The sequence below is a fragment of the Pelodiscus sinensis genome, chromosome 2 (assembly GCF_049634645.1).
Source record: "Pelodiscus sinensis isolate JC-2024 chromosome 2, ASM4963464v1, whole genome shotgun sequence".
NCBI classification, from domain to species: domain Eukaryota; kingdom Metazoa; phylum Chordata; order Testudines; family Trionychidae; genus Pelodiscus; species Pelodiscus sinensis.
In genome coordinates, this window is record NC_134712.1 from 64,399,849 (window position 1) to 64,656,300 (window position 256,452).

The following is a 256,452-nucleotide window of genomic DNA, read 5'->3' on the forward strand; positions in this document are numbered from 1 at the left end:
ATATGCATGTGTCACTACAGTTAAGGCCTCACTAAAAACAGTGACTCAGCTTCTAGTGCATGCAGATAGTAGTACTATGAATCAGTAAAAATCCTATTACTATGTTCAGCAAGGCAGTTTGTTTCCCCTTGGTCCCATTCCAAGTAGTTACTTCCACTGACTTATGAATATACTGGCTAGGAAGCTAAAAGGCTAACAGCTGCCTGACTGTAGGTTTAAATTTGTATTCTATCCATTCTCATTAGTGTATTTGGGTTTATATCTCTGGGAATATATAGCTTAACCCTCACCATTAACTACATTTTGTGCTTTTGCTTTCTCTTCCCCCATTAAGCAGGGGGGGGGGGGGGGGAGAAAAGGGAGAAATTAATTGGAAAGAGATTCTTCTGCTCCTGAGAATTATGGACCTTGATCACCTATTTTGAAAGGTGTGGGTTTTTTTTAATCTTTGTCAAATGTTATCCCTCTCTTCTGCACTGACTGGTGCCAATAAAAAAAAAAAGTCTTCTGTACCACAAGTTCCTCATTTACTCAGGAGGATTGTTTATATTGCAGTAGTACCAAGACATTCATGAGAATTTAGGCCTGGCTCTATATGCATGTGAAGATTGTTCCCTACTCTGAAAAGTTACAGCCTAAATTAACTAAACAGGTAGTACAGACACACAATGTCTCAATTACATTTTGGTTTTGCCTTTTCCCCCGACCCTCCCTTTTCCCATTAAAAAAATATCTTTGTCCAGGTGCCTTAACCCAGTATTCTCCACCTTTGCTGGCCTAAGATGTCCTCCTTTCCAACCTGACAATGACAGAGAAATAGAGTAAGTTGTATCAATGGCCAGATGAGTGAGACAAAGCCACTTGGCTGATATTGTAAAATGGACAGTAAAATATTTTTCTAAAGATTCCATGGGTTGTGCTCTCATCAGCAGTAGTCCCTGACAGTACCTCCTGTGAGCCTGACCCTGAGCTAAAGGCCTTTCAGCTGGGGATGGTATTTTTTGTCACCTGTCTTTTAGCATATCCTCATTATTTTTAGCTTGGGGGTGAAAAGGGGAAGTAAATACTAACTTGCTATGTTGTACCACATGGGCACTATGTTCAGCCACCATCTCAGATCCTGCAGAGCATTAGCACTGCCCACTTCCGTAATCTGGGATAAATTTTACTTTTTAAGTCCCTCTGCTCTGTCTTCTTTCTTCCTCACATGCAGAGAAGGGATTACTGTGACACCCCTGTGGAGTGTTCAGAGATGTCATCACTTCAGCTCTATTAAACTAAAAGAAAATGTATGGATCTCCCTATTTAGGAGGCAATATCTATAGTGAATTGGAGAGGAGATGAAGGTTCAATATATTTCTTAGCAATAGATCTAATTCTACTCTTCTTTGTAAACTAGCGGGGAAAGCCCACTTGGATTCTTCTTTTTCCTCCATGTGGATGCCTTGTATGGAGAAAATTGCCTTTTTGGGAGAGAGAACTTAGAACTTGTGCATGATCTGCAGATGAGAGAGAGAGGACTGGTCACACAGTGTTGGTGTCCTCATTGTCAGGTGTAAATGTACTTTTAATTTTCCATTTTGCCAGTTGTAATTGCCAGAGAAATGTTATGTTCTCATAAATGGGCAAGAGACTTAAAATATGCAGTCCATATGGTGTAAAATGTTGAGAAGGCCTGCTTAGATGATTTAACTCTTATCTTTTGGTGATTGAGTGGGGCTTTTAGGTAAAGGACTAGTGATGCCTCAACCCCAGAGTAATAATTGTTTTGCGGGTAGAGATGTTGAGGCTATAAGCATGTAAGAAAGAGGTAGAAGTTCTATCCGTTCCTTTCTGGCATTCTCTCTTCATATCTCAACTTTGATCATTGTCACTCAGAAGTTAGCTCAAGTTTGACAAATCCCTAAGTCCTAGAGAGCATAAGTATCAGGGTTCCCCAGAGAAGACAGTGAAGTTTTCTTCATAGATCCAAAGTAAATGTAGCCTCTTATCTTTGTCCCATGTGTTCCTCACTCAAGCCAGAACTTGTGAAAGACCTGAGTGCATTTTGTCCTTCATAAGGTTTGTGCAGTCAGTTTTTTGCCTAGCTTTTGACTTCCATTAGCTAATACATTTCTTGTGCATTTCTACATATTAGCTCGGGTGTGTGTGGGTGAAGGCATATCTGGAGTAGAATAGGGCAGTATTGTGGTGATCTCTCTAGTTCCGTGGTCACCGACCAGTAGATCACGATCTAGTGGTAGATCTCGGAGGCTCTAAGAGTAGCTCTTGAGCCCTCTCTGAACTGCGCACTTGCGCAGTACATTTACATTAGATTTCCTCATTTGAGGAGCAGCTACTCACCGAGCAACAGCACAGGTGAGTAGCTGCAAGGAATGGAGGGAATTTTTTTTTAAAGTAGCAATATAAGGATTGGGGATAGCAAGTGATGGAGAGGAGGAGAATAGAGAGGGCGGGGCTTCAAGGAAGGGGCGGGGCAGTAGATCTTGGCTTGGTCTGACATTTAAAAAGTCATCTTGGGTGTAAAAAGGTTGGAGACCACTGCTCTAGTTCATTAGGCCTCTAGCGGACAGCAGAGATGCTGCTTGCATACCCTCCCTCCCCTTGCGTTCTTGAAATATCAGACAGACCTAGGTTTGTTTTTAATAAGGTGCTAATAAAACTGTGATCATTTAAAAGGCACATGCTAAATTGCTACATAACAGTATCCTTAGATCACATTTATGATGTCGGGAAATGGAACACCAACAGCAGTTGAGCACTCCCTGGAACAGTAAGGATTACAGCCTTCCTCCTTTTTCCCCATCCACCTACTCCAAGCTAGTCCCTGTAGGTGCACACAGCATCTGAGAAAACCCTTTTTTTTACTTACTGAGGCATAACTATGATGTGAGCAATCATCTTTTTCTTTCACCAAGAATAGAGGGAGGGCATTAGCTTCACACCCCTGTTACCCCCTTCCAGAGAAGCAGAGGCTTGGGACATCATTCCTACCCATCCTGGCTAATAGCCATTGATGGACCTAACCTCCAGGAATCTATTTAGCTCTTTTTTGAACCCTGTTAAAGTTCTAGCCTTCACTGCATCCTCTGACAAGGAGTTCCACCGGTTGACACTGCACTGAGTGAAGAAAAACTTCCGTTTGTTTTAAACAGAAGAAAGAAAAAAGTGTGAAGGACAGTAAAAGGAAGCATGATAAAAACAAGACACATAGTAACTTTTATTTTTAAGTATTTAATATTTTAATTCCAAAATAAAATACTGCTACCTGGTATGCATGTTCAGTAACAAATCAAAAAATATTCAGGCTGTGCAATTATAGATTAGTCAGGAAATAAAAAGTGCAAGTGCCTTACAAATTCAGTCTCTGTGCTCTGAGCCCCAGTGCAGTCAAATAACAGATGTTCCCTACAACTTTAGGTACAGATGTGTAGCATCTTCTAAAGATTTTTGTCTGTAATTATACAGTATTAATTCATTGGCAAAATGGTTCACTATGACTTCAAAGACTGAAATTGGGAAGATGAATTCTGTGATGCATAATTTTAAAATGTAATCAGCCAGTTATTGTCCAGTACACTTTCTTTTCAGCCCACAACTCATAAGATGCATCTCATAAGACCGTTAATTGTGAAAGTATTTATCTAATAATCTTGGTGGCTTCTGTGGTTAAAAAAATTGAAACAAGATCACACCACATTGTTGCATTACCCTGGGTGGGCTATATATGCCATTAACTATCACTGTTACTTTAAAGCAGTGTTACTCAGACTTCAGTGGTTAATGAGCCAAATAAGCAATTGATATTTCCCAAAAGAGCCATAGTAGTGTGAATTCATTGTTTCATTTACTGTAAATGAAACAATGAATTCTCATACATGTTTGTATAAAATAAAAATAATTCTCATGAAAAATTGACCAAATATAATTTTATCAACTACAGTTGATTACATAGTAAAAGAATTCTGATGGATTAACAACTTAGATTGGTTAATAATTAAATCACACAGTGTTTCAATATTGTGCTGCAAAGAGCTGCAGGAGACATTGCAGAGCTAGTTACAGCTCATGAACCTCAGGCTGCGTATCGTTGCTCCAAATTTACACTTAATCTATAGTATGTTGTGTAAAAATGGTATTAATGTGTTTTCATATAAATCATTTTGTGGACTCTGCAATACACAGAGTTCAGGGCATTATAAGATTTTTACACACCCCTGGTCATAGACTTCATATAAACTTAGAACTATTTGCTCAAAGTTGAAAGAAAATTACCATGAGTACAGACCAACCCTAGAACAGTAATTTATCACCAACCAGGTTGTTGGGTTTTTTGTTTGTTTTTTTAATTAAAGAAATAGATGGTTTTGTGTTTCTTTTTTACAAGTCCAAGCTGGGTCAGACAGTTAAAGGTTCCTAGAGGTTAAGACGCTACATATAGTTTCCAAGCAAGCTGAAGAGTTTCCCACAAATATTTGACTTGTCTAAGAGAGATGGCAACTACTTGTAAAACATACGGAGTCCTAACAGGAATGTACTGTTAGACCCTTACACAGTTTGTCAGATACAATTTCAGCATCAAAATTCTCTTGGTAGTGCCTTTGAAATGACATCCACCTTCTGACTTAACTTAGTTATAAAAGCAGTATAAGGGTCAGGGACACTACATGATATTGTTATGGATAAGATCATCACTTTTTTCACAAAATCTAGCAAAACATGCCAGGACAGTGGACTGTACCTCCATTGAACATTAATGTAGCAGACATTAGTGACAACTAGCAGGGGCATAAAACCCCAAACTCACTTAAGTCCTATAGTGGGCAGATTTACCTACCTCTGACAAAAGGGACAGAGTCCTGTGTCACCTTATAGACTAACAGATGTATTAGAGCATAAGCTTTCGTGGGCAAAGACCCACTTCGTCAGATGCAAGACATGCATCTGACAATGGGTTTTTGCCCACGAAAGCTGATGCTTCAATACATCTGTTAGTCTATAAGGTGACACAGGACTCCTTGTCACTTTTGCAGATCCAGACGAGCACGTCTACACATCTGATATTTTACCTCTGACAGATGCCCGAAAGCACACTCCTTTTTTACAGTTCAGTGGAATGGTTGTCATGATGGTAAATATTATGGAATTATCCCGTGTTCCTCCTCCTCCCATCTCTTTGCAAGAGGACATCCCAAAATTGCACCATTTATCAATAGGTGCCATTATGGTTACTATGTTGTGACAAATACAATGCTAGAACTGAAGCAGATTCTTTGGACAGTAGAAGAAGGTAGGCCGGGGAGGGGGGGGGACACTTAGTTTCTTTCTACCTAACATCCTCTCACTTACAATACAATAATCAGAACCCAACCACCACAATTATTAATGTTGTACCAAGACAAGGGGCAGTCAGTATGTGATGAAAGCTCACTGACATGATTCCTGAGCTCATTGTGTGTCATGTGTACTCAGCTCTGTGGAAAACCACAATTCTACCCCTAAACTACAACCTTCAAAATCTAGCATTACTCTTTAGCATTCAGCTGCACTATTGGAAAAGTAGGGGGGCTATGGGATATTAATTAGCTTTCCAAAGTTCATAGGTTCAAATCCACCAAAGGTATTCGGGTGTCTCCCTGATACTGATTTCAGTGGGAGGTAGGTGCACCAGTAGCATGTAAGATCTGGGAAAAGTCTGACTTGTAAATCACAGAACTGAGAACTGCCCAGAAATAACTCCTGTCTGAACTAGAGCAGACCTTTCAGTAAAACATCCAATTGCTATTTTTTAATCGTAATGATGTTGAATCCACCACCTGCCTTGGTAAATTGTCCCAAAGGTTAATTACTTTTACTGCTAAAAATGTACATGTTATTTCTGGTCTGAATTTGTCCAGCTTTGACTTCCAACCAGTAGATCTTACTATACTTTTGTCTGCTAGACTGAGGAATCCATTATCAAATATTTGCATTGGGACAAGAGTTAAACTTTTCAGCACAGTCAGCTGAATTTGCCCTTAGTTCACGTTATCCACCTTCATACTGTTAACAGGCTTTGATACTATTGTGACTTGTTTCCACAGAATTTAATTAGTGTACACTGCATTGCAAGGTAACCCACAAAAAATATATAGAAATGTAGGAAAGCAAAGGCCTAGCTAAATGTATGCCAAGGTTATCTATGAGATAGTTACAACACAGAAGAGCTAGTAATATTTTGTTACAATGGCCTGCAAAATATTCTATGTTGTAGTCATCTTTTGACAGCGGGGGCCCTGGTGGAAGGGGTGGGTTTGGAGGCAGCCAGGCCTCAGCGCTGCCCAACCCACAGTGCTGGATATCCATATAGACCTCAGAGCTGCGTGGTGCAGTTCTCTGGCAGCAATTCAAAGGGGCCCAGAGTTCCGGCTACAGGCTGTGCTACTGTTACAGCTGTGGGAGCCAGAATCTCAGGCTCCTTTGAATTGCCGGGCCCTGAGGCAACTATCCCTGTTATTCTCCCCCCTGCCTTCCATCAGCAGACCTGTCATTTGAACATGTGTAATAGCGTTCTTATGTTCTTCCATTCTCAGGCTAAGAAGAGGGATCAGCTCCAAAGAGTAACCTGGGTTGGATCAGCCTCCTGTGAGCACAGTCTTCATTTAGTGTCCTAAAGAGAGAGAAAGCCAAAGAAAAATCTATTAGGCAACACATTGGCTGGAAGTCAGGCCCAGCATATATGATTCATGAATTGTAAACCCAGTTGCGATCATCTAGTCTGATCTCAGGTACAACACAGGCCGTAGGACATCCCAGTATTAATTTCTGTATGAATAAGACTGAGTTTTAAAAAAATAAGTAGGTAGTTAAAAATAAACTAGTGGTACAACTGTAGCAGATGTGATCATTGTGTGCATTCAGATTCACATGTAACTACTTGAAACATTATTTGCTTCATCCCATTTGTCCTGCAGAAGCACCTGCCTCATGTTCATCAGCAGAATTTGAGAGCTATTGTAATTGTCCAATTGCAAGACAACTGGTGTATCTCCATTGCCCTCAAATTATGCTATCGGTTGCACTTTTGCAATCCAGCTGACGACAAAAAGATTTCATGAATATAAATGAGCATACAATGTGAAGGCCATGCACTTGAACAGGTATAACTGACAAAATTTTTATTAATGGTGATGATACATAAATCAAAGAACTCCACTTGACTTTCAAATGCAGAACAGGGTGAAGGAATGACAGGTAAATAGTATTTTTGAATTGTAAACGGAGGAAATTTGATACAGAAATAATTGAATCACAAATGTAGAACCTTACAGCCATTTTCACAAAATATTTTGTAGAGTAAAATGGTCATTCAAATCTAAGGAGATAAAATTGAACCATTTGGCATGATTTTAAAGCTTTTCAGTGGAAAACCTTTATAAAATCTCTTATTGGAAGTTACATAGCAACTTGATGCTATGTGGTATTGGGTGTATTAGAAATGGAGAGAGAATTCTTTGGGGGGAAAATACAACAAACCATACACAAATTGTCTGAATTCTAAATGTCAATTTTGTACTAATTTGTTTGAGGCTTAAAATATTTCAAATTCATCTTAAGTACTTCTCTACACCCACCAACACTAGTGCATATTAATAAAATTCCATCACTACCCAGAGAGAGGACATTTGATCATTTTAAAAAATATATTTGCTGATAACTATAGAATCACTAGTGTTTCATGTTTTATCTGGGTCTGTTGTTTAGACTGTAATGTAAGCTCTGCTGGACTGGGACTATTTATTTGCTGTTTGTCTTGTACAGCAACAAGAACATTGTCAGAATTTAATTGTAATAATAAAATAAATTTATAAACATTAGATATGATAGGATAAACTCCAGTGTTCATTGGGGCTGATCCTGCATTCCCTTTGCACTTGGAACTCTTGCTCATTCTTAAAGGAGGTTTGTGTGAGCATCAAATGCAGTATCATTTGTTGCTTTTTAAAAATATTGCACTTAAGGATTGACCTTGCAGATGTAAAAAATCTTGCTATAGTTATTTCACCTGTGTTATACTGCAACTCTCGTGTAATAGGACGCACTTTACAATATTGTCATTTTAAAGGGGAACTATACAACCCTGACTTTAAAATCTCTTGTTATGTATCTGGTCCTAATGACATTTCAAGAGTCATTCAAACATCAAGCTGACGTTTCATTGATGCTTTTCAGTTGATGCAGCTTCCTCTCTGTTTTGTGTGACTAGAAGAAGCAGCCATTTGTTGGTGGTCTGGTTGTATTTCCTTTTCACATGCATAGGTTGCTATGTAAGGTGGAATTGCATGGGATAAAGTAGAACTGCTGTACTGGGAATTTTATTAAATAAAGGGGAGTGCACCCCCTCCTGGTCAATAAGGATCATGACACCAGATACAGAAAATGGTTCAACGCACATTCCTGCTAGTGCATCTCTTTCTCTCTTCTGAACTTGGGTAACTGAGAACCCCCAACAATGAGGGGCTTGGTGCATTAAATATAAAAAGACACTCTTCAGTAATGTGTTGTGTAATGTATTGTGCAGTGTTAATTGTGTTATACGAAAATCAAAACTATTAAAAATCTGTTTCCCTTTTTAAAAATTCTGCTTCATTTCCCCCTTCCTTCCCCTGCAACTGCTGTCATGCACAAGAATTAGTTTCCTTAATAGAAGACACATTTTAGGACCTAAAGAGTTTAACCTTATATGCTTTTATTACCAAAATCCAATAGAACAAACACTTATAAAGACATACAAGTTGCTTTCTCTGTGTGTTCATGTTTAGAGATGAAGGAACATAAAAAATGTGGAAAACATAGTTCTCTAACATCGCTACAAGCAAGTGACACCGATGACAACTGCAAATTGGAGAAGTTAGTGGAGGTGGAAAGACCTGAATCATCAACATCAGAGCAGAAAATCCCTTATAAAATCACTTTGAAAAGGATAACAGAGAGAAAATAGTGCACTGTTTGAAAGGTGCTTAACCAGAAAGTGGACTGTGTTTAAATGAGTTGATGTAAAGAAATTCCAGTTGACGGTGCCCTTTAAGTTATTCCTCCTGTTCCTCAGGCTAATGCTTTTCCTAGCACAAAAACCAAAAGTTCGAGTTTTGCTTGTTTGTTTGTTTGTTTTTTAGAAAGGTGTTGCATGCCTGCAGTGACTTTTGAGTTCAACATGATGTGGCCATTAAGTACCTCCAAAAAACAGAAACATGGAGATGGGGGGGGGGGAGTGGAAGAATAACATGAGAGGGGAAATTCTCATTGCTGAGATAGAGAATATTCTTAATAGGGCCGTTAATGCATGTGATTAAAAAATAATTGACTAATCTCTTTTAATCACACTTAAACAATAGAATACCAATTGATGTTTATTAAATATTTTTGATATATTGATTTCAGTTACAATACAGAACTGCTCACTTTATATTATTTTATTACAAACATTTGCATTGTAAAAATTATAAAGAAATAGTTTTCAGTTCATACAAGTTCAACTTAGTTCATTCAGTTCCTGCAATCTCTTTATCGTCAAAGAGTAACTTACAGATGTAGATTTTTTGTTAAATAACTGCACTCAAACCCGAAACAAAATGTACATACACTTTAAAGCCTACAAGTCCATTCAGTCTTATTTCTTGTTTAGCCAATCGCTAAGACAAACAAGTTTGTTTACATTTATAGGAGACAATGCTGCACACTTCTTATTTACAATGTTGCCTGAAAGTGAGAACAGGTGTTTATAGGGCCCTTTTGTAGCTGGGGTTGCCAGGTATTTATGCGCCAGATACACTAATGTCCCTTCCTGCTTCAGTCACCATCCCAGAGGATATGTCTCCATTCTGGCGATGCTTGTTTAAAAAAAAAAGTGTTAAATTAAATATTGACTGAACTCCTTGGGGGAGAATTGTATGTCTCCTACTCTGTTTTACATGAATTCTGCCATGTATTTCATGTAATAGCAGTCTTGGATGATGACCCAGCACATGATTGTTTTAAGAACACTTTCACTGCAGATTTGACATGCAAAAAAAGTACCAATGTGAGATTTCTAAGGATAGCTACAGCACTCAACTCAAGGTTTAAGAATCTGAAGTACCTTCCAAAATCAGAAAGGGACAAGGTGCAGAGCAATACTGCACTATGCACCCCCCTGCGATCGCCCCCCCAAAAGAAAATCAGTCTTCTGCTGGTAGCATCTGATGAAAGTGAACATGCATCAGGCCACATTGCTTTGGATCATTGTCAAGCAGAACCCATCGTCAGCATGGATTCATGTCCTGTGGAAAGATGGTGGAAGCATGAAGCAAATGAATCCTTAGTGCATCTGGCATGTAAATATCTTATAAAATCAGCTATGATAGTGCCATGAGAATGCCTGTTTTCACTTTCAAGTGACACTGTAAACAAGAAGTGGGCAGCATTATCTCCTGCAATTGTAAACAAACTTGTTTGTCTGAGTGCTTGACTGGACAAGAAGTAGGACTGAGTGGACTTGTAGGCTCTAAAGTTTTACATTGTTTTCTTTTTGAGTGCAGTTTTTATATATGATTCTACATTTGTAAATTGAATTTTCATGATAAAGAGACTGAACTACAGTATTTGTATGAGATGAACTGAAAAATACTATTTTGTTTTTACAGCATCAGTATGTAATCAAAGATAAATATAGTGATCACTGTACTCTTTGTATTCTGTGTTTTAATTCAAATCAACCTATTTAAAAATGTAGAAAAGATTCAAAATATTTAAATAAACAGTATTCTATTACTGTTTAACAGCATAATGAATCACGTTTAATATTTTTAATCATTTGACAGCACCAGTTCTTAATTTAAATATTCCTTTATATAATCCTCCAAACCTCTCATGCAGCATTCAAAAGGGCTGGAGCGCACAAAATCTACTAGACTGTCGTCCCCCCTCTCCTCCCGCAAGGCTCTGGTGTGCAAGGGAAATGTGGAGAACCCTTTCCCATTGGGGACCGCCTCAATGAGAGGTGGTTTTTTTCCGCTTCTCACTTGTGTGAAGCCCCCTGACTGACTTTTTTGTGGGTCAGCAGCCCCTGACCCAAACAAGGTTGCCCATCCTTGTTTTAACCACTGGGCCACTTGTCTTTCAGGATATATTGCTCTTGGTGCAAACACTGTTTTCACTGGCCTATAGAACTGCAGTGGTAGAACATGATGGTCTCCCAAGGAACGTAATCACAACAAGCACGTACGCACATCTACAGATAAAGCACACTCCAGGACTTGATGCAGCAAAGACAAAACTAAGTCTGTAAGAGAGACTTCTCCATTCTCTTTCTCCTGGCCACATGCTGCTTCACACTTCATCTTCTCCCTACTTTTCCACTGCCTCTTCCTCCCCTCTTGCTTTTCCCCCCAAGCTCCTATCTACTTCATCATGCACACTTCTGCCTCATCATACCCACAACTTTCACCCTCTGCTGTCTTGTCTATATTATCTATAAGCTCTTTAGGGTAGGAAAAAGTCTCTTACCCCCTTTAGATTTATGTTAAAAAATGACATTTTCTATAATCTGCTCTGCCCTTAGAGCAAGACTGAGTGGTATGGCCCTGGAAGCTGACAGTGTGGGGATCCCTATTCTAGGGTGCCCTGACACTTTTTAAATGCACTATTATCGACATCTATAATTCCCCAACAAAATCTAGATTCCTATTCCTTTCTCACATTGCACCCTTTCACCATCATCATAATTGTCCCTCACCAAAAGCAGGAAAAAATGACAGGCTTTGCAGCATGCCCCAAAGACATAGCATTAGGATATTTTGAATGAAAATATTTCCACTGAGGTCAGTGGGCACCAGCCTCTTATCTTGTATCATGAGCTCAAAAGTGGCTTTACTAACCAAGTAGGACATGAGAAGGGAAAGGTAATTTCACAAATAGGGAAGCCATCTTTGCCACCAATCATTCTCTTAACAGACTTCTCAGTATTGGCTTTCTCAGTTTCAACTGCTTCCTCCAGTAATAACTGAGAGGTGTTTAATGCACCTGGTGACTATCATTCTTGCCAACAGTGAAACATTTTACTTGGTCACTGTAGTCCATTCACTCATGGGATATTTTCTAATGACAGTCAGTTGGGGGTACTTGAAGTAACATTTTCTCCTGGGAAGAAAAATGAATACAAAAGGCCAGTATCTCATAATGTGAGTTGACATATTTTAGCCTAAATCCCATTTGTATCAAAGAGCTTTCTTTAAAAGCCTTGATTCGAGTGGAATTTGCTTTTGGAGTTGGAGAAAAGTGTTTGCAGCTGAAACTGATTGGGGTTCAGGTACTTGGTGACAGATGCAGCTTATTTGGGAGGAGAGAGGAGGGGGAATAAAAGAGGCTCTGGAAACAACTACTTTGTTCCTCTTTTTCAGGAGGCTCTTAGCCATTCTTTCTTTGTTTTTAAATACAGCTCTTGTTCTTATTCCTATCTCACTATGCCATCCCCTAGCCCTCTTAATAGTTTTCTTTCCCTGGAGTTTTCCCCTTCTCTGGACCTGAGGCCCTGCAGTAGTCCCCTGGTACTCCCTGGTAGAGGCGGAAAACTCTTCTTGGGGGGAACTCCGCCGCCGAGGGCTCGTCGGCTGCCTCCCCGCCTGGCATGGTGCTCTATAGACTGGGATCAATTGTGCCTACTACACCCCTTGGGCTCTGGGGGCTTTGGGGCCGTCTACAAGGCTACTTACCGTGGGGAGACGGTGGCTGTGAAGCAGGTGAAGAAGTGCAGCAAAAACCGGCTGGCATCACGGCAAAGTTTCTGGGCTGAACTGAATGTGGCCCGCCTCCTCCATGACAATGTGGTACGTGTTGTAGCTGCCAGCACCTGTGCTCCTGCCAGCCAAGACAGCCTGGGCACCATAATCATGGAATATACTGGCCGCACTACCCTCCACCATGTCATCTATGGTATGGGCTGCCTGCGGGGAAAGGGAGAGGATGAATGGGATGGGTGTGGCAGAGAACCCCTAAGCATAACTGACTCCCTGGCTTATTGCTCTGACATTGTGACTGGTTTAGCCTTCCTCCACTCACAATGCATTGTGCACCTGGACCTGAAGCCTGCTAATGTGTTCATCACTGAGCAGGGTGTGTGCAAGATCGGAGACTTTGGGTGCTCCCAAAAGTTGGAGAATAGTGTGTCCCCAGGTCCCCAGCTTTGCCAGCAGGGGGGCACATATACCCACCGTGCCCCTGAGCTTCTCAAAGGGGAGAGGGTCACACCCAAAGCAGACATTTATTCTTTTGCTATCACCTTCTGGCAAATGGTTACCCGTGAGCAGCCTTACTCGGGTGAGCGCCAATATGTGCTCTATGCGGTGGTAGCCTATAACTTGCGTCCTTCTCTGGCTGCTGCAATCTTCTCTGAGACAGTCTCAGGCCAAAGACTTGAGACCATTATCAGTAGTTGCTGGAGATCTGATGCAGAGGAACGTCCCAGTGCAGAAATGCTGCTTCAAAGCCTCCATTCACTGCAAGATAGACAATAGCAGGTTCTGTGGTGTCTCTTTCTTCTTCTTTTTCCCTTTTATGCCTGGCTTTTCTCTTGATCCTTTTTGTGTGTGTGTGTGTGGCTGCATTAGCATATTGTGGATCTGACCTCTATTTTGTCCAAAGAGGTTAAAAAAAATGTACCTGTTGATTGAGATTTCTATAAATAAAGTGATTAAAATTAGCTTGGTCAGTGTTGAGGAAATACATAGAGGCAGGACTGTCCAAAATGTGTCTGCTATATCATCTGCCTTGCCCAGGAGAAAACAGAATTTTGGTTTTGAACTATGGTATTTGAGGGGTGAAGTATGACTGTTAAGCCACCAAAAAGCATTTTTATAAATGCCTCAGACCAGAGTGATAGGCATCTTGTAACAATCTAGCTAACTATTTGCAAAATGTGAGATGGAGGCAGTATTTTCAACTGCCTCTGAAAATCTCTTCATGTATCTGTCTATTGATAACCTTCCTTCTCATTCCCAATTCTCCCAACAGATACGGATCATACATCCTATAAGTAGATGTACCGAGAACAGTCAGACATTGAAGATAACCTTTCTTCCTCCACTTCCCCAAATGTCAATTCATTTTATGTGTGATGAGTTAGGAATAAGGATGTTGGGTCACTTGTGTGCCTGTTTAGCACCCTGGCAACAAAGTAAGATGGTTTTTCATCAATTTAAGTTCTTAAAGATAAACTGACTCTACAAATGCTGTATTAGCAGGTGTATTGAGTTAAGAAAAGGCTGCAGTGTTGCCAGCTGTTAAGGTGAATCTATTTGTGATGGTTTACTTAAAACACTGCCCCCTGTAGTCTATGGAAAATCACAGCTTTCACAAACTGCTAAAAAACTCTGAAAAGAAATAAAGAACCAAATACTTTAAAGCCAAACTCTTGATTTTTGGGGGGCCTGATTCACAACTTTTTAAATACTGGGGGTTGGCACTAAGGAAGACATTTTAGAACTGCTAGGAAGGAAGCTGCCGTAACAACATAAACGTTTTAGAGAGATTCTAATTGGGGAAACTAGTACTGCTAGATTATCACACCTCCCCTGTGTCTTATCCATCTGTTGCATCTTGGCATAACCTGTGCTGAAAGTTTTCTGGGGGCAAAGGCTGACTCTACGAGTGTTTGCAGAGTGCCTAGAATAATGGTGTCTTGATACTGAATTGGGGTCACAATAACTGACACATTCTGGATGATTAGTGTTGTAAGACTGAATTGGAACTGTGAAGACAGCTATAGTCTGTACTCTTTCAGCTCTTCTCTTCATAGCTCATTTTGGGAAGCTGGGAAGCTGTGGTTCAGTGCAATTTTGTTATTTCTCACTCATTTCCATTCCTTAAAGAATTAATGTATTACAAGTCAGAAAGTTACTGATTTGTTCACTTCTTATGAAGTATTGGAAATAGGTTCTTGTCATTTGGAGTTGGAAATGCTAATCTTCAATATGAAAATGTCTGTGGCTTGTTGATCACAGAATTTTGCATATTTAAAAGGTACTCCTAAATCTTCTACATAATATTTATTATTGAGGGCTTTGAGAAGCATACCGGCATGTAGAAAACTGTAAAGGTAAATATTAGACTTGGTCTTCCATGTTTCTTGTTTCCTTCAAAACCTGCTTTATGGAGAGGTCATTGTGTGGCAATTTCACAGTGTACCATAATCACTTGCCCCATAATACTGTACAACTTAAATCGAGAGTCTTATGAATTTTAACATACTGTTACCATATTGAGTCGCATGGCTGTCTTGGAACTTAGTGATCAGAGTGCATTTAATGTAAAACCTAATTTAGAACAGCTAATCTTCACCAAGCTACTAATGGTCTGCAGACATAATGTTTTAAGCTAGTGACACCTAGTGTTCTAGTGATAGAAATGTAGCCGTGTTAGTCTGGGGTAGTTGAAGCAAAATGCAGGACAATGTAGCACTTTAAAGACTAACAAGATGGTTTATTAGATGATGAGCTTTCGTGGGCCAGACCCACTTCCTCAGATCAAATAGTGGAAGAAAGTAGTCACAACCATATATACCAAAGGATACAATTTAAAAAAAATGAACAAATATGAAAAGGACAAATCACATTGCAGAACAGAAGGGGGATGCGGGGGGGGGGGGGGGGGGGGGGAGGAAGGAAGGTAAGTGTCTGTGAATTGCTGATATTAAAGGTAGGGAGAGTGGGATGTTTGTGAGTTAATGGTATTACAGGTGATAATTGGGGAAACTGTCTTGGTAATGGGTGAGAAAGTTCAAAGACTTGTTAAGTCCTTGTTGGTAAGTGTCGAATTTTAACATGAATGACAGTTCAGAGGATTCCCTTTCAAGTGCAGATGTAAAAGGTCTTTGTAGCAGAATGCAGGTGGCTAAGTCATTTAGAGAGTGTCCTTTCTGGTTAAAGTGGCAAGAAACTGTTTTCTCTTTGTGATCTTGTCTGATATCTGTTTTGTGGGCATTAATCCTTTGGCGAAGTGTCTGAGATGTTTGTCCAATGTACATAGCAGACGGACACTTTCGGCACATGATAGCGTAGATTATATTTCTGGATGCGCAGGAATATTGGAACAGGATACCATACTCAAAGAGGCTCTGGGAGACAGACCCATAGTCTCCTATAGACAGCCACCTAACCTCAAGATGATTCTTACCAACCACCACAGGACATACCACACTAATACCAACCCTGGTACCTTCCCTTGCAACAAACCCCGTTGCCAGCTTTGTCCACACATTCATTCTGCTGATGCCATTATTGGACCTAACCAAGTGAGTTATAAGATCAAGAACACATATTCCTGCGCATCCAGAAATATAATCTACGCTATCATGTGCCGAAAGTGTCCGTCTGCTATGTACATTGGACAAACATCTCAGACACTTCGCCAAAGGATTAATGCCCACAAAACAGATATCAGACAAGATCACAAAGAGAAAACAGTTTCTTGCCACTTTAACCAGAAAGGACACTCTCTAAATGACTTAGCCACCTGCATTCTGCTACAAAGACCTTTTACATCTGCACTTGAAAGGGAATCCTCTGAACTGTCATTCATGTTAAAATTCGACACTTACCAACAAGGACTTAACAAGTCTTTGAACTTTCTCACCCATTACCAAGACAGTTTCCCCAATTATCACCTGTAATACCATTAACTCACAAACATCCCACTCTCCCTACCTTTAATATCAGCAATTCACAGACACTTACCTTCCTTCCTCCCCCCCCCCCCCCCGCATCCCCCTTCTGTTCTGCAATGTGATTTGTCCTTTTCATATTTGTTAATTTTTTTAAATTGTATCCTTTGGTATATATGGTTGTGACTACTTTCTTCCACTATTTGATCTGAGGAAGTGGGTCTGGCCCACGAAAGCTCATCATCTAATAAACCATCTTGTTAGTCTTTAAAGTGCTACATTGTCCTGCATTTTGCTTCACCTAGTGTTCTGAATGTGAAACACCATAAGACTAATAGATCTCAGCTTCTACAGTAGTTTCTGGTATCAGACTCTGGGTTCCCTGGCACTAAGCACTGGACAAATGTTGTCTGTTTAGACAAGTCTTAAAAAGCAAAGTGTCTAGAGTGTAAAAGTATCAAGCTGGAAAAACAAACTTTTTGGAACTTAAGCAGCCTCCCCTCCCTCCCCCCAAAAATATTCTTAGCCAGTGTGGGGGGAGGGGGCGAAGAAATCAGAAGCTAGAGCTATGATGGGGGGGCTGGACAAACATTTGAGCTTCCTGAACAGAAAGAGGGATCTGATAGCTATAAGAAATCTTAGGAATGAAGTGGCAAGATTCATTTACAGTATGGCTGCCTGGGGAAAGGATTCTGAGATGCTGCTGCAATTATGGGCTTGGTCACCAGGTTATTTTCAAATTGGTATTCTCAAATTGCCAGAGAGGTGAGACTATTGGGTGACTTAATCCAACCTCTCATTTCCTGAGAAGGTTGCTACTGGTCCCTTTTAAAGGGCTTCACTAGCTTTTGTAGAAACTTTGGGGGTGGCTTATAGCAGTTCTTTGTATAACTTTTCATTGGGATTTCCCCTCTATTGTCATATCTATGTTGGTGTGAACAACTGTACCCTGACCACAAAGTGATGCAATGACAACTTTGTCTCTGGCATCCTCTGACAGGATATATGTTTCAGTGTTATGTTTAAGATTTACACAGGAATACCTTTTGTCTGCCTCTGTTCTCCTTTGTTCCTAGCTTATCATATCCATACAAGTGAATAGCAAGTCATTTAAAACACTTAGTTCTGATAATCTGCTTCCCAAACTATGCCTCAAAATTATGGTCAATTATGTATTGATGAATTAGGGCTATAAAATAGCTCTTCACTTAATTTTTGTAGGCTAACTGCAGTTAAACGTAATCAGTTGTATTAATTATTATCAATGTTAAATACTATCAATGGAATCCATAAGGGTCAAAACCTTAATATGACTTCATAGACATTCTCAGGAATTTGTTTCCAATGTTGTCCTTAGTTTGACAAACACACATCTATAAATAATGCATCTGTAATGTGGATGAATAATCTCATATGCAGAGAATATGGTTAATATGAGTGTGCTTCGTAGAATTTTCTGCTCAAGTATCCCTAACAATTTAGTGTAATTAGAGGGCAAGGTCTGCAAAGCAGATCTGTAGCATAAAGAAGCCTAAGCAGAACACTGGGATGACAGAATTTTCTTTCTGAAACTTTTTAGGAAAAAGTCAAGATGCAACTCAGAAACAGATTTTATTTAATCCTAGTGCTGTCAAGTTAAAATTTCAACAAACATGATATGTGGAAAGTGTCATGATATGTGATCAAGTGTCAACACACCAGTCAGGAGAACTCTGGGCATGTTTTGGATCAAAACGAAAACTCTTCTCAGTCTCAAGGCTTTTTGGTTTTGGTTTTTAATTTTCCCTCTTTGAACCAGCCCTTTAGAGCTGGGAAATACTCCAGATTTCAGGTGTCAACTTGATCCACCAAGTGATCAGCAGAAAAAAGGAAAAGATTGCAGCTGTCTGAGTTACCTTGACCTGCAAAGACAAATATATAAGGGAAATGAGAATGGATGGAAGAAGAGATTAAATTGGAAATGGAGTGTCTGAATTTTAGAGAGGAAAGGTGAGTGTGGTTGTGGGGTTTTTTGTTTGTTTTTTAATTGGACCAACTTGTGTTCGAGAGAGAAGCTGTTGTCATCCGAAGGCACTTCTTGAACTGAGAGAGCTTGGTACCATCTCCACTATAAAGGAGAACTTGTCTTTCACCAACAGAAATTGGTACAGTAAAAGATATAACCTCACCCACCTTATTTCTCTAATACCATGGGGCCAACACTGCTACAACCACACTGAATACAACTGTTTTTGTTACTTTATTTTGAATTGGTCTTCTGTAGCTATTGGTGAAGCTTTGTTTGCAAACAACATGTAGGCATCTTTTTGGGGGTAGAGATTTTTTGTGTGAAGTTCTATGCTCACTTGTGAATTCAGTTGGACTACTCATGTCTAAAATTAAGCTTGTACAGAAATGTATGCAGGATTATGGTCGTAGGTTACCCATCAACTCTCCCATATGTAACTGGAAATGTAATAGGGCTAAGTTGGGGAAACAATGAATATTTTATTTATAAAATGTTCAAAGGCAAATTATTCCATCTGTTCCTGCCATAAATATCCTATGCCATCCTTGTCACACCTCTGCACTTCTGTTATCCTCACCATAAAATAGGGGTTGGTTTGTTTGTCAGTTCAGGCAAGAAGTGGGCAAAAGTCTACTTGCTCCTAGCCCAATGCTAAACATGGAATATTTTGACAGGAAAGGCAAGATCAGATCCTAAATTTCCCAGAGCACATTAGAGTTGTTAAGCAGCCCAGCCTGACACAGAGTTCAATGGTCCAAATATTCTGCTAAGGAGTAAACAGTTGCACTTGTTTGTGCAGTGTTTCTCAACCAGGAGTACATGTACCCTTGAAAGACCACTGGATACATCAATTTGTCTATAAACTTGCCTAGTTTTACAACAGACTACATAAAAAGAACTAGCAAAATCAGTGCAAACTAAAATTTCATACAGATATTGACTTGTTTATACTGCTCATGTATAGTTCATTCTATACACTGATCTGTAAGTACAATACAGGCAGTCCCCAAGTTACGCGGATCCGACTTATGTCGGATCCGCAGTTACGAACGGGCCCTCCCTCTCCCTGGTCTCCAGCAGACCAGGGAGAGGAAGCAAAGCCGCGGAGCACGCGGCCAGCTGACAGCCCACACGCGTCTGGGCTGTCCGCTGCCCGCGTGTTCCGCGGCTTTGCTCCCCGTCCCGCTGGTCTGCAGACCAGGGGAACGGGGAGCAAAGCAGAGCAAAGCGGCGGAACACGCGAGCAGCGGCTTTGCTCCGGACACCTGTGGTACAGCAGCTGGGGCGCTGCCAGTTGGTCCCGTAGCGCCGCTCTGGGCGCCACTGGACCAACCCAGCAGCACCCCAGCTGCTCTGCCCCAGGTGTCCCCAAGTCAGCCGCTGCTGAAACTGACCAGTGGCTGACTACAGGAAGCCCCTGCCCTGGGCTTCCTGGAATCAGCTGCTGATCAGTTTCAGCAGCAGCTGACTTGGGGATGCCTGGGGTTCTTAAGTTGAATCTGTATGTAAGTCGGAACTGGCCTCCAGATTCAGCCGCTGTTGAAACTGATCAGTTTCAGCAGCAGCTGAATCTGGACGCCAGTTCCGACTTACATACAGATTCAACTTAGGGACTGTAGGTTTGTTCTTATCTTGTACGTAACCCGGGGACTGCCTGTATTTATATTTATATTTGATTTATTTTACAATGATACAATAAAAACAAAGTTGGCAATTTTTCAGTAAGAGGTCTGTGTATTTTATGTTTATAAGCAAGTGGGTTTTTGGGTTTTTAAGTAAGTGTGAATAGCTTTCTTTACAGCTGCTGTTTTTTTGGTAGACAAATATGTAATCAAATAGAGATATTTGGATATTCTTAATTAAATAAGGACAATTAAATGTCTTTGTATGTTGCCTCCAGTGGGTCAGTTTAAACCATGGTGAAAATTAATCTTAAAACAATGACCTAGCTCATGGGGTTGAATGTATCCCTGCAGAGAGATTCAGCTGCTAGCTGTATCACTACAATACGTAACCCACCACCAAGGTAATAAAACTAATAGATTTCAAAGCCAGAAAGGACCACTGTGACCATCTAGTAGTCTGATCTGTTGTATAAAGCCAGGCTATAGAACTTGACTTGACTTCACAAAATGGCTCCTAGAGCATATCTCTCTTTAATCAAATTTTGATTTAAAAAAATGGCAAGTGAGGGAAAATGTGCCACAAAGCTATGTACATTCTTCCAATGGTTAAATACCCACAATGTTAAATTTATCCTTTTTTTTTTCCATTCTAAACTTGTCTAGCTTCAATTTCTAGCCATTGGATTATTAAAAACCTTTTTCTGCTGCACTGAAGAGCCCACTATGAAATCTTTGTTTCCCCCGGTGGGTACCTATACTTCATAAGCCCCAAACCTTCTCTTTGTTAAACTAAATAGATTGAGTTCCTAGAGTCTCATTATAAAGCATGTTTTCTAATCACTTAGTATTCTTGTATGTCTTCTCTGAACCTTCTCCAATTTATCAACATCCTTCTTGAGAATCCTGGTCACCAGATCTGGACACAGGCTTCCAATAGCAGTCACGGCAGTGCCAAATACAAAGGTAAAATAATTGCTCTTCTGTTACTTGAGATTCCCCTGTTTATGGATCCAAATATTGTGTTAGCCCTTTTGGCCTCAACATTACACTGTTCAGCTGATTATCCCCTAATCCTTTTCAGAGTGTCTGCTTCCTGTATAGATGGACTATCCTCTTTGTTGCTAGATGTATGTATTTACATTTAACCATATTGAAATGTATATTATTTGTGTCCAGCACACCAAGTGATCCAAATCAGTCTGTATCAGTGTCTTATCTTCATTATTTAACTCACTTAATTTATGCACCATCTACAAACTTTCAGTTATGAATGTTATTGCCTTCCAAGTCAGATAAAAATGTTAAATAGTATGGGTTCAAGAACCAGTCCCTAAAGGACTTCACCAGAAATTATGCAGTTATGTCACTTCTGCAAATAAAGTGACCTGAAGTGAAGAAATAAAAGATTTTTCTTATTTTACTAAATAAAGCCACTCCTATTAATGAGAATCAAGACCTTTAGAAAGGACAACTTTAAGAGACTTTTAACTGGAAAAAATACCTGTGAGGTTTGAATAATGCAATACTTGTACTGATGTTTGACAGAAAAATATTTTACAGCTGCAGTTACAAGCAACATCCTTTTTTTTTTTTTTTTTTTAATTGTTCAGGTCTCATGTGGCACAAGCCAGCAATACTCTTACTGAAAGTATATGTTCAGATTAGTTCTTAGTTCTACAACTTCAAGGTTAGAATTTCTGTAATGTGCAGGTACATTTCCATTGGGCAGAATCAGATCCTTATTCAAACATCAAGCCAGGTTTCTTGGATTTCTTTCTTCTGGGGATTGGACTGAGATCACAGGCTTTCTTCAGACAGGTCACCTAACTGCAATCAGATAGTACAGTAATAGGTTTTAATCACTACTAATCTGGGCAAAATGGTGTCAGGCTCTGTATTCTATTATGAATACCTAAGGGTATGTCTATACTATAGGATAAGATACACAAGTTCAGTTATGTTAATTACATAGCTGAAGTCCAAGTACCTAACTCAATTTTTTTGTGCTGTCCATGCTGCAGGAAGTGGAGAGTGTGCACCTTTCACTAAGACTCCTCTTCCTCCCGCCCCCCTTCTTTGTAGAAGGACTACTGGCATTGACAGAAGCGCCCTCTCAGTTCAAATTAGAGTGTCGTCACTAGACCTGCTAATTGAACCCCGGAAGATGAACTGTGGCAGCTTCAATCTTCTCTGTAGTATAGATGTGCCCTAAGAGATTTAATGCTGCATATATTTTTCTTTTCCTTTCCCCAGTCACTGCTATGAATGCTTTTCTGTACTAATGGATCTTATGAGCAGAAGCTCAGGATTTGAGCCCATGACCTCTTACATTAGGAACAAGAAGCCATACCCCTATGTCAGCAGCAGGAAAAAAAACTTTAGGTAAGCTTAACTTTTGAATAAGTAGAAACCTGCTGCTGGTCTAAGACAAAAGACATAAGAATTCTTTAGAATACCAATTCTTAGTTACTTATGTTTCTATTCTACAGTGTACAAGTAAAACAACCCAGGTCAGTTTGCAGTTCTCCAGTAATTTTTTTTTGACACATTTCCATCTACTCAGTGAATGTAAGTAAGCAGTATTTTTAAAAACAAGGCTTAAGTGTTTGTAAGATAAATAGACTAGCAATACCTGGGTATTGCATTTTTTCAGTCTGGATGGTTCTCTCATCTCCATATTGCTGATAAATCCTCTAATTTGTATCACTTTTATTTTCATAACCCTAATAAATAGAACAATATATTTTATGATCATGATCAAGTAATTTTAAGACATTTTTATAGTGTCCTAAAACTTTTCAATAGGATTTTTTTTCCTGGGGTCTTCTCTATTCTGACTCATTAAAAAATGAGTCTCCCCTCTATCCAGACAAACAGGTAAGAAAAATAAGTCTAATCTTACCCCCGCCCCAAAATCCTAGCAAAAATCCTTTAGCAGTCTGTCCCTTCCCCCCCAGTAAACTCATGTTTTGTTTTGTTTTTAAAGTAAAGAATACTTATGTTCCACAATAACCTTTCACTAGTTGTGAGAGGTCTAAGACTTCTCAGAGACCACCCAGAATACTTTTCTGAAAACTTCCACCGAGCATATGTCCTGCTCAAGAGGAATACCTTGTATAATCATGTGAAGAACTGCTTTAAATATGTCCCTATTAAAAGATTCCGACTATGAGAAGTCTCTAGTTTTGTTGTTGCAGGCACATAAGCATATTAAGCCACTTGTTACAAAGCTCACCCTTTTGAGATGAGTAGAACTTTAAGAGTTAAAGTCCTTCTTTTATGTCAAACAATCTTGTAAATTCACACTGGACTATTAGCTGTTTTTTCAACTGCATTTCATTGCTAATTCATATTCAATGTGATCTACCTAGATTCTTTTCAGCAGTACTAACATTTAGCCATTTTATAATTACACGTTTGATTTATTTTTCTTCCGAAGTGAAAGTTATTTGTACTTTATTGCACTAAATTTCCTTCTGTTAATTTCAGAATAATTCTTCCATTTGCAAGGTTCTTTCGAATTATCTTGCCCTTTAAAGTGCTTGCAAACACTCCCACCATGGAATCATTTGTCAATTTATAAACATACTGTCTACTCTTTTATCCAAGTTAATGAAGATATTTAATATCAGACCCAACAATGAACCCTGTGGGCCCCTACTAACTATGCTCTCCTAGTTTGACAGTGAACCATTGATAAGCATTCTTTGAGTGTGATCTTTCAACTAATTGTGCATCCACCATATAGTAAATTAATCTAAATCTCATGTTCCCAGTCTACTTATGAAAATATCATGTGGGTTTGTGCCAAAACCCTCACTAAAATCAAGATATCACACATTGACTACTACTTCCCTAGTCAATAGACCAGTAACCCTCACAAATTCCAAGAGCTAGGGCATCTACAGGAGAGATCTGGGTTCAAAGTTACAATAAGGGCACCCCTCTTTCTGCTGCAGGTGGTAAGTCTAGGTCTCTTTGCTTTTGTTAAAATGACCAAAATAAAAACTTTGTTTTTATTGAAAAGAGTGACTGACTTTGCCAAAAACTAGTTATTTTTAGATTGATCCAAAACAAAACTCCCCCTCCACCCAAAAAACCTGCCACTGAATGGAAAAAAATCCATTATGTACCCCACTCTACTCCTGAGTCAAATAGGGGAAACCTACCCAAAGAATCACTAAGGCCTAGACTGAGGGCCATGAGAACCCTGATTCAAAGCGAACAAAGTTTAGACTTGTGACACTAAGGGCTACCTTGAAATACCATAATAAATAGACTTAATAAATTGACCTCACACAGGGAGTGTGTATGTTTAGGTGAAGAGAATCTTAGTATTTTGACCTGAGCATTTTAGCATTTTTTATAAGACCCAAAAGGGAACTGAGAACAATGCACCTTCAAGGCCCTGTGGTGTCACAAGGAGGTGCCTGGCATTGTTTCACTTGTTTTATTTTTCTGAAAATAGAAGTTTTGATTTCTGAAAAGCCAATCTTCTAAAACTTCAGAAATATAAGAAGACTTAAGTAAAGCTTAGCTCTTCCTTCTCCCAAATCTCAGCCAGTGATGGACAGTAGGGTGTTGAGGGAGCACAGCTGGGAGTCCCGTACCTCCTGACTTCAGGGGCAGGAGAGGTTGGGATGGGATGGGGAGATTGTATGGACCCCTCCTCCTTCCCTTGACAGTGAAACTGAAAGGTTCACACAGCATACAAAGCCATCTCTTAAAAGTTTCAGAATGAGACTGGCAATGGAGAACAAGGGCTGCATCACCCCAAAGATCAGTATATTCCCCCACCCTATAACTGGAGAGAAAAGCCTCAGAGCAGTTTCTTTCAAGAGAAGATTAGATAACTGGGCCTTGTCTACACTGAGGGGTTTTTCTCGGAAAAACTCTGCCACATCCAGGGAACGCATTTGCTCTTCCACTTTTTTCTTTTTTTTTTTTTGCAGAAGTGCAAACACACTCTTTCAGAAGCCCTGTCTCCTTCATTCTATGAGGAAGAAGGGATCTTCTGAAAGAGGGAGATTTTTCTGAAATTTGGCCTAGTGTAGATGGGCCACAATAGAGCAGCACAGCAGCGGAAGTGGTGCCTAAATATCCAGCCAGAAAAGTAGCCAGAGCAGTTTAGATTCTGCAAAGACATATACATGCTTACCTTTCTGCACTATGAATAGGCTCTGATCCATTGGGACTACTAATAGTATGTAAAGTTGTGTGTGTGCAAGTCTTTGCAGGAACTGGCCCTAGAATCTGCATTACTACAGTTTGAGATGTAAATTTCATACCCTCATTTGCAGTTTCCTCATCCCACACCTTACACATGGAAACTGACTGTCCTGGCTCACAGCCCATTAATGCACTATTGCCAACCCCAATCATTAAAAGATCATGACAGTAATACTTTTCAGTTATTTTCTTGCTGGTTTTTGAGTCAGATTCAAAGCTTTTTCTCTGCAGCAATAAGTGCTAGAAATGTTTTAAAATTAAAGCTTTTTTATAGAAGTGTATAGTCACATGATTCCAAGAGCGTGTTCAAGATAAATATAACGTGGCCTGAAAAGCAAGAGTTAGCAAAACTTTATATGAAAGTAACTTACCATACCCCTAATTGCTTTCTACACATTTTTCAAGATTTATTTCTATAAACAGTTGAACAAAATCTTCTACACCCTTAAGACAAGATGACTTCTCTTTCCATGTTAAATGTGCCAACCAACACTTCAGCTCATTTTATGGATGGAATGCCTGTTGTCATCAGTTTAAATGTGTAAGGTGGAGGCAGCCATGTGGGGAATTGGAAAGCAGAAGTGTCTTCTAAGTTTTTGTTTATAGGACAGCTAAAATGATAGTTTAAATGGTAAAGTAAAAGGGGAAAAATACGTGTGTGTGACGCTAAATAATCCATGTGTTCTCATGTTATAGACACCAAACTATCCGTATACTGTGTGCATGAGACTGTAGAAAATATGCTTTTATTAAATATGTATTTATGAACTACTATGTTAAGATTAAGTGTAAGGCAAAACCCATTGGCTAAAGCACCCATGCAAGCCTAGCATGTATAGAATATCAAATGGGAAGGCTATATTACCTCTGAGTTTGACAATATTGTGACTGCTAATGGAATACTGTGTTCAATTCCGGTGTTAATTCAAGGGCCTTATGATAACCCAGAGAGGGATCAGAGAAACCAAAGGAGAATGATTAAGGATTGGAAAGTAGGACTTAGATTGAGCTTCTTAAGTCACTCTTATTTCGTTTATTGAAGAGAAGATAAAGAGGTGATTTGATCATTCTATAATACCAACATAGGGAACAAGAGCTTGGCACTAGAGAGACCTGCAATCAAGCATACAAAGATATACCAAGATCCAACTTATCTGAAGCTAGATAAATCCATACGAAAATAAAGCACAATTTTTAAAGAAGATGCATCTGACAAAGTGGCTCTTTGCCCACGAAAACGTATGTCCAACACTTTCGTTAGTCGAGTAGTCCCCAACCTTTAGAGGTGGCCGGGGGCGGGGCCACTCACGCGCCGGGTGCACCCGGCGCCGGCATGTTGCCTGGAGCCGCCCGACCACCTTGTGCGGTGGACCCGGGGCCGGTGTCGCTGCGCGCCTGGGGCCGGCACCGGCGCCCGCATGTGCCCTGGGGCTGGGGTCGCCTGAGCACCGCGCACCAGGTGCCGGTGCGTGTTGCGCACCTGGGGCCGATGCCTCCAGTGCACTGGGGGTGGGGCCGTCCCAGGTTGTCGGCGGGCGCACACAAATGCTCTGACTGGCGCCATGGCGCCCGCAGGCACCGCGCTGGGGACCACTAAGTTAGTCTATAAGGTGTCACCAGACTCCTCGCCACTTCTACCACAGTATAAAACTGAAATACTGAAGCTGGCCAAATGGGGCAGGACGTCACCTTTTTTAAATTAGAAAAAGCCACCCACTTGTATTTAAACGCGGTCAGTTTGACAGTTGCTCCTATCTCACTGTGTGTGTGTAAACAAATTCAGTGCGAGCGGCTGGGTGTTCTTCAGTCTTTGTATCTTTCTGTGCAATGAGGCGATGATGCACCAACGCCAGCCTGTCAGAGCTTCCCCGTGACAAATGCAGACACCCCCCCCCCGCCCCCGCAATTCAAGCGTTCAGTTCGATGAGGGGGCTGTTCCTTTAAAAACAAACGGCGCGGCCCCGGGCCCTCGCGCCTGGGCGCTCTGAGTCCTCACTAACCCCAACGCTTACACGGCTCCCCTACGGACTCAGCCCTGCCTGCGACGTCTTGCTGCGGCCACCGCGCTCAACCCGCGGCCAGGGGCTGCAACCGCCGCCCGCTCGCTGCGGCCCGGCAGCGCGGAGGACTCCGCCTCTGCGCCCCGCTACTCCGCGGGCGGGTCCTGCGCCCCTTGTCCCCTGCCTGGCAGCGCCGCTCGCTCAGAGCCCGCCCGACCCCAGCGCCCAGCAGGGGCGGCCCCGCCCTGCGCGCCCCTACCCGCACCCTTCCCTTTCCGGCGTCAGAGGTCGCGTGATGGCCCGGATGGAACGCGGCTATATAAGCACCGCGCGCGCGCCGCCCTGTCTCTGCTGCTTCGCGCGCCGCTCCTGACTCACCGCTGTTCGCTGGGCCGCGCTGCCCGCCCCGCCCGGGAATAAGTCGGTCAGGACGACTCTGTGCGGCCATGGTGAGCGGGGAGGTCGGAGGGGGGGCGCGCGGCGCTTTCCCCGCTGGCGCGCGGCTGCTTGGCCAGGCCTCTCCTCGCCGCGTGCTCCGTCGCGCTCCCGGCCTCGCTGCGGCTGCCCCGGCGGGGCTCATCTCCACCGCGACAGGGCGCTGGGCTGGCGAGACCCCGCTGCAGCGACTGTCTGCGCTGACGGTGAATCGGGGGCGGCATTGGCCAACGGGCTGAGACTGAGCTGGCCCTTGCGGCTAAACGCTGCCAGCCGCAGATGCGTGTGCTGCTACGACGGGGCGGCATCTTGGCCCACGGCGATTGTGGTTGCATCTCGTTCCCCTCATAAATAGTCCTACATAAATAGGCCTTACAAATTAAATTGAGGGAAGGGTCCTGTATGTTGTGGCCCTGCTGCCTCTAGAAACCTTTCGCTAGTTAAACTTTATCTCGTCAGTGCGATGATTGCAATCCCGTGCCATTTGCAAAATAAACACGAGTATCTTTTTAAAAGTCCTAGCCAATATTGCCATCAAAAGAAAGGGTCCTACTTCCATATAATAGATAATGGCAATAACGTGTAAATACTGTTGACCTAAATCTGTTAATACAGTTTGGACCTCCCTGGTCAAGCAAAGACTCTGGTTGCTAGCCAAAGAGGTCCCTGGGGCAAGAGAGGTTTAACTTTTAAATGGATTGCCTTTCCTTTCTGATTCCTCTGAGACGTATCTTTCACCAGTGATAAAATAAGATTGTTTTTCCTTAATGTTTCCCTTTTCCCATCAGAAATCAGAACAAACGTACTAGTGTATCTATCATCTTCCCAAATGAATTTAAGATTCAGTCTCATGATGCATATCTATAATTGCCTGTCCAGACACCTCTTTGTTCTTTATCACCTGACTGGACTGAACTTAAGATATTGGCATTTTTCTCTTTTTGACTTCTTGCTATGAAACAAAAACTGGTTCACTTGCATAAGATTTGTATGTTGCTACCTGGTTAGAGACAAGGTGAGTGATAGGAATATATTAGCTGTTGGTGAGAGAGTTCCCATTCTAGACCGTTCTTAAGGTCTGTGAAAGATACTAAGAGCTATGTATTTGATTTTTGTATTTAATTGTGACACTCAGTACCCTTTGCGTGGGGCATAGCCCCTAAGTTGGTGTAACCAAGTTTAGGCAGTTGCTTTATTTTGGAGGTGGCTTAGTGGCTAGATATGCCTGTCCATATAGTTACTCATCAGTATGGGATGCTTCTGCTGTTTTTCACGGTGAATGATTGATTGTTTTACAATAGTAGTGTGAAATAACATTTCTAAAACTGGATTCTTGCCCTTTCCTGTTCTTCTTTTTCCCCTCATTCAGAAGCATCACGGCTACATCTTTTTGATATGGTCTCTAATAAAAGTTATAAACTAAATATGTGTTCTGGATTTTAGTGAAGATACTTTAAAAAGCATACATGCAATACTGACCAGTTTGGCTATAGTTTCTAATTTTCATAATGTAAATGTTTCAGGCATTTAAAGATAGTGGCAAAGCACCTGTGGAACAGGAAGTAGCAATTCACCGAATTAGAATTACCTTGACAAGTCGCAATGTAAAGTCACTGGAGAAGGGTAAGTAGCACTTTTTTTAGGGTTGCTTATGATTTGAAGTTTTAAATGGGAAAGTTGACAACTTAGGTTATTTGCCTATGAGTTGTCAGTTGTGTTTATCTCAGCCATTGATTTACTCTTCCAGTGACTTAAAGTAAACTAGGAATAAACTTGTTAACCTGTTTTAAATGCTTTCTTTATCCCTGTTAAATTGTCTGTGAACTCTCTTGAACAATATTTTAGCTATGTGTTGTAAATAGTCTTCAAAAATAGGCCTGGTCCATGCTCTCAAAACAAAATATGTTTACACCATGTTAGTCTAAACTCTTAAGGTCTTTAACTATAATGTAACATTCTTTAAATGCAATTTTGGATAGACCTAAAAAGTAAAATTACAAGTGACTGTTAATTCTGCGGTGAGGTTTTTTTCATATGTAGTTGGCTATGAGGATAAATTGTCAGTTTGAAGTACTATGATTGCTATTTACGCTATTCTGAGCCAACAGTTTATCTGAAGTGGAAAATCAAGTTCAACTAAAAAAAACCTTATTAAAACAGTTGTGTATTCTCTTGCAGTCTGTGCTGATTTGATCAGAGGTGCCAAGGAAAAGAATCTAAAAGTGAAGGGACCTGTTCGCATGCCTACTAAGGTACTTACGGCTTAAGAGGCAGGAAAACTATGACCAGTTCTACAAGATTTTATTTGTAAATTACAAATAGTAAACCTGAGAGGGAATGCAGTCTGATTACACTGGATTGAGTATATATGAATTCTAGACAGTTAATGGTTAGTAGCTCACATAAACACGTGACTGAATTGCTTAATACAGTAGACTTCCGATAATCCGGGACCTATGGGTAGTGCCGGATTATCAAATATGCCGGACTATCAGGAGGTACTGTAAGATGGTTATATATGTACACTGTATACATTATATACTGTATATAAAGTGTTCTTAACCCTTTTTATTGTACATACTGTATACAGTATACTGTAATATTTTAGTTTTTAAGCCTTTTTTACCCTTTTTGCTCAGTTCAGCTGCTGCCGCTGTTACCTTGTGAGTCATTTTTTGCTGAAGCTCACTCACTAGGCTTTTGCCATTTTGATGCTGGACTATCAGGAGTGCTGGACTATTGGATGCCGGACTATTGGAGTTTTACTGTACAAACAACATGCTGAAGAGAAATGCAAAAGGGGATTTTGATCAGCTTTTTATCTGCATTTTTTTTTTTTTTTTAAACTTAATGGGTTGCATCTAGACTGGCATGATTTTGCGGAAATACTTTTAACGGAAAAGTTATTCTGTTAAAAGTATTTCCTCAAAAGAGCATCTAGATTGGCACGGATGCTTTTGCGCAAAAGCATCTGTGCCCAATCTAGACGCGCTTTTGCGCAAGAAAGCTCCTATGGCCATTTTAGCCATCGGGCTTTCTTGCGCAAAAAATTAAGGTGCCTGTCTACACTGGCCCTCTTGCACAAGCACAAATTCAAGTGGCCAGTGTAGACAGCTGGCAAGTTTTTGCACAAAAGCATCTGCTTTTGTGCAAAATCTTGCCAGTGTAGATGCACCCAATGCTGTTTTGGCAGGTATGAAAAGGATGGCCATCATAATAAGTAGAGTTGATTTTAATTAAAATATTGCTTACTTTTTTTTTGTTTGTTTGTTTTTGTTTTTACGTCACACCCATAAGGTTTTGATACTAGCATAAACCTCTGCATACATCTGACCTGTTGGTTACTGTTCCACTTTCTGTTACAGACTCTGCGAATCACTACTAGGAAAACACCATGTGGTGAAGGTTCTAAGACCTGGGATCGTTTCCAGATGCGTATCCACAAGCGTCTCATTGACTTACACAGCCCCTCTGAGATTGTTAAGCAGATCACTTCTATCAGCATTGAACCAGGTGTAGAAGTTGAAGTTACTATTGCTGATGCCTAAACACCTGGCATCTGCTTTAATAAAAGTTGATTTGTAACTTTTTATTGTTGGTTTGTAGTCCGTGAAATACAGTATTGACTAGAATTGTGAAACTTTAAACAAAGAACTGGAACAAAGTAGCATTAACTATCAAGAATTGTAGGCATTTTGAGGGGAACAGTTGGATAAGTTTTGAGGTGGAAAAATTATTTTCTTGTGTTTGAGATATAACTGCTTTTATGTATTTTGAAGATGGGAGAGAAGTGTGTCGTTTAAATAGCTATTAAACCTGAAAGGAACATTAACGGGGGAGGGAGGGGATTTCAGTGAATTTTATTTGAAATGTCTTATAGGCTGTATACTTGATCACTGTTCTCTGATAAAGTACACTGAAATGGTCCAAACCCTTTAGATAGCTTTTATACATCATAAAAAAAAGGCAATCATGCTTGCTTTGGGTGTTCTGTGGTTTTGCTAGAGCAGTGGTCACCAACCAGTAGATCTTGGAGCCTCTGACAGCCTCTTGGCCAAACCAGTCAGGATCACATATCAAGTGCCAGCACTTTCAGCTGCCACTCTCCTGACTGCTGTGCATCTCCTGCCTTTTGCCTTGGAGCTGTTCCCCTCAGGAGTCCCCTGCTTGCTGGGCGGGGGTGCCAATGTCAGGGTGTCCCCTTCCCCTCTTATCTCCATAGCACAGAGAAGGGGAAACAACAGGGCTTGAACTGGAAGGAGTTTGCTGGCTGCTTTTGGGAGTGGTGCAGGGCCAGGACAGGGATGAGCCTGCTTTTAGGCCCACTGCCCAGGAGCCACCTGAGATGAGCAGTGTCCAGCTGGAGCCCATATCCTGAAACCCTACCCCAGTATGAACCCCCCTGCTGCACCCGAAGTCCCTGCCCTATTCCTCAGCACCCCTGCATCCAAAGTGCTCCCAGGCTATGTCTAGACTGCCGGCTTCTTTCGGAAGAAGCTTTTCTGGAAGAAATCTTCAGCAAAAATTTCTAGAGGAGAGCATTTGCACAGCAAAAGTTAATCAAAAAAGCAGTCTGCTTTTTCGAAAGATAGCATCCATTTGGTGTGGATGCTATCTTTCGAAAAAACAGATTGCATCGAGAAAGCAATCTTGCATTTAATCTGTGATTACTGTGGACAGAATGGCCACCAGGGCACCTGTGCTTTTTCCTCTTCCCCGTCCACACTCCTTTTTCTGAAGAGCTCTTTCAGAAAAAGGCTTCTTCCTTGTAGAAAGAGGGTTTACCAATCTCAGGAAAAAAACCCTCTGTTCTTTCGTTTGGTTTTTTTTTTTTTTTAAACGTGATTGCAGTGTGGATGTAAGTGAAGTTTTTTTCAAAAAAACAGCAGTTTAGATATACCCCCCCAGAGCCTGCATCTAGAGCCCCTTCCAGTACCTCGACTGCCTGCCCCAAACTCAGCTCATCCCCCAACACTCCAAATCCCTTAATCCAAGCCCAGAGCCTGCATCCCAATCCTTTGCCCCAGTCCAGTGAAAATGAGGGAAGATGGGGAAGGGAGAGAGGATGGAGTGAGCAGGGGCGGGGCAGCGGAGAAGGGGAACAAAGGCAGAACAAGGGTATTTGGGTTTGAGGTAGATCTTGGATTGCTCTTAAATTAAAAAAGCGGTCTCATGCTTAAAAAGGTTGAAGACCACCGTGCTAGAGTATCTGCAAGAGCTACTGGGGATACTTATTGTGAGACTTCATTTGAAGCAGTGAGCATAGTGAATCTCTTAACCACTTCTAATTTCAAATATGAATTCAGCATTTAGTTAAATCTGTTAAAAATTTAAATGCTGACTAAAAACTCCACCCCGTTCCCTACTGCTTAACTTGCTCTTGTGATACTTCAGTCTTGGGGAGCTTGTTTTCATGGTGCCTGGGCTCCAGGAATATTCCTGGTCCAGGGGCCTAGCTGTAGCAAAGTTCAGGACTGGGTCTCTACCTACCACCTCAGTGTACCTCCCCAAAACCCCCACTGCTACCTCAGGGTGATTTAGAAGGGGCTTCTGTTGGCTGTCACCATTGGCAGCACAGCAGGGATAGAGCAGCTTCCTGCCTGCACTTGCCTTCTGGAGGGGAGGGGGATCTCCATGTACTACCCTTACCCTGTGCTCCCACTGCAGGAGTACTTGGGGTGGGAGCAGCATGTTGATCCCCACCCCGACTCTCCACCTAGATGTTGCTTCAAGCAAGGTGCCCCAGGTAAGTACTGCACCCCACAACCCCTCCTGCACCAAAACTTATTTCCAGAACTTGATCCCCTCACCCTTTATGCACCCAGACTTCCTAACAGCCTGCAAACTCCCATAGCCAAAGGGAGAGACTTGGACCTGTTCTTTTTACTACAAAATGTCTACAATGCACTAGCACGTGGTTAATCCACCTCCCCAGGAGGCAGTAGCTCTGTTGATGGGAGAAGCTCCCTCCACCACCACCCTCCCTTCCCCCCAGCACTGAGAGGGGAGGTAGGTTAGTGTGTAAGGCTACTTCAAGGTTTATGGATTTGTCACCCCTGAGCAGTCTATGTACACTGATACAAGTCTACCATAGACCTGGCCAAGTCTTCCAATGTAGATAGATTCTGAATTGTGTGATTAAGAATCCCTTCCCTTGCACATGTGCATGCACACCTGTAAGGACCTTCAAAGATCCTGCAGTAAACCAAAGTCAAGCTTTGCAAATCTAGTATATGATTCAGTTAACTGAAGCGATTGAAAAGTGCTGGACTATTTAATTCATCATAAATATTTTCACATCACCACTCTTATGGGCTGGTGGTTCTAAACTTAAATTTAAAAATGCCTGTTCTTGCAGGATGCTTGGAAAATATAGTGCTTAAAGCTAGTGTCTTACAGTCTTCAAATATCAATTCCTATCTGCTAGACCAAAATACTATGTATAAAATATATACCTCAGCAGATTTAGAAATGTTTTCTAACATTCACCTATTTTTCTCTCTGCCTATATCTGACTATAAATTAACAATGAGTACAGTAGTCAAGCAATTCAGTACAGGTTAGACCTCACTGGTCTGGCGGTCTCGGGGCCTGAATGGTCCTGAACAAGGGGATTTGCTGGACCAGAGAAGGTCCCTCTGCTTGTGGCCATGCTGCCACTGAGCTAGGGCTCCAGCCTGCCCCTTCTGCTGCCTCAATCACCTGGGGCTCTTCCTTGCTGTACTGCTGCCGTGGTTGGAGCACCCCAGCCAGAACTCTGCAGCTGCCTGGCTTCACAGCTGGGGCCAGAACTTTGAGGATGGAGCAGAGGGATGGGGCCAGAGGTCCCTGGATACAGTCAGACTAGGAGCTCTGCTGGGGCCAGAACTCTGTCATGCCATCCGTCCTATGCTCTCCTCCTTCCCCCACACACACTCTAGGCTCCTGGATGAGTTGTTGGTGCCCCTTACAGAGCTCCTGCCCTGCTGTCACACCTTCCTCTTCCTGGGCTGACGTTGCTGGACTAGGGAGTACCAGTTAAGGGAGGTTCAAGCTGTAGTGAAATAACAAAGATGGGGGACAAGATTATGCTTTGAGTACAACAAATCAACTAATTTATTACATGTTGGCTTCTAAGAGAAAACATTCTAAATTCCAGAGTGCAGTTATTGTGAATCAGTAAATATTCAGAAATACTTCATTTCTTTCAGCTAGTTCAGTCTTCTGCAATGATTCTCCTAAACCACTAATTTACAAGTTTCTGTGATAAGTGCAAATACATGAGCTATCTAGTCCCAAACTTAAGTGTTTGTGGAAACAGCTACTTGTTGCATACACTTTTATAAAAACCCAAATCCAGAGGCAGGATGTTAGACCATTCAATTTGTTATACAGTAAAACTCCAGTGGTCCAGTATCCAATGGTCCGGCCCTCCTGATGGTCTGGCACCATCTGAAACCTGGAAGTGCTCCAGGCAGCTGGACAATTGGAGCTGCTCTGCCCCTGGCTTCCCTGATTCAGCCGCTGCTGAAACTGACCAGTGGCTGGCTGGGGTCAGAGCAGCTGGGGTGCTGCTAGGTTGGTCCCGTAGCGTCTCCCTATGGCGCTGCGGGACCAACCGAGCAGCATCCCAGCTGCTGTGTCCTTGGCTTCCCTGATTCAGTCGCTGCCGGGTTGATAAGAAGCCATCAAGAGATGGAGAATTTATCACTTCCTGTAATTGTACAAATACAGTGAGCCCTCGCTACTTCGCGGTTCGACCATCGCGGATTCACGACTTCGCGGACTTTTTTCATTACGTATGTATATATTATAAAAGAAATATATCGCGGATTTTCCGGAAATTTCGAAAATAGCCGCGATATATGAAGACCCCAAATATTTCGTTAATTCCATTAATAATTAGTAATATCTGCTAACTGGTTTGTTAACAGTACTACGTAAAGGGAGGGTTTTAAAAGTCTGAATATACATGTTAAATAAATACGTAAATATGGTGTCCCTACTTCGCGGATTTTCAGCTATCGCGGTCGGGTTTGGAACCTATCTACCGCGATAAACGAGGGTTCACTGTACTGTATTTACTGTTAACATTTTGTGCTTAATTTCCAATTTGAAGTTGTCTTGTTTATGCTTCCAACTTTTGATTCTTCTTATACTTTTCTCTGCTAGATGACAGGGCCCCTAAGTGCCTGGTATTTCCTCCCTCTGAAAATACTTTGAAGTAGGAATAAGAGCCTCCGGAAAAGGGCGCTTTTTCCGGAGGATCGGGGCCAGTGTAGACGCTCTTTTCCGGCTTTTTTAAAAGCCGGAAAAAAGCGGCGGACATTTTTATTTAAATGCCGCGGGGGATATTTAAATCCCCCGCAGATTTCCCTACTACGATAGGTGAAATTAACATGCCCCTTCCGGAAAAGGGGCCAGTGTAGACGTAGCCCAGGTGTCTGGGTTAAAACACATTTTGTTTAAATGGACCTAGTTCTCCAAGCAATTCAGAATAACCTGAGTAGCTACCCTGTCATTTCTTATCACTCTACCAATACCTGTCATTTGCAAATTCTATCAGCCATGCTATATTTACTACCAGATTACTGATGAAATGTTGAGTGTTGAAATTAAAGTTACCTGCTTGCTCCAAGGCTTTGCTTCCTACATAACTTCATACAGCATATGTCAAGATATCTCTACAAATTACATTAGGTCAGCCTAGAGCCACCACAGTAATTACATTGGCTCTTTGTGTCCACACTATGCTCCTGTCAATGGTACACATCCTCATCAGGTGCATGTGCACCAACTTAAGTGGGGCAGTATCAGGCACTGACAGCTGGAGTCCTGCTGCCTGGGCTGACAGTCAGCATTGCACTGCCCTGAACCACCTGCCAGAACCCCACTCTCCAAGGCTGACAGCAGGCACCCTCCCACCATAGGGTTGACAATCTGAGCTGTCACCCTGGGGCAGCCGGGCTCAGGTGACGACAGTAACAGGCAATGTAAGCAATGCAGTGACTATAGGGATACTCTGTTAATGTAACTACAGCAACCTATGCCTCTCTTGGAGGTGGAATTATTAGGTTGGCATAGTGAGGGAGTTAAAAGTGCTGGGAAGAAAACTGTAGTGGAGATGCTTACAGTTAGACCAAGGCTACCTCTCATCGACCAGTGCAGCATAAGGATGCAAAAGTAACAGTTTAAATGGTTAAACTGATACTTACCAGTTATCAGTTTCCATTATGGTTATATGGGCTCCCTGGGAGCAACACAGGCAGGAGCTGCTGGGGAGCCAGCTGAACTGTTGACTCTGCAGTATAAAGCTTATATTTTAAATATAAATCTTATAAAAAAGTTATACTGCAGAGCCTGTAGTGCATGGATTCCAGGGTGCTGGCCCCACTGGTGGGGAGCCGGCAGCAGAGCCCACAGCAAGTATAACCGTGTAACCACTAGGATTTAGTGGTTATATGGTTACATTTTAAAACAATTTTTTACATCCTGGCTGTGTCTACACTAGCAAGTTTTTCCGGAAAATCATTTGATTTTCCGGAAAAACTTGCCAGCTGTCTACACTGGCTGCTTGAATTTCCGGAAAAGCACTGACGATCTAATGTAAAATCATCAGTGCTTTTCCGGAAAAACTATGCTGCTCCCGTTTGGGCAAAAGTCTTTTTCCGAAAGACTTTTGCCCGAAAGGGCCAGTGTAGACAGCATAGTTCTGTTTTCCGCAAAAAAGCCCTGATTGCGAAAATGGCGATCGGGGCTTTTTTGCAGAAAAGTGCGTCTAGATTGGCCACGGATGCTTTTCCGGAAAAAGTGCTTTTCCGGAAAAGCGTCCTGCCAATCTAGACGCGCTTTTCCGAAAATTCTTTTAACAGAAAACTTTTCTGTTAAAAGCATTTCCGGAAAACCATGCCAGTGTAGATGTAGCCTCCTAGTGTAATGCAGACCAGGCCTCAAAGTCAGTGGCAGACCCAGGAATAAACAGTGATCTCCACTTACCATCCTGCTTTTTTAAGTTACTTCCCCTAACCTTCCTGCACCTGCCCAATTGCTGCCGCTAATTTTGGACACTCTCATAATCAACTGGTCTGGATTGAATCTTTTCTTAGCAAAACTGCCAGTTTAACCAGACTCAAAGCAATGGCTGGGAACCTCTAGGCCAGTGATCCCCAACTTGTGGTCCGTGGACCGGTGGTGCTGTAAGGGGTCAGTGCAGAGCCTTCCAGGCTGTATCGTTTCCCGAGGCTGGGGAAGCAGAGCTGGGTTGAGGCCAGCTGTTCTTCAACCCGCGTTAATGAGCCAGTGGGCTGAGGGTCGCCGCTGGATAAGCAGTGCGGGCTGAGGGACGTGCATGTTGCGGGCGCAGCTATATTGTTGGGGGGTGAGGGCGTAAAATTGTAGTAGGGTCATGGCCTCGAGCAGGTTGGGCGCCACCGCTCTAGGGTGCCAACCCCACCTTCCCCTCAGAGAAACTGCGCTGCCCCTGGTGCGCAGCTCCCCTCCAGCCCCGCTCTGCCCGGGGGTCGCTTCGCAGCAGCCCGGGGGCCCCCTCAGTGAAGTTCCAGCGGCTGCGCGTCCTGGTGGGAGAGCGGGGGCTGCTGCAGCCACGTGAAAGGGGCAGCGGAGAGGCCTGGCCCAACGGAAAGGGCCGTGACCTAACGCCCCGCTCACGTACACACGCAGCTCGGGCCGCCAGGACTGTGTCAACTCCCCGCCCTGCAAACAGGGACCGGTAGGGGAGCCGCGCCCGGGCGCACTAGAAAAGGCGACTGGCCGGGCGCGGGCGGTTATGGGAGGAGCTAGAGCGCGAGGCGGGAGCGCCTGCGAGGTGCGCGCGACGCTCTAGCGGCCTCTCTCCAGGTGGCGCGCGAGAGGGGTTGGGACCGCCCCTCCCCTCCCCCCCATGCTGAGCCGGGGGAGCGCTGGCTGCGGCGCCGGGCTCGGGACGGGCGGCCGTCGGTGCCTGCGGGTTTTCCGCTCTGAGTCCCCAGCCGGCGGCCCCGCCGCTCTCCCTCGCCTGCCTCCAGCCTGGGATGGGGCCGCTCCCGCCTCTCATCCAGTCCGGGCGCCTGGTTGCTTTCCCCGGGCAGTTCCCGGCCCGGCCGCGGAGCCGCTGCGCCCTGGGGGAAGAGGCTGCCTCGGCTCCTCCTCCGTGAGCAGGAGCGAGAAGGGGGCGCCAAAGAGACACTGTTACCTTGCACCACTGTCTCCTGCTGCGTCATTGGGAGCCCTGCACGGGGGGGGGGGGGGGGGGCAGAGTGGAGTCCACGCTGCGCTGAGCTTGTTAGCGTGCCAGTCACAGCATGTGGGAAATACCTTTTGACAGCTGAAAGGGAATGACAGAAGCGCTGTCCCCTTCAGATGTACCGCCTTACAACAGGGCAGTACCCATGTCCAATGTTCCCGCCAATCTTTTCCCGTCCATGTGCAGAATAATTTTTTTAAGCACGCACGTGTGAATGTGCACCAGTAGAGACAAAAACACCTAGCTGTGGGTGCTTTGCTAATTAGTTGGGCGGGGCTTGACTTTCTCGTGACTGACAGCACAAGTGCAGGGCTTACAGCGAAGGCTGCCCCTGTTTCTGAGGTGGTACTGTAGACAGAAAGGTTTGGATTTCCTGCAGACTCTTTTCATGCTAAATGTAGTTTTAGAAATGTCTTAAACTGCAGAGCATTTTTCAAAGGGTAAATAACTAAATGTTTCTTGGAGGCTGTGTGTTTAGACCTTCCTCCTCCCCCTTCCCTTCATGAGGTTACTTTAAAACCATACTTGTTTTTTGCATACTCTTCACCATTTGTATGTGAGAGCATATGTGTTTGTTTCTTATTCCTCTCCATGCAAACAGGATAAGAAGATGGCCGATAAGGGAAACTATAAGTCCTCAGCAATAGGTGGTGTGTTGGAATCCACCTGTTATGTGCACTCAATGGGTAAAACTTCACCTATGGAGATGTCAGTCTTATCTAATGCTGATGAACAGCAACAGGAGGTGGGATGTATTTGTAATGTTTCTTCTAATGATGCCTTTGCATTTAAGTAGCAAAAACTAAATATCAAGTTTGTCTTTGTATTGTGAACACTCTCCCTTTTTCTGAAAGTTTCTTTTCCTTTTATTTAGAAACAGATCATGTCCTTCAGTGAATTAACATTTTAGTGGGTATAATGTCTGTCTTAAGCATTGGAGGAAATAAAAGATTACAGGGTAGTGCAGAAGTACACGTGGAAGTTTGCATATCATCCATCAGGTGTATTCTCAGTTCAAACTAATTTTCTTATTATCTCACTTTCACCATGGGCACCAAAGAGTTGTAAACTTGCACTTGGCCTGCAAGCTTTTTGACTTTATGCAATACAGCTATAGCAATTCTGGCCTGGCATGTTGTTTCTGCTGTTCATGCTGTCCTCTACTGCTTCAGTATCTTTAGTCAGCACACTATCTGGTCTGAAGAGTAGTGGTAATGAAAGGTGCTAAATGGACAGCTAGCTCAGTGGTTTGGAGACTCTAGAATACCTCTTCTGCTTTAATAGCTGAGTGGAAAGGGAAGGATAAGCAGGATCCCTCTGTCTAATAGATAACAGTGGGTAGACCCAGTTGGATTGTTTTCTTCTTAGTAGCTAGAATGGGAGAGAACAGCACGGAGGTAGACTTTCTCCATGACTGTTTCTGAAGGATTGGGCAAAAGTTTGAGAGTTGGTAATAGTCAAGGTGTTTTTTGTTTACTGAGCCCCTCTAGCATGCCTTGCAATATTAAACTAGAGTACAAATCTGCTGTTCATGCAAACAATACAGCTCTAGATATAGTGCACAGAGCGACCAGAAGGTGGAAGCAGTGCAGTTTAAAAAAAATTAAATATATAATAATGTTGATAGATTAATGTTGGGCTGACTGTGTGGAATAAAGAATTTGAATGAAAAGTGGTGGAGTGTTTAGCATAGTAGGAGTTTTAGTTCTTGGCATAAGGGACAACTTGGAGAAGACATGAAGATTAGTGGAAGGGTAGTAAAAGTGTCACAGTAATGTGGGTGGCATGAGATATAGCGGTAGGGGCGAGAAAAACATCAGAGAGAAACAAACTGGAATCCTGAGTCTTTTTGGCCAGTTGACTTAACTGTATATATTTTTAAATGTGCAGATATATCAACCTTTGAGAGTCTACTTGAGAGTCAGACCCTTCTCTAAGGCAGAGCTTGAAAGCAAAGAATCTCAGGTTGGTGGTTGTCCATAAATGACTTATTTTTGCCCTCTATGGAAAACACTTGCCTTTCATCTCAATAGAAAAGCTTTTGTAATTTTAGAGTTTAAAGTCTGTAACAGTAGATGTACTTTACTGCACCATTAAAGTTAAGAATGCTTCAAAAACAATTCTGTCTTCTAGAAAAGTGCTACTTAGCAGTCTTTATTTTCACTGATTTCTGCAGTGCACCTTGAGTGAATGAACAAGATCAGAACAGCGTATCAAATTTTGTACAGTAAACCGCTCTTTTTTCAGTTACAGTAACATGTGATAGGTAATTTAAAGACCAAACACAAAGAAAATAAATATTTGCAGTGGAGCAGTAAGTTACTTAGGTTATAGGAAAACCATGCACAAGGTAGTATTGCATGGCTTATGTGTTGTGGAAGGTAATTGCTTCTGCCACATCATTCGCAAGGTCATGTGCTCTTAAGCAGGGTGAAATTCTCTGTACATTTTTTTTTTTTGACAAGTTGCAGCTTGGGGTTGACTGGAATAGTTTTAGACCCCAAAAAAGCATAGTAGGAGTTTTGCTTTAAATTCATATGGCTATGTAAGCCTTCTTCCCCTTTTGTACCAGTTAGGACACTTAACTGTGGGGTGGGATATCCGTGTTGAAGTTCTTGCTCCAATGAATACTGAATTATTTTACACAAAGTGGAATTGCCTCAACAGGAGAGACTAAGAGACAAACTAGAACATTCAGTAGTCTGCTGCTTAGGGCCCTCAACGGAGAGATTGACTTTAAATCCCTGGTCCAGATTAGGGATTTAAATTTGGGATTCCCACATACTAGCTATGTGATGCAACGAGTAGGTTATTGAGTATTTAGGCACTACCTTTCCCTCCTATGAATCCAGCCCTTTGTTTAATCTTTAAACTGGGTTAGGAGGAACAAAACACTAATTCAGTCTGAATTAAAATGTTTATTGACTTTAAATTTGCAAAAAAAAATTCAATTAGGATTGAGCCTAATCTGCCAATGAATTGAAAAATAAGTAACTTGCCCAGCTCTAACTACCAGTTATCAAATGGATTTTGTTATAGTGTTCTAATGATTTAACTTCTGCCTCTTAAATAAGAGCTAGGGCAAGTTCCCTTTCCTAGGTTACAAATAACACCATAAGCATTCACATTGAAACTCTTCAAATGCAGTTTACATTCTACGGTTTATGCAGTTTACAGTTGGTCCAGAAACAAAATATGGAGGAAAATAGTCAGTTTTCTAATCCTTGTTTTCAGGTTCCTTGCATGAATATGGTACTGCAAAGCTTGGGATGCAAACTCTACAGGTGTTTGGAATGTGTGTTGCAAATAGGAGTGGGTGGAGGGATCCTGGCAACATTTTTAATTCTCTTGGGTGTTGTAAAAGCTTACCTTTTACAAAGCCCATATTTTGGTCCAAATCTGACAATGCACCTATTAAATATGTTAAACGTTTTGAAAAGCTATTTTAAAAGAAAGAACTTGTTTCTTTCCTTTAGGACTGTGTAATTATTGAAAATTCAGAAACAGTAACCCTACAGGCACCCAAAGAATCCTTTACCGTTAAAAACAGTGAAAAGGGGATTGGACAGTCTGTACACCAATTTACTTTCACTAAGGTAGGCTAACCTTCATGTAGTTATCTTTAGAAGGAAAGCAATGGTACCTTTTAGGAAATCATAGTTGTAGCTTGCTCTTCCATTTTTAGTGACAGTGAAAGTATTTCTGTTGCATAATTAGTTGACTATGACTTTTCAGATGTGAATTACTTGTGGTGTCTTAACTTCATTTGAAATAAAACACAATGTGTAGGACTCATGTTCACTGTTAAAGTACAGCCCTTTAGACACATTGATGCAAGTGTCAGTTAGTTGAGAGAAGGACACTTATGCAGTAATCCTGTTGCTTTCTTTGATTTAATGACATTTTCTAAAGCTTCTTGCAGGCAGTTTTTTAAAGAACAATATAGCACAAGGAAGTAGTGTGACCAAACAAAATTTTGTGCTTTATTGTCCCTCCAGATTACAAATGGATATACAGGTATTGTGGGAACGTGTTACTTTTCTTTAAGCCAGTTTTAAATATATCTTTCAATCAAGAGTATGGAAGCTTATAGCTTATCCCATTTGAATCTGAAGCCTATGTTTTCTGTTCTTGAGACATGAATACAAAATCTAGTAAAGACTATAGGAGCTTCTGTTCTCTCAATCTCAAGAGATAGTGGCTTTATGTTAAATAGCTTCATATTTAAGACTTGATCTTTCATGGAGTAGTTTTTGAATTGTAGATTCACATTTCTGCATGGTTCCCTCCTATTCTGCAATACAAGCTCAGATAATTCTTGGTTTTTGCCAGTTGCAAGTCTGCATTTATCTCAGTAGATGGAATTAAACATCTCTGACTGTGGAGCCACAACAGAAACTTGTGATCGGTTTATAGGAGATACAGAAAATGAAGCTGATGCTATTCAATTTTCTTTGTACAATTAACTTACCTTATTATCCAACTGTGAACGGTATATACAAGTTCTTTGTACCATGTAGTAATCCATTTTTCAGCAGCTCCAGACATTGGAAAACTATTATTCTTTTTTTTGTTTAGGTCTTTGGTCCAGAAACTACGCAAAGTGACTTTTTTGAAGGCACAATGAAAGATATAGTAAAATCATACATTGATGGAGCAAATGGACTGGTGTTTACCTATGGGGTTACTAATTCAGGCAAAACATTCACTATTCAAGGTACCCAAAGCAACTTTCATAAAATCCAATGAACACTTTTTGTGAGATTAATTAGTATAATACACTAATTTTTTTCTTCACAGGTTCTCCTAAAGATTGTGGAATTTTGCCTCGTTCTCTTGATATGATCTTTCACCACATAAGAGGAAGGCAATACCTGAAAATGAACTTTAAACCATATTTAAGCAATGATGTAAAGAAGCTAGATGAGACACAGGTTAAACAAGAGGAAACTATAAAAGCTGCTGTTCTTGCTTCTTTGAAAGAGGTCAGTAACCAAATACGTGTTACCTTAGGTAACATCTAAATCTTCTTCCCCTTTATTTATAAAAAAAAAAAAAAGCTGCTGCTTAATACTTTTACGAGGATCTGCTTCTGTAGTGAATTCCATTGTCAGATTTGTGCAGGATCTGTAATGTTGATTTAAGATATGGAGTCTTTGAAAAATAACAAGAGGCCATTCATGCATCATAGATTTAAACTTTTTAATGCAAACTTTGTGGGAACTCAGTCTGCTGCAGGCATGGGAAACAAGTGAAAAATATAACTGTTTGAAACCCTGCTAATGTTATGCTGTTGAGGGTCCAGTTATATAATTGTTCCCAAGATAATATCAGTAGAACCTTGATCATCTCCTTCTCAGCTGAGTTTGAGTGTAATATACCTTGAGTAAAAAGAAGCATACAGATTTGGTCTCTGTTCTCAAAACGTATGTGAAGTTGAAACCAGGCAACCAAAACAGTTCAGTTCCAGAATGACTGATTAAGGCTTTGTGCAAGGAATAGAAATGAAATTTCACTGGGGGCTGTAGGCTCCTAAGTGAGTGCATTTTGAAATTTTCATCCTATGCACCTTTTCTCATACTTATTATGAATATGATCAGTCTGACAAAACCAAAATATGCACTAATAGTCTTAAAATGGAAGTATGTATTATGGACAGCTCAGTGTGTCTTATGTCAAATATACCTGGATGGTTATGAGATTAGTGAGGTGGTTTAGTGGCCTATCTTCCCTCCCAACTGTGCTTTCTATTGCCTAAATACAGGCAGTCCCCGAGTTACACGGATCCGACTTATGTCGGATCCGCAGTTACGAACGGGGTTTGCTCCGCGTCTCCCTGGTCTGCTGGAGACCAGCAGACCAGGGAGACAGGGAGCAAAGCCTCTGAGGACGCTGGCAGCGGGACAGCCGCGGCACGTCGGGGCTGTCCCGCTGCCCGCGTGCTCCGCGGCTTTGCTCCGCGTCTCCCTGGTCTGCTGGAAACCAGCAGACCAGGGAGACGCGGAGCAAAGCCGCGGAGGACCTGGGCGGCGGGACCACGGTGTGTCTCTGTCCACCGCCTGTGTCTTCCTGGTCTGCTGGGGGGGGCGGGGTGCAACTAGTACAACCCCCCCCCCCCCAGCAGACCAGGCTTTTCTCTGGATGCCTGTGGTAGAGCAGCTGGGGCGCTGCCGGTTGGTCCCGCAGCGCCGCTCTGGGCGCTACTGGACCAACCCGGCAGCACCCCAGCTGCTCTGCCCGAGGCGTCCCCAAGTCAGCCGCTGCTGAAACTGACCAGCGCTGACTACAGGAAGCCCGAGGCAGAGTTGCTCTGCCTCGGGCTTCCTGTAGTCAGCTGCTGATCAGTTTCAGCAGCGGCTGAATCTGGACTCCAGTTCTGACTTACATACAGATTCAACTTAAGATAGGGTAGGTTTGTTCTTGTACGTAACCCGGGGACTGCCTGTAGTCATGACTACTTTTGAAGTAGTCCAGTTTACTATGAGACACGTATCTCCTTAATAAATGAGAGCAGAAATTATTCTAGCAACTCATTCAAGCTCACTCATATTTGTTAAGAATGCTGCTGCAAAAATCATTCTTCCAGCCCATTGCTTTTCTTTATCTTTCCTCTTTATATCCTCAAATGTAAGTAGCTGTCTTTACTTTCAAGACCCTTGGTGGCCTATCACTTGCTATCAAGATGTTGACTCTTGCTTCTAACCCATGCCAGACAAGATTGCCCACCTGTTTAAATTTTCAAAGTTGCACTTTTGTGCTTTCTTCCATGCTGACCCTCATGGTTAGGAGGAGTGCCTCGTAAACCATCTGCAACTCGGTTATCCTAAAAGTTCCTCCTTTAATTTTTTTTCAAGAAAAGAAGATTTAACTGCAGTTAGGCCACTGGTATCACTTCCTGTCTGACAACCATTATTGTTTTACTGATTCTTTGTGCTCTCCCTCTAGGTGTTGATTCTGTGGGTGCTCCAGGGTTAGTGTCCTTATATGTGGAGAAGTGGAGGAAAGGTTGGTGCTGCGCAACTACAAGTTGCCAGCTCTCTCCCTCCCAGCACCTCCCCCCCCCCCCACTTGCTTTGTATCTGCTGTTCTGCAGCATGCAGGAGGCCCTCATGAGCAGGAGGAGGAATAAGGGTGGAGTTGCCTTAGAGGAGGTACTGGGGATGGGAAAAGGTTGGTCAGGCATGGGGGCTTGGAGGAAGAGGCTGAGTGGGAGTCAACACTCCCTCTCCTCCCTGCACATTAGAAAGTGAGTATTTCTAGCTTCCTGATTTGTCTGTATCCATCTGTGGTCTCTTGTCTTATACTTAGTCCCTTCCCTAAAGATCTTGTGACAGTGGTGGTCAACCTCTGGCCCGTGGGGTCCTTAGGACATTTTGTTTACTGTTGCTCAGGGTTGCTAGATTGTGCTGACTTCCATCCACATAGTTTTTTTCCTACCGGTATTGCCAAAGTGAAACACATTCCTTGAAAGTAGGAATAAGAAATCCTCCGGAAAAGGGCTTATTTTCCGGAGAATCACGTCCAGACTGGCGCTTTTCTCTGGCTTTTCCGGCTTGGGGATAAAAGCGGCAGCCATGTAAATGCAAATACCACGGGGGATATTTAAATCCCCTGCGGATTTGCAATTCCGAAGTGTCTAATCTGCATCCCTCTTCCGGAAAAGGGGTGCAGTGTAGACACAGCCATGTAAAGCAAGGGCAAATTGATTGGATGCAATCAGCATGCACCTCATTTCATGTTGCATGCAGAGAGAACACACTGCTCTCACATTTAAAGGGTTGCTATGGTTCAGTCTGCACACCCCGCACATTCTAGGTACACAAACACAGTTAGCAGAGCTACCCTAACCTGAGAGACCATCTTGGTTACAACAATCTTGCGGCCCACTCACTAGCTTAGGTTGACCATCGCTGTCTTACACTATACCTTACTCCAGCCTGAATTCTTCTTGTAAGGCTTTTGCTGAACTTAGCAAAAACTGAAGCTTACAAAAGAATTAGGAAGGAAGACCAGTTATTGTTACAATGTCAAAATTCCATAGTCGAGAGCTCATACATGCACTTACTACAGTTCTTGAGGATCTTTTTTTGAATAGCAGATAATTGGTTAAACTGTGTCTGTCTTTTATTTTAGTGCAGAAGAATTGCTAAGGCTTAATTCTTTTGTTGCTATAGAATTTTAGTACAGTAAACTTCCGATAATCTGGCAACTTTAGGACCCAGGGGGTGCCGGATTATCTCATTTGCCAGACTATCGGAAGGGGGGGGCTATGAGGGGTCTGGAGTGGGGTGGGAGGGATGCCACCCCAGACCCTTCATAACCCCCCCCTTCTGATAGTCCGGCTCTGCCCCAGGCGTCCCTGATTCAGCCACTGCTGGTCAGTTTCAGCAGTGGCTGAATTGGGACGCCTGCAGCAGAGCAGCTCGAGTGCTGCCGGGTTGGTCCGGTAGCGCCGACGCTTGGTGCGGCGAGACCAACCTGGCAGCACCCCAGCTGCTCTTGGGGACGCCTGGGGCAGAGCAGCTGAGGTGCTGCCGGGTTGGTCCCGCAGCGTTGCTCTTCGGCGCTACTGGACCAACCTGGGAGCCCCCCAGCTGCTGATACTGATCAGTGGCTGACTCCAGGAAGCCTGAGGCAGAGCTGCTCTGTCTCAGGCTTCCTGGAGTCAGCCGCTGATCAGTAGGTCCGGAGGGGCAGCGCTACGGGACCTACCGGCAGCACTCCAGCTGCTCTGCCCTGGCTTCCCCAATTCAGCCGCTGGTCAGCTTTAGCAGCGGCTGAATCGGGGAAGCTGGGGGCAGAGCAGCTCCAATGGTCCGGCTGCCCGGAGCACTTCCAGGTTCCTGATGGTGCCGGACGATCAGAAGTGCCGGACCATCAGATGCCGGACCAATGGAGTTTTACTGTAGTGTGCTCTAGAAAGATTGTTCTTCATGATGAGAATATTATATTGCAAACAAATATGTGGAGGACAGAGGAAAATAAATGCTTGGATATACTACTTTAGTAAAATTTGAACAATGTTTGGGACTTTAATGACACCAGAGTCAGCTTTTTGTTTTATGAAATCAAATTCTGGATGTAGCCAGATGAAATTTGCAGTAATTTTGATATTTAGGTGTGAAGGACCACTTTCTTTATATTGATCAAGTTCCAGTAACTTATCAAGGCACTTCTCTTGTACATATAGTTTAAGGCCAGAAGGGACTACTAGATTATATAATCTGTTATCTATGAAGCGTTTTTTTCTGACTTGCTTGAATTCCTTGTAGTTGACATTTCTGAGCGCCCTGTACCATCCAGTATCTCTAGCTACTCTTAATAATAGAGTATTGCTTCACTATGTTTACAGTCTTCTACTTAAGTTCCTTTCAGCTAGATTATCTAGAGAATCTAACCATTTTTAAACAAGTGGACATCTTCCTTTCTTTTTTCAAGTAAATTTTTTAATTTTGCTTACTGGTTTTTCTTTCAAAAGAGTTCACTGTTTATGTTGTGTTAGATTAAACACCGACTTTCTCAGTCGTGACTAACTATACTATCCATATGAGAAATCAGATTCTGACATTCTTTTCTGTTGCTTGCTCCTGAATGGGTAGAGAGAGCTGTCCATTCCCTTCTATGTAAAATATTCACTGAAGAACAATGGCTGAAGCAGGGCCAAAATATTGGGAGGAGGAGGAAAAGGCCTGGAGCTCCATTCAGGATGCCAAAGATCAAATTGTTGGCATGGGGGTGGGCAGATGGGAGATGGACATAACATTTAAGAAAAGAGGATGTGGCAATCTGATGCTAGTTTACTGTTGCTGCTTTTGCAAATGTAAAACCTTTAGTGAAAACAGTGGCTGCCAGCAGGTGGCCAAGAAATGACTACTTTGAATATAAATTTTAGGCCTAACTCAAGAATTCTGTGTGGTGGTTTTGTTCTTTTTTGTTCATGACAACAGTTTTTCCCTTAGTTACAAGAATTATTTGTCTTTGTGATTTTGTTTTGTTGCTTATAATTAACTTTTTTCCCCTCAAAAATTAGTGTTGGAGGTGAAGACAAGCTCAGTGTAACATTGTCACTGTTGCACTCGTTTTTCAAATATGTTATGTTGGTAACATGCCTTTAAAAACTTTATTTTATCAAGGAAGAGGCGTCCAAATCTCCAGTTCAGAACGCTTCATTGTGCATCTTGGAATCTGAGTCTTCTTGCAGCTATTCTTTAACAAGTCTGCCTTCTGAGCCACTAGGTAAAATATACTTGAATTCTTTTAGTAAAAATGAATTCGGTGTCTGCTGGAGTTGTTTTAAGAATGGAGGGAATGGAAGCAGAATATTTCATAATTGGTAGCTCATGGAAAACTTTAAAGTCTAAGATAAAGATTAACATTTTGAAAATGGATTAAAATGTAAAGAAAAATAAATAAGACATTTTTAAAATTCTCTAATAGCTTTTCCACCTTTAAATGGTGGTTTAGTTTGCTAGTCAAAAAAAGGTTTGATCAGGACTTGTGGTTAGAGATATAAAGTTAGCGGTTGCATAAAAGGAGAAAATAGGAAAACATAAATCATTTGCAAGTGTTTTTGAGTTGCAGATATTTGATGGGAAATGTTAAAACATGAGAAATATGAGACCAATCTGTCAAGTGTGCTCATGTGTTCATTAGGTATATTCAAAAAATTTGAGAGGTTATTAAAAATCTAAATTTTGTGCACAAACTGCAGAGTCCCTATTACGCAATTTTGAATTTCAGAGGCTTCTTAACAATTTCAGACTTGCCAATAAGGTGCTTGAACAATCTCTCTTTTTATTTTATTTTATTTTTGTGTGTGTGTGTGGTTTTTTTTTTTTTTTTTTTTTTATGGTTAACAGTGGAGGACTCTGTTTTACTGGACGCTGATGGGATTAAGCATCAGAGAATGCAGTTTTCGGTGTGGGTTTCCTTCTGTGAAATTTATAATGAGTATGTGTTTGACCTTCTGGATGTATTTGCTATGTCAAAAAATCAAAAACGCAAAATTCTAAGAATCTGTGAGGATCCAGGGGGAAGCTCTTGTATAAAAGGTAATAACATTACTGTTGTGATGTTATTTGTCTTGTATAAATGTTAGTAACTTGATGTGTTTGTAAACAAGTCTCTTTCTACAGATTTAAAGTGGATCAACATTCAGAGCACTGAAGAGGCTTGCAAAATATTAAAAACAGGAAACAAGAACCGAAGCTTGGCTTGCACTAGAATGAACCAACACTCAAGCAGAAGGTTTGCTTGCCTGTAACAATATATATGTCCATGTACTTTACCCTTTTTTGTTTGTTTTAAATTGAAAAAAATTATAATACTTTGAAAGCATCTTTGGAAAGAACTATCAGTTGATTGCTGAAGACGTTGCTTGATTGTATTCTTGCCATTGTAGCCGGTCCTTAAATTCCCTTGTTTGGGGAAGAGAGGTTTTGACAAAGCTGGTTTAACAGTAATTTGAGTAATTTTCTTCACCTCTTCAATCTGACCGGTATGGTGATCCCTTTTTGAGTCAAGGGCTGCTGACCGACAGAAAAATCAGTCAGGGGCTGCACACAAGTGAGAAACAAACTGAGAAACTCCTGACTGAGGAGGATAAAAACCCTCCCCACATTCCCCTTGAACACCAGAGCCTGGGGGGAGGCAAGCTAATAGATTTTGTGCTCCAGCCCTGCAAGTGGGTTGGAGCACTAGCACAGACTCTCCAGTGCAGAGCCTCGGGGGCCCGTAGCCAGGCAAGTTGGGGGCTGCATCTGGCCCCTGGGCCTGAGGTTCCCCACCCCGATCTAAGGCCTCACTATGGTACAGAAATTGCACAGGTTTAATCACTTTATCTCAAAATGGATCAAATCCTGTATCCAGTAATCAGATCCATACAATTGAGATGACAAATCAGTGGATCTTTGTAGAGATAAATAAAATAGGATTGGAATGGCTATTTTCTCTTCAGCCTCAGAAGGTAGTACAGGGTTAGGGATATCAGTGGTTAACCAGTAAGCATCACATTTATAGTTAACTGACAGTGCAGCTAGGCTAGAGCCAACAGCCCTCTCCAACCAGAGCACCCCCTGCTTGCTAGGCTCAGCCAGAGCAGTCCCGCCGCCCCATAGCAGGCCTAGCCAGGTTACAACAGCCCTCCTCACCCTTGAGATCCTGTTTAAGTGGTTAATTGGTTAAATGTTATATTTAACCAGTTAACTGATTAAACAGGATTTTACTAGGCAACTGCTTGGTCTCCAGTTGGGGTTTCTCAAGATTTCCTTGTCTTCCCACTATCATTTAACCTGCAGTAGAGCCTTTCTTCTGATGCTAATATGTGTACCTTTTGCCAGACTAAGATATTGCAGTTCATCTTTCCATTTAGTCTCTATGGATACAGCTAGTTGGCTGTAGCTCAGTTCAGAAAAGACTGAGATGATATAGGGTTATGTTTAAGTAAGGGGGAAAAGTATGCCCATTTGTTACTCAGTTTTATAACACGGGAAGGTTCTTTTTACACTTTGCTGTGTGATGTCTGTTTATCTGTTGAGCAAGGATGCTTTTTTCAGTCTGTCTTCAATGGGAAAGCTCACAATCTCCTATTGTACAGTGGCAGCCTGAATCCACCCATAGAAGGCCATGCTTGATTATCCCTTAAGCTAGTGCAGAGCATAACTGTCCTCTTCAGCAGGGAAAGTACCTTAATATCTTACAGGTACTGTCCTTTTGCAATCCATGTCTATACCAGCTGTTTAAATAGCTCACTGCTGGCTTTTGCTGCAGCTCAGCCAGCTCTTGCCAGAACTGCACACCAAGGTGCACCCACTTACTTTCACTTCTGGTCTCCTTTCTTAGCAAAGCTTCATGCATGGAACAGTTACACTGATGCTCCATTTCTGATTCTAAGTCATGGCCTGTACACACTAAAATAATGCCTTCAGAAACTGTGACTCAACAGTTGGAGTGCCTTTATACCAAACTTTTTAGTAGAGATTAACTAGGGTGCTCAGACTATGCAGGAGGAATTAGAAGCAGAACATACTAATGCTGAAATTTTACTTCCATCTAGTCTAGCAGCCAGAGTATCAAATTTCAGAGCACTAATGACTGCTTCTTTCTGAGGGTATTGATCTAGGGCAGCGCTTCTCAAACTGCGGTCTGTGGACGACTAGCAGTCACCAGCTGCCTTCCAGGTGGTCTGTGGCTTGAGCTCAGCCTCCCTCCCTGGCAACAGGGAGCCTGCACTGGTGCTCCAGGCTCACCACTCCCCTGTGAGGTTGGAGTACCACCACTAGCTTCTTTCTGGAGGCAAGGGAGAAAGTCCTGAACCTCCTGGCCAGATTTTGCCCACAGGGAAGAAGCAGAGCCAGAAGCAGGTCTGCACGCTGCTGCTCCCTCTCCCCCAGCTGGGGGAACAGCAGTGCAAGGACACACTGCCTGGAGGCTTTCCCTACTGCTCCCATTTGCTCTGCCCCCGGCTTCCTGGAATCAGCCGCTGATCAGTTTCAGCAGCAGCTGACTTGGGGACGCCTGGGGTTCTTAAGTTGATTCTGTATGTAAGTCAGAACTGGCGGTCAGTTTCAGCAGTGTCTGAATCTGGACGCCAGTTCCGACTTACATACAGATTCAACTTAAGAACAAACCTACAGTCCCTATCTTGTACGTAACCCAGGGACTGCCTGTACGAGGAAAACCTTACAGCATATTGGGTAAACTGAACAATAGCTAATTTATGTATATGCTAAAAACCAGGGTGATTTAATAGACTAGCAGATTCCTCTTATCCCCTTCCAAATCAACTCAGTGTATTTCCAGGGAGTTGGAACTTCAGAGGCAGGGGAAGATCTAGTTCCTGTCTGAAGTTCTTGTATTCAGGGATCCCTACATTAATCTGTCATGGATCAGTAGATTTCTGTATGCCATTGAAGCCAAACTCTGACTCATGAAAACCATTTTCCTCCTCTGAAGCAGCTAACTCCCATACTTTAAGTACCTCTGTTTAGCTCTTTACCTTGTTTTTTATTGGCATTTATCGTATAATATACGGACTTTTATTGGCTGTACAAATATGCACCTTAACATGTATTTTGTCTGATGCTTAATTTTCTCTTATACATGTTAATACCACTCAACTAGTTAAAAACAAAATACTTGTTCAACTCAAATGTTGTTCTAGTTGGAAGTGTGATTGTTGATGACCACTTGTCTGTTTTTCCCTGCTAGTCACAGCATATTTTCTATCAGACTACTAAAACTAAGTGTTGAAGAGGAACCTCATATTCTTGGGGTTTCAGAGTAAGTGCCTTTTATGTCTCAATTTTACAATAAAATTAATTGAGAGAGCTAATAGTGAAACTGTCTTAAACTGCTGTTTTCTGGCACAACCAAACTCTGACCTTACTAAGTTAAGATAAGAGGAAGCTGCATTCCAATTTTGGTGGTCCTAGCTCTTAATGATTCTTAAGAATCATTAAAAAAGGGATAGAGAATAAGAAGGAGAATATCTTGTTGCCACTATATAAAACCATGGTACTCCCACATCTTGAATACTGCATACAGGTGTGATTACCTCATCTCAGAAAAGATACATTGGCATTGGAAAAGGTTCAGAAAGGGGCAACAGAATGATTGGGGTTTTGAATGGGTCCCATATGAAGAGAGATTTAAAAAGACTTGGGCTTTTATCTTAGAAAAGAGACGACTAGCCCTTCACTTGCCTAAGGTTCTGAGGTGTGGGGGGGGGAGGGATTGGAGTCAGGTGCGGGATTGGGGACAGAGTTTAGATGTGGGCAGGGGAATGAAGGGTGTAGTGCTTACCTGGTGCAGCTCCTGTTAAGTGACTTGCATCTTCCACTGGCTGCAGGAGTGCTCAGAGCAGGGGTGGTGTGCAAAGACACATTACTTTTGCCCCTCCCAAGGGACTCAGAGACATGCTGGCAGCCACTTCTGGATTTGGAAGTGGAGTGGGCAGTCAGGAAGCCACTTTAGCCCTGCTATGGTGCCAGTGGTGGGAGTAGGGCCCCATACCCTTTTTAAATGGCCTTGGAGAGGCAGACAGAGCTGGGGGGAAGGTATGTAGGGGTGGCAGTGGCAGGTGGGGCCAGTGCGGGAGACCTAGCCCTGAACTTCATTGGAGCCAGACCCCTGTGCTCTTATGCTTGTGGAGCACAACCCCCATGGGCCCATACAGCTCTCCACTCCTGGTTCTGTATTTGCCTGCATACTTTGATTAGTGTACAACTGCATCATACCCTGAGCAGCCATCCCTCTTGTATATTGAATGACGTACTTGTGAACATAGTATGATCATGTAATTAGTCATATACATGTAAATGTCTAAAATTTGCATAGGCATAGATTGCATGGGCAATCTACTTAAAAGTTTTGACATGCCCAAATGTACTTGACTTTGTAACCTAAAATAATGTCCTTGTAATGCAGTTTTTAATGTAGTTAGTTATCTTGGGACAAATATTTCTCTAAGCATTCTGGTGGGCCATGTGAGGGCAGATCATTAGCCTAATTCAAATTTTGGTAGCATATAATGCTGCCTTTGTCCAGTGTTGACACATGGCTATATAGGTCAGTCTGTGGGGAACTCCTGTCCTTTGCACACCTGTTGGAAGCTGCAGAAACAAACTACTCTGCATCCAAAAAGTATCTGCATTTTATTACTAATACTCTGCACTAGTATTTCCAGGCAGCTGTTATCCTTAAAGGCATTCTGCCCTGAAAAATTAAATTCTGTACACTATTTTAAAATTCTGGAAGTTTTATTTGTCAGTAAATAAATGCAGAGTCTCCATCATGGCAATCAGGAGCACTGGCCACTGGCTGGAAGGTAAGAGATGACCCTGAAACCCTCCCATTTACCCCCCACCCCCAGTACACTCAGAGGTAAGGCTGCATCCATTTGTGATGTAGCATAAAGTCTGGGCCTGCCCCAGAAACACCCTTGGGTCCTGCACTTTGTGCTGGGTATCAGGCAGGCAGGATCCAAGTGGAAAGGGGCTTAGTGTGGAGAGATCCAGGTATGGGGTGAGAGCATTCTATATGAGGAAAATCTGGTTGCAAACCGCTCAGTGGGGAGATCTAGATGCACAGAGGCTTGTTGGGGGCTGGGGTTTCAGGGTGCAGGGGCATTGTGACCATCTGTAGGGGCTTCCAAGTGAAGATGGTGGGGGCTCAATAGAGGGGTCTGTGTTTGGGCTCTGATGGAGTAGGAGTCTGGGTGTAGCTAGTTAAGGGGTGGGGTCTGGATGTGGGGGCTCAGAGTGTTGCAATGGGGAGGAATTCCTCAGGTTGGGGGTTTGGGTTCAGGAAGCTCTGGGGGATGGTTTGTGTGCAGGAAAGAGGAGTCTAGAAGCAGGGGTTGTGGTTTGGTGGGGTGAAGTTTGGGTATAGAGGGCTAGGTGAGTTTTGGATGTGCTTGGGTAACACTTGGCAGGGGTGTTTAGGTATTGGAGGTCCAGATTTACAGGTGTGGATGGGGGAGTAGTTTTCTGTACAGTGACCCTCTTCTTCCTACAGCTGGTAGCTTTTTGGGGGTGGGTCTGACACAGCCCTACCTATTCCTTGCAGGGAAAGAGGAAGTCCTATCCCAGCTGATCCAAGTACAGGGTAGAGGTCACTGGTCCGGTATCCTGAGCCCTACAGTGATTTACCCCTCCATCAGCTGCTCCTCATGCTTGAAATGATGCACCTGCACTTTTAGGGAGTGGTGCATGACTGCTCTTACAGCTTCCCTTTGTTTCCCTGTCAAAGTCATTTTTCTGTGGGAAAGCAAAGAAATCTGTGGGGGATATGAATTGTGTGCATGCACAGCAGTGCAGAATTTCCCCAGGAATAAGTTCATGCAGTACTGAAATTGACTACGATAATGATCCAAGTACTTCTAACAGGTTTTTCTCTTCTAAGAGAAAGTGCATTGGTAGCACTCATTTGAGGTCAAGTTGTTGTTAGAATAGTCCTACATTGAGATTTGGGTTCCTATGAATACTGGTACTAAAAAATTGGATAAATGTACTGAATGCACCTGTTTCCATTGTTGTTAAAAAAAAAAAAAAAAAAGAGCTATGATGTTGACTTGACTAACTCTGTGGAATATGGAAATAGTAATTACAGTATTTAAGCTATTGCAGTGTATTTAACTGTAGCTATATTATCTGATGATTAACTGATGACCTACTCTGGTCTTTGTACAAAGCCTTCCCTTCAATAAAAAACTGTTTCTTGCATTTTGTTTGCCAAAAGCCACTGAACGATCAAACATTAAAAATAAGGTATTCTGTACTGTGACTCTTGAATGTATATCCAGAAATGTTAAGATTTAGTGGTTTTTATCACACCGACTTATCCAAAAATAAACAGTGTTAAAATTATACAATATTTACATTACTGATTAATTCTTTCATTTAGAATGTCTCTTTGTGACTTGGCTGGGTCTGAACGGTGCAATAAAACACAAGCCTTTGGAGACAGACTAAAAGAAGCAGGGAATATTAATAATTCTCTTTTTATTCTTGGGAAATGCATGGCAGCACTGAAGCTGAATCAGAATCCTAAGTAAGTGAGAAGACTTAAAATAGTAACTTGCATTTTAGTTCAGCTAAAAGACTAACCGTGCAGTGCACAGCACTGAAGTGATTCTGTAAACTTGCACAGTGGTTCACTTAACAAATATCTTTTATGTGGGAATGTGGTAGAAAAGACATTAAACTGCAAAACCTGTGAATTTCAGACTGCAAACAACCAATTATTTTTAAGTGTAGATTTTTCTCAGTCTGTGTAAGTAGAGTCACTCAACAAATTAGAAACAAGACTGTACTTGACATAAGATTCAAGTATCTCCTTTTTATGAATGGTATGAACTTCGCCAAAGGCAGATTTCTTGTCCATATCCCCCCCCTTTTTTTTTCTTGACTTTTAAAAAATATCTGCCATAAACATTTCCTTGGACACTATTTGGGATAGAGATGTCAACAGTAGTCAACTAGACGATTAACCAATAGTTCTAGGTTTATTGGTTAATCTTGTCAACCACTCGCATGCCCCCCTTGCTGCCTCTGTGTCAGAGGCAGCAAGGGTGGTGATGGGGAAGCAGGAGCTGGTGCTGGGGGAGCTAGCTTAAAAGCCAGATCTGCATGCGCCCCACCCCCCAGCACCAGCTCGCAGTGCCACCTGTCCCTCCCCCACTGCTGCCTCTGCTGTAAAGCAGCCCATGTCTACGAGGGGGTCCAAGCTCCTCACGGACAGGGGCTGCTGCCATCCCGCACTGCTGCCCCTGTATCAGAGGCAGCAGCACGGGGTGGCAGGCAGCAGGTCTGAGTGGGGAGCCGGCTTTTAAACTGTCTCCCCTTGCAGACCAGCTCCTGCCTAGCACCCTGCACTGCTGCCTCTGAAGCAGCAGCGTGAGGTGGCAGGAGGCTCCCCAGGAGTGGAGCCTGAGTGCACTGGCTGCCGCCCCTCGCCCTGGGACTGTAGAATAGTCAAGTAACTGATAAGAATTCATGCAGTTACTCAACTATTCTGTCACCCAGTATCTAACATCCCTAATTTGGGAACATGTTCAGGGACGTTGCATTCAAACTTGGGTGTTTTTATGGAAAAGTACATGTTTCCTCAGCATAACTTTAGAAAATGTATTGGTCAGCTATGCATCTGCTATTATGACTTGCTCAGATTTCTTCATGGAAATTGTACAATTTCTTTTTTTAAGAGTGAAACCAAGCTATATTCCATTCCGAGAGAGTAAACTCACCCGCCTCTTTCAACCATTCTTCTGTGGTAAAGGCAAAGCTTGTATGATTGTCAATGTTAATCAGTGCGCTTCCACTCACAATGAGACATTACATGTAATGAAATTTTCTGCTATAGCCAAACAGGTAAGTAGAAGTCTACTTCTCCTGAAGCACTATTACACTTAACTTGTGAATTGCCTAGGTTGACTGACACACACAAACTCCTGATCATATGGTTTGTGTATGTAAGACTTTATGATTTGAAGAACATCTGGCTTGTTTCTTTTGGGCTTATCTTATATTACCACACTATCCCCTACATATTATATTGGGTTTTTGTTTTTGTTTTTTTCAAAGTTTTTAATAGTCTTAACCTTCTTGAAATAATTTTTTTTCTAGTCAGATACATAGAATTATATTCCTTTGTTAGTGTGCAGTTACTTAGTGTGACCAGACAGAGAGCTAGCCATGTTATACCATCTGTAGATATGCAAATAGTTAAATTACATACTGCACATGTGCTCAATTTATGAATATTTAAATACATGAATTGCACAAGCTGATAATTTGTCCCCAAACTTTTTATCAGCAGATTTAAGAGGTGCAGTAAGAAGAGGCATTCTCTAGTTTCTTATAACCAATATCCTAAACAAGATCTCTAGTTTTGGAAATTGTTCTGATATCTGCTTAGATACCGAATAATAGCAACCTTAAAAAAAGTTGGAAAAAACCTGAAAAAAAAAAAAAAAAAAAAAAAGGATCTTGTTTTAGTAAATAAAAACTGAGGGACAATAGGATTAAACTTCTGTCCTGAACGTACATGTATTATAACAGATTCTTTAGATGGTTTGATGTAGCTCCTTATATTTATGTCAGAAAGAAACACCATTTTCCCCTCACAGTACATGTTATTTTATGACTAATTTTCAGGTTACTCAGACAATCCACTCCCAAACCTTTGAATATTTTGCCCCAAGATTACTTGGGAAGGATGGCAAGCCTATAGTACATTTTGATGCCAACATATTTTCTGAAGAACTTCCTGATGAAGATATCGATACCTTCTCCTCTGAAGAGGAAGTGGACATCACCATCATGACCCACGAGGTAGTTAAAATCTATTTAGTCATGCATACTGTGTAGTCTTGACTTTGGCTACATTCAATTTCAGTCAATATAATCAAACCATAGGAGAAGTAACATTGTCTAACATGAAAGGTTGACTTCCTGCTCAGTCTAATTTTAAAATGGTTTGGGATGGTAGGATGACCCACCTTAATTTTAAAAGGCTAAGTAGAATAGAAATGAGACTAGGGATATTAGCGAGTAGTTGACTACCAGATAAGCATAAGCTTATTGTGTAGTTGAGTGGAGTATCAACTGCTTCCTTCCCGCCCCCCTCTCCCAGGAGTCGGTGCTGGGAGGAACTAGCTTAAAAGCCAGTTCTCCCCCTCCCCCCAGCACCATCTCTATACAAGAAGAAAAGTAAGGAAGCAGAAGTTTTATTTTGTTAAAACACAGCACTAATTATTTTGAAATAGCTATTTTCTTCCTTGGGAACTTTATAAACATGTCTTTAAAACCTCTTCAGATCATTTTAACAAAGCTATCTTGGGTTACATCTCCCAGCATCAGTTCCTACAGTAGGGTGGATCAATCCATGGGCAGTGAATTTAGTGGGTCTAGTGAAGACCACCAGTGCAACCACAGATCACTCTGAAGTTGATCTCTGTACTCTGTCACCAACAAGAAGAGTAAGATAAGTTGATGGGAAGGTTTTTCTCGTCAGCCCCCCGCCATGTAGATCCTACGCTTATTTTGACCTAAGGTACTTCTACCCATTTATGATGTTAATGTAGCTGGAATTGCTTACTTTAAGTCAACATTCTGTGGTCGTATAGGCATGAAGACATGAAGGAAATGAGGTTAATGTTTTTAACAAATACGCAGATCTGTATTCATAACTTCATCTACAAAAATGATACAGGTATATGAATGGGATAATCCTATTCAGTAAGGCATAACCTTTCAAATGATTTCTTACATGAACCATTTTGAATAAAACCTATTTCAGTTGTAACATTAATATAATAAGCATATTTGTTTAAAGTATATGGAATGCCATGTCACAACAATATACCTGGGCTTCTCTAAGCTATTTTACTTGGCATTCCCTGCCCTTGCTCCACCCTTTTTTCCCCTAAGCCCTGTCCCTTTCCACCTAGTGGGAGCTAGGGGATGGGGGTGGGGGTGGGTGGGCCTGGCATGGAGAGGCAGTAGCACGGGGGTGTGGGGCAGACAGGAGGCAGTGCACATGAGGAATCCGCTTGAAAGCCAGCTCCCTGCACACACTGGCTCCTGAGGAGCTGACTGCAGCCTTGCATGTAACCGTGTAACCGCTGAGAACTTCACCAGTTACACTTTACTTAACCATATTTTAGCATCCCTAATATATAGTTTTATAGTAAATGAGCCAGTGAATTCCCACTACTGTGGGCCTTTCAGTTGGGCTGTGTCTAGACTGGCAAGTGTTTCCGCAAAAGCAGCTGCTTTTGCGGAAATACTTGCCAGCTGTCTACACTGGCCACTTGAATTTGCACAAGAATACTGATGATTCAATGTAAGATTGTCAGTGTTCTTGCGCAAATACTATGCTGCTCCCGCTCGGGGGGAAAAGCCTTCTTGCGCAAAAGCATTTGCGCAAGAGGACCAGTGTAGACAGCTAAAAACTGTTTTGCGCAAAAAAGCCCTGATGGCGAAAATGGCGATCGGAGCTTTTTTGCGCAAAACCGCGTTTAGATTAGCACGGACACTTTTCCTCAAAAAGTGCTTTTGCCTAAATCGTCCGTGCCAATCTAGACGCTCTTTTCTGCAAATGCTTTTAAGGGAAAATCTTTTCCGTTAAAAGCATTTGTGGAAAATCATGCCAGTTTAGACGTAGCCGTAACGTCGATTGCTTATTTGGCTTCTGAAGAAGCACTGATGTCTGAGTATCACTGGACCAGATAATCATAAGGGTCCTTCTGGTCTTAATATGAATGAATCAGTAAACCTAGCATCTTTTGGCAATTAAATACCAAGGTGAAAGCAGAAACTATAAAGTAACTTCCGCAGTAAATATTTTCAGATTTGAGTTTCCCTTAAACCTTTTCTTTAGAATGCTAGAAACTGCTAAAAATGCAAATGTAGAAGAAATGCAGCCTCTTTCTACTGGCTCTGTAGCCAATTTTCAGATAATTTACAAACAGCCTAATCTTTAATAACTTGGTAGCAAAGTTTTTTAATAATTTAGCAACATAAAGCAGCCTTTAATCTCCAAGTGAAGAATTGTCATTAAGCTACAACATGGTTAACAACTCAACCACTGGTTTGAAAGAACATTCTGTTAAGAAAACATTATGCTTGTACAGGTTGAACCTCTGAGATGTGATTTGATAGTGGATAGGTAGTTGTGGCTTTTATGAACACCATTACCTGGTATATAACACTTTTTTTAAATTTAAATTGTATGCTACTACTGCTTTTAGCTTGCTTTCTGAAGTGAAGTATTTTAAATCCAGGAGCTCTTGAAAATTACTGAGAACCTGAAGGAGAAGCTAGTAACAGAAAGGCAGAGTAAACTCCTTCTTGAAGTGCAGATACGTAAAGAGATGGCAGAAGCAATGTTTCAACAACTGTTGGAAACAGAGGAAACCTGGAGGTAAGTGGTGAGACCACCAAACCTATTTAACATGATGGAATAGAATAGAGACCTCTCTAAATGGTGAATGCATGAGAGAAGCCAATAATGGCTTGCCAACTTTAAAGTTCTGTTTCAAAGAGCAAAAGACTGGAAAAATCTCAGTGATTGGATTGTTGATGCAGGCTTTAAAAAAAAAAAAGTAGTAATGCCCTTTGTATTGTACTTACTTTATAGTTAACCTGAAATTACTGGAGGATATTGCATTCTGACTTTCCCCATATATGAGACTCTACCAGACCAAAAAAAATTGTCTAATCACATACTCAGTACTTCTGAGGATGCTTTCCTAGATTGCTGTTGAATATAAACTGCTGCCCAATTGGTAGAACACCTTTGTAAGCACACCTCACTTTTTATCTTCTGTGTGGTTTTTGCCACTCCATGAATCATTGCTGTCATCTTGGTGGCTAAAATGCTGTGATTTTGCTCAGAATGAGCTCTATATTCTGTGTCATAGTCATAACTCAAGGGATTGGTTCAGTATCTGCAAAGTTGATAGGTATGTCATGTGCAATAGCATAGGGGTCTCAAACTCCTGGCATTTGAGCAATCTCTGGCTGCATGGGATGGGACTTCCCTGTGCTACCATTTCTGGCACACAGCTGCTTCCTTTCCCCACTAGGCGGAGCCAGCCACATCCAGCCAGCAGCTTGCCTGAATCCAGTCCGCGAGGCTCAGGGATGTCCCCCCCCCCCCCACACACACACATCTGCAGATTGGGAGGGGACCTCCAAATTTTGCCAGCCAGATCAAGACAAGCCAGAGCCCAGATCTGGCCTGCAGGCCATAACTTCCTCACTGTAAATAAAATAAAGTCTTAAATTGTAGTTGGGCTTGAGTTTAAAAGCTAATCAAATGCAAGGATCTTAATCTTAACAGTGTTTGAGCCTGAATATTAAAGGGAGGAGATCTGGCCCAGTATTTAGGGTGCTAGCTTGGGTTTGGGAGCCCCATGTTCTTTTTCCTTCTCCACTGGCTTTGTGTGTCTTTGGGCTTGCTGTGCTTCAGTTCTGCATCTATAAAATGAGGGATAATCACACCACCACAGAGGCTGGGCAGTGCTATTCTAAATCCACTGAAGACTGCAGTATTTGAGTGCCTCTCAGTAATGTGGGCCATATAAATGCATTAGAGCCTTTTTATCTTAATATGTGAATGTTGCCAGTTGTACTGTGATCAAAGCAGTGACATGGCATGTCTTTACCTTTCCTGGACTGGCAAATATCTGTTGCCAAACCATAGCAGTATAGAGAAGCAGACCAACCAAACTCAACTTTCAGCATTAAACATCCACATACACTTCCTGTTATGTATATACAGTTGTCTCACAGACTTACCTTATGCAAATAGCTCAAAGTCCTTGCTAACATATATATATATATATAATATAAAGAAGCAAAAATCAAAACAATTTTTGGCTTTCTGATTTCTCCTATTTAGACTATTGTAAATTAATACAATAGATTAACTAGAACTAAATATTTTTCTGACCCTGAAAAATAGACTCTAAGACTATGAGCTAAAACAGCGAGTCTCAACTTTTTAAAAAATAAAGTACCCCCTTTTTAAAAACAATTATAAGTACCCCAAGTACCTACAGTTTTCAGACACAATTTTATTCTACCATTGCTACGCATTTGTTTAAACAACTTAATTGTAGCCGGGCAGGCAATGAAATTTTTGGGTATAAAAAGTACAAAAATAATAAAGCGCTGTAAAACTTAAAACACAAATTCAGTTTTCTCCAAATTTCAGTTGTTGATGTTCCTCCCAGATTTCTCTTGAGTACCCCTAAATGTACTTGTACCACTGGTTGAGAAACACTTGTCTAAAGGACTAAGTGAAATTACTGCAAACATAAAAAGTAGAACTTTCTTTTTCTGCTAGTCTCCCACTTAACCTTGTGATTTTTATTTACTTTAATCTTTGACCAACTCTTTCTAGGTTTTAATATTAATACTTTGAGTCTTGGAAAATTCTGTAAATTGTAACACTCAAGCTAACTTGATTTATCAATTTCAGTAAACGCCTGGAAGATATGAGAGAAAGTTATGAAGATGAATTGGAGAATAAATTTGAAATGTATAAGGAAGCTATAAAGAAACATGCATATATGTGTGCAATGGAACAAGTCGAAGACAACTATGTTCCAATAGAAGAGTTCATAGCTGAACAAGAGAAACTTGAGGTAGAGTTGATTTGACTTTTTTTTTTTTTTTTTTAATTGCAGTATAGTGTCCTTTTTAACTTGTCACTATGTAACATTACCTTTCCTTAAAGATGTCTTCCAGGAATATTCTCTCTGTAACATTGTAAACTAAGCCATCAAAATAACTTTTGAGGAAGTTCAGCTCATTCGTGTTGTGGTACATGGTCATATTGTGCCTGTAGGGTGACGCTGGCTCCATCTGATACTGTTAGCCTCTGTACTAACTCTGGCTGTGGGTATGTCTACTCTGCAATAAAACACTGGCGGATGACCCATGTTGGCTGACTTGGACTGTGGGGATATACAATTGCAGTGTAAACATTCTGGCTGGAGTTTGGGCTCTGGGACCCTCCAGCCTGAGCCTGAATGTCTACACTACAGTTTTCTAGCCCCACAACTCAAGCCCCTGACAGTTGACACAGGCCAGCTGCAGGTGTCTTATTGTGCTGTAGACCTATCCTATGTGCCGAACACCTAACACCTAAGTGGTGGGATTTGAGCAAAGCTGTGACCAAAGGAAAGACTTAGAATAGCAATTGGCAATCAAGACTAGTGACTGGGCTGCACCTGTGGCCCTCCTTCATCTCAGTAGGTCACGTGATTTCCAGTGGTGGGCAACCTGTGGCCCCCAATCCCTTTTTGTCCCCTTGCATCACATCCCTCTGTACTGGGGCCCCAGAGCACTGCACTTCCTACTCCTCCCCCACCCTTCCAGCACTTGCTGAACACCTCAAACCTGCTGATTGGCACTTTGTCCCCGTTTCTCTCCCTTCCTCCCAGGGCTTGATTCATGACTGTTCAAGTGCAGGTTCCAGTGTCCCAGTGAGCAAAGCGGACACACAGGGGGTGCATAGGCCGCAGGTGGAATCCATGGGCTACAGGTTGCATGCAATTGATCTGCAATATATTGCTACCTTCCTCCTTGGGTCAAAGGATTGGGGGTTATGAGAGTTACAGTGTAGAAGTCAGGAATTAAGATGGGATCCCATGACTGAAAGGAGATTTTTTTTTTTTTTTTTTTTTTAAGAGGTGGGAGCAAGACTTCACTTTTGGTCTTTAAAGGGGAGTTTGTGTAGAGGAAAAGCAGATGGAGTCATGAATGAAATGATAGCTCTCGTAGCAGCTCTTGATTCTGAATGTCCAGAGGGAAGCAGTTGATGGTTAGGAGGTTGGCAGTTCCATAGTAAGAAATCCAACTTTTTAATAAAACACAAAAGGAGACAGACTTTTGAGTTTTAGTAACAGTAACCTACACTAAATTGTATTCTTCAAGTAGATGCATCTAAGTGGAATACATGTCTGCATACATGTCCAGCATAAGGATGTTAAATTGCAATTATCTGGCTAAAGCGTGTGGTTGATACAATTGGTATTGACTACACGATTAGTCAATAAGGAGACCCTCCACAGAGTCACAGTGGGAACTGGCTGAAGCCGGAACCAAGCAGTCGCGGCCCCCACTGACTCTGGACTGCTGTGACTCTGCATTTTAAATATAGTAAGAGCCACCAGGCTTTTACTACATTTAAGATACAGAGGCGTAGCATCCTGAACTGGCATGAGCTCGGACTGCTCGGTCCTGGCTTGCACCGGGTCCAGCCACCCCTATTCACGGCGGCCGAGGCTGGCCGCAGGCAGGGACTGCTTTGGCAGCAGCTCCTGTTCAGTGGCAAGAGTAGCGATGGACAGAAGCTGCTGCTGGAACAGTCCCTATTTTTGGCAGCCAGAGTTGACTGCTGACAGAGGCTGCTAATGCCAGGGGGACCAGCTCCACTCTGGGACCCCTGCAGACAGGGCCTGCTTCTGGAGACTCTTAATATATTTAAAAGGCTGAAGCACAACAGGGGGACTGGGTCCGAGTCGGGAATCAGCTGTCCTGGCTCACGCCTGTTTTCCTCGTGCGAGCCCTTTAAATAGAAGCAGTTGAAAGGGCTCCCGTGTCCCCGGCACCCAGGCAATGTGTTAAAAAGTGGAGCCGGGAACTGCTATGTGGGTCATAGAAGAGCTAGGTGGTCCAGATCTGGCCCACTGACAGGCCCTTGCCCTGCCCCATGCCACAAAGATCTCTAGCTCCAGCACCCTGAACATGCATCTACTTCTAAGTGCAGTACACCTTTGCCTTGGCAAGACTGGCACAAATTTCTAGAGAAGATTCAGTGAGATCAGCTTTAAAAGTAAACTTTCAACTAGCATCTGTTTCTAAAACCCATGTTTAGTATAATCAACATTTACAATAGTCAACGTGATTGAAGACCAGTCAAAGGTGTATATTCTTTGTTAAAATCAGTGCATTTCTTCGTTCAGGACAGAGATAGGAAAATATTAGAGTTGCAACAAAAATTTGGAGAGCAGTCTGGATTGTTGGCTTTGGGAATCCCAAATTCAGAAGACGAAGTACAACCAGGTACACATCTAATATTCTTCCAGTATGCTCTTGTTGTAGAGCATGACTCAGTTTAATTCTGTCTTTGCTTCATACAGAACTTAAATATGAGGAGTCGCAGAGAACTACAGACGTATTGCAGAGACAGTGTGACGATAGAAATGAGGTAAAGTTGTCTATCTTATTCTAGGCTTGGATGAATGGTGGAATGTTTTGTTGTTTGAGGGTTCTAGTTGGTAAGGGCCAGATTTTTAATTGCTCAGCACCAGAAACCATTCAACTGAGAAGAAGCTTTCAAACGTGCTTACACCCAATATGCGGAGTTCTTTCCTTGGTGCCTAAAATGGGAATTAGGCTGTCTTGCATTCTGACTTGCCATTGGTTTGAGTGTCATCTTGTAGCAACTGTTGCATGGAATCACTATTAGTCGGGATGCAGTGGAAGCTTGGAATCAGAAAGGAATCTGTCCTAGAATCAGGATATCTCATAAACACTTATTATTCAACAATCCTTTGAGGCAGGAAATAATTATTGCTCCCTACGTTAGAGATGTGGGGAAGGGGAGGTGTAGATTAAGTGACATGCCCAAGGAAGCCTGGTAACAGTCCAGATCCTGAACTTCAGATTGCTGTGACAGTTCATCCGTCCCATGCTTTATGACATTGACTTATGGATACCAATATGCATAACTTGAAGATGCTTTGGACAAAATACCTCCTCTAACCTATCAATTTTAATGTCTCAATCTGCTGGATCTGTATCTTATTTTTGTGTATGTATCATTGTTTGTAAAGTTAAATATATGAAGTATGGAATGTTTTTAAATGTGCAAATGGAAGCAATCAAGGGTCTTTTCCACAGTGTCTTGAGTGATTACCTGTAAACAGCTTCTTCTGTCATTTGAGTCTAAGCAGCGTTTGGTCTTAGGAAGTCATGTGATCACTCCCAACTAGATGTCTGTCCAGGTAATTTTCCATGGAAGGATGGAATGTAAAGACAAAATTCTCACCTGCTTTGCTCTACCTGTTTTCACTTGCAACCACTTAAATCTTACTGTTTGCACTTAATAAAATCACTTTTATTTACTCTTAAGCCAGTGTAAATAATTGTTACCTGGGAGAGCAATCAGTGTGTACATCTTCCTTTCACTGTTAAAGGGGGCTTACCGGAATAATTTATTTGGAGTTCTGATCCCATTTGGGGAGTGGTATCCTTGGATGCTGGGCCCAAAACTGCATTTTCCTTGGACCTGACGAGTTTTAGTGTCTATATTGCCCCTCCGTGGTGGTGAGGGAGAGGGCAGTGACTTTGGCTCTGTATCTTGGCTGGGGGAAACCAGGAGATCTGACCTAGCAGAACAGGGTGGTGAGAAGCCCCAGTAAGCAAGGAGACAACTAAGTGGCTTTGTAAGCACACGGGGAAGCACCCCTAAGATGTCTTCTCTGGCTGCACCCCACAGTGCCTTAACAAAATATCTTCCCCCTCCCCCCCAAGTGATTTTTTTTTTAATCACGTTGAAGTAAAACCCAGTAGTTGGGACTTCAGCAAATTATGGAAAAACTATTTTCTGGATGCAATGCATATCTGGAAGTCAGGCATAAATGTCACATTGCTCTAATAGAATGCCTGGGTGAGCATTGGGCTTACTGGCATATGCCTCAGATATATTAAACGTGACCTCAAAACAGAGTTGCTTCAACCATGTGTACCAGTCGCTAATTAATTCACACTCCTTGCTGTTGGACTGTGATTCTCACTTTACACTCAGTTATATTTTAGAGATTTATTTTGAGTAATTCTGGTAATAGATTTTTCTACTTGGGTGGGGGGAAAAAAAGGCACTGTAGGGAAAGGAGAAACCTCTTCTTGGCCACCTCTAATAAACGTACTCATATATAGTAGAGAAAGCTAGAAATTTTCACTGTTATGATAAACTTCCTGTAACTTACTAGCCCTGATCTTGAATGATATAACCTATTTAAGGTTCCTGAATTAGTCCTTCATCTTCTCATCCCATCTCCAGAAGCCGTTTCTGGCCATGAAGCCAATTGAAGCTTTTTTTTAACCTGAAAGCTAAGCGTGCTTTGTAGTGTAAAAGCTTAATTGTGCAGAGTTCAGCATTCCAAGTGGGTAAAAGAGCAGCAAGCTCCCTTAGACTTCTTGGAGTGGTGAAAATCTAAAGGAATTGCTTATTCTTCTGGAAATTCCACTCTTCTGTTCTGCTTCACTTGTCTCATACATTCCTACTCAGTGGTAAGAACTTACCTTGCATAGTTCCCCTCTCCCATATTTGCCCACTAAATCTAGTTGAGCACAAGATGTTTTTTTTAAATCTAAGTATTTAACTTAGTCTTTTGGAGAACTAGCTTAATAGTATGTGAGGGAGGTATTTTGTTTTTTGTAGGAGAGGCACTAATTCTCAAACTATTTTGATTAGCAGGTTTGGTCTCTTTCAATTGTGCTCCTGCTCATAACTAGTCAGACATAAACACAATTAATAGAACAATGTTAAATGGAAGGGGAGAAGCGATAGGAGAGAAAGTAGATTCTTCTTTAATGATTGCCCATGTCCATTCCATGTATGTGTGTGCACACCACATGCACTGATTGTTGGAGTTTTCCCTTAGGGTACCCAGCAGGCCAGCAAGGGAGCCCCCTGGAGTAGTGCTGCTATATCCACGCATATATACCCCTGCTGGCCCTCCACTCCCTCACTTCCTTTTTGCTGCTCATGACTGTCATTGGTGCAAGCAAAATTGCTAGCAATCGAGATATCAATGGTATCCATAGTTAGTGCCTCATTAGAGTTCATTTGTTTCCAAGTTTCAAATTCCTTGTTCCAGTTGTTTCAAGTTTTTTGGCTGCTTGGAGTTCCTGTTGGGTCGGGGTTCACCCATTGTGTCTCCTTCCCTCCCTTTGATACAGGGCATGTATCAAATGTGAATACAGGCAGTCCCCGGGTTACGTACAAGATATTCCATCGTGTTCCGACCCTGCTCCCCTCCCACAACTTCCTCCTCCTTCAAGCATCTCTTCAAGGCCCCTCTCATAAGCATCTCTAATGGCTAGAGGTACAACAGCTCCTCAATCTTGGAGCTGTATAAGAGATCCTGATGGACTACAGAGGCAGGGGGTTCTACTCTCACTATTTCTTGTTCCTAAAGCCGGGTTTCATCCTACATTAGACCTCAGGGGCCTGAATGACTTCATAGTAAAGTCAAAGTTCAAGATGATGTTGGCTGATGGTGATCATCCATTACCTAGCCTTGGGAAACTGGTACACTGCCCTTGATCTCAAAGATGCTTATTTTCACATCTCAATTGTGGACCCTCTCAGTCGTTTCCTCTTGTTCACTGTGGGCTAAGATTATTATCTGTTTATGGAACTTCCCTTTGGCCTCTCTCTGCCCCCCACCCCCCTCTGTGTGTTCACCAAATGCATGGCAGTTCTGGCCGTGTTCCTGCACAAAAGACGGGTTCAGGTGTACCTGTATTTAGACGACTGGCTCATAGGGGCTTCCTCCCCTTCTCAGGTCCTAGATGACATATCCATAATCAGGGAACCTTCCTCAGGCTAGATCTCATCCTGAACAAGGCCAACTCCACTCTGATTTCCACCCAAAGAATAGTTAGTGGGGCCTTCTTTGACACTATCATGGCCACAGCCTCCCTGCCCGCATCCTACTTCCTATAATAAAGGAGCACGTTCAAAGGGTCTTGCTCGGGGAGTCATAAACCTTCAGTTGAGGCCACTTAGCTAACAAAACAGAAGTGCTTCATGCTGTGGTTAGAAGGGAAGAACTCCTTCCCCTCTCCTCCCCCCCCCCACCCCCCCCGGCAGAAGTCCCTGTCACTGCCATTTTGGTCTACCTTCTGGACCTTAGAATCCAGAGCCTTGCCTTTTCTTTGGTCAGTGTGCACCTAACTGCTATTTTGGTTTTCCATTCAAGCTCCGGGATAAGACTGTCTTTGAGGACCCTATGGTGTGTCGCTTCCTTAACAGTTTGGATATGGTATGCCCCTGGGTCCTAACTAGGTGCTCTCTACGTTGATGGCTCTCTTCTCCCCCCCCTTCCCCCCCCCCCGAGCCATTAGTGATGTTTTCTCTATTGCACCTTTCCTGGAAGGTGTCATTTTTTGTGGCCATTACCTCCACTAGGCTGTTACCTCCTTAACTGTGGACCCTCCCCCCCCACCATCTTTTCCAAGGATAAAGTCAGTCTTTGCCCCCACCCCACATTTTTAATCAAAGGTGGTCTCTCATTTCCATGTCAACAGAGACTTTTTTTTTTTTTTACCTGAAACCTCACGAGTTGGGAAGAGAGCAGGCTCTAATCACCATAGATGTTAGACATGCTTTGGCCTTTTTATTTGGACAGAACAAAACTCTTTCAGAAAACCCCAGTTATTTGTTTCAATAGTTGATAGCATGAGGGGGTATGCCAGTGTCAGCACAGTGTATCTCGTCCTGAACACTTTCTGTATCGGGGCATGTTATAAGCTGACTTATGTTCCAGCTCCCCCTATTACAGCTCATTCCACTAGCGCCCATGCTTCATCTGCCACTTTTCTGGCTCCAGGTGCCCATCGTGGAAATCTTCAGTGCATACTTTTGCAAGTCACTATGCTATAGTGTAGCAGGCCAGGAATCATGTGGCTGTGGGCAGGGCGGTGTTGCAGTCCGTGTCTCTGTAGTCTCTGACCCTGCCTCCATGGGTTTGGCTTTGGAGTCACTGACATGGAATGGTCATGAGCAATCACTCAAAAAATGGTTATTTACCACTCATAACTGTTGTTCAAGATGTGTTGCATATGTCTGTTCCAAATCCCACCTGGAACTGAGGGGGTGGAGGACCAGCACGTGTTTATATACACCGATGTAGTGGCTCCCTTGCTGGCCTGACAGTACCACTGATGGAAAACTCTGACAATCTGTGCATGTGGTATATGCACACCTACATGAAATGGACATGAGCAGCACATCTCAAAGAACAACAGTTACAAGAGGTAAGTAATCTTATTTTTTTTTTTTTTTTTTTTTTTTTTTTTTTTTCAAACTGCCACTTGCTTTTCAAAACTCTCCTATCTTTTTAGTGGAATGGCTGCTGAATATTCCTGAAGTGATTCTGATTCAACAGTTCTTCTATATGATGGTTGTACTTTATTGTGGATAAGATGTACTTATAACATTCTATTTTTGGGTCTTAATGGCTTGTTACTGTGTAACATTTTAGAGTATTTAACTACCTCTCCATGCACTCTAAAAATATATTTATATTTATGTATATAATATTTATTTATATTTATAAAAATACATACCCTTAAAATTTTCAGTGATTTCTTAATCTTCATGATTTTTTTTGGCAGCTAATAAAATCTCTGAAGTTTAAAATACAGAAATTAAATGAAACTTTACAAGAAGTAAATGAAGTTAACAGAAAAACAATCGAGGAAAACAATAGACTGATGCATATATTGACATTGAAGGTTTGTCAAACAAGTATTGAAACTACCTTTTTAAATGACTGTTAGCCTTGTTAAACAGTGAGCTGCACTATATATGAATAGGCGATATCAATTTTATTTTTGGCTTATGTTCTTGAGTGCTAGCATAAAGCTAGTCCTTGGGTTACTGTTTGCTGAATCTCTTGTATAGTCAATCCATATCCTAAAGGCCATAGAGCAGAGCAGTGGTCACCAACCAGCAGACTGGGACATACTGGTAGATCCTGGGGCCTCTGACAAGTGATCCTGACTAGTTTGGCTAGGAGGTTGTCTTCAGCTGTCTCTTCCCCCACTGCTGTGCTGCTCCTATTCTCTGTTGTGGAGCTGCCCCCAGGAACCTCCTGCTTGCTGTGCAGGGTGGAAGAGGGTGCTGATGTCATGGTGTCCCCCATCTCCACAAGGTGAGCAGCGAATGCAGGGCTTTGGAGAAGGGATGGTGTAGGTGCAGGGCCACAGGGAAGGAGTGGGGCAAGGGATTTTGGGTATCAGGTAGATCTTGGATTGACTTAAATTCAAAATGTGATCTTGTGCTTAAAAAGGTTAGAGACCACTGCCATTAGAGGATGCTTCCTGTAATATGGATTCAAATGTTAAACCTTTGTGGCTTAAACTCTTTAAGATGGTAATGTGTAAAAGAAGGTTTATTTTGTTTGACCTTGTGTAGAGGGGTTTGGAAAGGAAAACTAGAGGACTCTATATTGTAAATCTTACTGCATTTGAAATTACTTTATAAAACACTAGTTTGTTAGAAACTAGCAACTTTCAGATGTCAAAGATGAAGTATTTAGAGAGCTCTTCCTGAATGCCCGAATATCACCTGTTGCACCTGCACACTTACGTTGATTACTGGGAAACATAAGAATATAAGCTTAAGCAATGGTGCTTTTCCTATGGAGGGGACTAACTTGCATCTAATTAAAGGCCTAACCCAGATGATGTAATTAAGGCCATATTCTAGCTTCAGTGACTCTCTCACTGACAATGAGGCTTAAAAGTTAAGTAGATTATTCTTCGGATAGCAACTACGTTCATACTGTTATCCTTGAATTTGGCCTCTTGAGTTTGGAAGGGACATATAAAAACAATGTAAGATACTTCTAGGATTGCTGAGCTTTTTGCTTTAGCATATGTGAATATTAAATATTCAATTTGCATGCACATGCATTCAATTCACCGGAGTAGCTCAGTGCCTTCAGGTTTTTATTCTCAGACTTGGCTACATTAGTTCACACTTAAAGACTTTTGTTGCAACTATAAGAATGAAAAACTTTTTTTTTTTTTAAGATCTTAGTCTTCAAAATGTGAATCTGCTATGGGAGCTGAATTATCAGCATCAAATGGGCAGAACATTTGACCATTTCACAACTTTAATTACTGAGCCCAGTCTTGTCAGACACTGGGGCCAGGTCTACACTAGATCTGGAAAGTCAGCTTAAGGTACACAGCTGACGTCAGCTTACCGTACACCAAGTATAGTAGCTTCCACACAGCAGGAGGCTAATGGGAGCAAACACTCCCATCAGCTTGCCTTACTCCTTGCAACTGGGAGGAGTACAGGTGTTGGTTGGAGCTGCTCTCAGCATTCAACTGAGTTTAAGAAAGATGGATCTAGACAATGCTTGGTCCTGCCATGAGGACAAGGGGACTGGACTTGATGAAGAATCAAGAAGAACAAATGAAGTTAATGGGTAGCAGGTTTAAAACTAATAAAAGGAAGTTCTTCTTTACACAGCGTGTAGTCAACCTGTGGAACTCCTTGCCAGAGGAGGCTGTGAAGGCTGGAACTATAACAGAGTTTAAAGAGAAGCTAGATAATTTCATAGAGGTTGGGTCCATAAAAGGCTATTAGCCAGGGGATAGAAATGGTGTCCCTGGCCTCTGTTTGTGGAAGGCTGGAGAAGGATGGCAGGAGACAAATCGCTTGATCATTGTCTTTGGTCCATCTTCTCTGGGGCACCTGCTGCTGGCCACTGTTGGCAGACAGGCTACTGGGCTAGATGGACCTTTGGTCTGACACAGTACGGCCGTTCTTATGTATGTTCTTATGATCGCTCAGTTTTTTCCAGTTCTAGTATTCTATGATTTTATATATTCGAATTGGAAAAGGTAAAGAGAAGAGAAACAAAAATTAAGGATATGGTACAGCTTCTGTATGAGGAAAGATTAAAAAGACTGGGACTTCCCCTATGGGGATGATATAATGGTCTATAAAAACATCATGAATGCTGTAGAAAAGGTAAATAAGGAAGTGTGTGTTCTTTCACAATATTACAACTGTCAGTCATCCAATGAAATTAATAGACAGTAGGTTGAATACAAACATAAGGAAGTTCTACTTCATGTAACACACAATCAACCTGTGGCTCTCATTGCCAAGGAATGTTTTATAGGCCAAGACTATAAAGGAGGTAAAAAATGAGATATGGCCGTTAGCCAAGATAATCAGGGATGTAGTCCTATGCTCTGAATATTCTAAGTCTCTGAGTACAGAAGCTGGTTGAAGGCAACAGGAGATAAATCACTCCATCTACATGTTTTGTTAGTCTATAAAGTGCTACCAGACCATTTGTTGTTTTTTCCTGACTTTTCTGTTCGATCATTCTTCCAAAGCAACTGGCATAAACCATTGTCAGACAGGATAGTGGGTTAGATGGATCGCTGATGTGACCTTTTATGGCTGTTCAGTTTTTTTTGTTGTAATGGCAGCGTAATTGCACAGTGCTATCTTATGACCTACAGATCGCATTCTGAAGTTTCTTGGAGAAAATGAACAAAATAATATTATCCAGTGATGTTAAAATGTGTTGGTTTTTGTAAATGTATAATGGCTGAATTTTTCAGCAGTTACATGAGGGGGAGGGGGAGAAGCTGTTGCTCTGCTTCTTGCGTGTACCACTCCCATCTGCCCCTCCTTCCCCTCTCCTCGTTGTGAGAGGGGGAGGTCGCTCTGTGGGAGCTGGTGCTTGTGAAAGCCAGCTTGGAGGCGGCAGCATGGGAGGGATGTACAGGCTTCCTGCATGTACAGGCTCCTACTGCTCCCTCCCCCCCCACTACCTCTGATATAGAGGCAGCAATGTGGGGGTTGGAGCCGCGTATAACCATGAGGGTTAACCGATGAGCCTAGACTCATCTGTTAAACATGTACACAGTCACATCCCTAGTAATGTTTACTTATTTAATGTGGCTTAACTATTCCATAGGAACAAGAAATGAGAGGCCTTCAGAACTGTGCTAAACGTGTCCTTGAGCTTGAAGCTACAGTCTCTCTCTTGCAAGAACAACTAGATGAGTGCAAAAAGCACTTGTATTCAGAAGTTCTTAAGAAGCAAAAACCCAAGAAGGGTTTATTTGCTAATATAAAGTCTACAGTAGCAGGGACTTCTAAAACACCCATCAGCAGAACCTTGGGGAAATCTGACGACTCTCCAACCACATCAAGAAAACAAGCTACTTTGGCACGTAAAGCAAAAGAATAACTCTAATCCTTAATGCATTATGTCTGTATTGATAAGAAACAGCAGTTGTAATTCTGAATTGTTGTTGACAACAATTTTGGAGGGAGAAAAAAGGCTAGCGTAGACACAGCCTTACCATCAACTTAACTGGGAGGATAAGCTATTAATAGAAAAAAAATCTGTCAAGTGTTTTCATTTACTAAAGAAATATGTAAATGTAAACTTAAATTGGGATTCTTATGAAGATATGATCATGGAAAGACAACAGACATGGATTTCCAGACTGCAGGAGAATAGTGCCTTGTGTCAAGGTTTGTGGTACATTCCTGTCTTTTTACTTTCCTTGTTTCTTTTTACATTTATTTCCAACATTTAATGGCATTTGTGTTCAACCATTTTGGGAAACAGCTTGTTCACTTTTACTGTTTCATTAGCTAATAGATACTGTTTGTAGAGGAGCTGGCTTCCTCCATTAATCTTATACTTGATGTCAGTTTACTGTGGAATTAAAATGTGAAATTTGGTACTCAGATTTCATTTAATGATATAGTCAGATGATGGAATGGTATGGAGCCACTGTTGATTTTAAATGCTTGTCATATCCCTAATTGTCTTCCTTTGGAAAGGAATGTCTGTTTGAAAGTCCCTCACTGTATTGTCTATGCAATCGACTTTTTAAAATTTGCTTACAATAAAGCTTGGGTTTTTTTTCAAGTCAATTCAAATTTGGTGTTAATTAGATCAAGAGATACATTTTGTAATTTGACCTTTGAATCCTTGACTACGTCTAGACTGGCATGATTTTCCACAAATGCTTTTAACGGAAAAGTTTTTCATTAAAAGCATTTGCGGAAAAGAGCGTCTGGATTGGCACGGATGCTTTTCCACAAAAGCACTTTTTGCGGAAAAGCGTCCGTGCCAATCTAGACAGGCTTTTGTGCAAAAAAGCCCCAATTGCCATTTTCGTGATCAGGGCTTTTTTGTGCAAAACAAATCTGAGCTGTCTACACTGACCCTTTTGCGCAAAAGGACTTTTGCCCGAACGGGAGCAGCATAGTATTTCCGCAAGAAGCACTGATTTCAGACAGTAGGAAGTCAGTGTTCTTGCGGAAATTCAAGTGGCCAGTGTAGACAGCTGGCAAGTTTTTCCACAAAAGCAGATGTTTTGTGGAAAAACTTGCCAGTCTAGACACAGCCCTTGTGTGTTAGCTTTGCTTCTACTTAAATATGATGCACTTGAAATCAAGAGGGCCATTACGTAATCTTAAAAGGAAACTTTCTCAAGAAATTTAGTGGGGCTAGGACAGAGTGGTGATTATAACCAGAAATAGTTCTTTTAGCCAGCTAATAGGTTAACTGCTTTAGAAACGTGTGCCAGCAACAAAGTTCTAAGAGTTGACCAGTTGCCTTAGTGAGGTTTACTGGTGACAGATTTGTTGCATTATATTAACAGCATTATACATATACATTTCAAAAGCCTTGAGTCATGTAGGAGGTCTTTCAGCATGTTTTCATCTCATCTTGGGCCTGACTCAGAGGCTGTCACTAGCATTGTGAAACACTAGATGGAGCAGCATTACTGTTGCAACACTCAGACTATCCTGTTTTTATAATAATTAAAAGCTCTAGTCTTGAAATTTCCTCTTTCCTCTGTCAACTAAATACTCGCAATCAGTTAAGAGAGTCTCTCTGTTAAAATACTCACAGAAATGTGTACTCAAGGACTTGTATGAACATGGAGAGGTATTTTAGGATGTAGGAAACACCCCAGAAAAGTAATACCCAGAGGGATTATTTGTCCTGTCAATACAGGTATCCACTGGACTCATCACAGCCATCCAAATTCCAAAGAAATATAGCCTTCTTGCAGATTGAGTCAAATGGCATTGTCTAGCCAGACCTCTCAGGACGAAATCAGAAATGATGATGAATGGAGGCTCTCCTTTTAAATGCTTTGGTTTATTATAGTAAACTGGTAACGTGATTAGGAATCTTGATGAACCCCAAACAATAGCTTTCAGAGAGGCTCAAGAGGTCATTTGATTTTTTTTTTTTTTCCTCGAACATGAGTTAAGCCACACATGCTTTCATCTGTGTTTGAACAAGGGGAATACGGTACACTTCAGTACACCTGTATTTCTAAACACTCCATTAGCTCTGCAGCCTCATACTGTATTTGATCCAATGTATAGCTCCTAGACATTTTCTGCAACTAGGATGACTTAAGTTAAATTTCGCAAACGCTATTTACAAGTGTTTAGGCTTTCTTAAATGTTTCAGTACACAAGCCTAGTGGTATTGTTTAAGATTGAGTTTTTAGCAGCTTTTTAGAAGAGATATACTAGTGTGGTGAGTAGTTTAGGATTCTAGATTAAGAGCCACTTATCTGGCTATTTATTTCCACTAAAATATTCAGCAGTGAAATGACTGTCTTGAGACCTCTGAACATCTCTTTTGAAATGAATGGGTATAAAAGGCAAGAATCAATTTTGTTTTGTCACTTTAAATAGTTATTTTGATTGTATAGCATCTGAACACTGACAGGATCTCTCCTGCATTCCTTGTACACAGAACTGTCAACCTGGGCTATAAAATCTGCTACTTTTTTTTTTGTCCCACAGATTATAACTACTATGGTACACATTTTTAAATTTAAGAGTTTATTACAATTAAAACATACAGTAAAATATTTACAATCTGTGGTTATTCAGCACATGGACGGACTGACTGACTTCATTCAGAAACCCATTATGCTTTACTAAATAAAGAAAAGCAATGTTTCTACTGCTCACTGTTTGGACTTCTGGTATGGTAAAGCATCACTAGTAGTTAGCTAGCCTCTTTTTTTAAAAAAAGCTTCTGTAAGTACCCTTTTTTCCCCCCCATAAATTGTTTTGTATTGTGCAGAAATTTTTTGTTTTAAGAACAGACCAGTGCTACTTTAACAAGTCTGTGTCCTCCTTTATATAATTGCACTTGTTATGCTTTGATAACTAACTTACTCATAACCTGATGATTCACTCATGACTTGAGAATTAGTTTAAATACAGTTTTGTTAATACACCTTGATCCTAGCAGAATATGCATTAAAAACTATGTAACAAGTAAATCAGCTATGGGTTTAACTGGTTATAAATTAATAGTAATTACATACTCAAAGCAGAATCAGTGTACAAACCCTTCAGTGTAATTTCACTGATTACAATATGCTTATAAGGTATGCTGCATTTTAATACCTTAATTTTGGCTAATCTTTAGAGAGGTTTCAGTTCCATCGAAACAGCAAAATATTACTGAATTACTCCTATTAAAATACCCATGAAAATGCTTTCTATAAGTAAAGGTAGTTTGAGGTACTGATTGTGATTCATCTGAGGGCTAGATAGTGCTCTCTTCAAAATCTCTAGGGGCGATTTGCCAGTGGCTTAAACCCACGGGAAAATTAAATTTTTGAGCAAGTGGTTCCAGGCTTAAATTCATGTTCCTCCATATGCAGAACAAGACACCATACTGTCTTTTTTGACCCAACTAGCACAATAATTGCTGTTTTATAATGCAATTTCACAATATTCTTACCTTGGTGCCTGTAAGAGACATGCTTTTCAAACCTTAGCAGTGGAAATGCTTGTGCTATGTATAAATGCAAAAGATAATTACAGTAAAATTACCTTTTTAACCCTTTCTTGAAGGAGATGATTACATCTTAAGCATTTGAGTCTTACAACAAGATACAGTACTCCAGATTCTGATGTAAAATAATCAGAAGCTAGAAAATCATGCTTCATATTTTTAATCTAAAATTTTGCTCCCAAATTAGCTTTGACTTTTCTATTAATAAATTGTTCATATTTATCTTGTAAAGTGTGCTGTCATTTAGAGTTTTTCAGCTGCAAATACTTCAAAAGTTTATACTGGTGGAACTGTATTTGGTCTGTTTCAAAGTTTGTCTTGTTTGGATGTTGATTTAGGCAAATAAAAAGATAACATCTAAAGAGAACTCTAAGCAGAGTGAACATTTAAATTAACCAAAGAAAAAGATGGTTTATTTCTAGGTAGAATGATTCTTCCAGTGAAATTTCAGCCTTCAGTTTCAGAAGCCACAATCTGTTAGGATATCCAAATACATGAAGTAACTGGTCTGCCCAGTTTGTCCGAACAATAGTCTATGCCAACTGGAAAATGTTTTTGCCCTATGGCTGCTGTTGATACTGCCCTTCTGTTGCTGTGTAGAAATCATCAAGCACACTCTGTAAATAATCAAATGTTGGCCTCTCTTCTGCTTTATCTTTCCAACATGTTTTCATGATATCATAAAGTTCAGCTGGACAGGCTTCCATGCGTGGCATCCGGTATCCACGCTGAAGAGCAACCATCACATCAGAATTACTCATACCTATATTAAAAAAAAAAGCTTTTTTAGAAGAAGATTTGTGTGTCCATGATTAAAGTGGAGCATTTCCTTTTGTTGTTACTCTACACTCCAAAAATTCAATTTGTTTATCTAATGGGGCAGTGCAAGATTTTTACTGTATTTTAAATTACCCAACATTGCTGGTGTCTTTAATTCAATTTAAAAAAAATAAAAGGAAAAGAACATGCTTTATTGAAATTAGTTTTAAAAATGCAGTGTTGTTTTTATGAAGTGAATTTTAATAAATTTGTTTAAATGGGAATTCCATCAGTATATTTTTCTTAATTCCTATAAACGCTTATTTGCTATGTTTTAACAGAAAAGGGCTATAATACTGCCTTTTAGTTTTTCAAACCTTAAGCATTGATTTAGCTGTGCTAAAACAAAGCACTACTCCAAATTTCTTAGTTTTATCTCTTTTCTATAAGGCTTAGTGAAAAGCAAGCCTTTTCCACGTTAATCCTATCTTTCTGGCTCATCTTGGTTCAGTCTCTTTAAACATTTGCTCAGTTATGTAAAAATTGAGAACTGTACTTGATTTGGTGATTGTCTCTTTTCTGTTTGGTTTTATAAAAAGCAATCCCCTTTTCTTGGCACAACCAGACCCTTGTATTTTAAGTTATGAGGAGAGGCAGCCGTATACCGAATTTGGTGTCTCCTAAAAGGTAGGACCAAGTGATAGAAATGTAGCCATGTTAGTCTGGTGTAGCTGAAACAAAATACAGGACTATGTAGCACTTTATCTTGTTAGTCTTTAAAGTGCTACATAGTCCTGTATTTTCTTTTAGGAGACAAACTCACTAAAATAAATAGTTGATTAAAGCTAGCAAAGACCAATTAAACAAATCTTATGCAATTACCTGGCAATTTACTTCTAACTACTGTATTGTCTTGGAGTTCAGTACTTAGAGGCTGTACATTTATCTTTGTCTTACAGAGCGTACATGTAAATTCATCCGCAAAAACCCTCTGATGTAGGGCTCTGGCTGTAGACAGTGCTCCTACGTTCCTCATGCCTTTCCACAACATGAATTGAATTCCAAAAATCCGAATGTTGGAAAAACCAGGAAACAGTTGGGTTCTTTCTCAAGGCCCTCTCTGTATTCACAACTTATGGGCTGAGACAGGTCAGGCTCCAACTCCTTTGAAAAGGTTGTGTCATGAGATCTCTTGCAAAAGGGTTGTATTGCCTTACTCTGAGGCTAGGTTTACACTGGTGGCATCTTGCGCAAGAAGTCTTGTGCAAGAAAACGTCCACACTGCCATGTGCGAGCTGTGCTTTTGCGCAAGAGCGCCCATGGCAGTGTGGATTCTCTCTTGCACAAGCTCTGATGGTCATTTTAGCCACAGGGCTTTCTTGTGCAAGAAATCCCTGCCGAGCGTCCACACTGCCCTCTTGCGCAAGAGTGCTTATACCTGATAAAGAGTGTAACTCTTGCGCAAGGAGCCCTCTTACCACGCCGTACCATACATTTCCTTGCGCAAGAGCGGGCAGGCAGTGTGGACACTGCAGATTCTTGTGCAAGAACGGCCGTACTTGCACAAAAGAATAGCCTGAATGTATCCTCCACCCCCTTTGCTCCTTCATGGTCATGGCAGAGAGTGAACTGAATCCACATTTGTGTTTTTGGGACAGTATTTTCTCATGCTTAGCTTTAGATCGGGACTGCATCCAGCTTGGGACGGGGAGAGAAATATGTGCTTCTTTGAGCACTACAGGACATGGGCAAGGAGAAAGACTTCATGTACTACCCCCACCCCATCTCTCAGCTCCCATTGGCCAGAAACTGGCCCACAGGAGCAGCCTGGACCTTATTTGTGGGGCAAGCAGTACACAAAGTACCCCCTGCCAGACTCTCAGCACTCAGAGCCCATGGCCCCCACAGCTGGCTACCTGTGAGCAGCATGTGGGGTATGGAAGGCAGGGAACCTGGCTGAGGTGCCTGTTAGGCTACCCACATAGCCCAAGAGTGTAAAGGGTTTGGGTTATGTCTACATTGCAGAGCTTTTCTGGGATACTGCTGGTATCCTGGAAAAAGTCTGCTGTGTCCAAGGAATGCATCCACTTTTTCAAAAGAGTTTCTTAAAAAAAAAAAAGCAGACATGTTCTTTCGGCATCCCTGTATTCCTCATTATATGAGGAATAAGGGATGTTCCAAAAGAGGTTTTTCAGAAATTTGGCCCTGTGTAGTTAGGCCAAATTTTGGAAAAACCTCTTCCGAAAAAAAAGTGGAAAAAGAGATGCAAATTGCAGTTTGCAATTTGCATCTCTTTTTCTGACTTTGCAGTCTAAACATAGCCTTGCACCCTCCCAGAGCAGGCACCGTAGCTCCTTACCCCAGCTCACAAACCCTGCTTTGGATTTTGTAAGTAAGTCTCAGGGTAGTCATTTAGTCTAACTTTAAAAACAATGAGTAGTGTAGCACTTTAGAGATTAAGGATAATATATAAGATCATGATAAAGCCCACTTATGACAATGCAATAAAGAAAATAAAGTTCTGTAAATAGTTGGAATAGTACAAGTTAGTTTAGTGCAGGCAGCTCTTCCAATGTCCCAGGTGACCTCAATAATTTACCTGGACTAGGTCCAGCTTGAAAGCCCTGCACCCATTGATAATACTGGAAAGAGACTTCCATGCTTAGATCACTGTGTAACCTTATGTACTCTGCCACACTTCCACTCTTTGCATGGTTGCTTAGTGAAGCTTCCATTTGGGGAGGCAGTAGCTTCCCTGCCCACTGTCTCCCTCCTCTCTTCCTGTGTCCTTGCTCCCTGTGTGCTTGTCTCCTAGTCCAATCCCTGAATCCAAGCAAATAATTATTGTAAAAACCCTCCACTTTTCTCAACAAAATGGAGCATGTTTTGTACCATGTGCTAGACATGTAGAAGGTACCTAATTAAGAGCACTAAATTTGAGAGTAAGAAATGTCTCAGGTTTATTCTATACCCTCATAGCAGATCTGCAGGCAGCTTGCAAACACCCCAAGCTCCTCTAATTGATCCCGGGGAACAGAGAATGGCAAGCACTAGTTAAAGGTCACTGAGAAATCTGTCCTTGCTTCACACAATCAAACAAGATGTCAGGCCTTGCCCTTAGTTTGCATTTGCTTCCTGACAGGAAGAAGGTAATTAGAATCAGACTGCAAAATTTACCTTGTTTTAACTTCTTCACACAAACAAGTTGAGGGCTTCCTATGTTGATTCCTTCAACAGCAGTAAACACCTCAGACAGTGAATAAAAATTGCCAGGGGCCATGCCAGTAAAATACAGGCTGTCTGCTGCTAATACCACCAGCACCCGTTCAGCTCACTGAACCAAGAAAGTAAAGTGTCCCACTGAGGCAGCATGATGGTGCCAGCTTTATGTACCAATATCCCTAGGGGTGAAGGAAGCAAATCCCGAGCCCTGTTCTCACGAGGCAAATGTAATCTCCCAGCCACTGATCAGAGTTGAGACCTATCCTGCCTGTAACTTCTGTCTTCCTTGCCACATCATCCTTCCTCCCTCTACACCGCGCTCTCCCTAAGCTCCCACTGCTCAAGATCACTGCTCTCCCCAACCAAGTGCTCCTGCTGCCCGGCCCAGCACAGAATTTGAACAAGTAAACAAAAAAAAATTGCCCTGGCTCATGCCTCTGCTTGCTTGTGGGAAACCTCTGAAGGGCTCCTCCACTGGCTCAGGAGGAGGGGGAGGCATTCCTCTTGGCCATTTATTGTTCTGGCTGCAAGTTTTTCCCACTTAGCAGACCAACACAGGCGGTACCTGCTGCCACAGATGATCCAGCCCTCCCTTCAGCACGCACACATCATAAAGCTGGCTGGCCTGCCTGTGTCTTTGAATAGCCCTTTGAAAGTGAAGAGGGGCAGGAGGTGGCCCAGTGGAGCCCCGCTCTCACTACCACTGCCTCTTCTGGCAACTTGCTCCAGCATCACACAATGGGAGGAGACGTTATCCCATAATATCCCAAATTGAAATTCTCCAGTAATCCAGGAGCAGGGGCTGCTGCATAAATAATGCAGAAAGAGTTTAAAAGACACTTTGCAAATTGCACTGCGCAGCATTTTCCATCTGCTGACATCAAAGCACCTAACTAAAGCCAAAGTATTTACACACACTCCTGTGAAGCAGGCAAGTATTATTGTTACCCTTTTTTTTGGGGGGGGGGGGGGGGGAATGGAAAAACTGAGGCACAGGATAATTCAATTCCTTATCCACTGGGGTTTTTTTTAAATCAGTGGAAAAACTCCCCTTGAGACCAAGCCTTAAATGCTAGGTGCAGTGTCATACTGGAAGTCTGTGACAGGAAAACCATTAAGAAACCCCCTGATCTTCACCTTTCTAGCAGAGGGGAGCATGGGTCACTGGCTGCATTGAGGTGGAGAGATCGCCCTGAAACCCCAGCCTCCCCCAGTACAGGAACTCAGCGAGAGGCTGCATCTCGCTCTCTCAATGTAATGGCTGGCTCTGGTTCTCTGTGCCAGGTGTGGCTGGCAGGGCTCAGCCCAGCATGAGCCAAGTGTGGAGGGGGTTATTGTGGGGGGATCTAGGTGTGGGGCAGTCTGGGTATGGGCCACTCAGTGGAGATCTGGATGCTCGGTGCAGGTTCTGTTGTAGGAGCAATTGGACTCTGGCTGAGCTCAGTGGAGGAGTCGAGGGGAGGTGGGGGCTTGATATGGGGTTCAGGTGCTGGGGAAGTGGGACTTCATAGGATAGGGGGTCCAGGTGCAGCTTGCTGGGGCTCAGTGGGGTGTGGGGAGCTTGTTGGATGAGTCCAGGTTTAGAGGAACAGGGCTTGGCAGGGTGAGGATTAGATGGGCCTGCTTAACCAGGAAGTCCCAGCTGCTGCTGCGTAGGGATGTCAATGAGCAGTCCACTAGACAATCAACCGACAAGCCTAGGCTGATGGGTTAATCTGCTGACAACTGGCACGCCCCCCCCACACACACACACACTTGCTGCCGGTTCCCCCCAGGACCTTCTCTGTGGTGCCACTTGCTATCCCCCCCACATTACTGCCTCTAAGAGAAGTAGCAGTAGGGGGAAGGGAGCAGGGGAGGCTGCCACGGAACAGCCTCTGTCCCCCGTGAGTTCAGACCCCCGCCCACGGACAGGGGCTGCTGCCACCCTATGCTGCTGTCTCTGTCAGCTAGTCTGCGCAGGGAGCTGAATTTTCAACTGGCTCCCCTTGCAGACTGGCTCCCGCCTGGCACCAATGCAAGCTGGCAGGGTACGCCCCAGGAGTGGGGCCAGATTGCACTGGCTGCTGGCCCCACCCCGGGGACTATAGAATAGTGGAGTAATGGATAGGAAGGAATTCATGCTGTTACTTGTCCGTTCCATTACTTGATAGCTAACATCCCTATTGCTCAGGGCACTCGACATGAGGGACCCTGCTTCCCCCTCCTCCCCTGATTCTTCCTCCCCTTTTCTTCTCCATCCCTCTCACTCCCCATTCCATCCCACTGCCTATTCCCCCCACTTCTCTCATTGCCCCCCCCCCCCAACTCCACTGCAGGCCACAAAAAACAGGAAGCCTGTGGGGGGAGGACAAGAAGGGGAGGGGACCGGGTAGCTGTCTCTGCAGGGCTCCTTAGGCTAGGCAACCCCACACCACCACCACCACTGCACACACTAGCAAGGGGGAGGGGAACTATGGGGAGCGCATGTGGAGAGAGGGCAAAGGGAGAAAAGCCAGCAGCAGGCTCAGTAGCAACTGGGCTGGGAAAGTGAAACCAAACCCACCCTCACTCCTCACACTAGTAAGGTGGTGGGGGGGAGGAGGGGAGGGCAACGGAACAGGGAGAGTGCAAAGGAGGAGAAGGGGGGAGCAAGGAGGAAGCCCACTTTGCCCACCCTGGGCCAAGGTGCAGGGAGGGATTGGACAGGGAGGGAGCTAAACGGGCAAGCACCACAGCAGCAGGGACACAGGAAGCCAGGCGTAGTGGTCTCTACAGGGCAGGGCTGGCTCTCCTCTGGGATCTGCTGTGCTGAGAATGCTGCTGCAGTAAGGCAAGCCCATGTGACTAACTGGAGCTTTGTGTCTGTGCCATACAGGTTCAGGGGCAGCGGCTGAGGAGGCTCCTTGCTACTCTGCCTTCCCAGCTGCCCTGGAGCCTGCCTGAGCCACACTAACCATTCCACAGCTACCCCACGGACAAATTGGAGGCAGGGCGGAGACAGCACAGACCCAGCGTTGGGTAGGCAGAGCCTCCCTCTGCCTTACACTCATGCTTTGCACTTGAAGCAGGCCCATACATAGGGGGTGCAAATGATGCAACCCCCCCATAATCTTTCATGATCTGCCATGGGGCCAATTCCAGCCTGTCTGGGAAAGCAGAGGTGGTTACACAGCCAGCTTCCCTCCCCCGGGCTCTGGCCGGCCGGGGGAAGCCTGGGGCTGATTCCACACTTCCTCCCACAGCTCACATACCCCTTACGCACAGAAATTCCTGCATATGGGCCTGCTAAGGGAGACATGCTCATCTGATCTTCCAATGCCTCTGCAGAGCTTCTTACACAGGAGCCAAGAGGCACGTTATCAGTCTGGTCTCAGCACCACCTTCTGCCATGGGCTCAATCAGAATCTCTTTGGCCTTACTCTGCAAGACAATCTCTCCCGCAGCACTATCTGGCATTGGTTAAAAGGCTGTGCCCATTTGTTCTTCAAAGTGTCAGACTCTTGGGTGCCATCACAGGTTGTAACAATCGTGCCTACTCCTCAAGCAATACCATGACACCAATTCTGAATCTGTCCTCAGCTGCCTCATGATGAGATTAGATGTCTGATTGTGTAATAACACATTTCCCCTGAGGCACTGTTTCCTCTTCTGTTTTACATCAGTTATCTTCTGTACACTTTTGGGACAATACCCCCCCTCAGCTTGTGAGGCACCCTGTCACATGCGCTTCCACTGCCTGCTCCGCTGGTCCCACTCTGAAACTACTTCAGGGTACCGTCAACCTCTTTGTCCTTGGACACTCCCTCTCACTTCCTCAAGACATCAGGCATCCTGGAAAGAAACCCAGGGCCACCTTCAGTTATTTACAGAGCCCTCCATCTAGGAATCCTTAACCCTTTTGAAAGATGCAAGACCAGCTCCAGGAAAGCCCTTAGTGCTAGCACTGAGCCCCTACCCCCCTTTGGCACAGATAGCCCCTCTAGCCATCATGAGACCCCAGTCTTGCTCTAACAAAGGTTTGGGGTGGGATTCACAGGCAAGGGGAAGTATGAGTGATTCTGTAGCTAAGTGGAGGGTGCTTCCCTGGGAAGCTCAGTTTCCAGCCCCTGTCCCTCTACCCCTTCTCGTTTGTTTAATTTATACATAGTGGCAGATTTTACCATACCCCACTGAATAGGGCACCCTCTGGGGAGAGACCAAAGCTGAAATCTCTTCTCTGCTTCAAGATGAGGATGCAGTTGAAACTGGGTTTCCCACAACCTGAATGAGTGCTCTCGCGGGGTTAAAGCTTATACACAGGGCCTTTCTTCTACTCAAAGCATGCCTCCTAGCTCATTGCCAAAGGCAAGAGCCATGCTTAGCATGAGAGTGCTGACAGGCTTAGACAGACAGAGCTGTCCAGACTTAGGCAGCTCTTTATGGGCCTGTCCCCACCCCAAACACTGGAGTGCCTACAGTGTTATACAACAGCTGGACAGGGGTTCTGTGAATGCTGGTGCCTACCTAGGGGACAGGCCTTTATCTCCCCTCTTTAACACTTACATTTCCTTCCTTGTTCTTCTTAAATTAGCATTTCACCCCTGTTGTGTACATAGCGAGACCCCACTGCCAAACAGCCTCACTGGAATAGGAAATATTGAACACTGGTAAGTCTTTCCTAGAAAGCCAGTACAGTAAAACTCCCGATAGTCCGGCATCCACTTCTTCGGCACTCCTGATACTCTGGCATCAAAATGCCAAGCTCTCCTGAGCAGCTGATTAAAAAGCCTGTCGCTCAGCACAGGTGCTGGTTGTAACCAGATGGAGCATAAGGTCGGGGGAGGGACTGGGATCGTGTTACAGTATGGAGAAGAGCATTTTGCTTCAGCGAAGGGGAAAGGGGAGGGGAGAGGGGGGAGGATCAGGTTACAGCAGGGAGGAGCTGCGAAGAGGAAAGGGGAGGGGAGAGGGAGGGAGATTGTGTCCTGGCCAGCTGTTAAGCCGTGCAGCTGTACTGGACCTCCTGATTCTCTGGCAAATCTGATAATCCGGCACCACCTAGGTCCAAAAGGTGCCAGATTATCGGAAGTCTACTGTAGTTCCTGGTTTAAAGACTCTGGTGAGGAGAGCTGTTCTACCCTCCATATATCTCCCCATCTTTGTGGTTCAAGGTTCAATGTAGGAACCCGGTGCTACAGTTGGTATTGAGCTAAGAATTTCTTGCCTACTCCCCTGTTGCTCAGGCACTACTGGTTTAATCTCCCACAAGTGGGAATGCAGAGAGGCCCTTTAAGCACAAAAAGGTTACTCATTCTTAACTGTTCTTGGCATTCACGGAAGCTGCCCACCTTCCCCTCTGCTTCAGCATTCTGGTAAAGATTAGCAGTCTCAAGAGTGGGACACAGAAGTGACTTGGGTGGGGTGAACTGCCCTCTACCGCAGAGGACTGTGTCATCATGGGAGAACTCGGGTGGAGTTCTCGCATGGCCATGGCTTTGGGATTGCTACTAGGGCATTACCCCACAATGTAAGTGCCCAGAGTGGTGAACGATAAAATCCTTGTTAAAGGTGACACTTTGCTATAATCTTAACCTCTGCACACGAGGGAGACCCCCATGCTTTATCCTCTTCTGTGTCTGAATGAACAAGGGCCAGTACTGCCCAGAGCAATGGTCCACAAATTCTCCTAAGCCCAGCAGTGATGATGGTGCTCAGCCAGTCTTCATGCTATATACCCCAGGCCACAGCCTTCCCTATAATAATGCCTGTTTGCTGCACCGTGGGTCCTCAGAACTGTGAGAGTGCAAGTACGGAGTTAGAATTTCGCTGGGCTCTAGTAAATGGCAGGTTGAGTTAGGGAGGGTAAAGTAAAAGGGCAGACTTAAGGTTACAGCAAAGTCTCCCCCTGTGGCTGGATTGCCAACGTTTTATGTTGGACATTAAACTACTCCATGCAAAAGATCACTAAGAACACAGGGGAGAGCTGAGCCCCTGCACTCACAGCTTGCTAGTTGTGGAATGTCTCAAAGACAATGACACAACTAGTAGAACCACCCTCAGAGCTCATGGCCCCTACAGCTGTCCACTTTGAGCGTTGGAGGTGTGGAGGGCAGGCAACCTGCCTGAGGGACCTGCTGGGCTCCTCAGCTCCCCTGGGCTAGAAAGGCAGAAGGCTTAACTGAGGCATCTGTGTAAGAGCGCTAGGCATACCTCACTGTCCCATAGTTAGCAACGAACGGTACCAAGGGGAGCCTGGCTTTGCCTCTGCCTCACTGAGACAATCCTTTCTTCCACAATGAGGTAGAGTGGGAGACCTGTCCTCCTTCCCGCTACTGCACCGTCCCTACCCACAGTCAGCTACCCTTTTGTTATCCCCCATGCCTGGGTATGCTGTATGTGGTGCAGCAGGTTTTTGAGGAAAGTGAGACTGCAGGGTTCCCTACCTCCTCACGCCTACTGCTCAGGAGACACAAAGATGTTATCTATACTATTACATCAAGCACACCACTGGCTCCTAGACATGGAGCATCTCAAAAAAAAAAGGCCCTCGCCCTTTTAAGAATCAGAGCTGTGAATGCATGATTTCCCAGAACTGTGGCATGCAGCATTTCCCTACTTTCAGATCCCCTTTTCTGGCTCTCACTGCGCCTGCCTACCAGGCATTTCTTTTTTACCCCAATCCTTTAAGGATCTGTGAATGAGGCATGGACTGAGCTGCCCATTTCAGTGCCATGTATCAGGGGAGCCAACAGTTTTTGCGAGCCCCCGGGCATGGGGTGTGTGTGGGGGGGGGGAGGAGGGGGCAGGCTGGCTCCGCATTTATGGAAGGCACAGGGCCTTGGGTGGAACGGGTGGGGCCGGGGCACTGGTAGCTCTCAGCACTGCCGGACTGTGATTCTGACCCCAACCCCCAGCTCTCAGAGACAAGAGGACTGATTCTCCGGTAGCTATTTAAAGGGCCCAGGGTGGCGTGACAGAGCAGTGGCGGTAGCTATGAGCCTATGTCCCTTTAAATCGCTAGGTCCTGGTGTAATTGCCCCCTTTGGGATCCTCCCCCCATTCAGGGCCGGCTCGAGCCATTCCTGCACCCCTGACAGTGGGTGCGCGACGCATGTACAAACTCCCCCCCCCCCCCCCCCCCCCGGTGCGCTGCGCACCTTGCAGCTGCCACCAGGCGCCGCACGCCCGGGACAGGGGGCCATGTGGTGCCTCTTAGAGCTGCCGGGCCTAATGGCCCCAGGCATGTGGCGCCTGATGGCAGCTCTAAGGGGCGCTACGCAGCCAGGCATGTGGCGCCCCTTATAGCTGCCTTCAGGCGCCCCCCATAGGTTGGGGCTCCGGGCAGCTGCCCGGCTAGCCCCCCCCTTAATCCGGCCCTGCTCCTATTGGCAGGCTTACTACATACTGTCCTTCAAGAAGCTGCCCTTTAGAGGGGAGGAAAGTGACTTCCTGTGCTTGCTTCCCCCCTTACTCTACAATGCACAGGAGAGACACAGGTCTCATCTGGAGAATTGTGTTACACAAACACAACATTGCTCCCCCATGTTGCAGGCCCCCAAACATCCTGCCAGGACTCTTTTTGCTACCTTATCACACTGTTGACTACAAGTTGAGTGAGGTAAAATCCCTCTAAAACTGAGACACTCGAGGCTTTTAAATGTGCCCAAATTGTCTCTTGAACGGTAAACAACCTACAATTTGCTCATGAGCCAAATATGGGGAATTGAAGAATCTTGGACAAAGTCACACACAACGAGAATCAAAGGCAGCTCAGTCCAAAATTAATGGTTCAGCTACAAAAAGTGTCATTCAACCTACGCCTCTCAGCATTGAAGGTAGGTCTTTATACAGTCCTCTGAAAGCAGCCACCCTTCAACTGTATGGGCTTTGTGACTCGCCTAACATCACTACAGAGTCTGGAACAGATCCTAAGTCTCACATGCTAGCCCATTCCTTTAATCACAGCACAGCTCTTTCTACAGTCATTGTCCACTTTCATTACACATTCATTACACAGTGTTTCCAGCCTAACAGCCTAGCATGCGTGACTAGTTGATTAGGCACATCTACTTCAAAAGGCAGTGCAGTGGCAGAGGCTTGGGACTGCCGAATAAAGGATCTGGACACACATTTCAGCTCTGCTGTAAGTGCCTGTGTATAATTGCTGCAGGTATGAAGAATACTAGTTGCCTTCATCAAAGGTACAAATGTACATGTAAAATCTCTGCTGAGTGGATAGCTCCAGTTGGTAGGCGTCAAAGCAGTGACTGGAGGTGGGAAGAGTGTAAAGTTGCCCAACCCCATCCCTTGGGCTCAAAACTGCAAGGGAGATGCTCCGCACGCACAGAACCAGGTGATGCCTTCCTGCCCCTGCCATGTGGCACACTACAGAACCTAGAAACCAGCCAAGTTTATGAATGGATTTTCAGGCTGATATCCTAGTACCAAGTACTCCTATTCCCTCTCTCCATCTCACTCCATCTGTGGCCCCATAAGGACAATTTTGTAGCATATTATGTTGGGAGGAGACCTGTATGTTGGGAACCTCTTGGCCAGATGACCCCCAAACCTGTGACACACACTCTACTGCTACCCCTGTTTCAAGGCAATCTGCCCCATGTACAAGAACGTTAGAGTTCTTAGAAATTCTGCTGCAGCCTGTAACTATTGAAGTGTTGCTAGACAACAGCAGAGGGAAAGGCAGTATTATCATTAGAAGGGAGAACTGAAGCAGAGTGTGATTAAATGCTTTGGCCAAAATCCCATACAGGCAATGTGTGATAAAGCTGAGAGTTAAACCTAGTAAGTGCCTAAGTATAGGAGCATTCATTCTCTGCCATATGCTTTCAGAGCACAGGACAAAGAATAATGTCCTCTGCTCCTCCTAGTACAAATAATCTCTGTCATCTTCTCTATTATACAGCCTGAGGGAAGCAAAGCAAGCAGAAGCTGGATAAATCCAAAGAAGCAGCAGGGAGAAGAGCTTTCAGGGAATCCTTCCATGTTCCTTCAAACCTGCAGCTACCCTCTTTCCCTTAAGACCTCAAAAGGAACCAAAGACTCGTGTGAAAATTGTGACACCAGAGGAAGGTTTCCAGGAGCAGGGAACTAGTCTGATACAGAGAGAATTGCCAGATGTAGCAGGAATCTCAATGACAGAGCAGCACTTTCACAGAACTAACGAGAACTGCAAGGCACATTATACCCCCAGCTTGTGTGCAGAAGCTGCTTTTCTATCACATCAAACCTACCAGAAAGGGGAACAAGAATCAGATGCTTTATTTTCTGTTCTGCATAAGCTTAGAAGGCAACCCTCTCTGAAATGCAAGGGGAAAATGCAGCTTGAATAGGCAAGGAGAAACATCAAAGTGCACTCAAAAGTTAGCTAATAATGTGTAGTGGGACAGATTCAGATCACCAGAGTATTTCTGAAGCAATTCCATTATAACCAATTGAGTTATTCTGGATTTATTCTGGTGTAGCAGATCAGGATGTGAGCCATAAGAAGTTAACAAGGTGGTGATCAGAAAACAGTGGGTCAGTAAATCGTACTCTCAGCTGGCAGATCCGAATATGAATGAAGCAGGTTTTTCTGAGGTGAACAAAGCTAAGCACATTTCAGAGAAGGGAGAGGGTTACATTGTATTTATAGCATATTTTAACAACTGATTCTCAGACAGTGTAAGAAATAAAGGAAACCATTGGTTTGGCCTCTACACTACAGGAAGAGTACTATACCAGGTTGCTGGGAATAGAACAAAGGATAGAACAAAGAAAATATGCTCAAATGAAAATATGGAGGAGAGTTAAATACTATACTTTGGAGGCAGGCTCCATATATGTGGATGCGCTACCTCAGACTTAGAGCCCCAGGAAGCATTGGGGAGTAATTAGTTCGAATTACTCTGGGGAGAAATTATTTCAAAATAGCAGCATTGGAGAGTTCACACTACTGCTATTTTGAAATAACTATTTCAGAATTAGTGTTACTCCTGATGAAAAGCAGGAGAACAGATTTTGAATTCCACAGCCCATTATTTTGAAACAACAGGCTTGGTAGTGTGGACGTTCCGCTTATAAATTTGACCTGGGGGTGTGTGTTATTTTGAAGTCCTAGTGTAAACCAGGGCTGGGGGGAGAGGGGGGCGGCATACTGTCTTAAAGGGGGCAAAGAGGAGGCAAATCCATTTATTTCCATAAAGTGAGCCAAGATATCCTCGGAAAGCAGGATGTTATGTCCACAAAGATAGTGGAAGCAGTGCAAGCAGTCTACAACTGAAATTGGTAATTTTATATTCAAAATATCTATATGAATGACAATTATAAAATGTGTGAAAGTTCTGCTATCCACAGTACATTAGTGAGTGAATAAGCCAGTGCTTTTTCTTTTGAAAAGAAACAGGCATGGGTGTCTTCTTATACTCCTTGAATTCTTATATGTTAAATAAATATATATTTTAATTCCCGCAAATAATATATTAAGTATTAACACTAGAAATAGGCCTGAGTTGGAGACTTCAGGTCCAGATTCAAACATCTCCAAATTTCAGAGATACTTGCATATTTGGTTTCAGTCCAGCACAGAAATAGAACTCAGCTATAAAATTCAGGTCAAAACTCAGTTTGGGCCAATGTTTAATATTTGCATTCAGTTTTCCATATGGTAAAAAGCAGTGAAATTGTCCTAGTTATGGTAATGCAAATGCACTTGCTTTTACATCAACGTAGCTTTTGAGAATATCAGTGGAATCTGATATTGTCATAGGACAAGAGTTGCTTGCTGCTGCACAAATGCAGAGCAATGGCCAAGGCATTTATGGAAAATAGAAGTGGAGAGGAAGCCAATGATACATGTATTTGAAACCTAAATGCATACTCTGATATTGCACCTTTATGGATGAGCGTCAATTCACAAGAACAACAGTTGGTCACTTTGGGTTTCATCCTGCAAGATGCTGAGCACCCTGGCTCCAGTCCCCAAAAAAACCACTTAAGAATGTTCCTATTTATAAGAAGTGAGTAGGACCATCCATATTCTTAAGTGCCTTGCAGGATTAGGGCTCAAATGCCTATCATTTTGCAGGGCTTGATCTACATTCTGAATGTGTGGAGCAAATATCCCCATTTTGTGCTTCTGCTCATTTGTGAAAAGCCTACCCTTAAAAAATGATTTCGAGTTTCTAAGAGAATAATGGGGAGTTAACATAGGTTAATGACACATTTTAAGTACACATGCCAACACACAACAGAATGAGCACATATACAAACATATACTGAATAAATAATATTTCCCAGCTATGCGGCTTGATCTGTTGACATAGATTCTGCTATAAGTTAAAGATACAGAACAGTAGCAGCGTCTCTCTAATTGTCAAAGATATAGTTATGGGTAGAATATTTCTTAATGAACAGTTTCACTAAAAACACATATTACTTAATTGAAATTCATCCTTATACAGAATGGTAACTTTATGAATCTGAGGTGATGTCTAAACTACAGTGATCTATCAGAAAAAGGTATGCACAATGTGCTCTGCAATTTGAGTACCTTTTTCTGATAGTTCTTTTGGAGAAGGCTTTTCTGAAATTTGGCCTGTCTACATTGGGCCAAATTTTGGAAAATCTTCCTCTTTCAGAAGAGCCCTTCTTCCTCAGGGAGGAGGAAGACAGGGCTTCCGAAAGACTGCATCTACTCTTCTACCCCCCTTTCCTCCCCCCCCCCCCCAAAAAACAGTGGAAGAGCAGATGCATTCCCTGGATGGGGTGGAGTTTTTCCGGGATACCGCTGGTATCCCGGAAAAACCCGGTAGCCTAGACGTAGCCTGAGGCAGTGCTGACAAAAATTAGCTGTTAAACTTGACAGAATGCAGAACCAACTCCTTATGTTGAAACCTCTTATTTTTCTTACATTCAGTATTGGTGATGATCAGGGGGTAACTGATTATGGGTAATGGAGGAAGAATCTAGATCTGAAAGGTACGTGTACCAGACAACAGGCAATGGTACTGAATGTGTCCAATATTTGAAATAGTGTATGATCGTCGGGAAACTACAGTTTACAACTGGCTCAAATTGTTTGCTTACAAAAATCAGATACTTGCATTTTATATTTCAAAATAGTTTCCGTAACTATAAATCCCACTAAACACTTCAAGATTATCAGAAAGAAAAATAGCCACTGAACTTTAGGAATAAAGCTCAGAAAACCCCAGTTTTCTGGACTGTAAATGCTTTCTGCCCAATTGTATGTTTATACTCCCTTCATACTTGTCAAATATAATTCAAACCATTTCACTGATTTATAAACTGATAACATACAAAACCTTAGATTAGCTAGTTTTCATCTATTAATAAAAATATTTTAGGGTATTCTTACTAGAACTGAATAATCTGTTTATTATTTCTATTGAAGACAAAAATAGTCCACGTTTCTTTCTAAAGTGTTAGTTCTCAGACTCGATCGAACCCTACTATTATTTTGTTAAGCTGTGTTTTCATAGCTGTTTTCTGGTCCCACAATTACTTTGGTCACATGCCAGCTCTTCATATTATATTTTCAATACAAACCAGGAGATTTACATTTGTGATTTTAAATTATTTGAATGCAAAAAAGATTATATATATGCTCATCTTCCAGTGTGTGTAGATGTATGCTTTAGAAGGCTCTTGGGAGATCTTTTCCGTGTGTGTGTGTGCGCGCGCGTGCAGGGATGTAGGGGGTCCTTCTCTCTGGGCATGGTCTCCTTGCTCCCTGTCTGTATATCAGAATCTAGGAACCCTGAAAATGACATTTAACTTTTGAAAACCAAAGAGTTACAGTCTGTGCTGATGCAACCTTAACTCTGCCCTCTTTGAGCATTTCCCCAAAACATCCCTGCCACCTATCCTTGCACTCTGCCTTTGTAGATAGAGCAGAACACTCGGGATAGGGCACTTTACCATGTGAGATAGAAACCAATACCTTTGTCTGCTGAGGCAAAGCTTGTCTTGAGGTATGACATACTGAAGAGTAACCTACACCTGCCCTTTACTCAAACACTGAGCCCAGGCCACAAACAATCCTGCCTCTGCTAAATTTTACAGTCCCTTCACCCTTATGCACAGGGTGTCAGCTAACACAATTACCCATAGAATGTGCTCACACCCCACATCACTGCTGACAGTCTCCAGGGTGAGAAGAGACTTGTGCTGCGTTATTGGCATAACCTACAATAAGTCCATGGCTGAAATGAGGCATACTGGCTCTCTCAGGGCACCTCTTTTCACACTGGGAAGATGGCAGGAAGCAAGGCTTAGCTACCTCCACAACCCCCCCTCTCCAATGTGCCCTCATATCACAAGGGCACACCTCTCCAAATAATCCTGCCACCATGCCACACAGCTAGACCTAACACCATGAACATAAACTTAACATGACCATAAGCTTCAACGCATGCAGATAATTCTCAGGGACTCCTGCCAGCTCCAGATTGGCAGAGTTAAGTTTGTGTTAGCATAAGCATTACTTTCACTCTGTTTCCTGATTTCCAGCTGTTTGAGTTGTGCTGTGTTTGACATTCTCAAAAAGGTGCAAGATACCACCAGGCAACTTTAATTCTGCATCAGTGAAGGCTTTTATTAGTCATATCTATCACCTTTATACAAGGATTTTTGTTAGCTTAAGCCAGGACAACTAAAAGATTGCATTTTTTTTGTAAAAATATCTTAAAAGAAAAATAGATCAGCATTGGGTTGCTTAATAAATCTGGTCTGCCTAAGGTAAGAAACCTCCAGTGTAGCTCTGTGTCACAGCTGCTTAATATTGAAGTGTCAATATTACAATGCGAAAAAAAATCAGCACTTCTCTAAACTTCACCTTTATGTTGTTTTGTAGTGTCTAATGCTGATAAAATATAATGGCTGTTGATGTAAAAGCAGAATTGCTTTGTCGGTCTCCTTTGAAATTCCACCTGTTCAAGGAGCTACAAACAGCAATGATACACAACTTGTAATGATATCTCTTCTAGTCTGTCATTAAACCACTTGAAGCAAGCTATTGAAAATCAGGCTTAGTGACAATAATGGGAATTCAGCATTGACTACGATTTTGACATCATTTGAGTACATAAAACATGAGAATACAACAGTATGCTGGATTTGTATTTTAGATTTAGAGTTGAAAGTGGGCTGGTATAGGCCGGTACTATATACCAGTAAGAAAGTGGCTGCCAATATGGGCCAGAGAATTAAGTTAAACTGAACCAGAGAATTTGTCAAACCACAGGTGGTCACTATTGTCTAGCAGCATCACCAACACTTCCACTGCTTACTGGGCTCTTAGAAGAAATTTAGGGGTAAATTAGAACTAACATAACTTGCTGATTTAAAGCTGCCACAAAGTTACACGCAGTGTTACGTATGTATAAAATGGCTGAGAATTTTCAAATTCTTTGAGGTAGCCTGCAGCATACACATATCAAACCCCCAACACTGCCATTCTTGTCAGAAATGAGCTCTTTTTCATTAGTTAACCTTTTTCTTTAACTCCCTAAAAGAACATCAGAATATAAATACAACATAATGATATAAAAATAAACGTCCATACCTGGATAGGGGATCTTTCCAAAGGTAACAACTTCATACAGAAGAATTCCAAATGACCACACATCAGATTTAATAGTAAAGGAGCCATAGTTAATTGCTTCTGGCGCTGTCCATTTAATAGGGAATTTTGCACCTAATAAACAATATATATTATCAATTAACCAAGTAGATACGTTGCTAGAAAAATTTAAATTACTAATAGATTTATCCATTATTTCCATTAAGTATAAGGTAGATAGTGACCTTTTAGTAAAAAACCCTGCCCTTATCATAGAAGACTAAAAAAGACAGTACAGGATGAACCTCTTTATTCTGGCACCCTTAGGGTATGTCTACACTACAAAATTAATTCGAACTAACAGCCATTAGTTTGAATTAATTTTAATAGGGGGCTACACATACAAACCGCTAGTTCGAATTTAAATTGAACTAGCGGAGCACTTAATTCGAACTAGGTAAACCTCATTCTACAAGGAGTAATGCCTAGTTCGAATTAAGTAGTTTGAATTAAGGGCTGTGTAGCCGCTTAATTCGAACTAGTTGGAGGCTAGCCCTTCCCAGCTTGCCCTGATGGCCACTCTGGGTCAAACCAGGGAAACTCTTCTGCCCCCCTCCCGGCCCCGGAGCCCTTAAAGGGGCACAGTCTGGCTACAGTGCCCGTGCCACTTGCAAGCCTGCCAGAACCCAGCCAGCAGACCCTGCACCTGGCACAGCATGAGCCAGCCACCCGCTGTCACCCAGCCCTCCGCTTCTTCCCAGGACCAGACTGGTGGCTCCCAGGAGCCTGCCCAGGGCCGCAAGAGGTGGGCGCCCGCCTGGTCTAGTGCAGAGATCGTGGACCTCATTGAGGTTTGGGGAGAGACCACCAATGTCCACAACCTCCGCACTAGGCACAGGAAAGTGGCCGTCTAGGGCAGGATAGCTGCCAGCCTGGCCACCAAAGGCCACATGTGAACCCAGGAGCAGGTTTTCATGAAAATCAAGTTGGTTCAATGAGACCCCCGACCCTGAGCCCTGAGCTTAGAACATAAGAACAGCCATACTGGGTCAGACCAAAGGTCCACCTAGCCCAGTAGCCTGTCTGCCGACAGCGGCCAACACCAGGTACCCCGGAGGGGATGCACCGAAGACAATGACCAAGTGATTTGTCTCGTGCCATCCATCTCCAGCTTTCCACAAACAAAGGCCAGGGACACCGTTCCTAACTCCTGGCTAATAGCACTCAATGGATCCAACCTCCATGAATTTATCTAACTTCTCTTTAAGCTCTGTTATAGTTCCAGCCTTCACAGCCTCCTGTAGCAAGGAGTTCTACAGGTTGACTATGCTCTGTGTGAAGAAGAACTTTCTTTTATTAGTTTTAAGCCTGCTACCGGTTCATTTTGGTGTCCTCTAGTCCTTCTATTATGGGAACTAATGAAGAACTTTTCGTTATTTACCCTCTCCACACCACTCATGATTTCATATCACCCCTCAGTCTTCTCTTTTCTAAGCTGAAAAGTCCCAGTCTCCTTAGCCTCTCTTCATATGGGACATGTTCCAAACCCCTAATCATTGTAGTTGCCCTTTTCTGAATCCTTTCCAAGGCCAAAATATCTTTTTTGAGGTGAGGAGACTACATCTGTATACAGGACTGAAGATATGGCGTACCATAGTTTTATACTTCCCCTCCTCCTCCTTCCCCTGGCTTTCCCCTTCCAGCTCCCTCCTCCCAGGTTTCCCCTTCCCCTCTCCCACCCTCTCTCTTCCCCTCTCCCACCTCCTTTTTCCAGTCTCCCCAGAGATTAATCCCCCCCCAGTTTTGTTATATAAAGAGAGTTTCTATTTTTGAACACACGTGTCCTTTATTTTTTACATCAGGAAGGGGGGACTAGGGAGAGGTAAGTAGAAGGAGATGAGGGAGGAATGGGGCACGAGCCCCCGATGGGGAGGACTGGGGTGGCTCTGCGGGCTCCTCGGGGTGGAAGCTCTCCTGCAGGGCCTCCTGGATCCTGACAGCCCCCCGATTGACTCCCCCCCCCCCCCCCCCCCCCGGATGGCAGCCTGCAGCAAGTGCAGCCAGGCTGATGGCCTAGTGCTGTGATGTGCTGAGTGTGGGCACTCAGGGCACTCCAAGACAGGACTGCTTTGCTGTCCCTCATCGAGTTAGACAAGCAAGCGGGGAACTCTTAGAACTGTCTGTCCGGGGTGGGGGTTGGGTCCCTTTAAGTACAGCCCTCGGCTAGCCTGAGGCAGCAGCTCCACACTCTCAGTCCTAACCTGATGCCCTGCCGGCACTGGTTCCGGCCATCCTTAACTTCAGGTCAGGGTCCACTCAATGTGGACATGCTAGTTCGAATTAGCAAAACGCTAATTTGAATCAGTTTTTAGGTCTAGATGCAATAATTCGAATTAGCTTATTTCAAATTAACTAATTCGAATTAAGTTAGTTCAAATTAGTGCTGTAGTGTAGACATACCCTCAGGACCTGACCAGTGCTGAACCAGAGAATTTGCCGAACCAGCAGCATTACCAACACTTTCACTGCTCATGGGGCTCTTAGAAGACATTCAGGGGTAAATTAGAGCTGACTAACAGCACAGAGCTCTGTGAGCCAGGACTGGTGGTTATAAAAAACTTTATGGGACCGTGGGAAACTTGGCCACTCCCATCATAAGTGGACATCCAGGTAATTAAAATCATGCCTGACCATGAATGTTGCCAGACCAGAGAGTGCTGGATTGGAGAGGCTCAACCTGTAGCAGCTCTTTCGGTCCATGAGGTATTGGATAGATGCAGTGCTTGATTTGTGGGGCTTGCCAGGACTGAGTCTTGGCACCTTTAGGCTTGGTAAGTCATAGCTTTGGCATCTTCAGGCTTCCTAAATCAATGTAAAAAAATTGCTTGTGTTCTGGCACCTCTTTCATTACGGACTGAACATTATACAGATGCTATGATAGAGGTATATAAAATCATGAGTGGTGTGGAGAGGGTGAATAAAGAAAAGTTATTTACTTGTTCCCATAATATAAGAACTAGAGGACACCAAATGAAATTAATGGGTAGCAGGTTTAAAACTAATAAAAGAAAGTTCTTCTTCACACAGTGCACAGTCAACCCGTGGAACTCCTTGCCAGAGGAGGCTGTGAAGGCTAGGACTATAACAGAGTTTAAAGAGAAGCTAGATAATTTCATGGAGGTTAGGTTCATAAAAGGCTATTAGCCAGGGGATAAAATGGTATCCCTGGCCTCTGTTTGTCAGAGGCTGGAGAGGCATGGCAGGAGACAAATCGCTTGATCATTGTCTTTGGTCCACACCCTCTGGGGCACCTGGAGCTGGCCACTGTTGGCAGACAGGGGTGGAAGGACCTTTGGTCTGACCTAGTATGGCCATTCTTATGTTCTTACTACAACACAGATCAGATAGAATCACCACAATGTACTCTCGCATCTCTCCTGGAAGTCTTTAAAAAGTTAAGAATTGAATTTGAGATTTTCAAAGGAACCTAAGGGAGTTAGAGACACAAATTTTGTATCTAACTTCCTTATATCCTTTTACAATCCTACCCTAAATGTGCATGGGATTGAACTAATATATTCTGTCACCTCAGAGGTGCTTCAGACTTACTGGAATGGTAGTGTGGGAAGAACTATTTGCAAACACCAAATGCCATACTATATGAGTGAACTGACTTCATTCTATTGTGTTGTCAGTCCAACATTTTTCACAAATACTACATTTACTTAAAATTTTAGAAAATTTACTTAAAATCTGTGAAGTCTTGTCCTCTACATTTATCAGTTCAGAATCCAAAGATGTGATTTTTCACATAACGGTTGTGCCGCTCAAAGACTGCATCACTGTCATTAATATTACCCTTAACTAACTTCTTTCCATATGAAGAATTTTTCCCTCTGTGGGAATTCTGCCTTTGTAAGAAATGCAGAATTAGGCAAAAATCTACCTTCGGTATAACTGTTAAGGGCACATCTACACAGCAGGGCAAAAGTTGAATTAAACTCCGCAACTTGAGCTACGTCAATTATGTAGATTAAGTCAAAATATCTTAGTTCAGCTTTTGATGCTGTCTGCACAGCAGGAAGTCGAAGGAAGTACACTCTTCCTTCAACTTCCCTTACACATAAAATGAGAGTTACAGGAATTAGAGTAAGAAGTCCCACAGCTCGCCACTATTTCGAAATAATGGCTTGCAGTGTAAACACGCTCTGATTTAATCCTTTGTCTCATTCTCAAGAAGTATGTAGTACAGGACAAATTGTAGCCATATTTTAAAATCCTCTCACTTCTGCTTGCCCCCTCAAAAAAAACTCCCCTGGTTTAACAAGAAAAGTTCAAACAGACTTCCTCGGGGAACATGACATCTACCTTTCAGACAAAAGGAGGGACAACACACAAACACACAACACACAACACAGTCTCTGTTTCCGAAAAACGAATGCCATCTGGCACAAGACATTCTGTAAAGCTGGGAAACTATATCAGACTCCCATAAACACTGGAGGAAGTTACTTAGCAAGAGTGTTTGGAAGTTAGCATAAATGTATAATCTGCAAAACTTTAAAAAAATCCAAGTTTTATTCAGTTAATATACAATACCAAAAGCTGTCTAATAAACTAAAGATTTCCTCCTCCTATACTTTCTCTGTCTTTAAAAATCTACTCCATTGGGCTGTGTCCCCCCTTGAATGGTTATTATCTAGTGACTCCCTAGTACAGTAAACGTCCGATAATCCGGCACCTTTAGGACCCAGGGGGTGCCGGACTATCAGAAGGGGGGGCTATGAGGGGTCTGGAGTGGGGTGGGAGGGGATGCCACCCCAGACCCCTCATAGCCCCCTCCCTTACGATAGTCCGGCTCTGCCCCAGGTGTCCCTGATTCAGCCGCTGCTGGTCAGTTTCAGCAGCAGCTGAATCGGGGATACCTGCAATAGAGCAGCTGGGGTGCTGCTGGGTTGGTCCCGCAGCGCTGAGGGGTGGCGCTACGGCACCAACCCGGCAGCACCCCAGCTGCTCTGCTCCTGGCTTCCCCGATTCAGCTGCTGGTCAGTTTCAGCAGCAGCTGAATGGGGGACGCCTGTCCGGCTGCCCCAGCACTTCCGGGTTCCTGATGGTGCCGGACCATCAGGAGTCCCGGAGCATTGGATGCCGGACTAATGGAGTTTTACTGTACCTCACCTTTTTTACCCTAACTTTGATGCCTTGTTCTCTTTCTTCCTTGTACCTCAGTCTCCTATCACTTCTGTTTTCAATACTACTTATGTGAGGTCAAACCGTCTAATCATAAAGTAGTTGTTTTAGTTTTAGATCTAGTGAAGATGAAGTTTATCTGTGTTGCACTATATATAGAAATGTGGAATGATGACAAAGCTAGATATTTTTCTTTTACTGAATCTTTAAAAAAAAATTGATATTAGCACACAAAATTACCAAATAAAGTATATTGTATGAAACCTTCATACAAACTTCCTTGAACTATCCTAGAATACTCTGCTATGGAATAAACTACCTCCTGCTTTCAAGTAGGTGCTATACTATTGCTTTAAACGCAGCATTTAAGTCAGGTAGTACCAATATAAAACTCCTACAAAAATCCCACTTCATAGGTAGAAGGAAAATTTCAGTGCTCTGGAAAACGTTTTTTTCAGGCACCACTGCCTCTACTTGGCTAACCCTTTCCCTTATATGTTTGATTTATAAAATTTGCTTAAAGAGGGTACAATCTACTTTTCATAAACTTTCTAATTTGAAGAATCTGGATTAAGGAGACAGAACAATTTTTAAGTTCATTGTTGTCATTAGAACACTTCATGTAACACACTGTGCTTTGTGCTTGCTTCTCATTTTTATTTTAAACAAAGGTCTAATTCTGTGGCTCTTCACAGAATGAATTTTCTAGATCTGAAAAATATAAAGTGATACATACCTTCCCGTGCTGTGTATTCGTTATCTTCAATTACTCTGGCTAGTCCAAAATCAGCAATTTTGCACATCAGTGAATCCGAAACCAGAACATTAGCTGCTCTCAGATCTCTATGAATGTAGTTTTTCCTTTCTATATATGCCATTCCCTCTGCAATCTGTTAAAAAAAACAAAAAAATACCTAAGCAAATATGAGCTGTTCTCCTTTACCACAGCCTTCATTAGTTACTATAGCATCAAGTATGTATGGAGCATTTTACATATATATATATATATATATATGAGAGGCAAAATCCCTGCCCAGAAAAGGTTTTAAAGGTCAGTCCTGCAAATCTTCACTCGCAATAGACTTCTTGGTGATTCCAGAAAGATTGCATGTGTGAATAAGTTTGCAGGATTTGGCTCTCCACATTCAGTTACAGTCTCTGATTGGGCAGAGAATTTAGGCATATGCTAAATTTAGGCCCTGCTGAATTCAGTCAGGAATGTGGTTAAGAGTCTTCCTGAACCAGAGCCTTCATGCTAATAAAATACATATTAAAATTATACTGTGGGATTTCTTCTCCAAAATTCTCTATCCAAAAACTGGTGTTAAATTAACATATTCAAACAATAAAATGGAATAGCGTTAAATAGTAAATAAAAGCTTTGTATGGATTTCCTATTGTAAAGTGTTCCTTTTCCAGGGAGATTAACAAGAAAGCATTCTTTGAAGTGTTAGTAAAACTGCAATTATAAAAACATAAGAACGGCCACACTGAGTCATTCCAAAGGTCCATCTAGCCCAGTATCCGATCTTTCGACAGTGGCCAATTCTAGGTGCTTCAGAGAACAGAGCAGAACAGGTAATCATCAAGTGATCCATCCCGGTTGCCCTTTCCCTGTTTCTGGCAGAGGCTAGGGACACAATCCCTGCCCATTTTTGCTGATAGCCAGTGATTGACCTATCCTCTATAAATGTATCTAGTTCTTTATAGTGTTGGCCTTTACAAATTTCTCTGGTAAAGAGTTCCACAGGTTGACTAATATAATATCCAATACAAATTTGAACATTTTCAAGAAAATTTTCAGAGAAGTCAGCTAGCTCTGTGTTTATTCTTATTTACAGTATGCATCTGAGCATGCACTAGGAATGTTTGGAAACCCCGGCTCTTATGTCTCTAATTTCATAAGTAAACAATGAAATAAAATTACCATTTTTTCTTAACTATTCAAATTAAAAGTCATAAGTATTCTGGCAATTATCAGAGATGTTGTTTCAGCATTTGCCCAAATCATTACTTTATTTTTAAAATGATGTGTGAAAACATTGGGTAATCCACACCACCAAGTGTGTCCAAATTACTGTATAGTACAATAAAACTTACACATTTGGAAAGCAGCTGCCAAAAAAGGACCCTTGACTCTACAGACTACTGTAGATATGGCTCTGATGCAGCGGCAGATTTAGAGTTAGTAGGGCCCTGTGCTCAGCTTCATTTTTGGGGTCCCACTGAGACCCAGCCAAGAGAAAGAACATTTACTCTTCCTGTCCCCCCACACTTTTCATTCTTTTTTCTTCATCCTCCTCCTATATTATAAGTAATAAGAAGTACATGAAAATAAAGTGAGGTACTTTGGTTGTTTTTGTAGTCTAACTTGTTTCATAGATCAGTTGAACATTACTGAGGATCTTGGTGGATCACTTAATGGTCTTTTCAAATATTGTTTGTACCATGAGCTAACTATTGTAAAGTGCTTTGGGTAAGAGCGCTTTATAAAAATACCATAATAATGTTCCTGAGTTCACCTGAATGGCATTCTCGAAACACAGTTTGAGAACTTCTGGTCTAGATGAAAGCTTGTATTTTCATTAAGCCAACATGAAAAATGTGTAAAATAAAATGTATAGATGACGCACGAATGGAAAAATAAAAGTTAACTTCCCCTGAAGAAGCTTACTCAATTTGAAAAAAAAAATTCAGCTGGCTTTCTTTCTATACTTTTTCTTTACAAAATCCTCAATTAAGTCATTGTAAGTGTAAGCAGGGCATGAATCAATGCTTCCATTACAGCCAGCTGGAATGGGAAAGAAATCCTAGGTTTGTTTATGTAAACACAGTTCACGCCGTTTGCTTAGGCCTGCTAGATATTCAATTGTTAGAATGGTGTTTTACTCATAGTAACCAATTTAGCTGCTGTGGGGTCATAAACTGTTAACACTAAATGGAGAAATTGTGAGATATGATCACCAATGCTTGCAGTTACTGGGGGAATGCAGAAAAGTCAGACTGTGTTTAACTCAGTTCAAAGGAGAGAAACTGTCAGTGTAAATAACCTTGGACAGACAAGGCTTCCTGTGCCAACACTCTGTGACTTTAACTAAAGGAAGGGCAGGACTCTGAATCAGCTGGCCGCATGCCCTCCAGCCATGAGCTGTAAGACTGGTTGAACCTGTTTCTCCCCCTCCCCCCCACACATACACTTCTAATGACAGAACTAGAGCAGACTCCATAAGGAGTCTTTTTATTATTTTTAAATTTACGCCAGTGGATGCTGGAGTTTCTTATGGCTGGCCTGTGCTTTGGGCCAAGAGCTGAAATCACTAAGTTTGGCCCAAAGTCAAATTCACCACAAGCCAATTGAAGATGTGATGAGTGGCCAGCAGAGCGGTGGCAGCACAACAAGCCTCAAGGCAAGACAAATGGACAGCAAGGCAGCAGCAGAGAGCAGCAAAGAGCAGTGAGCAGGTGGATGGTGAGCAACCAGCAGAGTGAATAAGATTCTTCCTTATGTCCCTTGCACTCAGGCTGGGAGGTGAACTCTGCGGATGCACCTCTGAACTCTGGGGGTATGTCTACACTAGCCTCCTATTTCGAAATAGGGATGCTAATGTAGGCATTCAAAGTTGCGTATCAAGCCCGGGATTTAAATATCCCACGCTTGATTTGCATCTTCTCGGCCGGTCGCCATTTTTTGAAATTTACAAGTCCAGACTAACTGCCCGCGTCTACACACGGCAGGGACCCGGTATTTCGAATTAAAGCCCTAAATCGAACTACCTGTTAAACCTCCTTGCAGGAGGAATAATACCTTGAAGAAGGAATAACAGGTAGTTCGATTTAGGGCTTTAATTCGAAATACCGAATTACACAGACATACCCTGGGTCTGCCCTGACCAAGGCAGCAACTGTGAGTGGGGAGCAGAGAAGGGCTGGGCATATGAAGGGGACATTTATGTTGCTGGACTTAAGAACCTGTGAGGAAAAGGACATTGTCCAACCTACTTGGAGGGGCACTGTTTCTTATGTTTTTGGTTATGAACTCACATTACTTCCCTCCCTTTTTATTAAAGGTTTCTTTTCTACACTCTGACTATGTGCTTACAGGTGGGGAACCATTGCCTCTCAGAGGCACCCAGGGGTGCTGTGTGATTTTCCCAGGTTACTGGGTGGAGGCTCGAGCCAGTTCTGTGTTGGATGGATGAAGAGAAACCCCTAGATACTGAACCTGGCCCTGGCTGGTGCTGGCAGAAGGGTTACATAAGTAATATTTTGTAAAGAGGCACTTTCAATTGTCAATAATGCTGATAATATGTGACACTGCACAGAAAATGGGTCAAACCCTCTAATCATAAAGTTGTTGATCTAGTTTTAGATCTACATATTGCTTAACTTGTCAAATGTTCCTCCCTGCTCTCTTACTTCCCCCAGAGCCCTCTCTGCCAGGGCTGGCCCTACCATGAGGCAAACTGAGGCGGCTGCCTTAGGTGCCAGACTGTGGGGGGCGCCACTAGGACCCAAAGTGTAGAAAATTGTGTCTGCTGCTGGTGCATATGTAGGTAGCAGAGCAGTACCATGAGAGGAGTAGAAGAGGAAGAAGGCAGAATTGAGACCTTTCAAAGTTTTGGCCCAAAGGAGCAGGAATGGGGGCTTCATTTGAGCTCCTTGCCTCAGGTGCCAAAATGTTGTGGGCTGGCCCTGCTCTCCGCAGAGGGACTACCCTTCCTTCCGCAAAGTGGCCACCCCCTTTGTGGGGCAAGGGAATTGCCAGACCCAGTGCTGGACCACCCGGCCCTGGGGGCCCCCCATGTCATTTGGGGGGCCCGTATCAGGGCATGGTATGTTTCACTGAAAATCTACCTCTGCTTAGAGCTATTGACGAACTCCTACAGATAAGTTATAATGCCCTTCCTATTGTACGGGGAAAACACTGCTGTCTGTTCTGAGAGAGTGCTGGGGTAGAAAAAAAACACAGGGAACTTTTTTCAACCCCATCCTCCTGTGCATTAGCTGTCCCCTTATCAGTACAAGTTAGCACCAGTCTGTGTGTTCCATGGCTGGCCTTGCACTGCTCCATGTATACAGGAACTTGCCTCATTTTGCACCACACAGAGCATCAGAGTCTAAACTTTTGTTAAAAAATTAACAACACTTCCGATAATGTCTTTAAAAAGCCCCCAAAGGACAAGACAAGTGCACCGGCAAGCATTTATGACAGCAACTGCACACACTCTTTGTTCCTCTTTTTGGGTCCAGACACTGGAAAAAAAAATGCATTTCATTCCGCTCCCTTCCCCCCCGACCGACACACATACATACACATACACCATTGTGAACCTTTGCTTATAAACCAATGTACTGCTGCTTTTTCAGACAAAAGAGTGGAGTTTCAGTTGCAAAACAGAAATAAAAGTTCTCATGCAGAACCAAGATAGGGTTTTTATCACTATTTGTGATGATCAGAAGTAGATACTATATGTAATCTGTTGATAAGTAAAATGAAAGGAGTATCTGCTATGGACTACTTATTAGAAAAGATCTTTTTTGGAGATCTACAGGCTAGCCACACATTGAAATACTGAATTCTGTGTGCAGTGATGGGCACAAGCTCGATTACTTGGGTATTGGGAAGAAGCAGGGATCAAACTATAATTGATACAGATACTGGTTTTATTTGCTTTGACAATGACTCCACTGAAAGGCAGAAAAGTACATCTATGTCACGGAAGTAATCAACTTCCCTGTCATTCCGCCACACACTTAATGGGAATGGTTTATGCGACACAATGAACAGGATGCAACACTGTGGGAAACAGACTGTGATAGTGACTTAATTTCTGTAGGTACTTCCACAATTCTGCCAGCAATATCCCTGCAATGCTGTAGGAAAGAACTTAGGGCACATCAACACAGCAGCGTTATTTCGAAATAACAAAGTGAGCGTCTACACAGCAAATGCCTTATTTCAAAATAATATCGAAATAATGGGCTTCTTATTCCGACTTCTGTAACCCTCATTTCACGAGGAATTACGCCTATTTTAAAATAATCATTTTGAAATAGGGTGTTTATAGACAGGGCAGCTGGAGTTATTTCAAAATAAGTGTCCTCCAGAGCTTCCCACAGGTACCCTGCTGGGCCACTCTGTCCACACTTATCAGAACTCTATAGTTCCCCTTCCCCTGAAGCCCTGAAAGCTGCAGCCACAGAGGAAAGAGCAGGCCCTACTATTCCTGTGCCACACAGCAGTGCCCTACCTCTGACATGGCAAACCCCAGCATACTATGAGGCCTCCACGGCTGCCAGCCCAGCTGCAGCTGGCTCCCAAGCCCCTGCCCGAAGCTGAAAGAGGAGTGCATCCTTGTGGACTGACACGGAGATCCTAAATCTCATTGAGATCTGGGGGAAACAGTCCGTAATCCTGGATTTCTACATCAGACATGCCAATGAGTACAGCCGCATGGCCGACAGCCTGGTTCAGAGGGTGCGCAGCTCAGAATGAAGGTCAAGGAGCTCTGTTGGGCCTATACCAAGCCCAGGGAAAGAAGTTCCCAAATGGGAGCAGCACCCCAGACCTGCTGCTTCTTCACCCAGCTGTAAAGCATCCTGGGAGGGGGGCAGGTCACCTCCCCTCTCCTCGTCATTGACTCCAGCCTGGAGACGCCTGTCATCAGCTTCTGGGATGTCACCTAGGGCTTGGACAAAGCCAAGGTAGACCATCAGGTGTGTTCCCTGGGCACATACGAGAAGGGTGGGGGAGTGGTGAGTGGCTGCGCACTCCTTACCCAGCCTCCTTGGCCTGGGGATCGCACAGCAGCCTGTGCATGTGGCTGCACACTGAGTGGCAGTCCAGAGCAGACAACTGCATTGAGGCAGCCACGCAGAAACCTTGCCGCTGCTGCTCACAGGGATTCTGCTTTACGCACACACAGCAGGGCCACACATGGCATGCCCATACTGCTGGGGCACCATGTGCTCCTGGGCAAGCATGGTGAGGTAGAGAACACCGGTCCCCTGCCAGGTGGGCGAGGCAGAGGAAGTGGAGGGGACCCTAGCAACAACCCTCCCTGGCAAGCGGCATCTGCTGCTCACACACCCCTCCCCCAATGCACTCCCCTCCTCCAGTGGGAAGGGGTACAAGTCCTCTCCCTGTGGGACAACACCAGTGCTGGACCCGGGGTATGAGCAGCATGGAGGGAAGCCAAGTTGCACCGTTGCCTCTCTCCCAGCTGCTGGTCCCCAGCCTGGCCAGCCTTCCCATGCTGCTTGTCCCCGGGACGTGGGAGTAGCAAGACTCTGCCTTGGGATGTCTGTGCCCCTGCAGGACAGGGCCTACTGTTTAGGCCACAGATGGCTTTGCTCAAAGCACATCGCCATCTTCTGAACTGAGACCTTTCTGTGCTGGCTCAGAGGTGAGGGCTGGGTTTCATGAACCCTGCCTCCTGGTATGACTGCCCTTCTCACTTTTCTTCACAGCTGGACCAGCTGCGAGTGAGGTGCAACCCACACCTCCTGCGCCAGCCTCCAGACCCTGTGTGACCTGCAGGCAAAGGTGACGCCAAGAAAATCTACAGCGGGAGCACATCACCTGCCTGCATGCTCTGCAGCGGACATGGAGCTATACCGGACCACCCGGCAGGAGTTCTTGCAGCAGGCCCGGACCATGTGCATGGCTTACACCACTGCCATGGACCACCTGGTGGCTGCTCCTGCCCTAGCTCTTGCCCCTCTGGCTTCTCCCCCAGTCCCTCCTCCCAACTGTTCAGGGGGTCCCTTTAAGCACGAGTCTCAGATAGCCTCAGGCAGCATCTATAGGAAGTGACTGCTGTCCTGATACCCTGCCCAAAGTGCTTCTGGGGGGCTTTAAATGCAATTGAGACTCCAAGCAGTGTGGACGCTCTATTTCAAAATAGCTCAGTGCTATTTCAAGGGGCATTTGCTGTGTAGATGCACTATTTCGAAATAATCTATTTTGGAGTTTCTATTCCGGAATAGCTTATTTCAAAATAAGCGTGCAATGTAGCTGTGCCGAGACAGAGACAGAGAGAGAGAGAGAGAAAAAACACACAATAAAACATTGGGGCCAGATCCTTTGACATTAATAGAGCTGGTTTTCACCAGCTGAAGATCTGGCCCTGTAGGTTAAAAAATATCCGTACATTTGGAGCAATTTGGACTCAAAATATCATTCTTTTCCTGTGACTTATCAGGACAATCTTTTGCATTGAAATGGAAGTTCAAAAATCATGTACAAATCATGCATGCACCAATGCTCCTTCCCGACAATTACTTCCTTCTCCCTACACTCCATTACCCCTGACTTCCCCAAGCTCTTGTATTGCTTTTGAGGGGCAAGGGAAATATATTTCTATATTGTAATATAAATTAATTATTACTCAGAGTTCTGTATTAATATATCTAGTAAGGAATCTTTTGTCCAAAAAAACCTTGACTTTTTTGTTGCCTGTTGTTATAGATACAGTGGCTCACAGGTACAGGTTCGACCTCCCTGATCTGGCACCCTTGGGACTCAGGGAATTTGCCAGATCATGGGAGGTCAATGCATTGAGGGGTCTGTTTCTCCCTTGCCCCATCCCAAGGGCTCAGCTTTTCTCCAGACAGCTCCGCTGCCACCCAGGGCTCAGCTCTTCCCACAGCGCTGGGGGAAGGGAGCTCTACTTTTCCCCTCTGGCTTAGCTGACACCCCAGGCTCCACTCTCATGCTGGAATTCCACTCTCCCCACAGTGGCAGGGGAATCCACTGCCATCCAGAGTTCCATTCTCTCCCCAGTGATTTTGCTGCCTTCTGGCGTCTTCTGCTCCCACTGGTGGCCAGGGGCTCCTTCTCCTCCTCCTGCTCAACAGCTCTGCTGCCGCTTGGGGCTTCACATTCCACCCAGCAGCTTTGCTGATGCCTGGGGAGCTGCACACTCTGCCCAGCAGCCTTGCTGCCCCCCAGGGCCCTGTGTTCCGCCTGGCAGCTCCGTCCTCCCCACAGCAGCCCGACTGCTGCCCAGGAGCTCTGCACTCCACCAAGTGGCTCTGCTGCCACTTGGGGGGGAGGGCTCTGTGCCCCCCATAGCACCCTCACTGTGACCCAGGGAGCTTCCATGCTCCCCTCTGGCAGCCATGTTGCTTCCCTCCTCCATGACAGGGAGCTATGCTCTCCCCCCCTTCACAGAACTGGGGTTTCTGCATTCCTTCCGGCTCTGGGGCAACATTTTGGCCCCCTAGTTTGACAATGCTCCTGGCCCCAACCCGGACGGCTCATCCCTATGAGTGCTCTCTTGGGGGTCACTCAATGATGCCGGACCAGGGAACTCTCATTTGTAGAGTTACAACCTGTATTTTGAACTAGGTTACTAAAATAATTGAAATGAGCCTGATTGTATTGTGTTATTCTGACAAATAAAGGGAAAATGAAGCCACTCTCACCCACTCACGTAAAGATAATTTTATACACAAAAATCATCAGCCAAACAGCTGTTTATCAGCTACTTGCAAATTTTAGATAAGACTATGAAGTTGGTTTTTGTTTTGATTGTATTGCCTATATGGTAGGTGGGGGTGTCAGTTTTGGCTGAATGTATTCCTGTAGGTTCCATCACAGAACATAATCTTTAATTAAAGATTATGTTTTTATTCCTGGAGACACTAGGAGAATCCTGGAGGGCTGGTAACCTTCCCTAGGGATATGGAGTACTTCCACACTTTCCACATGTACTGCATGTCTATTACTATTAAACAAATAATATTCTATTCCCTCCCTTTAAATAATTATTGCCAGGCTTCCAGCACCATTTTTTAAAATCCAATCCCCAAACAGTAAAACTTTGTACACAGTAAGAGAATGATGAACAATCCAGCTTCCCATAGCAGAACCAACCAGCCTCACTACTACAAAGTAACATAAACGAGTACCCAGTAAATTGGGCGGGGGAGGGAGAGGAGGAAAGGACATTACATAGGTTTGGGAGCCAGCATTCTTTTTTCAGCTCTGCCACTGATTTATTTTGTGACCTTACACTAGCTTTTTACTGTAATCCATGTCTTAATTCCCTCCTTTGTAAAACTGAGAGGATGCTTACTTCAGCCACTGAGGTGTTGTGGAAAATTAAATTAGTAAGCGTATGTAGTTTCTAAACGAAAAGCACTATGATGAGTGCTAATTAAAATGACTGTTGGAAGATACAGCAGAGAGTACTGAATAGTGCTGGAGCAAATATTTCACACTTTCCAACCATTTTTTGTAGTCATAGTATTTTTTTGAAAAGTATATAAGGAATAGAAGGGATACTTGATGATATGCAAATGGGATTCTCACATTTCTCAGACACAAATTCCAGTTTAAGAGGATGAAAGACCCTATAAGTGGGTTAATTTAGTGAACGTGTGGTGTAGTTCATGTCAGAGAGGTCGGAGGCAAAATTCAAAGCTGAAATTAAACGGTGCGTATAGGATAAACCACTATGCACTATTCAGTTTGTAAAAGATGCATGTAGTATGAAAGAGCAAACAAGACTGAAGAACCTCAGATCCCTGACAGCACTGTATTTCAAGTCCCACATAGTCCTTTTTTCCCTTTTGGTTTCCATCCCAGAAAGAGGTCTAATCTTTTTTCCCCCAGCATTTTTCCTCCAACATGTGATTTCAGCAGGGTTTGCAATGCTGAGAGTTACATTTTAACTTACAAAGAATGCACATTGAACGGCATGCTAAAACAGATGCTCCTTTTTATGTTTGTAGGCTGTATATAAAAATATGCATTTCCGGTGTTACCAAACTGAATTTGACTGTTGTTTCACCTCAGAGTTTCCCTAGGTCAATGGCTCTTCAGGCTGAGTCTCTAAAGGCATGTCAGTTCCATAGCCAAGGGTTCACAAAGGAACAATGTGGCCAGGATCACACACAACTGCTTTTGACTTCCCCATGGAAGAGGTATCCATTTTGCAGTGGCATGAACTTCAGATGGCTTTTCGATGTGAGATCAAGCAAGACTCAAATCCCTGACCTACAAGATTGTAGTTGAGCACTTCAGTCACTCAGCACGGCACCTACAGGAACCTTTCTTTTAGAGGGAAAATTTAAAGCCCTTTACTAATTTAAGTTTAAAATTAAGGTTCTTATCCTTTGTTCCTGTCATACAGGCCGTGTCCAGACTCAGGGGTTTTTTCGGGAAAAGTAGCCTTTTCCCGAAAAACTTCCCCTGCGTCCAGACTCAAGCCGCGTTCTTTCGAAATTATTTCGAAAGAACGCGGCTTTTCTTTCGATGGCGGTAAACCTCGTTTCACGAGGAAGAACGCCTTCTTTCGAAAGTTCCTCTTTCTAAAGAAGGCGTTCTACAATGTAAAGAGGCTGTCTTTGAAAGAGAGCATCCAGACTTGCTGGGTGCTCTCTTTCGAAAAAGCAGATTTCTCTATCGAAAGATCCGCCTGCAGTCCAGACGCGATCTTTCGAAAGAGGCTCTTTCGAAAGAAGTCTGCAGTCTAGACATAGCCACAGTCTAGAGTGCAAGCCAGAAATCTCTATGTGTAAATGTGGCTTAATTGTCCCCCCTATCCTGATTCTACAGAGACGGATCAACCAAACAGTTGCCTCGATTTGCCCTGACAGCTCTAAGGGTCAGAAGCCAGAGCTGGAGATCAGAATAGTACTGGGCATCCCAGCCATGTACCCTTGGCCCTGCTATGTTGCAGCAGAGAGAAGAATAGCGTAAGAGCCATTGTCAGCTGTGTACTACTAGACACACCCCTACAGCATCATCATTCTCCTGGAACAGATTCACCAAACTTCAGAGGCTGATTGAACTGACTAGTGGCCATACTACACTGGGAGAATCTGGTGCCTAGGCTGTCAAAGAGGACAATAATGCAGTTGAATTTTGAGTTTAAACTGTTTAAGGCTGGGGTGGGGAACCTCAGGTCCCGGGCCCACCTGCAGCCCTTGACTTGCCTGCATCTGACCACCTCGGCTCAGCATTGGGGAGCCCACGCTGGCACTCCAGCCCCCCTATCACCCACCCGCAGGGCTGGAGCACACAAAATCTACTTCCCTGGGCCCCCCAGGCTCTGGTGTGCAAGGGAAATTTAAGGAGTGTCTTTCTCCTTCTCAGTCAGGGGCTTCTCACTTTGCCTATCACTGACTGATTTTTCTCTGGGTCAGTGGCCCCCAACCCCAAAAATGTTCCCCACCTCTGGTTTAAGACATAACTCTAGGCTGGGGGGTGGGTGAAGGAGGAGTCTCATTATCTTTTTCTAAGAGTACTCTCCAGTCCTAAAGGCTACACAGTATCAGAACGTTAAACTAGTCAGCCTCCCACAGCAGAACCAACCAGCCTGCCTACTGCAAAGCTACATAGACAAGTACACAGTAAATTTGGGCTGAGAGCATAGGACATTACACAGGATTGGGAGCCACTACATGGGCATGGTACTGATCACTCTAAATGGGTTTTCCATCAGCCTAGAATTAACCAGAACTAGATTTCTTTAAGTAATGTCTAGCCCAGAGAAGGGCCAAAGGGCCTCTGTAGGCTGGATCCGGATTGATCCAGCCTGAAGAGGCCCTGCTACTCCCCCACCCCAGGCCAATTAGGGAAGTCTCCTCTCACCACCAGGGGCATGGTGCTTAGTGGAAAGAGGGGGCAACAGGCCAATCATGGTCGGGGGGGAGGGGTCCGAAGCATCCTGGCCATGCCCCTTCCTTTTGAGGCCCTGCCCCTTCCAGAGTGGCCCAGGGCCACTTCAAACATTTTTTAAGTGCCCCCTGGCAAAAAATTATTACCCACCCCAGTCTAGCCAATGGAAGAAAAACTGAGTTCTCTATCACTTTGTTTAAAAAAAAAAACCATTTAATCCTGATGGGATCGAGATGTTAATTGCTTAGCTGTATGGTGAACAGTGATGGCAGTCTACAATTCTCCAGAAATATACTCCAGGTTTTGTTTTGTTACAACTATAAAAGGCCTTTTTTTATTAGTATTTCTTTTTATTCTGTACCATGTTTATGTTAAAGATGTGAGCAAAATCGTGGGCAGGGAAGGCTGCACTGTATTCTTCCAGTTTGGACAATTGCTTTGTATTCTAAACAGAGCAAAATGCCCACACAAAACTAAGGAAGATGAAACAGAGTAGTTTGTTGGGTAATCAGTTACCAGAATGTAATGTTACCAAAAAAAAAAAAAAAGGAACTTGAAAAAAATGTGAGACCTCTAATGTTGAAGAAGAATGACGACAAAATAAATTGCTACATGTTTCTTCTGGTTTATTTTATTTTATTTCTGCTGAAAAAGGATGACAACACTGACCCAAGATTTTTGGTTTCTCTCTCTCATAGACAGAAGTTGGTTTAATAAAAAAATATTACCTAACCACTATGTCTCTACCACACTGGGACTGACACACCTACAACTGCACTACATAGAGCAATGAATGTGCAAACTTGGACCAGGGAAGTAAACAGGTCTTAATGAAAAGTATGTGCTCTGCTAAGACTGAATAGGATTGTTTTTACAACAACAACGTTTGGAGTATTTCAGAATGGAAACCTGAGCATGTTCAGTAGAAACTCTGTTAAGAGTTATCTAAGCAGTTAGAAGATAGAGGCTGTATGTCTATGCAGTTAGCTTACTTGCAGTACGTGGTTAAAGGACTTTAGAAACTCACCGTTGAAGCAGAAGGGGATTATAAAGTAATAAAGCATCACTAACTTTGGGGCAAGAGGTAAACAAATAAATGTAATCTCTGAAATTAGAGAAATGTCAGCACCTAGAAGCTTTGACTCCCAATAGCATTAGATCCACTAATAAAGCAATTAGAGCTTGTTAGCTGAGCTCAGACCCATCAATAGGGGGTAAAGGGTGCAACTGCCCTGGAGCCCAGCAATTCAAAAGGGCTCGGAGCTCACAGCCACCCAGACCCTTAGACACTGGAGTACCACATAGCATGCTTTGGGTGTCTTTGAGGGCTGGCTGGGGAGGTTAGGGTTGCCCTCAGCCCCACTCCTTCCACCTTAGTCTCGGTAACTTCTGGGAACAAGGAACTGCCCTCCCAACACACAAACACACAAACACACCTCTGACTGTGCTAGTTAAATAGTTAAGGAGGAAGCTGTTGCCAGTTGTGAGTGGAGACAGGAGAGCATAAATATTCTGAATTAGCTTCAGACTGTTATATTAACAAGCTTTGCTAGCATAGCTTGCAAAAGGAGCTGGAGGAATATTTCGAACTGGGGCAACATCTAGACTGCAGGCTTCTTTCAGAAGAAGCTTTTCCAGAAGAGATCTTCTGAAACAACTGCTTCCGAAAGAGCATCCACCCTGCCAAAGCAAATAAAAAATGCGATCTGCTTTTTTGAAAGATAGCATCCATTCAGTGTGGATGCTATCTCACATGTAAGCTGTGATTACTCTGGACCAGTGGTCTCCAACCTTTTTATACCCAAGATCACTTTTTAAGTCTCAGAACAGGCGAAGATCTACTGCCCTGCCCCTTCCTTGATGCCCCGCCTACATTACATGAGGAAATCTAATGTAAATGTACTGCGCAGGTGCGCAGTTCAGAGAGGGCTCAAGAGCTACTCTTAGAGCCCCTGAGATCTACCGGTAGATCGCGATCTACTGGTTGGTGACCACAGCTCTGGACAGAATGGCCACCAGGGCACCTGTGCTTTTTCCTCTTTCCTCTTCTTTCGAAAAAACTCCCTCTTCCCCAGCCATACACGCTTTTCTCAAAGAGCTCTTTCAGAGAAAGGCTTCTTCCTCGCAGAAAGAGGTTTACCAATGTCGGAAAACCCCTTCTGTTCTTTTGATTATTTTCTGAAAGAACACAATTGCAGTGTGGACGTTCCTCCACCCTGCTCCCACCCTGTGAGGCACTTAGAAGTGCCACTTGATCCTGGCAGGGTGGGAGGAGGCTTCGTGTGCTTCCCTGCCTCCCAGGCTCTGATTCGCTGGGGGGTGGGAGAGCACAGGAAGTCTCCTCCCACCACCAGGGGCATGGTGCTTAGTGGGGAGGGGAGGGGCAAAGGGGCTCCCCCACCTCCAGACCACTCATGGTCTGGGGTGGGAAAGCCCAAAGCATCCTGGCCATGCCCCTTCCTTTTGAGGCCCCACCCCTTCTGGTGCGGCCCGGGGCCACTTCAAACATTTTTAAAGTGGCCCCCAGCAAAAAATTGTCTACCCCAGTCATAAAGCTTCCATCACTCTTTCTGCAACTAATTTGAATTCTTTTGAGATTTGTAACAGTAAAAATTTTCTTTACACTAAAATGATAACTGAATAGATAGTTCAATTTTAATTTTGTTAGCAAATATTTTTTATGAACTCTAATCATAATAGTCATGACACTTTTCCAATGAAAAACAAAAATAATAATCATTTAAACCTTTCACCCCGCATATTCCAGTGTAAAAAGTAGTGCATTCAGCTAATTTAAGTGGCAGGATTGTTTGTGCAAAATTTGGTATCTGTAGGTAATTGCAAATATAACTTTATTTTACATAAACAAACTCTTTAAAATATAAAATAGATTTCCAAAAGTGATGAATGGGGACCAGAGAGCGTATAGCACTTTGAAATTGCTCAGTCCCATAGCTGACAAGCAGAAAAGATTATAGGGAGGTGGTACTGCTTATAAATTGTGTCAGCTACGAGCAATAGGCTAAGGAAATTATACAATCAGCTGGCATATTACTAGCTACGCAAGACAAATGGTGTAACAAGCAGCTAGCGAAGGACTCTGTAAAAGACAGTTCAGTTCTGATTTTTGCTTCTCCATTATTATTTCAAACATCCTTTCTGGCATACTCTACACTTTCGATGCCCAGTTCTGTACCACTGAAGTCAACAAAAAACTCTGCACCCTGTTTTGATCCTGATCCTTAGTAACATCAGTTATAGGTATAACTGGAAAATTGCCTTTATAACACAAATTCTAGTTTCACAAACTCATAACATTCATCTTTAAAATTCTCTGTGATTGGACTCTAGCAAAAGCTGATTTTCCCATCTGTCCCCTTCCCCCCCATTCCATCCCCACACAACCTGGAACATGGACAACATCCCTCCAGAGCGGGGAACATTTTTTGGGTCAGGGACCATTGACCCACAGAAAAATCAGTCAGGGTCCAGACACAAATGAGAAACAAACAAACAAAAAAACCCTTTTCACTGAGGGGGCCCCCAACTGAGGAGAAAGACACTCCCCACATTCCCTTCCCACACCAGAGCCTTGGAGGGGCCCAGGCTAATAGATTTTCTGTGCTCCAGTCCTGTGGAGGGCGGAGGAGGAGGGGGTACTGAAGCACCAGCACAGGCTCCCCAATGCTGGAGAGGAGCCCTGAGCCTCAGGGGCCAGATCCAGACAAGCTGGGGGCTGCATCTGGCCCCTGCACCGTAGGTTCCTCACCCCTGCTCCAGAGATTAAAATTTTATTTCAAAAAGTCCTAATCAAATTCTTTTAGGCAAAGCTAAAGCAAAAATGACTAACAATTTAAGCTTGGTATAGACGTAGTCCTCAGTGAAGAATTGTGAGCTGTTCAGTGTTTCTTTTTCACTTCATTTTTTATTGGACAAAGATAGGAGTGTTTAAAAAAATAGGCAGCAACAGATTTCCTGAGGCCTGCAGGTAAACAGTAAAACAAAGGTGTGCTGGGCATGTAGGTATTATAAGATTGGTGTTTAGCTATTATTATTAGGCGGTGGTTCAAAGAATTTACATGCTCTGCTAACAAAGCAGTAAAATTAGGGCTATCATATTGGGCTCATATTGTATTAGAGAACACAACAACTGTATAGTATATGTGAGCCAAGCCAGAATTTCAGCTCAGTTCTCTAGTGAAAGCCCAGTAACTCTGACTTGAATTTGCTTGAAAGTGACAGATATTAAAGTTAGGCCTATTTTAGATAGAGGGTTTTGTTTTGTTTTAAAAAGTAGCTGAAACAAGCAATACACTATAACCTCTATAGATCTAAAATAGTCCTTTTCTGACTGTAGATATTTTTTCCCCTGAATGATTGTGAACTAAAACTTTAGGGTTATAAAATCTTGAAAATGGGGCTTGTGATGGAAATGACAATTCAATTGAGACAAATGATGCTCTAAGAAATCAGCAGGACGGCAGTGTTCCTCTGAGTGTTTGGTTCTAAGGGCCAGTAAACTCTGTAGCTATTTTTGTGCTGTCGGTCACAATGACCACATCCTCTCTCTTTCTTACACCTCCCTATCTGACAGACCACTTCAGATCACCAGACAATTCCTCTGGATAAGTTAGCAACATGCTACTGAGGGGAACTGCTTCCTGTTTATTTTCTTCCTGTTGCACCATACAATCTTGGTTAATTTGTTACTCTGCAATGAGTGCCGGTTCTCTTATAAACAGATTATGTGTTCACACACATCACCAATGCTCGGCTGCATTAGGATATTCACAAGATAACAGTACCACAAAAGAGCTGTGTGTTTATAACAAATGCCAGCACGATGCAATAGCAAGTGAATGTACAAGCCAAGAGAAAACCTCATGCTATTACTGTATTTTCTCCCTTTCGTCTCTTCCCCTACCCCTCGAGAAGCTGGACTAAGCTGGCGCACAGCCTGTCAGAGAGGTGTGAATTACACTGCCATACACAGTTCAAGTCTGTGTCATCCAAAGCAAAATGTGCTAGTCTTGGCTTAAGCAGATTAATGGGAATTTCCTTTTATTTATTTATGTTGAGACACAGCTTTTCAATTTTTTCCCCCTCAGGATAAGCATGGAGATATAAACCCACGCTCGGCCAAGCACATCCTGAAAAATGTATTAAATGTGTTTTTCATCCCTCTCCTTTCTTAGTACAGTCTATGTTCTTGAAAAGTGAGTTTGTACCACTCAATTTACTCACAGCTCTGCTGTGAAGTTACCATTATTTAAAGATGAATATCTTAGAAGGTGAACACCACAGCTTGAAAACAAAGCGTGGCTCTGTCAGACCCCTTCAAAAAATGATGAATTTTATTGAATCAAACAAGTTAGCAGTAGAAATAATCCATCATCCCTTCTGTTTTCCAGGTACTGATCCCTAGCATACATTTCTCTAGTGATTTGTTCATTGTAGTATTAAAAGTCCTGATAGGGCTTTCTCCACTTCTGGGGCTGTTCCAATTTTCCTTCTTTTAAAAAAAATTGCATTCCTTCATCAGTACTTCTGTGGAGCAGGGGGTTAATAAGGCATTGAATCACAGACGCCAAGACTTCAATGGGCTCTGCCTGACATGCAGGAGTCAATGCGCATGGAGCTCACTGCAGGATCAAAGTTTAAGTCTTCATTCCCCACAGGTATTTTCACCCTTCAGATATTTGTACAACAGAGTTGTCCCATCACCTTCACTGCTGCTACTTAGCCAAATTCTACACAATTGGCTTTTTAGATCTTTCCCCATAAGTCAAGTTTTCCAGGATCTGAATTACTTCTATGGTGGTGCCCAGAACCAAAACACAAAATTCCAAATACACTAAATCCTGTCCAGTCCATCATCTGTTCCTTTTGCACATACAGTCAAAATTGCATTGAATTTATTATCTGCCAAAAAAGCTACGTGTCTGCATCTGGGTCTCTTAGCCTTATCAGTTCTCATATGTCCCCTCTCCTGTTGAATATACATATTTTATAGGATATTTTCCTATCTACATTATATTTTTTCCCCAGTTTTTCATTTTATTATTTTCTGCTCATGTTTATACTCTCTCTAGGTCCCTTTCTGTTACCTATAAAGTCGAAATATCAATATATTTCTTATACCTCAAGGGTGGGAAACCTCAGATGCAGGGGACACAGAACCATATGCATTCCCGGGGAGCTGCACCAGGTAAGCACCCCCCTCCTTTGCCCACATCCCTCATTCCCAACTGCTCCTGCACCCTACCTCCTGCTCAGCTCTCCCATCCCACTCCTGCACCCTCTCTACCACCCAGACCCAACACTTCAAGCCATCTTCCCAGCAACCATCCCCTTGCAACATATCCAAAAGTAACTTCCACAGATAGTTCAGACAAGATACCAAATCTGCAGCCAGGTTGAACTAATGGTTGTGGAGTAAGGCAGTCTGAAACACTGGAGCCTTCAATTGAATGGCTTCACTGCATTGGCTTTTACCAACCTGTGTATCCATGATAAGTCTAACTCATACATATTTATTTATTGACCACATTAAACTTTTGATAGTCATTATATTTCTATTGACTTCCTCATGCACAAATCAGTACAAAATAGAGTCTATACTAGTCTAACACTCACAAAAACCAATACCCTACCAGAAGCAAAGAACTACTGTAAGTTAGTAGTATATGCTAAAACATTCAACAGTAGAAAGATGACTATGGCTACGTCCAGACTGCAGTGTTAAACTGGAAAAAGATACGCAATTTGCGTACTACAAATTGCATCTCTTTTTCCGATTTACTTTCTAAAGAGACTTTTCCAAAATTTGGTGTCTACACATGACAGTAAATTTCAGGAAAGAGTTCTCTTTCAACACATCCCTGTTTCATAGAACAGGGATGGCGAAAGAGCACGTCCGCTTTTTCAATTTTTTTTCCAAAAAGCGGACACATTCCTTGGACGCAGTGTTCCTTTTCTGGGATACTGGAGGTATCCTGGAAAAACAATGCAGTCTAGATGTAGCCTTAGTATCATACACCCTATTGACTTTTCAGTGGGACTTTGAGTCCCAAGTCATGTTAGTGCTTTTGAAAAATGTTACCCACAATACATCATGTATCTCACGTATCCTTTGTATCTAGGGCTGTCAGTTGGTTTAAGTGTTAGTATTTTGAAACCATCCTTCATATACATTTCAATTATAGAAAAAAATATTCCAAAATCAGTTTGAAAGTAGTGATCTGTTACACTCAGCAGAATTTCTTTACTAGCTGACAGCTCAAATAAAAAAGAAGAATCCATTTATTAACCCCATTATAAAGATTTGCAAATGTGTGTACTATATGAAACTAGGACTACTCCTTTACATGTATCTTCAAGAACTGAAAATAACCCTCTCTTCTTCAAACAAAATGGAGAATAACTCACAATAAAATCGACATGCTAATGCTAACATGCAGGCTTAATCATACATACTCATAGAAAAAAAGAATAGATATTTCACTATCTCCCACAAAAATAGTTCTGAACATTATTTCATCACACCAAAAAGTCTTGGGAAATGGAAAGTCCACTGTTACTACAACACATTTTTTCAACCGTGTCTGATATGAGCTTCAGCTTCCAAGACACTCAATATTTTTTAGTTTTCTTTATAAGAGAGCCATTTACCTGAGCTGAAAAGTCAATTAGCTTTGGTAGAAGTAATTTACTTCCTTCATCACTCTTCAGAAAATCCAGCAAACTACCTGTTCCAATGTGGAAAGAATAAATCAGTACAGCTCTCAAGTAAAATAAAGTAACATGTCTACAACCAGCCTCACTAACTTCCGTGTGGTTGAGCTTTAGCAGTCTAAGTTTTGTTTTAGCATAGTTTTAAGCCCGCCACAATTAGTTAGACGGTTCCTTTACATGTTATAATAACAATGCTGGTCCGATATCTCAGCTGATCAGCTTTGCAGCTTTCTGTGATGCAAAACTAAAAGGTCAAGCTTCTCCTGAGTTCAGCATTGTTTTTTTACATCTTTTTTTTTTTTTTTTTTAATTTGAGTAATCCATTTTTCCCATTCTAAGGAATATCAGCAAAGTTGTTCTCAGAGAATCACCCATCAGAGAATCAATAGCAACATTTTGAAAAGTCACAAAAATTGTGTCTAAAATCAAAGGAAGCTGAGCTTTTTGGCAGTATAACACAAGTATAAGATCCATTTACACAGGACCCAATTCTGATTTGGCAACCTTTACTAGCATCGTGTAGTAATAATTCATAAACATTTTGCAGTTCTTCAAATAGGGCCAATCAACAGGACTTTTCATGAATTTAACTGCATATATAAAAACTATAGAGTAAAATTAACACAACTATTTTCCCCCTTGTTTGTTACTACAGTTTGATTTGACATTTAATTAAGATGTGCTTACAGAGACCAATCACGCTCACCTTTTGCCATGAATTCTGTTATGATATAAATAGGTTCTTCTTTGGTGACTACAGCATACAGCCTGACTAACTTGTCATGCTGAAGTGTTTTCATGAGGTTGGCTTCCTCCAGGAATGCTTGCGCGGACATAGTTCCAGTCTTCAGAGTCTTCACAGCCACCTTTGTACTATTGTTATAGTAAGCTAGAAAAGAAAGATATTGTTATGGCATAAAAGTCATTCAGCACAGCCCACTGACTCTTAAGAGAGTTTATAAACTAGGTTGGACTTCACTGATTCAGGTCAAGGTCAACAACTCTGAACTGTGCCCAAGTCAGATTGTTTTTTATTTCATCCTTCAGACATTCGGCCTCCCTTAAATCAACCTGTTTCCAAACACATAAAGGACAAAATACTTCCCAAGGAAGACAGACCCCCTGATCCATGGAGGGCAGATGCCTCACTGCATTGTTGGCCAGTGAGCCTTCTTTAAGTATTTGTCACCTTTCCCATATTGATAACTCCTCATTGGCCAATGAGTCCTTCATTCCGAGACCTGATAGAGCTGACTCTGAGTTCCCCCAGCTGCCATGGAGACAGGACATCTTCCATCTCCACCTCTAAACCCAGCTCAGCCATGAGAACATTGGAGTGGTTATCATCATAGGAACACACACAACAGAATTCTACCAGTTCCTCCTCCAGGCACATAAAAAGAGCAAACGGCCATCACTTCATATACATATTCAAAAGGAGCCATAGCCAAATGTCTGTGTGTTTTGAGTTGGCTTATGAGTCAAGTCAACTTCTTTTAAACTCAAAAGAAATCATAGATGAAACCTTTTACCCCAAGTTTCAAAGCCACGGGGAATGTTTATGACAACTATAAACTCGTGGAAAAAAATGAAACATAAGAGATGCTGACAGATTCATAACTATACTATTGCTATCGGATGTGATCACTCTCTCTCATATAACCTCTCCTCCCCGCCACCCTTTTCTAACTATAAAACTAGTTACACTCCTTTTGCGAACAACAATTTCTTCAGAAATCGAGCCATAGATTATAGTTTCTACCTGGTACATATTATTGCTTTAAAAAAATCATCTTTGTCCCATAAAGGCAAAAGTAATTCCTCATTGAATATGACCATGTTATCTCCAAATGCCATTTTACAATTAATGGAAGAGTTAAGGGGCTGACTATTAATAATGTGACCATGGTGCTTATTACAATCTTGCTCTAATCGGTCTTTTCCAGTGATAGCTTCGTCTGTTCTAAGATAAACATACGTGACTAGAAAGGATCCCCACCATGCAAATCAGCTTCTCTTGCTTCAGAAAAAAACGCAGAGAGTAAGAGGAAACACGCTACTCAACTTCACAGTACAGTAATTTCCCACATAATGTAACACAATCCACAGAGGAAAATATTAAGCCCAATTTAGACGTCAAGATCATCACATAAACAAGAGGAAACATCTTGAACCAGAAACACCCCCATTTAAATTTTTGTGCATGTGTATGCAGAACTAGTAACTTCCTGAAATTAGCTGTAATTTCAACAGATGACAGCATACCATACTGGCTTTTCTACAGCAGTTCAGAGTCAGTCTCAATCTTTATAAACTTGATATATTACTTAGGGAAAAATGCACAATAGCTGACCCTTGTCTTAACTAGTGAGAAAGCATCACTCATGGGCCTCACAGCTAGAGGCTCTCTCAGGTTTCCTCTCATGAGGGAAGATGAAAGCTGCATTCAATCATAACATAATACAGATATATAATCAGAATGCAAGTAGTATGTTCTTTAGTCAAAGATTAAAAATAAAATTAGAGCTTTTTGATTGACTATCAAAGATGCTGCCCCCATGGCAATATACAGATCTAGAGGTTTTACTTTTACATACACACATACCATTCAGAACAAACATTCCAAATAGTGCGTTCCCATGAGACTATTATTCTATTTTAGATGGCTAAAGTCACCCTGGCTTAGCTTTGTGCCTCCTGCCAAGCTTCCAGGTACACTTCCATTGCTCAGAAATGCATCATCTACTCTGTATCTTATTTAAAAACATTTTAAACTGCTTAAAATGTTTAAAATTCTTTAAAGATGACCTATGAAAGCGAAGAAGAGATTCAGAGAAGGGTAAAGAGTAGCATTAGGGATACGAAGATAGACGGAACGACTAGATTGGTTTTCCTCTGAGAAGAGATGAATATGAAGGGACATAAGCATATAAAATAATGAATGCCCAGAGAAGGTAAATCAGCAACTTCTGTTCTCATAACACAAAAGCAAGGGAACGTAGTGAAATTAAAAAGGTGGAAAATTCAGAATTCACCGAAGTAAATACTCTTCACAGATATGGAAATTAGACAGTGGAACTCATTGCCACAGGTAGTTGTTGAAGCCAGGAACAAAAAACAATTGTATAATTAGATGGATAACAGGAATAACTAGGGTTTTTGTAATTAATGCTAAGCATTTTTGGAAAGCATAGTAAGTGTCATAATTTTGAGTCTTCAGACATTCTAACTTTTGGAGCTCAAGATGAAACAACACTTGGGCTGATTACTCACAAATCTGCCAACTGCAGAGATTCTATCTCTTCCTGGTCATCAAATGGTACTGGCCACCGCCAGAGATAGGATACTGGACTAAGCACACCACTGGTTCTGATCCAGTAGGACAATTCTTATGTACTACTTTCCAGTCTTCTCTTTACAAAGAGATACTGAAGCTCTGCACGAACACCAAAAATACATACAAAAGAAAATGTATTTTAAGTGTTCCAGTGCACATCTTTACCCTAATTTTAAAAGAGTATTTTGTAAAGGCGGAGACATCAGGCAAAAGATGCTGGACCAAAGCCTGAAGTATTATGCAGTTTGTAAATTTAAGAGTGTCCCACTGGAGCCAGTGGAAGGCCATTATGATTATAGCCCTTTGAAATGATTTCACAAAGGGTACAGAAAGTCATGAAAATGCTACAACAGTGCATATTGTATATATCTCTATCTATCACTATCCACCTGCCTAGCTATATATATTTTAGAGATCTATGCCTCTGAGTCCATTTGCTCAAGAACACCCCCTAAACGATAAGAGCTAGGGCCACCAAATTTGGGATGTGATACTTGCAGTCAGCACTGGGGACAGAGAGTGCAGGAGAGAGCTTTACTTCAAAGTGACCACTAGGGGCAGCCGCACCAGCTGGGGTTGACGCTCTGCAATGGAACAGGTAAGTGGCCCTTCTGCCCCAAAACAGTCCAGGGGGGGGGGGGGGCGCGGGGAGTCCCTATCCCCAGCCTTTTGCCCTGCCCCCACCACCTGGGGCCCCCTGACTCTACCCAGGAGACCTCCCTAAAGAGAACCTGGGGCCAGGAACCATGGCACAGCCCCGGACAGCCTCCAAGACTGCAGGCTGGGCAGGGACCAGTGGAGGCCAGGGTCAGTCCCCAGCCCCCTGGACAGCCTGCAGGCTGTGGGGGAGGCCCTTGGAGGCTGGGAATGGCCCCTGAAGCCTCGACCCTTCCCCACTCACAGACGATGGGTCACGGGGAGGCTGCTGGAGGCTATAGCCAGCCCCCAGAGCCTCACCCCACCAGACCAGCTGCAGGATGGGGGAAGGACAGCTGAAGGCCAGGGCCAGCCTCCAAGGCCTCGTCCCCCGCCCCAGACCAGCCGCAGGGCAGGGAGCCAGCTGGAGACCAGGGCCAGTCCCTGAAGCCTTGCGTCCCCTACAGGGACCAGCTGTGGGGGAGGGGCGGCACAGCCCTGGCAGGAGCCATCAGCTGGAGAGTGCAGATCTATCCCCTTGGGAGAAGCTGCCGCCACATCAATCTCTTTGCCCCAGATGGACCTTTGTCCCCTGCCTGGCCTCCCAGCCTCCTTCCCTGGGCCCCTTGCCCTCACTCCTGCATCCCCACACTCCTGGGATCACCTGTTTCTTCTCTAGGAGGGTTTGCTGGTACAGCTACACTAACAAACCATTTCTCCTATAGAACTGTCCTTATAGTGGAATTATTGCACCATGGCTTTTTTCCCCCCAAAAAAGACAGACAGAGGGTACTGCATATCATCTGCATAGCCCTACAGTGTTTCTGTTTCTTCCATAGGGGAACTAACCCACCATAAAAGCTATTGGAGAAAATTCCTCAGGGAGTTTGTTTGCCCATCCTACTACTCCCACTGGTTTTCCCAATGAGAGGGCATCTTCTAGGACTTAATATGCTCATTGCAAAATATATATTGGGCCAAATTCATCCCTGGTGTTATGCCAATGAAATCTAAGTAATAACTCCACAGATGAATATGGATCCTTGAAACTGCAGATAATTAGATTTCAGTGACATTTTGAACATTTAAAAGATCCTTTTTTTGAAGTGCTAAGGAAATCAAAGACTCAAACTTACCCATCCAAACTTCTCCAAACTGACCAGCTCCAAGTTTCTTCACTAATTTAATTGACTCCCGTGCAATCTCCCAGGCATCTTTATCCCAAGGTTTTTGGGGTTTTGGACTAATACATGATTTTTCCAGCTTTCTGCATAAACCATCTGACTGCTCTATTTTTCAAAGAAAAATAAAATATAAAATCCGTTGCATTAGATAATTACACTACATTTCTGTGCCTATAGTGAAGCATGTGCAAATGCAGAACTGCATCAACTTCGCTACACCCTTCACACTATTTTTAACCTTTTATTCTGGGACTTGGGATTTTTTTGAATTCTAGAGACAATTTATAATGTATGTGAGATCTGTATTAGATGCTATAGATCTGCAGGTGCCAAAGAGAATAATGATGACATGAGTAACAAGAGAGTTGCTTTTTTTGCTCTTCCACAGTGCACTAAGCTAAATAAAGCCACAATAAATAAAATGTATGTTCTAAGTGTGTATATGTTAATGAAGACAGAATGGGAAAAACTGCTTAAGAAAAAAAAAAGATTTTGTTGCTAAGTAAAGTACATGATCCAAATCAGGAGAAGTTCTGAGTATGTGCCACTTCCACTGACTTCAGTCAGCATTTTTGAAAGCATAGATTCACTTTATTGAGATGCTTAATTTTAGGCATCTGAATCTGAAACTACATAACTTGCACAAGTTCACAAAGGAGGGCTATAGCAGAGCTACAGACAGAACTTAAGAATTTCTTGATTTGAGTCCTATGTTCAGACCACTAGACTATGCTGTTTTTTAAGCTAGGAGAGTTTTGGACACAGTAGTACATCTCTGACGACATTAATGAACACAGTATGTTGGCTCAGTTAGTTCAGAAAGACAGAATGATTATTTAGTTTGTGAGGTATTTCATTCCAAAAGGCAGCAAGCCAGGTAATCTATAGCCTGTAGAATTTTGTAGGCTAAATGCGGTTTGGTAAAGGATACTGATGTGCTTTCTCTTTTCCCTGTAGAGGAAATATTGGCTCCAATCTTGTGAAATCTGGGTAACAGAAAAGCTGACACTGGACTTCAATAAAAATAAGATTGAGCCTAGTATTCTGTTACATTTCTGTGTAGCTCTGAAATTATACAGTAGCTACCCCCTACACTATCTAGGGAATAATTATTTCTTAAATCACTGCACAATTACAGAGACAAAAAATGTAATTAAGTAGGGTTGAAATTTTCAAGTTGGTGCAGGTGATTTACAACACATCATAAATTAAATCAAAATTGTGTGGCTAAACCTCCAGTGTGGCTTTGAAAATCATAACCTTGCCCAACATTCCCTTTTCCTGACCCCAAAAAGTCATAGGCAATAAAAAAATCACTTTTGTACTTAGTGAGCAGCCATAGACATTTTTATAAGAGGTTACTGTTTATGGACCCAATTCTGCTCCCTTAGAAGTCAGTGGGAATTTTGCTTTCCCACCACAAAGTCACTCACAAAAATGTTATGGTTGGCACAAGAAAATTACAATGTTGATTTTGTTTTGTATAAATAACCAGATATGATACTGAAAGACATTTATGTAGAAGAAATATTTAGAATTCCAGCATATCAAAATGTAAACATATATCTGTTTACACTTTACAACAGAACTTAATCACACTGGGCCTGATTATTCTCTGCTACCATTTTCACACTGGTATTAACAGACACTTGTATTGAGTTATTCCTCATTTATATGGGCACTTAAAACATCAGAATTGAGGCTAATGTTACCGACAGCTTTATTAAGCTCTGATCTCTCTTTCTCTTTCATAATATTCATCTTGCTGCAAGTCACAGTACTTGGATATTTTTTTATACAAAAAAATGTGGAAAGACTAGAAATAGAACAACAAAGCATTTTGATTATTTGCTTTAATGAGAACAATGACTAGTATTTAATTACTAAAGTAATTGATTTAACTTACTTTGGTAATGTTTGATCATCTCACTGATGGTGGGAAATGTAATTCTTGGAGAGATGTAATATCCTCCATTGTCTAGACTTCTTATTTTGTAGTGCTTAATAACATCACCATGCTGTGGATCACAGTCCCTGATGGACAGAGAATAGCTGCCTGTTGATAAAAAGTGCAAAGATGTTGTTTAGTAAATAGGAAGCTTAGGCTATGTCTAGACTGCAAGCTTCTTTCAGAAAAAGAGATCTTTCAGAAAAACTTATTTCAAAAGAGAGTGTCCACACAGCAAAAACACAAGGAAAAAGTGATGTGCTTTTTCAAAAGATAGTATCCAATAAATGTGGATGCTATCTCACACGTAAGTTGTGATTAATATGGATGGAGTGGCCACCAGGGCACCTGTATTATTTCCTGAAGGCCTCTTCTTTCGAAAGAACTCCCTCTTCTGTGTCCACACATGCCTTTTTCTGAAAAGCTTTTTCGAAAAAAGACTTTTTCCTTGTAGAAAGAGGTTTACCACTGTTGGAAAACCCCCTCCATTCTTTCGACTTTCAGGGTATGTCTAGACTACCGCGTTTTGTCGACGGAAGTTTTGTCGACAGATACTGTCGACAAAACTTCCGTCGACAAAGAGCGTCCAGACACATTGAGTTCTGTCGACAAAGCAAGCTGCTTTGTCGAAAGAACTCCATAGTCTGGACGCAGTGTTACAGGCAATAACACCTTCTGTTGACAGAGTTCTGTCGACAGAAGGTGTTATGCCTCGTAAAATGAGGTATACCAGCGTCGACAAAACTGCTGAGTTCTGTCGACGTTATGTCGACAGAACTCAGCGGTAGTGTAGACGCTGGTATAGTTTTGTCGACAAAAGTCCACTTTTGTCGACAAAATTAGGTAGTCTAGACACACCCTCAGTCAAAAGAATGCAATAGCAGTGTGGATGTAAGCAAGGCCGACTAAGGGGTGGGTTAGCCGGGCAGCTGCCCAGGGCGCCAACCTATGGGAGGCGCCTGGCTCCTGGTGGGCTGCAGCGGCCGCCCGGGGTGGGGGGGCCCTGTTAACCCCCAAAGCATCGGCCAGCAGCGCCCTTTCCCCCGCAGCCGCAGGGCCCTGCTCGGCCAGGTACAGCCCGCTCCGTGCGGCCCCAGGCTGCGCGCCATCAGAGGTGGATGGGGAGACTGGGCAGCGCATGCGCCGTGCGTCCGCCCACGCGTCCCTGGGGTGGGCCCGCGCATGTGCCGTGTGCCTTGAGGCAGGGCCGCGCGTCCTGGGGACGGACCCATACATGCGCCGTGCACCCGGAGGCGGGGTCATGCCTTCTGGAAGCGGCGCCACGCGCCTGGGGTACCAGGCGCCAAAAGGGCTCGGGCCAGCCCTGGATGTAAGTATAGTTTTTCCAGAAAAATGCTGCAGTGTAGACATACCCTTACATTGCACACATAGCTGTAGTTCAATATATGTAGCAAACCTGTTAATTTTTTTTGCCTGCTTCTTTTGTCCTCTCTTTACTCCAAAAAGCATTTTGCAATCATCCCAACTGATTGGCACAAGTTAGCCAAATGCAGGCTCTGTTGCAGGAACAAATCCTGGTGCAGAGTGCTTTGTCCATGCACTTCCATGCTCGGTTTTACTCTTTATTTCATCTGTATGCTTCCAGCCTCTCTTCTGATCCATTGTTATCCTGTTCTTAGCAAATGATGTCCTGTGCATCCCACCTCTTATCTTAGCTCGCTCATATCAGGGCTGCCGACAAAATTGCCTGGCCTCTGGGCAAGGTGCAGGGCAGCTCCAGGCCCCCGGAAGGGACAGGGCCTTGGAAAGTAGAGGCAGGGCTTGGGCTCAGCCTCCCCCAGTCAGCCCTCCAGCACTGTCCACCCTATACCACTTGGGGTTCTGGTGGCAATTAAAAGGGTCAACCAGGAGCCCCAGACCCTTTTAAAAGCAGCTGCTCCCTATTATCCCCACCCATTGAAAGTCTTACACTTTGTCTATGATACCAAGTTTTAAATCTCCCAAAACTGCCTTTTGATGAGCAAACAAACAAACCAAGAGAGGGAGAGGGAGAGAGAGTGCATATACACTACAATACGACTTATCAGGAAAAATGCCCAGTTTTGGCAACAAAAACTTCCGCCAGTATCCCACAATGCCTGCCCTGCTGTGTTTGCTCAGTATTTTGATCTCCCTGGCATGCTCCCCCCTCCCTTTCAAATTTCCAGGAAGTATCTGACAGCTGAGTGAGCTGCTCCATCTGGGGAACAAAGAGTAGAGCACTGGAATGTTGCTGTTCTGCCCTGCACTAGGAACACAGTTGCTGCAGGGGGGAGGGGGGCAGGTTGCTGTGCTGCTTTGACATTCCTCAGCACAGAGAGCTCATAGAGATACTCATGATGCCACTCCTGGCAGCTGAAGTTGCTGAGGGAAAATTGGGAGGGAATCTCAAGATGCGCGTGGAACGAGGTGTACCGGTAGTTCGGAATAGGAATCCTAGTTCGAACTACCTAGTTCGAGCCCCGTGTAGCCGCGCTGCACGGGGTTCGAACCAGCGGGGTTTTAAAACTGGCGGCTCCCCGCTTATGCAAATGAAGCCCGGGAAATTCAAATCCCGGGCTTCATTTGCAAGTGCGGTATGCCTACATTACCCTCCTAGTTCGAACTAGCGGGGTAGTGTAGTGTAGACATACCCAGAGAGAGATTTGACATCTCAATAGCTTTACAGAATAAGGCAATCACTATTAAAGTGATCATCTAACTGAAGGCTGGGCAAATACTGGCCTGAGGGATGGATCTGGTTCATCATGGTTAGCCTCTGGTGGGTCACTGCTGCTACGGGCTATTGCAGCTCCTGTTGGCCACGGGTCACCATATGGGCTTAAATTGCAGCAAGGGAGGTTTAGGTTGGACATTAGGAAAAACTTCCTAACTGTCAGGTGGTTAAACACTGGAATAAATTGCCTGGGGAGGGTTGTGGAATCTCTATCATTGGAGATATTTAAGAGCAGGTTGGATAGACGTCTATCAGGGATGATCTGCCCGTGGGGGTAGGGGACTGGACTTGATGACCTCTTGAGATCTCTTCCAGTTCTAGTACTCTGTGATTCTATGATTCCCAACCAATCAGAGCTGCACGAAGTGGTGTCCTGGTCTGTGCCGCTTCCCACAGCTCCCATTGGCCAGGAACAGCAATTCGCAGCCAACAGGAGTTACAGTCACCCATATCGGTGGAGTGCATGCAGATAAATAGAGCAGTAGTCGCCCACCAGGGGCTTATCCTGGACAACTGCCGCCATTTTAGTTCCTGCCCCGACCTAACCTATCCTAGGAGTCACATATGTAAGGAAAGAAAAAGACCTCTCTATCCCTTTGCCTAGGATCATTTCTCACAGTACATTCTCCATTTCGAGTCTATATTTTCTAAATAGGTTTTAGGTTCTAAGCAGTAGGATTACCCCCACTTCCTTTGGAGATTTTACCACAGTCTAACTGAATTCACTAATATACCTAGCAACCAACATAACATATCAGGCCAAGTTCAGATCTTGATGAGACCATTTTTAACTCTGGTACCAATCCCAAAGTAATCCATTGCTTACCTTTTAATGTTTCACTCTCTCTGATGAGGAATGCTCCAGGATTGTTTCCTGGTGCTAGAAGCTGTCTCTCTGCATCTTTCCTGGTTATATCTTTGAAGAACCATCTGTAAAAGTATTTAGAAAGAGTTAGGGTTTTTTCTCTACCCCCAAGGATATGCAGCAGGGTGGAAAAGAAAGTTGAAAGTTATTGAAAACATAGAAGAACGTACTCTTCTGTTTCTAAGGTGTTTACTTTGGCGACGTAGTTGCTTGGAATGAAGCCTTCCTTCTTTGTTGAGAGAGATTTTGCTCTCCACCATTCTCCAAGCCTAAAATACAAAACAACAACATAATACAGAATGTGTGACCACAGAATAATGAAAGGTTAGTCAGCTAAATCTGTGATGCTGCTGAGGACCTCGTTGGTCCAGAGGGGGAAAAACAGCCTCTCTCTCTGAAGATCAGCCATCTCAGAAGCTTTAAAGGATTTCTCTTCAGAATAAACTACTACAACCCTCACTCAATTATCTGGTAAGTGTTACAGTGGCTGGGGGGAGGGGAAGGAGGAGGCGGAAGGATACAGTTTCACTTGCATGTGGAAAGGAACCTTTTTCCTTTAGAGTCTGAGTGTGAACCACCAACTATATAGGGTTGTCAGATGATTTCAACAAAAATACCGAACACCTCCCCCCCTTAAAAAATGAGGAAAAAATTCTGTTGGGGGAAAAAAAGGGGGGGGGAGGGGGAGGAAGAGACCAAAGTTGTGGAGCCAAAAAAAAAAAAAACCTCAAGAGTTATTAAGCAATAAATAAATAAATAAATAAATCAAACAGTATTAAAACAGCATGGCCCCTTTAATTGCATGGAGAGAACAGGAATAAAAGAGAAGAGGTTGAGCACTAAGATCCAGGGAAAGCAATGCTTCCCCTTGCTCAGGTCTTCAGGTTTTTGGCCAGCAGCCATCTTGGCCATCTTGCTTTCTTGGTCAAGTGAGAAAGGAGCTTCCCTGTGGAACCAGGTAAGCAAGGAGTCTGGGATTGGGGGGCAGGGGAGGGTTAGGGACTGGGGGGGGGAGGGCGGGGGCTGGGCCCAGTTGCTGAGTGTGTAGTAGGATTGCCAGGTGTCCAGTATTTTCGCCTCCTGGCACGGAAAAAACCAGAAAATACCGGATATTTTAGATGTCCGGTATTTTCTGATTTTTTTTTTTTACTGGATAGGAGGCAAAAATACTGGACTGTCTTGGTCAATATCGGACACCTGGCAACTATAGAGATTTAATGATATCCAGATATAAAGTACAGTATAGCTAGCACTGCTATACTTACTCCTCAAGAACTTTCATCTTTTCTCCTTTCTTGAAGGACAAGTCATCTTCATGAATGCCATCATAAGGATACAAGGCCACTACAATGTCTCCGTGCTCCTTTGCTTCTATTAATGCAGAAAGCCAAGTGACATTCTTACTGTTATATTTGTTCATATAGGACTACCACGAGTTGTTAATGTTTTTTATGAAAACTTACCTTCATTAGAAAATCTCTGTCCTGGTAAAAGGTGCATGTCTGTATTTCCCTACAACAAAATATGTTAATTAAGCAGTTGAAGATCAGTAAATCACTACTATATATACATATATTATATAAAAAATTCTTCAGCTGGTGTGCATTCACCTTGTATATTTATAAGACAACAACATGTACAAAATTTTAATGAAAAAGAAGCATGCAGTTATTTTTCCCTGTCAATTTAAAAAGCAAATAATAAACTAATATTGAAGAAGTTCCACCTAGACTTTGAACTTAGCAGTTCACACCTCATGAAGCTGAAAAGTGAGGTGGAAAATTCACAGCTATGCTGTTGCTGCACTGACTTTTGACAAGGCCACTTTAAAAGGTTAAAAGAGCAATAATTATCAGTGTGAGGATCTGCTGTTAGAGAGCTAAAAATAATATTAGAGCTGTCAAAAAAAAGTAATGATTTATTCGCATACTTCTGGGTGGGAATGATGGGAGTCCCAGCCCAGAGCCTATCCCCCAAGCCTATATTTGAAAACATGGAAAAATTCCAGAAATATTTAAATACATGTTATATTATTATTGTTTAACAGGGCAATAAAACAATTGCGATTAATCATTTTTTTAAATTGCTTGACAGACCTATAAAATAGATTTACTTTTAGTAGATTCTGGAGGAGGGAAAATCCAAGAAAGTAGATAAGAAAATCTGTTTCTACAATTTTTTTATTTTCCAGTGTTGCTGTCTATGAGATTTGATTCATACAAGATACCTGGTCAAGATCTGACTAGTTTTTTTGTTTTTTTTAGAAAAAAAAGAATGGTTTCCCTTTTAATCAGATGGTAAGAGGACGTTTACTCACCTCGATAGTAACTGATGTTCTTCGAGATGAGTGTCCCCGGGGGTGCTCTATATTAGGTTTGTGCACCGCCACCAAGTCTCAGAGCAGAGTTTTCATACTAGTGTCCCTGGGGCCATGCAGGCATGCACCAGAAATTATACACTGTTAGGCTGCAGGCATCGCACATGTGCCAGCTCCCCCTATCCCCACTCCTCAATTCCTTCTCTACCCTGAAACCATGGCTTGGGAAGGCTAGGATCCTGAAGTAGAGGGGAGGAAGGGAGGGTTGTGGAGCACCAATGGGGATACTCATCTCAAAGGACATCAGTTACTATTGAGGTAATTAACATCCTCTTTGAGAGAGAGATGTCCCCCGTGGTTGCTCCACATTAGGTGTCTACAAAGCAATTTCCCTTTAGAGAGGTAGGGACTTCAGATTAGGCAAAAAAAGTGGTGGAAAGGACTGCTTTAGTAGTTTCAGGTTGGAAAGAGGTCCCTGTGTAAGTGCAGTGTGCTTTGCAAATGTGTGGTTGGAGGACTGCATGGCAGCTGTCTCTTATGGGTACTCTACAGAGGAAAGCTATTGAGGTAGCCATGGCTCTGGTTGAGTGTGCTCTTATGCTCTCTGGAGCACATCTGACTATGCGTAGCAAAGATTGATGCGATCCGAGATCCAGTGGGAGAGTCTCTGTGATGAGACAGCCTGGCCCTTATTGTGGTTTGGTATTGAAACAGTCTGGGAGACACTTGGAACGGTCTTGTTCAATGCAGGTAAAAAAAGCGCTCTGCGCAGGGCAAGGGTGTGCATTTTCATCTCGAAAGAGCTGATGTGTGGTTTGGGGAAGAAGGTGGGAAGGTGTATTGTCTGGTTAACATGGAAGGATGAGTGTACTCTGGGGAGGAAATTGGGATGGGTACATAAAGTGACCTTGTATTTAAAAAAGGTGGCGTATGGGGGATCCGCCATTAGGGCTGCGATCTCTCCTACCCATCTGGACGAGGTAATAGCTACAAGGACAGTTTTCATGGACGAGCATAATAATGAAGCGGTCACCATTGGTTCGAAAGGCGGCCTTATTAGAGCATTCAGTACTAAATGCAGGTCCCACGGTTGCATTGGTGGATTGCTATCTGGATAAAGTGCCTGCAGGCGCTTTAAGGACCCCTTGGTTAGTGAATGAACAAATATGGATGAGTCGTCTATCTTAGAGTGGAATGTAGTAATAGCCGCAAGGTGAACTTTAATGGAGTTTATTGAGAGGCCCACTTGTTTAAGGTGCAGAAGATAGTTGAGGATGGTAGATAGGGAGGAAGTTGAAGGCACCAACTGGTGATGAACACCACCATGTTGAGAATCTTTTCCATTTCTGAAGGTAAGTCTTGCGGGTGTGCTGCGCCCTACTGTGTAAAAGGACCATTTGTACTTGCTGTGAGCAGGTCATCCAGAAGCTACTCCTTCAGGTGTAGTGAGTGGAAGTTCGGACGGACATTGTGGGAGCCAGGGTGAAGAAGGAGATCCCTGACGCAAGGTAAGTGGATCGGTGGGGTGCAGGACAGCACCACTGGGAAGGGAAATCATGGCTGGCATGGCCATGCTGGTGCTATTAGTATGAGATGGGCCCATCCCTCCTTATCGTGTGAATTTAGGAATAAGGGATCTTCTGGAAGAGGGCTTATTTTCCACAAGATCCCGTCTAGACTGGTGCTTTTCTCCAGCAAAACCCCGAGCCGGAAAAAAGTGGCAGCCATGTTCATGCAAATGCCGCGGGGGATATTTAAATCCCCCACGGAATTTGCAATTCCGAAGTGTCTCATTAGCATCCCTTTTACGGAAAAGGGTGCCAGTGTAGACACAGCTGTATAGAGGTATAGGAGGAAATGCGTAGAATAGGTGAGACATCCATGTAATGAGGAAAGCATATACCATTGATCCCTTGCCTTTTCCTGCCCAGGAACAGAATAGGGGCCATTGGCTGTTGGACTGCGTGGCAAACAGGTCTATGGTAGGGTGACCCCACGGGCAGAAGATGTCCGCCAATGTGTGCGGGTTCTTTTACTACTTGTGTTCGACTGGGAGGGCTCTGCTGAGTGCATCTGCCATTGTATTCAGGGTGCCTGGAAGATGCACTGCAATGATAATTGTGTTGTATTTCAGGCACCAGTTCCAAAGTGCTATGGCCTCTGTGCAAAGTGCTCAAGATCGGGCTCCACTCTCACGATTTATGTAAAATATTGCTGCAACATTGCCTATGTACAGTCTGACATGCCTGCTGGCGATGAATGGGAGGAATTTGACGCATGCATTCCCGACTGCCCACAGTTCTAGGATGGTTATGTGCAAGTTCTTGTTGGTGCTGGACTACAGGCCCTGTCAGGCATGATGTTGTAAATGGGCACCCCATCCTATATAAGATGCATCTGTCGACATGGAGACAGATGGTTTTGGTAAGTGGAAGGAGACTCCAGAACACAGGTTCCGTGGGCTTAGCCACCAGCGTAAGTACTCCTTTACTATCCCTGGAAGGGCTACGGATTTGGATAGCGGATTGATATTGGGCTTGTTCACCTGTCCCAGCCAGTTCTGTAAACATCTCATGTGCAGACGGGCATTGCCGACTATGAAGTTGCACACTGCTATGTGCCCCAACAGCCGAAGGTACTCAAGTGCTGTTGTTCAGGGGCTAGACTGTAAGGTATTTACCGAGGCCACAATTTTAAAAAAATGGTCTGTAGGTAGAGATGCGGTGACCATTGTCGAATCAAGGCAAGCTCCTATAAACTGTATCTTTTGTGTAGGGGAGTGAGTCGATTTGGTTTCATTCACCTGAAGGCCCAGGTGTTGGAATAGGTGTTTAGTGACTGACATAGAATGGCAGGAATCGTTGTGTGAGCGTTACTTAAGGCGGCAGTCATCTAGATAAGGAAATATGATAACACTTTGTTTCCTCAGGTATGCTGTGACATCTGCCAGCACCTTTGAGAAGACCCTTGGGGCTGTAGAGAGTCCGAATAGAAGCACTTTGTATTGGTAGTGTTGAGAATCTACAACGAAATGAAGAAAATGCTTGTGAGCAGGAAGGATAGCAATGTGAAAGTATGCATCTAGAAAGTCGAGGGATGAGAACCAGTCATCCTTTTCCAATGCCGGTAATATGGTAGCAAGCGTTACCATCTTGAATTTTTGTTTAATGAATTTAATGAAGGCTCAAAGGTCCAGAATGGGCCTTGAACCCCCCAATCTTTTTTCTGTCAAGAAATTATTGGAATAGAACCCCTTACTCCTAAATTGTGGTTCAATTGCCCCAATGTGTAAGAGATGTCTACTTCTTGTTGAAGGAGGGTCTCGTGAGAGTGGTCCCTGAAAAGGGATGGGGAAGCGAGGTATGGACACAAAAGGGAATAAGGTAGCCTTTTTCAATTATCTACAGGACCCATCTATCAGAGGTTATACATTGCCAGTTGTTGAAGAAGGGCAACTATCGGTGATGGAAGAGATTTGCTTGTGCAATGGTGTTGGAATAGGTGAGAGGCTCTCCAAACCCTCGACCTGATGATCAAATTTGCTTGTTGGACTGCTGTGACTTTGTAGAGGGAGGGTGACGTCGTTGGTTTCTGTCTCTGCCTCTGTTCTGCTGCTGGTGGTCTTGTCTATTATAGTGTTGTGCATATGGAGGGTATTGAGGTCTCGGATAGGGATGTTACCTATATTGCCTTTTTCTAGGTGCTTGGTTGGGCTCCCCAAAGACCAAAGCATCACTCTGGAATTTTTCATGGAGTGGAGAATTTCATTGGTGTTAGCTGCAAATGACTTCTGGCCATCCAAAGTAGGTCATCTACTGTAGATAGAATCTCCCTAGGGAATGGAGTGGAGCTAAACCATGATGCCCTTCTCATTACTACCAATGTTTCTTTAGAATGTGCAGCTGTGTTAGCAGCATCTAAGGCGGCCTGTAATGCTGTTCTTGAAATTGTGTGACCCTTGGATATCAGTGCTTTATAGTGTTGTCTCTTAACCTCAGGAATGTCTGCAACAAAGTGACTCTGTTTGGTGTAATTTATGTAATTGTATTTGCTCAATAAAGCTGCGTAATTTGAAATGCAAAGTTGTAAAACAGAGGATGTATATATTTTGTGCCTGAATGCATCAAGCCTTTTGCTATCGGGGTCCGATAGGGTAGACCAGTATTGTTGGTGCTTGGATTTTTGTGGTGCAGCTTCCACCACAAGAGAATTAGGTGCTGGGTAAGAAAAAAAAATTCTGAACCGTTGTGCAGGACATAATATTTCTTATCAGTTCTCTTAGCCGTAGAAGAGATTGATGTCGCAGTCTGCCACAGCGTCCTTGCCGGTTCCATTATTGCTGGATTAATTGGCAATGCTATCTTTTATGGTGTTACTGATGGTGCAGTATATCTGTTAGGTTGTGTTGAATTTCCACATCCTCTTGGACAGGAATGTTTAATTCAGTAGCTACACGTTTAAAAAGGTTTTGGAAACATGTAGCGTCGTCTGAAGTCGTTGAAGCTGGGTCAGGAGGGGTTGCAGCCTCCTGTGTGAGTAGGTCCCCTTCTTGTATTTGTTTGGAGGGGGAGTATTGCATTCTGTGTAGTTTCCGGCCATGCTGGTGTTTCTGGTAATATTGCCATTTGTCCCAGTATTGCCGGTAGGGATAAGGCTCAGGTGGAGGTGCCCAGGGATTGCCATAATATGGAGGCATATTCCTAGATTCAGGAGAGTAAATACTCCGAGCTGTGTAAGGAGAATTCTCTGGTGAAAAATCCCAAGAGAAGTCAGCATCAGATTTGGATGAAAATCTTTCCTGAGAGAGTGATCTCTGTGATGTGAACATAGCAGGAGAGCACTCAAGTTGTAAAAATGGGGAGTTAAATGTGGATGAGACTAATAAGTTTCTGTGTTGAGTGTAAAGCCCAACAGGTGTTGTTGGTGCTGTCGTCAGGGGGCCCGGAGGCTATCTGAAGCACTGAATCATGCCTTGGTGCCGAGGGCAGTTGTGGTGCATCGGGCGCCTCTGTGGTGGAAGCTGAGAAGCCTGTGAACATAGTCAGCGCCATGCTCTCATGCTGCATCGGCAAGATCATATAATTGCTGGATGATGCTGCAGCTAATAAGCCAGGCAACTTGAAGCCTGTCACCTCAGAGTGCGATTTAGCGCATGCACGCTGTTTGTCTCCACTGGGGGCTCCAGAGACGCCAGCAGCATCACAGGTACTAAGGCACGGTGCCGCCACTGCTCTCAGCACTGGTCATGAGGGAGATGGCCGTTTTGGTGCCGTAGCCCCTTGAGGTTCTGAGGAGGCTTGCTTTTTGGCAGGCTTTTTGGATCCCTGCTGCTTGAGTTCCTCAGGTTGCTGGCCAGGATCAGAGGCTGGTCTAAGCAAGTTTTCTAATAAAAATAACTTGAGGTGGGGGGTCTCTGTCTTTCCGCACCCGTGATTTTAGCTTTGTGCAATGAAGGCATTTCTGAGAGCTATGAGGCTCTCTGAGGCAGTGGACGAATTGTGAGTGACCATCCAAAAGCAGAATATGCTCTTTACATGAGGTGCAGCGCTTAAACCCAGATGATCCAGGCAGGCATGGCTGCATAAGCAGTCAGAGACTGCAGGAAGGGATTAACTGGGAGAAAAAGAAAAAACCCCTTATACTAATTAAGATTTTTAAAACTAACGAAGTGATTAACTAACTATTTAAAACTCACTAATTAACTACTATGATGAATTTAACTGGTTTTAAGAAGTACAATCATGTAGACGTGGAGAAGCTAGGGAGCACTACTGAGTCCGTCTGTAGCCGGAAGCGGTAGAGAAGGAACTGAGGAGAGGGTGCTCGTGCATGCACGATGTCTGTAGCCTAACCGCATGCGGCAGCTGGTGCGTTCCTGCGCAGCCCCAGGGACACTGCTATGAAATCTCTGCTCTCAGGCTTGACTGTGGCACACCAACCTAATGTGGAGCACCCACAGGGACATCTCTCGGGGAAGGACAATTCTTATATTTTGCCAATTTAGGGTAAAAATGCTCATAAGTTCGTATTTCCTCTGTACAAGGCCTTAGTATAGGCTTTTGCACAGGAGATTTCACGGCATCCTTCCCCTTCCTGGCTGCAGAAATACTTAGCAGGTGGTGCTGGGTTTCCCCTATTCAGAAGAGGAATTTTACTGGTGGACTCACTTGTTAGCAAATTCATGAGTTATACCATTGGTCTGCCTTCAATACCCTCCCTTTGCTAATGTGGATGGAGCACTGCTCCACAGCACACAGGGCCTTTCTATTGGCTTGCTTCACCCTATCCAGCAGAATTATATCAATTCTGCTGTCATGCAGTCCATGTGTGCTCCTGGAGAGATGTGAGAGGTCTAGGTTTTCTGCACTGTAAATACATGCAACAATACATTCCTTATCAGTGTAGAACTACGCATTAAAAATAAAAAGATGGTGCTTTTCATAAGGAAGTTCTGGTGTTCTACAGCTCTTACAAGCTTAAAAGTGCAACACACTTCTAAAATATTGATGCTTCTAGAACTATTTCTAAACTACTTCAGAATTTCTTAGAGTCACTCAGCATTCATTTAAAGCATCAAACATACCAAAAAAAAAAAATAAAACCCACTCCACCACACAACCCAACAACTTATCAGGGAATATTCTCTCTCTCTATAAAGAAGACAAAGCCAATATTTATTAAACAATAAACTGCTGGGATGGGGGGGTTAAAAAATTGCATGCCCTTTGGCAGTGAATTGAACAGCACTACAAAGCAAAACTGTGGACAAAAATGATTAATTTTAGTTTTTGCATGCACTTTTTATTTAAATTATGCCAGTCATGCTTTGATCTTGCTATTGGAATTCTCCCCTGAAACTATCTACTTACTGGCCTTTGCTGTTTATTGGACGTTGGATCCCTCACATAAATAGTTCGTTCAGTTTTACGTACTGGTTGGTTCTTCAAATCTAGCCCATCTCCAGGCAGAGTCTCTTTCCTTTTTGATTTTATACATCCCATATTTCCTGTTGGAATAAAAAGGTATTAAAACAAAAATGCTTTATTATATAACCAAGTAGCTTTTCAATTCTCTGTGTAACAAAATACTCCTTTCCAATCACAATGCTTGAGCATCAATTGCAAAAGCTTCCAGTATCAGTATTGGTACACGTACCTGTGGTCGGAAACCACTGCTTTAGGATTTCCCTAATACACTCTGCCAAGGTAATTCTTATATCAATGTGTGCATTCAAAATAGTACTGTCTGGGTACAGCTGCTAGTATCTACACAATTGGAACCGGGCTGCTAATCCATCTATGTAATTATGCAGTTCTTCAGACAGCACCTGCAACAAAAAAATCTTCATCTTCCTCCATTGTAGGGAAGCAACTATTTGTATTTGTCACAGGACCGGCCTTGAAGATGCCAAAAAGAAGCTTTTACATATCAAACAGCCTCATGGAATGGGCTTGGGGCATTTACAAGCGCTATTAACCCAGGAGTGGCCAAAGCACAGCCCGAGAAGCTAAAGCGGACCACTGAATTCTTCACCAGGTCTTGAGTCTGCCCTCATCTTTTCTAGAGACCTTGTCCATACTAAAAAGTTGCACCTCTTTAACAATACTGATACAGTAAAAGAGAACTGTACCCACAATAGGAGAGCTGCATCCATGTAAAAGTGCCCCTTTTTTGGTTACAACTGTATACTAGAAGGGCACCATATCAGTATAAGGCCCCTTTATAATGGTATAACTGTGTCCATAATAGGGCTTCCACACTTTTATCATTTTATAATAATCACAATTATACCAGTACAGATATCAAGCATAGACCTAGTATTAGATGCACCACTCAAGGAATACAGCCACAACATGTTATGCTCCCACCAGTTGTGGCCTTCTACCCAGGGAAAGATCAGAGCCATAGAAGATTGGGTTTGGAAGAGACCTCAGGAGATCATCCTCCTGCTCAAAAGCAGGATCAATCCTCACTAAATCATCCCAGCCAGGGCTTTGTCAACCTCACCTTAAAAACAGCTAAAGATGGAGATTCCACCACCTCCCTACATAACCCATGTCACTGTTTCACCACTCTCTCAGTAAAACAGTTTTTCCTAATATTCAACCTAGGCCTCCCCTACTGCAACTTGAGACCATTGCAGATGGAGCATTGCTCCATCTGGATCAAGTGTCTTCCTGAACTGCACCTCTTCCTCTACATTAGAGATGGGGGTGGCTGCCGTCTGATATCAATGGGCATTCAGGCATGCTGGGCCAGACCCACAAAGGAATTCAACCAAATGGAAGTTAAGAGCCTAAATACCTTTGTGGATTTGGACCTCAGTTCCTTATAGGATTGAGTCCTTTACCTGTCCTTTATTACTTTCTCAAATCTTCCTAAGAAAGCAGCTGAAAAACTGCAATAGATTAAGTTCAGTTCAATGTACATGATTAACTTTCAAACTTAATTAGAAATCCTGTAAATTGATTTAAGTACATAAAGTTATGGAAACTTCATATCACATAAAGCAACTGCAAAATAATTAAGACAGTTAGGAATTTTCTCACTTATTGCATTTTATCTTCACACTGACAGTGAAACTAAAGATTCTGTGAAGTCTTCCAAAAATTGGGATCATATATTTCCATGGGTGTTCCCAGTACTTTATGCATCTCTGTGTATGGAGTCCAAGACATTTAAAATGGTCAGAATGTTGAGGCAGGCATAGATATTTCCAAAGTTACACAGTTCCATAGAAAGTGTGGGGAAAGTGGATTTATGCATGAATTACTGTAAAATGTGTATTTGCATTACTTCCTCCCACCCCCATCCCATGCAATTATCTCAATGAATATAAGGTATGTTTAATCTTCTATGTCAAGCAAATGTTTTTTTGCAGGTATAAAAAGGAAAATTTGATAAGCTTTCAGCTATTCAGAAGTACATCATCTATGGAGTAGAGTATTTGTTCTTCTGAGATAAGAATCACTTGTATAACAAAGGAAATACTTTCAGTTCCTTTACAGTTTCTCATTCCCACAATGTTTTACAATAGGCAAGATCTTACTTTTCATCAATGCTTTCAATCAATTCTCCTATCCACTTTACTAGACATAGAAGATGCTGTATATATAGATGACAAGAAACTATATGAGAGTGGATTACTTCTATAAACAGACATGTAATTAAGTAATTCAATTTAAATGATCATTGAATAAAATAAAATTACCTGATTTTATTATGTTACAGTTAAAAGTTAAAATGAAGTACAGGCAGTCCCCAGGTTACATGGATCCGACTTACATCAGATCCCTACTTACAAACGGGGTGAGACAACCCCGCACTAGCTGCTTTTCCCCCTAGCAGACCAGGGAGACGCGGAGCGGCTTTTCTCAGCAGACACCTCAGCTTGAGAATAAAGGACTGAGGGAAGTGAGGTGTGAGAGAATAAAACTGAGCTCTGGAGAAATGTTTGGCTAGAGTTTCCCCTACGATATGTACCAGTTCCGACTTACATACAAATTCAACTTAAGAACAAACCTACAGTCCCTATCTTGTACGTAACCCGGGGACTGCCTGTATAAAGATAGGACTGCTTTCTTAATTAGTATCTCAGGTCTATTGATACAAATCTAGGTTTACACACATAAACACAGCTATGAGCTTCCTCTGACAGGCTGTTTCATAATCACCAACCTTCCTTTTGATGTCTGCAAAGATGTAGGATTCAAAGAGAATTCAATACAAACATCATCTGCTAGCATCTCCTCTCACTGCAGTAGTATTTTGTCTCTTCTCTTTCTGCTTAGCTTTCTCTTTGATTTCAAGCAGTTTTTAGGTACCAGAAACTGCCTGCGATGTACTTGGCTAGATTTTAAAAACTTCTGACAAACACAGCTGTTTTCTCTGCCTTTTGTTTTAGTACGAGCAATGTAATTTACTTAAAACCACAAGTATTTTAGCCTAATACTTCACAGTAAAAGATCACGTGACCATTACCGGTCCATCCACTTCAGCCATCATAGCCTGTGAGGTTTTGTTTCCTTTCAAGAGCTTATCTCTCTTAGTCATCTATATCTTATCACATTTTTTAATATATTCATGGTTGCTTCTTCTAGTGATGTTTGTTAGTTTGTTGCACATTTTCATTATGCTGTGAGTTAACAACTATTTTCTAAATCAGCTTGGATGTCTGGGCTTTTCTCATCCAATGATTTTTTACTAAAATGCTTCTGAAATTCCAACACATTTTTCAATCCTTTAATCTTTGTAGAAACTGGAAAATAATAGCTTTTTAAAATGTTACAAATTAATAGCCTCTGATTAGTAAAATGCACTAACATACAGTATGCAAACTGCCTATTAGAATTTAATCAAGGAGCTGACTAGACAATCCCGAAGATATAGATAATTCTTAATAAATATCTATTTGCAAGTATACTTACTGTACAAATATAACACGTCTATGTCATTGCAAGCTTTATAGGTGGTAGAATATAACTTAACAATAAAGAGTTAATCATCTAACCAGTATTTTTAATGTCTGCCTGTTGTAGTAGACTAAAATACTCATTTTTATGAATTATATTTCATATAATAACTGTGCAATTTACTGTAAAGGAATAATATTGCATTTTTTAAAAAATCAAAGATTGAAAAAGTCATCACTCCAGGCTTTGGGCAGTGCTTTGCATTTAAAACTCTGAATCTAGAACGGAAAACAACTTATTTTTCAGCTGCATATTCCAAAAAGGATATCATGAAAACAACAGGTAAATGTATCTTTTTAACATTTAAAAATTTGTTTCCATTAGTTTTAGTACTCTCTTAGAAAACTGAAAAGAATCTCTCTGGTTAGTCTTTTTCCAGTTTCATCCAGCTTTCTCTCAGCACGGCTTTTTACACTGATTGTGCTCTTCTTTTCTCATAGTTTATAAAGGTGGACATAGAGCTGGTTGGAAATTCCCTAACAAAACAAAATTTTATTGGAAAATGCTAGTTCATCAAACACAAATGTCTTATGAAACCAAATCAAGTTCAATGAATTTTAGTGAATCATAGGAAGGTTTCTGTCAGAAATCTGCATGGTTCCCCACCAGAATATCTGGCAGGCTGCTGGAGAGCCCCACCATGCATAATCCACTTCTTACTTGGCAGACACACATGCACCACAGAACACCGCACTTACGTGCACTGTATTTCCAAGTCTACCATGCACCCCGCACAAACAGTCCATTCAACATGTGACGTATTAGCAAAGTCTGTATTTTACTCAATCTTTACTAGGCCCCAAACTCACACTTGGTACACATATGGGCTGCTGCCTTTGAAGTTATCCGATGTAGAGTCTGTCTGCAGGTAAGAGGTGGCCCCAGCTGAGCAGGGTTTGGCACAGGTTAATGACCCAGAGCCTCCTCCTTCCCTGTGTTGACTGGGCACTGCCAGATCCCTTTTTCAACTGGACTTTCCAGTCAAAAACCAGGCACTTGGAATCTTTATTGAGAAATAGTCTTAAATCCACTGCTGTACCTGATCTCTTTTCTGGCAACATTTCTAAAATGTGTGCACTTTTCCTAATCCATGAGCAGTGGGTGAACCTAGGGCTGGGGGAGGCAAGCCCCCAGTCCCACTCCAATTGACTGAGCCCCTCAGCCAGGGCCTCATGGGAGCCAAGTGCTCCCCCCACCATTGTAGGTGTAACCCACACTCCCCTGTCCCATGCAGCGGCACTTAGACCACTTACAGAAAGAGAGAGAATGAGGTTGCTCTACAGCCCTAGCTGAGAGCCAGCTGGATTTCACTCAAGCTATAGGGTCTCAGAAACTAAGCTCAAGAGGTCCCAGGTTCAGTTCTGCCTGTCGGCATTACCATACCAATGCTTGGCCCCCAGCTTTCCCTCTCCAGCCTGAGAGCACAGGAGTGAGAGTGGGCAGCACACAGCCCCTGCCTGAGCATGGGAGAGGATGCAGAGAGAAGGAAGCACATGGCTCCAGCCTTCCCTGACCCTGGATGGAGCATGCGGTGGGGAAAGCAGGCTGCATGTGGCTCTAGCCTTTCCCAGCACTGGGGAGAGGGTGGCACCTAACTCCAGGAAAGCTGGCAGCATGACATGGCTAAGCTGAATCCCAGACAGCTCTGGGGAGATGCAGTAAAGGGGGACAAGGGCTGGGGGTGGAGTGTGGGCGGGGCCAGGCTGCCAGTTCGGGAAGGCATTGCCTTCCTCACCACCCATGTCCTAATCTTTATCTGGGAAAAAAATTACATAAAGCCAAATTACATTTTAATACATATATATTTAGAGTCAACCAAATATAACGGGACATAGTAATTTCTAATGTAATTCCATTAAAAATAAAGAATTATATAGAATGAGAAATAAGTTTGAAGGTACCATGAGATTCTCCTAAACTTGCTTTTGCACAAGTCAAAATCCAAAATTCTTATGTTGTGCACCTTTAAATTATAAATCTATTCATTCTATCATTTGATACTTGCATAAAATCCATCGTTATACTATCTAAATATTTTACTTTTTCAGGATGATCTCCCAGTGATATATGAACTGACTACAAACCAAATTTCCTCCCATTTACTCAACAGTATTGTTTCATTTAAGGTTCAGTCCTGTGGCCATTGCAAATTCATACTGACTTCACTGGAAACAAGATAGCTTACAATTAAAAAAGGGCCTGTCTCAGTCCTGGACAATAATTTACTATGCATTTCTAGACAACATGGAACACACTGATAAAGAGTGTACAAAACAATAAAGGCTCAAGCTATAGTCGTATTATTCTTAACAAATCACTCATTAAAGGTCTGATCAAATATTTACTACAGCACTAAAGTAAAAGGAACCACAGGACTGCTGAATTTTTTTTTAAAAGCCTGCGTAACCTGGAGTTAAGCAATGCTGCACATAGGAAGACAGCTGAAGATTGCTGAAACTGGAGTTTTTAATCAGTTAAAAAGGAACATAGCAAAGAACAGTTCATGGGAACATAGCATAGACGGGAATTATTCATTAGTGAATCAGGAAGTGAAATATAATAAACTGTACCATTTCTATTTATAGATTAGAAGACCTGTATCATACACAAAGCAGCAAAAGTGTGTGCATAATAGTGCTCATGATTCATTTAACACATAATATATTATTTTAATTTCAGGGACTGACTTAGTATCCCTTATATACAAACACATTGTTGGAAAACTTATCAGGAAAAGTCAGGCACATACTTGGTGCCACAGGACTCCTCGTCGCTTTTGATTATTAAAGAGAGCTTTGCATCTAAAATTACAGTTCTTCTTTGGGACAGGAATGGCCTCCATGGGTTTGCCTACAGTGAAACCAGCTGGTGTGATTTCAGCATTTGTAGACATACCTGAGCTATCTTTGATCTAGCCAGAACAAAATTAACTGGAGTAACAATAGCAGTAAAGTGGTTTCGTAGGCTAGCCCCCTCCACCTCGGATGCTAAGTATGTACTCAAGTGACTTCTGCCCATGCTGCCACAGCCTCATTGTTAAATTATTGTTACTTGAATTAGTTTTGCTCAAAACAAGCTTGGGTATGTCTACACATACATACACTTCATGTTTATACAGTACCAAGCAAAATGGGACCCCGATCTTGATTAGACACTCAGACACTACCATAATAGAAATCAACCAGATCATCTATGGAGGAGTAACTTATAGGAACTAGGGGAAATTCTTTATCCAGCCAAAACTCCCTTTGCTTTTCATAAATCCACCTCACCTTTTATCTAGACACATAAGAAACTTGTCCTCATCATCATTCTTTACCCCAGCAAAACATAAACAAGAAGTATTAAATAGGACCTATAATCAAGTCATTGTTGCAATTTGAATGATGAAAATATTATTTTGAAATGAAATAAAATGATGTAATTAAAGGGAAGGACAACTGAATTTATATGAACCATTAATTCTGATTTTCCTTGTTTGTTTTAACAAAATATTAAAATAATATTGTTCCACAGGGAGTTTGCTATTTTGTTCACATTATATACATTCATAAAGAATGACATCATAGACTTTATGAATTATCTCACAGGGGTAACTGTGTTGGTCTGTATCTGCAAAAACAATGAGGAGTCCTGTGGCACCTTAGAGGCCAACAGATGTATTAGGGTATAAGATGAAGTGGATTTTACCCACAGAAGCTTACGCCCTAATTAATGTTAGTCTCTAAAGTATGACAGGACTCTACATTGTTTATGAATTATGTACTTGAAGAATTAGGAATGAGTTCCAGATTATGTAGTCATTTCTGGTATCAATATTAAACTTGAGTTTTATTTTAAGTTAACATCTGTTTTCTGACATGACATACTTTATTTTATTGCAATTCTTTGCCTGAACAGCATCCTCGAGGATGATGAATCAATATCACCAATAAATTAATCTATTTCATCACTCTCTAGACAATTGCATCTTCTTTTTTTTAAGCAGAGTCTTCAAAAGGAGCCGATAAAATGAAACATGGGGATAAACAAAATGTTATCATATTAACAAAATTTAGGAAGGATCCCAAAGGACTTTGTATCTATGATTTTATCATCTATAATCAAAAGGATCTGATTAACAGAATCTTAAAATTGATTTTAAGTTGCTTATCCTTTCTTCCCTCTTCAAGAGCATTAAATACAAAGAGAAAAAAGAAAAAAAAGGTGCAATTGCCTAGAAACTGGAGAAATGGATAATTCATTTGTGATATTGATACAAACTATATTACACACTCCCAAGATCACTTTCCCCACTATTAAAATGCATCCAGCACTGAAGTGAAATAAAGCTGTATTTAGAGCAACATAACACAACTGATTAGGGTGAGAACTCTGTTTCCAACTGAAATTGAAGAGCAAATTCCTGGCACTGGATTATCCATATTGGAATTTGGCCATGTCACTGGGTTAAAAGATCATCAAATATTAGCAAAACATTTTAGGGGAAAATTACAAATACCTTACTCCTGCTGGGGAACACAGGCTCATGGATGGAGTAGGGGCAAAGGGGACAACTGCCCTGGGCACTTTAGAATCACCACATCCACACAACAGAGCCCTGCTTGGTATGCTCTGGCTGGCTCTTAGGGCTGGCAGGAGCAGTAGTGGGTAATACACCATCCAGGTGGTGCCGAGGCCCGGCCTATTCCAGGAGCATAGAGTCCTGTCAGCTCCCTTGGGTGAACACTTGAACATACAAGGGTCAGTTTTATGAATGTAAACACTCACCAACGAGAGCAAGGGGTTCGCAAGCTTTCCTTCATTTTTTAAAAAATGTTCAACTAATCACTTTCGTGAGAAATTGGCCATGGAAATAACAACGTATGGGCCTTAAGGCACTGTGGCGTTCTGTAGCACTTGACAGTGCATTACAAAATACCAGAAGCATTAAATTATTCCTCTGTAGAAATGGGGATAGACAGAGCTCCTTGCAGTGGCTGTGAACACTTAAGCACTTCCTGCTCAAAGTGAACTTGAGCTGGTTCCTTTTCACTGTTTGTTCTGTAGTCTGCCCAAATTATGATGCTGAAACGGCTAGCCCATCCCACCATGGAAGCATGTAGATCGTTTGACTTTGTGTTTCTAGAATATTTATACCACAGGAAAATGCCTCATTTATAAAACATGCAAAGCATTAGTATTGATTCCAACAAATAGTGTAGGCCCCCACTATTGGGAAGGTCCTATGTGCTCCAATCTAGTCCAAAGAGACTAGAACTCCCATAATGCCTTGGAACCGTGGGAAAACTGCTTTCTTCCAGAGTGCTGAGTGCAGAGAGAGCAGATCGTGGGCTTCATTTTTTCAGAGAGGAGCCAGGTTGCTATTGTCACCAATCCATTATCACAACATCCATGATCTGTTCTTATTTCAGCATACTTCCTCTCTGACAATTAGGTTACCCATCCTGTCCTTTCTATGATAATTTCTATTTTCTTGGAACATACTTGTTTCCTACTAGGAGTTCTTGTAGCTACATGAAAAGATATATGGGGCCTATAAAGCATCATCAAGCTGCATCATGACATACCAATGACAATATATGGGAGGATGCCACCTTGAAGAATGTACAAGGGAGTTTTTAATAGCGGACTTAATGAAAGACATGCTGGGGTCAAGAAGGTTTTCTACAGGCTCATTTTCTATTTTATCAAATCCTATATTTATTAATATACAGAGTACTTAGAGGCGAAATTGATATTCATATTGCTATATCTAAGCAACTAAAAAATCATCTTTCAATCACTTCAACAAGCAAAAACAATCAAACCTGAAAACAGAAATCCAACATACACCTCTATTGCAGACAAGGAGAAGGAGCTTTCATTTTTTAGTAGACCTCATTATTTTATTTCTCAAAGCTGTATTGACTTTAATGGGTTATATGGATGCTCAACACTTCTGACGCTCAGGACTCTGTATGTGTGTGCTGGATTTAGGACCCTCATAATAAAACTTCAGGTTTGAACATTCTGGCTTAATTGTCCAGTTTGAACTAGACTAACACTTGTTTTAGATTGCAGTTCTTGGAAATTTGTGAACTCGGGTTTGATTTTACAAATCAGAATTGCTTCAGAAAGAAACTGAAAATGTACTTGAAAAAATGACAGTGCTGACTCTGGTGCCACTAAGTTACACAAGAAAAAAAATCTCATGCAATTTCCAAATGTTACTAATAAAAGAAAAATATAAAGTATTAATTAACAGTGCAAGCTTTACATTTAGAGGTACCCGATCTCACTCCCCCTGATGTCAATGGCAAAACTCTCCTGGAATTCTGTTGGAGAAAGATTAAGCTCCACCTTGTGAATTTTTGCGGGAACTAATTCATAAACAACTTATTTTTGCACAATTTAAACTGTGTTTACAGTAATTCCTTCATGGCATGAAACAGTAACCTGCCTAGATGGATAACTAGTTTATCTCAGCTAAGTAAGCTGTAGCAAATGAGATAAAGGACTACATCAATGGGAAGCTTTGGACAATATATATATCAAAAATCCTGAAATTCTTTCAAAGTATACACCCACCCTGCACATCCCCTACCCCATACCCAGCTCCACCTCCCCTTGTAAAGCAAAGCCTAGCCAAGTGCTGGTGAGATATGCTGGTCTATCTACCAGATAGTGCTGGTAGACAGTAATCCTCCCATACTATGGCCACTGCACAAGAGCTTTCTATTGCTGTGGGAAAATAGGGTTGCTAACTTTCTACTCCCACAAAACAGAACATCCCTGTCCCACCCCCAGCCTCACTCCATCTCCTCCTGTCTCTCGCTCTCCCCACCCTCCCTCACTCGCTCTTTTTCACTGGTCTGGTTCGGGAGGCTGGGGTGTGGGAAAGAGTGAGAGCTCCAGGGTGGGGCCAGAAATGAGTTAAGGCTGCAGAAGAATTTGAGTGGAAGTGAGAGATCAAGTAGGGGGTTTGGCCAGGAATGAGATTTTGAGGTGCAGGAAGGGGCACGGGGTTAGGGGTTTGGAGTATGAGAGGTGGCTCCAGGCTTAGGCAGGGGATTGGAGTGTTGGTGAGGGGTATCAGATCTGGGCTTGAGAGTACAGGTTACGGGGTGGGGGGCACTAGGCATGAGGGGGTGAAGACTGACTTGGGCTACAGATTCTGGGGTGGGGCTGGGGATGAATGGTTTGGGGTGCAGGAAGGTTCTCTGGGCTGGGACTGAAGGGTTTTGAGGCTAGAAAGGGAATCAGGGCTGGGTTGGGGCACGGGGTACAGGCTTCAGATGAGGGTGCAGGTTCTGGGGTAAGGCTGGGGTCAGTGGTTTGATGAGCAGAAAGGTGCTCAGGGCTGGGAGCAGAAGATCTGGAGGACAGAAGGGGAATCAGAGCTGGGGTATGGGTTGGGGCATGTGGGAGCTCAGGCATGCAGGCTCTGGGTAAAGCTCACCTCAAATAGCTCCTGGAAGCAGCAGCCGGTCTCCCCTCTGCCTCCTATGTGGAGGCCTTGCCAGGTGTCTCTGGGTGCTGCCCTATCCACAGGCACCACCCCCACACAGGTCCAGCGGCCATGGTCCCCAACAAATGGGAGCTGTGAGAGCCAGCTCTTAGGGCAGGGGAAACCCCCTGGCTGCCCTTTTTCATAGGAGCTGGAGTGGGGACATGCTACTGCTTCTGGTAGGTGCACAGAGCCACCACAGACAGAGAGCCTGCCTTAGCCCTGCTGTGCTGCTGAATGGGATTTTAACTGCCCAGGTGGTGGTGCTCACCAGAGCCACCAAGATCTGGTTTTCAACCGGAATGACCAGTCAAAAAGAACACCTGGCAGCTCTACTGAGAAGTTACTTACTCTCACAGCCATTCTTTGGGGGAGGGAGATTAAGTATTATTGACTCTTTTTACATTCAGGCAAATAAAAGTACAGAAGGATGAAGGAAACAGTCACATAAGGAGTCGTTAGCAGAGCTAGAAATAAAACCCAAGAGCTGTGACTCAGTCTCATGCTCCAGCAGCCACAGTACCTCCAGTATTCTATGGTGATTCATGTTTGCAAGTAAGTTTTATTATTAATTACTTAGCCATAAACACAGATTAAAAGACAACAAATTGCTGGTGCCCCAAGTCTGGCATGTTAGTTAGTAGGCACAAAAGCAGGCTTTTGCAAAAGGCTTAAGAAACTACCCACAAATTAGATCTTGGTCACAAATTTGTGAGTGGAACAGCATGTAAAAGTGAAGGTAAGTCACTGCATAAGCTGGGTGTAGAAATGCAAGATGATGGGTTTTTGAAAATACTCTTTATGAAGGATGTGTTTTGACTAATAAAAGATAATATGTATTTAGTAAGTAGGATATGCAATTTGAAAACAAACAGACACTTCCTTGATTCTTCAGGGGAACACGGGTAGTTTCTTTTCAAAGAGGATCATCAGCACCCTACATTCCATCTGATTGTTTCATTATCTTCTGTGAGAAGATTAGCAATTAAAGCACCCACATGTGTTTAAAGTCCAAAGATTCTATTCATTATAACACTGGGAACAAAACCCCAAATTCCAAGTCATTTACAGGATATTACCTTTTGTACCCAAGAATAAAGTTTTGCTAGTTTAAACTAAAGGATTCTGAAATATAATTCTGAATTACATAGAACTCTCTCCAGCTAGATTCAGGGTGGGGAAAATTTAATAGTCACACATTTCTCTCTTGCACTGGAAGATGCTAATTCTTTTCCTGTTTCTAGAAACTGGAGCACTGATATGTAATGTGGATTTTATATGAATTGGCCTTAATACACCACTGTTATGATTTTGAATGTGACTGGCCATTTCTTATTTTTATTTCTAGTTTCACAAGCTACAATGATTGGCTTCAATGCTACTGCAGTTATTTGTATTGATTTGGATTCCTTCTTGTGCTCAGGGGCCTATTTCTGCAGTCACATACTACCTCAGGTAGTATAATCAACTTCGGCCCAAGTCCTGCAGTTCATTAGAAGTGGGCAAAATGATGCACCCACAAGAACACCCTTGCCTATGATGGGGCTTAATCGGAAGTTGTGGTCTGCCTATCCACATCAAGTCCTATTAAGAGCAGGGCACAGTAATGTTTGCAAGCTTAATTCTCAAGTTTGCAAGGGTCTATCAATAGAATGAATTTATAGCTGTATCACAAGTCCTCAGACTCAGAATTGGGGCTGTTGCTGGAAGGAAACATAGAGGGAAGGATAGTTTACAGATACATAAAAGACAGAGCACAGGAAGAGACACAGGTAAAGGAAGATGGGGAAGGCTGAAAAACAATGATCAGAAATAGGGTGGCCTTAAGAGGAGCATAATTTCTTACCAAGTGTGACAGTAAGGTATTGAACAAATATTAAATAAAAAAGTTTAGTTACTAAAAGCAGTATTTGCCTCTCATTTTCTGTATAAACTTCCTGTTGGCCCTAGTGAGAGACCCACTATCGAGTAAAGGAAGTATCAAATATGACAATTCAGGGAATCTATCTACATGCAATTCTTTAATTCTAATGTTATGAAATTGCTGTCATTAATTGCCTCAGTGTGTGGTGAGTCATAAGCTAGCAATGTCCCTCAGCACTTATCACCCATGTTATCTGGAAGAAGATACAGAACAAACGAAGACATTAGCATATCCATTATTTGGGCAGCATGAAGGTTAAGGAGGGTGTCATCTGGAAAACTAGTTTAACCATGTTTATATGCAAGAAGTGAAAAGCGAAGTGGAAAAATACTTAACAGGAGAACAAAAAGGTGGGGGAGGTGACAACAGTGGCTAAAAGGCACAGGAGGCTTGGTCAGGCAAGAACGAGCTTACTTTTGTAGCAGAGGAGTCATTTTTGATTGTAGGACTAACAGGGACAGGGTGGGGACGGAAATCTTGCTGTATGGTGGAGGGGGAGGAGACATACACACACACACACACACACACACACTCACACTCTTGTGCTTTGGAGGAGAAGCCATGTGCAAGAGGAGTGATCCTGGACAACTTGGACTATGACCAAAATCCAAAGACCACATAAAAGTAATAAGGAAACAAATAGGGAAAGGCAAATAGATGTTCTACTGTTTTGTCTGGATCTATATCTCTCTTGTACTATCTAGAGTAAAGAGCAATTGTGTTGGAAACTTTTACAAAGGCCTGTGTGTTCAGTGCTTGAACTACCACGTTTCTAAAGAGGCAAGTTGTAAACCAGAGAGGTTATACATTTGGACTTTATGAAAGGATGTGGTTAAGCTACTGGGAGGGGAGGTTTGAAGAGGTCAGCACAACAGCTTAATGTCCGAGATGTAGGGCTACTAGGCTTTTGGTTTTCGACCAGAACACCTACTCAAAAACGAATCCTGGCAACTGTGGTCAGCACAGCTGGACTGGCCACTAAAAGTCTGTTTGGCCACTGCTGCCAGATCCTCACAGCTTCTGGAAGCAGCTGGTGTGTCCCTGCATCACCTAGGCACAGGTGCAATCAGAGATTCACTGCCCCTGTCCTGAACCTATGCTCCACAGTACTTGTTGGCTGGGTACCACAGCCAATGGGAGCTGCAGGGGCAGTGCCTGTAGGCACAAGCAGGGTGCACTGCACAGAGCTGCCTGGCTGTCCCATGCCGCAGAGACAGATACACCAGACACTTCCACAAACCACATGGAGCCAGCCCTAGCAGTGTTGTAATACTGACCAAGAGGCAAGCAGTGCTCAGCTGGAGCCAGAACCTTCCACCCACACCCCAACCCTGTCCCCCAGGTCAGAATCCCCTCCTGGAGCCTGCACCCTGCACTTCAACCACATACCCCCTCCTACAGTCTGAACCCCTCATTTCTGGACTCTGTCCAGAGTCCACTCCCCTCAACCAGAGGCCTTAGCCCATCCTATATCCTAGCCTCCTGCCTCACCCAGAGAAAGGGAGGCTGGAGGAGAGCAAGCAATGGGTACGTGTGGAGTGAGGGGCAAATCAGGGGAAGAGTGTTTTGTGCAATTAGAAAGTTGGCAACCTTATTGAAGGGGGAAGCAATAGGGGAGACTGGACACTGCACAGTTTTTAGTTTATAAATGGTCCAGGCTAGTGTTGGCTCTAAAGGTGACTTGCGCCTACACACAAAGTGGTTAAGACTCCACTTAAAGTGTTTTGCTCTTGCTAGTCACCTGTAATGGCACTTAGCTGCCTTTCTGTCAGGTTCAATGCACAATCTGTTTGCTGTGTCTCCAGGACCTCTTCTTCATGGTTGTATCATTGGTTTGGTTGGTCCACCTTTTTCCTTAGGCCATTGTAGCGTTCAGGATAACACAAGATGAAACATCCTTCAGGACTTCCAGCCCCTTTTGAGGAGCTCTGGCATAGCTGCATGGTGTGATACATATAGAATAAGGCAGTATGGTAGTTGCTAATGAACAACATGTCCCGTAAGGTTTTTATTGTAGGGACGGGGAGGAAGCTGCAGTTTGGGGTATAAAACCAGTGTTTGTTTTAACTGTCTCAGTACAGGTAACTCATCCGCAGAGAGGTGCTAAGAGGACAAAGGATCAAGACAGATGGGAAAGGAACAGACAGTCAGACCAGGAATAGGGAAATAATTTAAAAACAAAGGACACCAAGACACAACGAAAGGGGTCACTGCTACAGCTTGATAAAAGCAAAATAGTGACTTTTTCCTGAAAAAAAAAAATCAAATCAACTAATAAAAGGACTCAAAGCAGCACAGCACTGAGGATGCTGAGCGAGCAGGACTGACTGGTACCACCACAGCAGAGAGGATAGAGAGTTGCAGACTGATTCTGTCCTACAGCAAGGCAAACGCATTTAATCAGCTTTAATGATAGCACTGCTGAGGCCACTGTCTCCCCGGTCCTGCCAGGAATATGGGAATGCCAGTCAACCCTCTCCTTGGGCCACTTCAATCATCCAGAGTGCAAACCACCAGAGTGGACAGTCAAGCACCAAGAATAAACGGGCTCTCCTTTCTGCTTAACATATGCTAACGCTCCTCAGATTGGTGTTTGTCATATTTTTCAGGCAATGTAGGGAACTGATATCATAAAGAGAAAAGCTGCCACGCTGCTTGCAAGGTCCAGATGAGGAAAGAAGAAGATAAACAGCACAGAACGTTGACAAAAACCAAGGTGTAAAGAGCAGGGGACAAGCAAAGGGAGGAATAAAATCTCCAAATCCCCATCCTGAACTATAAGAACTTCTTTCTAGCCTCTGCCTAGAGTTTCAAAGTTCTTTGGTATTTTGCAGTTTCAAAAAGCCTACTTTGAATTTCATTTGCATGTTGTGTTATTCTGCTGATTGCAGATTCAAATAATTTTTGCCGTTTGTATTGAAACAGCTGAGCCCCAAGCACCCCAATGACGAATTTCCTCTCTCCCCTTCCTATTTACCAAAGAGAATTTCACTTCCTCAATGACAAAGACTCAAATCCTGGCAATCATCTTAACTTGTGTTCCCCATCTCCTTTCCTCTCATACATGAATCATTATTACACAAAAGCCCTCAACCTATTACCCAAAGAACTGGCCAGACCACTCCCAGTCTGCTAAACTGGGTATGTAAGAGCTGCTCTGGTATAATGCAGTCCCTTCCATTTGTGCTTTAAGGCCATAATCTCCATAATTATGCTGGTCCTGCTGATGTCATGGAATGAGAATACCCATTTCAGATAAATATGGCAGATGCACTCGTTTTATTGTGATCTTTCCCCATTTAATATTACACCACTGGAAAATTTATGTTTGAATATTTTCTTTACCAAGACCTAATCTGAACTGGAGTCAAAAGCAGCAGTAATACAGATCAGTGGATTTACAAATTTCACCATTATAAACTGATTACACACATCCATGCTTCTTAGTATTTATTTTATTGGAAGGCAATAACCGAGTCACGTAGTACAGTGTACTGAGGGAAGAGGAATATATTTCTACATTATCTTCTGCAGAACCACATTGCTAGGACTTTTGCATTAGATAAATGCTGAAACAATCATCTTAAGTTAAGGTAAAAAAATCTAGTAATCAAACAGGTCTGTATAGGTGTGCCTGTACCAAACAATGAATAATATGTAAAGAGCAATAAAACATATACAGCAAAAACCACATACACCAGAACATAGCAACAATAGGGTTGCTGAGCCAATATGTACATTTGCTGGAGTCCTTGAATTGCTTTCCACTAAACAAACAATAATGAAGAAGGAAAACATTTTGAAAGATACACTCAGTTTCCTTTGTATGCATATCAAGTCAGAATTGTAAATAAATGGATGTAGAAAATGTATACAAAGATAACACAACGTACCAAGCTTGGAATACAAATGTACCATGCACACCAATTCCTAGGATGTACTGTATTAAGGGTCAGCTCAGTGTTTCACAAGATGACTACATTGTAACTGGTGTTCTTCAGAAAAACTAAAAACTACAATTGGTATTGTTAACAGAGGTGACAGGCTCAATCCAAATAACATATAGAGAAAAAAATAGAAGTTTAAAGATGTAAGTGAGCAGAGTAGGTGTCAATTATTCAGTATATCACCAACAGATTAGATTTGAAAGGGCAATGGTGACCTTACATTATGTGCACCAAAGGCCTCAGAGGCAGGAAGAAACTTATACCTGGAACTGTGAATGATGGGCATTTCAATGCTATACAAAGGAGTACATTATAGTTACCCGCTGAGCTTGCAGTCTAAATAAGACAGACAGTACCGTCTTAAAGTATAGGATATATAGGTTGAAAGTCTTGTTTTCAAATAGTGCTGTTATTCTTCTCCTCCCCTGAACAAGGAAACATTGTATTTGGCTCTACTTTCATAACAACATCTCTCCTTGCCAAGTGCTTCTGTCAAAATGTCATCTCTAGTCTTGAGGGTAGAGGATATTTCCCACTGTAATGTATCTATATCAGTGGTCCCCAACCATTTGAGGTTGCCCGATGCCAGGGGGTGTGGCCGTTCGCCTGCCGGGCGCCAGAGGGCGGGGACACTTGAGCTCCTGGGGGCGGAGCCCTCCCCATAGCCACGTGCCCGGGAGAGGGGGCCCCCCAAGCGCCGCGTGCCCGGGACCAGTGCCCCCTCCAAGCGCTGGGACTGGTGCTTCCCCCCAAGTGCCATGCACCCAGGGCCGGCGCTTCTCCTCCCTCAAGCGCCGCGCGCAGGGGGCCAGGGCAGCCCCGAGCACTTGGTGGGCGCACATAAATGCTCCCGTGGGCGCCATGGCACCTGCGGGCACCGTGTTGGGGACCACTGATCTATATCCTGATCCCTATGAGTAGTTCATTGGCCTGGATATTAAATAGGGGTCCATTATGAATCAGACCAAGCAGCTCATATGTCTCATACAAACACCGCAGAAGACAGCTTCTGCCTCTATATTTATGTTAGGATAATAATCTTCAGGGAAAATGCAGAAGATTGTTGAGACTGGCTCTACCCAGGAAACTCTAGATATCAATGGATACCTATTTGAATGAGGCTAAAAAGATCACTACAATTCTCAACCTTCTCTGGAGGACAATTTAATTAAGAATGTTCAGTGATGTCACTGGAATTGTATTGACAGAAGTTAAAACATTTTAGAAATAGTTAATAGGTTACTACACTGTGGAGTCAATCTAAAAAAACCTTATCTGTCATTAAAAACTATGTACATAGTTCTCTGGGCCATAGCCTACTTCTGGTTTTATCTTGTCTGGAAGGGTTTGCTAGCTCTATTCATACATAAATAACTAAATTTTGGGGAAGGTAGAAACTTTCATGTGGGGAGAAACCTTGCAGTAACTGATGGGGTCAAGTGCATGATCAACATAAACCCCCCCAAACACTAGTATTTCACAGAAAGGACAGCTGACTATTCAAAAGCCAAAAGGAACATTAGTCAATTCTTAAAGGGCATGCTTAAATTCATTCATACTACAGGTTGACCCTCGGTAGTCTGGCATCGAACGAGAGAACTTGCTGAACCACAGGAGGTCAACATTGTCTAGCAGCATTACCAACATTTCCACTGCTTAGTGGGCTCTTAGGAGACATTTAGGGGTTAATTAGACCTAAATAACGGTTCAGAACACTGAAAGCCAGGACTGGCAGCTATAAACAGATTTTATGGCACCACGGGAAACTTGGCCACACCGAGGACAAGTGGACACCTGGCTAATTAAAATCATACTGGATCACAGATGTTGACAGGACCACAGAGTTCCGGACTAGAGAGGTTCAACCTGTACTTGACTCCCTGGCCTGAAGTGGAACTCCAGCCCATTTTACATGAACCTTGAAAGATCTTCAGGGTTTTGTGGGCCACACCTTCCTTTCTCCTGACTAAAGAACACAGGAAAAAAGCTTCCCACTCCTTGTAGAGATCCTCAGCCATAGGCATGATCTAACCTGGGGTTCTGGGTTGCTGAAAGCTCACAGGCAGACGTGAAGAATAGACCTGTTTAATATAATGTTTCAAACAAATGACCCAGCATTTTTTCATGGAAATATCTACACTGGAATACAAGTTACCAGCAGGAATTCTACAAAACCCACTCAAATAATTCTTTTTGTCCTACTTTATAAACTAGGGACCTACCAAATTTAGGGTCATGAAAAGTTCATCCATTGTGGTCTCCCCACAATGGAATCTGGTCTTCTGTGTGCTTTTTACTCATACTATACAGGTTTCATGGCAAGACCACTGTTTCTCAAATTAGAGGTCCTCAACCAAAAGGGAGTTGCAGGTGGATCTCGAAGTTATTTTAGGGGAAGAGGGTCATAGTATTGCTGCCCTTCTGCACTACCCTCAGAGCTCAGTGGCCACAGAGCAATGACTGTTGGCCAGGCACCCACCTCTGAAGACAGTGCCTCACCATCAGCAGTACAGAAGAAAGGGTGACGATACCATACTTTGCTGGTGGTGATGGTGGGGCTACCTTCAGATCTGGGCTCTTGGCCACCAGCCACCATACTTCAGTTGTTCCGCTTTGAAGGCAGTGCTGCCACCTGCAGCAGCACAGAAGTAGGGGTAGAAGTACTGCAACCTCTCTCCCCCACACTCATTTTTGGGTCAGGACTCCTATAATTATACTACCATGACATTTCAGACTTAAGTAGCTGAAATCATGAAAATTATGATTTTTTAAAAATCTCATTACCTTGAAATAGATGGATTGTAAATTGGATTGTAAATTTGATAGAGCCCATTTATAGCAATGCCATCTGTCAGGGCTGATCCCCACTCTGGCACTCTGAGTGCAGAAGGTTGGGATTGGTCCTGCCTTGGGCAGGGGGCTGGACTTGATGACTTCCTGAGGTCTCTTCCAGCTCTATGATTCTAAGGTGAGGACACACAGAAACTTTAAATACCTTGCTTCTAGGCTCTGTTTACAACCCCTTCCCGCCCCCACACACAGAGTCACAGATACACTGGCTCTGAGAAATAAACAAAAGCTGCCACCATCAAGGGATTTAAACCTGAAAAAACAGGAGGGAACACTTGAATTCCTTCCCCAGGGATACCTCAAGCTCTTTTGCTCCAAAAGAGCTTGAAAAAAGAAAAGAGAAAAACAAGCTGCAATCTCTGGTAGCTGACAGCTCAGTCTCTGCAGGAAGACACACATAGACAGACCTCCTGTTATCTTCCAGAACACAAGAATCAAATAATCTCCTTACAAAAGTGATTTTAATTCAAAACAGAAGATAAAATTGATAAAGCATACTTGATTGCTGGGTGTTACAGAGCAACCAAGTAAAACAAATTAAAACAGAGAAAATCTCTGGGAACAACTCTGAGATGGTGAATGGGGGAGAGGAGGCATGGATTCACATACAGCTGTTCAAACCAAACAAAAAAATAAAGAAAAATACCCTAATTATGACTAAATACATGTTTCCCTTTCTTTACTCACGATCCCTTCCGGGTTTAGTCCACTTCCATGCCCCGAATTCCTTGGAAGCATGGTAGTCCTGCCTGGGTTTAAATCATTCTGTCTCTCTCAACTCCTTGTATAACTCTTCCACACAAAGAAAACAGGCAAGGTATCTGATGCAATTCAAATTTGAGCACTATCACCATTGGTTCTTCTGGCTCCTTGCCAACAATCTTGCTAACCACCTGAGTTTAACACCTTAGTGTGATGGGCAGGAGGAGTGCTGGCCAGTACCTGGTAACTATCTCACACTGATTTGGGGCTCATTGGTAACATCAGGCATATCTTCATGCTGAGGGGCAGCAAAGACCCATGCCACCTCAGGGAAGCTGCTGCAAGGAATCCTACACCCTCCTCCTCCTTTACATTCACCCTCTCCCTGCTCACTTGCTTCACGGGTCCAGCTCCATCATCCACTCCCACAGGAAAAAAAATGAAGGAGCGGATCCTGAGTTTCCCTAAGCAAAGGAGCTACAATTATATCTGGCTTTATACAAGTCACCTAAAAAGAGAGGAAAGGTGCCTTGCTGCCTTCCACACAATACCTCACCCAGTGGTGAGTATCTGGCTCAAAGCAAGTACCTTCTCCTCCCAACGAAGCTCTGAACACTTCAATACTCAAAATGAAATACTGAAACAGACACTTCTTCCCACCCCAAAAATTCAATTACTTCTGGGATTAGCTATTTAACTCCCCACAACCCTAGTACAGCATTGCCATGTGAAAAGTACATTATCTAATAAAATTAAGGCTAATTTTAGGTAAGATGCTGCTACCCAAGGTGCACTTAGGACATCATGTGCAATGCCTCTGATCTTGAGAATTTTACCATGTGATCTTTAATGGCCACAGATGGACAGGGAGACCTTAGTTTTGTGTCATCCAAGAGATAGAACCTCCAGCAGCCCCTAAATTAATCTTGGGACATCAATTAATTTCCAATTCAGGGAGAAGTCTCACAATTGAAGTATCCCCATCACTTTCGGAAGCACCTGGGAAGGTTAAGAGGTCTCCCTTATAAAAAGGGCATATTGCAGTTTAACTTGCAAGAGGGTCACCGAACAAGGTGTGCCATTTCTAGAGACAGAATCAGGAAGCAAAGATTTAAAAATTTGTCGAAAATCCATCCACTAGTTTGGACCAGGTGAAACGCATCTGAAAACTGTAATGCTAATAGAGTAAAAAATGCCTAGTATTAGCAGATAGTTAATCATTGCAGTCAAAAGTATTGTCTACAAAAACAGCCACTGAATGATTTTACTGATCAAAATATTAAAAAAGACCTTTCTGCCATTGTTTGTGTCTTTGTAACAAGGAGTCTTGCTTACCCAGAGGGGTACATGGAAAAGCGGAACCCCTTTACATCCAGCAATTTACAGTAATTGGCAAAATATTGTAATGATGTAATAAGCAAGATATATCTCAACATTTACTGATGAAAAACATCCTCAAATCAAGAAACATTTCAACTTTTATGTAATTTTTATCCAGTGCCAGCTTTATAATATTAATTTTGAAATAGGTTTCTCATTTTCTTGACCTATTGGCTGAATAATCCATGAATTTTAATTGTCTCCTGTGTTTCCATACACTCCTAATAGGCAGTATTCTCAGTTCATTTCATCCTTTCTACTTTTAGTGAGAAAACTGTTTTCCAATCCACAGGTGAAATGTTGTCACTACTTATTATGAAGATGTGAAGTCCCCACTTAATAACATAAACCATCACATCTGCTCTGCATCCAATACTAGAACAGGAAAGATTCACATGAAAGCAATTCAGTTAATTCTGTGTTAAAACTGGGCTCCCCAATATAATTTAATTATTTTGTTAAGACAGTTCCAAATTGCAGGTTTTTATATTATCACTTGGTAAATGTTACTACACTGTTCCAAAGTTTATCTGCTGTCAGATATTACAATACAACCATTTACAGCCAACTCACCCAGGAATCATACTGTATGAGGGTAAAGAGTTTCCCCCTCAATTTGTAATATTTCAAGATGATTGGGTGAGTAGGATGGGAATGGGAGATTTGCAGTGAGTGTGAGAGAAGAGTGTTTAGGGGTTTTTTTTGGCTGAAAAACATCTAAAGTGCTCTTCCATTGTGAAAAACGAAAGTAAAAACGGCAATTTCTAATTCAACTTGTTTGTTCTCTGTGTCTTCTCAGTCATAGCTCTTTATTTCAGTGACTAAAACTAGTTTTGACCTCTGAAATGAGCTTCATTCCTGAATGAGAAAGAACAGGGGGTGTCAACTACGTTCTAACTGCAGAGTTAAAATTTAGTTGATGATGTTGACAGAGAAAGAACCAGCTTGGCTTTCAGATTCTAGGCTGAATTTGTAGATCTGGCAGCTTACAAAGTATCTTTTTATTTAGAAATGAACACCACAACAACTTTTTTTTCCAGCACAGAAGCACACTTCAATATCTAGCTGAGAGGGAGCAGTTTTAAATTGAAGATGCTCCAGAATTACTTTACTATATGCTTGTAGGTTTAAAATCCAAAGTTTAATACAGAATACCCTAAGGTCATATTTTTTCCTCTTAATTAAACCAAGCCTATTGTCTGAACTTGTGAAAGTGACTAAGAAAAATGCATTGTGTAATACTACCTTCTTTCTAGCATACCAACTCTTTTGTTGTTTGTTTTTAATTAGGAATAGTCAAGACTGGCTGAAGACAATATATCCCTGAAGAGCATAGTAAAACATCAAAATGCAATCCCTTTTTAAGTCTTCTTAAATAAATTGCTGTATTTTCTTAAAAGCTGAAACTAACCATCCATACAGGAAAGCTTAAGCTGCAGCTACACCCCTTCCCCCAGGCTAGAGGAAAAGCTAACCAGTCCGAAAAGAACTCTCACTTCCTTTTAACTAATGTGCTGTATGTATTTTATCTGAGGTTCAAACAACCATTCCCTTAAGGGGCAGAAACACAAGCTGCCCATTAATGTCACACTTCCTCTTTTGAACTGGCTGTACCCTTTAGACATGGCTCATTTAATATTTCTAGTTCACTTCAGTGAATGGGAAAGATCAGGTTTCATGACCTGCCACATCAATCGCCCTTTAGCTAATTCAGGGATACTACTATAATATCCTCAATCAGCCCCCCTTTTCTCCTCCCTGAAGACTTTGCTTCTCCTTATTTTAGGGGAGATAGGAGGCTAGAGGAAGATTATACCAATACGTAGGTAGAGTTTTCCCTATTCTGATTGGTATGCCAATAGGGCAGGTCAGAGGTGCTGGAACAATCTGTATAGCGGAGCTGGCAGATTGGAACCAAACCGTAAACCCCGTACATAATGGAAACCACTTCAAACCACTGGGAGCGGAAGCACCTCTAGTTCCAGCATCTATGGGGCAAGTCCTGGCCCCCAAGTCCCAGTGTTGCTAACAGTGTGTTAGGAGAGCCAATAAACAAAGCACAAACCCAAGCTCCTGTGATAAGTTGTTTGATCCAACAGACAAACAAGTGTCTATTATGAAAGTTCCCTCTGATCTGCAGTGCAAGGTAAATCCAGGGGGAGGGGAGACAGTTTCCATAGCAACTAGGACTGCTGCAAAATAGATGCCTTACCCCTGATCCCCAGAGAGAAACTCTCAGTGGTTCCCTCTGACAAACGCTAGGAAGCCCCCTTAGTCCGCTCCCTGCCAGCAGGGCTGTTCCCTGCATTTCCCGCTGCTCGGAAAGGATCGCAGAAATTACACTTGGCCACCGGCGCCCAAACAAGCTACCCACTGCCAAATTAGGAGACAAAAGACGCTTACTTACTTCCCTGAATGCGAAACTTTGGAAGCAGCAAGTCAACTCCACAGTTACTTCAGCCACAGAGCTGGGGCAGGAGCCAGGCTGCCGTTCAAACTCAAACCAGCTGATGAGCCTCGGGAAGAGGAAAAGCTACTCGCTTGGTTTTTTGAAGACCACGGGATTTTACAGCTGGGAGAGAGAGTCCAGAGCAGCTAAGCCGATCCTCTGCCACCCCAGAGAGCAGAAGAGGAACTTCGCTTGGTTTCAGTGGGTTGGCTGAGAGTTTTCAGTTTACTTCCTGGTACTGTATTAGGGAATTTGCATAAATATCAGTAAAGGGGATGGGGGAGAGAAGGGAGGATTTTTAAGAAAAATGTTAAGTATTGTTCAGCTTTTGATCAAGAAATCAAAACACTGGGTGAGAGTTTAAGAGGGGAGACTGAAGCAAAGACCCAAACAAGACTCGCAGAGGTATTTCCACCAGCAGCAGGGAATAAATGAGAAGGGATTTCAGGAGGGGGAAGATTACTAGGGGCTGGTTTCATTTTAACAAGGCAGCCCTCCCTCCAGCTAACGGGAGGGGGCGTGGCGTGCCCTGCTCTAGAGAGCCCCACAACCACCTGTTTCCGCTCATTCTTTGCTACCTAGGAGAGGAGACTGCATGGGGTCGGGGAAGAGTAAGGGATTCTGGCATTTTCTTCCGTTCCCTCTCTCCCCTGGCGGATAATGAACTATTTTAGCTCCACTAGAGCACCCAGGACTCTAGGGAAGTTTAGAAGGAATGCAAGCTAAATATGTTGCTAACATGTCATGACTGCCCTTCATGAGACAGGGAAACTAGAGTGGTATGACTGTGCAGAGCAGCACTGTTAGCACTCCTGAATATTACTATTGCAGTAATAGCTCTAGACTAGAGGCTAACCAGGCTAGGACCCCATTGTGCTAGGTGCTGCACAAACATATAGCAAATGGCAGTCCCTACTCCAATATCTTATGAATCTGAAAGGCTAAATGGAGGAGGTGGCTATGGCAGGTAATAGGATGGAAACATTTTTGCTTTGATCATGATTCAACTTATGTCCAGGACATAAGGGTCAGAGTCCAAATTAGTTTCCTTTCCCATAATAGGCTATTTATTAATAAGAAATAAAAAATATATTGAAAGATCAGAGAGGGAGGTTGACGCTTCCTCTGAGGCTGCTGTCTGGATTTATTAGTCATGTGGTCTATGCTGTGGTCAGTTCTAGTAAGTGTCTTTGTTCCTGTCGTATGGCAGATAAGTCTTTTGCTGGTATGGTGGCGTGTACATGCTGAGGGTGCGAGAGTTTTTATTGCTATGCAGGATCTTGTCTGTATTAGCAGCAAACAGCTTTTGTTTATCAAAAGGGAGATCCTCCACCTTTCTTTGAAGCTCCCTGAGCACACCTCCTACATGCAACCAGGAGGCTCTCCTCACCACTGCTGGTGAGCTACTATCTATTGCTGATAGTAGTGCTGTGCAGGCGATGGTGTGCCTCTCACAAATTATTGTCCTGAGGATGGATCTTTTGGAGGTGCTCCATGAGCTCAGCAAGCTTGGAGTAATCATCCAAGTCATGGCTGGCTAGCAATGCAGAGTAGTTTGCAATTCTGAGCTGCAGGGTGGCAGAGAAATATATATTTTTTGCCAGATAGAGCTAGTTATTTATATTCTTTGTCACTGGTTGCTGACCTAAGTTGAGGAGCTTGTGAATGTTGATTCACTGCATCCACCACCAAAGATGTGTCTGATTCCTCCATTATTGCTTCATCAATTGTTAATGCAATCCTTCCCTGAGAGGAGGGATAGGTGTTCTTTAGGAGACGGTGCTGTTTCTCCTTTACCTCCTGGAGCTGAACTTCCTGAGTAGTGGTCCCTCTTAAAAAGTTCCTGAGATTGTTTCAGGTCGTCAGTAGAATGGGTATCTTCAGGTATTACTGCCTCATCAGGAGATAAGGATGAACTGTTCCTCGAGGAAAGCTACGGGGCTCGTGTAACAATGTGCTCATTGAGAATTGATCCTCCTTGTTGTCTTCGGATTCAGCGGTATTCAGAAGGGTATGGGATAGGGAGGCTGGTGGAAGCCTCTTTGGTGACACAGATGGGCCTGTAGAGTGGCATCTGCAAGGTCTCCAATAGTCCCATGGGGCCCACTGGGGTGGATAATGGGGCAGACAATTGGGAGGTGAAAAATGTCAGTCAGGGTACCACTGTGGGTGGTAAGGTCCCTCTCGGTAATGGTGAAAATGACAAGATGTAGTAGGAGAGGAGTGTTGTGAGGAGAAGGTGTTCCTCTGATTATGTGTCAGCTACTCCAGCATTTTTGTGTAACAACGGAGACATAATGTAGCCTGGAACTCGATAGGGAGAGCATAGCAAAGGCTGAGCATTCTCAACATCAGCTGTGTGAATGCCCTCAAGTTGGCCAGTGTGATTATGCAGCACCGGCACAGCTGCCGAGTCTGGCGGGGGAGGCATTTGCACTGATATTAGCACATCAGAAGGCAGTGCTGAAGACTTGTGGGGCTGTGACAGATGGTTCCCCACTCTTTCTCAGTGCTGGGTGTTGTGGTGCCACTTGCGGCAGTGCCGGGGTTCGCCATCATGATCTCTCTGGTGCCAACGATGAACGATCCAGCTTGGAGTGAGCATGGGGTGCCATTCTAGCAACTCTTGTTAGAATTCTTGGCACCAAGTTGTCTGTGGTGCCTGGCGAGTCTCCACTGGCTTGATGGGGGGGAGTGGTCAGGGACAACGACCTCACCAGGGAGACCCTCGCCTTGAGATATTTGTGAGGTGTGGGAGACACAGATCTGTGTTTCCACAGATCCCCTGGAGTCAAAGAGGGCTGAGACCCTTCTGAGGCCTGCAGAGCCCACTTGAAAAGAATCATATGGCGCCAAAGCTCCTGGTCTTTTGTAGCCCTTGTCGTAAGGCTCTGGCAGTGATCACATTTTTTGAGGGTATGCGACTCCCCCAAACAGCGTATACAGGCATCATGCCTGTCCAAAGCCGGTATGGGGTCATTACACTGATGGCACTTCTACGATGCCCGGTTCTCAGGGCTTTAAGCAGTGCTTTTCTTTCTTTTTTCCCCTCTGTCTGTGATTGAGGGTGGTTAGCGAGGAACTGAAAGGGGGAGCAGGATTGCATATGAATGGTGGCAAACCGCCAACAGCACGAGCTGCCTTCAGTGAATGTGCGGTCCAGCTAATAGCTGTTAAGAAAAACTCTGAACTGCGGTTCCGGGGATGACCTGTCACCAACAGAGGAGCACCCACAGGGACATCACCCGAAGAAGAACATTCCATAATAAGTCAACAAATCTGACGGGGCTTTTGCATATTTCAGTTTGTGGATTGGGCTTCGATAAAAGGTACATTAAAACACATGGGTTTGGAAAGTGGGAACTAGGGGTTTGAAATTTGAGTCTAACATTGCCAAGTGAGAACTTTTGCCCTATAGAAATTCCACTATTTACATGGTTATTGGTTGAATGATTTCTCCTAGTTTTATTTTTAATTGAAGAACTGTCAGATATCATATATACCCGTTGATAAGCTGAATTTTTTTGGTAAAAAAGTGGCTCAAAGAGTAGGTGTCGGCTTATCAACAGGTCTACGTTGTCATTGTAGATCAAAGGTTGGAAAACTTCAGTACCCAGCCCATCAGGGGAAGCCACTGGTATGCCGTGACATTTTGTGTACCTGAAGTGTCCACAGGGATGGAGTCCCTCAGCTCCCAGTGCCTGTGATTCACTATTCTTGGCCATTGGGAACTGCTGGAAACAGCACAGGCCAAGGTACCTGCTGGCTGCCACTTCTCGCTGCTCCTATTGGCCAGGAACAGTGAATCAGACACCGAGAGCTATAGGGCTCCATGCCTGCAGATGCTCCAGGTAAACAAAATGTCCCAATGAGCCAGTAGCTTACCCTGACAAATCGGCAACCGAAGTTTGCCAACCTCTGAAATATAGAATTGGCTTATGAAAAGGTCATACCCCATTGGTTTGTTCTTTTTAACTATTCATCTTAGGGTGGGTCGACTTATAAACTAACAAACTAATGAATGAGTATATACAGTTGTTTAGGTCCAAATTGTTATCCTATTTTATAATCTATTTCATAGTCTGGTAGTCTTCTGGATTTCATTTTTTAAAAAATTCCTGTCTTTCCCCAAGTTTATTTTTGTTTTTAACAGGAAAAAAAAAAGACCAATGCAAAAGCAATATATCTTGACTTTTTTCTTCGTTTTCTTGCAGAGCCAGCATTGTAGTGTGGATGTCTTAGACCTGGTCTACCCTGGCATGTTTTGTCACCAAAACGTATCTTTTGTTGACAAAACATTGAAAGCATTTACAATCCAATGGCACTTTTGTCGAGGAAAACACCCACACTCTGTTACTTGAGAGACATAGTAACTTGAACAATTTAGGAGATTGAGGTTCTGAATGGTGTTACATGCCTTTGCCCCAGAAGTGAGACCCGTCTGGCACTCCATATCTCTATCACTGGTAATTGAATGAATAACCAGAGACCAGATATGTTTAAATCAAAGGTAAGTATACTGTAAATTTAGAAACACAGCCCCAAACGCTTGATATTGAACACATCCATCCACACCCCAAATAAATACAAGAATAAAGAATAATCCCAGTACAATAAAGAAATACTTTGCAGTTGATGGTGAGGTAAGTGATGCCTAGGATCTACAACCCTAGAGCTAACTAGTAGCTTTTGGGGAGGAACTCTAGGTAATCCCACGCTGATTAAGTCAACAAGTTAATAGTTGCCAAGAAAACAGTTCTCAGTTCCAGCCTTGAGCTTTCGCAACAAGCAGCTGAGCCCGTCCTGAAGGCTTCTCCTCTACTCTTTCTCATCTGGGTATTCACCACAAACTCGGTTGATGAGGTAGAAGATGCCTAAGATGGTTCTCCGTGGGGAAGGTGAGATTCAACAGGCTCTAGTTGGTGTAACTCAAATGCTTCACCCAGCCTTCGCTAGAGCTAGCACTGAGGAACACCACAGAGACCCAAATCTTCCCACCACACCACTGACCACGAGGGATAGTGATGATCAACAAAGAACAAGAGCCCCCAAAGCAGCAGACTTATAAAGTTTGTTTGACGGGAAAATGGGAATGGTGCCGTGTGCAATTCTGCTTGGTGCTGAGTGCAGCCAATGGATGAGTGGTGCTGAGTGCAAACCTTGAGATGGTATGCTAATTAGTCCTTTAGCAGGCAAAGCCTGTTTAGCCATGTCGCACTGTCCATTGCATTGGCCATCATGGCATCTCAAATTAACTCCCAACACAGTTTTGGTGACAAAAACCTTCCACCTCTGTGAGAGATTTTTGTCTTTTCCCCTCTTTTTATCGTCAAGAAAGAACCAGTGTGGACTCTGCTGTTTCTTTTGTCAAAAGAACTGGCTTCCATCAGTATTCCACAGTGCCTGCGCTGATGGCTGTGTTCAGTGTTTTGTGATTTCTGCTACCCTGCAGGCATGTGCTCCACCCCTTTCAAAACTTTGGGAAGTATCTGACAGCTGACTGAGCTGCTTCATTTTGGGAACAAAGAACAAATCATTGGAGAGCTTCTATTCTTCCCTGCACTAGGAATACAGTGACAGGCACACTGCTGCTACAGTGGGAAGGGTGGAGAGATTTCTGTGCTGCTTTGACATTCCTCAGTACAGAGAGCTCACAGAGCTATAAGGGAATCCCAAAAGGCACAGGGATCAGCTCTGCCTTCCCACACATTGCTTTGCTCTTATGTGTCACAGGTGCTAGCAATGTGGCCATGAGATGTCGACAAGGGGAGGCAGAAAAACTGGTTTGACTGATTTTTGCTTTTGGCAGCTTTTGCATGTTGACAGCACTTTTGTCCCCAAACCTTCCCAGTGTAGACATAGTCTCAGAGGAGACCATCCAGCTAACAAAGAGCACAAGAAAATTTGCAAATACTATACCTAATGTGCTGATTATATCACACAGGAGATTTTTGACAAGCCAGAAAAGGGAAAATAACCTAGTAAAGGTATGTTATTTTCAAACTTGAACACTATGAAGAATAATAACACACATAATTGCATGGATATTTTGCAGTCACTATCAGACTTGTTGGGAGGTGGGTGTAAACATTTGTACTGGTGGAGAGGGCATCTATTTGCTGTTTTTCAAAGGTTAAGAGTACAAACAGGTTACTTTTTTTAGCTGTTAATTTGTAGTCCCATTACTCTAAAATGGCTTTGATTATTTTTAATGGAAATTTGCAGCCTATTAGTTCATATTCTGGACCAATGCTCTAAGAAGTTAAAATGTTTCCATTTTTAAATACTTCAGGGAGAAAAAAAAATCTGTATATTGGCTCAATCTCTTTTTGAACATCAGGCAGACTAAAATGATACACACTCTATGGCTGTGTCTACATTGGCGCGATCTTGCGTCAAAGCGGCCACTTTTGTGCAAAAACATGCTGCCTGTCTACACTGGCGGAGAGTTCTTGCGCAAGAACACTGACATTCTAATGTGTGAAATCAGTGCTTCTTGCACAAGAACTATGATGCTCCCACTCAGGAAAAAGCCCTCTTGTGCAAATGTTCTTGCGCAAGAGGCCAGTGTAGACAGGCAACATGAATTTCTTGTGCAAGAAAGCCCGATGGCTAAAAGGGCCATCGGAGCTTTCTTGCACAAGAGAGCATCCACATCTCTTGCACAAAAGCACATGCCAGTGTAGACGCTCTCTTGCGCAAATACTTTAATGCAAAAACTCTTGCGTTAAAAGTATTTGTGCAAAATCTTGCCAATGTAGATGTAGCCTTCATGGTTAAAGCAGAAGCTAGCAATCTTTCCCATAGACACAGTTGGACTAATACACAGCCTATAGATGTCATTGTATTGAAATGTTCCTCGTGGATATCCCAAATTTATCCTTTATTATTTCACTTTGATTATGTCTAGACAGTGGTGCTGTTTTATGATACCTCCAATATTCTGAAATGCAATTGAAATAATGGGCTTGCTAGACTATCTTGAAATAAACTCAAAATAAGCTACACCATTGCGTTGCTTATTTTGATCTAGTGCTGCTGTGTAGAAGCACCCTTTGTTATTATTGTACCACCCCTTCCTAATAGAAAAATGCTTACTTGAAAAGTCTCTGTTTCTGAGGTTTCAGAAACAGCTAGTTTCTTGGTTAGACTGTGATTTTTGTGGGTATGTTTATTATTGGATTCAACCTCTCTCTCTCTTTCTCTCTTTTTTTTTTTGGCCAGGAATTCCTTCTTGTTTATGTCTTCCCACTCTGAAGTGAGCAGATAGTCCGTTGGTTATCTGAAACAAATCCTCCCCCACAGGCAACCAGCTTTAAAAATACTTGCCCTGAGATAGACTGTAGTGGAATGGCACTAGTGAAATAGACATGAAGAAAGAGAAAGCTGACTGCGCATATCCTACAGTTCATAGTACTTTCCTTTTTCTAGGCATGTCAGATCAACTGAAGCTACTTTGCTGCATCTGAGATCCATTAGAAACGTATGTTTCTTGCTTTACAACTTCAGAGGAATATAATTCTGTCTGAGGCACTGAAGAAACTGGTTGTAACCAAGGAGTATGCATACATCACTCATGATGCACATAATGAAGATGTAATCAGGGGCCACATGAGCTCTCCTGACATCTATGAATTAGGGGCAGGGGAGCCAACAGGCCAATGTAGGGGGAGGGGGAGCAGTTCTGTCCTCCTAGAAGGTGCATGGCCTCAGCCAGAAGGGGTGGGGCTGGGGCTGGGGCAGTCAGCTCCAAGTGCTACCCAAATAGTGCAATGCCCCTTGCCAGCCCTCAGAGCCAGCCGGAGCATATGGCATAGGGCTCTGGAGCATGCTTTGTGCTGATTCTTTTGGAATCGCGAGGCCCTGGGGCAATTGCTCCCTTTGTATCTCCTGCTCCCCCATCTGCAGGCCTAGCTGGGAGGAAAAGACTTCAGGAACAGACCATATTTGCATAAATACACCCAAAGAGCTTAGGTAGACAGCAGAGAGTGCGGCTTTGCAAAATGATCAGTTTTGGCTGGTAGTGGGTTACAGGTCACTTTAGTTGCTGAATGCCAGAGTGATGAAATGGTATCTTGATTTTTATGAGTGAAGGACAGTGGAACTGTACTTAGTCTTTCCTGACTGAGGGACTCCTTAATCTGCTGGGATGCCAAATCTCAGAGAGAGAGAGAGCAAGCGAGCTGTTCCTACAGAGTGGTGGGGGCTCTGTCGAAGGAGTCCTAGCTACCATTTGACCCTCCTCTTTTCACTGTTTGAAGACAGAGCTGATCAGACCCACTGGAGAGAGTCCTTGTTTTATTCAGTCATTACTAGAATGGAAGCCACTGGCAACCTGCTGCGAGACAGTTGCAATGAAACAGCCTGCACTAGCAGCAAGGTGCCCCACTACCCCCTGAAATCACTGGGTGGCTCATGGCATCTGCCTCAACCATTCTATGGATGGATCTAGGGGATTACCTGGGGGCCTGGTGCAAGGCAGTAGCAGGGGTTGCTCTCCCCCACCCCCGCACTCAGCAGCAGGAGCCACAGCAACCCAGCAGCCTGCTCCAGTCTGCCCTGCCACCCTCACCAGGCCCACTGTGCTTGGCTTCCTTGTGATGGGAAGAAGAGGGAAGGTGTGGAGTGGGGGCAGAGTTGGGCGAGGCCTGTGCTGGGAGTTGTCCCGTGCCGTGTGCCTGGAGGGATTGCCCCAGGCCCCGCACCCTTCCTAGGAACGGCCCTGCTGAGAACTGGGTCAAGTAGGGGCTCCTCAGAACATGGTGTCACAGCAGAGAGACAGCAAGAGCAGTGTGGTGGTAGAGTGAACAGTAGCAGCAGAGTGAACGGCACGGCAGCATTCAGTATCAAGCATTGTTAGGGTAATTTCACATGGTCATATGCCTTCGTGGCTGTGGTGTTTTCCCATGTTAATGCTGGGTTCCTTTATATTAAACGTTTTCTTTGCTATATCCAGACTCAGCACTTGAGAGTGAAGTATTGCCTCTTACAGGTGCCTGTGTGTGTGATAGTGAACCTAGCCCTTCACTAGGCAGAAGGGTTACAAAGAACTCCTTATTCTCCATGTTGCGGCCTTTGTCCAAGACCTCACTTAGGGTACGTCTAGATTACAGGCTTTTGTTGACAGAAGTTTTGTCGACAGATACTGTTGACAAAGCTTCTGTCAACAAAGAGCATCTAGACGACATCCAGGTCTGTCAACAAAGCAAGCTGCTTTGTCGACATGACAGTTTAGACGCAAAGAATAGTGTAGATGCAATAACGCCTTCTGTCGACAGAACTCTGTCGACAAAAGGCGTTATTCCTCATAGAATGAGGTTTACAGCCGTCGACAAAACTGCTGAGTTCTGTCGACGTTATGTCGACAGAACTCAGCGGCAGTGTAGATGCAGGTATAGTTTTGTCGACAAAAGTCCACTTTTGTCGACAAAACCCTGTAGTCTAGACACACCCTTAGTTGTACTCCAAAAAATCCTTGTGCAACTAAATTAATTTTTGCTTGTGAGAATGGCGGTTGGGGACAGAGAGTCCATTTTCTGGACATCTCATTCATTCAGTTAGCTGAAATTTTTGGCACTTTGAATGCAGAAAGTTGGGGCCTGGAAGACTGGGGAACAGCCTTGACACTGCTATATGTAGGTTTCAAACTGGCAAATATGCTGACACTCTCTCTGCAGACCATATGTTAAAGTTAGATTTAAATCGTTCCATCTTTCCACAAACTGGTCCAACATTTCATGCTACTGGGATGAAATTATTAATATAACCCACTAGCAGATTCCCTTCCTTCCTCTTGGTAAATCCTCATACTTATTATAAAGAGTTAAACTCAAAGGATCAAATATTCAAAAGTGTAACCAGAATGCTACACTTACTCTTTGTTCAAAATCCCACATCTACAAATGGCCAAACAAAATTGTGGTGAGCACTGATATTTCTGTACTTGCAGCTTTGGGGTTTCATTGCCACACATACATTTTTGAGCATAAAACAGTTGAATCCATCTTTCAAAGCTTGCATCAGAAAGCGTCATAGGCATTACGTACACTTCAAATGAATTGTAATAGTAATAGTCCTGTATTTTGCTTCAAATGAATTGAAACTCTTTGCTAATCTAGTTTGCCTATGTTTTTTCTAATTCTACAGCTTCTGCTGCAACAAAGTTAACAAATAATATTACTGTGAGCCAGATCCTGTGCAGAACACTGGGGTGGCTTCAAGGAGCCAATCTTTTTGCCTGAGAACTGCTCTAACTTGCACCAGCAGGCAAAGGACTAGGTTCCAACTTAATATAGCCAGGGCACAGCTTTTGGCCACTACATCTACCTACCTCTTGACTTCCCATCAAAGCCAATTGAGAGAGGGCTCCAGGAAGGTTGGCTTGGGAGCTGGCTAACATGACCACACCCATGAGAGACTCCCCCTACATGGAGGGTATCCCAGCAAAGGAGATAGGGCTAAATTCCATCCTTAAGGGGTTTTATGAGAAACCTGAATGGGGTAGGGCAGGCCATAAAATCTGGCTCCACTTGTTTTCACAGTTCCTGGTTTAATAAACACTGCAGTCAGATGGTTTGTCTTTCCTGCAACTGTGGATTTAGGCTTGAAAGAACATTTCAAAAGTTATGAATATTTTCACTCTTCTCTTCTTTCTAAAAGCTTGATATCCAAATCAAGATATATTTAACCAAAACTATAGGAATGATCAACAGCTGACATTTTCTCCAGTTTATTATAATAAACACCCTGATTAGTCATACAAATAACAGGTGTGCATATTTTGTAATCTGCAGCCTATTATTCAGGGTAAATATCTTTGTGGCGAGTGCTAAGGTAACAGGAAAACTGTCGAAGAATCCCAGAAACTGTCGTCAGTGGTCAGACTGGCAGATTGTTTCACAAAAGTTTAAAAATGAACTAAGTCACAGGTCTTTGGAAAATAATGTGCAATCTGCTCAGACTGTCAAAGGTGATGTCCCATTGCTCAGTGATGTCGCTCAGTGCATCACTATACTTTCCCACTACCACTGGATAAATGCAAATTGTTGTCAAGAATAGATGTAAGTGGACTGCTGGAGTGGCTGTCTGCCTAGAAGTGTTAAATCAGCATCTATCAAGCATCTTCAGGGGGGTCCCTGAGCAACAGCCAGTGGATCTGTCAAACTCACAATCGGAGAAGCGGTTCACAGTGCTCCCGCTGCAGTAGAATAAATGTATTACTAATAGTGATAGCTACTGTTAAACAGCACTGACAACCAAGGAGCTGCCAGTGACAATTGTGCCCCCAAGGTAGGGCTGCCTTCTGCACATCACATACGGCTCAGAATTCTTTAAAATGTGCTATTAACTAGACAAGCCACACAACCAGCTCATGACCATGTCTGCTGCAATATGGAAGGCTAAGGAATTAGATCCTGGGAGCCACTTCCACAGCTGTTTGTCATCCATTCTGGCATAAACAGTAAAGAAGTTACTCAGCGTGTTAGCTATGCTTTTGCAATAGAGAAAATGGGCTGAATGGAAATATCTGTCATCAGATTTATGGCTGTCGGCCTTTGACCATTTCTGGCCCTGGCTCTCTGGCCCGGGGAAGTTTGTGGTGACTTCCTGACTGCCTTCACCATTCCAATCTGACTCACTGCTCAGTCAGGGAACTCACTTCTTTCCCTGTCCAGGGTATCTCCTCCTTGAATTTATATGTCATGTTTAGGACTATACTATATTGCCTCTCACGTCACACACATTCTTAGGTTAGCCATTTTCAGAGATCCAGTTTGACACTATTCCTGGAAAAATCAAACAGCAGGGTCACCCTGGTCAGCAATTTGTTTTAAAACAAAAACTTAGTGGACCAAATTCTTCTCTGCTTTAACTAAAAGGTTTTAGTAGAATAACCACAGATGAAGGTGACCTACTATGGCTCTTATTTTGCCCCCATCCCTTCTTCTGTTTCCAGGGTCTGTTTTGCTTAAGTTTTAACTTTTCTTTCCCCTTATCCTATCCTCCTCTACCTTTTACCTCTTTGTGATAATCAGTCCCTTCTTTCTCCCACCAGGTCAATTTCTACCTCACACCATTTTTCTCTTGGGTCCCCTTTGTGTCATGCAACCTACTTTGGCCCTCCTTTGGGTCACTTCCGAAATACAATTTCCATTCTCCCTTTCCATGTTCAACCCTCATTCATCCTTTTTGCCCCCACTAGACAACAATCAGCAGCAGATATACTCTACTCAGCCCCAAACTAGGACCAAAAAGGCTCCCCTACAAGGCTTCTGATCAGGGTATCATGCATTCACATGTGCTGCAATTGCTCATTGGCTCCTTCAACTACCACTAGTCAAACACCCAGGCTACGTCTAGACTGGCATGATTTTCCGGAAATGCTTTTAACAGAAAAGTTTTTCGTTAAAAGCATTTGCGGAAAAGAGCGTCTAGATTGGCACAGACGCTTTTCCACAAAAGCACTTTTGCGGAAAAGCGTCCGTGGCCAATCTAGACGCGCTTTTGCGCAAAAAAGCCCCGATCGCCATTTTTGCGATCAGTGCTTTTTTGCGCAAAACAAATCTCAGCTGTCTCCACTGGCCCTTTTGCGCAAAAGCTTTGCACAAAAGGGACTTTTGCCCGAACGGGAGCAACATAGTATTTCCGCAAAAAGCACTGATTTCTTACAGTAGGAAGTCAGTGCTTTTGCGGAAATTCAAGCGGCCAGTGTAGACAGCTGGCAAGTTTTTCCGGAAAAGCGACTGATTTTCCGGAAAAACTGGCCAGTCTAGACACAGCCCCACTTTATGGTAGGAGAAGAAATTACACGGACTCTTAGCTGATCAGTGGGTAGTGACTGGATAAGTGGAGAACTTGATCACACAGCAACTGCACCCAATATACTGAGACACACAAACAGGATGTTTGGTGTGAAGTCAAACCCAAGTGCTGTGATCAGGCTGTAGACAAGCTGTGGAAATTCCACCCAACACTTTGGGGTGTGAAAAAGATATTTGGAAATGTGACCTTGATGTCCCCACTCACCCTTTAGTAAATTATTAAATTCTTTGTTCTAATAAGGAAATGTCAGCTATGTTTTCATACAAGTGTAAAATTAAGGCACAGCACAAGAAAAGGGATACCATGAACTACAGGGGTTTAACTTGCTGTGGTCAGTGCTGGCCAGAGCAACCTATCAGTGTTACAGTTAAAGACTAAAGATTGCAAAAATATTAAAATAGCAAACACCAAACAAACAAACAATACCCTTGCTTTAGTCAACAAAGAATGGGTTTGAAAGGGAATTACTAACTGCAGTTTGGCAAAAATCCTATATTGACTAAGTCCAGTGATCACACAGTTCTGGTAACTTAGAATCATATCCTGTAAAGCATGCAAAACAAGGGTAGAGTTATTTGTTTAAATAAAGATCAATATATACCTAATGAAAATGTTCACTGTACTTTAATTCTTGGGTGATTCCCCCCCAAAGAGTTTGTAACTTTAATAGTTGTGAATGAGAAAGCTTGGGTTAGTGGTTAGGCTACAAATGTAGGATTTTGGAGACCTGTGCTCAAGTCCCTATGCCACTAGAGGCTTCTTTTATAACAGGGGTTGGGAACGTAAGGCCCGGGGGCTAGATGTGGTCCCTGGGTGCCTGGATCTGGCCCCTGAGGCTTAGGCTCCCCCTCCCAGCATTGGGGAGTCCGTGCTGGCACTCCAGTAGCCTCTGGCTCCCAACTCAAAAAAGATTCCCCACCCCTGCTTTATAATATTGGGTGAGCCATTCAGCCTGTCCATGCCTCAGTTCCCCAGATGTAAAATGGGGATAATAGTTGTAACCTTCATACTTACTGGGTGTAATGTACTGTACCATCTAGTGCCACCGAGATCACTTACAGAGAGAATAATGAATCTGTTCTACAGCCTTAGCTGAGAGCCAGCTGGCTTTTGGTTCATGCACTAAGCTCCAAAGATCTCAGGTTCCATTTTACCTGTCAGTATCTCCCTTACCTCCCATACATGTGTGAGGGGAATCACACTGCAGATTGTGAGGTGCTTTGAGATCAACTGATAAAAGTGCTGGATGGGAGCTAATCTTTTTATTATGAGTGATGTTGGCCTGTTTGAATTTTAGGAGGCAGTGGAGGAAGGGCCCACAGGAATTAGGATAGAGGATGAAAAAGGACAGCTGCTCCATTGCATGAAATCAGGTTCAGCATTCCCATTGCAATCCAGGTGCACTCTAGTTTGGTGTAATGAGGGGGTGGAGGGACACTCCTGAGAGCTGTAAATGAGAGTTCAATGTCCAGAATCCAGAGAGAACATTAGTATGCAGACAGGCGTGTCCTTAGGATGTACGGGGCCCAATGCAGTACTGTCAACTGGTGCCCATTTCCCCGATGAGAGCCCGGGGAGGTAGGGATGATGATTTTTTAGAGCTGTGATTTTATAATCTTCAGCAACAGACTAATGAAATATTTTAGAGGAATTTTTAAACGACGGTCCTGTCGACTAACGCAGTAAATTCAGTCACTGACAGTATATACCTGGGGCTGGCAAATGCCTGTTAAATGGTTTCATTACCCTTGAATGGTTCTTTCACGGGTTGGATGTTCTGCTAATAGGTCTGGCGGGCTTCTTCACTTTTAGGTTAACTAGATCCCTGCAGGAAACAGAGCCAGAGACCCGGGATAGGAAGAGCGGCTAGGTGGATATTAAAAGACCCAATGGTGCCCCACTTTTTCAGGTGCATACTGGTAAGGACTGCCCTGCATGCAGATCCCACATCCTAAGAGGGGGGATTATCCAGAGAGTAAAAGGAGCTCAATGGAAGAACTGGGCTGAGTGCTTCAGAGATGGGATACCCCTGAAGAGGTGAGCAGTGAATTTGCCAGATTGGAATGGTGAAGGCTGTCAGGTGGTCACCCAAAAGTTCCCCAGGGCAGAAAGCCGTGGCCAAAAAGGGCTGAATGCTGGGTGATCTTGCTGATGTCTCCAGGCAGGAACTGGAATCCTACATTCTGAAGGAAACAGGGAAGAGCAAGACCCCAGCTACAAGGACTGGATCGAGGTTAGAGATGGGAAAAGTGTATTGAGTTTATGTGACGAATGAAGAGGGAAACTGAGGCAAGGAGCAACTTGCATGGCTACTCTGAAGCCATTCAGGAGTGCCTGGGAGGAGGCTGCATGTTTACAGGCAACACCACATGAAGAATACAGGAATAGGAATGCAGGTTGTAAGTTCATAGTGAGGTTATTAGATGGAGTTACCAAGCAGAGAATCCCAGACACAACTCACTACTCCATGAAGGCAAGGACAAATGGCCTGGAACATGAGAGTTGCAGAGCATCGTCCTCCTAAATGGATATGTCCAAGAGGTCTCATGACTTTGTGGTGCACAGATAAAGGGCACTCCAATGAAGACATAGGGAAAATTGCACCCGAGGAGCCAGAGGAGAGCTACAACTTGATGCACAAGTGACAAGCATGTGCCAGGTTCTCTATCTTGCTGCAGAAAGGAGAGGTTTTGGGGGCATCTGAACTGTGCCAGTCACATACCCATATTCCTCACTCCATGCAGGAGCTCCTAACTAATATCCCTAGTTAGCTGAGATACAGGGTGGAATAGAGAATGGCCCACGAGAGTTCCTCACCCTTGCAGGTGGTAGAACTTCCTACCACTTGATATCAGGGTGGGATATAAAGACAAAGAAATGCATTTCATGAAGCATGAGCACCTAGAGATGGTATCTAGGTATGATGCAGATTATCGTTACACTGGCTGGGGCATAGGGTTGCTGAATGTCTAACTACAAAAACAGAAAACACCATCGCCCTGCCCTCTGCCACGAGGCCCAGCTCTTCCTCAGAGATCTGCTTTGCTCATTCCATCTCCCTCCTTCTATAGTCCACTCTTCCACTCTCACTCACTTATATTGGGCTGGGGCACAAGTTTGGGGTGAAGGAGGGGCGCAGGCTCTGGGAGTTTGGATGTGGGGGAGGTCAGGGCTGGGGCAGGAGGTTGGCATGTGGGCTCTGGCTGGGTGGCACTTTCCTTAGGCAGCTCCTGGTTGGCAGTGACAGCAAGGCTAAAGCAGGGTCTCTTAGTGCCCTGGCACCACCCTGCTCCTGGAAGCAGCCAGCACATCTTCATGATCCCTAGAGGGATCCGCGACTGACCTCACCTGCAGACACTGCCCCTGCAACAGCTGTGGGGGCAGTGCTTCAGGCGGGTGCAGCATGATGAAACCCTCCCTGCTCTCCCACCTCAGGGGCCGCAGGAACATGCTGGCCACATCAGGGAATGGCATGGGGCCAGGGCAGGCAGAAAAGTGCCGTTGGACTCTTAGCATCTGAAAAACCTCCCAGATTGGCTGTAGTAGCCTCCGGGGGGAGAGAGTTTGATTCTGGGAGACTCTCAGAGAAAGTGGGAGGGTTGGCAACCTTATTGGGCAGTCAGGAGGGTTCATGGTCCAGGGTTTTCAGGAAACACCTTCTTTTAGGATACACTCATAATAAGCAGGAGAGTTAGGGCAACTTTTCACCTTCTGGAGCACAGGATGTGGTACCTGGGGTGACAGACAACCGCATGCATTAGGGAAGTACTATGGGATCCACCAGCCCTGCCTGCCAGAGTCCTCGTGCTCTCTCATTAAAGTAACATGAACAAAGACCAACCTCGAGTGCATTAAGAAGACCTCCACCAGCTGTGCAGGAAGTAGCCACCATGGACTTGGCTGTTGAAATAAACTTTCAGGGCCTGGAATAAAGATGGATAGCTGAGAGGTCTTTGTAGAGGAGCCCAGTGAAATTAATAGATGCCAAGTCCTCATTGCTCCTGGTCTCCACGCCACAAGGCCACAGGGAGTAATCAATAGGGGTATGTCTACACTACAGCGCTAATTCGAACTAACTTAGTTCGAATTAGTTAATTCGAACTAAGCTAATTCGAACTAACGCGTCTAGAAATAAAAACTAGTTCGAATTAGCGTTTTGCTAATTCGAACTAGCAAGTCCACATTGAGTGGACCCTGAACAGGGCTTAAGGATGGCCGGAAGCAGTGCCGGCAGGGCATCAGAGGAGGACTTAGAGCGTGGAGATGCTGTCTCAGGCTAGCCGAGGGCTGCGCTTAAAGGGTCCTGACCCCCACCCCGGACAGACAGTTCTCAGGGGTGCCCCGCTTGCAAAGCAGTCCTGGCTTGGATTGCCCGGAGTACCCACACTGGGCACATCACACCACTCGGCCATCAGCCCGGCTGCACTTGCCGCAGGCTGCCATCTGGGGAGAGGGGGCAATCGGGGGGCTGCAGGAGAGGTTCCACCCCCAGAACCCCGCAGAGCCAGCCCAGTCCTCCCCATCGGGGGCTCGTACCCCATTCCTCCCTCACCTCCTTCCACTTACCCTTCCCTAGCCCCTCTTCTTATTGATGTACAAAATAAAGATAACGTTTCTTCCAACATTGACTCTGTCTTTATTGAACAAAACTGGGGGAGACTGGGAAAAGGAGGTGGGAGAGGGGAAGAGAAAGGCTGGGAGAGGTGAGGGCAACTAACATGATCAGGGGTTGGGAACAGGTCCCAGATGAAGAGAGGCTACAGAGACTGGGACTGTTCAGCTTAGAAAAGAGGAGACGGAGCGGGGACAGGATAGAGGTCTCTAAAAGCAGGGGTTGGGTGGAGAGGGTGCATTCAGAAAAGTTCTTCCTGAGTTCCCATAAAGAAGGACTAGAGGACACCAAAGGAAAGGAATGGGTAGCAGGCTTGAAACTAGTAAGAGAAAGTTGTTCTTCTTGACAAAGCAAATAGTTAACCTGTGGAACTCCTTGCTGCAGGAGGCTGTGAAGGCTACAACTAGAACAGAGTTTAAAGGGAAGTGAGATCAAGTCATGGAGGTTGGGTCCATGGAGTAGTCTTAGTCAGGGGGTAGGAGTGGTGTCCCTGCCCAAAGTTTGTGGAAGGCTGGAGAGGGATGGCACGAGACAAATGGCTTGGTCACTGTCTTCGGTCCATCCCCTCCAGGATCCCTAGGGTTGGCCGCTGTCGGCAGACAGGCTACTGGGCTAGATGGACCTTTGGTCTGACCCAGGACGGCCATTGTAAGCTCAGGGCTCAGGGTCGGGGGTCTCAGTGGACCCCCTTGATTTTCATGCACACCTGCTCCTGGGTGGCCAGGCTGGCAGCTCTCCTGCCCTAGACGGCCACTTTCCTGTGCCTAGTGCGGAGATCGTGGACGAGGTCCACGATGTCCGCACTAGCCCAGGAAGGTGCCCGCCTCTTGCGGTCCAGGCCAAGCTCCCAGGAGCCGCCAGCCTGGTCCCGGGAAGAGGGGGTGGGCTGGGGGACGTCGGGTGGGTGGCTCTGTGCCGTGCCAGGTGCAGGGTCTGCTGGCTGGGTGCTGGCAGGCTTGCACCTGGCACGGGCACCGTAGCCATCCCGTGCCCCTTTAAGGGGTCCGGGGCTGGGAGGGGGGCATAGAGTTTCCCTGGTGTTGGCCAGAGTGGCCACCAGGGAAACCTGGGGAGGGTTAGCCTCCCACTAGTTCGAATTAAGGGGCTACACACCCCTTAATTCGAACTAGTAAGTTCGAACTAGGCTTAATCCTCGTAAAATGAGGTTTTCCTAGTTCGAACTATGCGCTCCGCTAGTTCGATTCAAATTCAAACTAGCGGAGCGCTAGTGTAGCGGCTATGAATGTTAGTTCGAACTAACGTCCGTTAGTTCGAACTAACATTGTAGTGTAGACATACCCTAGTATACACACTTAACATGATTGCTGCTGGTTCTGTTTCAGAGCACCAATCGCATCAACCTCTTGCAGAGGAAATGGATAAAGGGCTCAATTCTAATAGCGTAGAGTTCTCTATACAGGGGGCATTCCTACACCAATGCTGACAGGTATGGTCAGAGACCAATTGAGCTAGATCAGACATGAACAGCAGAAGTTAACAGCATATGGAAGAGCCCAATCTGAATACCCTCTTATGAACAATGTTGAATTAACAGCCCTGGAGTGTGGAGTTCCAAGCTTCTCCATTGAGACGTTTCATGTTGGGGCCATCTCTAGGAACAAGAAATCAATTCAGTCTCTGTGCTGTTGGCTTCTGCTTAGATGGTGAAGAAGGCTGTGTGATGGGCTATTCCGTATTCTTTATGGGAATATGCTTATGAATATGACATAACTTTATGCGAGATATCAATGGATACTGACTATATTATCCTATTTGTATGCACATATCAATTCTATATATGAAGTTGGGAATATTGACTGTAGATTTATTATCAATGTGTTCATATTGGGGAAAGCCTATTACTGGTCCATCAGGTACAAGTGAGAAGAAGCTAGACACAATGCTAATGGCCCATTAGCAAGAGACAATGGAGCTTAACCTTCCTGCAGATGTGTGGGTCAGCCCATGAAGTATGGACACAGGGACCTTGCTGAGACATATGACCATGTCACCTGATGATAGGATGCATCTTGGAAGCTGTATTTTTCCACAAGACATAGGAAAAGTTTAAAACAAAATAATAAAGGATTCCTGCCTTTCGCAAAACCTGTTCAAGGGTGGAGAGTGAGGTAATCTTGGTCATTGGTTCTGCCCTGGGACCCCACCCAGTATGACTGCTGAAAACAACGGAGATTGACCTGGGGAAAGACTTGGAGGCCCAGGCTGGAAGGCTTTCCAGTCTGTAAAAGAAGCTTATTAGAACAACTCTGAGGCCGTGTCCAGACTCAGGGGTTTTTTCGGGAAAAGTAGCCTTTTCCCGAAAAAACTTCCCCTGCGTCCAGACTCAAGCCGCGTTCTTTTGAAATTATTTCGAAAGAACGCGGCTTTTCTTTCGATGGCGGTAAACCTCATTTCACGAGGAAGAACGCCTTCTTTCGAAAGCTCCTCTTTCGAAAGAAGGCGTTCTTCAATGTAAAGAGGCCGTCTTCGAAAGAGAGCATCCAGACTCGCTGGGTGCTCTCTTTCGAAAAAGCGGATTTCTCTTTCGAAAGATCCACCTGCAGTCTAGACGCGATCTTTCGAAAGAGGCTCTTTCGAAAGAAGCCTGCAGTCTAGACATAGCTTGAGTGTGAGATATTATATGTAACAAGCTTCTTTAGTGTATTAAAACAAAACACACATGCTAAGCTTATTTTGCTTACTAACCTACATTGTTCTTTCCACTCTCACTAATGACCACTTAAATACTACCATATATACTTAATAAAATCACTTATGTATACCTGGCAGAAACAAGGAGTCTGTGCATTGAGAGAGAAGGTGAATTCCATAAGCTTATGCTGTATAGGAGATCTGTACAGTATAAAATGGATTTAATCTAAGGTTCAATGCCCGGAGGAATTAGTGTACTTGGGTGTGGGGAAAAGATCTCACACAGTGCTGCTTTCGGTGTCTGCAGCTGGGTTGTGTGTCCCTATGTCTGTGTTGCAGCAGGCTAATGTATCTTGGCTCAACAAGACAAACTTACAGGGTGCCCAAGCTGATAGAGAAAGCGGGCTCAGTGGGGTCTCGGTATATCAGGTAACAGTTCTGACCCATCACCAGCTACTAGTTAGGATGATGGCTTGCACTGACTTCTAGAATCTAGACTGTGACAGCTTATTTATAGGAAATAGGTCAATGGAGGGATGAGAGGAGTTACTATAGAGAACTTTCTGGGTGCCTGGCTGGTGAGTCTTGCCCACATGCTCAGGGTTTAGCTGATCGCCATATTTGGGGTCGGGAAGGAATTTTCCTCCAGGGTAGATTGGCAGAGGCCCTGGAGGTTTTTCGCCTTCCTCTGTAACATGGGGTACAGATCACAGCTGGAGGATTCTCTGCATCTTGGGGTCTTCAAAGTATTTGAAGGCTTCAATATCTGAGATATAGGTGAGAGGATTATTCTAGGAGCGGTGGGTGAGATTCTGTGGCCTGCACTGTGCAGGGGGTCAGACTAGATGATCATAATGGTCCCTTCTGACCTTGAAGTCTATGAGAAGTCTATTTCACATAAGCCCACAAACTATCAATTGGTAATAACTGTTTGTTACTACAGTACTACTGCTGAACTGGATTAAGTAGTAGCCTTAGCAGTGTATATGCTAGTATACTTTACACTAAAACAAACCGCAAAATTATGAAGGAATAATACCTAAAATTCTATAGATACATGCACACTGCATGCACGTTGTATTTCTGTATATTGAGGAGCACTGAAGAATGGTGTCTTTTTAGAAGAGATCGATATAAATTTAACAACAAAACGTAAGAAGTCCATCACAGTGTAAGCTTCTTAAAAAAATAAACTGCATTACGTGTTGCATGCATGATAGTTTTTAAAAGCTTCTTTTCCTTAGGGAACAAGGAAACATTCTTATTTTTTGTGAGCCAATTAGATTACTGTCAGGTCATTAATGTATACAAGCAGCCAGATAAACAAATTCATAAACAAATTCCTAACCAGTTTTGTTAGGTTCTTTCCAATGTATACAGAAAATTAATGTTTTCTAATGATTAGATCATATTAAATGATGAAAGAATAAATGTGCTTTTACAGTAACCAATAAAACATCCTCAGCCAGCTAGATAAGTCATCTTATGACAAAATGTCTCCAGAAATATGGTACAACTCGTTCTTTTCATATCTTTCACAAGATTTTACAGAACACAGAGGGTTAAGGACAGTGTGACGAAAAATTAAGAGGGAAAAGGTAAATGTTAAGATGAGATTTGAAGAGATTGAGACAATGAAGCTATCTCAAAGGCTATCTTAAACTGAAAACTGTGCCCCAACAATTTGAGGGGACTGAATGGAGGGTGATGGTAGATGAACAAAGGGATGGAGAAAAAGAGCAGAAAGGGGCAAAGTCTTTGAGGGGAAGCTGCAGCAAGGCTAGAAGGAAATTCCACAGAGGATCCTCTATTCTTAGTGAAAAGTTAGGGAACCAGTATCACCACTCAAGATAATCCGCTTAAAAACTCCTTTCTCACATATCTTATCACTATGGTCAAACTTTGATGTCTCAGTCAGGTCTCAGGACTCCACCGCACCAGATGCTGTACAAACAGTAAAAAACCCCAAAGAATCCTTGTCTCAGAGAACTCCTCATCTAGCAATATGACAATTCAGTGGATGGCAAGAGAGCTCATTCAGACCACTGGCTTACAAGTGGCCACAGGAGACCACTAGCCTAACCAATGCCCATGAGTGATAACTCATAGGCACCCATGGCAGAAGTAAATAGTATCATGTTAACAGCTACTGATAGGATAGTATTTTTGGATGAATCCTTACTCTCAGCATTCAAAACAAACACAGCCACTTATCAATAAAGGTCACCAGACAAGAACATGTGTTTCATACAACATCTTCCCCTGAAAGTATTGGGAAGCAATCATTCCCTCCTATGGATGCTCTTTCCTGTAACTCAAAGGTGGCCATCACACCCACTTGAAAGAGGAAGTGTTTAAATTGCACACTAAGAGTATGTCTACACTGCATTCCTATTTCGAGAAAGGAATGCAAATGCAGCTGAACGAAATTGCAAATGAACCATGGATTTGAAATTCCTATGCTTCATTTGCATAATTGCATCCAGCCGCTATTTTGAAATACCCTATTTCGAGATAAAAAATGCTGTGTAGACATGGTTATTTTGAGAAAAAACCCTTCTTTGGAAATAACCCTTAAAACCTTGAGTAAGGGTTATTTTGAAAGAAGGGTTTTTTCTCAAAATAACCGTGTCTACACAGCGTTATTTTATCTCGAAATAGGGTACTTCGAAATAGCGTCTGGATGCAATTATGCAAATGAAGCACGGGAAATTCAAATCCACACTTCATTTACAATTTCACTCGGCTGCATTTGCATTCCTCTCTCGAAAGAGGAATGCGGTGTAGACAAACCCTAAGAAAATGACAAATTCCTGGTGTTCTGGTTGACAATAACATTCACTGAAGCGATGTAAGTAGAGGGCATGGAGAAAAAAACTTGATAATTGGACTCTTTTGTAATTGCTTCTCTTAAGTCACCATTTTATTTAGGAGACAAATTGGCATAAAGCAGTATACATAAATGAAAGTGATTTGTGCCTCAAATCTATTCCACAAATCTCAGACTAGATCATCATTTGACTGATGCCAGTTATTTTCTTTAAGGCCTTGAGGAAATAGCTGGATTCCAGTAGATGTGAAGTTCAAAACTTGTTTGTATTTGTATTCAGTTTGGAATGAGGAAAATATTTCCTTGTCAGAGTATTTTGATATTTGTTCCTTCTTTTGTTATGTATACATAAATTAGGAATGTGGATAAAATTCTTAGAGCTTGCCTTTTCCCCCACATTAGGTGCCTGAGACAATAGCTTGTTTCATTCATTTTTACTAATGATATGGTTGGCTTTGTCCCTATATTAGCATGAAGAAAGAGGCTAGGCAGATGGAAAACTCTAGTGTTACCTTTACAGAATAGCCTGTAGATGCTCTCTCATCCTTACATAAAAGAAACAAGTTTAGCCTCTAAAGGGACCTATGAAGACTTATCAAGCCTTATAGTCTATGACTATATAAATACATGGATTTCTGTCCCTCCCTCCACTTGCCAAGATCTGCCATAGGACTGACCCATTGGCATAGACATCTTGTGCTTCCACACAGCCTCAGGGGTCCTCTGACTTCTTATTGACTGCTTGCCAGCAGAACTCCAGCAAAGACATACAGCTGCACACTTATTCCCCTTTGGTTATTTCTTAAAGCTCTTCCATAGTTCAGCAGGAGAGAGAGGACACAGAACAGTGGACACAGTCTCTCTCATCTCTCTCAGGCTGCATTGGCTGGATTTTCTGTTGCTTGCCAGGGAGACACCACATATGAATGTCCTGTTCTCACATGTGCAGATTTCTGGAGTGCATGGGTGCAGGGACTGGGATGCTTTAGCCACATTACAAGATTGACTGAGAGAGGAGTTCCAAGTGGAGAAGGGTACAATGCCGGGGTAGGGTGTGATTCCATTGCCTCTTCTCAGCCTTGTTTCACTATCTGTGGAGGGATTTTTTTAAAGTGTTAGAAGTTAAAGACAAACGGTATAACAACTACAGGATGTCCTGTGCGTTTATCTAGCGAGGCAGGCGCATGACTCACCCAAAGTATTTGATGATCGGAAAGTATTATATGTGTTTCTTTTTAAAATATCTTCCTGAAAATGTGAAGCATTCAAGTGTTAATATACAAAATTCCAATAATTGGAGAAGTCCTAAAACTAATGGGGTCTGAGCAGGGTTAGACAAACCGCTGTTTCTACTCGCCTGTGGCGAGTAGATTTCAGCCGGTGGCTCCATGCACTCCATTCACCAGTGCTGCGTGCATGCACAGTGCTGGTCTGGCGCATGCACGATGCGGCGCTGGAGTTTGTCGAGTACTGGGTATGAAGAAAGAATAAGAGAACTTTTTCGTTCTCGAACAACCTGCTTGATGATAACCAAGAAAAATATCACTTGACATGACATGCATCTGTGTCTTCCAAAACCCCAGTTATATACATCCTCTGAAAAAAACCCCTATGATGTACAAATTAGAGGAAAAAATTGACCAAGAATATACTCTTTGTCTCTAACTTACTAAAGTTTAATAGAGAGAAGTGTTTTTTTTTTAAAGAAAACTAATACAGCAATGAGTAACTAGGTTACCAAGTGTCTGGTTTTTAACTGGAAGGTCTTGTTAAAAAAGGACTATGGTGGTTCCAGTCATCACCACTGACCAAGCTGTTAAAAGTCTGGTTGGTGGAGCTGCTGCGCCAGGTTAGGCTATTCCCCACTTTTCCTGGCACTGCGTTGCACAAAAGTATGCTGCACATACTTTATTTTCAAGGGTGCCTAAGGTTAGGTTCACTTTTAAAAATTTCCACCTCAATACAATTTTTAGGGGTTAAGTATAAACATCTCCTTGTGATATACATACTGTAAGTATGTTAGCTCATTGGTATTCTCTCCTCTTTTGGTTGTGGCTATGAAAGTATTTTGTTTAAATGGGAAGTGGTTAAATGACTTTCCTAAAGTCAAAAGGAGGTCTTTGGAGAAACTGAAGAGAAGAGGAAGTTACTTACCTTGTGCAGTAATGAAGATTCTTCAAGATGTGTGTTCCCGTGGGTGCTCCACTGCTGGTGTTGGGTGATCCTGGCACTTCAAATCGGAGTTTTCCCTAGCAGTAGCCAGCTGGACTGCGGATGCATGGTGAGCGCCTCATGCCGTTTGTGCCCTTCTGCTCATGCGTGTGGTCCAGCTCCCGCCAATTCCTCATGTCCACCTGAGTATCTGAAAGACATGCTTAAAGACCAGAGTTTCTGAAGTAGGGAGGAGAGTGCATAGTGGAGCATCTTGAATAACCACCATTACTGCAAATGGGGAGTAACTTCCTCTTCTTTGAGTGATGACCCCATGGGTGCTCCACTGTTGGTGACTTTGTAGCAGTACCCGAGAACATAAGGAAGGTGGGTCTCAGAGTCATGGTTTAATAGCTGTTGACAGTACTGCAGAGGCTAGAGAGGTATCATTTGTTAAATGCTGGGAGATGACATAATGTTTCATAAATGAATCATTGGAAGATCACATGGCTGCGCGGCAGATGTCTTGCAGGGGAACCCCTCGGAGGAAAGCCTTGGATGTCACTACAGCTCTCGTGGAATGAGCACTGGGTGTTCCCAGAAGCACCTTATTTCAAATGGCATAACAAGTAGTGATGCATGAAACTATGAATCTAGAAATACATTGAAAGGAGAGTGGTTCACCCTTGGATCAATCCGCTAAGGAAATGAGCAAACGTTGCGACTTGCGGAAGGTTTGGGTTCTGTCTATATATCATGCAAGTGCTCTACGCACTTCGAATGGAATGGAGTTAATAACTGAAGCAACCCACTGTTTGTTTTTTTAAGTCATTAGGAAGTGGAAGGTAGTGTGCTAGCCAGGTAATGTCTTTATTCAGACCTTTGTGAACCGTCCCAACCCTGTAAATGAAGTTAAGTTCCAACCCTTCCCTGTGTATTTGGCTTGTGGAATTGGCCTCAAACAATATGGTGACTTTCAATTCCATTAGTCAGTGCCCAGGAATGCTCATGATACCATCTACATGTTTTGTTAGTGTTTAAGATGCTATTTGTTGTTTTTTAAGTTATTCTAGTTACAGACAAAAGACACAGATTGCTTAAAACACTGCTGCTGAAGGACACTTTTTTGCTGAAAACATCACTTCATAAATGCTGCTGTGGCTCATGGGGGCTGTGATGCCTCACATTCCCATTCTCTGTGAGCATGATGCATTGTAGCCATGCAATTCACAGGAAGAACCAAGCAGCTCACAAGAGAAGAGACCGTGGCAGGCCCACTAACAGGGAAGATGTAAAGGAGGCAATTGCCCTATGGCCCAGCGATTCTAAAGGGTTGCCCTGGCAACAACAGTTCCTGGATCCCTTGGCCCTTTAAATCACTAAGGGCAAAGAGGGGGCAGGAGCGGAGAGCACCACGCTCTGGGCCAGGGGCAGCCCTAGACTAGCTGCCAGCAACTGGCGCCCTAGGCGAACCATGTAATTGGCGCCCCCACCTCCAAACCCCTCAATGACATTGCTCCACCATTTGGTGCCCCATTTCACTTGGAGCCCTAGGCGACCGCCTAGTTCACCTATATGGATGGGCCACCCCTGCTCTGGGCCATGCGGATGGCTGGGGGGAGGAGTGTGGCATGCTCGCTATCCCAGCCCCTTTTTCCTGAGGCCCTGCCCCTTCTAAGAGCACGGAACTGGGCCCTCCCACCTTGCAAAATGGCCCGGTGTGACTGTCAGTTCCCCTGGACCTTGGTGGCACATGACGCATCCAAATTACAACACCCACAAGGCATCACAGCAGCATCTCTGAACTTCTGAAAATTTCAGAGCCATTTCTGAAAATGTGGTTTTCAGCCACAAGTTCTCACTGCAAAATTAAAGTTGTCTCTAGAACCACCTGCAGATGTAGATGTAAAGACAGGATCGGTGCCCCCGTGTGGTTAGTCAAAGCCTTTTTTCCTAGCATTGGGCAGTACATGGTGCACAAGCCCGTTGTACCCTTTACCCACAGTAGTGCTGAATGTGTACAAACAGTAAAACACTGGAGGAGCTTTTGAATGAAAGGCACTATTTACTTGTAAGTTATTGTCCAGAGAGGAGTACTTCCTGTGGGTAGAGTGGACTGGCTGTGTTCTACATTAATCGTGGGAACTTGTGCCTTTTGCCTTTCGGTCACCACTTCAAATCCTTCCTGGGCCAATAGGAAGTGGGTTTCATGGCTGTTTAGCAGCACACTAATGTACCCAACCCAATTTGCAGAAAGAATAGCCAATATGGACAGCAACCAGCTCAGTTTAGCAGAGAAGACTTTGGGGAGCCTTAAACACAAAAAGGAAGCTTACAAGAAGTGGAAACTTGTACAAATGGCATGGGGTGGGAAGAAGAGTATAAAAATATTACTCGAGCAGGAAGTGGTTTAGGGAAGGACAAAGTGTAATTGGAGTTGCATCTCACAAGTGATGTGAAGATAACAAGAGTATCTATAGGCAATAAGGTGGTGGTCAGGAAAAGTGTGGGACCTTTACTGAAGAGTCTCACAGTATAGCCCTGTACAGAGTGTTACCCCAATCTAATTAAAAAAGGCAGTAATACATCATAATTTACCCCCTATGCAAAAACAAGAGATAGTGTATAAAATGCACATACAGTCTCTCTTGGAGGCTGTTTATATAACAAAACACCACACAGATCATCTCTCAGGGCCCAAAGCAGTATAAAACATTTGCTAGTGCTTGAAGTCTATTTTTTTTTAAATTCCCCAAGAGATAGGACATCTTCCTTGGAAACCATTCCCCAGCACAATACTCATTTCCTGCTGGTCAGATATATTTTCTTAGTTCCATTCTTTTACTACTTTGTGGCACACTAAATAAATCCTCTCCATCCTTGGTGTTTATACCCAAATGTGTGTCGACTAGAACAATGTTTCCCTAGCAGTTTCACACTGTACCTTGTCTACTTTTGTTTGCCAAATACAGGCTGCCCCCGACTTGCAACGAGCTCGGTTCTTAGGATAGCGTTGCAAGTCAGGGGCGTCATAACTCGAACCTGCATTTATGATAGGCACCATGCGCTGTCGTAAATGCGGGCCGAGGACGTAAGTCGGGGGTTTTCGGTCCCTTCTGCACTTAAAAAAATGGCCGTAAGTGCGGGGGTCGCAACTCGGGCTGTCATAAGGCGGGGGTTTCCTGTACAGTCTCTCCAAGCACCTTTATCAGTTAAGTCTTTAGTTGTTCTAGCCCAGGGCTCACCATTTCAGTTACTCAAGTGCAAATTACATTACATTTTAGTTTGTTAGACTGGTACCAAGCAATCAGCTGATGTTTGCCATACTTAACAGGGATATAAAAAGCTGTTTAAAAAAGGTAACTGTAACTGCTAAAAATCTTAATGGTTACACACTGCAGAGCCTGCAATGAAGCCTCCCTGGGAACAGGGCCACCAGCCCCGCTGCTGGCCCCACTCCTGGGGAGGTTTCACTGCAGGATCTGCAGCCGGCACCCTGGGAGCAGGCTCGCAGCCCCTGCCCACCCTGCTTCCAGGGAGCAACAGCATGTAACCTGTGGCAGGGGAGGGGGAGACCCTGCGAGGTTGGAGTAGCTCCCTGCTCAACGCAGGCAGGGAGCTTCTCCACACCCTACTGTTATTCCTAGGGCCTGGATAATATTCAAACTAAATTTAAGAAATGGCTTACTGTTAAATGCTCTAGTAAATAGAAACAGATTCTCCCCTCCTACAGTATTTATCACCTGTGAGCCAGCCAAAGGATGAAGGAAGACAGACTCAAAGCAAAGGTGCAAACAGAGAGGAACCTGTATTAGGGATTCGATTACAATGTTAGGGAAAATGGGTAAGGAACCCAATGCAGAACTAATAGCTTTAACAGAACCATGGAAGTGGACAGCAGAACAGGCAGACGTAAAGTCCATGCCCCTTAACATCCCAACTGGACTTTGTGGAAACTGAACGGTGTTTATACCCCAATAATACAAATGTACACACTACTCTTCTAGGACTGGGGTGGCTTGGCCAGAGGCTTGATGGACAGACCGTCAGGAGGAACACTGGGAAGTCCCTCTCAGGTGGTTCTGGAACCCAGAAGTGGACTGCAGGCAGATGACACAGTTGCTGGTGTGGTATAAGGAGGATGGGTTGCCCTCCTCGCCCTCTGGATAGTTTGTAGCAGGATTGGGTCCCTCGATGTTCTCAGGTAAGTACTGACAACCAATGCAAACCTCCACCACTAAGATGGACAGCACTCCTTATGGGTTGTGACAGGACTAATATAACCCCAAGGTTGGGAAACCCCTGAGGTGATTTGTGCCACATGATCCCTAGATAGGAATCAGTACGGAGGTAAATGGAATCTTCCTGCGCAAAGAGCAGGAAAATCCAATATGTGCTGGATCTCAACTCACTGCCTGAGGGGGAGCCCCTCCCTGCTCTCCAAGAGTCTGAAGTCACATGCTACACAGACTCCGTTTTGTTTTGACATATAAAGCTCTAAAATACCAATTAACATTATATAATAAACATATAACTTGCTGTTTTCTGTTTAGGGTTCATAATTAACATATTTACATAATTAATCATTAATACCGAGAGGTCAGCCTATACTACCAGTTAATTGGGACTGGTAAGCCTCACCCATTAACCTTTTACATCCCTAACACATACCCTACTGGGATTTGGAATACACCAAGATGCATTGTGTAATGTGTGCACAGTCAAATGGAAAATGAAATATTATTGCCTGGGGATCGAGAACAGGAGCTTCTCATTAAAGCAGATGAGAGTAAAATCAACACTGCTCACAAGCACATGCCAATGGCTGTCAACCACTTCTTTGCTGAAATGAAAGTGTTAATTCAAATACACAGAAAAATGGTACAGAATAGGTTAATGGGTGGAAGATAAAATAGTAAACAAATCACCAAGACAGATGTCAACAATCAGCACAAAAGACAAGATAGAAATGGTTCTCTGTGGGATGCAAGGAATTAAAAACTGGGACGCTATAGTCTATTTAGGAAAGAGAGCTAAAAGCTTTCCATGTGGTAACCAGCCCCTGCTGCTTATACAGGCAACTGAATGGATCTCAAGCTGCAGAAGTAAATTCAGAATATCAATTATGGCAAAGAAATGATTACACTAATTATCTCATCCAAAGCAAATTTAAAACAAAAACAAAACCCACTCATACAGATTTGAACACCTGAACTAAAACTAATTCAGAACCCTAACAGATTTTTGCACTAGAGTCATTTAAAGAGCTTCTCTTCTACATACATACGGTTGTGCCAATTTTCTTCCACATATTGATCTGAGGAAGTGGGTCTGGCCCATAAAAGCTCATCACCTAATAAACCATCTTGTTAGTCTCTAAAGTGCTACATAGTTCTGTCTTTTGTTTCTTCTACATAAGGCATTCAAAACACGACACACTTCTCTTAGACAACTTTTCACTGCATAATAACAGGCATCTGCTCACCACAATATGAATAACTGGTGAAAATACTCTAAACCAAATCCAGATCTGGTGAGATAGAACAATACCATTGGTTGCAGCCTAATTAGCTCATTCTACCAGCCACAACTAAATCAAAACTGTGTGTGTTGTTGCTGGATTTGGATATCACACAAAGAACAGATCACAGTTGTCTTGAATTGAACACGTAGGTTCACCCTCTGCATTGCACATTACAAATCAAGGCAGCTAAGCAAGACTGGGAACCCATCAGGACAGAGGCTATGTTTATACACATGGGGACATGGCCCCTCAATTCTGAGGAAAGAATCAAGATTTTAGATGTTATCTCAAGTAACTAAATAAACATTCTTGATAGTTTCACTCTGAACTGAGAGAGACTACAGGTTTCTTCTGTTAGCAATCATTCTGGTCTGACACAGTCCTCACTGCTTATGTAACTCTTAGTACCTTTCATTGGGAATTAAACGAGCACTAAGGTGAGTGTCTATATTCTACACACTCATGTCACACACACATTTAAAGTAAGTTTGGATTGTGGGCGGGGGACCTAAACCCACATAAATGTGCTTAGACTAGGAAAAGCAATCAAAATTAGGTGAGGGCTAGCTAAGATGAAAGGAGTGAAGCAAGTAACATTAAGAGACTATGACATTCTGGCTTCAGACAGGAAAAAGGCTGAAAACCTGTTCTTGTTTCAAGTAATTATCATTATCCAACATCTGCTTTTATGAACACTTCACACTAAGACGGTGTCCCATTAAGCTGCATGTAAAGGCTCTCAGGTTTCTCATCTCCTTTGAATCCAGATGAGAGAATAAATCTTGTTTAGGACACAAGAAGCTCAAAACCTGTCTCTATCAGTTTCTGTAGATGGATTCTGATCTCCACCCTGAAGATGAAAGTCTAGAGTAATTTAGTGGCAGTGCAAGGCAGCCAGGAAGTCAGCTTGAACAGCTCCCTGGGAATTCCCCTTTCCCCAAGAGACATCTGTGGGTAGTGGAGAACCCATTCTGTGCTACCTATACTCTCAGCTTCCCTTCTGTCTGTGGTTATAAGGCTTACAAAGGTGCTCCAGCCATATTTAGTGTAGTCCAGCTCAAGTAGTTCAGAGCCATCTTTGAATGCTGAAACTTAATGCATGAGCTGAACCTGCCTCCACCAACCTGAAAAACTAGCAGCTGCCAGGATGGCATAAAGGCAGTTTTTCCCTTCTCTAATATCTTCGTGGGTCTTGTATGATGTGTACATGGGCAGAGGGTGAACGCTCAGCTGGGGAAGGCAAGCTCCAGCCTCACCCCTTCCACCTGAGGTACTTCCCCGGCCGCAACCAACACCCCTCTCCCATGGAACCAAGCCCAGCCTCCACCCCAGGTTACTGCCTCCAGTTCCTGAATGGAACAAGCCACTTTGTCTCATCCATCCCAGCGGGTGGTGTGGCCCCATCCTTTCTGGCCAGTCAGAGTACCTGGGGCCGGAGATCCAGGGAGCCATGTCACCATCCTTCCCAGGCAGCTGGAGGGCCAGGCAGCTACGCCACAGCCCCAGCCCTCCCAGGTGGCCAGAGAGCAAAAGCAACTACCCTGTGGTCCCAGCCCTCCCAGGTGACCAGAGAGTGTGCAGTTGTGGGAAGGCAATGCCTTCCCTTGCCAACATTACCTGCTGCCCATGGAAGTGCGGTTTGGTCGGACTCAGGAATTGGGCCCAGTAGTTACTCTGGATTTATGGTGCTGTAATGGCAAACAGCACCTTGGACTGACCTTTGGCTTAGCCTAGGAGACGAGCGTATATGGTTTCACTTAGTCAGTACTTTTGTAGCCGCACACCAGGTTTGTGATTTGTGAGTTTCCGGCTGTGGACAGACTCACTATGCATTTGTTTCCAGGAGACAATGTTTTTATACTTTGTACTCCTAATCTGTGTTTCCTGACTGACCAGCTGGTTGACATTGGTCACATTTACAGTATATTCTTTGGACTGAAAGGATTCCTGGTGTAAACAGACTGGCTGGCCACCAGCCACATAAACAAGTTGAATGTATCAGACCATGTGACTGGCTTCTCCTGAGCATACTTGCCCACTCTATTGTACCCAATTGTGCAAGCACCTTATCATGCAATACTTATTTATTACATCAAAACAATTTTGCCCTGATTACTACTAGTTCTTTGTTAATCTAGATGTGGTTGCATGATTACTTTTCGGAATTATGACTAAAGTCTCCACCTCATTGGCATCCCTCCAAAACTGCCCCCCCTCCCATTTCTACTTTAAGTATGCACAGACAGTGGAATAATTATTCGCCTAGGTAAGGTGACCAGATGTCCTGTTTTTAAAGGGACAGTCCTATATTTAAGCCCTTCTGCAGGTGTCCAGACTTTTCATTTTAAATGGGAAAATTGTCCTGTATTTTCTGTCTCTCCCCTCTCATCAGTACAGGTGGGTCCCACTGCTCTCCAGATCCTTGCTTTCCAGTCACCAACCTACAAGCAGTGAGTGTGTGTGTGTGGTGGGGGGGTCCAGTGATTGATGATGGGGATGAGTGTGCAAGGTCAGAGAAAGCTGCAGCATGTGGGGCCGGCCACTCCCCCTGCTCGTCCATCAGGGTGATCCCTGTTGGGTGCCTCCTCTTGGCCAGCAGGCTCCTCGTCTGTTTCCTGCCAGCACTGGCTGCTTGCTGTAGTGGCTGGTGAGTATAGGCAGGTAGTGGCCAGTTACGGGTCACCTCTGCTGCCCCTCATCAGCCCTTTACATGCTTCCCCTCTCACTATTCTGCTCTTCCCATTCATGCTCCTCAGCCCCACTGCTCCTTCATATCCCTTCGAAGGGTGTGGTCTCCTCCCAGTACTGAGCGGACAACCAGCCTCTGGTTGGATCATTCAGCTCATTAATAGCCTGGTTGGCAGGCTCCTTCCTCTCCCACTGCCTCTGGCTAGGCTAGAACCTAGAGAAAGCTCAAGACCCTCTGTCATGGGGTGCTGGCCAGGAGGAGCCAAGCCCTGCATACTCCAAAGCCCCCCAGAGAGCTGGCATGGAGAAGCTTCTCCAGCCCTCAGCTAAACTCCAGTGGTGGGGAGGAAGCTGCTTCCTGTTTGTGCCCAGACCTGGCAGGTCCTGAGGCAGGGGTGTGTAGCCTCTTCTTATACTGCCCCCCACTCTAGGTCCTATCTGTAGGGAGCATGGGGCTATTTTGTCCCCTAGAGACCCTTCCCTGCTGAGCCATCTCTCTGGCCAGGCTGGTTGAAGTTTCTGCAGTCAGGTTCCCTGGGCCCTGGTGCATAATGCCTCCTTAGGGCTTAGCCCTTTCTGCCCATGGGGTAGCCAGGGGATAGGATGCGTCTGGGTTAAGTTGGTGGCTAGCAGCAGCATGGAGGTGTTAGCTGCCTTTCTACACTGTGCAGGCAGGGAGGAACAAGCAGCTCTTAACCATGGAGTGGGAGGGAAGGGAAGAGATGACCTTTGGAAAAACATAGGCCAGGTCATCCCATCCTGTAGTCATCCCAGCCACCCCACTTCAGCTGGAAGCAGCTCCCATCCCTTTCCTCCCACCCAGTGCTGAAAAGCTGCTGTTTCCCATGCTCCGGTATGAACCCTGACAGAAATCTGGGGAGTGGGTGCCTGTGACCCTGCATGTCCCCACATGTTGCCTCGAGAAGATGCAGTACCAGGCACTAGGAGCGGTTGCACCATCCCAGGTGCCCAGTGAGGCCTGGAGGGTAGAGAGCAAGGGGTATGGAGGGTTGGGTGAGATTCGTCAGTCACCCCCATCCCAGTGTAAGAAAGGTGTATGGGGAATATGTGTTTGTCACCTCTCTCCATGCAAACTGTGAAGATAAGAACGTAAATAAAAAGTCTCCATCTACGCAGTATTTCTTTTTAACAGGGTCTCAGTCAAGCTGAATGTTTGTAGTGCATAGTTAGGATGGTTTGCAGGGGCGGCCTGTCCATATAGGCGAACTAGGCAGTTGCCTAGGGACACCAAATGATGGCACAATATCATTGAGGGGTTTGTAGGTGGGGGTACCAATTGCAAGGTTTGCCTAGGGCGCCAGTTGCTGGCAGCTAGTCTAGGGCTGCCCCTGAGCCATTGAACTCACTTGAAAACAAGTAATTTTACCAGGTGTCCCATATTCAACAAAGGGAAATATGATCACCTTACACTTGTGACAATGCACATGAACCTTCAGAGATCTGCCCCCGTCAGAAAAAGGTGGACATGAGGCATTAGCTGCCGTAGCACTTAGACAGACATGTCATCAATCACCTGCTATATTCAGCATGTCATGACTGGCAGCAGCATTTGAAAGATGGTAGCAAGTCCAAAGTCCTTGGCTGAAAGAATCAGGCACTCTTTTTAGCTACTAGATCATTCATATTGAGCCAGAATCTTCCTTGGTATAAGTCCACTGGCATCAAGGTAGAATAATCAGATTTCTGTAACAAGTCATTAGATATATAATTATTTTTAAAACTTTCATAATATTCTGTCTGTATTTTCCTTCCCCAGAGTGAATAAGAATAATTTGCTGTAATTTGTATGTGGTATATTTGTATCTACTTGTTGTATGAGTCAATCATTGGTGGTTTTTATTGACTATACCTGACTCACATTGAACTATGGCACTCTTGTATTCCTGTGATAAGCCTTCTTATGATCCTGACAGAGGTTAAATTACTTTACAAATGATCGAAAGCAAAAGGCAGCCTGTCAGAAAGGACTGCTGAAGTAGAGGCATACCCTATGCATCTAACATGTGCTTGGAATGGTGTGGGTGGTGTCTAGCATCTAGTTATTAGTTTATCGCACCGGCATCAATTTATTGTTGCAAATTAAAGAGTCTGCTGTACAAATGGCAGCCTTCAGAGTAAAAGCAGCCATTTTAAAAGGGTCCAAATGCACTTCTGCCCCCAATCTCTCTCTTTAGAGGTTGTATCATTCTTGTAGGGATAAAGTGAGCTCTCCTCTGTGAACTACAAACAAGTTTTAAATAATTGGTCTCACTCAAGGAGGCTGGTTGTTTTCCTTCTTCATCCAACTAGTTGACTTCTAGTGTGGTCTGCATTGGTCCTTAGTGTCACAAACTTGGGCAATTAGTCCCAGTGACTGGAGCAAGAGCAAGGCAGACAGTAGTCAGAGCCCAAGGGTGAGAGCCAGCGTCAGGAACCAAAGCCAGACACCAAAATTAAAAATCAAGAAGTCAATGGAAAATCATGCTTACTGGTGAGTTTTTGAAGATGACACTGGCTGCACACCATAGATTTTGAATAAACATGGGTAGCCTACTACTGCTTTAAAACTCTCCATTTTCAGAGAACCACAGAGTGGCTGGCAAAAACTTCCACTGATAGCCAAAAAGGCAGGCATTTGAAAATTCATTTATATATGACTTGTACAAAGGCACCAAACGAGCTGATTGCAGAACCAGGAGCCCTGCTCCCCAGAGACCAGATTTAAGTGAGACACAACATTACTAGTATTACATTTGTTAAAAGATGAGTATATGTTAAAGCGACACAAAATGTCAGGGTTAACTGCCAGGTTGATAGGAAGGCATAGTCAAATGGGCAGACATTACTCACCATTGCTTCGGCTGTTTTGCATTGCTACCACTCAGCAGGTCACTGGACAGTGTTTCTCAGCTTAGGGGAAATGTTGGGTGGAGTAGAGCTGCTATAGCACCTCCTAGATCAACCCCTATTCTACTAGTCACCTGCTTCAGGGTACAGCTGAGGGGAATGGATGTGGCCATTGCAATTCTTAGCTGCTAGAACAGCTCGGGTTGGAGGTTTCTTTGAAAGCCACCATAAGGAAGAACACCTCTTCTTTATGCTGGAAACCAGACCAGTGGGTGAACGGACTCAGGATTAGGGCATGCAAAGGACATCTTTGCTCTTGCCTTCTCCACTGCCCTGATCACTGCTTCACCGTAGCTGAGGATTTGGCCAGATATCTTTGTATACCTCTGAGGTCAATATCCCAGCTCTTTTATTAGCAAACTAGCCGATTAGCCCGTCATAAGACGGGATTTTCAGGTCTCTCCTCCACGTCGGTCTTCTCTCCTGAGCCTCCGGTCTCTTGCTCTGTCTCTCTCTCCGCCTCCCCCTCTCTCTCTCAGCTCTCCTCCGCCTCCTGCCTCTCTCTCTGTCTCTCTCTTTCTCTTCTCCTCCCCCTCCTGCCTCTCACTCGGCATGAGAAGCACAGAGCCCAAATGGCCGGTTGCTCCGCTTGCTTCCCCGCGGTGGCCTGGCTGAGGAGCCAGGGGGAGGTGAAGGGGGGTGGGGCAGTGACATTCACAGCCAGGGGGTGGGGCCTGGAGCCACTGTCACACTGCACGTCACTGCCTCGCCCCCCTTTGCCTTCTGCCGTGGCGCTCAGCTGACTTCTGCGCTGCTCAGCCGGGCCACCGCGGGGGAGCAAGTGGCCGTTTGGCCTCCCCCGTGGTGGCCCGGCTGAGCAGCGCAGAAGTCAGCTGAGTGACATGGCAGGAGGCGAAGGGGAGGGGGGCGGTGACGTACACGGCCAGGCCCCGCCTCCTTCCTCTCCTGCCATGGCACTCGGCTGACTTCTGCACCGCTCAGCCGGGCCACTGCGGGGGAGCAAGCGGAGCAAGTGGCCATTTGGGCCCTGCACTCCCCATGCAGCACGGGCCATCCAGAGGGAACAGCCAGCATTTCAGGCAACAGCGCCGCCCAGAGGGAACAGCCAGCATTTCGGCGTTACAGACTCTCAGACACTGGGCTACTATATATATGATTAAAAGAACTCTCTGCGGTTACAGACAAATCTAGGTGCCTTTTTGACACTCCCAAAACACCACATTAAGCTCCTTTCCTAGGTGGCCATGTCCCAGAAATGGAAGGAGGGTTGATGGAAAAACTATGTAGCTATTTGGGGAGTTTTGAGGGTTCTGTACTTGACTGTCTTTGTACAGTATTGTACTTGCACATACTTGCACACTGTATGAATAGATTATACCCGTCACTGAGCTGAATATATTACTTGACATCTTAATGCCTTTGACATATAAAAAATTAATGCTGCTAATATCATTCCCAAGTACTTTTTTTACAGCATTTATCCCTGTCATTTGTTTTTAAATTATAAAAATATGTACTGTAGGCTTTCCTAACTTGACACACACTTGCAAAGATACCATTGTTTTGTTTGCATTTAGTTCTGATCTCCAATTATATAATCATGAATCCCAGGGCCTACAGGCAGACTTTACAATGCTATACAACTGATTTACTTTACCAGATCTGCTCTCCAGTAAGTCATGCTATTGTTTCCCTGCTCCAAACTCCCGCAGTCAAGACAATTAAGTAGTAAATAAGGAAATACTATGAGAAATAATGTTTGTCCATGTGATTGAGTTCACAAACCCTACACTAACCCAGAGCAAGGCATGTAGTAGTGCTGTGTCAGGGAGGCACTGCCTCTTCTCAGCTGACTCAGGTGGAGGAGCAGTTTAAAAGGGCACTGGAAACCCAGCGAGAAGGAGGAAAGAGTTAGAGGTCGCATCAGGAAGTGAGGCTGATGCCTGGAGTTGTAGCAAAGCAACTGCAGCCTTGGTAAGGCCACTCAGGGAGCATTGGTCCATATTTTCTCCCACACTTCTTTGGAGACAAGAACCTATGGGAAACCCCCAAAGAATGAGCATATATCCTCTGGCAGACAAAGTAGGAACTACTAAGATTGTGACTGTGTCCCAAATGGAGGTACCACAGACAACTAGGAAGTGATTTATGAGAGTGTCACTTGGTGGACCAATGTTGAGCCACCTGGATAGTGGGAACAGGGTCCTGGGTTGGGATCTGGTAAAGTGAGAGGATCTAGGTCCCCCAACTATGCTCTCCTCCATTCCATCTTGAGAGAACGAGGAGACACACAGAGACTGAGCCACCCTCCATTATTTATGGAGGTCCTCCAGGATGGACAGATTGAATAGAAATGTGAAGCCACTGCCTGACCGCTAAGCCAGCTAGCTATCAAACTGACCTACTAGAAATTGGTGGGGAATTTGAGCAGGCGTCTTTGCATCTGAAGGGAGCCTGAGGTATTTAAATAAAAAGTGGAGGACATTGTAGGGTTGGATTTTGACACGTTACTAAAATGATCCTGGAAAATCAACAACAAACTAAATTACTGTGACATCCAGCAACACAATAAAAGCAATAAGCTCAGCAGCAGCAGCAGCAGTTTAGAAAGAAGCATACTGTCAAATTAAATGTAAAAATATAATAAAAAAAGCCAAAAAGAAGTTTGAAGAACATCTAGCAAAAACTCAACAGTAATGGCAAAATGATTTTAAGTACATTAGAAGCAGGAAGCCTGCTAAACAGCGAATGGGCCACTGGACAATCGAGATGCTAAGGGAGCGCTCAAAGATGATAAGGTCATTGTGGAGAAACAAAATGAATTCTTTGCTTCGGTCTTCATGGCTCAGGATGTTAGGAAGATTCCCAAACCTGAGCTAGTCTTTTTAGGGGACAAATCTGAGGAATTGTCCCAGATTGAGGTGTCATTAGAGGTGGTTTTGGAACAAATCGATGAACAATAACTGGTCAGCAGGACCAAATGGCATTCATTTAAGAGTTCTGAAAACTCAAATGTGAAACTGTGGAACTAACAACAGTGGTTTGCAACCTATCCTTTAAATTGGCTTCTGTACCTAATGACTTAGAAGATAGCTAATGTGAACCCAATATTTAAAAAGGGCTCTAGAGGTGATCCTTGCAATCACAGACTGGTAACTTTAACATTAGTAACAGGCAAATTAGTTAAAACTGTAGTTAAGAATAGAATTGTCAGACACATAGATGAACATAATTTATTGGGGAAAAGTCAACATGGATTCTGTAAAGGGAAATCATGCCTTACTAATCTACTAGAGTTCTTTAAGGGGGTCAAAAAGCATGTGGACAAGGGGGATCCAGTGACTATAGTCTACTTAGATTTCCAGAAAGTCTTTTGACAAGCTGTAATGGGATAAGAGGGAAGGTCCTCTCATGGACTGGAAACTGGTTAAAAGATGGGAAACACATAGTAGGAATACAGCCGGTCCCCGACTTATGAACGAGTTATATACCAAACATTAGGTCGTATCTTGATCTCTTCACAGGTTGGATTAAATTCACTTATGTATGGCTGCACTATTCATAAGTGTGGATTTTGTTCGTAACTCGGGTTCTGGCTGTATAGGAGGTTGGTTGTAAATACAAACGGTCTTAAGTCGATGCGTTCGTAACTCTGGGACCAGCTGTAAATGGTCAGTTTTTAGAATGGAGAGAGGTAATTAGAGGGGTCCTGCAGGGCTCTGTACTGGGACCAATTGTATTCAACATATTCATAAATGATCTAGAAAAAGAGGTAAACAGTGAGGTGGCAACATTTGCAGAGGATACTAAACTGCTCAAGATAGTTAAGTCCAAAGCAAACTATGAAGAATTTCAAAAGGATCTCACAAAACTAGGTGATTGGGCAACAAAATGGCAAACAAATTTTAATGTGGATAAATGGAAAGTAATGCACACTGGAAAAAATAATCCCAACTATACCTACAAATTGATGGGAACTAATTTAACTATGATCACTCAAGATAGAGATCTTGGAGTCATTGTGGAAGGTTCTTTGAAAACATCCATTCAATGTGCAGCAGCAGTCAAAAAAGCAAGCAGAATGCTAGGAATCATTACAAAAGGGGTAGAGCATAAGACAGAGAATATCTTATTGCCTCTATATAAATCCATGGTATTCCCACATACTGAACACTGCATACGGATGTGGTTGCCTCATCTCAAAAAAGATATATTGGCATTGGAAAAGGTTCAGAAAAGGGCAACAAAAATAGGAGTTTGGAACAGGTGTTATATGAAGAGAGATTAAAAAGATGGAGACTTTTCAGCTTAGAAGAGAGGAAACTAAAGGGGGATAGGATAGAGGCCTATAAAATCATGACAGATATCAAGAAAGTGAATAAGGAAAAGTTATTTACTTGTTCCCATAACATAAGAACTAGAGGTCGCCTAATGAAATTAATAGGTAGCAGGTTTATAACAAACAAAAGGAAGTTTTTCTTCATACAATGTTCAGTCAGCCTGTGGAACTCCTTGGTCAAGGATGTTGTGAAGACCAGGACTTTAACAGGGTTAATGACTTCTTTGTTTTGGTCTTCAGCAAGAAGTTTGATGATGAAGGAATGCCTATCATAGTGAATGCTAGTGGGATGGGGGTAGTTTTAGAAGATAAAATAAAACAAGAACTAGTTAAAAAATACTTAGAAAAGTTAGTTGTCTGCAAGTCACCAGGGCCTGATGAAATGCATCCTAGAATACTCAAGGAGCTGATAGAGGAGGTATCTGAGCCTTTAGCTATCATTTTTGAAAAACTATGGAAGACAGTATTGATTCCAGAAGACTGGAAAAGGGCAAACATAGTGCCCATCTATAAAAAGGCAAATAAGAACAACCCAGGAAATTACAGACCAGTCAGTTTAACTTCTGTGCCAGGAAAGATAATGGAGCAAGTAAATAGGGAATTCATCTGCAAACACCTGGAAGTTAATAAGGTGATAGGTAACAGCCAGTATGGATTTGTAAAGAACAAATCATGACAAACCAATCTGATAACTTTCTTTGATCAGATAACGAGTCTTATGGATAAGGGAGAAGTGGTGGACATGGTATTCCTAGACCAGTGGTCCCCAATGCGGTGCCCACGGGCGCCATGGCGCCCACCGGGCCATTTCTGTGCGCCCGCCAAGTGATCGGGGCCAGCATGGGCAGTGCTAGCCCCTGGGCGCACAGCTTATGGGTGGCCCCACTCCCGGGTGCATGACACAGGGGCTGTGCCAACCCCAGGCGCGCGACATATGTGTGGTGCTGGCCCCTGGGCGCGCAGCACAAGCGTGGCGCCGGCCCTGGGTGCGCGGCACAGGGGCGGCCCTGCCCCCGGGCGTGCGGTGCATGGGCTGTGCTGGCTCTGGGTGCACAGCGTATGGGTGTCCCCACCCCCTGAGCACACAGCACAGGAAAGGCACTGGCCCCAGGTGCGCGGCACAGGAGCGGCGCCCGCCCCTGGCGTGCGGCTCCTGGGCACTGCCGGCTCCCAGGCATGCGGCACAGGAGTGGCGCTGGCCCTGGGCATGCAGCACATGGGCTGTTCCGGCCCCGGGCGCGTGGCGTATGGCCAGCCCCACTCCTGGGTGTGCGGCACAGAAGCAGCGCCGGCCCCAGAAGTGTGGTGCATGGGTGGTGCCGGCACCGGGCATGCGGCATATGGGTGGTTCTGCCCCCGGGCGCATGCGCAGCCCCGCCCCTGGGTGCCCGGTGTGTGAGTGGCCCCTCAAAGGTTGGGGACCACTGTCCTAGACTTTAGTAAGGCATTTGATCTCGCATGATATTCTTATCAATAAACTAGGCAAATACTACTTAGATGCGGCTGGATAAGCCTGGATAACCGTTCTCAGAGAGTAGTTATTAATGGTTCACAATCCTGCTGGAAAGGCATAACAAGTGGGGTTCTGCAGGGGTCTGTTTTGGGACCAGTTCTGTTCAATATCTTCATCGATGATTTAGATATTGGCACAGAGAATACGCTTATTAAGTTTGCAGATTATATGAAGCTGGGAGGGTTTGCAACTGCTTTGGAGGATAGTGTCAAAATGATCTGGACAAACTGAAGGAATGGTCTGAGGTATATAGAATGAAGTTTAATAAGGACAAATGCAAAGTACTCCACTTAGGAAGGAACAATCAGTCTCACACATACAGAATGGGAAGTGACTGTCTAGAAGGAGTACTGCAGAAAGGGATCTAGGGGTCAGAGTGGGCCACAAGCTAAATAGGAGTCAACAGCGTGGGTACGGCTAGACTACATGGCTCGTTTTACAAGGCATACCAGAGCAGTCGTGAAAGGCTTCCCTTGTCGACCACACTGCATCTAGACTGCCGCACTGTGCTGGATCAGCTGATCGTCGGCACATCGCAGCGGCCATTTTTATTTTAATGAAGTGGGAATTATTTAAATCCCCGCTTCTATGACTATGCCGAGTAAACTATTTTACATGGCTCCATCAACGGAGCCATGTAGTCTAGATGTAGCTTGTGACGCTGTTGCAAAAAAAGCAAACATGATTCTGGGATGCATTAACAGGTGTGTTGTGAGCAAGACATGAGAAGTCATTCTTCCGCTCTACTCTGCGCTGATTAGGACTCATTTGGATTTTTGTGTCCAGTTCTGGGCACTACATTTCAAGGAAGATGTGGAGAAATTGGAGAAGGTCCAGAGAAGAACAACAAGAATGATTAAAGGTCTAGAGAAGATGACCTATGAAGGAAGACTGAAAGAATTGGGCTTGTTTAGTTTGGAAAGGAGAAGACTGAGAGGGGACATGATAGTGGTTTTCAGGTATCTAAAAGGGAGTCACAAGGAGGAGGGAGAAAAAATGTTCTCCTTAGCCTCTGAAAATAGGACAAGAAGCAATGGGCTTAAACTGCAGCAAGGGAGGTTTAGGTTGGACATTAGGAAAAACTTCCTAACTGTCAGGGTGGTTAAACACTGGAATAAGTTGCCCAGGGAGGTTGTAGAATCTCAATCACTGGAGATATTTAAGAGCAGGTTAGATGGACATTTATCAGGGATGGTCTAGACAGTACTGGGTTCTGCCATGAGGACAGGGGACTAGACTCAATGACCTCTCGAGGTCCCTTCCAGTTTTAGTGATCTATGATTCTAACCCCAGAACCTGCCACTATTCTGCAGGTGGGAGCAACTAATACCAGCCCGGCTCCAGACCTTCCTTTGAAACCGACAGAAAGGGGATCAGAGGATGAGGCTAGAGCATTCCTAATAACACTTGAGAGTGTCACTATGGCACCCTGTTGGCTGCTGGTGAGCTGGCTGGTCCTGATTTCCCATACTTGACAGGGACGGCTCAGGTTTCATACCAAAGCCTTGAGGTGGCAGAGGCACAGGACTATTTCTTTGTGAAACATTGCATATGGAGGGGTTCAGCCATGAGTTCCTGAAGCTTGCTCATTTGCCTAGCCATGGCCCCAGAAAGGCCCTCAATAATGGTGAGAGCGCGGAAAGAGCTCAAAGGGAATTCAAAGATCCAGCATGTTTCTGAATACCAGAAGCGAAAAGGAAAGGAGAGGAACTGGGTAATCATGATTTATGGATATCTAGAATCCACGTGTTAGCTGGGATACTAGACAGACCTTGGTGGAAGTAGTCAAAGCAAGCCCAGTGGAAATGCCTATGCACTGTGGTAGCGATGCTGAGTGTTTCCTCCCAGTGTACATCACTCTTACTCAGACTGTGCACTAGTCTGAGGCTCTGGACCTGGCCTTACCAGAAAACCCCCCCACACCAATTGCAACAACAGACCACTTAAGAAATAGTATCTTAGTGTCTGAAGAAACAAGCTGATGGTACAAGCACTTTCAGTTATTTGTATTGTTTAAAATGGTCTGCTTCGGTAGTTCCACTTCCGCTGGAAGAGAAAGCTTTTGATCTGAGTAGGCTGCATTTACTAGGTTCAAATCTAATTTTAGTACACTGGTTTTTCTTCTCTGCAACTTTCTCTTGCTAATATTTGTATTTGTGGCAACCTCTTAGCTCCCCTCCTTTTCTGACACCAAGGATATGCTTCTATTGCTAGTATAAACTAAGCTTAACTAGGGTTCTCTCTTCATCTTGGCTTGCTTTTTGCTTTCCAAATTTCTCCCAGCACCAGGTTTCCACAGCACAGACTTGTGTTACCTGCAGATGATCTTCTGCTGTACAGTACTATAAACAGCTAATCTTGCTATACACCGTGAAATTAGCTTGGATCTCTTCCTTACAGTGCAAAATAACAGAAAAAAGAGTAAGGCGGGGGGGGATTGAGGATTATCTACCATGTTGCACTACATGAGAAGAAGAAAGGAACCAGTACGGATTTAGTTTTTTAGAATTTGTTCTTGAAATATCCTAGGGTTCAACACAAACCGTTGAAGGGTGTTGTCACTGTCTGCTGATGGAACCCTGGGTGGCTCTGTGCTGCCCAGTTTTGGTTCAGAGTCCTGATACCAGTAGTGTGCACAGCACAATGGCCTCAGCCTGACTTCCACCAGCCTGGTTACTCTTTTGCAGGATACCACCAACACTAACTGAGTCCTGAATTCTCCCCAAAACATCCTTCTCTGCCACACTCAGCTCCTTTTACTGTAGCACCCACAAAACGGTGTCAAGTTCACTGCTCTTGAAGGGCTTGTCTACGCAGCAGGGCTAAAGCTGAAATAAGTGACGCAACTCGAGCTACATCATTTGCGTAGCTTAAGTCAAAATAGCTTATTTTGGCTTTTGGCGCTGTCTATACAGCAGGAAGTACAAGAAAGAGCACTCTTCCTTCAACTTCCCTTACTCCTTGTAAAATGAGGGCTATAGGAGTCGGAGTAAGAAGTTCTCCAGCTTGATATCTTGAAAATAACTGCTTGTAGTGTAGACGTAGACTGTGTTATCTTGGAATAACATCAGTTATTCTGAATAAACATACTCTTAGAGACGGTACACAGCAGCATGTTAACAAGGGTTGACAAATGTTTACTTCCATCCATGCACTGAGCAGGCTTAAGGTAAACATAAAACAAGTTTATTAACAAAAACAGAGGTAATACCAAGAAAATGGCTACTAACAAACCAAAGTAAAAATACATTTCTTTAAGGGCTCCTACACAATGCTCAAAGTGTTTGGGTTTCTGACTTCTTAGTTGACTGAGGCTATGTCTAGACTGCAGGCTTCTTTCAGAAGAAGCTTTTTTTGGAAGAGATCTTCTGAAAAAGCTTTTTCCCAAAAGACAGCATCCACACTGCAAAAGTGCATCAAAAAAGTGATCTGCTTTTTCAAAAGAGCGTCCAGACTGAATGGACACTCTTTTGCATGTAATCTGTGATTGCTATGAATGGAACGGACATTAGGGCACCTGTGCTTTTTCTTTTTTCCTCTTCTTCCGAAAGAACACCCTCTTCCCCGTCCTCACACGCCTTTTTGCGAAACAGCTCTTTCGCAAAAAGGCTTCTTCCTCGTAGAATGAGGATTACCAATGCTGGAAAAACCCCTCTGTTCTTTCGAATGCAATTGCAGTGTGGACGTTTCTCAAAAACTGCCATTTTTCCGACAAAACTCTGTAGTGTAGACATAACCTGATAATGGGATTCTCTCTTCTTATATTCTGGTAAACCACTGAAAGGTATTCTTTGACAAGTAATCCCAGAAAAAGTTTCTCTTTCCTGCTGGGGTGCAGGCATTATGCTACTTCCCCACCTGATTGCTTTGTTTGCCTTATATTATCCCCTAATTGTCTCTGCCTGATGACCACCAGGCTGGTCAGACAAGCAAAAAAATTTTCTTTTGTTCAGAATACACGGGATTTAGCCACTGCTTGCCACTTTTTAAGAACATAATTCTAGCATATATTTATATTATTGTAATGCCCTGTAGATACATCACACACAATTTTTTTGGGACCAATGTGTTGCTAATTTGGAAAGGATACTTCATGTGGCACCTTTGTAGATTATGACAACAGTGTGGCATATGTAGCGAGTATGTCAGGTCTGACAAGAGTTTCAGACACGGAGTACTGAATCACTAATGGGTTTGTGTGTCCCTATCATCCTGCTTCTGAGGGAGGCATTTGGCTCAGACATTCCTCAAAAAACTAAATACAGTAGACTTCCGATAATCCGGAACCTTTGGGACCTAGGTGGTGCTGGATTATCAAATATGCCGGACTATCAGGAGGTACTATAAACTGTTTATATATATCTCTAATATATAAAGGAGAACGTTTATAAGTTTGTGCGCTAACAACCTTGGACACTATAAAAGCTACCGCAACCAAACTTTGCATGGGATAACCTTTCATGTAGGAGATGAAGGTACTTTTGGACCCAATCGGGCCCGAGCTCAAGATGTAAAAATCAAAAAGTAACCCACTGTGCTGCGCTGCAGGGGCCGCCCCACCCACCCTAGGTCCTGTGCCCACCGCCTGCAGCTCCAAGCGTCTCTAGGATTCACCCCCTCCTGCCCAGGAGGTTACATAAGCAACGCCCCCCTCCCCTGCTGGCACACAGTGCCCCAACCCCTACACGCACAACGGCTTGGGGACCTGCCCTGTCCCCCGCAGCACCTGCAGCTCCGGGTGCGAGCTGGGGTGCCCCTCCCACGTGTAACCTCCCCTCCACTTGGGGTTGCATATCGCCCAACCCCCCGGATGCGGACCTTTATTTTAATCCCCATAGAAATCAGTGTAACTTTTCTACTATTCAAAAAAAGATAATGGACTACTGTTTTTCTACATTTTGTTCCTCTGGTTTCCCAAGCAACGCTGGGTAACTCCAGTTAGTGTGTGTGTGTATGCGCGCGCGCACACACACACACACACACACACACACACACACTCTATAAAGTGTTTTTAACCCTTTTTATTGTAGCACAAGCACTGTCCAGCGTCACACAATACCAGTAGCAGACTGACTCATCCGGTTTTGCTCGGTTCAGCTGCTGCCGCTGCTGCCTTGTGATTCGTTTTTTGCCGAAGCTCACTCACTAGGCTCTTGCCATTCTGATGCTGGACTATTGGGAGTGCCATACAATTAGATGCTGGACTATTAGGGTATGTCTAGACTACATGGCTCCGTCGATGAGGCATAAGGGATTGGCCGGCAAAGGCTTCCCTAGCCGACAGATCCGCGTCTAGACTGCCGCGCTCTGCCGGATCAGCTGTTCGTCGGCACAGTGCAGCGGCCATGTTTATTTTAATGAAGCGGGGATTATTTAAATCCCTGCTTCTTTGCCTATGCCGGGTAAACTAGTTTACATGGCTCCGTTGACGGAGCCATGTAGTCTAGACATACCCTTGGAGTTTTACTGTAGATGGAAAATCCCCTGCCCTGAAAGAAGCTGTATTTGTTATCTTCTCTCCCAACAAGTTCCCTTTGGGGTTTCTCAGGAAAGATTCTTGTGTTCAAGAATCACCAAAGGTTCCCAGAGATTCTAATCCATTCTACTGTATGGTGGCCACATTGGTCTGCATTTCCATTAGAGGCGTCAGTCAGCCATATCATTGGGAATCCTGGAGGTCTGATACAGAAGTCGTAGTAAGGGGAGGAAGCCTGGCCCAAAACTCCATTACCACACTCCCTGGCATTGGCAGTGTCACATGGTGTATCCAGTGCCCTCCATCCACAGCCAGAGGGAAGGGGGAGCAGATGCCTGAGCTCCACAGAATGTGGCTGCTGTTTTGGGCTATAGGGACTCTGATGCAATCTTCCATCTTGTACCCTGTCTTTCTAAATTCTGTGCCCTCAAAGGTTGCTTGCCCTGGAATCAACTCATTTCCGGTCCTGCTTAGGGGACAAAGCAACCCTACCTGGCCTAGAAATGCACTTTGCCCACACAGAGCCAATTGAGCTCCCCAGGGAGACACATTCAATGAGGAGGAGTAGGATACAAACCTTTCCTTGTGCTTATGGCTTTTCTCTCTGAAGCTTGCAGGGGCCCCAGCTGCAGCAAGCACTTCAGAAGGAAAAGCAGAATTAGGGAAGTTTTCCAAGAAGGCAAATGCCACCCTGAGACATAACTGGGAATTAGACACCTAAGTGACTCACATTGTTAATTAAAAATTTGAACTAAAGTCTGGAATTTCCTCCAGAAAGATTCTGTAGCACCGAGGACTGGGTGAACAGACAGTTACTGGGAAGGCAAATTTCTACACACAAGCCACAAGCAGGCTGAGGTAACAGGTCTGTGGACCCTAGCATGATTAACAATGGCCACCTAAATAGTTTCCAGCTGAACTGAGAGCTGCTTAACTCTGACTTTGGTAAGTCTTCGGCAGATTTTTTTATGTAGCAGATTATTATGTTTAATTATTTAAGCATGGACTATGGAGCTTTATAAATTCTTTATTTTTTTCCAGAGAAAACATTTTAATTATTTGTTTCTGGCATTAATTTGTACTAAGTGCTAGATTTCTTTCAATTAGTCTTCTATATTATGAAGTGTGAAAAATTGATGAATAAAAAAAAATCTCTCATAAAATATGGTTTAGGTTCTGCAAGAATATTTGAACAGAGCCTTGAACTCCTTTTAGATGGGTATTGTGATATGTATCATTCTGAAGACAGCTTTTCCCTAGATTTATAAGATCTCTTTGATAAAAAAAACTACTACTGTTTCACTTTTTATAAAAAGTATTTTATTGACATATTTGCAACAAATAGGATGAAAACATACTTCTCTAAACAAAAAATGAAAAGAGAAAAATATTAAACAGAATAAATTTAACAAAAATCAACAATTAGAGACAAAGAGAAATCAAGTCTATATTATTACGAAGTCTCAAAACACGATCCATTCACTTCTTACTTGGGTGTATTTGCACTGAATTCAGGATACATCTCGTCTGATTAGGTCACCAAAATAAACAGTTATTGTCTTCAATTTGTTATTGAGAAAATTTTGTTCTATTTCAACTTGCCCTCCTGGTCCAGCTAAGGAAGCAACCTAAAAAGCATAAAAACAGTCTCCCAGAAAAACAAGCAATTTCAAAACATGTCTTACATTCATCTTACACCACTAACCATAATCAAAAGTGTTTTCTTTGCTACTATTAATAATGGTACACACACTTCTGTAACTCTGGAAAACCTTGCCCTAAATATTTAAACAAACAACAAAACAGTGGCTGGTTACGGTCTATCTGAAAATATCTTTTCCCTTCATAGCTATTACAAAAGTAGAACTGCATATGTGGAATACATGTCTGGTATTGTTTCCACACTTCAGTGTTATTTATAGCTGATTACCAGAAATGTTAATGCTAGGGTACAGGACCTTCAGGGTTGGAGAGCACTGCAGTTTGGAGAGCATTGCCATTTGCTCATCTCACTTATAGCAAACAGCAATAGAAAGGCACCAAAATGCCAGACAGTCTCATAGTTTTTGTAGATTATGGGAACTAAATCTTAAGAATCAAAGAAACAATGAAAGATTGCATGGGAGTTGACTGCTCAAGAAAAAATATGGGAAGAGAAAAATATCACAAAACCCTCCCACAAACCTTTGACTGGATTTTTTTTTTAAACACTTTAAAATCTCACACAATGTTTATAATAAAACAGCTAGCAAAGTGTCTGGTTGCTGCTGAATGTTCTCAATAAAAATCTTGGCCCCACTGACGTCAATGGCAAAATATCTACTGAAGCCGAGTTACTATGCTTTTCACATCCCTAATGCTCCACTAATTTTAAAACGATATGCACAGGATGCTAGCACCAGGAACTTGCTGCAGCAGGTGCTCTCATTCTGCAGTGATAGCATTCAGTAACTGTGCACTTTCTACTTGATCTCTGTGGCTATGAGTAGACTACATGGCTCCATCAACGGAGCCATGTAAAATAGTTTATTCGGCATAGGTAAAGAAGCGGGGATTTAAACAACCCCGCTTCATTAAAATAAAAATGGCTGCCACGCTGTGCTGATGATCAGCTGATCCGGCACATCGGGGCAGTTTAGACAAGGGAAGCCTTTGTCAACTGCTCCAGTATGCCTCATAAAACGGCACTGCCCTGCTGTGCCGGATCAGGGATTATTTAAATCCCTGCTTCTTTGCCTATGCCAAATAAACTATTTTACATGACTCCGTCAATGGAGCAACATAGTCTAGACATAGCCTGCAGTATGCAGTGCCATGTGCCAGGAGTGAGCAATAAGAAATACTTGTTTATTACAGTGACACCTGTGATGAACTCTCACAAGGAAGAAAGAAAAAAAATATAGGGAAGGTTATTGAAAATTTATTTTTAAAGTAATAAAAAAGAAAAGATACCCCTGAAGACCCTGATCTGGCAATGTGTAGTGCAGGGACAGGCAGTTGTGCCAATGCCTCTTCAATGTCACAGTAGTTCCATGCATGTGCTGCAGTCTGCCTGAATGCCAGCTATTCAACAACGGGGTTGTACCCAATCTGATATATTGTATTGTCTTTGCCTCGGTGTTGCATTTAAATTGCTCCCGAAAAAGCAAAGATACAAAGGGATTCTATGTTGACTAAATTTTAATGTTATGGAACACAAGCCTGCAACAGATTAACTACCTTTAGACAAGTATGTCTGTGGCAGTAACTGCTAAAATGCAAAGTTTAGTATGCACGGTTACCTCTTCTAAACTCCTTTGAGACTTATACCATGAAACACGAGTTTATATTTAAATATGCTGAACTTCCTCTTATTTTTTGTATGAGTAAAAAACAGCTACTGTAATAGAGAGGAAATAACATTAAATTTAAATTATACTTTGAACTTTTACGCAAATCAATAATTAACATTAAATATAAAACAGGTTTTTTCTTACTTACAGCAGCAGACAAAAGCAAAAGCGTTAAAAGCTTTTTCATCCCACACTTAATATTAATAGGAAAAAAAACCACTGTTCTTGTCAAAATGCAACCTAACACCTTAAAAACCCCCACCAAAATCAAACCTAAAACAAATAGCAGACTGAGGTATTTATAAATAGCACAAAAATCTGAATTTGGCAGGTGTTCAGGAATGTTAAATTTTCCAATTTATTTTTTCTTACTTTAAATATTAATGGAAAAGTTGTTAATATCTAAGGACCAAACAAATTTAAGAACATTACTTAAGTACTCTTCTTTAAGAATTCTGTATAAGACAAAAAGAAATCGCCTCTTCAAAAATGTTGGAATACTTATGTTTTGTTGAAATGATTTGAAACTTATTTGTTGAAATTATTACATCACTATTTGGAAGAGACTACGCATTATGACAGCGGGTACCTAAAAATGTCAGTGAAAAAGCATTTCAATATAATTTCAACACACTAGTAATAGAATTTGAAGCATGAAATGTTTCTGTGCATGAGTTCATACTAAACAGAAGCATTTAATAAAAATGTTTGATAAAGACCAATTTTCTTATTTTTTCCAGCAAATGGAAACTACAAAACAGTGCATCAATACAACGAAAAAGATGTTGGGACTCAGAGCTGAAATGCAGGACATATGCATTGAAGAAAGATAACATGTACTGAAGCACATTTGAACAATTACACTTGAGGTACATCTAGACTACAGGCTTCTGTCGACAGAAGTTTTGTCGACAGATACTGTCAACAAAACTTCTGTCGACAAAGAGCGTCTAGACTACATTGAGTTCTGTCAACAAAGCAAGCTGCTTTGTCGACATGGTAGTGTGGACGCAAAGGACAGTTTACATGCAATAACACCTTCTGTCGACAGAAACTCTGTCGACAGAAGGCGTTATGCCTCGTAAAATGAGGTTTACCAGCGTCGACAAAACTGCAGAGTTCTGTCGACGTTATGTCGACAGAACTCAGCGGTAGTGTGGACGCAGGTATAGTTTTGTCGACAAAAGTCCACTTTTGTCGACAAATCCTGTAGTCTAGACACACCCTTGGTGTGGTTGTTAATAATTTCATACACGTTATACCTCCCTAAACTGGGATTTTCTCATCTGACAACATCCCGGACCATGGATGTCTCTGGACCAGTGGCAGCGGGCTGGCAACTGGCAGCCCTGGTCAGCAGACCCAGCCAGAGCCCCGCAGACCATGACAGCAGGGCCAGGAGCCAGAGGCAGACCCAGCTGGGGCTGGTGGGCTGGAGGGCTGGAGGCTGGCTGGGACCAGCTGCCTAATTGGGCCAGAGATAGAGTGGCTGTCTGGGCCCAAAGCCGAGCTGGCAGCGGGGAGGGTCAGTGGACTCTGGATTGGGGAGGTCCCCTGACCCTGGCCCCTGAAAGCTCCCTCTTTTCGGACCAGTCAGGTCCCAAAGGTGCTGTACCAAAGGGGTCCAACCTGCATTATATCCATGATGAATATAGTTACAATTTCAGTCAATCATTAAAAATATTTTAAGCAAAGTGTGACAGATTCCTTGAAGCTAATTAAATATAAGAGTATAAACAATTTAGGGGCAATAAAGAAAATTTAAAAATATAAAAGCAAATAAAGAAAATGTAGAAGTATAAAAGTCTCAAGATTCCAGAATGTCATGAACAATACAAAATACAGGACTATGTAGCACTTTAAAGACTAATAAGATGGTTTATTAGATGATGAGCTTTCGTGGGCCTCAGATCAGGAAGTGGGTCTGGCCCACGAAAGCTCATTATCTAATAAACCATCTTGTTAGTCTTTAAAGTGCTACATAGTCCTGTATTTTGCTTCAGCTACACCAGACTAACACGGCTACATTTCTATTACTATATGAACAATACAGATTGTCTGCTCAAATCCCACTCTCACTCTATACCAATTCCTCAACCTCCTTTTTGTCAGAGAAAAACAGAATTCAGTTAAAAGGTGCTGCCCACTCAAACAGAACAACCTGCATGCAGGAAAAAAATCTAAGAACATATTTCCAATTATGTTTACATACAAATTACTGGAGATTGTAGCTCTAATTATGAACAAGACATTTGCCTGCAATTCTAATCAGCAGGGTTCAATGAACCATGACAGTTACAGGGGAAAAACAGCATTACACAAGACTAACTACACAAACTGACAAATGTGTTTTAAAACTACAATCACTGCCTTCCTCAATCCCTATTCCCCATTTCTTTATTTCAAAACATTCTGTTCTTTAGTTTTCCATTATTCTTACAGTATCAACATGCACTGCCCATTATTTTTAGTAATTTTTTAAAAAGCCAAATTCTTTTAAATTTCTCCTTTCTACTCTAGTTATATTTTAAATTAAATAGAAGGGAAAGGGGAAAATAAAATATAAGCAGAAAAAGAGACTGAATTGCTACTTTATCTTAAGACAATGCTTAAAATTATGGTTCCTTTTAGGTTAGCAATTAAGGTAATGTGCACATTTACTAAATATGCTGAGGGTACATGATCCATCATGGAATGTTTCTCTGTCCTCTTATTTTTTCCTCATACTTTCTTTAGATCTAAATTCCTTAAAGCAGATAATCTAGACATCAATTTCCTCTACTAGATGCATTTACCATGCATAGACTCCCCTAAAATGCCCAATTTCTTTGATTACTCACACTGCTATTTTGTTTTCTCTAAAGAATCAACCTTACAATAGTGGTATTGCACCTATATCACGTTATACACTATGTAGGCAGATAATTGCAATTAATATTCTAACATCATAGAAGATAACAAAAATCCTAACTAGATAGGTAAAAAGAATATTCTTTAAATGATTTGTGCTTTACACAAAATACAATGAAGTTCCAACTAGTCACTCTCCTTGTAGGCAGCATTTTTCATGTAAATACTTTAAAAATCCAAAGAAAATGACAACAATCTATGGAAACCACTCAAAACTCTGGTTTAAAAACTGAGATAAGCCCAATCCAAGCACCTTAAAATTAAGCAAGTTTGAAATCCAGAATTTATTCTGTGGTTCTATTTCGGCTTTGAGTCTTCATTAAACACCAGAGAACTTGAGTTTTTTTATACAGATGAGATACATTTTTAAAAGTAAAGGATAGTAAATGCAGTTACCTGGTAATACTGTGTCAATCACTGCACATTTAAATTTATGTAAGATCTCACTCTTTTAACTACTCTGAAGGGAAGGCAAAGGGTCAGGCTTTGCTATGTTTTAGTCTTGGCCCTTGTCTAAAAAGTATTGCTAACCAAAGGAACCAGCAGCTGTTTTAAGGACCAACTCCTCACAAAGCTTCAGTGATAGAAATGAGTGTTATGCTACACACATTGTTTTCTCTGCTTCATTGATCATGAGACAGACTATAATCAAATCTCATGCTGCCAGCTTGGGCAGGTTGTCTGCTGGGGCCAGGAAGGAATTTCTTCCCAACACAACTGGCTAGGTGCATTCTGGGTAAATTTGTCCTCCCCTTCCTCTGAAGCATCAGAGATTAGCCACAGTTGAAAACTGGACACCGTCTGGGATGGACCAGTGCTCTGAGGGTGTTCAGAAATTACTCTTTTTAGATGCCTGCAGAGTGCATTTTGCTCACATAATGATCACCAAAGTTAGTGTTGGGAAGGATTTTTTTCCCAGGACAGTTTAGCAAGGAACTTGGGAGTTTCTCCTTCCCCTGCACTACGGGGTGTGGCATGCCCATTCAGATTATGCAGGTCTATGTCACATAATCAATTTCCAGTCCTTACAGGGGCCTCAAGCATTGGAGATACTTCAGTCTTTCCTGTTCTCTGCCAATTTAGTCTCCTGAGGAGTGAATTGCCTTAATTTAAGGAAAGCCTTTGGGCTTAATATAGGGGTATATGGGTGACATTAAGCGACCTGTACAACATGATTTGATAGTCCTTTCTAGACTTACATTCTATGCAAAAATATTCTATGAAAAAATGCAGTGGGTATATGCCTAGTTTGGTATTTCATGCTTTAGAAGTTGATGTTGCCATGGAAAATATGGATTAAAATACTGTGGAGGGCCATAGTGTTGGCTTTTATTATGCACAAAATTGGATTTTATTATGCACAAAATTTTAGCGGACATCCCATGGCAGTTTGCCTAAAATCTCTCTCAAATTCACAGGGAACTCCTGTGCAGTCACTGAGTAATAACTTATCTGTAGCCATCTTATAAATCATCATTCTGACAATTTTTGTCATGCTGTTTTGGTTATTATTCCAAACATAAGTATTTTGTTGGCTGTCAGCTTTACATAATTATGATTCGTTTGGGCAGTAAGTCAGCAATTAATAGCTCCCCTGCCAGTAAAGGCCCTTGTGTTCATTTTTCCTTACCTTATCCAATACTTTTTGTAAAACAGAGTTAAAGAGAAACAAGATTTGCTTAAGTGCTAAAAGCTAATATAGAAAAAAATAATTAAATGCTACCAAAAAACCTGCTCATTTTCTTCTCTAATATAAAACTAACATAAACTGACCTTTTTATTTTGGTGTGTAAGAGAAGAAATTTTGATGAATGTTTTTGTGGCAACTAACAGGGAAAAAGATCTTTCATCTCAATATAAAAAAAAATTCAGTTCATGAAAGCCAAAGTTCTGTTAAAATTGCATTGAGAAGCCACAAATGTAGAAATTAAAATAGGCTCTTTTCATACTTAAAAGCAAAAATCTGATCTGCTCTTGATGAATATTTCACACCAATATTTTTTACTTCAGTAACTACTGCTCTTTCCTAACACTTTCCATCACTAATAAACTGCTGGTGCAAATATCTTACAATGTAAATAGCAAACAGCAAGTTAAAAAGCGTCAGAAGTTCTTTAGTGGACAATATGAACCATCATCAATAGACAACATACCTGAAAAGAGTATGATTCCTGGAAGAGTCAGATTCTAGCCTCTCAAATTAACATACAGGCAATCCCCGGGTTACGTACAAGATAGGGACTGTAGGTTTGTTCTTAAGTTGAATCTGTATGTAAGTCGGAACTGGCGTCCAGATTCAGCTGCTGCTGAAACTGATCAGCAGCGGCTGATTGGGGACGCCTGGGGCAGAGCAGCAGGGGTGCTGCCGGGTTGGTCCAGTAGCGCCAAAGAGCGGTGCTGCGGGACCAACCGTCAGCGCCCCACTTGCTCTACCACAGGCCTGGGGCTTTGCTCCACATCTCCCTGGTCTACTGGGGGGAGGGAGGAGACCAGCTGCGCCCCCCCCAGCAGACCAGGGACACGGGGAGCAAAGCTGCAGCAGCGGGGTGCCGCGCCTCTGAGGCTTTGCTCTGGCAAAGCCTCAGAGGCGCGGGACCCCTCCGCCTCCCCGGCTCCGGGTGTCCCTGGTCAGCTGGAGACGGTCCCCAGCAGACCAGGGGCACCTGGAGCAGCTTTTCTCGCCCTGGAGGTTGAGGTGGCGGGACCGCTGTGCTCTGGGCGGTCCCGTTGCCTGCGAGCTCTGGGGTGAGAAAGCCCCGTTCGTAAGTGCGTAAGTCGGATCCGCGCAACTCGGGGACTGCCTGTATATGCATTTTCCATGTGAAACCATGTTTCCTTGATTTACATAGAGATTTGTCTAGAACCCACTTAGGTCATCATATTAGTTGGGCCACGCCACAAAACCAATTTTATTTTTACCATTCAATGATAGAATATATGTAGTTTTTTTGTGTAGTTCAAAATAACACTGGACAGAAACCTAGGATCTAGTTATAAGTTCTCCTTCTAAGTTTCAGATCAAATATGAGTATATTAGAAAGACCATCTCCTTTAGCCTAGGTCACGTACTCTTAGCAAAGGTATTAACAGTTTGAGAGAAGGGAAAATGGATCAATATGCACAGCAGCCATTTCACATCTATGCTCTCTCTCATTAAGAATAAAAGGTGCAACATTTCAAGAGAGTGGCAAACTCCCTAAAGAAAAAACAAGCGATAACAAGAACCATCACTACTACCTTAGAGACAAATTCTGATCCAAATGGTTTTACTGCTTTGTTTGAAAAATCACTGTAAGTGAACACGTCACCAGGTGAAGTCAGTGGGTTCTTCAACTATCTGTATGTAACTGTTTACACTGTGCTTGATTTTTGGAAACTGAAAACAAACAAAACAAAGGGAACAAGGAAGTCTCTTCAAAGGTGTGACTAAGTAAAACTTTTTTCCACTGAGGGAGGTTTTCCAGGTGAAATTTTGTGTTATGGTATGTAAATGTAAAACCAGTAGTCACATTAACTTAGTCAATTAAAGTTCTCTCTCAATCCAAGCCTTATTAAATTATTTGATTGCTAATTTTGATACTTTGAAAATGCTAGTTTTTGTCTTATCAGAGAAAATATACTCTGTGACTAAACCCTGATACAAGGACATTTAAAACCATGCAGTATGTCACACATACAAAGAGTACTTAAAAAGCAAGGAAATAATTACATTATATTTAGCATAAATAGAAAGAATCTTTAAAAAAAACCAACACAGGTCTTTCATATTTTACTAGAGTTGTTAATCTCCAATTTGACCTAAAATGCAATTTATGCAAAAATAATTATTGTAACAAAGAATCATAATCGTAGGCAGGTCAATGTGATAGTATTAAAAAAAACCAAAAGCTTTTTGTGAATGTTCTTAATTTCATTTTTCCAGGTTTTATTGATACTGCTGCTCCCTCTAGAGTTCAAAGAAAGAACTGAAGAGCAACACTAATAAAATGGCACTTTATCCAGGGGTACATCTAGATTACATCTCTCTTTCGACAGAGGGATGTAAATTAGGCACTACGAAATTGCAAATGAAGCTGGGATTTGAATTTCCCACGCTTCATTTGCATAATCATATAATGGCGCTCTTTCAAAAAAGTGCTATTTCGAAAGTAAATCCGCAGTCTAGATGCAGTTCTTTCAAAAAGGGAAGGCTTTTTCTAACGTTCCTGTAAATATTCTGAACAAAACATTCTAAAAAACCCTACTGATTACAAACTGGTAGGGCATAATTTTTCAGGAAAAATCCTTCTGCATTAGTACTTACTGTGTCACTGTATGGAATACAGGTGACCATTTATAATATCGATACCAATATTAAAAAATTATAATGACTATTACATGTAAGGTATCAATGGCAAAGTTATGCTTCACTAAGTACAATAATCTTGTTTATATGTATGTATCACTTAGTAGTACGAGTTATAAATCGTGTAATATAGCTGCATCTCAAACCTGTGTTTCTGGATTCCCCGCCCCCCTGCAGACTGGCATCAGCACTATAGCCTGTTTGATGGCCCATCAAGGGCAATCGGCTGTACAACGAATCCATTGACAAAAGCCACATTCTATGCCCACTGACATGTTTATACTTTCCATTTAAAGCACAAAAAGGCCCATCTACACTTGCCAATGACTTTTTGCCATGAAACCACCTCCATGAGAGGGGCACAGCTCTTAGCAGGGATGCTTTTGTAGTGATGTGCAAGTGAAGCTGTTTACATAGCTTTTAGCCACCACAGGATATCCCACAGTGCCTAGATGACTACTCTATCCAGCAGCTTTGCTGCTCTAATGCCAGATAAACTGATGTCTGCCACTCCCCCTTAAAGGGCTGGGAACTATGAAACCCTTTCCTGTTTTCTTGGCAAATGTTCACTTATAATTTGGCCAGATGACAATGCCTGCTCCACAGAGCAACCAATCTCCTGCTTTCAGCAATGCTAAGCTACTGGAGCTGATTGGTGTTTGAACAAAGGGGTTGTGCAGGGACCCAGGATGCCCTGTGATCATGCTCCCCTTCCTAAGAGAGCTGCACTGTGGGATAGCTGTCCTCAGGTTGTAAACACTCTCTGACACCTGTGACTTTGAATACACAAACCAGTGCTTTTCTTTTACCGGTACTCTATCACCAGTGAAAATGATAGTACAAAAACTGTGCAAATGTAGACATAGTCTATAAGTCAATAGGTCATGTAGGGACAGGCCTATCAACAGGGGACTCCAAATACTTTTTCATGCCTATTTGCTGAGAGCTTGTGTTTGGGACAAAGGATGTGCAAAGGATTTAAAAAGGCAGCTGCCTGTATATGAAAAAGTAATTGTATAGGTAACTTATGTTAACTTCTAGCAGCATACTGATATTCTAGAGCCCAAAACATGTTTATTTTGCACACTACCTAAGATGCTACATAAGTTGATATTCCAGGATGCAGAACGGTTTTCTTCAGCTTTCTTTATGTACTGAAAATCTGAATACTGAGCATTTTGTTATTCAACAACTCTTCTCAAGTCCAGTACTAGTTAAAAATACATGATAAAACTGGTTTGATTTAGATAAAGAAATATCAGTTACACACCCTGCCAGAAGTCTATAGGAATCTGGAAAAGAGCGGCACACAAAACAGAGAGTAATGTACTATTGTTCTAGAATGCAGTAAGGAAAAACATACTGTCAATTTTCAATTTACATTAACAAAGCTGCTTTTGAACGATAACTTACCTGGTCAATGTCAGCATTGCGTGGCAAGAAATACACAATGTTGTTTGTGATCTTCTGGGACAGCTTGAAAATTTCAAATGTAGAGACCAGTAAAGGGAAATAAAAAGCTTGACATGAGTTTATTTGCTATGTTAGAACAGCCCCAATCTAGTGATCAGAGATATTACACTCTTCTAATTAAATGTGTTGGTGCTATGCATTAGTTATTATTTTGAAACATCAGACCTGCCACTACCAAAATAGATAAAGTCCTCACATTCCATAAATTTGTCTTGATGTTATGAAGTGTTTCATGTGTCAGAGATTCACTAATATCATTTCTTAAAAGGAAATTAGTATCTGTTACACATTTTTCATTTGTTGGCTGTTTAGTATCCCATATTCTGGCTTGATCTTTCTTATAAATCACACATATATAAAAGATTAATTGAAAGTTAACAAACACATTCATAGGCCACCAGGAGGCTAAAAACATCAATGTAGAAATGATCCACTAAAACAGACAGGATTAAACTTCCATAACAATGAAATTATTTTGTGCTATTGATAGTGTATCTTAGGAAACCAGTCTCTTATGTTTTAGACATTTTGGGAAAAAAAAGTAAGTAAACAGGATATACTTTTCATAAATTTATGAGAGGTAACTGACCCTCACACATAGCCCATGTGTTTTTGTAGGTATTTGTTTTGAGTTAGGGAAAGTTTTTCTGGTTACGTCATTTATATTTTGACATATATTTTAATGCACTGGAAACACATTCAAGAGCACTAGATGAATGTTTTATAAATAATTTATATATGGGAAAAATGCTACTAGAAATTCTAGCTTTTAACACAGCATTTGTCTGGTTTACACTTTTAAAACAGGTAATTTTGTCCCTTTTGAACAAAATAAATAAGTTACTTATATTTAATTAATTATTGCCTGTTTTTAAAAGAAATTTGATACAACTCATATTTCCTAATAAGCGTGCAGGTACATAATTAGGACACTCTTATTTGTTTGGGTTTCTTAAAGCAATAATTTAGAAAGCTGATTAGTAGAAACCTAGGTCTTATCACATGCTTTTTATATTACTGTCTACATGAAAAAAAAAAGTTTTCATTTATCAAAAAAGCTACATAAAATTTATCAGCTCCAACTTCAAGTCTCAGCCTGATATCAAAATAAAGCAAAATACTAATATCTTTATTATCAACATGACAAATACCATTAACTGTGATAGGTCTTTAAATCAGTGTATCACAGCCTCATTAATTTTCTGAAATAGAAGACTGCTTTGCAGACAGCTTTGCATAGTCTCCCTCCTTCAGTTTTTTAAATTTTTAATTATTAAGTACATTTGCATGGAAAAGGCAACAGTTGTGTAGGAGTCTTCATATGATCCTGCTGCTTACTTTTCTCTTGAATTCATAGGCCAAATCCTCTGTTAATAAAGGAGAAAAAAACCTGTCCTATAATCCTCTGGCTAAAACATCGCAACTGATTAATGTGAAGATGATCATGTCACACAAGATCATGGCCTCAAGAAAGAAAATAGACAGGACATATGAAAATTCCAACCCGCAAGATTGCGTTTTCAAACCAATATATAGTCTTCTGATGCTTTTTTTCTTAAAAAAAAAAAAAAAAAAAAAAAAAGATGTGATAGCAACAATTGTTTTTTGATCATTTTTAGAGATACACTATCTAAATCTACTGCACAAATGGTCTTGATAGTAGGTGCTCCTGAATATTAACCGCTGCTCTATCACCAAGGGCCAACTTTTGTAAGTGTCCACTAATTCTTAGCATCTCAGATTTTAGGTATCCAACTTCACACACATAAGTCCTAATATTCAAAAGTGATGTTCATCTGCAATTCCAAATCAAGTTAAAAAAAACCTAAGATATCAATAGAACAGGACAGAGCTAAAGAATCATGCATTATTTTATCCTGCCAAAAGAAGTTAAGCTCTTGTTAATGTATGTTCATAGCAGTAGCTCTCATATGACTTTGAAAGGATATCCATCAGGTGATATCATTGTTCTAACATCGAAGATTTCTGCTGTGGCATAATCAGGCCCTCCCCAAGGAGGGCTGAGGAACACAACATCTGCTTTTATATGAGAAGCCAGCAGCATGAAGTCTCCACATATGAAGTCTATCTGATCAGCTACTCCATACACTTCTGCATTATTGCGGGCAAGACTGATCTTAACAGGGTCAATATCGATCGCAATCACTGAAAATAAGGAAAAAGAATTAACACTATGAAACATATAAGCTGACAAATCCAATGGGCAGATGTCCCTATTGCTTGCCAAAACAAGATGTTCCTTTGGTTAAGGTGCTTCATTGTAGTTCTCAAGTACAGAATGCATTTATAAAGCCACTAACTGTATGTTTGCAATAGGGACTTCTATAAATATGTATACCTTTTTTGTAATATACCAATATGCATACCTACAAATATGTATCCTTTTTGTCATATACCAATAGCCAATTATCTCAATCTTGTTGCTTACGCACAGCAAATTATATTTCCTCTTACTGCTGGACACTGCAAAGCAGAGGTTCCCAGATGCCACAGAATCAGCACAATTTCACAGTACATGAAGGTAGGAAAGCGGGTGAGATTTGGGATGTGATTGTACATACTCTTCATGCTACGAAGCACAGTTCTGCAATTGCTCTCTGTGCATTGCTCAGCTGGGGTATCTGAGACCATGCATCTACTACTGTGTTGATCCACCAACACACACTGGGGTGAATGTCTGGTTATGTAGCACACATTTTGGGAGGGAAAGACTTCTTTCTTAGGCACGAGCAGAACCCTCTAAGCTATGCAGCTCAAATTACTTAGCTGGCAGTTGATCTTACCCCAAGAATAAATGAAAGATGGGCTACAAGAAAGAACACTAATCAATAACTCTTCTGAAAACTAAACTGAAACTAAGTACACCTAACATGGCATGAGAGCTCTTATGACACAACAAAAGTATTTACACAAAAAAATCAATCTCAAAATATAAAGAACAAAACTAAATTTATATTAAAAGAAGTGTTATGGAAATAACTGAACCTGAACTGCCAAATTTAGCATAGACCACATCATCACCTGCCTTCCCCACAAAATATTCAGCAATAGAATATGAATCTGCTTTTCACCCATGAATGTTTAGCGAGAGATTCCCTGAAGAGGAATACTGAATATTTTATGTTTTCACTGAAGTTGTTTTCACTCAATGCAGTAGCAATAAATGATCAATGCAGCAACAAGCTAATTTTATATTAACATTACTTTTCAGCAATGGGCACAGCTGTACCAGCATGTGATCCTATTATTGGCCGTATTTTACACTTCATACGTAATATGCTTATGCATGGCATACAACTGCATGGTTGTCAAGGAAACAAGAAGCTGTAAGCTGCTCTTTGGACACTAATACAGCTGTTAGCTTAACTTTCTGTGTCTCATCAGAATCAGTCCAAGACTGACAAAATAATAAAAAAGATTCTCGGGAACCGTGCAATTATTAATCCTGCTAAACTATTTCTTGAGAACATCTCTTGTTCACTGGGGTTTTTTAATTCTTGTTGGAGTGAAGAAGATTTTCTACACAATTTCTTTTCTAGGGATGTTAAAATTAGATGAACCAACTAATCGAATAGTCGATGGAATTTCCATCAGCCATTAGATTAGTTGAGGAGGGCACTTCTGCTTTGAAATGTAGCAAGAGCCCCAGTAGGGGGCTCTTGTGCATTTCTAAGATTGAAATGCCGGGTGACGCCTGGGGCCAGCGGGGACTGGTCTACATTTCAAAGATGGAATGCTGCCGTTGTGGCACTGCCTCCTCCAACTGAGCTGGAAAGAACTGGCATTTAAGCCTGCTCCGTGCAGCACCCTCTCCTCTTCCCCACCTCTTGTTGCCTCTGATAGAGGCAGCAGGGAGAGCAACTAGTATGTCGACTAGCCAATAAGCTGTTGCTTACTGGATAGTGACTAGCTGATTAGTCGCTTGCATCCCTATTCTTTTCATCTCTTTTAGTGCTAGGGGAGACTAGATGACACTTTTCTCAGAACCGGTCAACGATGCAGGTTAGTTTATTACAGGCATGGCCACAGGAAGTCTGTTACAAACTAAACCTACCTTTTGCAGCAAGTTCTCTATATTCTGCGCCACTCTGATGTAGGAGACTGGAAATTTTGTGGCAGCTTCATTGATGTTAAAAATAGTGGGTCTTAATTTGTATTATTCATTTTAATTAGAACTATAGCCCTGATATTTATTTTTATATTAAATTATCCCAGCCCAATTCCTACAAGGCTATGGGAGTCTATTGGAGATTGGGACATGCCCATTATACAGATTTGCTATTTTACTACAACATATGATAAATAAAATAACTTTTGAATAATAAAATAAGTGATCATCTTCATCTTAAATAAACTCATTGAAATATGCATGACAGAAGAGCAGCCTTATTTTTTCAAACATATAAATAAAAAGGTTGAGATTGTGACTATGCTATGGTAAAAAGATCATGAATATTATATACTGCGGTAGATGATAATAAGGTAGATCACATCAGTATAGAAAGCCTGTATCAAGACTACTGGCAGAGAGGATGGGATGTGAGGTGGGGAAATCAATATGTATAAACAGATAATTACCTCTTTTTGATGCCAAGGCAAACTGAATAGCATTTCCGCCAACTCCACAGAACGCATCCACTATTATATCACAGCTGAAGGACTGCCTGACACGGCTTGCAATATGTTCCGCAATCTTCTCAGGTGTAACAGAAAACCAGCCCTCTGAAGGAGGGAATGTGGGAAGGGACAGAAAGAAAATCTGTCAATTGTTCCCAAAAATCTGTCATTCAAAAAAGAACTAAACAGAGGCTGAACATTAAATTAAGCCTAGGAACTATGGCACTACGCATTTTATAGGGAATCATGAGCTTGATCCTGGTAAGGTTTGGAATACTAATTCCATACGGAAGTTTACTTTTAAGTCCAGGAGAAGTCCCACTGAAGTCAGCCTACTCATGTAATTAGAGCTAAACATGTACTTCAGTTCTAGATCAAGCCAATGTGCTCAGCAGCTCATAGGAACAAGCCCTACAATGCCGCGATGAAAAGATGATGGTTTATACTTCAGTCACAACAATGCCATTCTGTTAAATTCTGGATCTGCTATAGGTTTGTATGTTAACAGTAAAACAGAGCTGAAATAAAACAGCAGAGAATATAGACCTTTATAACTTAAGTTCTGTATGCCTAATATTTCTCCTTATACAGTAAAAATTGGTTTACCCAGCACTTCGCCAATCAGAAAGCCATATAAACCAGCGTTTCTGATCTTCTTGGAAAGTTCAGTTTACAGTCTACTTGGTATGTGGCCAGCAGAGTGCTTTACAGACTCCGCATAGCTCCCCAGAAGTGGCGACATGTCCCTGCCGCTCCTAGTAAGAAGAACGGCCACAGGGACTTTATACATTATCCCTACACTGAGCTCTGGCTTTGCAGCTCCCATTAGCTGGGAACTATGGGGCAAGGACGCAGCATCCAGAGTCACCTAGCCACACCTCCACCTAGAACCAGCAGGGAAATATCCCTGCTTGCAGGGAATCACCTGAGGTAAATGCCGCCCATATCTGGCACCCCAAAAGCCCTCCTGTGCATCATCCCCTAGCTTTGAGCCCACTCCCATGCCCCACCCAGCAGTGCACACCTCCAGCCAGAGCCCTCATCACCTCCATGCTTATTCTAGTTATCTCTTACTTAACCAGAATATTTGTAGAACCCTGCAAAAATCTGTGGATATCCGCTTTATACCCGTGGGTACACACACCCATGGAAATCTGCAACTCATTTTTGTGGCTATGGATGCAAATACACATTTTGTATTGGTGCAGAGCTTTAAATATTTGACTGACACCTCCCATTCCTCCAACATGCCAGATAACAAAGCTTTCATTGTCTATACAAGGGAGCTGCTTGAAATAAAATGATAAAAAAAACCGACAAGAAGTTGTTACACAATCACTAGTCTTTCTATGAATGTATGACTTTTTCCTCTTGGAAAACTCATAACACTACTTTACAGAGATCTGCATAACAAGTGACTAAATTTAGAACATTTAATATGCAAACTCAACATGTAATCAACATGTTTCAACACCGTAAAGTTTATTTGGCCATATACAGATTACACCTTTTGCCATCTGATTGTCTATGTCTACTGCTGACATAAATTAACCAAATAAAATATGACATAATTACAGGCAGCATAATTTTCAAAGATCATGTCTGACATATGTAGCAGAGCCTCAGCAGAGATCAACACAGCTCCACTGAAACCAATGAGCTATGACGATCTGTACCAGCTCACTGTAAATTTATTCCTACATGTCAAAATGATGTAATTAGTGTTCACTTCTGCTTTGTTTCTTATCAGATGACACAAGTGTAGGTTTAAATACCTTTCCACTGCAACGTTTACACGCTGCAGTTAATAACATACCTCTATCTAATTTAATCCCCTCATCAAACCGAGAGAACAGTCTGTAACGCTGTGCCCAGTATTTGGCCAGTTCAGGATCAGTAGCAATCTCAATAGGTAAAGATGGTGGGGCCATTCTGTTCTTTTTCTTCTTCTTCTTCTTGTTTTTCTTCTTTTGGGTATTTGGTTCAGCTACAACTGAAAACACCAAGTTATCTTCATTACAGAAATACCTGATTTCAAGAGGATGACTGTAGCATATTGGTAGATATATGGCAACAGTTATAACAACACCCTCACTAAGCAACACTGCTGGATTCCATATAGGTTCATTTGCAGGATTCTGCAGGTTGGTGACTTAAAAAAAACAAAAAACAAACAAAAAAAAAACCCACCAGGAGCTTCCCAAAGCTATTATGCAGGCTGTACTGCTTCCATAACAAACTCCCAGTACAGATATACCTAGGCCACAAGCCATTACTATATTAAGAAAGAAAGGGGAATACCGATGAAGTGTCTCGAGGTGGGTTTGGACTGGCAGGGCAGAGAATGAAAGTTCAGAGTGTCATTAGGTATTTGAGGTGAATTTCCAGTTGACATGCCACCCACTGACAAGCATCCCTGATCTGCACAGTCACCACAGTGTCACATCCTCCTGCTCCCCAAAGTCAAGTCTCTGCTCCTATTACTTTGGCTGCTTGATTCCTGTATTTAACATCCCTAACTCATCTGTAAGGCTGATGCTTTACTGGCAAAGGAGTGAATCTCAGCAGATATACCATTCTTTTCAGCAGATGGCAATATAATTGAGATTGCATAATTAATAATTGTTAACCAAATCAGGGAGAAATGTAATAAACATGTATAAGCAACTGAATTATGCTTCCTATTTAAACAAGAAATCAAAACTGATTACACAGAAGAACTTCATATCAATCTTATGTTAAAATAAGTAAAACTACAATCACAGGAATAACAGAATGTACATGAAAACCTCAACAATTCTATGCCTTTCGACTATAGTAAATGTCAAATGAAAAAGTCTCATAAAATACTGGATTTTTTTTTCTAGAAAAAAATTACTAAAAGTAATTTTAGTATTACCACATATCCAAGAAACCAAACTCTGACAGATCAGACATTTCTGTTTTAATTGAATCGTTCACTATTAAAGACTCTCGCTCACCACTGAAACTAAGCAGCTGCAATGACAGTGTCAAACAGCTATTCATTACAAGCTGCAAAGATCATATTTAAAAACAGAGGCAAGGTCAGAATTTATTCAGAAAAAAGTGCCAAAGTCACTTCACTTCCACTAGCACTGCATGAACTAGATCTCAGTTTGCATTATCCTGAAAAGAAAAAATTAAGAATAATAGTAGGTTTCATTAAGTAAATATAAAATGTCAAACAGCTTGGTAAAGAATTCTTACAGGATAAGTCTGTAACCAGTTTGCCTCTAGTTATTTAAAACTGTACATACCTTCACTCATACTTTCTGTTTCTATCTGAAGATAATCTGGAATATCCAGAGCAACTAGCTGTCGTCCAGAATGATATTCCTGTCTTCCTGAGCTCTGAGAGGTGGAGCCACCTATTGTTGCATCTTCCTTCTCCTCTTCATCAAAGCTGTTTATTCCAAGTCCACGACTAAAAATGCTAGAAGATAGCGGTTCATGCTTTTTAACACTAAGATTATTGCTTTGTGAACTTTCCTGTTGCTCAGAGTCACTGCTTGTAGAGGATCCCAGTACCTTATCCTGTGCAAAGGATTCCGGGATCATAGTCTCCAGCATAGGTTCACTGACCTGTTTTAGGAACTTCTCTACCTGGAATTGTCAAGTATCACAAATAATTAGATTACAGTAGTTTAAAACAGTGGTTCTCAATCTTTCCAGAGTCCTGTAGCCCGTTTGGAAGCCTTATTTGTCTTGTGTACCACCAAGTTTCACCTCATTTAAGTGCTACTTGATTTAAAAAAATCTGACATAAAATACAAGCATCACACCACGCTATTACTGACAAATTGCTTACTTTCTTATTTTTACCATATAATTATAAAATAAATCAACTGAAATATAAACATTGTACTTGCATTTCAGTTAGTTTATGCTGCACTGTGTACAAATCAGTTTGTACTGACTTCACTAGTGCTTTTTATGGGTCCTGTTCTAAAACTAGGAAAATATCTAGATGAGTTGAGGTTCCCCTGGATATCTCTGCATACTCCCAAAGGTACACATACGCCTAGCTGAGAACAACTGATTTACAAGTCCCATCCACTGATATATTAATATGAAGTATATTATTGTATTATACACCTTAAAAAAACAAATAACCTTGAAAGTATAAAGGTCACCCAGTCAAAAATGAATGTGCAAACTACTTCTTTGGGCCAAATCAGATTAATTTTTCAAATACTACATAATCATTCAAATTTTCCTTTTCAACTTAAGATATGCATTCTTTGTACATGCAAGAGGCAGAATCGACACAATTCATTCATATTAGTAGTACAATAATTTAGTTTCATAATTGAATTACAAATTAATAATTCATTAAAGATGAAAAAGAATAATATGAAAAACTTGACAGCATATGTTAGCCAAATTTATAGCTTTTTAGTTGATTGCCTCATCATGTGAGCTGCATTTAAAGAAGGCTGCAATGTGCATGTAAATTAGCTCCAGGTTAGCTGCCTCATTCATTGAAAGGCTGTATGTAAAATCCAACAAAGTTCTCTCTCTACTGGTGGCGGGAGAGAAATGCCTTGGCAAAAAGCTACCAGAATGCCTTAGCTAATTAATGTAACAACAGGCTAGGTCTACACTACATAGTTTTTGCACAGAAATGGCTGTTTTTGCGCAAAAACTCACGGAGCGTCCACACCTCAAGCACATTTTTGCACAAGTAAAACGAAAGAACAGAAGGGTTTTTCCGGTGTAGGTATTCCTCCTTCTACGAGGAATAACTCCTTTTTGCACAAGAGCTCTTGCACAAAAAGGTGTATGTGGACGGGGAACAGGGGTTTTTTTGTGCAAAAAGAGGCAATCGAAAAAAAGCACAGGTGCCCTGGTGGCCATTCTGTAAATAGCAATCAGAGTTTTCTTTCGAGAGAGCATCTATGCAGTCTGGATGCTCTCTTGTGCAAAAGCACATAACTTTTTCGATGCACTTTTGCAGTGTGGACATGCTCTTGCGCAAGAAGTTTTTGCGGAAGGTCTCTTCCACAAAAAGCTTCTTGTGCAAGAAGCCTATAGTGTAGGCATAGCCTTAGAGCCCTGATCCTTCAAAGACTTCCATATATGGTTAAACTTAACATTACCATTACTGTTTTTGCAGGATTGGCCTTACATCAGCAGGACATAGCCCCTCTCATGTAAACTTTAGGGAAGTATGCAGTCATTTTCAGATAGCCATACATTTCTTTCTTAATCTCCACAAAGTAGAATTTTCTCCAGAATTATACTGGCCTCAGATGTGGGATAGGAGTACTCAGACTTCGATCAGTGAGTTTAAGAGACAAATGTAAGGTATGACACACCACTAACCATCAAGGCTAGAAAATAATTTTTTGCAATAGGAAACTTGGAAATCCCTTGAGTCCTAGGAGAATGTAAGATAACAGACCTTAAAAATATGTATATATAAAAAATACTTTAAAAAAAGACACTCTCTCTAAAGCGCACCAAAAGACTAAAAATAATAATAAAAAAGTACACCAAAAAGTCAAAAATAAAGTTTTAAGCTAACAATGTAGGAGAAAGACTGGATGGCTAACAGCAACTAGCTTGAATCATACTTAGCCACCCATTCTGTCTCATTCTCTTTCTTATTATATTGGTGATGGTGCTAATGTTGCTGTTGACCAAGCCTTTCGCCGGTCAGCATTGTATCAAAGCATAACTTTAGTGCCCAGATTTATTCCAATTCTCTGGAATACCTGCTGTTTGTTTGATCTTTGTTGGGATAATTTGATAAAGGTTAAGCACTCATCTTCTCTGCTCAATGAGGATTTCTAGTGCTGTGATTGTGAACATTTGGAGGTTCGCATTGTCGAAACGGGACAAAACTTGATCATTGTGGTTATCTACCATTTTACAAGCTGGCATGATCATCAGAGCCCTTGTTGTTGGCTTTCCTCACATTTACACGGTAAAATATTTAGTTGTTCTCATGTGAGTTTTTCCTCTAGAAGATTATTTAAAATGTTTATAAATGTTGTATCTCCTCATTGTCGCATGTTTTCAGTCAATTCACAAACGCTAAAAAGGTGCCAGAGATGTACAGCAGGTCTCATTGAAACAAGTTGCTTATAAATGGGACTACCGGATACTGGTGGAAGCTGAAGATCACAGAGAAGCAAGACATTCAAGCCTCCAGCTGCTCCCAGGGCAGCTGGACTTGAGCCCATCACTCTGTGCTCCCCAGGCAAATGCCCTATCCCCTAAGCCGTTCCAGAAGCCACCCCACCTCCCTGCCTTCCTAATGTGGGAGCCAGCTCCATCCTCTAGGATGGGTGGGTGGGGGGGCAGGACTTGATCTGCTGAGGGGAGGGACAGGATTCAAGCCCACCACTCTATGCTCCCCAGGCAAATGCCCTATCCCCTAAGCCACTGCAGAACTTTGCTGAAGCCAATCCAACCTTTGACATACAAATACAATGCACACCCATATGTTTGCATACATATATGCATGTGTGTGTGAAAGTTGAAAATCCCATGACAGACGGACAAGAACTGTGTCTGTTTAATAGAAAGACTGTCTAAAAAGGAGGCTACTCACTAGAAAAATCATTTGTAAACAAGTTTCTCTATATACATGACTAATTTCTAGGCAAAAAAAATCTACTGAAACAGAGTTAAAATTGAGATTACATTAAAATTAATAAGGGTAAATAAACCCAACAAGAATACTAAAGTTATCAAAATAATATAACAAGGAAGAAAAAGTAATGACTAAAGAGCAATGGCTACAGTTTTATAAGAGTAAACAATTAGCTAACTTCTGTTGAGTCAAGCTGAAACCTAATCCACTGATTGGGTGATCACAGCAACAACATAGCAAAAATCTGGGCGATGGACAGGAGAATGGATAAAGTTTGTTGGGATATTTTTATATACAAATCAGAAAAAAGTGTGCAGATGTATATATTTCACTATAGCATATTCACACAAATATTCTTTCCTCACTATTAATACGTGTTTCAAAATGGAAACACATGTATTAAAAAATGCATACAATTCAATGTTCTATATAGACACAATACTGAACAAATGAGAATCTAAAAGCAAGGAAAGTTGTTTATATAAGCTGGCTGTTAAACTGACATTCTTAAAAAAGTGACATTCTTCAAAACAATTCATGAATAGTCTTGTGCTGTTTTGATGTCTTTCCTGAATAAAGTGCTCTTTACTAGGAAAAATGTGAAAGCAATAAAGGGAGCCAGGCTGATGTTTAATAATGTCCATTAATTCGATCTTTACTGGCCCAAACACTCTTTTTCACAGTTATCAGAACAAACAAGGATACATCTATGGAACTGCGGTTAGGGTGCTTCACTATCATAATACTAATAATTAAACTTATAAAATACTTATACCTTGCTCAAAGTTTTACTTTTCTGGCAAGACAACATTTCTGACTCTTCTGTGAAGATGATGTGTTTGTTTTTTCTCTTGGCTGGTTTGCGCATGTCCAAGAACTGGGATTTGAGCTTTGCATTTTTCTCCAAATACTGGACCCTCCTGCAGCTGAAGTTTGAAATACCCCCAAATCTACAATCAAAATGAATGGAGTAAGTGGGCCATAGTTTAACTTTAATATGGCTAATTATAAATATGGAAAGATGAGACAAGAAATATACACTTCTGGAAGAAGGCAGTTTACAATAAACAAGCTGGCACAGGCAAACTTTCACTGTTAATCTCATATGAACAGAGTTTGCTTCACTTAAAGCTTCCATTTAAATACTGTATACCTGACTTGCAGCCCTTGCCAAATAGCCTTGCCACATCTACTAGAGAAATAGTTTTAAGAAAAGGTGTACCAAAAATGACTTCAGACTTTTCCTTTTTATAGTTCTCAAGAAGATAAATGTCTGATAAATGTCTGTCTCCAAACAAAAATGAAAGAAAAAGAGAGATATTTGTAAAGTTAAAGTAATTCCCTACAGACTCACAGAAACTGAAAAACAATGCTATTTATCACCTAAGGAAATTCAACAGATATTTAACTATGTGGGATTCACCTTTGTACCTGTTATAAAGTGTTAGAGAGAGACTGTCAAGGCTGACAGGCCAAACATTATCTTAAAATTACACTTGTCAACCTACATTCAAATTTAAGTACCCAAATAGCCCTCAAAATTAAAATGTTTGTGCTTTATACACTGTGTGTTAGTTACACCTTGCAGCAACTCCAAAACCAAGTTAAAACTCCACAACTAAAACAACCCATCCCTCCCAATTCTGTAGATCACCATGGAAAAACCGAGTACATGGCAACTGACAACTGTTTTATTTTTCAACATCTGTGTTAACAGAAGAGAGGCTCTGTCCTAATATAAAATAGCTGCAATAAGTATCTGAGTCATAGCTACACTCCAAACTTTTGAAAGACAATTAGCAATGAGAGCTCCCAAAAGCAGAGAATTTAAAAGACTAATCCATAATTTCATAAAACCAAGATATTTATAAAACCACAAGCACTTTAACAAAAGATGAGTTATACTTTAGGATGCCATCTAATTTAAAACTTGGTAACTAGTTACCATCACTTCAAAGCACTTTTATTATTCTCTAAGGGTGCATCTACACAGCAGGGCTTAACTTAAAATAAGCTACGCAAATTGAGCTATGTCAATTGCGTAACTTATTTTGAAATGGGAGCATCTACATGGCACTTATTTTGAAATAGAGCCCTGTTCCTCTGTCTTCCCTTACTCCTCGTACAACGAGGGTTACAGGACTGGGAGTAAGAAGTCCTCCAGATTGGCAGTATTTTGACATTATTTTGAAATAACTGCCTTCTGTGTAGACGCAGACTAAGTTATTTCAAAATAATGATGCTGTGTAGATGTACTCTAATTCATCTTTGGCACTTTGCAGGAGGAGTTGAAAAGAAGAGATGCAATCCCTCAAGATAAATCTACAATATGACTAAGCACAAACACTAATTTTCAAAATAATCTTCAAATAACTTAATAGTCAAAAGGAGCAGATATTGCTGGCACACTTGAAAATAATAGTAATGGGGCACCAAAAGCATAAAAGAAGTTAACTTTCAGGAGTTGGGGGGAAACTGAATTTGTTTATAAAATCATTACTTTTGTCCTGTGCCGTGCTTGAATCCCAGAAGAGAACAAGTTTCCTCAGCATCTGCAACAGGATTTTCATCAGCATCCAGTTCATGGCTATAAAAAAAACCCAGACATCTCAAGTCACCATTTTTATTACAGTTCTTACTAAAATAGGAAAAATTCCCATTGACATTGGCAGACACCACAGTTTGTACTCTTCTCTTGTGTGCTTTTAAAGGCTACATCATGAAGAAACCCAAACGTTAATGAAGTTTAATATACAGATCAGTAAGTGTCACTGTGACCTTTGCATTTATATCCTCCAAACTGCAATCTAGACATGGGAAAGCTGTTCATATGAATGGAGACAATCGGCTTTCTCTACCTTAAGACATGAGCATTTTTCTTTTCTAATGCCACAAGAATGACATTTACCCATCGGCATCTAAATCAGGGTTTCTCAAAGTGGTCTGCGTATCCACTCTAATGAACAGGAACACAAAAGAAGAAATTTTAGAAATAGAAAAAAACCCCCAAATTTATCACTTGCCTCCTTTTGAGTTTGGCATGTTTATATTCAGGTGGCTCTTCTTCCTCTTCTTCCTTATCATTGTTGTGTGATCTTCTTTGGTCATTTGAATTAGGTCCAGATAGCGCCTGTGAATCTAAAGAAGCATAAAAAAATGCAGTTTTTGATTGTCAAATCATCTTTTCTCTAGTTTACAAAAACTACTTCTTTTAGAGAGCTTTTTAAAGATGTATGCTATTGTGTATTTGAAACTGATAAGTAAGTGATTACTAAACCACAGGTACCTTTACTTTTCTCCTAAATCTCAACAATGGACAGTAACTGCTCCAGCTGGTTTCCCCCCCTTCCCCCCTCCACGGCAGGTTCCGCAGGGATGGAGCTGCTCCAGCCCACACTGGTTAACTGGAATTGGTCAACCATACATTTCCCTAGCCAGGATAGTGCAGTGGCACGAACTCACAGCAGCACTCAAACAACCCTTTGACAGTCCCAGGGCTAGAGGCACCAATTTATGGAGAACAGAGTTCACTCAGAATGAAAGGGGGAAGGGGATCTGCTGAGAGCTGGCTCCAAGTTTCTACCGCTGGTATTTCTGTGAAGCTGCCAAGAGAAGGGGGAAGAAGCCAAGAAAAGGGGGAAGAAGGAGCAGAAATCTGTGCACTGTTTACATTCCTCAGCAATGGCTACTTCAGGTTTCTGCATAAAGCTTCTGACACTTCAGCTGCTGCTGGCTTTGCATATTCGACCCTTCCTCTTTAGCAGAAGAAACCACAGAGCGGTACAAAAGGGTGATACAGCTGTCTCTGGGGAGTGCAGGAAGGCTGAAGTGGCAGACAAAGAAGGAAAAGGGCTATTTTCCCTACCTTCCAAAACACATGAAAGTTAGAAAGTGGGAACCAACTCTCAGGATTCTGGTCTAGCCGCCAGACAATCTTGTATGTTCCTAATGACCATCACATCCCTTTCTAAGCAAACCCTGCCAGCATCTACAGTAACAAGAAGCTTCATTTTCCCCAGGTGATAACTCATTCCCATTTTGGTTGTGGTCCAGGACAATATTACAAAATAAACTGTCAGTTATACTGGTCAGTGTTGTTTCCTCTGTGGGTTAGATAGTGCAGCAAACTTGATTTGTCCATAGCTAATAGTTTATAGTGCAGTAAGCAGAAGGCTGCTGTGGTTATGTATGTTGAATCAAGCAAAAACGGACAGGTATAGTATTTTGAAGCAGACACTGGAAGATGAAGTGTAGATAGTACTATGTTTATAAGAAAAACTTAAAAAACAACTAATAGTCTTGCATCACCTTAAAGACTAACAAAACATATAGATGGTGGGAATAACCTACTTCTACAGATGAAGGGAGTTATTAAAGGTCCAGTTTCTAATAGGGGAAGGGCGGGCAGAGGGGGAGAGGGAGTTATTGAAATCCCTGTGAAATTCTTCAAGGGTCTTTCCCATGTGCTGCTGACTTGAAGATATAAATTGTCTTCAAATAGGAGATAGTTGTGGGTGAGGACAAAGTCGCAGAGCTCTGTAATCAGATGTGCAGTGGCATTATCAGGAATAGTGTTCCTGACAGCCTGTAATCCATCTTTGCGTGGAATGTTGGTGTAAAAGAGCTTCCATGTCCATGGTGGCCAGGATGGTGTTTTCAGGAAGATTACTGACCTGTAGTATTCTCAAGAAGTCAGAGGCACAGCCATGGGCAGCCACATGGCCCCTTGATATGCCAACATCTTTATGGCTGACCCTGAACAATGTTTCCTCAGCTCTCACCCTGGCTCCCTTACTCTGCTTACACTACATTGATGACATCTTCATCATATGGACCCACAGGAAAGAGACCTTTAAAGAATTTCACAGAGATTTCAACAACTTCCACCCCACCATCAACCTCAGCCTAGACCAGTCCACACAAGAGATGCATTTCCTTAACACTACAGTACAATTACATGATGAACACGTTTCCACCACCTTATACTGGAAAGCTACCGACCATTACACTTACCTTATTGGAGGACAGGCCCATACTCACCTAGACACAACTCCCTAATCTCAACAAATTCTTTCCAGTATTTGTCAACGCAACAAACTTTCATCATAATTATCCAGGAACCCATCCCTGCAATCACTCCTGTTGCCTACTCTATCCACACGTATACACGAGCAATATCATCACCTGATCTAATCACATAAACCACTACATCAGAGGCTCATTTAACTGCACATCCACTAATGTTATCTATGCCATCATATGCCAGCAATGTCCCTCTACCATGTATATTGGCCAAACTGGACAGTCGCTACAGGAAAGAATTAATGGACACAAATCAGATATCTGAAAAGGCATCACAAAGAAACCTGTTGGGGAACATTTTAACTCACCCAGGCACTCATTAGTGGATCTCAAAGTCATCATATTGTTTTGGGCTATAAGCTGAATGGCTTAGTCCTGGGCCCCTGACCTGTGCTCAGGCTTGTACGCAGAGGTCCAGCAGCTTCCTTCAAACCCTGGTCCCGGAGTACAGGGCGGCCAGCAACACAAACCTAGTCCCACAGTCAGCAAGGGCCCAGCCTTGATTCAGGGCAGGGCAGCAAAGCAAACACAGTCCCAAAGTTAGTACAGTCCAGTCTCTACTTCAGGGTGAGGCAGTCAAACAAACACAATTTCCCCGGCACAAGCGGGGAGGTGGAAGAGCTGGCCACCGTATGTGGGATGCAGGGGGGAAGAGACACGGGCCCTCCCTACTCCACTATGTCCTGGCCCAGGGCCCTAGCAGTGGTAGCCCTGGCTGTCACTGGGGTCAGTTGGGATGGGGTACGCAACATGCTGACACACTCTAAAGTGTTATAAGGTCTGCCTGACAGTTGTTGGCTTCCCCTGAGCCACTTCCTAACTCCCCCTGTTATCTACCTGGCCCCCCATGGGCTGCTGGGGTCATTGCCATCTGAGTCCTTGGGCAGGGTAAAGAAGGTCTCCTTTGGAGCAGAGGCCCAGTGGTCCAGGCCAGTCCTCAGCCTCTCCAAGGTTCTCAGGGCCCTGCTGGAGGGACAGCTCAGGGCAGGCTTCTGCTTCCTCCAGTGGCTGAGCCCTTACTGAGCTGCTGGGCTTTAATGCTCCCTGCCCCGCTCCTTGGCCTCTGTGGAGTTAAAGGGTCAGGACGCAGCTCAGCCCATCAGGCTCAGAGAGGGGTTCTTCCCCCTTGGGGTCAGTGAGCAGCCACCCCTGTTCACTACACAGGCTAATTCCACAAGCCAATTCCACAAGAAAGCCTTAGAACTTAATTTACAGGTTTGATACCTATCACAAAGGTATAAATAAAGACATTGGCTGGATGGCCTACTATATTCCACATTCTAATGACATAAAAAAACAAACAATGGGTTTTTAAGAACAATTTGCAACTTCTCTGTCAGCTTCATGTAGCATGGGCACTCTAATTGACCATATCTTTCCTCCCTTTTTTCCCTCCTTCTTTTTCCTTCTCTTCCCCCTCATCCCCTATTTATTTAGAACCTGGACCTTTAATAACTCCATTCATCTGAAAAAGTGGGTTGTGCTCACGAAAGAGCATGACACCATCTACATGTTTTGTTAGTCTCTTAAGGTGCTGCTAGACTATTCATTGTTTTTTAAGTTTTTCCAGTTACAGACAAACTTGTCTACCTCTCTGAAACTCATATTTATAAGGACATTCCTTCAGATTTGATCTTCTACAGACCCAATTTATTAATTTCTGTTCTATTTATTTAAACCTACTGAGTTGGGTACATAGTAGGAAGCCAACTGGGCTGTGTTTTTATACAATAGTATATCACCTGACTAGTAGAAAGACTTAAAATGAAAAAGCACTGAGGGTACATCTACACTGCAAGCTTATTTCAGAATAAGCTACTCCAGAAGATATCTTCCAGAATAGCTTATTTCAAAATAGTGCGTCCACATTAGGGGAGGCTGTCTGGGACTAATTTTGAGGCTTTCCTATAGTGTGGATGCTCTATCTCGATTTAGAGCCCCAGGAGGCACTGGGGAGGAATAGCTCCTCACCAGGGCCATTCCAAGTTATTTCAACATAGCAGCAATGGAGCATCCACACACCCCCTCTTCTGAAATAGCTTTTTCAGAAAAGGCATTATTACTCACTGAATGAGGTTTACCAACGTCAGTAAAAGCCATCCATTATTTCAATTTTCTTTTGAAATAATGCATTTGCTAGTATTGTTTTTCCAGAATGATGGTCATTATTTTGGAATAATGGTGCAGTGTAGATGCACCCTAATACTGTTATCCCACCACTTCTCTAGTATATCCATTAGATTTATAAAAAGAGATATTCCATGAAAACACCTTTATCCAAAGACGATGTTCAATAATAAGGTCTAAAAGGAGAGAGATGAGGCTTGGAGTTAATTAGACAGAATAAAACAGAATTAAGTTGTTAATCATTCTACAAAACATTTGATCCCTAGACTTAAACTGAGTAACAAAGACAGGGCTAAGGTCAGTTCTTGTGCGATACAGAACCATCTGGGGGAATATTACCAGAATCAATCTTAGCTAATCCTATACTGACCTGATTGGGTAACACTTATAGTTTCAGGAGATGCACTTTTTCTGGTTCCTCCATCACATGATTCTTTCTGGCTGGAAACACCAGGACACTGCCTTTTATTACAAGTCGAATTCAGATTTTGATGGCTATCATAAAGTATTGTTAGGGCTAATTTGCTCTTCTCCACTTCCTCCAAATCCAGATTTAAATTACTAATCCCAGCGAGGATTTCATTATGGTGCTCATCATGTGAAACTGGGTTTTCTTTACTTCTGGTGTTGGAGAGAGGAACAGAAGAAAGTTGCGAGTCCAGCACTTGCCCAAAGACAGCATCTGTACTACAGTCTACTTTTCCTGGTAGATCCATTTCTAATTTAAATGCATTGATTTCTGTGCCATCATTATGGGAGCTGTCAACAGTCCACCCTTGACTTGCCCAGTACTGAAATAGTTCCCAGTAATACCAGTATAGCTCATTATAATGCTGCTCCCACATTTCCTTGGTGTCAGGAGAGTTCCAGGGCTCAGATGTAGGTGCACTCTCAGACAATTCTACTTCTGTGTTCTTTTCCAGCCAACTTTGCCACAGAAGACCTTCTCCAAACTCACTCCAGTATTTTTCCCATTTCTCTTGCAGTTCATTAGGCAAAGCATCATTAATATTGCAATCTTTATTTTCACAGTTGTCATCTTTCAAAAGCTGCAATGTTTTTTTCTCCTTCGTTTGTTCTGTAACTAAAGCTGAATCATCTGAAAAAGACTGGGCGTGGTCTTCAAAATCTTCTTTCCAGGTTTCCCGCATGATCTCATTCAAGTGCTTTTGATGCAACTTTTTTTTCTTTTTCTTCTTCATTATGCTATTCCTTTTTCTGGAATTTTCTGATGCCTAAAAAGTAAAGAGAAATAAAATGTGTTTTTAAAAAATTCCCAGAACCAAGTAATTTGCAAGGAAGAATTTATTCTTTCCTCCTTTCTCTGTCTTCAGGGACATTCCTGCTTCCACTCTCCACTTGTTATTCAGAAGCATAAAGCAAGTATTATATCATCGGATGTCCAGATATGAGTACGTCATGGAAGACACAGACTTTCCACAACCTCCATGACATTGGGGCCCTAGAACAGGCCAGACCCAGAAGGGGATTCCATAGTTCCCAGTCGCTGCAGGCAGTGGGGGTCCCTTGAGCTCCAAGTCTTGCAGGGCGGGGGGGGGGGGGGGGGGGTGTGATTCCCCTCTATCTCCTAGCCTTTCAATGCGACTGCACCCTCTTCCCTCCCCATTTGTCATGGATATTTTTAGCAAAAGTCAGGAATAGGTTATAGCTTCTATGAATTTTTGTTTATTGCCTGTGACTTGCCTATGACTTTTAGTAAAAGCATCCATGACAAAAATCATCTCTTACTCATCAGTAGAGCCCTGTGTAGATAGAAAATTTGTATTTGCATCCATATCCGCAAATTTGCAGGGTTCTAGATTCAAAATTTATTTCTGCATCCCTATCTGCAAAATGAGCTGTAGATATTCATGTCCACATCCACGGATTTGCAGGGCTCTACTCATGAGATCACTGGTAGAATATATTCCAAAAGCCCCCTTGGTGAGGAGCCGCAGAAGAAATGAATTCCTGCCACAGCAAACAGCTCTTCTAGTTGCTGTCCAAGATACAAGGTAAACCTGACAAAGCTATCTAATGGTGAAGGAGAAGAGACAGGGAAGCAACTATGAAGAGGACAAAGGTAACGAGATGGTCACATGGTATTAAACTCTTCACTGGTATAAACAAATGCAACTCCATTCACCATGATGTAGTAATTATATTTACTCAAGCAATCAATTTGGCCTGCAGCCATTTTTAAAAGACATTGACAGAGATCAAGAAGTAGTTTTACCAATGTCTGATAGTGGATCTTTGGCTAAATCCACAAAATTATTAATGTATCAGTAAGAGAGAAAGAGAATAAGTTTATGTTACCCAAAGCACAGCTTAACAAGACCAAGGGCTTAAAAAAAAACACCCCTTAACAGCACCATTGTTCTGTACACAGTACGTCCCCAAATTTACTTCTAAAACACAGTCAGCATCACTTGGCTTTGTAGTACTAAGGAAAGGAGCTTCAAAATTCATTTGCGTCAATGGTGGAGATTTTCAAAAGAACAAGCAGTGTTCAAGTTGTTAGACTGAAAATCCATTTTCAGTTGCTATCAAAGTTCACTTAGAACACACTTTACAATGCTGTGATCCAAGTTTTGCAAAAGAGATCTTACTCGTTTTTTCTTAATGCCTGCTGGATAACAGACGTCCGGAGTTACCTAACGGGGTTGTTATACATAAAAGTATCTTTGAAAGTACCTATATTTTAGAACAAAACTTTTCTATTATGAATCTGAAAGTCAAACATGAGAGTTACTTAAACTCAAATCTGCTCTTAGATTGTATGTGGCCTCATCAAGAGGAAGAAGCTGGAGATTCAAGAATTTAGTTACAGAAAGCAAACTCTAATCTGTCACTGATGCCACTTCCTTCACAGCTCTTATACCATATTTTATTCTAACATAGGCTTCATAAAGCACCTCCTTTATGAGTGTTCTATATATAAAAAGTAGTGTGTATTGATTTCCCATTCAATTTCTTTGTACTATTATTAATATAAAACTTGTGAGCTATTTAGGTTTGAAATAAATTACCTTTGTCGTCATTAGTGTCCCATATATTGTGTACCACTGTTTTTAATATTGTGTTTTGATTAGTTTATTCATAATCTGGTTCATTCAAGAAATTAATCAGTTTCTAATCCAATAACTTGCTCTGCCTGAACCAACTGCTTCACATGTGTGCAGAAAACCACAACACACAGTGTTCAACTTACTTGCATAGCTCAGACACAGAAAAAGCACAATAAACTGGAATTTACCACAAATTCCTTGTGAGCTGACAGTCCTCCAAACTGAAGTGGTAACCCCATACTCCTCATGAGTTCAGCCTCTGAGTCCAGTTCATACTCTTCCAGGCCCAAAGAATGATTGTTGTTTGAATTTTGTGTCACGTTGCAGTGATGATTCTCTTCCTTCTCTTCCTCTGTTTGCTCCTCTCCTATTAACAGGTTATAGTTAGTTACAATTTCATAATTTGGTTTCAATTCTACCCTGCTCTGCTCTGAATCTTTCTGAGGCAGAATCAGTGGATCTGCACCTCAAGCTACTTTCCCCAGTTACATTCTATGGTAATGCTTGATAGCTGCTTAGTAGACACGGCCTTCTCCATCTCTCACTAGCTGATTACTGCAGCAAAACCAATTATCACCATTTTACCTGAAAAGACTACATTTCTGCAAGGTGCATAGGTTTTTGTTGATTTTTTAAAAAATACATCAGCTGAGAAAGACAGACAAGAATTCTTGAACTTCTGAATAATGTAAATATTTCAATTAATTATAACAGGGCCTCAATATTTATCTGCACAATTTTTGCCCCTGAAATGAACTGCAATCAAAATAAATTCCCAGGAAAAAGCATGAATGGAGCAGGGACACTGACCTGTGGTGCAAGTCACTACAGCCTAAGGATGGGAGAGATGAGTCAATTATCTGATATACAAGAGCCCTGGGGCAGAAGGTTATTTCAAAGGCTCTGGTGCTGCAGGGAGCGCTGGCCAGAAGGGTTCCCCGCTGGTCCCACGGGCTTCCTTTTGAAATGTACAAGATCCCCACTGGGATCCTTGCGGGGCTTCCACTTTTCAATTGTGGCCGGTAAGGCTCTTGCTACAGTTCAAAGGCAATGGTGCCCTTATAGACTAATGAAATAGTCGATGGAAATCCCATCCACTATTCGATTAGTTAATTAATCTAAATTTAACATCCGTACTACAGCCACAATTTTTTGCTTGCAAAATAGAGAGTTTGAAAATCAAGTCCCAGCTGTTCAAATACTTATAAAACACATAACGCATGATAGTATCTGACCAAAAATTTAAAAAGCAATGGACAGAGGACTGGAAGTAAATGCTTCACAGAACTTCTTTTGGCATAGACCTATGCATCATTAAACCATGGGAAATGGTCAGTAACTTTACAAGTTGATTAATAATAGATCACACAATTTTACAAAACATGGCATCCAAGAATGTCACTAAATCAGCTCAAAAGGATTCAGCTAGCTATCAATTCACCATTAAAAAGACTGACATAATTACAAATACGTTTAAAGGTACAAAAATGATTGCCAACATAGGCACTGCATACTAGTGAAGCTTGCTAAATGCAGACCATATGTAATTCCATAGAGAACACTGATTTAGGCATTTAAAAAATATAAAATCACAATGCTAAGAATGTTAATCAGAGCAGAACAGTTGTCAGAATATAATGTACACTTCAAGAATAATTGTTATCTTTACACAGATGAGATCCTTTAAACAAAAGCATTGAGAAATGGATGAGAAACTAATGTATGATTATAGGTTAGCAACTATACAGCACTACCACATCCTGAATAACTAATGTAATCTCAGGTGTACAAAATTCACATATTGTCACACACTATGTATTTATGACATAATTAGTAATTAATTTAGGCACCTGAACTAAAATCAACCCTGACAACTTAAATCACCAGGCATACTTTACCTGTACTGTCATAATCTTCTTTGCCATAAAACCCTTTTAGTCCTAATTTATATAATTTTCGATCCCTATAAAACAAATGAAAAAAACCCCAACATTAAAACACATCATCGTCATCATGAGAGGCTTAAAAAGAAACAAAAAAACCCAACATAACTACCACGAAAAGGCAACACCATTGACCAGTCACAGAACAAATCTGAAAGAACAAGACTGATTGGAAATGCAGCTGCTGAGAAATAAGGGCTTCCCCCACTAGCTATGCAGAGGGAAAATCTAATGCTCCAATCCTACAACGAACTGTTCACAGGATGCCCTTTGCCAGATCAAGGATCATTCATGACAGTGTCAGGTCCCACACGTTCAGATTTCTCTTGAGAGAGTGCTGAGTGGGTAGGCCTTGTCACCCCGATGCTGCTCCTAGCACAATGCCAAGCTCATAATAGCGTCATCCTGTCTTGCTCACACTGTACAGTAGATTAGGAAAGACGGTTAACTGAGCAGTCACTTGAAAAACAAATACACATAAAAGCACAATCAAATATTGTCAGATATTCCAGCACAAATGCCCCAATGTAGACAGCAGACTACCCTTTTGATTGCATCATGGTGACTGTTAGCAAGTCTATGTAAATAACTAGATAATTCACTTTAGAGGCAGCAGTGTGTGGGAGGTGAAAGTGGGGGGGAGGAGCCAAAGGAGGCTGCTCTGCAACAGTCCCATGCACATGGGCTGCTGGACCCTGCACAAGCTGGGACCGAGCAAGCCTGGCTCAGGTTCCAGGGGCTACCCCTACAATGGCTCTGCAGTTTAAATGTAGTAGGAGCTGGGCTGCCTGCATGCCTGGCTCTTACTACATTTAAACTGCAGAGCCACAGTGGGGGTAGCTCCTTCCCTTATCAACTAATCATGTAGTCAATACAAACTACACAATTACCCAGTTAACTGCCTCTTAACATCCTTAGACCACATATCACAAATTAAGACTGGAGAACAAAATGAAGATGAAGTGCTGACCCAATATTCATCAGATAAAGGGAAAGAAGGAGATACCAATGAATGTAATCATAAGGACAAATTGTACATGAAGCTGTTGAAGGTGACACTCAAGATTTAAAAAAAGCAAGATATTGCAGAGCTGACCAGCTGCCTATGTGATATACTGACATTAAATAAATAGTGGTTAAAGCCCACACCTTGAATGTCCTGCTGCAGGTCAGAACCCCCACCCACTTCTTAATGCCCTTCCCAGACTCCGCACCTGCACACCAACCCCCTGCCCTAGCCTTGATCCTATTTCCACATTTCAAACTCTTTGGCCCTGGCCTGAAGCCCCCTTCTACACCTCAAATCCCTCATCCCTATCCCCATCATAGAGCTCAGACCTCAACTGCAGTCCTCATTCCCTTCTGCACCCCAATCCCTTGTCCCCTCAACTTCTCATATTTGGCCCCACCCTGAGCCGAACCCCTCACCCATGGCTATAACCCTCAATTTATATTTTTCTGTTGATCAGTGGCCGGATAGAAAGTTTTCCCACCCTTGAACTACATTTACAGTTAAATCGATGCAACCACTGTTAGTGAAGACATGCACTGCCAACACAAGGGGCATAGTGTAGACATGCAAAAACAATGTGCAGGTTGGCTCTCCCTGGTCCAGCACTCTCGTGATCTGAGTGGTCCTGAAAGAGAGATTTTGCTGGACCAGGGAAGATCATTTCTGCCTACCCTGCCACCGGCCCTCCTGCCTGGCTTTGTTCCTGGCCTGTCCTCCTGTTGGGCTCCCCACGTGAGACCATCCCTGCTGCTCTGGCAAAGCAGCCCTCAATCCTCTACTGGGGCTATCAGCTTCACCATGGCAAACCACTGCCCAACCTACACCCCCTGTGCTCTTGGCCCCACCAGCCCTTCCACAGCAGTCTGGCTCCTGAGACTCCTGCCAGCAGCCGGGGTTTCCAACCCTGCCAGCCCTACCAGGGCAGCACCAGCCCCACTGACAGGGCTCCTAGCCACCCCACTGCCCTGCCGGAGCCTGCTAGCATCCAGCCACCCTGTCACCGGCTCAGCCAGATTCCCATGGCAGGGCTCCCAGCCGCTGGCCTGCCTGCAGCCAGGCTGACTGGGTTCCCGGCTCCTGCCACTGACCCTCCACCAGGTCTCTCTGGCTCAACCTGTCATTCCTACGCGGCTGTCCGCTACGGGCCGCTCGTTCCCGGAGGGGTCCAGGGCCCCGCCCGGCTTCGGAGCACGCGGCGGCGCCCCCTGGCGGCCGGGCCCACCCCTACTCACTCCACGAAGGCCCGCGAGCAGAGGCACAGGATGCCGCGGGATCCCTCGCCCGCCTGCAGCAGCAGCTCGGCCACCAGGCGGCTGCGCGGCTCGCACGGCATCCCGCACGCGCCGCGAAGCAAGTCGGGCAGCCGCGGGGGGGTCCCTCAGCGGGAGCGCAAGGCACGAGGGGCAGCTCTGCGCGCGCGACTGCCGCGCGGTCCTTCCGCCGGAAGTGGCCCCGGCGGGCTCGGGGTGTCTCACCCAAAGGGGTCCGGGCGGAGACGCAGGAGTTTGCAGCTTGTGCTGCGGGGCGCGTCCGGCTGTGACCTGCGCTCGGGCGCCCTGGGAAATCCCTGGCTGAGCGTTCGCTTCCCGCGCGAAGTGACGCGCGGAGCGTCCTGCTGGCCCCCGGGGCAGCGTCCCTGTCCCGCTCCCGCCTCTCCGAGATGGTCTCGGCAGACTTGTTGTATTTGTTGCTATTCCCTGCACGCGGTACACGTGGCTTCCCGCCTCCCTTCCGCAGTGACGCCTCTGCGAGGCAACGCGCTGCTCTGGGCCTGGAGTCGCCTCCAGTGCTCTTGGAGTGGGCAGGGCAGAGGTGGCTTACCTCTGTGGCCCTTTTGTACACGGTGCATTTCAAACCCATTGCTTCTGTGCCTGTTGCTGTGCGATACCCGTTTCTCCCTGATTTCTGCCTCTATTGTAGCTCCTTTGTCTTGTCTCTTTATGTTGACGGTGTTCTGCCCCTTCCCCCATCCCGTCTTTTTCTCTGCTATTTATTTGGAAATGGGTCCCCTTAACTCCGTTCATCTGAAGCAATGAGTTGTGCCCACTAAAGCTCATGATACCATCTACATGTTTTGTTAGTTTCTAAGCTGCTACAAGACTATCAGTTGCTTTTTAAGTTTTTTTACAGTTATAGATTAACCCAGCTACCCCATCTGAAACCCTTCCTAAACAGTTTGGCTGTGTCTAGACTTGCAAGTTTTTCCGCAAAAGCAGTTGCGTTTGCGAAAAAACTTGCCAGCTGTCTACACTGGCAGCTTGAATTTCCGCAAGAACACTGACTTCCTACTGTCTGAAATCGGTGCTTCTTGCGGAAAAATTATGCTGCTCTGTTTGGGCAAAAGTCCTTTTGCGCAAAGCTTTTGTGCAAAAGGGCCAAAGTAGACAGCTCAGATTTGCACAAAAAAGCCCCGATTGCGAAAATGACAATCAGGACTTTTTTGCGCAAAAGCGCGTCTAGATTGGCCACAGATGCTTTTGCACAAAAGTGATTTTGTGGAAAAGCATCTGTGCCAATCTAGATGCTCTTTTTTGCAGATGCTTTTAACAGAAAAACGTTTCCGTTAAAAGCATTTGTGGAAAATCATGCCAGTCTAGACGTTAAATGGTGCACAACTCTTTCCCAGATTCAGTGGGTTGGATGAGGACATGCTCCCACTTCACTCTGCTGAACTTGTCTCATCTTTTGCGTCCCTGGCACTGACTTACACTGACTTGCAACACTCCAGTCATCTGAAGAAGTAGCTGTGCTCACAATGGCTGTGTCTAGACTGGCCAGTTTTTCTGGAAAATCAGCCACTTTTCTGGAAAAACTTGCCAGCTGTCTACACTAGCCGCTTGAATTTCCACAAAAGCACTGACTTCCTACTGTAAGAAATCAGTGCTTTTTGCGGAAATACTATGCTGCTCCCGTTCGGGCAAAAGTCCCTTTTGCGCAAAACTTTTGCGCAAAAGGACAAGTGTAGACAGCTGAGATTTGTTTTCTGCAAAAAAGCCCCGATCGTGAAAATGGTGATCGGTACTTTTTTGCGGAAAAGCACAGTTAGATTGGCCACGGACGCTTTTCCGCAAACAGTGCTTTTGCAGAAAAGCATCCGTGCCAATCTAGACGCTCTTTTCCGAAAATGCTTTTAACAGAAAACTTTTCCGTTAAAAGCATTTCCGGAAAATCATGCCAGTCTAGACGTAGCCAATATGTTTTGTTAGCCTTTAAAGTGCTACTAGACTATTTGTTGTTTTAAGTTTTTACTTACTGCAATGACAATCCCAAGGTGACAGCAGCACTAGTCTGCTCATACTAGGCCAGCACTCAGAGGAAAGCATACTATACTCTTTGGCTATGGCTATGCTCAAAGCTTCTTGTATGAGAAATATGCAAATGAGGCTAAATGTGGAATAGCTCAGAGCCTCATTTGTATACCTAATGAACTGCCATTTTTGCTGAAGCGGCTCTTGTGCCAGTTGTCTACGCTGCCCCTTCTTGCACAAGAAAAACCCTCTTGCACTATGCTGCTATGCTGATTATTTTCAGGAATAACCTCATTGCGCAAGAGGGTTTTTCTTGCGCAAGAAGGGGCAGTGTAGACAGCTCCTGGCGCAAGAGCCTCTTCTGCAAAAATGGCAGCTTATTAGGTATGCAAATGAGGCTCGAGGATATTCCACGCTTAGCCTCATTTGCATATTTCTCGCGCAAGAAGCCGCAAGTGTAGACTTTCAGTAGACAGGCAGCAGCATATGCATCTGGGAGCGCCTGGTAAACAGATGCATCTTAATGTCATCTCTTACTAATTTAGGTGGTGTGTAGTTGTCAGTTTCCTAGCAGTCATGGCAGACACTAAGTCCCCCAAACCTCACCTACTGCCCCACCCCCACTGAGCAGAGGAGGAGGAGCAGCACACCAATGTGTCTACTCTGGCGCGCTTTTGCGCAAAAACTTGCTGCCTGTCTACACTGGCCGCGTGTTCTTGTGAAAGTAAACTGACGTTCTAATGTATGATATCACGCCAGAACTCTGATGCTCCCACTCAGGAATAAGTCCTTTTGCGCAACTGTTCTTGTGCAAGAGGCCAGTGTAGACAGGCAACATGAATTTCTTGTGCAAGAAAGCCCTATGGTTAAAATGGCCATCAGAGCTTTCTTGAGTAAGAGAGCGTCTACACTGGAAAGGATGCTCTTGCGCAAAAGCACATGCCAGTGTAGATGCTCTATTGCGCAACTACTTTAACGCAAGAACTCTTGTGCTACAGAGTTTTTGCACAAGATCACGCCAGTGTAGACGTAGCCCAAATGTGTCCCATCCCTCCCTCCACCACCAGGAAGGGAAGAGTGTGCTTGTTCCAGCATTCTCGGAGCAGCGGGAAGGGAAGAGGCAGTGTAGCCCAATGCTCCCCAGCCCTGGGAGTAGCAGGGAGGGAGGAGGCCACCTTGCTCTAGTCTCACTGGTCCCGGAACAGTGGGAAGGGAGGCGGCCTGAGCTGGGCTAAGCCTCCTGCCCCTGGGAGCAGCAGGAAAAGAGACAACTGTGGCCCAAGCTGACCCAAGTCTCCCCCTCCCCAGGAGCAGCGGGAAGGGAGGCAACAGCTGGGCCTGAGCTGCCCAGAGCACAGAGAGGGCAAGCACTAGGGCAACACTCTGCCCCAAGAATGCCTACAGCAGGCGTTCTGGGGGCAGAGTGTGGGTGGGGCCATGCCGGCGGTTTGGGAAGCCAGAGCCTTCTCCTATCTAAGCCACTAGTTGCCCATGCATGAAGCCTAACTCAAGGTTCAACACTAATAAGGTAGAAACTCAGGCTAAATAGATCATAAAATACATCACTTTCAACTGTCTTGAGATAGTATGGTCAGCCATCCGCAGGCTATTTTTTTCATAATTGTTCTGCCCCTGTAAAGTATCTGCTATCTCCTTGCTTCTCCCTCATTGCTCACAATTGGGTAGAAACAGACTTATTGTAGCTGATGAAATGAAACCACTAGGGAATAGAATGTGTTACTGAGCTGAGTAGGAGGAAAGAAAAATTAGGGAAGTTAACTCCCATTCTCACATGAGCTAGCCCTGCCTGACATCTCTAAAGCCTTGTCTTTACTGGGTAGTGGGGGAGGGGCACCTACTATATACAGTAAACTTCCAATAATCTGGCACCTTTGGGACCCAGGAGGTGCCAGATTATTGGATATGCCAGAGTACCGGAAGGGGGGCTATGAGGGACCTGGGGGGAGGGAGCGGTGGGGAACTGCGCAGCGTGGGCAGCACTCCAGCTGCTCTGACCCCAGCTTCCCCAAGTCTGCTGCTG

The 256,452-nt window shown here is 42.9% G+C and overlaps 5 protein-coding genes, 1 long non-coding RNA gene and 1 other non-coding gene across 22 annotated transcripts; 5 read left to right on the forward strand and 2 right to left on the reverse strand.

Annotated features, from left to right (window-relative positions):
* The first annotated feature begins 12,331 nt into the window (after positions 1 to 12,331).
* Positions 12,332 to 13,714, forward strand: MOS (MOS proto-oncogene, serine/threonine kinase). The gene has a single exon (XM_006126155.4). It carries the CDS (start codon positions 12,480 to 12,482, stop codon positions 13,527 to 13,529), a length of 1,050 nt encoding a protein of 349 aa, XP_006126217.1. The 5' UTR covers positions 12,332 to 12,479; the 3' UTR covers positions 13,530 to 13,714.
* Positions 13,715 to 27,892: 14,178 nt separating this feature from the next.
* RPS20 (ribosomal protein S20) lies at positions 27,893 to 31,554 on the forward strand. Its single transcript, NM_001286916.1, has 4 exons — positions 27,893 to 27,983; positions 29,493 to 29,592; positions 30,148 to 30,221; positions 31,335 to 31,554. Exons 1-4 carry the CDS (start codon positions 27,981 to 27,983, stop codon positions 31,515 to 31,517), a joined length of 360 nt encoding a protein of 119 aa, NP_001273845.1. The 5' UTR covers positions 27,893 to 27,980; the 3' UTR covers positions 31,518 to 31,554.
* On the forward strand, positions 30,011 to 30,076 carry LOC112546289 (small nucleolar RNA U54). The gene has a single exon (XR_003089946.1). It is a non-coding gene; the product is annotated as a small nucleolar RNA U54 (small nucleolar RNA).
* Positions 31,555 to 37,765: 6,211 nt separating the features above from the next.
* On the forward strand, positions 37,766 to 75,850 carry LOC102446292 (kinesin-like protein KIF20A). 6 transcript variants are annotated; one of them, XM_075920674.1, is made up of 19 exons: positions 37,766 to 38,677; positions 39,792 to 39,935; positions 41,081 to 41,155; positions 42,667 to 42,786; positions 43,769 to 43,907; positions 43,991 to 44,175; positions 49,324 to 49,426; positions 50,050 to 50,241; positions 50,326 to 50,437; positions 53,399 to 53,470; positions 56,594 to 56,740; positions 57,894 to 58,059; positions 58,846 to 59,022; positions 61,476 to 61,615; positions 63,680 to 63,845; positions 66,171 to 66,270; positions 66,348 to 66,415; positions 71,617 to 71,736; positions 74,955 to 75,850. In XM_075920674.1, exons 2-19 carry the CDS (start codon positions 39,801 to 39,803, stop codon positions 75,228 to 75,230), a joined length of 2,493 nt encoding a protein of 830 aa, XP_075776789.1. In that variant the 5' UTR covers positions 37,766 to 38,677; positions 39,792 to 39,800; the 3' UTR covers positions 75,231 to 75,850. The 6 variants fall into 6 exon arrangements, with proteins under 6 accessions (XP_075776789.1, XP_075776785.1, XP_075776787.1 ...); XM_075920670.1 differs by having other exon boundaries at positions 38,646 to 38,773; XM_075920672.1 differs by lacking the exon at positions 37,766 to 38,677 and adding an exon at positions 38,765 to 38,805.
* Positions 75,851 to 77,848: 1,998 nt separating this feature from the next.
* Positions 77,849 to 167,324, reverse strand: LYN (LYN proto-oncogene, Src family tyrosine kinase). 6 transcript variants are annotated; one of them, XM_075920679.1, is made up of 13 exons: positions 167,088 to 167,324; positions 142,853 to 142,926; positions 135,067 to 135,115; positions 134,869 to 134,974; positions 133,774 to 133,872; positions 133,565 to 133,668; positions 129,981 to 130,130; positions 128,027 to 128,179; positions 123,624 to 123,806; positions 122,855 to 122,931; positions 103,289 to 103,442; positions 97,366 to 97,497; positions 77,849 to 79,602 (listed from the first exon to the last, which is right to left on the reverse strand). In XM_075920679.1, the coding sequence occupies exons 2-13, from the start codon at positions 142,919 to 142,921 to the stop codon at positions 79,400 to 79,402; spliced, it is 1,479 nt and encodes a 492-aa protein (XP_075776794.1). In that variant the 5' UTR covers positions 142,922 to 142,926; positions 167,088 to 167,324; the 3' UTR covers positions 77,849 to 79,399. The 6 variants fall into 6 exon arrangements, with proteins under 6 accessions (XP_075776794.1, XP_075776793.1, XP_075776791.1 ...); XM_075920678.1 differs by having other exon boundaries at positions 167,092 to 167,322; XM_075920676.1 differs by having other exon boundaries at positions 142,790 to 142,926; positions 167,088 to 167,321.
* Positions 167,202 to 184,522, forward strand: LOC102463161 (uncharacterized). Of its 3 annotated transcripts, XR_003089938.2 has the most exons (4): positions 167,233 to 167,368; positions 170,209 to 170,462; positions 171,348 to 173,120; positions 174,358 to 184,522. It is a non-coding gene; the product is annotated as an uncharacterized LOC102463161 (long non-coding RNA). The 3 variants fall into 3 exon arrangements; XR_012901446.1 differs by having other exon boundaries at positions 167,202 to 167,334; positions 171,348 to 184,522; XR_012901445.1 differs by having other exon boundaries at positions 171,348 to 184,522.
* Positions 184,523 to 215,905: 31,383 nt separating this feature from the next.
* On the reverse strand, positions 215,906 to 252,624 carry TGS1 (trimethylguanosine synthase 1). Of its 4 annotated transcripts, none has more exons than XM_075920681.1 (13): positions 252,396 to 252,624; positions 250,107 to 250,171; positions 248,397 to 248,575; positions 245,508 to 246,372; positions 240,952 to 241,066; positions 240,429 to 240,515; positions 238,704 to 238,878; positions 234,585 to 234,930; positions 233,123 to 233,299; positions 231,268 to 231,411; positions 228,616 to 228,834; positions 226,609 to 226,685; positions 215,906 to 216,236 (listed from the first exon to the last, which is right to left on the reverse strand). In XM_075920681.1, the coding sequence occupies exons 1-13, from the start codon at positions 252,494 to 252,496 to the stop codon at positions 216,120 to 216,122; spliced, it is 2,667 nt and encodes an 888-aa protein (XP_075776796.1). In that variant the 5' UTR covers positions 252,497 to 252,624; the 3' UTR covers positions 215,906 to 216,119. The 4 variants fall into 4 exon arrangements, with proteins under 4 accessions (XP_075776796.1, XP_006126197.2, XP_075776798.1 ...); XM_075920682.1 differs by lacking the exon at positions 215,906 to 216,236 and adding an exon at positions 223,583 to 224,226; XM_006126135.4 differs by lacking the exon at positions 228,616 to 228,834 and having other exon boundaries at positions 226,609 to 226,671.
* Positions 252,625 to 256,452: the final 3,828 nt, after the last annotated feature.

Bases quoted from the DNA above. Each gene is read 5' to 3' on its own strand.
- MOS (XM_006126155.4), top strand. From the start codon at position 12,480: ATGCCATCCCCTAGCCCTCTTAATAGTTTTCTTTCCCTGGAGTTTTCC.
- RPS20 (NM_001286916.1), top strand. The intron at 29,593-30,147 runs GTAAGTAGCACT...ATTCTCTTGCAG, and splicing joins TGTAAAGTCACTGGAGAAGG to TCTGTGCTGATTTGATCAGA. The intron at 30,222-31,334 runs GTACTTACGGCT...TTTCTGTTACAG, and splicing joins CTGTTCGCATGCCTACTAAG to ACTCTGCGAATCACTACTAG.
- LOC102446292 (XM_075920669.1), top strand. From the start codon at position 38,849: ATGCTGAGCCGGGGGAGCGCTGGCTGCGGCGCCGGGCTCGGGACGGGC. The intron at 49,427-50,049 runs GTAAAATATACT...TATGGTTAACAG, and splicing joins TCTGCCTTCTGAGCCACTAG to TGGAGGACTCTGTTTTACTG. The intron at 66,416-71,616 runs GTAAAGTTGTCT...TTTTTTTGGCAG, and splicing joins AGTGTGACGATAGAAATGAG to CTAATAAAATCTCTGAAGTT.
- LYN (XM_075920676.1), bottom strand. From the start codon at position 142,921: ATGGGATGTATAAAATCAAAAAGGAAAGAGACTCTGCCTGGAGATGGG. The intron at 133,873-134,868 runs GTAAGTATAGCA...TTTGTATTTTAG, and splicing joins AAGATGAAAGTTCTTGAGGA to GCTTGGAGAATGGTGGAGAG. The intron at 133,669-133,773 runs GTACGTTCTTCT...ATACTTTTACAG, and splicing joins AACACCTTAGAAACAGAAGA to ATGGTTCTTCAAAGATATAA.
- TGS1 (XM_075920681.1), bottom strand. From the start codon at position 252,496: ATGCCGTGCGAGCCGCGCAGCCGCCTGGTGGCCGAGCTGCTGCTGCAG. The intron at 246,373-248,396 runs GTAAATTCCAGT...TTTACTTTTTAG, and splicing joins CAGCTCACAAGGAATTTGTG to GCATCAGAAAATTCCAGAAA. The intron at 231,412-233,122 runs GTATGTTATTAA...TCCCTCCTTCAG, and splicing joins GGGGATTAAATTAGATAGAG to AGGGCTGGTTTTCTGTTACA.